Raw genomic sequence first — 288358 nt, forward strand, 5'->3', positions numbered from 1 at the left:
TTCCACAATTCTGTGCTTCTTTTTGTAGCAGATTGTGACGGTCCGAGCAGAATACGGCCTACAGAGAAACATTCCATTTGTAGACCCCCAGTCAGGCCCCCTGACCCCCCTGCCCGCTACGTCGTGCCTCAGAAGAACTCAACTGCTGCCAGCGCTGAGGCCACTCCCACATCCTAGTGAGTACTCTGCAAAGACACCATCTGCAGCCACTTTGTCGGTTCATATTTATCTATTCTGTTGTTACTATTTGAGGCGATTACCAAACTTTCAAATTAAAGTATGAGGTCTGTCCATAAAGTATCGTACCTTTTTTATTTTTTTTTTAAACTATATGGATTTGATTCATATGTTTTCATGTCAGACAAGCTTGAACCCTTGTGCGCATGCGTGAGCTTTTCCACGCCTGTCGGTGACGTCATTCGCCTGTGAGCACGCCTTGTGGAAGGAGTGGTCCCGCCCCGTCGTCGGATTTTCATTGTCTGGAAATGGCGGAATGATTTGGGGTTTTTTTCCATCAGAATTTTTTTCAGAAGCTGTTAGAGACTGGCACCTATAAACCATTCAAAAAATTTATCTGGCTTTCGGTGAAAATTTTACAGGCTTCACAGAGAATAAGGTCTGTTAGTACAGCTTTAAGGACCCCTTTAAGGACGCTCGGCGCACCGCGCTCCGAGCTGCGACGACGCGGCACAAGCCACCAGACCATTTCTAAACGGATGACTCTGTGGATATGAGACCATCGTGTGCTCTTTCTCTGGTTATCACAAGAGCTGGACATCAGCCATTTTCCGGCAGATTTCACTTTTAACAAGAGATTTTGTTATGGAAAGCCGCGCGGAGGCTTCGCGCGTAAAGACCGATTCGCTTTGGAAGCGAGACAAAGGAACACCTCCATTTCGGCGTGCCAGAGGACAAGTTCGGACATGCCTATCTCGGCTTTCAATGCTTACCAGTCGAGTGAGTTATAAGAGAAATTGTGGAGAGCTGGGCATGTCCGAACTTGTCCTCTGGCACGCCGAAACGGAGGCGTTCTTTGTCTGGCTCGAACAGCGAATCGGTCGTGACGCACAAAGCCTCCACGCGGCTTTCCACGACAAAATCTCTTGTTAAAAGTGAAATCTGCCAGAAAATGGTTGATGTCCAGCTCTTGTGATAACCAGAGAAAGTGCACACGACGGTCTCAGCTCCACACAGCCATCCGTTTAGAAATAATCCGGTGGTTCGTGCCTGTCGTCGCGGCTCGGAGCGCGGCGCACCGAGCGCCATTGTGGGCCATCCTTAAAGCTGTAGTAATAGTCCTTATTCTCTGTGAAACCCGTAAAATTTTCACCGAAAGCCAGATAAATTTTTCGAATGGTTTCCAGGTGCCAGTCTCTAACATCTTCTGAAAAAATTCTGATGGAAAAAAAACCCCAAATCATTCTGCCATTTCCAGACAATGAAAATCCGACGACGGGGCGGGACCACTCCTTCCACAAGGCGTGCTCACAGGCGAATGACGTCACCGACAGGCGTGGAAAAACTCACGCATGTGCACAAGGATTCAAGCTTGTCTGACGTGAAAACATATGAATCAAATCCATATAGTTTAAAAAAAAATAAAAAGGTACGATACTTTATGGACAGACCTCGTATGTCAGAAAACTGATCAGAATCTGATTTTTGTTTTCAGCACACAGATAGCTGGGTTCCAGGTGGAGATAAATGCAATAAATCCATAGATCCCGTTACACATAGACGGACTGGTCCAACATTGACAAATGTGGACAACAAGTACAGAAGCTAAGAGCAGCCGTAATTACATTTTTAATCATATCAACATTACCGTTACACTTGTTGTGATGATGTGATAGTCATTTTGGGTAAATTATTATGAATTAAAATTAGTTTTGTCACTGTGACAAGAAAATTGCAGCATTAGCATGAGGAAACAATAATAATGAACCTCAAATAATCTCTCAATAATATGATTCATAGTAATTGGAGTGATGCCTACTAAATGTGAATCCTTCCGTGGACAAGTGCTGCACAAACGGCAGCGTAGGCTGGTGTTTGTGCTTGGATTTATGCAGCTACTATCTTACAAATTGAGTTTCTAAAAGGAAATCACTGAATTAATTCAAAGCATTTGATGGAACAAGACTGATTTTTTTGTTGTTGTTTTTGTCTTATTCTTCTTTCCTTCCCTGCAGTGTTGCCTCCAGAACAAAGTTTTTTGAGAATGCCTCGCGGAAAACTGGCAGGTATGAAAAGCTGCTTTCTTTGTGTATTTTACCTGTTTTTTTTGTTTTTTTTATCGTTGAGGAAAAACTGATGAATGGCGAGCAGAGAAATGATTAGTAGATAAGTTGTTTTTATCTTCGTGAGAAATCCAGCAACTGCCCTTAGAATTGACCTTTGTGACTTCTGCCACAGATTACACAGTGACGCCACTGATGTGTTGAAAGGATAATGAAACACTTCTCAGCACACACAGTTATGTCATAAACAAATTTTAAAAAGCTGCAGTCAAAGGAGTTTGTAGGAAAACTCACGCATGCGCACGAGGGTTCAAGCATGTCTGACGTAAAAACATATGAATGAAATCCATATAGTTTTTGAAAAAAATAAGAAGGACCGTTACTTTATTGACAGACCTCGTATAATGTATTTATTGAGGAAAAAAGTGTGTTGCCCCCACTACGCCACATTTTAGGGAATTGCTGGCATTGATTTTTGGCTGGAAAAAATTTTAGTCAGATGAAAATTTATTGCTTTAACCCATGTTTTACAGCCTTTCAGGACCCCCATTATCTAAATTTTTATGTTTATAGAATAACATTTTTGCCTTTAAATGCATCACTCACACTCATCACTCATCTTCAACCGCTTTTCCGGGTTTGGGTCGCGGGGGAAACAGCTCCAACAGGGGACCCCAGACTTCCCTTTCCCGAGCCACGCTGACCACCTCTGACTGGTGGATCCCGAGGTGTTCCCAGGCCAGTGTGGAGATATAATCTCAGCACCTAGTCCTGGGTCTTCCCCAGGGTCTCCTCCCAGATGGACATGCCTGGAACACCTCCCGAGGGAGGCACCCAGGGGCCATCCTTACCATATGCCCGAACCACCTCAGCTGGCTCCTTTCAACGCGAAGGAGCAGTGGCTCTACTCCAAGGTCCCCGCGGATGACCGAACTTCTCACCTCTCTAAGGGAGACACCAGCCACCATCCTGAGGAACCCCATTTCGACCGCTTGTACCCACGATCTAGTTCTTTTGGTCATGACCCAACCCTCATGACCGCAAGTGTGAGTAGGAATGAAGATTGACCAGTAGATCAAGAGCTCCCTTTTCGTCACAACAGTACGGTACAGCGAATGCAATACTGCCCCTGCTGCATCAATTCTCTGGCCAATCTCATGCTCCATTGTCCCCTCACTCGTGAACAAGACCCCAAGGTACTTGAACTCCTTCACTTAATTAGTAATTAATTAGTAATTAAACCATTACTTAAAAAGCCATCACTTGACCCAGCTATCTTAGCTAATTATAGGCCAATCTCCAACCTTCCTTTTCTCTCAAAAATTCTTGAAAGGGTAGTTGTAAAACAGCTAACTGATCATCTGCAGAGGAATGGTCTATTTGAAGAGTTTCAGTCAGGTTTTAGAATTCATCATAGTACAGAAACAGCATTAGTGAAGGTTACAAATGATCTTCTTATGGCCTCGGACAGTGGACTCGTCTCTGTGCTTGTTCTGTTGGACCTCAGTGCTGCTTTTGATACTGTTGACCATAAAATTTTATTACAGAGACTAGAGCATGCCATAGGTATTAAAGGCACTGCGCTGCGGTGGTTTGAATCATATTTGTCTAATAGATTACAATTTGTTCATGTAAATGGGGAATCTTCTTCACAGACTAAAGTTAATTATGGAGTTCCACAAGGTTCTGTGCTAGGACCAATTTTATTCACTTTATACATGCTTCCCTTAGGCAGTATTATTAGACGGTATTGCTTAAATTTTCATTGTTACGCAGATGATACCCAGCTTTATCTATCCATGAAGCCAGAGGACACACACCAATTAGCTAAACTGCAGGATTGTCTTACAGACATAAAGACATGGATGACCTCTAATTTCCTGCTTTTAAACTCAGATAAAACTGAAGTTATTGTACTTGGCCCCACAAATCTTAGAAACATGGTGTCTAACCAGATCCTTACTCTGGATGGCATTACCCTGACCTCTAGTAATACTGTGAGAAATCTTGGAGTCATTTTTGATCAGGATATGTCATTCAAAGCGCATATTAAACAAATATGTAGGACTGCTTTTTTGCATTTACGCAATATCTCTAAAATCAGAAAGGTCTTGTCTCAGAGTGATGCTGAAAAACTAATTCATGCATTTATTTCCTCTAGGCTGGACTATTGTAATTCATTATTATCAGGTTGTCCTAAAAGTTCCCTAAAAAGCCTTCAGTTAATTCAAAATGCTGCAGCTAGAGTACTGACGGGGACTAGAAGGAGAGAGCATATCTCACCCATATTGGCCTCTCTTCATTGGCTTCCTGTTAATTCTAGAATAGAATTTAAAATTCTTCTTCTTACTTATAAGGTTTTGAATAATCAGGTCCCATCTTATCTTAGGGACCTCATAGTACCATATCACCCCAATAGAGCGCTTCGCTCTCAGACTGCAGGCTTACTTGTAGTTCCTAGGGTTTGTAAGAGTAGAATGGGAGGCAGAGCCTTCAGCTTTCAGGCTCCTCTCCTGTGGAACCAGCTCCCAATTCAGATCAGGGAGACAGACACCCTCTCTACTTTTAAGATTAGGCTTAAAACTTTCCTTTTTGCTAAAGCTTATAGTTAGGGCTGGATCAGGTGACCCTGAACCATCCCTTAGTTATGCTGCTATAGACGTAGACTGCTGGGGGGTTCCCATGATGCACTGTTTCTTTCTCTTTTTGCTGTGTATGCACCACTCTGCATTTAATCATTAGTGATCAATCTCTGCTCCCCTCCACAGCATGTCTTTTTCCTGGTTCTCTCCCTCAGCCCCAACCAGTCCCAGCAGAAGACTGCCCCTCCCTGAGCCTGGTTCTGCTGGAGGTTTCTTCCTGTTAAAAGGGAGTTTTTCCTTCCCACTGTAGCCAAGTGCTTGCTCACAGGGGGTCGTTTTGACCGTTGGGGTTTTACATAATTATTGTATGGCCTTGCCTTACAATATAAAGCGCCTTGGGGCAACTGTTTGTTGTGATTTGGCGCTATATAAAAAAATTGATTGATTGATTGACTTGGGGCAAGACCATATTCCCTACCTGTAGTAGGCAATCCATCGGTTTCCTGCTGCGAACCATGGCCTTAGATTTAGAGGTGCTGATCCTCATCCCAGCCGCTTCACACTCAGCTGTGAATCGATCCAGTGAGTGTTGGTCACCGACTGATAAAGCCAACAGGACCACATCATCTGCAAAAAGCAGTGATGAGACCCTGAACCCACCAAACTGGAAACCCTCGTCCCCCTGACTACGTCTCAATATTCTGTCCAGAATGTCACAAACAAGATTGGTGACAAGGCACAGCCCTTTTGGAGGCCAACCTCCACTGGAAACAAGTGTGACTTATTGCAGAGCACCCGAACACAGCTTTCGCTTTGTGAGTACAGAGATTGTATGGCCCTGAGAAGGGACCCCCCTCACTCCATACTCCTGCAGCACCTCCCACAGTATCTCTCGGAGTACCCAATCATACACCTTCTCCAAGTCCACAAAACACATGTAGACTGGGTGGGCATACTCCCAGGCACCCTCCAGGATCCTTGTGAGAGTGAAGAGCTGGTCAGCTGTTCCACGACCAGGACGGAACCCACATTGTTCCTCTTCAATCAGGGGTTCGACTATCGGCCGAACCCTCCTTTCCAGCCCCCTGGAGTAGGCTTTACCAGGGAGGCTGAGTAGTGTGATGCCCCTGCATTTGGCACACACTCTCTGCTCACCCTTTTTAAATATGGGGACCACCACCCCAGTTTGCCACTCCTTAGGCACTGTCCCAGACCTCAACACAATGTTGAAGAGACGTCTCATCCAAGACAATCCCTCAAAACCCAGAGCCTTCAGTGTTTCTGGACGGATTTCATCAACCCCCAGGACCTTGCCATTGCGGAGTTGTTTGACTACCTCAGTGACTTCCTACTTCCGGGCCTGGCTCCAGATGAGGGCCTCGGGCTTCCTCCGGGATGGGTCACATTTCCTCTACCTCATTCTGTCATGGTGTCTTGTGAACCATTCTTAGTCTGGCCTCTTGCCTGAGACCAATTTGCCATGGGAGACCCTACCAGAGCACAAAGGTTCCAGACAACACAGCTCTCAAGATCATAGCGCCACACAAACCTCTCCACCATGATAAGGTGAGATTCCCGGAGAGGCCTTTAAATGCATATAAATGCTAAATAGAATGTAATTCTAATCAGATACTGTCAGATGTCATATTTGATGTTCCAGTTGTATACACACAAAAAATACTAAATCCAATATGACTGAAGACGCCTTTTATCATCTTTAATGCCATGTATGCTGAGTGTTTGTAATTTTTGTTGCAGCAAAATGCACATCAGGCGATTAAAGAGATGATTAAAAACATTTATTTTGACCTTTTCAGCATTTGAGGAAATCATTATTTCCACTAGAAATAATAAGAATAATATAATTCTTCAATTTAGAACATAGTTTTTATAGTTTTTTTCCTTCAGATTGAATACATGGCGGGACTTCATATAGTAAGTTGAAACATTTAAAACAGTTATTATATAACTAGACAGCTATACAATTTTGCATGTTTGAACATCAACCGTGATATTCCATTTGATTAGAATACTACATATTTATTTTTATTGTATTTGCCATTTATATGTGTTTACACATGATAAAAAAGCTTTTTTATTTTGGTCAATGGGGGATCAGTTTGGAAGCTTGTAAAATGAAGATGCTACATAATGATTGCTATCATGCTAAAATGAACTCCAGACATTTTTAGCTTTCAGAAAAATATAGTTAGCATTTGATCCTGCAGTGGCAGTTTTGACCTGGAAAAATAAACTAATTTCAATCTAATGTCAGCAGTGTACACTAGTGAGAATGCTCCAAAATGACCACCAGCACCTATAATACAGTACTCTTTAAAAGTTTAGAACAGCCAGGCTTTTCCCTTATTTCTACCTTGAAAAATAAAAGTAAAGTCTTGACAGCTAGAAAATAGTCTTCAAAATAACCTCTCATATTTAAGGCTGTTAGTAACATCTCATGGTTTACTATTTTAAAAAATGTTCATCTTGAAATTTAGGTTACAGAGATTAATATTAAATATATGAACATATTTGTTGAATCATTTAGTGTTGTAACAAGCAGTTGTAATGAATTTACAGTCTGGAACACCGAGCAGTCTGGCTAGACTTTAAAAATCCGAGTGTTTTGTTGGAGTTTCCGCACAATCTGGGTGGAGGACTTGCAATCATGGACACAACAAATGACCCGAATGGAATGTGGGAGTCCTTTCATGACAAGACCCTGAAAGCTCTCAAGAGATTACATTGAGTCAAGAGGTGTTTAATCTCAGTGGGTACTCTGAATATATCCAGAGAAGTTGTCATGCAAGGCTTGCTGGTTTTTCCGCCCTTTATAAACAGCTGAGAAAGTGGCCCATGATGTCACTAAGTGGGGACAAGGAGACATTTGTTCAAGAAATCCATGAGCAGGTGACACACCATCTGTGGTCCACTAACCCTGGACCTGCTGGCAGAGGAATCTAAGCACTGTTTTCTTCCAGATCTACACCTTGTCTCACTGTAGTCAACAAATACATGAGCATCAACAAATGCAGCTGTAAATTGGCAGTTGACAGCACAATCCTCACAGATGACAGTGCCTTAGTGATCTGTTGGGGTGGCTGCTTGGAGTAGTTGTTTAAGGCTGAGCCTTCTGATGGGATGTTGGACATCTCTGGTAAGATGGTTCTAGTGGTTAAACCACCAGTTACAGTAACTAGTGACAACAGAATCTCAGTGAGATGGCAAAGGTGGTGAAACACCTGAGAGCTGAAAAGATCTGTGGGTTTGAATTTCTACAAATGGGTGGGAATCTTGCTCTCCTGACAGTACAAGCAATCTCTGCTACCATTTGGGAGACATGCATCATCCCAGCAGAATGGAAGTAAGAACTTCTTTTTCTTCCCTGGAAAAGAGAAAGTGATCGCCTGGACTTCAGCAACTACAGGGGCATTACACTGTTCTCTTTGCCAGGTAAGATACTTACAAGGGCCATCCTCAACAGGATTCAGTGCCAGCAGTTTGGTTGATTGGGCTACTTTGTGGAAATATGAGAATTTGTAGGATTTTAAATAAGTTGCTGGACATCTTAACCTGCACCCAGGCACTACAAGTGCTGTGCAGAGTATTTCTTCCCAGTGAATCCCGGTGTTTGTCAGGGATATCATAATTCTGTTCTCTTGCTGTAAACAATACTTGCATGGCCTGGGTGTTTGGTAGCATTGTGACATCCAGCAGCTTAGATGTCTTTTTCGACAAGGAAAAATTGTCCGTCTTTACTTTGCTCATGATGCTGTGATATTTGTGGAACAATGAAGGCCTCGGTTGTGGCATTTGAGATGCTGAGGGAGGAGTCGGAGTGTCTGGATTTGTGATTATTCTGGATCAAGACTAACATCCAGGCTTTCTCCAACTTACTGGGCTAAACCATCAGATCTGTATCTTTATGACATGAAAGTGTCAAATTTGTTTTGAGATTCAATTATCTTTCAATGGTATTCAGTGACATCAAGCAGTGTCTGGTAATAGCTAATGGAAGAGGTGTTTGATAACACCAATATCTTTGCAGGAGGATGAACGTCCATGTTTTCAGGACCCTGGTGCATCCACCCTTGTTGTATCTTTGTGACTTTGACTCTAACTAGTGACCTAAGGCAGCGAATAGATGTCTCTGACACAAGCTTAGGTCTCTCTGGAGCATCCTTGGGTTCTGCTAGAATGGTTTTGTGTCAATTGAACATTTCAATTAGGAAGATTCACACAAGGTGTACATTTGGGCTGGTGCCCCTGCCAGAACTCAGTCTGCTTCCCAAATTTTGCGAGCGGTTGCAGTAAAACAGTAAAACTTAGACGTAGTATTTCCCCTCAAGAAAGCATAATGACTTTTGGCTGTACATGACATTTGTCACACTTTGAATGAAGTGTATTTAAACAGACCACAAACGGTAACTTGTCAGTTTAATGTCTTTGACAGTCACACAATGCAAATCATCAAGTCATCAGACTCACTGTCACCACTTTACAACTAAATGCAAATTATTTCTTGGAACAAGGTGAGAAGGCTGATTGATGTTAGATGAAAAGGTAACAGTAATAAATGTTTTCACCTGTGATTGATGTTGGACTCCACCCGTCACACGTTCCAAATTGAGATACACGGTTGTGCTTGTCACACCGTAGCAAAGCACATAGGCTCTTATAGTTGGGCAGAAGTGGTGCCACAAACTACAGATTCTCCTATTAATTCTTGTTTTTTCTTTTAAAATTAGCCAACCAGTGTCTTCAGCAGCAGCAGCAACAGCAGCAAGTATAAAAAAAGAGGTGAGATTTACTGTCATTTATGCTGTCAGCTGTGTCTGATTTCAGCACTGTGCTTGAAAACCACTGAACTCATGTTCACAAGTTGCTGACATTGTTGAGCCCAGACATTGATGTTTCAGGGCAAATATGTGTAAAGTAGCAGAACAGGGCCACTTTAAAACTATGATTAAAAATGGGGCCTTGACCAAAGTAGTATCTCTAAATTCAGTTTCAGCTTTGTTTTTCTGGCACACCTTTGTACTAGAGTATTAATACTCAGATAAAATGTGTATTACAGAGACAGTTTGTATCATTTTCTCAGAATTCAAGTTGAGACTCAGACGACCTGAAGTAACCTCTGCACTTACTGTTGGGAGCACACCAAACTGGAGCCACCACAAAACTTGGTCACGTTCCACGGGCTGGGGAGAATCAATCGCCAGAAAACTGAATGGTTTTAATATTACAAATTGTGTTGCACATACACACAGTAGTTAACTTTGAGCTTTCAGCATAACAGTACTTCATCAGTATTCCAAAGGTTGGATTTCCTTGTTTAATTCCTCTGTTAAATAATATTTTGATAGTTCTTCAGCGTTAAATGCTCTAACATTGGTGGATTATTTCAGCTTCTGCAGAGTATTCTGTTTGTTTATGCGCTTCACACTTTTTTTGTAGCTAAAAGAAAAACAAAGTTGCTTGGTTAGATTCTCACTTTAATCATGATCTAAATGTGAGACATGGGTTTAGGTATTAATCTCTAGATTTTATGAAAGGACCATCTATTGGCAAATGAAACTATGATTGACATTTAAGTCACAACTCTCTTGCTGTACATTGTAGCAGACAGTTCGGCACTGCATTTATCTTCAGCCTCATGTAGTTTTAAAATAGTTATCTGAAGTGCTAATCCTCCCGTAAAACCCATGAAGAGCGGTCAGCTGTAGCTGATTTGGAATAAAACTCCAGTAAGGGTCCAATAATAAGTTCTGACCCCTTTGAACTTGTGCATGTTTTTTACAATTTATATCAGGCACCAACACCAACAACATTTGGCTTCTTTATACAGGTTTTGTTTAATTCATCTCAAGAAGGAAACATTTGTATCAAGAAATATTTCTTTAATTATTATTTTATGCCATGGAATGCATAAAGGAGGAGTTCAGGTTTTTTTTTTATTATTATTACTAATCAAGCCTCTTGCTGTGTTACTTGAGGGAATTAAATGTCTTTTTCCACATAATGCTGAAAAGGAAATAGAAGGGTATCAGTGTGGAACCTGTAGTAGTGCTCAAAATGAATTCAGACTGCACTTTCCCCAGACTTTATAATTGTATATTGTAGTAATGCCTGCGTGTAATGGTAGTATTGTTCCCAGTCCTGTGTGTATGAACAAAAAACTTTGAAGAGTTTTGATCTGATTTGGGCCACACTTGGTGGAATGATTGCAGGATTACAGACAAAATGATTTGTTTATCAAAAAATAAAAAGACTGTTCATTGTCAACATTTTGGCCCAGTGCTCATCTAGACGGGATATTTAGAATGGCTATTTTGTATAATTGATTAAAGATGCACCTTTGGAAACTATTTCATAATTAATTACTAACATGAAGTCATATGTCACCTTTCTCTTGCTTACCTGACCTTTGACTTTTCAACTGACTTTGAGCTTGTGAGGTGAAGCTTGAAGTCATAATGGTGTAACTCAAACCATACGGAGCCAGTTTGGGTTAAACATGATGGAAGGATTGCGTATTATTGGCAGTGCTTTTAAACTCTAAAAATTGGTCCCACTAATTGTGTGTGTGTGTGTGTGTGTGTGTGTGTGTGTGTGTGTGTGTGTGTGTGTGTGTGTGTGTGTGTGTGTGTGTGTGTGTGTGTGTGTGTGTGTGTGTGTGTGTGTGTGTGTGTGTGTTTTTAAATGTGGAACATAATATACAATTAATTCTCAGAATTTATTAAAATTTGCTTGTGTTGTATGATCAGTTACCATAATTGGATTATGTAAATGTATAATTTCATTTCTTGGAGTGTACCACTTTGTAAGGTTTAACATCTGGGTTGTTGTTCAATAAATTTGGGGGGAAAAGGTGTATGCTAGTTGGCTTTACTTACACTAAACAAACATTACTTGTAGGTTTTTTTTTTTTTTGGCTTACAAGAGAGGCTTGCAATGTGTTTTATGTTGTATTTGTTACTTATGTTTACTGATATTTGTTTTATTCTGTTGTTTGCTACACTGTATATGATCAATAAAGTTTTTCAGGTTGATTCACAATGTAAGATCCAAGTGTGACATCAGCGGTAAACATAGTGATGGGGCTAATATTTAAAACAAAAGCAGAGTTGACATAAAGCAGTATACGAGGTCTGTTAGAAAAGTATCGGACCTTTTTATTTTTTTCAAAAACCATATGGATTTGAATCACGTGTGATTGCATCAGCCAAGCTTGAACCTTCGTGTGCATGCATGAGTTTTTTCACACCTGTCGATTGCGTCATTCGCCTGTGAGCAGGTTTTGTGTGAGCAGTGGTCCACCCCTCTCGTCGGATTTTTATTGCAAATAAATGTCGGAACGATTTGGAGCTTTGCTGCATCAGTTTTTTCCAGAAACTGTGAGAGACCTCCAGGTGGACACCATTTGGAAAATTCTGTTGGCTTTCAGGGACGATTTTATGGGGATTACACAGATTAAGGAGTGCTCCAGCCTGTTTAAAGACCGCCCACAGCTGCTGAGAGCGTGCCGCGCTCCGAGCGCCGATCGACAGGCTGAATCAACCAGATCATTTCCAACGTGAAGGCTTTGTTGATCCGGGACGTCGTCTGACTTAGACAAAAATGGCAGGAGACGTGGACATCAGTACTTTTTCGGCACATTCCACTGTTAGTTTTTTTCATGGAAAGAAAAGCGGACGGATGCGCCACCGTGCCGTTCATGGCGCGGCACAAAACCACCTACGTGTTGGTCTCACAGGACGGCTTTGAGATGGCTTTCAGACGGCTGTCGGTGGGTTTTCAGTTGTGTGACTAACCGAGAAATTGTGGATGAGCCTGGACATGCCAGAACATGTCCTGTGAGGCTGCATCACGGCGTTGCTTTGCGCCATGCGGCTCCACCGCGATGCGCGGAATTCCTCCGCACGTCTGTTTCAATGTGCCGAAAAAGTGCTGATGTCCACGTCTTCTGCAATTCCTGTGCTAGTCAGAGGACGTCCTGGATAAAACACAGCGTCCAGTTTGGAAATGAACGGCACATTCCACTGTTACAGGAGTTTTTGTCATGGAAAGAGGAGCCGCATGGCGCAAAGCAACGCCGTGATGAAGCCTCACAGGACATGTTCTGGCATGTCCAGCTCATCCACAGTTTCTCGGTTAGTCACATGACTGAAAACCCACCAACAGCCGTCTGAAATCCATCTCAAAGCCGTCCTGTGAGACCAACACGGAGGTGGTTTTGTGCCGCGCCATGAACGGCTCTGTGGCGCATCCCTACGCTTCTCTTTCCATAAAAAAAAAACTCCTGTAACAGTGGAATGTGCTGAAAAAGTACTGATGTCCACGTCTCCTGCCATTTTTGTGTAAGTCAGACGACGTCCCGGATCAACAAAACCTTCACGTTGGAAATGATCTGGTTGATTCAGCCTGTCGATCGGCGCTCGGAGCGCGGCGCGCTCTCAGCAGCTGTGGGCGGTCTTTAAACAGGCTGGAGCACTCCTTAATCTGTGTAATCCCCATAAAATCGTCCCTGAAAGCCAACAGAATTCGCAATAAAAATCCGACGAGAGGGGTGGACCACTGCTCACACAAAGCCTGCTCACAGGCGAATGACGCAACCGACAGGCGTGAAAAAACTCACACATGCGCACGAAGGTTCAAGCTTGGCTGATGCAATCACACGTGATTCAAATCCATATGGTTTTTGAAAAAATAAAAAGGTCCGATACTTTTCTAACAGACCTCGTATTATATCAAAAACCCACACTTTCCTGACCATATTTCATCACTTAATGTTGTGCCACGAATGTACCAATAGTTAAAAAATCATTATGAAATTTTGTTGTTGCTAGTTTGTGCATATGGCAATTTTTTGTAACTTGTTTTTATTGCCCCAACAACATAAAACTAAAAACAGTTTTTTGGCAAATGAAACAAAATTAGTTCAGCACTTTGCTTGTTTTGTAACCATGTTTTAATGACTGGTTTTTGTTTTTTAAGGGGGTAAAAAATTTATTTATCATAAATGTCAAACCACATGGGACTGAATGTTTTCCATAGCCACTGTGTAATTGCTGCCATTACTGATAGAACATTCAACTAAAGTTCATTGTTTAAATTTGTAGTTAAATTCAGTCAAGCTACTTCTCACACTACAATAAATTGTCAAACCCATTTTGTTTTGGTCCTGTCATGGCCCGTACTGTTTGATTGTGTCCAGGTGTGATCTGTTGAGTGGAGGCACCGGGGCCCGTTGCTTCTGCTTCAGCATTAAAGGATCAGCTGTGTCTGAGTCAAACTGTAACTCTCCTCACTTTTGTGGTAGTTAGAAATAGATGTTTAAATGCTCCATTTTGCATTTTTGTTACATCTTCAAGCAGGATATAACAATCCTATGAAAAAGATGTGAACCTTTACTTCATGTCTGAGATGTGAACACTATCTATTTTCATAAAGAACTAAGTAGTATTTGTTGTTTCAGTGAGTGCAGTTGAATGTCAGTCTTTTAAATAAATTCCGGATACAGCTGTGTTGGTGTCTCACTTTAGTCTGATACTTTTACCTAATGTAAGTAGGTCAGGTTGTACAGCAAATAATCTATTTTGTCTGTGATTAAATATCAGGACAGATGTCTATAAAACTAACACTCCATTCTTATTGCTTTGTTCTTAAAATGTTTTTTTTTTCTTTTAAAACTTTTCCTTGATCACCCTGGTTATTAAAAGAAATCGTGTTTGCAGAAAAGAAAAACTTTTGCTTTGCTTTTGCACTGTTGAATTTTCTGATTGATTTATTGGCTGAGTGAAAACTGAATTTGCTCTCTGATCATTTCCTCGTCTATGTTATCATGCCGTATTTCTGTTACTCACGTTACCCTTTAAAACTGCAGCAATGCTTGTCTGTCCATTAATGTTAGGTTGTGGGTAATGTGAAGCCCATTCAGACATTTTGTGATTTTATGTGATATGTAGCTAAACTGACATTTTTTATTTTTAGTTTTTTTGTTTTTTTTTTAGTTTTAGTTTTAGTTTTTTCAGATTTATCACTCCTATAAGGTTGATGTGTATTTTAGTCAACAGCCGTACCTTTGACATGAACCCCCCTCAAAGCAAATGGGTAAACTGGGCAAAAGCATCTGAATGTAGTTTTGTCATTATTTCGATAAAGACATCGAGCATTTCATGATTGGTTATTAATGAAAGAATGAATTATGGTGTTCTCAGTGTCTCACATCTAATAACAGCCTTTGGTAGCAGATCACAAAGTATAAATTGTTGCTTAGATGATACAGCAGACTGACAACGCCTCTCAAATTAATGGATTGTTTTTTGAAACAACCTTGATAAACCTGGGGCTCGCTCATGTTTTCTGTTGTGCCCCTGTCACGAAAGGCGTCCCATTTTTGTGACAGTTTTTTTAATTTTGCTATTTATAATCCTCCCCGTTCTCCTTACTCTAACCATAGCGTAAGTGTCTACTCTCCCTTAACCATAACCTGTCATACCCCCCCCCCGTCACCCCACATTTTGTACCCCCATACCGAAAAGCGCCCCGTTTTCGTGTCCCCGTCCCAAACCCATAGATTAATGTAATTTTCGGCCGCGAACTGTGAGACTGGGTTGGTAAAATGTGTGCACTCAGTTTTTCGTAGGCCTCCTATCTGTGATATCCTAAATCCAAATATCTGTAGTATCTGTAGTATGGCTGTAGTATCCAAAATACTACAGAAGTTGCAAATACTATCCAGAAGTTGCAAGTCTACGGCTAGGTATGAATGATACAGCATCCGTCAAGCTGACATAACTGAGTAGATCATAATGGCCCTGCTGAGAAAGGCAGACCTGTAGGCTTTTCCTGATGAATTTTTGAAAATATTTGCTGATCAGTTATCCCCTCAACTGTTAAATATGTTTAACAAATCTTTGGAATTTTGCGTTCTCCCCCTACATTACACCATGCTACAATTTTTCTCATTTTAAAGAAACATAAAAGCCTGTCTTGCTGTAACATTACATCAAAACGTCAGTCCCGATCTTTTATTATGCACCTTTAAATAATAATTTATTACGCAGTCATTTGTGTTGCACCGGCATGCCTTTTCTGTACATTTTGTCCAGACCTGGTTGCACCACACTATTGTGGCTGGCAGAATCACGGAGAACCTTCTTTTTTTGTTTGGATAAAAAACCCTCTTCTTTGTAGCAGTTATTGTCCTACTGTATAACTCTTTGTTGTGTGCACATGTCAAGGTGTTGGCTAAAATGCCGTCAAGATGCTTAGAGGCTGTAATGACATCTATTATCCTCCCAGACCAAGCTGGATTTATTAAGGATAGACATTCCTTTCACAACATACGAGCATATTAATACAAAAGCAATCTGAGTTTTCTGACATCCACCAGTCTGGATTCAGATCACCTCCAAAATTCAGAGGAGTGTTCCATGCCCTAATATCAATCTGTAGTGCAAATTTGGTGAGAATCCATGAAGCTTTTTTTTTTTTTTTTTTACATAATCCTTCAAAGCCTATATAAAGTAAAATCTTGAGCCAGAGTCCGGATCTGCATCGCCTCCAAAATTTAATGGAGTCTTCCATGGCCTAATATGTAATTGTGAAGATCAAAACGTGCAGTAGTTTTGATGTAAACCTGCTAACAGACAGACAGATAAATAAATAAACGCCTATGATTTTATTCTGTCCTTGGTGAACATAATAGTACTCTACATTGTACTGACCCTGTTCTTCTTCCTGAGCTGGTCATTTCAGTGGGTGCTGAGAAGGCATTTGGCCACGTTGAATAGCCATATTTGTTCTACACATTCAAAAGTTTTGGATTTGGCAATAAATTTATCTCCTGCATTAATGTTTTATATTTCCCCCTCTTACCTCCGTTCGTACTAACAATGGTAAATGGACTGCATTTATATAGCGCTTTTCCATCTGCATCAGATGCTCAAAGCACTTTACAATAATGCCTCATATTCACCCCGATGCCAGGGTGCTGCCATACAAGGCTCTCACTACACACCGGGAGCAGGTAGGGGATTAAGGACCTTTCCCAAGGGCCCTTAGTGATTTTCTGGTCAGGCTGGGGTTTGAACCAAGGATCGTCTGGTCTCAAGCCCAACGCTTAACCACTGGACCATCACCTCCCAAAATGACCAAAAACGCTAGAATTCATAAGAATATTTCACAAATGTCCAAAGACTTAATCGGCCTTGCATTGCGCAATTTCAAATTTTTATTTTTGGGCTGCAAAAATTCCTATTACTTGTCCTTCTCATTGCTCAGTCCCTCCCCTTCCATTTTGCTGACCATGTTGCATTTCTCCCACGGTTACCTTGGCAAATTATTTTGATACACTGGAAGAGTCCTCACCATCCATCTCACACCCACTGGATAAAAGATGCACAAACTTGTCTGAAATGGAAGAAAATCAAACATTCTCTCCATGGTTTTAAAAAGTTTCTTAAAATATGGCAACCCTTCCTGGAGCTTCCTGCGCCACTGATTGAAATTCCAGCACCACCCCAATAACCGTTAAACTGTGCTTCCTGGCCAAGTACCCCCCCCCCCCCCCCCCCCCCCCCCCCCCACACACACACACACCTGTTTTGTTTTTTTCTTTTGTCTTTTCCCATCCTAATAGCTGGCGCACATGTGCGTGCAGCACATTGCTGTTCTTAACACTGGAAGGGTTTAAGTGTTCACTTCTCTAAACTGTAGATTTCTGCCTGTTGGGTGGTTACCTGGAATACCAGCTTTGAAGTTGAAATGAACATGGGCGATAGGTGGAACCAAATGTCACAATAAACTTTAATCACGAAGCCCTTTGCAACGCTTGTGTCGCAGATATTTCATCTTGTTCTAAGAATTAATTAGAGCTATTTTGTGTTGTGATGACAGAGTGACGCATTGGTGATGTGTGTATTGTGCGGCTGTCACTGACAGTAAATATATGGTGCTGCTGTTGATGCCCCAACTCGCTATGTTGACAAAAAGAACAAACAATCCTATACCTACGTCTGGATCCACATTCAAATTTAATGAGACATTTCTCTTGAGAAAATTCATCATTCTACCAAGTGGAATCTCCAGACAAGTGATCCTGCTAACTCACAAACACTATGGAAAATATAAGGCCAGGCATGTTTTTCCAAACTCACAAGCCATCACCAAAGGTGATTTTTGTACTTGTTGGTGTCAACGTCTTCACAACATAAAACCGTTTCCCTTTTGCATTAATCCTGTATAGGACTTGACATGGAAATACAGACCTGGAATGGACGTCACGTGACTAGTGGCGTGCCGCACGGCGGCCATTACTAAGGGTGGAGAGAGCACCTTGAGCCTGTTAAACAGAAGCGAAATGAGAGGAAAAAAGGCAGCCAGTGCTTCACCATCAATTGCACCAACTACAAAAATTCTCCAATACTAAACTGTACAAGACCCTTAATGTACAGTAGTGTTCAGAATAATAGTAGTGCTATGTGACTAAAAAGATTAATCCAGATTTTGAGTATATTTCTTATTGTTACATGGGAAACAAGGTACCAGTAGATTCAGTAGATTCGCACAAATCCAACAAGACCAAGCATTCATGACATGCACACTCTTAAGGCTATGAAATTGGGCTATTAGTAAAAAAAAAAAAAGTAGAAAAGGGGGTGTTCACAATAATAGTAGCATCTGCTGTTGATGCTACAAACTCAAAACTACACTCAACAAAAATATAAATGCAACACTTTTGGTTTTGCTCTCATTTTGTATGAGATGAACTCAAAAGATCTAAAACTTTTTCCACATACACAATATCACCATTTCCCTCAAATATTGTTCACAAACCAGTCTAAATCTGTGATAGTGAGCACTTCTCCTTTGCTGAGATAATCCATCCCACCTCACAGGTGTGCCATATCAAGATGCTGATTAGACACCATGATTAGTGCACAGGTGTGCCTTAGACTGTCCACAATAAAAGGCCACTCTGAAAGGTGCAGTTTTATCACACAGCACAATGCCACAGATGTCGCAAGATTTGAGGGAGCGTGCAATTGGCATGCTGACAGCAGGAAAGTCAACCAGAGCTGTTGCTCGTGTATTGAAAGTTCATTTCTCTACCATAAGTCGTCTCCAAAGGCGTTTCAGAGAATTTGGCAGTACATCCAACCAGCCTCACAACCGCAGACCACGTGTAACCACACCAGCCCAGGACCTCCACATCCAGCATGTTCACCTCCAAGATCGTCTGAGACCAGCCACTCGGACAGCTGCTGAAACAGTCGGTTTGCATAACCAAAGAATTTCTGCACAAACTGTCAGAAACCATCTCAGGGAAGCTCATCTGCATGCTCGTCGTCCTCATCGGGGTCTCGACCTGACTCCAGTTTGTCCTCGTTTGTCCTTGCTGGCGTTTGGCACGTTGGAGAGGTGTTCTCTTCACGGATGAATCCCGGTTCACACTGTCCAGGGCAGATGGCAGACAGCGTGCGTGGCGTCGTGTGGGTGAGCGGTTTTCTGATGTCAATGTGGATCGAGTGGCACATGGTGGCGGTGGGGTTATGGTATGGGCAGGCATCTGTTATGGACGAAGAACACAGGTGCATTTTATTGATGGCATTTTGAATGCACAGAGATACCGTGACGAGATCCTGAGGCTCATTGTTGTGCCATACATCCAAGAACATCACCTCATGTTGTAGCAGGATAATGCACGGCCCCATGTTGCAAGGATCTGTACACAGTTCTTGGAAGCGGAAAATGTCCCAGTTCTTGCATGGCCGGCATACCTGCCAATATCCAGCAACTTCGCACAGCCATTGAAGAGGAGTGGACCAACATTCCACAGGCCACAATTGACAACCTGATCAACTCTATGCGAAGGAGATGTGTTGCACTGCATGACGCAAATGGTGGTCACACCAGATACTGACTGGTATCCCCCCCCAATAAAACAAAACTGCACCTTTCAGAGTGGCCTTTTATTGTGGGCAGTCTAAGGCACACCTGTGCACTAATCATGGTGTCTAATCAGCATCTTGATATGGCACACCTGTGAGGTGGGATGGATTATCTCAGCAAAGGAGAAGTGCTTACTATCACAGATTTAGACTGGTTTGTGAACAATATTTGAGGGAAATGGTGATATTGTGTATGTGGAAAAAGTTTTAGATCTTTGAGTTCATCTCATACAAAATGGGAGCAAAACCAAAAGTGTTGTGTTTATATTTTTGAGTGTATATACTTGCAGTTGTTGTTTAATATGATATGAAAATTCAGTAAGGTATATCTTATATATTATATTCCAATTGTAAGGTGGAGCTATGCTAGTATATAAAGGTATATCTAAAAAGGAAGAGTAAAATAGTAAAAGTAGAGCCACTTAGGTGCCTGGTCTTGAGAACCAGGGATGGTGAATGGCTTTATATCTACTTGTAATAAAATGCTAGTAAAAAAATCATATATAGATGTTGTTGTCATTAAAAGACTAGCAGTAATATTACAGTGGAAAAAGCAGCAAGGTAAATGACCACAATGGCAAGGCATACTTCAGATTTATATTTTAATACATAAGGATTTTTTTTTATCAGAACTTTTAATCAGCTTGAATACAACTTACAAGGCTTCATTTATAAAAATCCATCGACAAGAAAAAACACAGTAAATTCCCCAAATTTCCACACTTTACATAAAACATTTTTTTCTACCCAGGCATGTATGGGTTCATTAGAAAGAGCAATTAAAGCGCTTTAAAACAAGCCTACTTTTATTAAAATCTGTTAACAAATAGTGACAATAGAGAGAGAAAAGCAGCACAGTTTGTCATAATTTCCCCAAATTTCTGCATTTTACATAAAAGTTTTTTTTCACTCACACATGCATGGGTTCATTGGAAAGAGCTTTCAAAGGGCTTTAAAACAAGTCTACATTTATTAAAATCTGTTAAGAAATAGCGACGCTAGTGCAAAAAAAGCAGTCAGTTTATTATTGATGATCGGCACATCTCCACCCTTAGTAATGGTGCCTTCCTGTCCTGAGCGACACTAATAGATTGAGGCGCGCACGTCCAATCCAGGTCTATATTTCCATGGGACTTGAGGCCTGTTAGTGCCTGTGCTTATCCCTGAAATGGATGAAAGTCGACAACTCCCCCTGGAAGGGACAACAGTCCATCACAAGTTACTTTACCAGCCAATGACAGCACCCATTTATATCTCTGTGGACTGAGATAATGTAGATGAAAGCTCTTGTCCAACAACACAGGGAGCTGGACCGGAAACTGAACCCAGGTTAGCATAGTAGCTCAACTCCTTATCTCACTGATCTACCTGCTTTACAACTGTAATTAGGTAAATAAAGATAAAATAAATGGACTTTTAAATTGTTTTTAAAAAAAAAAACAACTTAACATTCAACTATAATTGAAATATTCAACATTTACCTCTTAAGGGGAGCAGTTTTTGTTGAATGTCTTGGAAATCCAAACTCCGAACAGGTATTCATCATTCTCAGGGAAACTTTAAGTATATCAGAGAGAAACTTGAGATTGCTGAGTAATTTAAGACAAAAATCGGCTGTCTGACCTCAGTGGTTACTGAGATACAGGAAGGGATGATTTCATTGTGGTCAAAGGTGTTTCTGGTCATTTTAAGGATAAATGTTCAATTGGTTCAAATTGAAACTTGGCTTCTCGGAGTAATTTAAGACCAAAAGCTGCTCTCTAGCCTCCTGGCATCCAAGCAGAGGGTGAATTTTATAGTTTTTAACTGTTACCATGGTAATGCTTAATTTTTTGAAAAGATCTTCAATTAAAACATATAGAAATGTCTCATGCAAATAACTTGACCACAAAATGAAGATGCTACAACTAGCAGATGTTTTTCACATGTTTTTTTGGACCAAAATGATAGTGATTGCAGAATGTCTAAACCTGTTTGTTCTGAATCAAACTTTCTTTGATAAGGGGTATCACAATGGAGTGGACATTTAATCAGTACCTTTAAGGTGATGTCAATACACTGTGTAATAATTGTTATTTTTAACATTTTACAAAGTCAAAGTGATGCGGTGTAGGATTTTACTACATAAACTACAAATTAAAAAAACATTTCAACAACAAATAAATACTTTTGAAATTGTTTTTGTGTGTGTGTGTTCAACCGTAACATTGGCACAGCTTTACCCATGTCAAAATGTCTGTGTCTTGGCCCAAACACACGGAAGAGCATCACACTTCGGAGACAATGCAAGTACTAATTTGATGTGACCACGACGTCCTTTCATAGCAGGGCGGAGCGCAGTACTACAAACAGAGTACAACAGTAATCAACACAACCTGACACGCAAGATCTTTGTGTGATTGTGTGGTAAACCCTGAGCTGTAGCTCAGTGTTGGGTTGGGAAATATATTTCTGCTGCTTTGAAAATCCCAACGAGCACAGTGGCCTCCATCATCCATAAATGTAAGAAGTTCCTATCCACCAGGACTCTACCTAGAGCTGGCTGCCCATCTGAACTGCGTGATTGGGGAAGAAGGGCCTTAGTCAGGGAGGTGACCAAGAACATGATGGTCACTGTCAGAGCTCCAGCATTCCTCTGTGGAGAGAGCAGAACCTTCCAGAAGGACAACCATCTCTGCAGCAATCCACCAATCAGGCCTGTATGGTAGAGTGGCCAGACGGAGGCCACTCCGAATACCCCTGTCACACCTTGACGATTTAGCCAGCATATGCTGACCACCACCGAGCAGGGGTGGTGGCCAAGTGGTTAATGCGCTTAGTTTTAGTTCAGAAGGTTCTGGGTTCAAATCCCACCCCTGCCACATTTCTCCATGTAATGTGGAGTTGCATCAGGAAGGGGATGCGGCGTAAAACCTGTGCCAATTCAACATGCAGATGCACCTTGGATTTGCTGTGGCGACCTCGAGTGCAAACAAGGGAGCCGCCGAAGGGACTTACATGCTGACCTTATTAAAAATGCTGGTGTAGTACGTCTAATAAGTTATGGGTACGTTTTGTATAAGTTAAGAGCACATTGAAGCACGCTGATGCACGTTGTAATATAAGGAGTACCTCAAAAAATTTTGGCATGCAGAATATTTTCGCCACATGCCAGCGTATGTCTCACACATTGTGAATTTCTCCTCTGTGAGATCAATAAAGTTTATCTTATGTTATACGTTACGCATATGCGGGACATAAGTTGCAGGTAAGTTGTACGATTGTTGACACACGTTTCTTGTAAGTTAGTCATAAGTCGAAATACGTCCATTAATGCTGTCCATTGGTTGGCTGAAAGCTGCAGTCCTCATGCAAACAGACTGTTTCAAATCTTAAAATTATTCACACACTGAGTAAATATTATACAAATAATGAATGTTCATGAGTTCAGTGGTACAAATATTTCATGATCCGTGTCATTTCATATTTTATTAATTTATAAACAACAGAAAAGGGTGTTACATTTTGGTGTTCTACTGCTGCTAAAGTCCAACACGAACTTTAAATAGAAGCCCAAATTGTGATGTATATTCCTTGAGTGGCCCAGCAAGAACCCAGACCTGAAACTGATTGAACATCTCTGGAGAGATCTGAAAATGGCTGTGCACCGACGCTCCCCATCCAACCTGATGGAGCTCGAGAGGTGCTGCAAAGAGGAACAGACAAAACTGGCCAAAAATAGGTGCACCAAGCTTGTGGCATCATATTCAAGAAGACTTGAGGCTGTAATTGCTGCCAAAGGTGCATCAGTAAAGTATTGAACAAAGGGTGTGAATGCTTATGTACATGTGATTTCATAGTTTTTTATTTTTAAAAAATAATAATAAAAAAAGCTTTTCATGTTGTCATTATGGGGTGTTGTAAGTAGAATTTTGAGGGAAAACATGAATTTACTCAATTTTGGAATAAGGCTGTAACATAACAAAATGTGGAAAAAGTGTTGAGAACACTTTCTGGATGCACTGTATGCTACAGCATTTTCAGCAGCTGAGCGCCATCTGTTGCGACCTAATAGGCAGTCTCACACAATGACCTGTCATATTGTAGCCTACTCCAGCCCACCAACTACAACTGTTGGTGTGAAAAGAAAAGAAGAAGAAGAGGGAGAAGAAGACGGCGATGAGGAGAGCAGAATGGCTATAAAGTATTCATGTCTACCAATCAGTCAATCATTTATTTTTCTTTGCTTACATTATACCTCTGCCCAGTGCACCTAGTATCCGGTTTTCACATTTTTGGGGGGGGGGGGGGGGGGGGTGGTGGAGATTATGATTTTCCACCAGGATGATACATTTGGTGGCACAGTGTATTCCTGGATAGTACTGTTGCCTTACAGACAAAAGGACCTGGGATCATTTCCCACCTGGTCCTTGTGTTTGTGTGGCTTCCTCCAAAGACTGAATTAGAAACTCTGGATTGACTGTAGGGGTGTGTGTGTGTGTGTGTGTGTGTGTGTGTGTGTGTGTGTGTGTGTGTGTGTGTGTGTGTGTGTGTGTGTGTGTGTGTGTGTGTGTGTGTGTGTGTGTGTGTGTGTGTGTGTGTGTGTGAATATGAAACTCTAAATTGACTGTAGGTGTCTGCGTGTGTATGTGGTGTGTGAATATGAAACACTAAATTGACTGTAGGCGTGTGTGTATGTGTGTGTGCGTGTCTGTGTGAATATGAAACTCTAAATTGACTGTAGGCGTGTGTGTATGTGTGAATATGAAACTCTAAATTGACTGTATGTGTGTGTGTCTGTGTGAATATGAAACTCTAAATTGACTGTAGGCGTGTGTGTATGTGTGAATATGAAACTCTAAATTGACTGTAGGCGTGTGTGTCTGTGTGAATATGAAACTCTAAATTGACTGTAGGTGTGTGTGTATGTGTGAATATGAAACTCTAAATTGACTGTATGTGTGTGTGCGTGTCTGTGTGAATATGAAACTCTAAATTGACTGTAGGCGTGTGTGTATGTGTGAATATGAAACTCTAAATTGACTGTAGGCGTGTGTGTCTGTGTGAATATGAAACTCTAAATTGACTGTATGTGTGTGTGTGTGTGTCTGTGTGAATATGAAACTCTAAATTGACTGTAGGTGTGTGTGTATGTGTGAATATGAAACTCTAAATTGACTGTATGTGTGTGTGTGTGTGTGTGTGTGAATATGAACCTCTAAATTGACTGTAGGCGTGTGTGTATGTGTGAATATGAAACTCTAAATTGACTATGTGTGTGTGTGTGTGTCTGTGTGAATATGAAACTGTAAATTGACTGTAGGTGTGTGTGTATGTGTGAATATGAAACTCTAAATTGACTATGTGTGTGTGTGTGTGAATATGAAACTCTAAATTGACTATGTGTGTGTGTGCGTGTCTGTGTGAATATGAAACTCTAAATTGACTGTAGGTGTGTGTGTATGTGTGAATATGAAACTCTAAATTGACTGTATGTGTGTGTGTGTGTGTGTGTGTGTGTGTGTGTGTGTGTGTGTGTGTGTGTGTGTGTGTGTGTGTGTGTGTGTGTGAATATGAAACTCTAAATTGACTGTGTGTGTGTGTGTGTGTGTGTGTGTGTGTGTGTGTGTGTGTGTGTGTGTGTGTGAATATGAAACTCTAAATTGACTATGTGTGTGTGTGTATGTGTGAATATGAAACTCTAAATTGACTGTATGTGTGTGTGTGTGTGTGTGAATATGAAACTCTAAATTGACTGTATGTGTGTGTGTGCGTGTCTGTGTGAATATGAAACTCTAAATTGACTGTAGGTGTGTGTGTATGTGTGAATATGAAACTCTAAATTGACTGTATGTGTGTGTATGTGTGTGTGTGAATATGAAACTCTAAATTGACTATAGGTGTGTGTGTATGTGTGAATATGAAACTCTAAATTGACTGTATGTGTGTGTGTGCGTGTCTGTGTGAATATAAAACTCTAAATTGACTGTAGGTGTGTGCGTGTGTATGTGGTGTGTGAATATGAAACTCTAAATGTCTGTAGGGGTGTGTGTGTTGTGTGTGTGTGAATATGAAACTCTAAATTGACTGTAAGCATGTGTGTATGTGTGTGTGTGTGTGTGTGTGCGTGTGAATATGAAACTCTAAATTGACTGTAGGCGTGTGTGTATGTGTGTGTGTGTGTGTGCGTGTGAATATGAAACTCTAAATTGACTGTAGGCGTGTGTGTATGTGTGTGTGTGTGTGCGTGTGAATATGAAACTCTAAATTGACTGTCGGCGTGTGTGTATGTGTGTGTGTGTGTATGTGGTGTGTGAATATGAAACTCTAAATTGACTATAGGCGTGTGTGTGTGTGTGCGTGTGTATGTGGTGTGTGAATATGAAACTGTAAATTGACTGTAGGCGTGTGTGTATGTGTGTGTGTGTGAATATGAAACTCTAAATTGACTGTAGGTGTGTGCGTGTGTATGTGGTGTGTGAATATGAAACTGTAAATTGACTGTAGGCGTGTGTGTATGTGTGTGTGTGTGAATATGAAACTCTAAATTGACTGTAGGTGTGTGCGTGTGTGTGTGGTGTGTGAATATGAAACTCTAAATTGACTGTAGGCGTGTGTATGTGTGTGCGCGTCTGTGTCTGTATGAATATGAAACTCTAAATTGACTAGGTGTGTGCGTGTGTATGTGGTGTGTGAATATGAAACTCTAAATTGACTGTAGGTGTGTGCGTGTGGAGGTGGTGTGTGAATATGAAACTCTAAATTGACTGTAGGCGTGTGTATGTGTGTATGTGTGTGCGCGTCTGTGTCTGTATGAATATGAAACTCTAAATTGACTAGGTGTGTGCGTGTGTATGTGGTGTGTGAATATGAAACTCTAAATGTCTGTAGGTGTGTGCGTGTGGAGGTGGTGTGTGAATATGAAACTCTAAATTGACTGTAGGCGTGTGTGTATGTGTGTATGTGTGTGTGTGTGTGTGTGCGCGTGTGTCTGTGTGAATATGAAACTCTAAGTTGACTGTAGGTGTGTGCGTGTGTATGTGGTGTGTGAATATGAAACTCTAAATGTCTGTAGGGGTGTGTGTGTGTTGTGTGTGTGTGAATATGAAACTCTAAATTGACTGTAGGGATGTGTGTGTGTGAATATGAAATTGAATTGACTGTAGGCGTGTTTGTGTGTGTGTCTGTGTGAATATGAAACTCTAAATTGACTGTAGGTGCGTGCGTGTGTCTGTGGTGTGTGAATATGAAACTCTAAATTTCTGTAGGAGCTTGTGTACGTATGTGTGTGTGTGTGAATATGAAACTCTAAATTGACTGTAGGCGTGTGTGTATGTGTGTGTGTGCGTGTGAATATGAAACTCTAAATTGACTGTAGGCGTGTGTGTATGTGTGTGTGTGAATATGAAACTCTAAATTGACTGTAGGCATGTGTGTATGTGTGTGTATGTCTGTGTGAATATGAAACTCTAAATTGACTGTCGGCGTGTGTGTATGTGTGTGTGTGTGTATGTGGTGTGTGAATATGAAACTCTAAATTGACTATAGGCGTGTGTGTGTGTGTGCGTGTGTATGTGGTGTGTGAATATGAAACTGTAAATTGACTGTAGGCGTGTGTGTATGTGTGTGTGTGTGAATATGAAACTCTAAATTGACTGTAGGTGTGTGCGTGTGTATGTGGTGTGTGAATATGAAACTGTAAATTGACTGTAGGCGTGTGTGTATGTGTGTGTGTGTGTGAATATGAAACTCTAAATTGACTGTAGGTGTGTGCGTGTGTGTGTGGTGTGTGAATATGAAACTCTAAATTGACTGTAGGCGTGTGTATGTGTGTATGTGTGTGCGCGTCTGTGTCTGTATGAATATGAAACTCTAAATTGACTAGGTGTGTGCGTGTGTATGTGGTGTGTGAATATGAAACTCTAAATGTCTGTAGGTGTGTGCGTGTGGAGGTGGTGTGTGAATATGAAACTCTAAATTGACTGTAGGCGTGTGTGTATGTGTGTATGTGTGTGTGTGTGTGTGTGCGCGTGTGTCTGTGTGAATATGAAACTCTAAGTTCACTGTAGGTGTGTGCGTGTGTATGTGGTGTGTGAATATGAAACTCTAAATGTCTGTAGGGGTGTGTGTGTGTTGTGTGTGTGTGAATATGAAACTCTAAATTGACTGTAGGGATGTGTGTGTGTGAATATGAAATTGAATTGACTGTAGGCGTGTTTGTGTGTGTGTCTGTGTGAATATGAAACTCTAAATTGACTGTAGGTGCGTGCGTGTGTCTGTGGTGTGTGAATATGAAACTCTAAATTTCTGTAGGAGCTTGTGTACGTATGTGTGTGTGTGTGAATATGAAACTCTAAATTGACTGTAGGCGTGTGTGTATGTGTGTGTGCGTGTGAATATGAAACTCTAAATTGACTGTAGGCGTGTGTGTATGTGTGTGTGTGAATATGAAACTCTAAATTGACTGTAGGCATGTGTGTATGTGTGTGTATGTCTGTGTGAATATGAAACTCTAAATTGATTGTAGGAGTGTGTATATGTGTGTGCGTGTGAATATGAAACTCTAAATTGACTGTAGGCATGTGTGTGTGTGTGTGTGCGTGTGAATATGAAACTCTAAATTGACTGTAGGTGTGTGTGTGTGTGTGTGTGTGTGTGTGCTGTGCAGCTGATGAGAGTCTCCTGCCGCTGTGAATATGAACATCTCCACAGCGTTTCTTCACTGGCAGCAGATGTATTTTTTAAGAGTTTATTTTTTTTTAAGAGTTTTTAAAGCTGATCCTCTAGCAGAGATTGTTACCAACAGGCTGCGTTTATGGCTCATGGCCATGCAGGTGCACTGAATCTTCTCAGAGCTGCTGCTTTTACTGTGACTGGATCAAAGTGAACAGTTTTCATTTAAAAACGAGTCATCATAACACAACATCACACTTATGTCAACTGTGGAATTAATCTGTGTCTCAGCTCTTAACATCAGCAGCTACATTCCATTGAAGTGCACTCTGGGACGCTAATAGCGACATCACCTGTCGGAAACATACGAGTACTCACGAGTACTTTGTTTGTCCGTAGCTATTTGCTGTGAATGCCACATACTTTTAAATCGGTCACAGAAGTGCACAAAGTAATCCTGGTGGATCACCGGATGGTCACTAACGGCCTAAATCTAAGCTGTTATGATTTCAGTGTGACATGTCCTTTAAAAGGGGAAGTAGTATAAAGAACTTGGGTATGCAAACTTTTAATCAGGGTCTTTTGGGTAGTTTCTGTTGTAATTATAATTTAAAAAGCATAAACAGTTGTCTGACAATAAATGGCTTCACCCAACCACTAACCATGAGTGGGAAAAAAGTTTTTATCATTCATATTCTCTGAAAAATGGGCAAGAAAAAAAATGTATGTAAACTTATGAGCACAACTGTATATGGTAATATCTAAATAGATATATGTAAAGTTAGATATATGTATAAAATGTGATTTTGTACGGCAGTCTATCTGCTCTGTGTATACGTGTTCCTGCCTGATCTCTGAAGGTAGGAAGGTCAGCGATGAAGGTCAGCTATGAAGGTAGGCCCTGAAGGTCAGCCATGAAGGTAGGCCCTGAAGGTCAGCCATGAAGGTAGGCCCTGAAGGTCAGCCATGAAGGTAGGCCCTGAAGGTCAGCCCTGGTTACTACTTGGATGGGAGACCTTTTAAGATGTCCAGGGGCTGTGTTTCTCCAATTAAGACTGGAGTTGCATCAGGAAGGGAATGTTGTCCCTGTGTGTCTGCTGTGTTAAATACAGAAATATCAGCCAGTGCAAATGTGAATTTCTATGCAGACTTCAAACCCCTAAGAGACACAAGGTTCACAGTTTTCTCCTCACTCTTTTGTGCTGCTCTTTGTGAGCAGAATTTTAGTTAAATAGTCTCACCTCTACCTTTAAGTCCAGCATGTCACATTTTACAGTTTTCTAAACATTTGTCATGAAATGTGAAGCTGTAACATGAACTTTGTCCAGGTTTGCTCAGAGTCTATGAGTTATTTTGTTTACATACAGAAGAACAAAAACAAGAGCAATCAGAGATTTTTGATATCCACCAATCTGGATCTGGATCACCTCCAAAATTCAGTGGAGTGTTCCATGGCCTAATATTAGTCTGTGGTGCAAATGTGGTGAGAATCCGTGAAGTAGTTTTGACATAATCCTTAAAAACCTATATAAAGTGAAATTCTGATCCAGAAACTGGATGCGGATCCAAATCACCTCCAAAATTTAATGGCGTCTTCCATGGCCTTATATCTGGCTGTGGTGAAAATTTGGTCAAAATCCATGCAGTAATTTTGACGTAATCCTGCTAACAGACAGTCAAAAAAATAAATAGATGCCGATTATTTTATTCCATCCTTGGTGGATGTAATGAACACCCACACATGTGCAACAGCTGTGCACGGGTGTAATGATGCAACAGGAAACATGGCTCCCATCTCTGCATCCTGTTTAGACAGCAAACATTTTTGGAAAAGAGAATCTAAAAATATCCATAGAGGTACTAAATATTCCAGCAAAGATCATTGTTCAACATGAGCACAAGGAGATTCCACACATCATGCACGCACTGGGTCAGTGCACAGGCTGCTCGTCCAACACACACTGGGCCCATTAGGGTTTCTTACTTTAAACTTCAGGAAGCGTCCGTCCGTGTTAAAAGCCTGTTGACGGCCTGATTATTTTAAGTTTTATGTCTTCCTGTCAAACAGTCACTTTTCTGACTTTGACAGCCACTTGGAGCTTTGCTTTGGCTTCTTTCATCCACATTTAAACTCCCCAACTGTACGCTGATTTTTCTCAGAGAGCAGCCCGAACATTGGGCCTAACAGTGGGTCTGCTCAGCCTGTGGTGCTGGTGGAAATTCCCCGCAATTTAATATGCAGCTCAGAGTGACACAGTCGAACAGGAAAACATAGAGGTGAAAGAATTCTGTGTTCTGTTTAGTGCACTTTCAATGATTTCATACATTTCTGTGCAGCTAATAATGTTTCCCTCACAGTTTGACAATGTTCTTTTTTCAGGTCAGGACTTGTTTTAAATCCAAAATGGTGTGCACTTTTTCTAATTTAAATGCTAAATTTCACTTTATTGCATTCTGTCTCTTTCTTGTTGTCTAACCACGTTTTTCATGCTTCTTCAAGAAGAAAATCTGGATGTTTGCATTTCATCCATAACATGATGGTCAGATTTTTTGTTTTCAAATGCAAAGTTAGTATTTCTAATCAATTACTTAATATTGTAATTTAAAAAGCAATTAACCTTTTAAAAACTAGTATAGACAAAAGAATATGCAAATTGAATTCCAAAAGCGCAAATTGAAATACCTGTAAGTGCATTTGCTCAAATTTGGCTGAATATCTACTTCTTTGTTCTTTTGAATGAAAATACTGAAATCAGAGTAGCTTCAACTGTCTAATATCCATACAGTTTATGCAAAGGTAGTACTTGCAAAACAAACAAACCAACAAACAAAAAAACACATTGGCAGGTATCTCTCTGTGTCATTGCAGTATACATGTATTCTGAATAGGAAGTTTGACCAAATATGCCTGAATTATGGTTGCTGGAAGGATTCCGGCAATATACTCGAATTAGCATACTCGTATTTGTGTGCTAAAGTATGTATTGATTTTTTCCATACATATGGTAGCGTTGAGTAACATTACTGTGGAAAAGCAACTTCATGATCATCAACAGTGTTGTATAGTAATGAAGTAAAAATACTTCACTACTGTACTTAAGTCCGTTTTGGGAGACTTTGTGCTTTACTTGAGTTTTTTTAATTCAGCTTACTTTCACTTTTACAACCCCTGGCAAAAATTATGGAATCACCGGCCTCAGAGGATGTTCATTCAGTTGTTTAATTTTGTAGAAAAAAAGCAGATCACAGACATGACACAAAACTAAAGTCATTTCAAATGGCAACTTTCTGGCTTTAAGAAACACTATAAGAAATCAAGAAAAAAAGATTGTGGCAGTCAGTAACGGTTACTTTTTTAGACCAAGCAGAGGAAAAAAATATGGAATCACTCAATTCTGAGGAAAAAATTATGGAATCACCCTATAAATTTTCATCCCCCAAATTAACACCTGCATCAAATCAGATCTGCTCATTGACATTGACCCTATGCCATGACATTGACCCTATGTGTCTTTTTGCAAGGAATGTTTTTGCAGTTTTTGCTCTATGGCAAGATGCATTATCATCTTGAAAAATGATTTCATCATCCCCAAACATCCTTTCAATTGTCCAAAATATCAACATAAACTTGTGCATTTATTGATGATGTAATGACAGCCATCTCCCCAGTGCCTTTACCTGACATGCAGCCCCATATCATCAATGACTGTGGAAATTTACATGTCTCTTCAGGCAGTCATCTTTATAAATCTCATTGGAAAGGCACCAAACAAAAGTTCCAGCATCATCACCTTGCCCAATGCAGATTCGAGATTCATCACTGAATATGACTTTCATCCAGTCATCCACAGTCCACAATTGCTTTTCCTTAGCCCATTGTAACCTTGTTTTTTTCTGTTTAGGTGTTAATGATGCCTTTCGTTTAGCTTTTCTGTATGTAAATCCCATTTCCTTTAGGCGGTTTCTTACAGTTCAGTCACAGACGTTGACTCCAGTTTCCTCCCATTCGTTCCTCATTTGTTTTGTTGTACATTTTTCGATTTTTGAGACATATTGCTTTAAGTTTTCTGTCTTGACGCTTTGATGTCTTCCTTGGTCTACCAGTATGTTTGCCTTTAACAACCTTCCCATGTTGTTTGTATTTGGTCCAGAGTTTAGACACAGCTGACTGTGAGCAACCAACATCTTTTGCAACATTGCGTGATGATTTACTCTCTTTTAAGAGTTTGATAATCCTCTCCTTTGTTTCAATTGACATCTCTCGTGTTGGAGCCATGATTCATGTCAGTCCACTTGGTGCAACAACTCTCCAAGGTGTGATCACTCCTTTTTAGATGCAGACTAACGAGCAGATCTGATATGATGCAGGTGTTAGTTTTGGGGATGAAAATTTACAGGGTGATTCCATAATTTTTTCCTCAGAATTGAGTGTTTCCATATTTTTTTCCTCAGCTTGGTCTAAAAAAGTAACCGTTACTGACTGCCACAATCTTTTTTTCTTGATTTCTTATAGTGTTTCTTAAAGCCAGAAAGTTGCCATTTGAAATGACTTTAGTTTTGTGTCATGTCTGTGATCTGCTTTTTTTCTACAAAATTAAACAACTGAATGAACATCCTCCGAGGCCGGTGATTCCATAATTTTTGCCAGGGGTTGTACTTCACTACATTTCCGACCTTAATTGCATACTTCTACTCGATACATTTTCTATGCGCCATGCCGTTACTCATTACACACACACACACACGAAAAAAGTCGTGTTTTCACCCAGAGACACCACTGATTACTAGTGACTGCAACAAAGTCAGGCCGATTTGTCATGAGGCATGTCCGATACGCTTTTTTGCAGTTGCGCACTTGTCAGGAAAATGATCATTTCTCTACATTGATTACAGACCTGCAGCGGGTCTGCAACGGTTCTGCTTTGAACCTTGAACCAATCGAAGCAGTGATTCGCAGATCGAAGCAGTGCTGCGATCTGTGATTCGTGGTTTCATTGTCGCTTTATCCTAAATTTTCCCCGCTAAAACCCTGAAGAGCATATGTCTGAGTAATATTTAATATTTTTATGTTAAACCGACCTGTTATGGTGTTCTGAAATAGTTGATAGATGTATTTTATAATGTAAAAACGGGACCGATGCTAACGCATTAGCATGTTTATGGCGTTTTCAATGTTAAAGTTAGCGTTAAGCTGTTCGCATCAGCACGTTTGTGTTGATTTGTTTTCTGTATAATTAATGGCTCAGCGTTCATTGTCGCAAAAGAGTCAAATTGTAATTTTTTTTAAAATTTATTCATATATTAATAATAGTAACAACAATAATAGTCTACATAACAGACAATAATAGTCAATAATAATAGACTAATAATGTTACAATACAATTTTAGAGAGAGAGACAAAAAGAACCTAATGAAACAAAACACAACAGAAAAGATAAAACCATGTAACAATGAAAATAAATAAATACATATAGAAATAAATGTTTCCTGTGAACACCTAGTGAGTAGCCTACTCTTAATTAGGTTTTGAAACCTTGTTTCTGAAGTGTTTTTGTGTGATGTGCACAATTTTCAGTACTTTGACTAATACTACCAGTCATTTACAAGCCTAAACTTTGTAATATAAAAAAAATCAGTTTTTGATTATTAACATTTACTTGTACTTTTACCTTCAATACTTGAGTACATTTAGTTGTACATTACTTGTCATACTTAAGTACAATAAATACTAGATACTTTAAGACTTTTACTTGAGTAGCATTTCAATTGGTGACTTGAACCTCTACCAAAGTCATTTTTTTAATGGGTATCTGTACTTTTACTTAAGTGTGATTTTCCAGTACTTTATACAACACTGATCATCGATATGAAATTTATTCACAAAACATCCATAAGCTATAGCCAGGTTATATATTCACCCCAGAGTATTGATAGCATGTTGAGTGCCTACCATGTACTGTTACTGTGTTTACAGAAAATAACTTGATCCTCATTAACATAAAATATACACACCAGACATCTCTAAAATATTTGCAGGTCATGTATTCCCCATGAGGAAATTAGGTGTATCAAGTGCCTACAATGTATTTTTTTTTTTTTTTCAAATAGTGACTTCATCCTCATTAAATACATGCATCAAACTTCAGGTCATGTATTCATATAGAGAATCTATGACTCAATTTGGATGGGACACCAATATGATGAGGGTTACTTCCCCAGCCAAGGCTGGTATCCATTTTCAACTGGATGGACTGATAAAGTGTCTGGTTCAAGGACACAAACAGGAATTGTGACAGGGAATTGAACCCAGGTCTACATACTAGTAGCACAACTCCTGATCCCACTGAGGTGTCACTAATATGAGGTATATGTATCAAACATTCCAAAAATACACCTAGCCTTACGCATTCCTCATGGGGTACCTGTGGTGTACGTATTAAATTAATTAAGAAATAAATAATAATAATTAATTTAATTAATAAATTAATTAAATTAAATTAATGCCATAGGTATTAAAGGCGCTGCGCTGCGGTGGTTTGAATCATATTTGTCTAATAGATTACAATTTGTTCATGTAAATGGGGAATCTTCTTCACAGACTAAAGTTAATTATGGAGTTCCACAAGGTTCTGTGCTAGGACCAATTTTATTCACTTTATACATGCTTCCCTTAGGCAGTATTATTAGACGGTATTGCTTAAATTTCATTGTTACGCAGATGATACCCAGCTTTATCTATCCATGAAGCCAGAGGACACACACCAATTAGCTAAACTGCAGGATTGTCTTACAGACATAAAGACATGGATGACCTCTAATTTCCTGCTTTTAAACTCAGATAAAACTGAAGTTATTGTACTTGCCCCACAATCTTAGAAACATGGTGTCTAACCAGATCCTTACTCTGGATGGCATTACCATGACCTCTAGTAATACTGTGAGAAATCTTGGAGTCATTTTTGATCAGGATATGTCATTCAAAGCGCATATTAAACAAATATGTAGGACTGCTTTTTTGCATTTACGCAATATCTCTAAAATCAGAAATGTCTTGTCTCAGAGTGATGCTGAAAAACTAATTCATGCATTTATTTCCTCTAGGCTGGACTATTGTAATTCATTATTATCAGGTTGTCCTAAAAGTTCCCTAAAAAGCCTTCAGTTAATTCAAAATGCTGCAGCTAGAGTACTGACGGGGACTAGAAGGAGAGAGCATATCTCACCCATATTGGCCTCTCTTCATTGGCTTCCTGTTAATTCTAGAATAGAATTTAAAATTCTTCTTCTTACTTATAAGGTTTTGAATAATCAGGTCCCATCTTATCTTAGGGACCTCGTAGTACCATATCACCCCAATAGAGCGCTTTGCTCTCAGACTGTAGGCTTACTTGTAGTTCCTAGGGTTTGTAAGAGTAGAATGGGAGGCAGAGCCTTCAGCTTTCAGGCTCCTCCCAATTCAGATCAGGGAGACAGACACCCTCTCTCCTTTTAAGATTAGGCTTAAAACTTTCCTTTTTGCTAAAGCTTATAGTTAGGGCTGGATCAGGTGACCCTGAACCATCCCTTAGTTATGCTGCTATAGACGTAGACTGCTGGGGGGTTCCCATGATGCACTGTTTCTTTCTCTTTTTGCTCTGTATGCACCACTCTGCATTTAATCATTAGTGATCGATCTCTGCTCCCCTCCACAGCATGTCTTTTTCCTGGTTCTCTCCCTCAGCCCCAACCAGTCCCAGCAGAAGACTGCCCCTCCCTGAGCCTGGTTCTGCTGGAGGTTTCTTCCTGTTAAAAGGGAGTTTTTCCTTCCCACTGTAGCCAAGTGCTTGCTCACAGGGGGTCGTTTTGACCGTTGGGGTTTTACATAATTATTGTATGGCCTTGCCTTACAATATAAAGCGCCTTGGGGCAACTGTTTGTTGTGATTTGGCGCTATATAAAAAAATTGATTGATTGATTAAATACCTCCCATGTGTTTCTTCTGTTTACAAAAAATGAAATAATCTTCAGAAATATACAAAGGTGATGGACTTCCAATTCCAGATGGATGCTCCGGGCAACCCATTCGTGTCCTTGCATAATGTATCCTCCAAATCCCCTCAGGTGTAAATAAATACCAGCCTTTAGTTGGGGAAGTAACCTGTGATGTCCAGTAACATCCAGGGGAGCTGAAAACTCTTATATGCTTCAGTATCCAGGAATGGACACTGATCCTACGGGTCTTAAGGCCTGTGTAGAACTTAACTGTTTTTCATTAATGTGCAAATATATGCACCAAATAATCGTAAACATTGATCAGTTTATCTACTACCTAATGGGTACCTACGGTATATGCATCTAGTGTGTACCATGTGTTCTTATTAAGTCTTCGTGTTCACAAAAATGGCCTCATCCTCATTTATATGCAAACATATTCACTAAATACCTTAAAAGCTAACCAGTTCATCTTTTTCACAAGCTGTACCCATGGTGTGGGCATCACATTTTGAAGATATATTGTTAATGAGCACCAGGACAAAAACAAATTAAATCAAACACTTTTCACCCTCAGATTCAGAATTACTTTAATTTCTTTAAAAGGTGAAGAAGCTTTACATACACCTTGGAAAAATGCACAAGTTGAAAAACAGGTCACAAAAAGTATAAATCAGACAAGAAATGATGTATCAAGTGTTTAGACACCAAAACAACATTCGACTAACCGATATATACAATTACTGTAGCATATACAAAGAAGCAGGTAGATATGCAGTACAGTGGGCACATACCATTGATATGCAAACTGTGATTAAATGGCAGTATTAAAAATGTAAAGGGCATCCTAGTGGCTCACTGAGTAGCGATGCCAGCAAATCTGTTGGCACTTAATAAAGCTACAACAGTATTAAAATTCAGAAAGCGATCAAGAATAGATCTTAGAATTTCTACCACCACCAAGGAGCTATGGATATCATGTCTGTCTGTCTGTCTGTGGGCCTCATGTCAGGTGGATCGTGACCAACATGAACTTCCAGGATCTTGTAATTCGCCTATGCTGATAGTGAATGCCCTGGAGGAGCATCTAGTCCTGCTTTCGGTTCAACCATTGTGGTCCAGACAACTCCACGACCTACTAAGTAGGTTGGAACAAGTCAGAGTTCTGAAGGATGAACTAATTTATGTATCGTGAGTTTACAGGGGGCTGCCTTTCTGATGTCACATAAATTGACATCCATAGAGTCAATATATGAATAGTTTTTTTCTTGCATGGCACTGAATTGCTTCATATTTACTAAAAATGCAGTAACTGAGGTGATGTGTGCAGATGGGTGTGAAATGTCTGTTTATAGTTTGAGCATTCAACGGTTTAATATCACCAGTTACACAAATCTACCAAACTCAGTGTCAACGTAAACAATATCAGGAAAACTGACTTTTTAAGTACAAAAGATGATTGATAAGAGTGAAAGCACAGCTTCATGATTTTAGTTTGTCAGAAGGCACATGGGAGACTCAAGCCAAGGTTGCCCCTTCTTTATTTTGGATTAATTTGCCAGGTTTGCGCTTTTACAGGCTCTATTGAAACACTTTGCCAGAAACTGATGCATTGTCATTATAATGGCAATAAAATTCTTGTTAATTAAAATTCTATAAATTACTGAGAGACCCCAAGATTATATTGGACCCAATTGGATAATTTTATTTATTTATTTATTTTTATCTGAAAGTGAACCAAACTTCCATTTTTTTTTTAAAAAGTATGTATTTATTTTGACCCTTATAATTTACAAACATTCCAGTGTGTTGGGGGGGGGGGGGGGGGGCTTGTGACTTTGTTGGATGTGCCCCAATACAGAAAAAATGTAAAAATCTATAGCCTTTGAGTCATTTAATCATTTAATAGCCTTTTTCATGCATTCTAAGGACAATCTGTGAAGCTAAATACTGACTCTCTCATCACTGATGCCACCTGCCATTTGGTCTGCCATTGCGTATCTTGCTGTATTTCAGTAATCACCAAGGCTAGAGAGCAAATATGGGGCTCAAATTACGCAGATACCGGAATTTCTATTGAATCCAATTGGAATTTTTATTTATTTTTCCCTGAAAATGGACAGAATGTCCAGTTTTTGACCTTTGACACTGACAAAACCACCTCTTGCTACTCGTATATCTCAGAGACCAGAGAGCAGATCTTTCTGTTAAAACCAAAGGTGGAAAAAATACTGAAAAAGATCACGACTTCCTTGTTTAAACCTTTGGCCCTGATACAAACTACACTTTGCTGTATTTCAAACAAATTTAAAAACCTATAGGCCTTTTCCTGCATTCCAAAGCAATCTGTGAAATTAATGACAGGAAATCCTTATTTGGATAGTTGATTCTGACGAGGTCGAGGCGACCTAGTGACACTGAAGAGACAAAGAGAATGTGAATGGCCACAGTGGAATCCCACTTTCAGTTCATGATGTAATGGTTTTGTATGTTGGGATCATTTTGTCACCAAAGTCATGACTATAAAAAACCTGATTTGTGCTGGCGGTCGGGGGCAGAGACAACTAGGAAAGTAGCATGTCGTGCGCTGTGAGAAATATTTGTAGATTTGATGACAGACAAAGAACCAGATCAGAATATTCTCCACTGGATCTTGGCGGAAGCATAAACTCTGTTTACTTTTAAGATTTTATCAAAACTTTTAACGTCATGTGCTGACTACTATTATACAACTTTTACAAATACAAAATATCATTTGTCACAACTTATTTAAGCCACTGACCGGTTTCTACTGTACACTAGATTCACTGCTGAAGCCTTTCTCAGATGGCAAGAGACATTTATTCAAGTGTCATGGCTATAATTAGTTGTTCTGCTGGGGTCAGATCTGATGGATTAAACATGCCCATAGCTACAGTATTCCCTTTTCTCTCCATCACTTTTAATATCGCAGGAAAAACAAAAACTCTGACTACATAAATACATTAATTAGTGTAGATTCACCCTTAAAGCTTCACTGGATATTTATGAACAACTAAAATACTGTGAAACCAACTGTCACTGTACACAATTTTATTTTATTACACTTCTCTGTCGGCGTTCTGCACGCTGCACTACGGAAAAATGCTCACCGTCGTTAATCTGTCAGTTTATAGTCCAACAAATCCTAGAAAGCCAAAAGTCAGAACGACCCACATCATCAGACAAACATGAAGCATGCAACCACCAGCTTTCAAAAAACAAAAAAAGTTAGAAAACAGTATTGTTAAACAGTGTTGATTTGTACATAGAACCGCAAGAAAGAGCCAAACTGAAGTTGAATTTGTGTTAGAGCTCGAGAAAAGTGGAGAAGCTCTGCTACAATCCAAGATTATTCAGAGACAGACGCTTGTGAATCGAATTGTCTACATTCAATGTACACTTGATTTTGGCCTCCCCACCCTTTTTTTCTTGTTTTTTTTTTTCTTTTCTGAAAAGTGAGAACTGATAATAATAGCATTCAAGCGGCTACATGAATACTTTTTGCTCAAGCGACTCTACTCCTTTTCTGTCCTCCCACACAACATCAACTGCACTTTGGCTGCACCTTCAAGGATTTGCAAAGTTTAAATGTAAAAAGCATTTCCAGTTTATTTCTTGTAATATTGCAATAGCAACCTCACGTGAACCATTTCAAGCCATATATATATATTTACTGTTATATCCTCACAAGTCACAAGAGCAGCATAGGATGTCGATGCACAATCTCATTAAATTAGATGTTTGCATCACACTTGATTACTTTCATTTAATCTGACGGAAATTCATTTTGTTTGCTGTTTTTGTAGCTTTCGTTTTACTCACCTTCACCACATCCAGGCTGCAGGATGATTAAAAAAATGCTGCAATCATTTCTAAGGTACACTCTCCAACATTTGGTGGAAAACATTATTACAGAAAACAGTGGAAAGAACAATCCTACAATATCATGTTTTCGTTTGGATTCACCTTTAAAGGGGTCATATTATATATGTTTACAACAAGCTAACATAGGTCACTGAGGGTTCTTTCAGACAGATATTTATGTTTGTAGCCACAAATGCAACACAGACATTAAAAAAACGAAAAAAGAATGAACACTCATGGAATGATTACATTCCATATACATTACAATTGCTGCAAATTAATTCTGTGATTCAGGGTTATCATAATATATGTTTCTCCAGACTGAGTTCAACACATACATTTCTGACTTTGCCTTTCACAGTCAACCAGGGTCAAATATCATGTGAATCAAAAAAGGTGAGATATGGCTTCATATTCGTGTTTAACACTAACCACAGGTGTATCAGTCTTGGCGGGTGACCTCAACTTTCAACACTTTTTCCCTCCTCAAAATCAAATGATCTTGGCTAAACCCTGATTTGTCCAAATCATATCAAAACTCTTCAACTTATTGTTTTAATACTGAGATAGACCCAGAGGTCCAAACACAATACCCCTGCAAACATTAACACTGCACGTAGCAGATGAGTTTCTACAGTCATAGAAATGCAGTAACAAAGTAGTATAGTTGTAGCCAGTAAACCAGTATTGATCAATATGTGTATTTATATTTATATTTGCAAACTGTTTTTTTTTTATTTTCACTCTGATACTCTGTGTGCTTCTTAACGTGTGCTGCTATACAATGGTGCTGGAACCTTAATTTCCCTGAGGGAGTCTTCCCAAAGGCTCAATAAGGTTCTATTTTATCTAATCTAATCTAATCTAGTGTGACCTTGAGGACGTTTAGCACTAAACCAATTGTATTTTACAATAAATATTAAATAAAAGCATTTTTATACAATCTGATGCCTTTAAAGTTCATACAATCGAAAAATGTTAGTTAACAGTGCAGAAATAAAAACAAACAAAAAAGCTTCATACAAATTTTCCCATTTTTCTCCAACTTCCCAAAATGTCAACTGCCTGCTTGTTGTTAATGCTTAATTACATAGTCATAAGGCAATGGTTTAAAATGAAAAATGTGACAAAATGAGATATACATGTTTGCTGCTAGCATGATAAGAAAAAGACTTAAAGGCGCTGCTCCACCGGCCAAGTTAAAGATGAGGGGCAGGCAGCACGTGAAGAAGTTGAAACACTATCTGTGAAGTGGTAATTCTTTCTGTTAACAAGTCTGTAGATAGTGTGATGATATTTAGGTAGAGGACAGCACTGAACATATGTAACCTTGACTATCACTTCTCTGAAAAGAGCTTTTTTCTTGTACTTTATGTGTAGTGGGCGTGCTGGAGAGGTTTCGGTTGCATGGCCACTACCAGGCGCAGCACCGACCCCGCTCCACACGTCATTGTGCACAGAGCGGAAAGAACCCTTTGACAAGGATTCTGCATTCATAAGTGATACATAAGTTAATCCGTGAAAGGTGATTTGTGTTTAAACTGAAAAAAATGACATCATAAGTGAGAAAATATGTAATAATGGAGTAATTAACACCACTACACAATATTTTTAAATTTTCATAGCTTATTTTTAAAAAAGAAGATAAATTATGTATTTTTTCAGTTTCTGCCTTCAGCTGCTGTAAGACAAAATAGAACGATCATATAAATGATCATATAATAATATTGTTTTTAGTTGGTTGCATTTTTCCGCCAGGGAGCAACTGCTTTGATTTTTAGGGGATGAACTAAATTCTATAGTTTCATTTTTAATTCGGCAAATGTGAGATGAGGCCATTTATGGTATAAACACTGACGTAATATACAGTACTGTGCAAAAATCTTAAAAAAAAGAGATACTTTTGCAAAGATATAAAATAACTTAGAATGCTAAACATAAAAGACTAAAAATAAATATCTCATGTGGCTACCTCTAAAATTGAAATGTATCAGGCAGCCCATCATATGGTGTTATGAGAAAGAACATCAAGGTGATGTTCAAAATTAACAACTGATTTCAAATTTGTGCTTTCCTGACGTATTAATGAGGCAAAATCCTCAAGAATTACATTTTTCTAAAACACCAGGGAGATGACAAATTTTGAACATGACAGTTTTTCAAAATTAACCTTTGTAAATTTCAAATTTGAGCTTTTCTGATGTATTAATGAGGCAAAACCCTCAAGAACAACATTTTTATTAAAGCACCAAGGAGATGACAAATTTTGAACATGACAGTTTTTTCAAAATTAACAATTGGAAATTTCAAATTTGAGCTTTTCTGATGTATTAATGAGGCAAAACCCACAACAACATTTTTACTAAACCGCCAGGGAGAATACAATATTAATGAGGCACAAACCTCAAGAACAACATTTTACTAAAACACCAGGGAGATGACAAATTTTGAGCATAGCATTTTTTTTTCAAAATTAATTGGAAATTTCAAATTTGAGCTTTTCTGATGTATTAATGAGGCAAAGACCTCAACAAAATTTTTACTAAAACACCAGGGAGATTACAAATTTTGAACATGAGTTTTTTCAAAATGAACAATTGGAAATTTCAAATTTGAGCTTTCCTGATGTATTATGAGGCAAAACCCTCATCAACAATTTTTACTAACACACCAAGATTACAAATTTTGAACATGACAGTTTTTTCAAAATTAACAATTGGACATTTCAAATTTGAGCTTTTTTGATGTATTAATAAAGCAAAAATCTCAACAACATTTTTACTAAAATACAAGGGAAATTACAAATTTTGAAAATGACAGTTTTTTTCAAGCAATTGGAAATTTCAAATTTGAGCTTTTCTGATGTATTAATAAGGCAACAATCTCAACATTTTTACTAAAACGCCAAGGAGAATACAATATTAATGAGGCAAAATCCTAAAGAACATTTTTCTAAAACAAAAGAGAAATGGCAAATTTTGAACATGACAGTTTTTTTTTTCAAAATTAACAATGAGAAATTTCAAATTTGAGCTTATCAATGAGGCACAAACATCAAGAATATTTTTACTAAAACACCAGGGAGATTACAAATTTTGAACATGACAGTTTTTCAAATTAATATTTGGAAATTTCAAATTTAAGCTTTCCTGACATATTCAGGAGGCAAAAACCTCAACAAGATTTTTACTAAAACACCAGGGAGATTACAAATTTGAACATGACAGCTGTTTTCAAAATTAACAATTGGAAATTTCAAATTTGAGCTTTTCTGACATATTAATGGGGCAAAAACCTCAACAACTTTTTTTATTAAAACACCAGGAAAATTACAAATTTTGAACATGACAGTTTTATTTTTCAAAATTATCAATTGGAAATTTCAGATTTGAGCTTTTCTGATGTATCAGTGAGGCAAAAACCTCAACAAAAACATTTTTACTATAATACCAGGAAAATTACAAATTTTGAACATGACAGTTTTATTTTTCAAAATTATCAATTGGAAATTTCAGATTTGAGCTTTTCTGATATATTAATGAGGCAAAAACCTAAAGAACAGCATTTTTACTAAAACACCAGGGAGATTACAAATTTTGAACATGACAGTTTTTCAAATTAATAATTGGAAATTTCAAATTTAAGCTTTCCTGACATATTAAGGAGGCAAAAACCTCAACAACATTTTTACTAAAACACCAGGGAAATTACAAATTTTGAACATGAGTTTCTTTTTCAAAATTAACAATTGGAAATTTCACATTTGAGCTTTTCTGATGTATCAGTGAGGCAAAAACCTCAACAAAAACATTTTTACTAAAACACCAGGAAAATTACAAATTTTGAACATGACAGTTTTATTTTTCAAAATTATCAATTGGAAATTTCAGATTTGAACTTTTCTGATATATTAATGAGGCAAAAACCTAAAGAACAGCATTTTTACTAAAACACCAGGGAGATGACAAATTTTGTACATGACAGTTTTTTTCTAAATTAACAATCGGAAATTTCAAATTTGAGCTTTTCTGATGCAAAAACCTTGAAAACCACAGAAATGAGGGAATACTGGGGAAATTAATGAGGATTAAAGTAATGAGGAAACATCATTTACATAGAAACACAAGATAAACAACTTTTAAAGAGTTTCTAAAATTAACACGTAAATTTTTAATTTAGGCTTTTTTGATGTATTAATCTGGTAAAAAAAAACATCAACAACTATATTTACACAGAAACAGGGAGATTATAACTTTTGCACATGACAATATTTGACATTAACATTGGTCAATTTCAAATTTGAGCTTTTACTGACATATCTAACACAGTGAAATGAAATCACATTTACACCAAAACACCAGGGTGCTTAAGACATTTACACAGTACTGTACATAGGCCTTATTTAGGAATTTTATACAACTCTGACTCTCTTCCACCAGTGAGATCCTTCTCCTGAATTCTTTGCTATTAATAAATACAGCAGTCCTAGAAAATCAGAGTCTAGAAACTTTTTTTAAACAATGAATTACACTTTGTTGGCTGAATAAAAGAGTCATTTATCATACTGGCCTCTATCTCTGTTAATATTCTTCAGATTGACCTTCAACTTCAATCCTGCTCCAAGATCAGCTCTGTCTCGTCCAGAATCCAAAGTAATCGTCTCGCTCATTGCTCGGCTATCAAACACGGTGAAATGATGTGAATCAGATGATTTATCGGTCAGTGTGAATCTTTGGCAGTCTGCACATCTCCAGCTGCTTCCATGTAAATATTCTTCAGAACATTGTTTGTTTTGTGACAGCTCATTTTTTTTCTTTCTTTTGCAAATTTGTGCATACAATGAATGCACTGTAGGAAAAAATTACATGTATTATTATTGTATGGGGTGTAATAAAACAGGGTAGAAGTCCAATTTATTCATTTCTTCATAACTGAAGCTACAGGACTGACTGGATATTACTGGCTGTTAAACGTACATAGTGAATTATTTGCATTTTGTCCATGTGTTTCCCTTTTGTTTGCTTATGATAGTGTTAAAAATAAGGCCTGTCTTTGCTTTGTAACAGTGGACTGCAGAGATAATGTACTGTGCCAAATCCACTTAGAAATGACATCGTCTCAAGCACATGCAGTATTTGACTTCACTGTTGTACGCTGCACTATTTTATTTCCAGCCAATGGTATTAACAGCAGCACAAATTAATGGATCTTCACACATAGAGTGACCTATGCATTTTTTAAATTTTTAAGTGTACATTTAAGAAACAACAGCACTTAAAAGTGACAAGCAGAACTGCTCATCACTATTTACAGATGTACGTAGTGTGAATGTAAGGTAGCACCTCTGCTCCAGCTGGAAACTCTGCACTTATGGACACATGAGTGTTCTGCAGATAAAAGCTTATGGTAGCCATCTGAATTGTGGCAAAATGAGAAACAAAAAAAATCCACAAATAACAAAATAGTGATTATGAAATAGAACTAAGTGCTATCAGACTGAAGATGTACAACCCCAATTCCAATGAAGTTAGGACATTGTGTAAAATGTAAATAAGAACAGAATACAATGATTTGCAAATCCTCTTCAACCTATATGCAATTGAAAACACAACACAACAAAGACAAGATATTTAATGTTCAAACTGATAAACTTTATTGTTTTTGTGCAAATATTTGCTCATTTTGAAATGGATATCTGCAACACATTTCAAAAATGTTGGGACGGGTCAACAAAATACTGGGAAACTTGATGAATACTCAAAGAACACCTAATTGGAAACAGGTGAGTGTCATGATTGGGTATAAAAGGATTATCCCCAAAAGGCTCAGCCATTTACAAGCAAAGATGGGACGAGGATCACCACTTTGTGAACAGCTGCATGAAAAAATAGCCCAACAGTTTAAGAACAATGTTTCTCAATGTTCAATTGCAAGTAATTTAGGGATTCCATCATCTACAGTCCATAATATAATCAGAAGATTCAGAGAATCTGGAGAACTTTCTACACGTAAGCAGCAAGGCCGACAACCAACATTGAATGCCCATGACCTTCGATCCCTCAGGCGGCACTGCATTAAAAACCGACGTCATTGTGTAAAGGATCTTACCGCGTGGGCTCAGGAACACTTCAGAAAACCACTGTCAGTTAACACAGTTCGTCGCTCCATCTACAAGTGCACGTTAAAACCATGCAAAGCGAAAGCCATACATCAACAACATCCAGAATGCTGCCGCCTTCTCTGGGCATGAGGTCATTTGAAATGGACAGACGCAAAGTGGAAAAGTGTGCTGTTGTCTGATGAGTCCACATTTCAAATTGTTTTTGGAAATCATGGACGTTGTATCCTCCGGACAAAAGAGGAAAAAGACCATCCAGATTGTTACCAGCACAAAGTTCAAAAGTCAGCATCTGTGATGGTATGGGGGTGTGTTGGTGCCCATGCCATGGGCAACATACACATCTGTGATGGCACCATCAGTGCTGAAAGGTATAGCCATGTTTTGGAGCAACACATGCTGCCATCCAAGCAACGTCTTGACACCTGTCACCCATTGAAAATGTGTGGTGCAACGTCTTTTTCAGGGACGTCCCTGCTTATTTCAGCAAGACAATGTCAAACCACATTGTGCACGTGTTACAACAGCGTGGCTTCGTAGTAAAAGAGTGCGGGTACTAGACTGGCCTGCCTGCAGTCCAGACCTGTTGCCCATTGAAAATGTGTGGTGCATTATGAAGCACAAAATACGACAACAGAGACCCTGGACTGTTGAACAACTGAAGTCGTACATCAAGCAAGAATTGGAAAAAAATTTCACCTACAAAGCTTTAACAATTAGTGTCCTCAGTTCACAAATGCTTATTGAGTGTTGTATGAAGGAAAGGTGATGTAACACAGTGGTAAATAGACCACCATCACAGCTTTTTTGAAACGTGTTGCAGGCATCCATTTCAAAATAAGCAATAAAGCTTATCAGTTTGAACATTAAATATCTTGTGTTTGTGGTGTATTCAACTGAATACAGGTTGAAGAGGATTTCCAAATTGTTGTATTCTGTTTTATTTACATTTTACACATCTCAACCTCATTGGAATTGGGGTTGTAAAAAAACAGCATAGAGCCTTAACGTTTATGGAGGCAGCAAAGATGAGTTGTTTTAAGCAAATCCTTCTACTCGTGAAACAGGATGGGCTTAACCAAACCTGCCAAGATCTTTGGTACTTGCACTGAAATTATTTCTCCAATCATTTCTGGAAAGCTGACTTTTGTGGGCAAAGATTGAGCCTGGACAAAAAGGTCGTATGTAAAATGCTGGAGCTTCTTGACGGTCTGAAACAAAAGAGACACACAAAAGGCATTATGGGAATGATGAAAGTTAACAATTAAAAATAAAGACAAATGTGAGTTTATACTGTCATGCTCTGCATCAAAGTAAAAAATCTGGTATTAAATTAGTAACCTTATCTTTTCAATTGCAGCAGTGCTACACCTTTTTGGAAAAACAAACTATAAGTTGTGCTTTCCAATTAGCCAACGTTCCAGTTCTAGTTCCAGGTCCTAAAGCCTCGTAATCACTTTTACAGATACACACCGAGAAGGTCACAACCATGAAAAAACAGCGTGTTGGCCATGAATTTCATCTAGCACATGGTTTGATGAAGTAACACACCAGGCGGCTATGATTATTTGCATTAACATATACTCCTACTGACTTCACCTCTCTACCACACTCTCCATTACTTTGAAGTGTTGACCGTAAGTGTTTAAAATAATCTACCTTCACCACCTCTACTCCTGTCAACCTCAACATTCCGCTGAGCTCCCTCTCACTCACACACGTGCTCCCTTTTGCTGCTCCTAACTTTCATTCCCCTTCTCTCCAGAGCACATCTCCACCTATCCAGGTTTTATATATATATATATATATATATATATATATATATATATATATATATATATATATATATATATATATATATATATATATATATATATATATATACACACACACACACACACACACACACACACTTTTTTGATCTTTACTGGTCCAAATAATAAAAAAAAAGGCGACTGAGCTTAAGAGTGTGTTTTTTGTTGTTTTGTTTTTACATTATACTGACAGTCCTTTACTATTGCACCCAAAGTCATAGCCACAAAAGATGCTCGGCTACTGTTTTCAGTGTTGTGACACGAAGGATTAGCACTTTCTTTATGATAAATCCTCACGCATCTTTCCTCATCATCTTTATGATGAAGAGAGACGTGCGCCAAGTCCTCCTCTACTGACATCAGCATGTCTCATGTACTGAAAATACACACAAGAACATCTATATCAAGTTACCATTCCTGATAAGGTGGTTCTTAGGTGTGGTTCTTGCTACAGTGGAAAAGCGCCAAAATTCAGTCACTCGTCTGTATTTCACACTTTTACTCCAGTTAGCTCCAAGCAGCTTTGGTTCAAATCCCAGGGCACAGCAAAATACGTCCAAGGAGATACAAGTCATCACTCGTCAAGTCCACATGCAGGTGATGTTCACATAATGTGCAGTCATGCTGCTGAGAGGCATGCTGCCAAGACGACTTACTATAAGTGACTCTAGGCATAAATTTTGGCAGTTGTGGGTCGTGATTTCTTTTTTCTTCTTCTTCTTGTTTTCAGATTGCAGTTCATTATTTTTCGCTTTTCCGAGATTTGACAAGCTGTTGAATAAATCCTCCTACTGTAACTCACTGACTACATTAATACAAATATTACAAGAGATGTTCTTCCTCTGGTTTGCAAACTTGCACAAATAAAGTGTTGACTGCTAGAAATATACAAATACATGCAGTGATTGTATAGTAGAATTCCCTATTTTATTATTATTGACAGTAATAATTTTACCACTACTTCTATGACTACTACTATTACTACTGATAATAATATTAATAATAATAATAACAATAATAATAATAATAATAATAATAATAATAATAATGCCCTGTGATGGACTGGAGGCCTGTCCAGGGTATAGCCTCCATCTTGCCCAATGACAGCTAATTGGAATAAGTGGGTGTAGAAAATGAATGAATAATGATATTCAAGGATCTGTGGTATCTAAGTTGAAATTCTTCAGGCAGGTAAAAATGCTGTTCTCCTGGCATTGCAAGCAGTTTTTGCTTTCATTTGGGAGCCAGGTATCATCCCAACAGATTGGAAAAAAGAATATGTCCCTCTTTGGAAAGGAAAGGGTGATCGCCTGGATTCCAGCAATGACAGAGGTATTACTCGGCTCTCATCGGGATCATTCTCAAAAGGATTCAGTGCCAGCTACGTGCTTGCTCCACAGCAAGTACAGCAGTCTGGTTTCATGTGCGAGAATTCAACCATCCACCATGTCCTATCTGTGGGAGTACTCACTGAAAGCAAGTGTGAATATTTTCAGTGCTTCTCTGGAGAGTATGTTGATTTTTCACATAGCATTTGCTTCGTTTGATTGGACTGCTGTGTGGGACATCCTGAGAATGTGTTCTGGCTGCATTATTCAATGCTGACATGAACTGTGTGTTTGGTTGGGTAACTTTAATGCCTTTGTCAGTTATTAAAGGTTTAATGAGTTTGACTTGGCAGACAATGCAGTGATCAATGGAATCAATGGATGCACTGCAAAAAAATGACTTTTTACCTTTAAAAAGTTAATGTCCAGACTGCCTGAAAATTTTAAATTGACTGAACTTCAAAAATATAAATTCAGATAGACTGCTAAATATTACACCATAGCTGGCATCAAGATGGTCTTGTGAACTTTCCCTTTCACTCTTGCAGACACCCTTCTAACACAAATCATTCCTACCACCTTTCTCCACCCACTCCACCCTGCCTGCAATCTCTTCTTCACCTCTCTACCACATTCTACATTACTTTGAAGTGTTGACCGCAAGTGTTTAAACTCATCTACCTTCACCACCTCTACTCCTTACAACCTCAACATTCCGCTGAGCTCCCTCTCATTCACACACGTGCTCCCTTTTACTCCTACTGACTTTCATTCCTCTTCTCTCCAGAGCACATCTCCACCTATCCAGGTTCATGTTCTCTTGCTCAAGACTGGATGTGTTTTGTTTTGTTTTTTTGGGGGGGAAGTGATCCACACAGTTGTAGCAGCAGGCGTATATAATTAAAGCAGCCACCTCATTGTGGTGTCTTTTTTTGTTGTCACAGAGAGCTGAGTGAACACACAGAACTGGTGCATTTAATGGCTCTGGAACACAGGTGAACAGCAGCCTGGTGCACGGATGCGCACACCGGCCGGTGTCGTGCCAAAGTAGTTATCCCCTTCAGAATTCATATCCCCTGGTGCGGAAGTACGCACCCACTCAGTGCAGCGTCTTTTTTGGACTGTGTTTAAAAAATATGACATCTTGAATGGATGCTGTGAACTGAAAACTCACACTTTAAAGGGGCCAAGTGTGGAAGGGCTGGCGGTTTGGACCAAATCCATGCCTAAACGTGCACCAACATTGAGTTACATAGCACTACATGCATCACATGTGGGTTGACATGGATCATATGCGGCAACACGAGCCATTCAAGGCTGGATGGGATTCAAATGACAGGTTGGTTGTGGCTCACTAGAGGCTGATACCTGGCACATGTGAGGTACAGAGAGGCACATAGAGGTGCCTTAGTAGCGGATACGTGATAACTTAAAATGTGGCCCATTCTTCAAATAATCACTGACAGACCTGTGCGTGGCTCATTGCTCACAGTGGTGGGCACAGCTAACAAAAAAGTTAGCTTCGATAACAGCTAATCAGTTAACTGAAAAGTTATCTTTTATAAAGCTAAACCGATAAACCGCCCAAAAATTTATCGGAAGCTACAGCTAACCGATAACTTTCAGTAGTGTCTCCGGTACACTTACAATTCCTAACAAGCTGATTTTGAGTTTTAACACCACGATCGCTTCTGGTAGCATCAAAGGCGACCAGAGACCCAAACAGTGAGTCAGTACTTTTGTCTTTATGCACCCTGCCAACTGCTGGAACCTCCTGTTTACTACATAGCTTGCAGCAGTGAAGCAGCTGAGAGAAGCAGCAAAGCTCAACTCTACACACACAGAAAAGACACATCATTATTCTTTAACAGAATATAGCAGTGTCACTGTGAGGCAGAGGTCTTGGAAAATAAAGCAGTTTTGACTTATGGTTTTGATTAAAAAAAATTAATCCAGATAGAATAACTCCATTAATGTCAATTCTGTCATTTGTACAAAGTTAAAATATAACACATATCTTTTCATTTTAAATAATGCACTAATTCTGAATTTTACAACAAACACAGACAGATGCCAAAGGGATTATGGGTAAACGAGCCTCCGCTAACACTGATTGGTTGACTCATTCATTCTATGTAAAAACCAACACGTTAATGTGATGTGATGTGTGTGTTGGTATTTACATATAAATGTGCTTTTGTAAAATATGCCATTTTATTCATATGTAAAAAAAAAAGCCATTTGCAAAAGCCATAAGTCAAGTTGTGATTACCGTCTGATATAACCAGGGTCAAAATGCATAGAACACTGCCATCTACTGGTGCCCAGACCGTTACCCATAATCCTTTGCGTACCAGTTTTTTTTTTTTTTTTTTGCATGCCAGAGAGTTGCTGTGGTTTAAACAACAGAATCCACGACAATTATGAATGAACATTATACAACCAAAATGTACATTTTTATTTCTTTAGCTGTTGCAAGAGGCTGCAACAACTCTCAGGCGCGCACAAGATTATGGGATATCTCATTACTTAGGATGAATACCGCCATGAACACTACTGGCCAGTAGATGGCAGCAGAGACCATGAAAACTTGCCAAAACAAATATTCCACATTATCCGTGTGCTACGTTTATTCTGTGTGGAATTTAATAAACGCAAACCGAATTTCAGACATCTTATATATATACTGCTCTGGAACAAAGATAACAAACAGTATTGTAGGACAATAAGCAGGATGTTAAAGGAAACAGGAATTGATTGCAACTCACAATGATTCCAATTGAAAATAATGGAGAAGCAACCTGAGCTTTGGCATTTTTACATAAAACAAACATAATAACAACATCTGTAAACGAGGGAATATATTCATGAGAGTTTTAGGCACAATATACAAAGAGTTTAATGCTGTTGTCCATGTGGAGCCTGATGTGGAGCATCTCAAATGCATTTCTCCTGTCGTGACTGTGCTGAGATTACCCATAATGCACCTGAACATAGCATGTCAACAATAAAACCTTTAAAATTAGTGCAATACTTTAAAGCTAAAACATATAGCTGATGTTTTCACTTTAGAAAACTTCAGAAGTGATGTTAATTTAAATAACATGTCCAAAACTGTATGCCTCTGGATGACTTGGTTGATGTTGCCGGTGAGTTAGTATGGTGTCAATGCAATTATCTTGTGACCAGCTCTTGTCTGATTGCAGAAGCTAGAGTGGTTTCTCCTGAAACCAGCTCTCCTCTGTTTACAGAAAATAGAACTGCTTATCCGCTACAAAACATTTAGCAGGTAAGCACTAAAATCTTTGATATCAGACTTAACAAAGGTTTTTAACTGTTTCAGATTTATTTACTTCAAATGCAAAAACATGTTAGCGGTCTAAAAATTATTGGACCAAAATTTATCTGAGGATAATTGGTCCGATGATGGTTTTCAAAGTCATCTGAAAAGCTTATTCAATAATGAAAACATTAGCTTCAATAATTAGCGGTTAGCAGATTAGCAGAACTGTGCCCACCACTGATTATTCATGGCTTATTATTTGGTGGGACCGAGGCTTTATGGATTGGTCACTGGATAGAGCTGTTTGGTGATGTAGATACCGTTGCATGAGAAGAAGTGTTCATGTCTTAAGGGCCCTGGTGCTTCAAGTCTTAGTGTGTGATTGTGAGTCTTGGACTTTAACCAGAGACTTAAGGCAACAACTGGATGTCTTTGTTACTAGGTCTTTCTGAATCACTGGATACCACTGGAGTGACTCTGTGTCAAATGAACAGTTCCTTAGCAAGACTCAGACGAAGGGTATTACTTGCATTGTGAGAGAAAGTCAGTTACCACACTGTGGGCTTGTAGCGCACAATCCTGACCATGAGCCAGCCCACAAATGCCTCAGTGTGGAGGATCACAGCAACTGGAAATGCACAGGACACATGACTGATCTCTGGAGGTAGTGATGGATCGGTTCTCTTCCACAGGTAGTGCACAATGGGTAGTGATACTAAGGTTAGCCACTATAAGTTTGGAAGAGGAACCTTTGGCCTATGAATTTGTTTCTATAAATTAAAAAAAACATTCACTGATATGTCGGAAAAAAATCTTGAAAAGTTCCTGTTGGGGTGTTTTAATACCAGGAAAGAGACGTTATTTAAATATGAAAACATGCTGTAATGTACAATATGTGGAGCTGACAATGAACCAAAAACTTTCTTTTTCTGGACTGCCATTCACTTTATATTACTTTGAGAAAAGAAAAATAAACAAAGCAATAATAACACAAAATAAGTGTATGTGACAAAAGTGAAAACTGAATTACAACAATATTTCTCACCAGCTGAAGCGAATCAAGGAGACGTGTGAGTTGATAGAATCTCTGAGAACAACTGGCTGTCATTTGATTGTTAACAAGACGATCAAGTTCATTGATGTAAGTGAGGCGTAACTCATCAAAGTACTTCTGACTCTTCAGTCCTTCCACTGGTACTGGATAAAACAGAAAACAGGTTGGTCCACATGCTTGGTGGGTACAGTTGAGTTTGATCTGATGTGATGTTTGTACATTAGCTGATGTATGTTCTGTAAACGAATACAATGAAGTTGTTTTATGACACTTTGCGGTTCCAACTTTGGGCAAACAGGGTTGTACACTTACTAATGCTGAAGAGGAGCAAAGCCTTCATACAGAGGAACTCCTCCTGAGTGATCTGCAGCAGAACAAACTCCTCTGAAAGATGCCTCATCCGTATGCAGTGCTCATACATGGTGGAAATGTGCATCCGATGTCTGCAGAACAGAGAATGACAATGTGAAAAGGTCAGGTGGAGATATGAAATAATGAGAAGGCTCAAATCGAAGGCGTGAGGGATAAATTGCTTTGTGCATTGGACTGTTTTCTCTAATGAATAAGTGCTGAAGAGGAAAGAAAGTCTCAGGTTAGGATTCATATGTGATAATGGTGTAATGGGGACACTGACACTTCCATTATCTTTATAGTAATACAGGTTTCTGCACTGTGACCTTTGACATCTGGAGCAAACTGTTAAACTGCATTACATCAGATTCTCTTCATTTACAGTTACTTGGCCTCACATCTCACTGGAAGCTTTTAGTGACTCTTTCATATATCACAGGAACAAAAAGAAGTTGTACGTTTTCTGGTTGTCACGTCTGAGTTATTTTCATTTATTACAGCAAACACCAATAAGAATAAAACTTGGCCACTTATGAAACCATTTAACCTTCATTATAAATAAACAAAAATAAGGCTTCCTTCACTAGTCTAAGCTTTTTGAATGCAGAGTTTTTAATACAGCGTTTATCCCATTTATTGCAATGTTTCTCATAAAGCTGAAAAATACCAAACAAACACACATGGATTAGGGACAAAGTCAAAATGAATGAAAAATATGTTTGGATTTTTTTTAAATATATGCTGATGTTGAGAAAATAAATGTAGAAAATTTGCAAGGACGGCTAGAGAGAAAATAAAGCGCCAGATTGGTGAGAATCTGGCCTGTAGCTATCAAGGTGTAATAAAGTGACATCACAGGCGTTTTGTTGGAGTTGATAGGATTTAACAGTGACATAAGTGCCAAGTGCTTGCTCACAGGGGGTCGTTTTGACCGTTGGGGTTTTACATAATTATTGTATGGCCTTGCCTTACAATATAAAGCGCCTTGGGGCAACTGTTTGTTGTGATTTGGCGCTATATAAAAAAATTGATTGATTGATTGATAAAATCAGCCTTTCCAGTAACAGTTCTGGACAGAAATTTGATAAAGTGTTGCCATTTGCAATAAATGCAATACTTAGCGTTCACTCACATTTTTCTTGAGTTGAAAATGTCTATGCTTTGGGGGAGGTGATGGTCTAGTGGTTAAGCGTTGGGCTTGAGACGAGAGGATCCTCGGTTCAAATCTCAGCCTGACCGGAAAATCACTACAGGCCATTGGTGGTGGTGTCCATTCGGCTGCTCCCATTTGGTGTTCAGGGTCACCACAGAGGATACAGCCAGATCCGCACAGGTAGTTGACAAAGTTTTACGCTGGATGCCCTTCCTGACGCAACTACAGTTTTACCTGGAGAAACACACACAGCCGCTGGTGTTCCAAAGAGGTCTCCCATCCAAGTAAGGTCCTTAATCCCCTAGTTGGTAGTGAATACCTTGAATGGCAGCACCCTCACATCAGGGTGAATGTGAGGCATTATTTGTAAAGTGCTTTGAGCATCTGATTGCAGATAAAAAAGCACTATGTAAATGCAGTCCATTTACCATTTATGCACACAAAAGCTCTATTTCCTCAAATTTTGTTCACAAATTAGTGGAAATCTGTGTTTGTCACTTTTGCAAAATTTATCCATCAACTATGGTGTGGCACAGGTCATATTAACAAGGCCGCTGAAAGGACAGAGAGGGTTTTCATATAATGTCACAAACCCAGAAGTTGAACATTTCGGCAATATTCCGCTACCAATTTCAATTTCAATTTTTGATTTATTTTAATTTATATAGCGCCAAATCAAAACAAAGTTGCCTCAAAGCACTTCACACAAGTAAGATCGAACCTTAGTAACCCCCAGAGCAAGCACCTAGGCGGCAGTGGTAAGGAAAAGCTCCCTCTGAGGAAGAAACCTCAAGCAGACCAGACTCAAAGGGGTGACCCTCTGCTTTGGCCATGGTACCAACACAACTGACAAAGCAATTTACAAAACAAATATACAGGAAATTTTGCTGGTGCACAGGACGGGAGGCTTGCAGAAGAAGACACCACTCCCATCTCTGGATGGAGCTGCACCTCAAGCAGAGAGAAAAAACAGAATCAGGCATCAGATAGACAAGAAATACAGTATAATTTGTCAGCATTAAGCAACAAGAAAAACAGAAGAAATACTAAGGTGCTCACCGGCCACTAACCCTATGCTTCACTAAAAGACCTGGAATTTAGATAAAGTTGAGGCTGTGGCACTCCCCGTTTCCTAATAAAATGATTTTAAAAGAGTAAAAAGCATAATAACATACTATGCCAGTATGCTAGCTATACAAAAGGGAAAATAAGTGCGTTTTAAGTCTGGACTTGAAAGTCTCTACAGAATCTGACTGTTTTATTCCTTCTTTTTATACCGGCATCTATTCTTGCATTCAAATGCAAGAATAGAAAAAGATGAAAGCTGAAGGCTTTGCTGAAAGCTGAAGGCTTTGCCTCCCATTCTACACTTAAAAACCCTAGGAACTACAAGTAAGCCTGCAGTCTGAGAGCAAAGCGCTCTATTGGGGTGATATGGTACTATGAGGTCCCTAAGATAAGATGGGACCTGATTATTCAAAACCTTATAAGTAAGAAGAAGAATTTTAAATTCTATTCTAGAATTAACAGGAAGCCAATGAAGAGAGGCCAATATGGGTGAAATATGCTCTCTCCTTCTAGTCCCTGTCAGTACTCTAGCTGCAGCATTTTGAATTAACTGAAGGCTTTTCAGGGAACTTTTAGGACAACCTCAATCAATCAATTTTATTTATATAGCGCCAAATCACAACAAACAGTTGCCCCAAGGCGCTTTATATTGTAAGGCAAGGCCATACAATAATTACGTAAAAACCCCAATGGTCTAAACGACCCCCTGTGAGCAAGCACTTGGCGACAGTGGGAAGGAAAAACTCCATTTTAACAGGAAGAAACATCCAGCAGAACCAGGCTCAGGGAGGGGCAGTCTTCTGCTGGGACTGGTTGGGGCTGAGGGAGAGAACTAGGAAAAAGATATGCTGTGGAGGGGAGCAGAGATCAATCACTAATGATTAAATGCAGAGTGGTGCATACAGAGCAAAAGGAGAAAGAAACACTCATGGGAACCCCCCAGCAGTCTAAGTCTATAGCAGCATAACTAAGGGATGGTTCAGGTCACCTGATCCAGCCCTAACTATAAGCTTGAGCAAAAAGGAAAGTTTTAAGCCTAATCTTAAAAGTAGAGAGGGTGTCTGTCTCCCTGATCTGAATTGGGAGCTGGTTCCACAGGAGAGGAGCCTGAAAGCTGAAGGCTCTGCCTCCCATTCTACTCTTACAAACCCTAGGAACTACAAGTAAGCCTGCAGTCTGAGAGCGAAGCGCTCTATCGGGGTGATATGGTACTATGAGGTCCCTAAGATAAGATGGGACCTGATTATTCAAAACCTTATAAGTAAGAAGAAGAATTTTAAATTCTATTCTAGAATTAACAGGAAGCCAATGAAGAGAGGCCAATATGGGTGAAATATGCTCTCTCCTTCTAGTCCCTGTCAGTACTCTAGCTGCAGCATTTTGAATTAACTGAAGGCTTTTCAGGGAACTTTTAGGACAACCTGATAATAATGAATTACAATAGTCCAGCCTAGAGGAAATAAATGCATGAATTAGTTTTTCAGCATCACTCTGAGACAAGACCTTTCTAATTTTAGAGATATTGCGTAAATGCAAAAAAGCAGTCCTATATATTTGTTTAATATGCGCATTGAATGACATATCCTGATCAAAAATGACTCCAAGATTTCTCACAGTATTACTAGAGGTCAGGGTAATGCCATCCAGAGTAAGGATCTGGTTAGACACCATGTTTCTAAGATTTGTGGGGCCAAGTACAATAACTTCAGTTTTATCTGAGTTTAAAAGCAGGAAATTAGAGGTCATCCATGTCTTTATGTCTGTAAGACAATCCTGCCGTTTAGCTAATTGGTGTGTGTCCTCTGGCTTCATGGATAGATAAAGCTGAGTATCATCTGCGTAACAATGAAAATTTAAGCAATGCTGTCTAATAATACTGCCTAAGGGAAGCATGTATAAAGTGAATAAAATTGGTCCTAGCACAGAACCTTGTGGAACTCCATAATTAACCTTAGTCTGTGAAGATGTTTCCCCATTTACATGAACACACTGTAATCTATTTGTTGGAAAGGTGTCGTGACACGGACCCACAACAGGGGGCGTTAATGAACGGACAATGGATAAGCCAAAAGTAACAATTTAATGTTGTGAATCGCACAATGAAATACAGACAATAACAATAATATGGATTGTCAATTATACACAAGGTGACGTGTGGGCAGGCTCGAAGATAGATGACGTCTGGCGAGAGAAGAGCCGGATCCCACACAGCTTCCACCACCAACGGATCTGAAGAACACCGGAGCCACCAAGCCCTGCGCCCCAGGTGGCCACTGTCTTCAGCAGTCAGACCCGGTACTGCTGGCAGAAAACAGAAACAGTTAATGGTGGGTGTGTGAATACACACCCAGCAATCGTGTAAAGCTTAGTTCCTCCGGGTGGGAGAACCTCCACCTCCAGACACAGAATCACCCCTGCAGCTCCTGTCAGTCACTCTCCCTGGAAGGAGTGTGAGGCGAAGACGTCGCAAGTCACACTGTCCACCAATCCAGTTACAGACTGAGTCCACAGGAAAATGGCTGCACACAGAATAACGTTTTAATCACTCGGAATTTCACAGCAGAGAATGAGTACCTGGAACGGTAGCTGATTTCTCGGCGAGGAGGTGGAGTTGCAGTCCGGCTTATATGGTGATGAGTTGGACGAGCGACAGCTGGTGCTGATAAGCGACAGCTGTCACTCCCAGCGGCTCCGACACCCTCTCGTGCTTGAAGCCCGCACTCCAAGCAGGGCGCCATCTGGTGGTAGTGGGCCAGCGGTACCTCCTCTTCAGCGGCCCACACAACACTATTAGATAAATATGATTCAAACCACCGCAGCGCAATGCCTTTAATACCTATGGCATGCTCTAATCTCTGTAATAAAATTTTATGGTCAACAGTATCAAAGGCAGCACTGAGGTCTAACAGGACAAGCACAGAGATGAGTCCACTGTCTGAAGCCAAAAGAAGATCATTTGTAACCTTCACTAATGCTGTTTCTGTACTATGATGAATTCTAAAACCTGACTGAAACTCTTCAAATAGACCATTCCTCAGCAGATGATCAGTTAGCTGTTTTACAACTACCCTTTCAAGAATGTTTGAGAGAAAAGGAAGGTTGGAGATTGGCCTATAATTAGCTAAGATAGCTGGGTCAAGTGATGGCTTTTTAAGTAATGGTTTAATTACTGCCACCTTAAAAGCCTGTGGTACATAGCCAACTAATAAAGATAGATTGATCATATTTAAGATCGAACCATTAATTAATGGTAGGGCTTCCTTGAGCAGCCTGGTCTAATAGAATGGGGTCTAATAGACATGTTGATGGTTTGGAGGACGTAACTAATGAAAATAACTCAGACAGAACAATTGGAGAGAAAGAGTCTAACCAAATACCGGAATCACTGAAAGCAGCCAAAGATAACAATATGTCTTTGGGATGGTTATGAGCAATTTTTTCTCTAATAGGTAACATTTTATTAGCAAAGAAAGTCATGAAGTCATTACTAGTTAAAGTTAAAGGAATACTCGGCTCAATAGAGCTCTGACTCTTTGTCAGCCTGGCTACAGTGCTGAAAACAAACCTGGGGTTGTTCTTATTTTGTTCAATAAGTGATGAGTAGTAAGATGTCCTAGCTTTACGGAGGGCTTTTTTTATAGAGCAACAGACTCTTTTTCCAGGCTAAGTGAAGATCTTCTAAATTAGTGGGACGCCATTTCCTCTCCAACTTAACGGGTTATCTGGTTTAAGCTGCAAGTGTGTGAGTTATACCATGGAGTCAGGCATTTCTGATTTAAGGCTCTCTTTTTCAGAGGAGCTACAGCATTCAAAGTTGTCCTCAATGAGGATGTAAAACTATTGACCAGATAATCTATCTCACTCACAGAGTTTAGGTAGCTACTCTGCCCTCTGTTGGTATATGGCATTGGAGAACATAAAGAAGGAATTATATCCTTAAACCTAGTTACAGCGCTTTCTGAAAGACTTCTACTGTAATGAAACTTATTCCCCACTGCTGGGTAGTCCATCAGAGTAAATGTACATGTTATTAAGAAATGATCAGACAGAAGGGGGTTTTCAGGGAATACTGTTAAGTCTTCAATTTCCATACCATCAGTCAGAACAAGATCTAAGGTATGATTAAAGTGGTGGATGGACTCATTTACATTTTGAGCAAAGCCAATCGAGTCTAACAATAGATTAAATGCAGTGTTGAGACTGTCATTCTCAGCATCTGTGTGGATGTTAAAATCGCCCACTATAATTATCTTATCTGAGCTAAGCACTAAGTCAGACAAAAGGTCCGAAAATTCACAGAGAAACTCACAGTAACGACCAGGTGGACGATAGATAACAACAAATAAAACTGTTTTTTTGGACTTTCAATTTGGATGGACAAGACTAAGTCAAGCTTTCAAATGAATTAAAGCTCTGTCTGGGTTTTTGATTAATTAATAAGCTGGAGTGGAAGATTGCTGCTAATCCTCCGCCTCGGCCCGTGCTACGAGCGTTCTGACAGTTAGTGTGACTTGGGGGTGTTGAATCATTTTAAACTAACATATTCATCCTGCTGTAACCAGGTTTCTGTAAGGCAGAATAAATCAATATGTTGATCAATTATTATATCATTTACCAACAGGGACTTAGAAGAGAGAGACCTAATGTTTAATAGACCACATTTAACTGTTTCAGTCTGTGGTGCAGTTGAAGGTGCTATATTATTTTTTCTTTTTGAATTTTTATGCTTAAATAGATTTTTGCTGGTTATTGGTGGTCTGGGAGCAGGCAGCGTCTCTACGGGGATGGGGTAATGAGGGGATGGCAGGGGGAGAGAAGCTGCAGAGAGGTGTGTAAGACTACAACTCTGTTTCATGGTCCCAACCCTGGGTAGTCACGGTTTGGAGGATTTAATAAAATTGGCCAGATTTCTAGAAATGAGAGCTGCTCCATCCAACGTGGGATGGATGCCGTTTCTGCTAACAAGACCAGGTTTTCCCCAGAAGCTTTGCCAATTATCTATGAAGATAATCTTATCTTATTATCTTTCTATGAAGGTATTACAATCTTACCAAATTTACGCTTAGCCTTAGCCAGCAGTTTCAAATTTCCTTCGATGTCGCCTGCTCTGGCCCCTGGAAGACAACTGACTATGGTTGCTGGTGTCGCTAACTTCACATTTCTCAAAACAGAGTCACCTATAACCAGAGTTTGTTCCTCGGCGGGTGTCGCCGAGTGGGGAAAAACGGTTAGAAATGTGAACGTTTTGGTGGTGTACACGGGGCTTCTGTTTAGAACTACGCCTCCTCCTCACAGTCACCCAGTCGGCCTGCTTTCCCGGCTGCTCGGGATCTGCTGGAGGGGAACTAACGGCGGCTAAGCTACCTTGGTCCGCACCGACTACAGGGGCCTGTCTAGCTGTAGGATTTTCCAAGGTGTGAAAATTGAGTCTCCAATTGCCCCAGCCTGGCCTCCAAAGCTACGAATAAGCTACACTTATTACAAGTACCATTACTGCTAAAAGAGGCCGAGGAATAACTAAACATTTCACACCCAGAGCAGAAAAGTGCGGGAGAGACAGGAGAAGCCGCCATGCTAAATCGGCTAAGAGCTAGTAGCTGCGCTAAGCTAGTGGATTCCTAAAAACACACAAAGTGAATAATGTGTAAATAATTTAGAGGTGATTCAGCAGAGGGAGTGCTTTAGTTAAGGCACGTGAAGATTACACTGTGAAACAAATCGTTATCTAGTTAACTAGATCAATCAATCAATCAATTTTTTTTTTATATAGCGCCAAATCACAACAAACAGTTGCCCCAAGGCGCTTTATATTGTAAGGCAAGGCCATACAATAATGATGTAAAACCCCAACGGTCAAAACGACCCCCTGTGAGCAAGCACTTGGCTACAGTGGGAAGGAAAAACTCCCTTTTAACAGGAAGAAACCTCCAGCAGAACCAGGCTCAGGGAGGGGCAGTCTTCTGCTGGGACTGGTTGGGGCTGAGGGAGAGAACCAGGAAAAAGACATGCTGTGGAGGGGAGCAGAGATCGATCACTAATGATTAAATGCAGAGTGGTGCATACAGAGCAAAAAGAGAAAGAAACAGTGCATCATGGGAACCCCCCAGCAGTCTACGTCTATAGCAGCATAACTAAGGGATGGTTCAGGGTCACCTGATCCAGCCCTAACTATAAGCTTTAGCAAAAAGGAAAGTTTTAAGCCTAATCTTAAAAGTAGAGAGGGTGTCTGTCTCCCTGATCTGAATTGGGAGCTGGTTCCACAGGAGAGGAGCCTGAAAGCTGAAGGCTCTGCCTCCCATTCTACTCTTACAAACCCTAGGAACTACAAGTAAGCCTGCAGTCTGAGAGCGAAGCGCTCTATTGGGGTGATATGGTACTACGAGCTCCCTAAGATAAGATGGGACCTGATTATTCAAAACCTTATAAGTAAGAAGAAGAATTTTAAATTCTATTCTAGAATTAACAGGAAGCCAATGAAGAGAGGCCAATATGGGTGAGATATGCTCTCTCCTTCTAGTCCCCGTCAGCACTCTAGCTGCAGCATTTTGAATTAACTGAAGGCTTTTTAGGGAACTTTTAGGACAACCTGAAAATAATGAATTACAATAGTCCAGCCTAGAGGAAATAAATGCATGAATTAGTTTTTCAGCATCACTCTGAGACAAGACCTTTCTGATTTTAGAGATATTGCGTAAATGCAAAAAAGCAGTCCTACATATTTGTTTAATATGCGCTTTGAATGACATATCCTGATCAAAAATGACTCCAAGATTTCTCACAGTATTACTAGAGGTCAGGGTAATGCCATCCACAGTAAGGATCTGGTTAGACACCATGTTTCTAAGATTTGTGGGGCCAAGTACAATAACTTCAGTTTTATCTGAGTTTAAAAGCAGGAAATTAGAGGTCATCCATGTCTTTATGTCTGTAAGACAATCCTGCAGTTTAGCTAATTGGTGTGTGTCATCTGGCTTCATGGATAGATAAAGCTGGGTATCATCTGCGTAACAATGAAAATTTAAGCAATACCGTCTAATAATACTGCCTAAGGGAAGCATATATAAAGTGAATAAAATTGGTCCTAGCACAGAACCTTGTGGAACTCCATAATTAACTTTAGTCTGTGAAGAAGATTCCCCATTTACATGAACAAATTGTAATCTATTAGACAAATATGATTCAAACCACCGCAGCGCAGTGCCTTTAATACCTATGGCATGCTCTAATCTCTGTAATAAAATTTTATGGTCAACAGTATCAAAAGCAGCACTGAGGTCTAACAGAACAAGCACAGAGATGAGTCCACTGTCCGAGGCCATAAGAAGATCATTTGTAACCTTCACTAATGCTGTTTCTGTACTATGATGAATTCTAAAACCTGACTGAAACTCTTCAAATAGACCATTCCTCTGCAGATGATCAGTTAGCTGTTTTACAACTACCCTTTCAAGAATTTTTGAGAGAAAAGGAAGGTCAATCTAACTGCGCAGATTAAACAGCTAACAGATACAGAAAAACACCGCTGTGCTCCGGAACAGGAAGTGATACAATACCGCAGTGACAGCCAACCACCAGTAGAGGCAGTCAAGCCAAATTGCCAAACTCTGCTGGATCTCCAGCCCCCGGTTCATGGTGCGGTGTGGTTATCGGCGGGTGGTCAGAACTTTCGGAGGTGCTGGCTTTTCTGTGCTGTGCTCATGCGCTGCCTTTCAGCCGAAAGCGCAATCGTTGCAGAGGGAGATGAAGTGGATGTCTGGTGAAGCTGAAGGTCTATTTGGCCTGCTGTTTGGCTTCCGGACGAGCTGTGCACAGAATTCTGGCAGGATCTGTGCTGCCCTGGCGCCTTGTGGATCTGGTTAGAGCCTGTGTGGTGCCACTGGTCGGCTCCAAGGACTGTAGGCCATAACGTCCACGTCTTTGCCGGATTGATGTGCGCCAGTGGCGCTCTTGGAACCTGGGCTTGCTTTGCCGGGTTCCGAACAGTGAGACTGTCATCCCCACTGAGGTCCTTACCCTGGGTCTCCTGAACATCAGATCACTGTCCTCGAAATCATTGTTGATTAATGATTTAATCATGGATCATCATTTAGATATGATTGGCTTGTGTGAAACCTGGCTCAAACCCACAACTCTCCTTCCTCTGAATGAGGCCTGTCCACCAGCGTACACATTTATTCACGTGTCTTGTGGTGTAAAGCAAGGTGGGGGTGTGGCTTTTATTTACAAATCTAGGTTTTCTTTATTAGCTGTTGGGGGTCACAAATATAATTCCTTTGAGCATCTGACTCTCCGTTATACCCATGATGCTAAGTACTGTCAGGGTCATAAAACTGGAGCTCATCTATGTTATTTTGTCACTGTTTATAGGCCCCCTCGCCCATATTCTGACTTCTCAGATGAATTTGGTGCGTTCATCTCTAGTTTGTCAACTAGTGCAGATAACATTTTGATTATTGGTGAGTTTAACATTCATATAAATAAGCCCTCTGATCCCCTTAGCAAATCATTTATGCAAATTGTGGATACTTTAGGATTCCAGCAATGCGTTCAGGACCCAACACACATTACTGGAAATACCCTGGATCTGGTTCTTGCACGTGGCTTTTCTGTCATAAATATTGACATTTTGCCTCTCACATCTATAGTCTCTGACCATTCACTTATCAGGTTTACATTTACGCTGCCACGTTTAGTGGAACAACAACCTTGTCTACAACTGCGGCGTCGTATTAAACCCTCAACTATGACTGAACTTGAGGCCAGACTATCTGATATTTTAGCTTTGAATCTGGAGAATGCTAAATCAGTGGACAGCCTCGCGGATAGTCTAAATTTAACGCTTAAAACTACACTTGATAAGATTGCACCTCCTCTTTTAAGGTCACGCCCTCCTAAGGCACAGTCACCTTGGTTCAATGATTATTTGCATGACCTCAGGCAGAAGGCTAGAGGTTTGGAACGGAAATGGCGTTGTTCCAAATTAGAGGTGTTCCGCCTTGTGTGGCGGGATGCTATTTTAGATTATAGGCATGCACTACTGGCCACGAAGTGGACCTATTACTCTCATTTGATCAGTAAAAACAAACATAACTCAAAGTTTTTGTTTGACACGGTCGCATTTCTTATTCACGGGCAGCCACCTGTTAGTCGTTCTCCCTTTTCAGCACAGTATTTCTTGGATTATTTTGAGAAGAAAATAGAAGATATTAGGCTGAGCATATCACAGCATGCCTTTGCCCAGCCATTAAAACCTGGTATGGAGGTGGGCGCTACCATTAAGGTGTTACCTAGATTGACAGAATTTAATAGTATTTCATTGGGCGTGCTGACGAAACTTGTGGCATCTACAAAAAGCACAACCTGTTTATTTGATCCCATACCAACAAAATTTAAGGACCTGTGGCCCACTCTTGGGCTGACTGTGCTGGAAATTATTAATCTGTCACTAACCTCTGAATCTGTTCCGAAATGTTTTAAATCAGCAGTGATTAAACCATTACTTAAGAAATCTAATCTTGACCCTAGTATATTGAAAAATTACAGGCCAATATCAAATCTATCATTATGTTCCAAAATTTTAGAAAAGGTGGTTTCACGGCAGCTCGTAGACCACCTTACTGAGAATGATCTTTCTGAGCCGCTGCAGTCTGCTTTTAGGAAATATCACTCCACAGAGACAGCGCTCACTAAATAGTGAATGATCTTCTGCGAGCAATGGACGTAGACACCACTACGGTTTTGGTGTTGTTAGATCTCAGTGCTGCGTTTGATACCGTGGATCATCATATTTTGCTCAATAGGTTGGAGAATTTTTTTGGGATTACTGGAAGTGCCCTTGCCTGGTTGAAGTCATATTGTCCAGTCGTTCTCAATGTGTCTTGTATAATGGCACTACCTCTGACCTTGCTGACATGAGATTTGGGGTTCCACAGGGATCTGTTTTAGGCCCCTTGCTTTTCTCCTTATATGTGGCACTCCTTGGGCGTATACTGCGGAGTTTTGGGATTGCCTTTCATTGTTATGCTGATGATACTCAGTTGTACATGCAGATAACTGCGGGAAATCTCACTCCCATAAAATCCCTGGAGGACTGTCAGTGAGAAGTTGGATGTCTAGTAACTTCCTACTTTTAAACTTTGATAAGACTGAAATGATGTTTCTTGATCCAGCGAGACATCGGCATCAGTTTGACCAGCTGGCGCTCAGCCTGGGTTCGTGTGTCATACATCATACGGACAAAATGAGGAAACTTGGGGTAATTTTTAATTTTTGGGTAATTTTTGTTGTCTTTTGACCTCCACATCAGGGATGTTACTAGGACTGCTTTTTCCATCTGAGAAATATAGCGAGGATCCGCCCCATCCCGTCCATGGCTGATGCTGAGCCCCTGATTCATGCTTTTGATTCTTCTAGACTAGATTATTGTAATGTTCTATTTTCAGGGTTACCGCAGTCCAGCATAAGAAGTCTTCAGCTGGTTCAGAACGCTGCCGCCTGACTTCTGACATGTAGCAGAAGGTCTGAACATAGCACACCCATTTTGGCATCTTTGCACTGGCTTCCTGTCTCTGTGAGAGTAGATTTTAAGGTTTTGCTATTGACTTATAAGGTTGTTCATGGACTGGCGCCATCTTATTTGGCTGATCTGGTGGAACTCTACGTGCCGGCCCGGGCTTTGCGGTCGCAGGATGCGGGACTTCTCTGTGTTCCCAGGGTGAAGAAGAAGTCAGCAGGTCAAAGAGCCTTTTCGTATCGTGCACCCACCCTGTGAAACAGTCTTCCAGTGACCGTGAGGCAGTCTGAGTCTGTGGACATTTTTAAGTCAAGACTCAAAACCTATTTTTATTCTCTTTCTTAAGGATAGTTTTTATTTTTATTTGTTTTATTCTTTTACTTCTGTTTTTATTTATGTATTTGAATTTTTTTTTTATTCATTTTAATTATTTATTCAATTTTATGTTGACTTGTTTTATGTAAGGCACCTTGAGACGGCTTTTGCTGTGATTTGGCGCATTATAAGCTAATTAAATTAAATTAAATTAAATGCTCTCATGATGAATTACTGTTGGGTTGTGGGTTGCCACATTTGGTCAGACAGAGAAACGGACCTGTATTACTATAGATTGCCGAAGGTGATCAGGAATCCGGCGAAGTTTGTGGAAAAACTGTGGGAGAATGTAAAAGGCGATTTTCTTTAATCATGATCCTGTTGGATCTAAGACCATTTCATTTTTAAATCTGTCCATTGAACATTAAAATCTGGTTGAAAAACATCATGAATCAAACATTTTCAAACTGTTTTAAACCTTATGATGCTGCTAATTAATGATTGTTAAAGCCAAACAGAGCGCAAACTTGATAAAAGGACAAAGTCCCACATTTGAGGTTTAACAGTAACAGTTATTAAAGCAAGTTAACTTAAGTATGAAAAGTACTTAAAATATATTTTACCTGCATGTGTAGCAGAGCAACAGGAACCATTAACGTGAGATAAAAACAAAGATAAGCTGCGCCCGTGGATGCGCTGATAGCGTTACCTGTTTATTTGTCATCCACGATCCGTGACATTTTGTCTTGAACACAGCCACAAACAAAACTGGTTACAGACATTTAAGCTTTTGTATCTTTTCAAGTCCTCTGGCAGGGCTCCGTGAAAATAACAAATAAGTCAAGATATCTACGTATGCAACAGTGAATGCTCACTGTCCGACCACGCAGATGATGGCATTTCATATGGATCTTCAACACCAATTAATTTCATCTACATCTCATAGTGCGATCGAGTTTCACTGCTGAGTCCATCTCTATATCTCACGGCTGTCTTACGAAGTCTTCAGGAACTTTTGCCATCGGACAGAGTAGAGCGTCTGCTTCCGCAATCTGTTGTTTAGTAGCAAATGCTGCCAAGATGCCCAAAACGGCTGGTCACGCCCATAATTCTGACATCAGTGACAAGACTCCATAGTTGATCTTGTTATTTGTTAAGTGAAGACGCTGGATGTGATGGTCTGGAATGGTTACATGTGGGCTGCAGCAGTCAGAATGATTTGAAATAACATTCGAGGTGACTTATTTTATTTTAGTGAAACACACATTTAGCTCACAGCCAACAGCTCTGGCGGACATTCCCGCACTTAGCATGTCGGTTGTGGGCTCCCATCAAGTTTATGACATTTGTGTCATTGCATTTTTTGTGATATATCTGCACAATTTAACTGCTTTTATTGTGATCAGTCCAAACACACATGCAATAATCATGCTGTTTAATCAACATCTTGATATGACACACTAACCAGGTGGATGGATTATTTTCCAAATGTGAAGTGCTCACAAACACAGATTTTACCACATTTGCAAACAAAATTCTAGATAAATAAGCCTTTTGTGTGAAGATGTTTTAGATATTTTACTTCACTGTATGAAAAATGGGAACATAAACAAAAGTGCTGCGTTTACATTTTTGTTGAGTATAGTAGCAAAAGACAAATAAAAAAATAATGAAAAGACAGTTGATGAAACAACTTTAGACCCGATTTCAGCACCTAACAGCAGTTAGGTGCTGAAACTGAGGAGATCTCACGAAAAGGCCAACGTAATTACTTGACACAATATAATGAATGAACCGGGTAAAGGAGTCAGAGGCCCTTTGTCACTCATTTGTACATCAATCTACCCACCACAGTGTGGCAGTACAGCTATGGGAATACAGTCTGTGATTATATAGGTAATAATGAGTGTTGCCAGAAGAAAGTGATTTTGATTAGATTAGATAAGATAGAACTTTATTGATCCCTTGGGAAGACTCCCTCATTGAAAATTGAGGTTTCAGCAGCATTATATAGCAGCACACAGGGTAAGAAGCCCCCAGAGAATCAAAAGTGAAAGTAAAAAAGCAATTTGCAAATTTACGAGGTCTATTAGAAAAGTATCCGACCTTATTATTTTTTTCAAAAACCATATGGATTTGAATCACGTGTGATTGCGTCAGACAAGCTTGAACCCTCATGCGCATGCGTAAGTTTATCCACGCCTGTCGGTTGTGTCATTTGCCTGTGAGCAGGCTTTGAGTGAGGAGTGGTCAACCCCCTCAGCGGATTTTCATTGTCAGGAAATGGCGGAATGATTTGGGCTTTTTTTCCATCAAAATGTTTTCAGAAACTGTTAGAGACTGGCAGCTGGAAACCATTCGAAAAATTTATCTGGCTTTCGGTGAAAATTTTACGGGCTTCACAGAGAATAAGGACTGTTACTACAGCTTTAAGGACGGCTTTAAGGACGCTCGGTGCGCCGCGCTCCGTGCCACCATCGAGAGCCACAAACCACCGGATCATCATTTCTAAACGGATGGCTCTGTGGAGCCGGACCGTCGTGTGCACTTTCTCTGATTATCACAAGAGCTGGACATCAACCATTTTCCGTCAGATTTCACTTTAACAAGAGATTTTGTCATGGAAAGCCGAGCGGAGGCTTCGCGCGTTACGACCGATTTGCTGATGGAGCAAGACAAAGGAACACCTCCGTTTTGGTCTCACAGGATGGCTTTGAGATGGCTTTCAGACAGCTGTCGGTGGTTTTTCCATCGAGTGATTATCCGAAAAATTGTGGATGTGCCTGGACATGCCAGAACATGTCCTGTGAGGCTTCATCACGCCGTTGCTGTGCGCCATGCAGCACCGCCACGACGCGCGGAATTCCTCCGCACGTCTGTCTCAATGTGCCGAAAAAGTGCTGATGTCCACGTCTTTTCACAATTCCTGTGCTAGTCAGACGATGTCCCGGATAAAACACAGCGTCCAGTTTGGAAATGAATGGCACATTCCACTGTTACAGGAGTTTTTGTCATGGAAAGTGGAGCGGAGGCTTCGCACGTCGCGGCGGTGCCGCATGGTGCACAGCAACGCTGTGACGAAGCCTCATGGGACATGTTCTGGCATGTCCAGGCACATCCACAATTTCTCGGATAATCACTCGATGGAAAAACCACGGACAGCTGTCTGAACGCCATCTCAAAGCCATCCTGTGAGACCAAAACAGAGGTGTTCCTTTGTCTCGCTCCATCAGCAAATTGGTCGTGATGTGCGAAGCCTCCGCTCGGCTTTCCATGACAAAATCTCTTGTTAAAAGTGAAATCTGCCAGAAAATGGTTGATGTCCAGCTCTTGTGATAACCAGAGAAAGTGCACACGACGGTCCCGGCTCCACAGAGCCATCCGTTTAGAAATGATCCGGTGGTTTGTGGCTCTCGATGGCAGCACGGAGCGCGGCGCGCCGAGCGTCCTTAAAGATGTAGTAACAGTCCTTATTCTCTGTGAAGCCTGTAAAATTTTCACAGAAAGCCAGATAAATTTTTCAAATGGTTTCCAGCTGCCAGTCTCTAACAGTTTCTGAAAAAATTCTGATGGAAAAACAGCCCAAATCATTCCGTCATTTCCTGACAATGAAAATCCGCCGAGGGGGTGGACCACTCCTCACTCAAAGCCTGCTCATAGGCGAATGACGCAACCGACAGGCGTGGAAAAACTCACGCATGTGCACGAGGGTTCAAGCTTGTCTGACGCAATCACACGTGATTCAAATCCATATGGTTTTTGAAAAAAATAATAAGGTTGGATACTTTTCTAATAGACCTCGTAAATATAAATACGAGACCTACTGCTTGTACTGGTTTACTGGCTACTACGGTTCCTCTCATTCCCATCCTCTGTCTTCCTGTTACTCCTCCTCCCCCTGAGTGAGGAGATGTACAGTCTGATGGCCTGAGGAACAAAGCAGTTTTTCAGTCTGTTGGTCTTGCACTTGGGAAGGAGCAGTCTGTGGCTGAAGAGGCTCCTCTGGTTGCTGATGATGGTGTGCAGAGGGTGACTGGCATCGTCCGTAATATCCAGCAGTTTGTCCAGTGTTCTCTTCTCTGCCACCATCACCAGAGAGTCCAGCTTCATGCCGACCACAGAGCCAGCACGCATGATTAGTTTGTCTAGCCTGGATGTGTGCTTCTTCGATGTGCTGCACCCCTCACCCCCAGCAATGTTAAACTTTCTGAAATGACCTCACATTCAAGCATGAGCTTGTTTGCTTGGGCAGAAGCCCTAGTCAGTGCATAGGCCGTGAACATCCACCTCTGGTGGCGTCACTAAACACAATAATATAAGTTGAGTGACACTACTAATACGCCACCCAGGGGGATCAACCTTTTTTCAAAATCAGATCTTTGTGATGTCATAAGGCAATAACATAAAAAAAAAAGTTCTTTCAGCTTCTCCCTTTTTTCCGATATGGATTTACATGTGGATATGGCACAAGTTTTTTTTACACCAGAAGTGCTCCTGACTCAACTCCATATTATCTCTTCCATGTCCAAGTGATCACTTCTCCATGAAAAAACCCATCTACTGCTTTTTAAGATACAATGACCTATGTCAGGATGAAATTTTGCTTATACAAGGAAAGTTTCAACATGCATATTTTTGTGTCATTTTGAGGATTTCTACAATTAAATAACTGTAAAAGGTAGATGAAATCTGATTTTTGCAAAAATATGCAGACTATGACCCCGTTAAGTAGTCTGAGATGTAATGAATTCAGCTCCTTGCAGGGACACCAAGTGTTCCAAATCAAACACATCTGCAATGTAATCGCCCAAAAAAACAGGAATGGAATATAAAACTGTCTGGAAAACATATGCAGCATTCATATTCCAAGCTCAGTATTATTAAGAAGTAATTGTGGGAATACAAACAGGACAGACTGCCACTGAATAGCAGAGGACAGGCTGTGTCAGACTTGGCATAGTTCAAAGATCACACAGTGTCAGTGAGAGTAAACGTGTGACAGATATTTTCTCATCTCAAACTGACAGGTTTGAACCCTGAGTCCAGCAAAGAACACGTTGTTTGTGGATAGCGTGCGTTGTCACCAAAAAAAAAAAATAAATAAATAAATAAAAATAACAGCTTTGTAGGCTCTGCGCTGTGTGTGTGTTTGTGAGATGTATTGTTTGTCCTAGTGGACCTGTGTTCCGCTGGTGATGGCAAAAACAAGTTTTCCAGATTTTTTATTATATTTTGCTTAGACATTGCATTAGATCTGTGGTTTTCAAACTGTGAGGCGCACCCCCCTGGGGGGCACCAGAGTTCTTTGGGGGGGGGGTTATGGGTATCGAGAACCAGTTCTTTTCGCAAATCGTTAGCGATTCCCTTATCGGTCCTTCAGAGCAGCTATTGTTTTTGAGGGTGTTTTATCAGGAAAATGATAATTTATTTACATTGATTGCAAACCCTGCAGCGGATCTGTAATCAACCGCATCTGCAGCAGCTGTTCTTGAAGCTTGAAGCAAAGAAACAGTGCTCCAATCCACTGCTTCGTTGGTTCGTTGCTTCGCTGTTTTTCAAAAGCAACAAGTCCGCTTCTTAACCCCTTTCAAAGCCATTTAAATCGTGAGTCACTTTTGTGCAGATTGAAGTCACTAACTGGGACTCTTTTGTTGTTGCACGGAAGAAACAAGATTCATCCTCTGTTCCGTTCGCACAGCTCCAAACGCTGCGCTGCTCTCTGTTGAGTCAAGTTAGAGTCCAGCCGGAATTAATAACTTCAAAGAGAATCACTGTTTTAAATCAAATGACACCTGTTTCCAAACATTGTAACACAGACAACAAACTACAACAGACTAAAACTTTTTTTTTCCTCCCAAAATGAGACGTCCTGCGTTCTTTATGAATTACACTGATGTTGACTTGCAGCCGGCTGAGCTCAGCTCAGAGGTATGGAGTGACATTCATGCCATTAATGTCTGAAAGGAAATGTTTTTGAGAAGTACTACAGATTTTGTTTATTTTTATTTATGACCAGAGATCAAGGATCCAGTGACCAATTTCATATGTATTTACTTTAAGGCTGAATCTCAATTCTTCCTTCCCCTTACCTCTTATCCTCCATTTTGCGCGGGCACGAGAGACAGAGGGGTGTCTCAATTCTCTTCTTGGAGTGAGGCGGAGGGGTAGGCGGAGGACTACAAACCCCTCCAAACGGAGTGAATCTGGATGCACACTCCGTTTGGCGGGGTAGGAGGAGCTTACCGCTGTCTCCACAGAAACTAACATGGCGCTCAGAGCCGCAAAAATGAAATGGCTTTCATTACAAATTACGCTGTTTAGAAAGTTATAACTTGCCAAAAAACTTTTCAGGCAGTTGTCTATGACAGCAACGTGTATGCTGCTGGATGCATGTTGTATATATTGTCGTTCTTAAGAATATCGTAACTTCGCTCGTGTGCTGAGGCGTTATAATGCACATACACACGAATGCTATGATAAGACACTTTTATATCTCACAATGGAGAAAATCATGATAAAGTGTAAGTACGTTAATTTGTATGTTCATTAATCTTTGGATAATATCAATCCCTGCTGTTGGATTTCAAGGTCTGTAACACGTGTGTATTTTGTAAACAAACAGGAGCCCTGAACACACTCCTCCTAGTAAGAAAATGAGGCAGAACATGAGAAGTTTCATCAATGGGAGTAAGTTGGAAAATATATACACACACATGTGTGTAACACATGACCTGACATTCTAAAAGACTGCTGTTATTTGTCAAGGAAATTTCTAAAGGAAATAGTACTGGATGCAAAAAATGGGAAATTTGAAAAAAGAAATATAAGGTTAACAGAACTAGATGCAGCCCATAACATACATACAGATGCTGGTCATATAATTAGAATATCATGAAAAAGTTGATTTATTTCAGTAATTCCATTCAAAAAGTGAAACTTGTATAATGTGTACATTCATTCCACACAGACTGATATATTTCAAGTGTTTATTCTAATTACAAATTAATTAAATAATTAATTAATAATCAATCAATTAATGATTAATCAATTAACAATATTAATTATTATTATTATCAATGATTTATTAATAATTATTAGTAGTATTATTAACAATAATTAATTACTAATTAATTCATTATGAATACTATTAATTATTATTATAAATGACTAATTAATTAATTTAATTATTCATACCACAAAATTCTCCAACATGATTGCAATGTGTTGAAGAAATCTGCGACGACTTCTATTTCTTTTCATTTACACAGAAAGGTGAGAAAATAAAAAGAGCAAACAGGCTACTGCAACAAGTTGCACTTCGGTTGCCATGTTAACAAACAGTGAAGACGGCAGTACGGGCAGTAGGGGTAGGGCCAAGGGTAAGGGGAACAAAAGAGAGCTGAGATTCGGCCTAAGACTCAATAAAATGTTACTGACATAGAAAACCTGTAAAGCCTACTTTTAGTACATAGAAAATTCACAAGCGGTATTGATAAAGGAATCCATAAGGAAACAGACCGATAAGCGGAATTGATAATGGCATCGATATTGATAAAATCTTATCAATACAGATCCCTGTAAAATTGAATTAATATTATTTCGGTTAAATGTGTTAGTTATGCCAAAGACATTTAAAAACACACAGAGATGTTTAAATGTTTTTTTTTTTAAACTTTGTTTAAAATATGACAAAAGGTAAAAATAGAAGAATAGAAAGTTCTTTAAAAACATGTTTAAAATGTTTACAAAGGCTGTAAAATGTGTAAATGCATAGACAGTTCCTTAAAAACACACAAATACTCTTAAAATCTGTTTAAGATGTGTAAAAGAATAAAAAGAAACACACGAAGATGTTGAAATTGTGTGTATGTGGGGCATTTGTTGTCTGAGGGTCGGCTCACTCTTCCACACGTTGAAAACCCCTGCATTAGATCAAAAGCTCGAGCTTCATCCAACTATTTTGCTCAGTTTATTCAAGGCCATGACAACAGGCCAAGTAATTTTGCCCAGACGTCCCTATCCCTGGCTCCTCCTGGGAATGCCAAGGCCAGATGGGATCCCTCCAGAATATTTTGAGTCTAACACAGGTTGTCCCCCAAGTTGGACATTTTAAGAAAACCTCCAAACCGCAAGAGAATGAAGCAACGGCCATTTTACTGTTGAATTCCACACTCTCTCTGGAACAAGACCCTGTGATACCTGAACTCTTTGATTCTAGACAGCAATTGGGCACCACAGTTGTTTGAGGGCTAAAGGGGTAAAACATGATGCATGTGACATAATTTCTCTACTTCTGGGGGAAAAAACCACAGCATTTTCTCAGAGTTTTTGGGCAAATTACACACAAACAAAGTGAAAATGCAAAGAAAAAGTGACGATGCGGTGGGAAAGTGGACATGTGTTGCGTTTTGTTTATGACCCGGAGCACAAACATATCGATGTCAGGGACTGAGGTGGCGAGGCACAGCGGGCGGATGGACACAAATGCATGACTCAGATGTGGGTTAAGAAAAGGCTTTATCCAAAAACAGGCTCAGGTCAATACACAAGAAGTCAATCAGTACAGGAGGAGGTACAGATGGTCAAGAGGCGAGGACGTGGTCAAACAACGAGGAAGGATCAGATACAGAGAAGCAGGTTCACTGGCGCAGGCAGAGACGTGGTCGAAAAAACAGGCGAGAGTCGAGCACAGAAAGATACAGAGCAAAAACAAGGCAATTAAGGCTTGGAACAAGGGCAAGAGCAAAAGGCATGGAGCACAAAGAACGAGCAGTGAAACAGAGGAAAGCATGGTCTTAAATTCAGAGGTTAATCAGGGCGTGATGAGAAGCAGGTGCAGGGAAGAAGGCGTGGCTGGATGAGACAGTGTGACAGGTGGGCGTGTCAGAGCAAGAGAGGAAAGTGAGTGACAAAACAAATGTGAAACAATAAAGAACTAATGATACCAAAACACAAAATCTGCGGGAAACAAACAAATAAAAAAGCAGAAATAGAACAGAAAATTAAAGGATGGATCTAAACTAGAGGAGAACTCAACAAGAGGCTGAAGTGTAACAGAAAAACCTGAGCGACTAACGTGCTTAAAACAGAGTGACTGACTAACCAGAAAATAAAGGATGAAGACTAAACTAGAACTAGATAAGTAGCTGAAGTGTAACAGATAACTCAAAACCTAACATGTTCGCACAGAATGACAAATAAAAAGCGAGAGACTAAATTAGAACAGAACTTAATGTGGCAGAAGCATCACAGATAATAAAACCAAGACTAAAGTGGAGGAAACAGAAAATAAACCCAGAGGGTCGGACGAGGGCCAAAACCTGACAGTTGAGGTGGTTTTGCAGGTGAGAGAACACAGCTACTCTGGTTAGCTGTGTAGGCTAACCCTTGACACAACGTCTCCAATCTGTGTCATCTTCCCTTCTCCACTGGGAACTGAAAAAAAAAAAAAACTTTTCGCAACTGCTTTGGTGATTGCAGCTGAAAACAAAACAGTACACCATTCTTCCATGTGAAGTTATGCTGTGTATACATTGCACAACAAAAGCGGAGGTCCCTATAAGTCAGGGGTGGGCAACTTGTTCCAGAAATGGCCAAGAGGGTGCAGGTTTTCTTTGCAGCCACTGATTCCACCAGGTGATTTCACTGATTAACTGATTCCATCTGGTCAAAGTAATATTAATCAGTAAAAACATCTGGTGGAGTCAGTGGCTGTAAAGAAAACCTGCACCCTCTTGGCCCTTTCTGGAACAAGTTGCCCACCCCTGCTGTAAGTGATCAAATCCCGCAATATCACGCAGGGTTCAAACGAGACTACGCTGCCCTATTCAGTCCCATTCTAGAGTGACCAATCCATCATTTTTCCATTGACTGTCATTTTCTGAAGTCATCATCAGAACAATGCCATTAGCAAAAAAATTGTAAAGTAATTCGGAGACCAACATTTGACAATCAGTCCATGAAAATTACAAACAGAATCTGTGATGTTTTTTAGTCCTCAACTTAAAAATAGTTACATTAGGTATGAAAGTAATGATGCCACTATGCTACAGAAGACTGTAATTCAGCTAGTGGCTTTAATGAGGGTAGCAATGCTACTCCCCAACTCTGACAACACTGTATCATTATTAATTTATTGTAAACAGCATCCTCGCCATTCCGATGAACGTCATGCTTGTTAAATGTGCCAAAGCCAATACTTTGCTTCTGTTTACAAATTGCCATTACAATCACTACAATCACCAGTTTCTGTTTTTCAGGATGAAGGATCATCACTGAGATCTTGGTGTTTTTGTCTTCATTTCTGACACTCCTTTATCACATGTTGCCATCCTTGTAAACAAATACCATTCTAACCCTCACAGTAAGGTAGCAGTGGATGAAACTGGATGACTCATTCTTATTCATTTTGCTCCCCATTTCAAACTCCAGCAGTAATATAATTCAATCAGTTATGGGCTCTGCTCACTGTGACAGAGAGGCAACAACAAGAAAATACAACCATAAATCTTTACATTCTGAGAGAAAACATCTTTTTTAACCAAACTTTACCAAAGAAAATAACACTAATTTACTGGCGCTAATCCTACTGCTAAGCATTATGTTCCAAGAACATGACTACAGAGGAGATGCTTTTTGTTGAACATTTGCAGTTATGACATCCACAAATGGAATATCTATTAAACAATGATGCTGAAATTTGCATCATCCACCACACCATGGAAATGCTATGGGGCCTTAATGATAACAACCCATTCAGACAACTGTTCACCCCCACCTGCCTAAAGTAACCATATATTTGCTGCAGCAAGGTGAAATGTGTGCGTCCTCTTGGCCTTCTACAGCCAGTGGGGTGCTCAACACCCGGACAAATGCATACTGGATCATGCCCAGGGAAATGCACCACACAGCCAAAATGTCATAGCTGACATCCCCTCGCAATGATACTCCTCTTCTGAGTATCGCGAAGGATCTCTTTGCTTGATACAAACCCAATCTGTGGTACCCAAAGATCCCAAAAGAGAGTACTGAAAACATCCAGCTGTCACCTCAGGACTCTGGTTAGCTTCCAAGTCTCACAACCATACAGTAAGACAGGAAGCACCAGGACCTTAAAGACTTGGACCTTCAGTCTCTTGCAAAGACATTGACATCACCAAGCACCTTTGTTCAGTGACCACATGGCTCCACCCAGGTGACTCTTGACCTCTAAGGGCGAGCAGTCAGAGACATGAATGTTACTGCTGAAATAAGTGAACATCTCGATGAGATCAACACTTTCACCACACACAGATACGCTTTTATTGGCCAAGTTCAGGAACTCATTAAAAGCAAGAATCTTAAGGTGCTCTGACACCTGCACAAATTTGATCCATGCACTCGTATGCAATCTGCCATGCAGGAGAGTAAACTCGATGTAAACTGTGCACGGCTTCGTGCAAGTGTGCAAAGAAAATTTTGAAATGTTCAAAATGTCTGTCACGCTTTAATTCTGTGAACTTCATGTGAACATTGAACAAAACAATTAAAAAACACTGAGTGTGACTTGCAGTCATTGCATCAGTGCACCGAACCACAGCACAGCTCGTCTGAATGATTATAACGAACTGTTAAATCTATCAGAAATATAGTTTTACAGCTACTCATAAGAAGGAATGAATATGCAGCTGTTTTACCAAGCTATTACAATATAAACATTACAAATAATTACCTTTTAGACTGTTTCAAATGCATTCTCCATGTCATGAAGCACAGGAGACAGAGAGACAGAGAGACAGAGAGAGAGAGAGAGAGAGAGAGAGAGAGAGAGAGCACCTAGAACGGTCCTCTGTGATTCCGGAAGCGTTTAGAGGTGTTTTCATCAACCAAATTCTGAGAGAAAATGATTAATCTGCTACGAAATTATTATTTTATATATGCAGTGTCCAGCTGGGAACACAGTGGGTTGCATTATCATGGCGAAGTGCACGGCACCTTACTTCGTCTTAATTCAGGAAAATCACAACCCTTGACATTTTGGTTCCTCACTCAGTTTCTCTCGTGCTGCAATCAGGGTATCCATTGATTCAGCAAAGATCACAGCATCGTCCACAAAGTCAAGGTCCAGAAACCTAACAGGGGCTGTACCAATCATCTCAGTCTCCCTTGACTTCAGAGGCAGCCAGTGAGATTAAAGTAGGACACTGAGTGTTGTTCCAGTGAAGGTGAAGCTAAAAGCATACCTGCTGGAACTTTCTGAATTGTGCGATAAAATATTTTATCAGGTTTTAGCTGTCAGGAGTGAAATCTAAACTACAGAAAACTCAAGTTAATGGCACAACTAATGCTCACAATGGGCCTCGTATCAAAGTTGCGCACTTGTGGCGTAAATTTATGGTGTAAATTTGAAGTACATCAAAGTTGCCGTGACATGTATCAAGCAGTGCGCACCTGCCCATTTCCAGCGTACGCCCGATGTGACCTTGATAAATGCGGCGGGTGAAAACAATCGTAATTATAATAAACACGCCCATAAATATTCAGACTCTGCTTCAGACACACCCTCATTTTACGACATGGAAGCCAGGACGACGGCAAAGAAAAAGAACTCCACCAATCACGACGCATGCCAATAGAGCGTCAAAAGCAGCCGTCGTATTACTTGTTTTGTAGTATAATCAAAAAAGTGTTACAGTGGTCCCTCGTTTATCGCGGGAGTTACGTTCTAAAAATAGCCAGTATTATGCGAAATCCGTGACGTAGTCAGCGTTATTTTTTACAATTATTATAGACGTTTTAAGGCTGTAAAACCCCTCACTACACACTTTATACACTTTTCTCAATCAGGCATTAACATTTTCTCACTCTTCTCTCGTGTGTAAACACTCTCAAAGTTCAAACCTTTGTAGAAAAATAAGACCAAACTGTTTTCAGGCCCAAACATTTGTTTGAGAAATAAAAATAGAACGTTTTCCTATAAATAATTATGATGGCTTTTAGAACTAACGAATTTAATTTTAACGATCAACCTACGAGGTTGGACACATAAGAAATTATTAATAGTGACTGACCAGTATTTCACAGTTCCTCTGATCACGTCTCTTCATCCTGGCGCCGTGCCTTTTTCCACTGAGTCAAACCTCGCTGCAGGTGTCTTTTTCCGAGTGAAGAACACAATTATGAGTAGTTGTTGGCGCTCTTTTTTCTTCTGGGCGAGAAGATTCTTATAAACAGACACGCAGACCACAATGCACTGTAAAAAAAAAAAGCATGCAAAATTGGACTAAAAAATCCACGAAACTGCGAGGCCGCGAAAGGTGAACCGCGTTATAGCGAGGGACCACTGTATTCTCTTTTCACATGTCAATAATTCTTGACATGTGGATATTTGCTCGCTCAATTAATAAGACACGCCTAATTTTTCAGATTTCTTTATTTTTAAAATGTATTTCTTTATTTATTTTATTGTAACAAATGATAGTAGAAGACAAAACCTGATTGCAGCACAGGCGAAGGGCATGACAACACTACAGCTGTAATTATCAATTCCATTGTCTAAAACAATCACACCACATAAAGTTAAGCTCAGCGCTGCTCTGGCTCCAGGTTCGAAGTCTGGAGAAAAAGGCGAGCAGCGCTTTCTTTGCGGTCAGCGCTGTGGCCACGGATCGTGCTCGAGACCAACAATCCCGCAAAAGCGGGATTTGTATTAATTATTATGTAGTATAATCAAGAAAGTGTTATTTACGAGGTCTATTAGATAAGAAACCGACACTTTTATTTTTTTTTTAACTATATGGATTTGAATGACGTGCGATTACACCAATCATGCTTGAACCCTCGTGCGTATGCGTGAGTTTTTTCACGCATGTCGGTGACGTCATTTCCCTGTGGGCAGACCTTGAGTGAGATGTGGTCCAGCCGTCTCGGCTGAATTCCTTTGTTTCACACGCTGCTCGAGACGGCCCGCGTTGCTTTATCCAAATTTTTTCTGGACCTGTGAGGAATATCCGAGTGAACACTATTCGAGAAATTAAGCTGGTTTTCGGTGAAAAGTTTAACGGCTGATGAGAGATTATGGGGTGTTTCTGTCGGTGTAAGGACTTCCCACGGAGCGGGACGTCGCGCAGCGCTTCCAGGCGCCGTCGTCGGCCTGTTTCGAGCTGAAAACATCCTAATTTAAGGCTTAATTCACCCAGGACGTCGTGAGAGAACAGAGAAGATTCAGAAGAGGCCGGCATGAGGACTTTATGCGGACATTCCACTGTTTAAGGACATTTTTTAATGAAAGACGTGCGCGCAAATTCGCTGAGTCGTTTCCGTGACGACTCGGTGAATCTGTGTGCGCCGCGACAGGAAAAACACCTCCGTGTTGAAAACCATTTGTAAAATTCAGGCGGCTTTTGATGGCTTTCAACAAGTGAGTAACTGAGAAAACGGTGAGACGCTGCCGCCTTGAAGTGCAGATCGCCATCAGGCACCGTGGGCCGTCCTTACGGCGACACTACCAGACCAAAATCTCTCATCAGCCGTTAAAAGTTTTACCGAAAACCAGCTGAATTTATTGAATGGTGTCCACTCAGTTGTGCCTTACAGTTTTGAAAAAATTTTGATCAAACAAAGCAGCAGTCTCTGAGCCATTCCTAAACAATGAAAAAATCGATGAGAGGGTGGGCCACTCCTCACTCAAAGACTGCCCACAGGCGAATGACGTAACCGACAGGCGTGAAAAAACTCTCGCATGCCCACGAGGGTTCAAGCATGTCAAATCACATCAAATCCATATGGTTTTTGAAAAAAAATAACAAGGTCGGATACTTTTCTAATAGACCTCGTATGTAACATATGCATTGATTTGTATAATGGCACGGTTTATCATGTTGATCATTTTCATTTTTATGTGGATTCCAGCGCTGGTTCATTTTGGCGTATAATTTACACCACCTCTCGACCTGGTGTATATTTTCAGCACAGCGTACGCCAACGACCACATTGATAAATGCCAAGTAGCACAGCCATTTTGGCGTACACCTCATATACGCTCAAATATCGCCGTACGCAACGTTGATACATGAGGCCCAATGAGCATTAATTGTGCCACCAACAGTTCTGGAAAGGATCTGCGCAGAACCCAAAGTGCAGTAATTCAATAATGTGAACATGTTAAGACACATTCTCCAGTATAAGAGGAAAACTTGCTCTGCACATCTACATTTGAGTGTAATGCCCACTCACTTTCTGCAGTGCTCTCTGTTTTCCAGAAAATGCAAAACAGATGCTCATGGTGAATTTCAGCTCCAGTAAAATCATGACATTTCATAACATTTGTAGTCTGGTTGTTACGCCTCCATGAAATTATGGTTGGCTCTGTTTTATAATTGAGGAGATGTAAAATCTTCACTTTGCCACCAGCTGAAATGTTGATAGATCATAACTTCATCAAATTCTTTATGACTGACTAAAGCATTGAAACTTGTCAGCATCTGCCTGTCGCCTTCAGGACCACAGCACAGTCCAAAGTTTTACCGCTGTTGACATTATAATGCCTGACCCAGTTACTATTTTACTGTAACTTTGACTGTGTTGAATGCCAAAATGCATGTTTTGAAATGTGTGCTTTTGTAAAATATTTGACTAGTCAAGTAGAGCTTCCTTACACATGTCTTAACACCAACGAACACCTCAGAGTTCATATCACTGGTGTTTTAATTTGTCTTCACCATTCCAATAACTGTTAGGATAGTTATGTGATATACAGCATATGGTGCCAAATTATCTGTGTTTTGCGCAAATAAACACGGTCATTACAAACTGGAGGGAATTCATTTTTTTTCTTAGTACAGTATCAGTAAGGAAAGGATTTCTCCTCTCTCCTGTTCTGACTGCACATGCCCATTAGTGGAGGTCAAGCGATTAAACGGGGTTGAGCGCTTCCACTTCAGTTCCTTCTCTGCATCAGATGATTGTCTTTTGCTTAGTAAGTTTTGTTATTTTTTACTGGTAATTCTGGTAGCATCATGTAGTTTCCATCATTGTAATGTTTTATTTCTCTTACACGTGAAATAATATTGCAATAGAGCTGTATGGACTTGAATTAAGTTGGAAATGAGGTTGATTGTACTCTACACACGATGAAACTATGTGAATGATTTCACAAATAACTCGACCAAACAACCGCTAGAATGTTAATCAGGTATTGATCTAATGAACGACCTGGTAATGATGTAAAAACACCTGATGTTGTAAGTTAAAAAAAATACTAACAACAAATAAGGAAATAAAAAATAAATAATTCTTACCTCCAGTTAATCCCTGCTAAAAGATCAAATTTTTGATATCTGGCAAAGATACAAGATAAAAGATAATTTATTGATCATATGCAGGTTAACACTGAGTCAACAGTGCAATGAAATGCTTAGGATGAGAAGGACTGTTCAAACTCGCAGGAAGTACTAATAGCATGCAATATAAATACCGAAAATATATTAAAAAAAAAAAAAAATAATAATAATAAAAAAAAATAATAATAGTCAGCAGTAGTCAGGCTGTAGTATTCACAGGTTGTAGTATTGTTCATATTGCACATAGTAATATTGCACAGTTGTGTAGCAAGTTATTGCACAGGTAATAATAAATAGTAAAAACTGAGATGAGTTATGAAAGGTAAGGTGGTGACATACAAGATACAGTCACATTGATAACAGCAATAGACATATAGTGTTAAAGAAGTGGCTTAGTGCAGTGTTATTATCATAGTTCTGTGTTATTTAGAGTTCAGTAGTCTGACAGCCTGTGGATAGTAACTGTTCCTGAGTCTTTAGGTATGGGCTGGCAGACTCCTATACCTCCTGCCAGAGGGTAACAGTTTGAATAGTCCTTTTGCGGGGTGAGTGTGATCCTTAATGATGCTGCATGCCTTACCCTGGCACCGACTGTGGTAAATGTCCTGGATGGTGGGAAGACTGCTGCCAGTGAGGTCCTCAGCCGTGCACACCACCCTCTGCAGTGCTTTCTGACTCTGGCTGGTGCACCTCCCGTGTGAGGCAGCCCGTCAGCACATTCTCGATGATGCACCAGTAGACGTTCGTGAGGATGGTGGTGTTTGTGCCAAACTTCTTCAGCCTTCTCAGGAAGTAGAGTCTCTGCTGGGCTTTCTTAACCACAGCGTCTGCATGTAAGGTCCAGAATAAGTCCTCGGTGATGTGGACGCCGAGGAACTTGAAGCTGCTGACCTGCTCCACCTCGGTGTTGTTGATGTGGATGGGGGAGTGCTGACCTCCGCGCTGTCTCCTGAAGTCCACTATCATCTCCTTAGTTTTACTGACGTTCAGAGAGAGGTTATTCTCCTGGCACCAGCTGGTCAGTGATTTCACCTCATCTCTGTAGGCAGTCTCGTCGTTGTCAGTGATGAGGCCCAAGATGGTGGTGTCGTCAGCAAACTTGAGAATCACGTTAGAGCAGTGCTTGGCTGTACAGTCATACGTGAAGAGGGAGTAGAGAAGTGGACTGAGAACACAGCCCTGGGAGCACCCATGCTGAGGACAAGTGTGGAGGAGAGGTGTCTGCCGATTCTCACAGCGAGTGGTCTGTTAGTGAGGAAGTCCAAGATCCAGCAGCATATGGACTTCTCCAGGCCTAGGGCAGTGAGCTTGGTGACCAGTTTGAAGGGGATTATGGTGTTGAATGCTGAGCTGTAATCAATGAAGAGCATTCTCACATACGTATTCCCCTTCTCCAGATGGCTGAGGGAGGTGTGAACTGCCAGAGCAATGGCGTCCTCTGTCGACCTGTTTGCTTTGTATGCATACTGCAGGGCGTCTAGGGTGTCGGGGAGGGAGGCACAGATATGTTTCTTAATGATCCGCTCAAAGCATTTCATGATGACAGATGTGAGTGCTATGGGCCGAACGTCATTTAGGCAGGTTGCTGTGCGGGTCTTTGGGATAGGAACAATGGTGGAGGTCTTGAGGGTGGTGGGCACAATAGACAAGCTCAGTGACAGATTGAAGATGGTGGTAAACACCTCGGCGAGTTGGTCAGCGCAGACTCTCAGCACCTGCCCTGGGATGCCGTTGGGCCCGGGAGCCTTACGAGGGTTTACTTTCTTGAACGCCCGTCTCACTGTAGCTGTGTCTATGTGGAGTGTGGCGTCCTCACTGTCCACATGTGGTTTGGTGACAGGTGTGGTGTTGTCTGCATCAAACCGGGCGTAGATGGTGTTGAGCTCGTCCGGGAATGATGCGCTGGACATCTCCACAGACCTGCTCCTCCCCTTGTAGTCCATCATGCAGTGGAGGCCATACCACAACTGCCGCACATCGTCGCTCTGTTGGGCAGATTCGACCCTCTTCCTATACTCCCGCTGTGATGTTCGTACAGTCTTTCTGAGGTTGTACTTGGCTGCTTTGTAGGCCTCAGGGTCTCCAGAATTAAAGACAGCGGTGCGTGCTTTGAGTTTGGTACGTACCTCTAGCCCGACCCATGGTTTCTGGTTAGGGTAGGTGCAGATGGTGGTTTTTGGTACAATATCCTCAATGCACTTCCCTATATAACCAATGACAGAGTCTGTGTACTCGTTGAGGTCTCCCTCTGCTGAGTCAGCAAACATCTGCCAGTCGGTTGTCTCGAAGCAGTCCTGGAGAGCTTCGTCTGCTGCAGTGTCCCATTTGAATATTTCCCTAGGAACCGGTTTTTCCTGTTTCAGTTTCTGTCTGTAGGCAGGAAGGAGGAGGACCATGTTGTGGTCTGACTTGCCTAGAGCGGGGCGGAGGAGGGGTTTGTAGCTGTCCTTAAAGGGTGTATAGCAGTGGTCTAGGGTCTGATCTCCCCTGGTGGCCATAGTAATATGCTGATAATATTTGGGCAATACTTTTTTCATGTTTGTTCGATTAAAGTCTCCCAAAACAATGAAAGCAGCATCGGGATGTGTGTTTTCAAGTCCATTTATAATCCCATACAGCTCGTCCAGGGCTTGAGTATTAATAGCCTCGGATGTAGTAGGTGGAATATACACTACACTTAGTATCACTGAGCTGAATTCTCTGGGCAGATAAAAGGGCCTTACTTTAATGGTGAGTAACTCTAGGACTGGTGTACAATGAGACGCTAGGATACGAATGTCTGTGGCCCACGAGGAGTTAATCATAAAGCACACACCCCCTCCGCCCAGCTTGCCTGAGTTTTTGGTCCGGTCCAGCCGATGAATGGTGAAGTTATCTGGTGTTAACAAGCCGTCAGGCACGTCCGGCTCCAGCCAGGTCTCGCTAAAGGCGTAAACACAACAGCTTCTAGTGTCCCGTTCACAGCTAATCCGTGCACGTAAATCATCCATTTTATTCCTCAAAGACTGCACGGTGACGAGGAGGATAGAGGGAAGTGGAGGTTTATTAAGTCTCTGTTGAGTTCTGCACAGAATACCGGCTCTTTTTCCTCTCTGTGTCTTTTTCTTTGTCCCGCGGCGTCGTGAAAAACAAAGAAACACGAGCGTGTTTAGGACCAGGGGCAGCACATCCGCTGCGCCGTCCTCAAAGAGCAGCTCCTCTCCTGCTGAGGAACGTAAATCCAAAAGTGTTGCACGGTCATACTCGAAGCGGAGTGTCTCATGCGGTAAATTGCAAGTGCAAAAGGTAAAATAAAACAAAGAAACGAGCAAAAAGAGTGCGAATTGAACGGAGCATCCCATCAGTGCTGCCGTCTTTCGGCGCAGCTTGATGACGATGACGAAAGGGATTGAAAAAGAAGATTTAGGGTCCTCAAGTTGGTGTCATTTTGCTGACATGCCACTTTCCAGGAAATTTCATGAATTTTGGGAAAATAAAAGAAAACGGGGAGATGTCATGACATTGAATATACACTGCCTTATAAAATAATCCCATATTCATACAATTTAATTGCAAACACAGAACCAGAGTGATTTACTGGAAATTTCATTGTAGTCTACTCTGGTGGCATCCCTGATTGTGCCAAACAAAAAAAATATTTAGAACATTCACAGGTGCGAAGTTTCACAGTTTAAACCAACAAAATATACATCAAATTGTTAACTTCATGAAATGTAGCTAATTTATAAAGAAATACTCGGGAATAAATAGCTGTGAAACAGTAAAAATGAAAGCTTTTACCTACAGTGACAGTAACCTGTCAGCAGGCTGAACTCCCTTTGACCTTTAAGCAGGACCACAAGTGGGAAACCGGAGACAGGTGTATTGTTACTGTAGCTAGCATGTAGCGTAGCTCTACATGCTAGCTACAGTGTTAGCAAAAGCAAGTGATTTCTGTTTTTGTCCTCTATGGCCAATGACAGGTAGGGGAAGCCGGGGCACTGCGGATCAGAAATGTTGTTTTGTGGCAGCCTAAACACATTATGCATAGCTTTAGGTCATTCTATTGTGGATTTAATACAGCAAGTTATTGTATATAAGACTCTGTTATTTACTGTATGTCTCCCCAAGTGTAATTTACAGGTGTTTAAAATCAATTTTAAATTTTTGTATATATACATATATACACAAATTACAGAAATAATTCATGGAAAAATAAATGTATATGCTTCAACAAGTAATATTTGTCATCCACTTGATACTGGGGCTTAGTAAATCACCTTCTAGACTGATTCACTGTGCCCCGGGTGCATGTGACACACGAGTCATGTTATCAAATAGCTGATAGTCTGGAGAAGACATAACACATGCTCATCAGTTGGACGGGGTAGTCTTCTAACTATTAACACTTTTTTGGGCCACCTCTCCTCTGTTGTGAGAAATAAATACAAAGACACTGACATCCACAAAATTTTCTTTTGATAACAAAAAACTGACTTCACTTGCCACTTTTACCCTTAAAGTATCCAAAAAACAAAACACTAATTTATAAGGATGTCTTTATGCATAAAAATATGACATAACTGCTGCAAATATATATGTAATTTTGCAGATATAGCTACTGATTCACTGTGCCCCTTGATTCACGGTGCCCCGGTTTCCCCTATAGATTGGACAAATGTACTTTACATTACTTTACGGTTCAACAGACATGACCTATTCCAAGGAATAGGCTAAAACACACCCATGGTTGTCGTATTAGGTTCTCATTATTTCAATAAAAACTACCATGAGCTCACATTCAGTAGCTTTACTTTACTGGCAGGCAACAGCAACAACAACAACAAAAAATACATGTCCACTCCAGTACGTTCCCTACAGTTCCCGCCTCTCACTAGATTTCTACTGCGCATGCCCCTGTGATGTCATCACTCACTCTGTAATGCAAGAACATTACACCACATTCCCCTTACTTTAAGTAAAACATCAATAAATCAAAACTTAATTTTTTGCCAAGGTCTCTTTGGAAGTTTGGATGGCATCAGGGGTTCTTCCAGATTTCTTTAATGCATTCTTTGCATCTGAGGATGAGTTCACTTGCAGTGCATTCAAAAAGTATTCACAGTATTTCACTTTTTCTGCATTTTGTTATGTTACAGCCTTATTCAAAAATGTATGAATTTTTCCCCAAACATTCTACACACAATACCCCATAATGACAATGCGAAAAGTTAGTTTTGAGATTTTTGCAAATTTATAATATATATATATATATATATATATATATATATATATATATATATATATATATATATATATATATAACTAAGAAATCTCATGTACATAAGTATTCACAGCTTTTGCCATGAAGCTCAAAATTGAGCTCAGGTACATCTTGTTTCCACTGATCATCATTGAGATGTTTCTACAGCTTACTTGGCTGTACTTGGCTGAATTTACACCATCCTGGGGTAAATTCAGCTGACTGGACATGATTTGGAAAGGTGTCTAATTTACTTTAGGTGTCTACTTTACGTGTCTACATATAAGGTTCCACAGTTGAAACAAGAAGTTAGATTTTTTTTTAACAGTAAACATTTTAACATTTCACTTATATCTAAATCATCCATTATAGTTATAAATGTGCATTTCCTTCCTGAGAAACATTTGGATGCACTGCACATTTGTTTCAGCCGCTACAGTCTAATTAATAGATAAAAAAAAAAACCCTTGCAATCATAGGTAAACAGGTGGGAAAAACTACCCTAATGCACTGTTTTTCAATGTTTCCATCAAAGAAGCACACTCTCACAGGAAGGTTAAAAAAAAGATTAGAGCACACTAAATTACTTATGTGGAAATGTCACAAAAAGGTTTGTATGGGCACATTAAAAAAAACCTTGTCGGAAATGCATTAGTACAGACATAAAAGCTTCATATTCTCACAAATTAAATTCCATTTCACTGAATATGTGCACAGGATGTTTGACAGCTGCACAAGCAAAAAGCTGATAACTGATTACCTGGATGACCTGTAACACAAACTTAAAGTATAACCAAACTGTAACCAAATCCAAAGCTTAAGACAGATGTTTTACTTGCTGTCAGTATATCATTCAATGTCAGTAAATTTTGGGGAGAAGTAGATCACATGCCAAGGAAGAGCTGATGACATTTTGGTGCAGATCGAGATCAAGTGGCAGATGTTACAGTGAATCATTCATCAAAACAAAGTAAGTGTGTGCTTCTTACCCTCTGTGCTGCTATACAATGCTGCTGTAACCTAAATTTCCCTGAGGGAGTCTTCCCAAAGGATTAATAAAATTCTCTCTAATCTAATCTAATCTAAAGGAAAACCCTTCTGCCCCATGAAATCACAAAGGATAATCCAGCATTCTATCCTAATGACACTGTAAACGATGCCAAAATTTTGTGGCATCATAAAAGAAAACTTAATATTGCCGGTCAGTGTTTCCTAACCTTTTTTTTTTCCTCGGAGTGCCCTTCTTGTTGATTGTTGGATTAACTAAAACTTTAAGTACATTTTGACAATCTGCCACTCCTGTAATGTTAAATTTTGACATTTGATTTTACACAAGAGACAAGATATGTCCACAAGTTGCAGAGCTTCCACTACTTTGCAGCTATCTTGCCAAACATTTGGTGGAGTCGTATTAAGTGACACCAACAACAGGTAGCAGGGAAGTGCAGCACACTGATGGGACTCCATCAATTATTAACTGACTTGGTAATGTTTGGGTTCATTGGGGCAAACAATAGCCGTAGAGCTATCAAGCCAGCCAAACTCTACACCTAAGAAAGGCAACAGTACACACTGTCACTTTGTATTTTATGCCATCTTGTTAATTGTCCTCTGATAACAAATTGTCTATTTCTCAAGGATAATTATCCTAGATTGAGGTAATATTAACTATCCAAGTCCTTTCTTCATGCTTTCATCTAAAACCAGAGACAGCTACTGTAATACTTGTTTGCTGGTCTGCCAAAGCGATAGCAGCAGAGTACAAATAAATTCTCCAAGGCCAAGCAAGCCTCAGATTCTGCACCGAGCTCTGAAAGATTATTAAATATTTACATTTATATTTGCTACAAGTCATTAACATGTCTGATTGCAAATGTCTCTGTAAGACATCTGAGCCTTGTTTATCCAAGGTATCCAAGAGTTTCAGATTTTGTGCTGAAATCATCTTAACATTAATAGCATTTTCTAGCTTATACATGTTCCCATAGACATGAACATTTCATGTTTTCCCTGGCCACATGAACTGCAGCTACATACGTATATGTGCCACTAATAATCTGTATGTGGACGGGTACTTGGTGTCAGTATTTTATGAAACCTAACAGCATTATAGTGTGAATCAATACAGAAAAATGTTCCAGTGTTCTGAGATGAGTTTCAATATGCCAACTTTAAGTGAAAATTGAGTTGTTGCTGGCAGGAAATGAGGCAAAAACTGCAGATCATCCAGTGAGCCATGGTGATTTTGTTTTGGGAGACACCAATAAGGTGAGCAATGATAAATTTCAACTACAACAAAAAAAATGTTCTCATACTATAAACAAACTGTACCAAGTTCAGCCAGGAGAAAGCCTCTTTTAGTTGCACCAAAACTGGTCTGGAATGTGGCCCAAGGTAACTTTCGCTCTTTGGAATTTTAGGCCCTGAAGCCTATTGCAGCAATACTTACCTCTAGATTCAGTAGAGAGTCTATGATACCCCAAGGACTGGACACCAGTCTGAAGCAGCTTACTTTTCCAGCTAACACTGGTGCCCTTTTACAGCTGGTTGGACTGAGACGATGCAGATGAAGAGTCTTGTCCAAGGGCACAGACAGGTAGCAAGATGGGGATCAAACCAAGTCTACATATTGGGAGCCCCACTCCTTATCTCACTGAGCCACCTGCTCTGTGATGTGAGAGCACTTCCTTAAAACATAATCAGATGTTTCTTGACTCAAGGACCATATTTCCACAACATTTTTTTCAAAAACCATCAAATGGATTCATTAACATGTTACAAACGGACTGAATTTGTATATTGCTTTCCCCCCTATATCAGAAGATCAAAGCATTTTACAGTTTACAACCTCACATTTACACACAAACATTAGGGTGCTTACTACACAGCAGCAGCAACTTGGGGATAAAGAACCTTCTCCAAGGACCCTTAGTGATTTTCCGGCCAAATGGGGGTTTGAACCGAGGATCCCTTGGTCTTAAGCCCACTGCTAACCACTAAACCATCACTTCCCCAAGTAGCAAAAACCAACCTGATTGATCACACAACCTTTGGTCCTCTTCTGTTAACATCCACTATGTTCAAGCGTTCTTAATTCAGAGCAGATAGCTCTGTGGTGAATGAGTTAAGGTGCACTGACACAAGCATGTTTTTGATTCACGCAACAGCACTACCTGTGTCTTGATGTGTCGTGCTGGAGAGTAAACTCATCTTTAACTGGTGCAGACAGGATGCCAGAGGGGTGCAGGTATGCGCTGTTGCGCACAGAGAATTTTGAAATGTTCAAAAAACCTTTCACACACAAATGTCGTGCAATGTGGCGCGATCTAATATCCAACACAACGTGCAGCTCGTCAAGTGGAGTAAACAAGCAGTGAACAGGGCGAGTGGTGACGTCAGCGGATCGCATCACAGCGCAGCTCGTCTGAACGATTATAACAAGAAGTTAAATCTGTTATAAACATAAAAATAAATACTTCAACAGCTGCAGACAAGAAGGAAAAAGCGCACAACTGTTTTATCAAGCCATGACAATGTAAAAAAGTCAAATAATTACATTTTTAGACAGCTCAAAATGATTACTGCAGCTTGTTAGGCGCATGTGCTCGCGTACGGCTTCGGCTGCAGCCTCTGTGATTCAGGAAGTGATTAGAGCCGTGTTCGATGGCCAATTTGCAGAGAAAAATAAATAATCCGCCACAAAATAATTATTTTGTATACGCAGCGTCCAGTGAGGAGCACGTGGCAGCCGGTAGAACAAAGAACGGTGTCCAGCTGTGAACACAGCGGGTGGGATCTTCACGACACATGTCGTGCTGTTGTGTGAATCAAAAACATGCTCATGTCAGGGCACCTTTAGACTGCCACCCAAAAAACACACTGAAGCTATGTGTTTCAGTCCTTTGTCAAGACACTTCATCTGCATTGTCACAGTGCCCCCAGCTGTAAATAGTTGCCAGTCTTGGGTGTGGATGTAACCTGTGATGGACTGGCATCCCATTGAGAGCAAGTCACAGACTCCCGTTCGCTTAACACTCGGGTATCCGAGGATACGCGCCGTCCCTATGAGCCTCAGAGGGCACATACACTAGTGTTGAGAATAATAGTAGTGCTATGTGATTAAAAGATTAATCCAGGTTTTGAGTATATTTCTACTTTTTTTTTTTTTTTTTTTTTTACTAATAGCCCAATTTCATAGCCTTAAGAATGTGCATATCATGAATGCTTGGTCTTGTTGGATTTGTGAGAATCTACTGAATCTACTGGTACCTTGTTTCCCATGTAACAATAAGAAATATACTCAAAACCTGGATTAATCGTTTTAGTCCCATAGCACAACTATTATTCTGAACACTACTGTATAGGACTTAATGGTCTGGCCTACTGCTCAGTAAAAACACAACAGTACCTCTGAGATCCAGATCTGCCGTGATGGCAATTAGTCCTGCTTTCTGATAAAGTAAAAAAAATGAATAAATACAAATAGCACTACCCTGTCTACATCTACCTAAACCTAAAACATTTCTGTTTAGGCAGGCTTAACGAGCTACTGTGTGTTTTGCTGCATGCAGTGTTCTCGTGTCTGTCCATGTGTTTTAGTGCAAAATGCTTTGATTAGTTCAGGGATTTGCTGCTGTGCCTTAGTGGGATTATTTTCTGCATTTTGTGTTTTATTTTGTTGTTTCTGCACATTCCTTTTTGCATTGTATAATAAAACCCATTGTGTTTGTTGTAATGAAATGTGCAACATAATTACGCCTTTTATGCCTTCTTTTATATCAACTATTTTGTATTTTTATACATGAGAAAGTGCGAAAAAACTACTTTCCCTGTTGTTATTTATTCAGTACAGGTTCACCGAGCAGTGCAGCAGTGCTCTTTTTCAGCATTACCCTGCTTCACATTCAGTCACACACACTCATATAAGGAACTGCCAAGTGCAGCCACAGTCTTATCTGTCGCCCACTGAGCACCTTCATGCTCAGACTCAGGCTGCCAGCCTTCCACTAAGACAGGCTTGTTTCTCCAACGTCACACCTGTGACATACAGAAGCTGCTCTCCACTGCTGCACAGTATCAAAGCTTTAAATGTCGCACACGGCTTTAGTTTCATGACGAAAGTGCACAGTAAGGCTGTGATAAGTGACACGTTTAGTGTGTTTAAATGCTTTAGTCACTGGATCAGTTTTTATTGGAAAATTTTTATTTATTTATTTTCTTGTTTTTTAAATCTTGTCCTTGAAGGATGTCCCAAACAACTGGATCCTTCAGCAGAATGAAAAGATAGCATAATGATGACACCACACCATTTCAAAAACTCTCATCTGATTTGCTGGTGTATTTTACAAAAATGATTATATTAGTGCCCAATGTAACAAAAGTACACACACACACACACACACACACACACACACACACACACACACACACACACAATATATATATATATATATATATATATATATATATATATATATATATATATATATATATGTTAGTGGTCTAAAAATTTAAACTGCATGAACGAAAAACATTCATTATTTGTTTTGTATGACACCTAAATTGGAGATCATTACAGTGAAATAAGTGTGTTAATGAATGCTACTGTAGTTTAGGAAAACAATAGTATTAATTCAGTTCATTTATACAGTTCCAAATCCTAAATAACCATAGAATCTAGTGATCACCCATAGAATCTAGTGATCACCCACAGAATCTAGTGATCACAATGAGGTGATTGCTTATAACAACAAAATTAGAATCCCAGAGAAATAGATTGTATTGCTGTTGGTCAGTCAGTAAAGCCGGAGCTTTCCCTTAGCTCATCCCAAACCAGATGTACCACCAAGGTATCCCATCGTCCTGTAAAACAAGTTCCCAAGTGTAGATATAGCACAGATATCGATGCATATTCACACTAATACATAATAAGTAGGATCATCCCACACAAAACTCTACATTCTTTCAACTTAAGTCCAGATCAAGAGTCTTGTTCAGTCAAACAGTTGTGCTCATACACTAGCAGATTTTTATTTATTTATTTTTTATTTTTGGCCATGTTTCAGAGAATATGAAAGATAAAACAAAAAAAACTTTTTTTCATTCATGGTTAGTGGTTGGGTGACGCCATTTATTGTCACACAACTCTGTTTACTCTTTTTAAATCATAATGACAACGGAAACTACCCAAATGACCCTGATCGAAAGTTTAGAAGCCCTAGTGATTTTGGCCTGATAACATGCACACAAGTTGACACAAATGGGTCTGAATGGCTACTAAAGTTAACCATCCTGACCTGTGATCTGTTTGCTTATAATGAGTGCATGTGTATAAAAGGTCAGTGAGTTTCTGGGCTCCTGACAGACCCTTGCATCTTTCATCCAGTGCTGCACAATTGTTTCTGGTTTCTGAATCATAGGGAAAGCAAAAGGCATTGTCAAAGACAGGATAACTGAACTGTATGAAACAGGAAAAGATATCCAAGGAACTGAGAATGCCAATCAGCAGTGTTCAAACTGTAATCAAGAAGTGGAAAATGAGGGATGCGGTTGAAACTAAGCCACCGTCAGGTAGACCAACAAAAATCCACAAATATCTTCAGCTGAAATACAGAAAATGGTCTGATTCTCTGAATGTTTTAATGTTGAAAACATGAGTGTGTGCGGGAATTTATTTATTTTTTAAGTTCACTGTAAGTACATAATATAAGTGAAGCGACAGTGCAAGGTCGCTCATGGTACAGGGATGCCCAAACAGGAAATGCCAAATTTTGAGTCCACATAATGTTGTAATGTCTTAAAGCCCTGTCTCACCTTGATGATTTAGCCAGTGTATGCCAATCACATTAAAAAACATTGGCATAAGTCCAATACTGAAAAAGGTGGTGTGGCTGTTTCAAGATGCCCAATAAGTAGGCACTTGAAGAAAAATGAGCTGCATGGTTGAGTCGTCATAAGAAAGATATTACTATATAAATGCCACAAAATATCCCACTTGCAACACACCAAACAGTACAGAGAACAAAGTCATTTGAAGTAATGAGACCAAAATTGAACTTTTTGGCCACAACCATAAGTGTTACATTTGGAGTGGAGTCAGCAATGCCAATGATGAAAGGTACACCCTTACAACAATGAAACAAAGATGTGGATTGCTGATGATCTGGGGATGTGTGAGCTACAAAGGCACAGGAAACTTGGTCAAAATTGATGGTACAATGAATGCAGCATATTATCAGAAAATACTGGAGGAAAATTCATCAGGCTGGATGCTGCGCATGGGACGTACTTTGACATTCCAACATGACAATGATCCAAAACACAAGGCCAAGTCAACCTGTCACTGGCTCCAACAGAATAAAGTGAAGGTTTTGCAGTGGCCATCTCAGTCTCCTGCCCTCAATATCATTGAGCCACTCTGGGGAGATCTCAAATGTTCATGCAAGACAGCCCAGGAATTTAAAGGAACTGGAGGCTTTTTGTCAAGAAGAATGGGCAGCTTCACCATCAGAGAAAATAAAGAGCCTCAACCACAACTATCATAAAAGACGTTGTTCCAGAGAGTCCTGCATATCAGCTGAAGTTATGTGTGGGTTTTTCTTTGCATCCTGAACAATTTTCCTGGCAATTGTTGCTGAAATTTGTGTTGGTCTACCTGACCATGCTTTGGTTTCCCTCATTTTCCACTTCTTGATTAGGGTTTGAACACTTCTGATTAGCATTCTTAGGTCCTTGGATATCTTTTATATCCATTTCCTGGATATCCTTTATATCCCTTTCCTGTTTTTTTACAGTTTAATTACCTTTTCCCGCAGATCTCTTGACAATACGAGGTCTGTTAGAAAAGTATCGGACCTTTTTATTTTTTGCAAAAACCTGATGGATTTGAATCATGTGTGCTTGCATGAGCAAACCTTGAACCTTCGTGCGCATGCGTGAACTTTTTCACGCCTGTCGATTGCATCATTTTCTGGTAAGCAGCCTTTGTGTGGGGACGTGTAGTGCGCTCGGCAGATTTTCATTTCTGTTGGGAAAGTGTAGGAACACGGACCCACAACAGGGGGCGCAAATGAACGGACAATGGAGGAAGTCAAATAACAACACTTTACTGTTGTGAATAAGCACAACAAACACAACAGATTACAACAATAGACAAAGAAGTCAATTCACAAAATGTGTCACGTGGGCAGGCTCGAAGATAAGAGACGTCTGTCCAAAGCAGAACCGGAACCACACGATTTCCTCCGCCACTGAACCCCGGGAATACTGGAGCCGCCAAGTCCCGAACTCCCAGGTGGCCACTGCCTCCGCGTGTCGGATCTGGTACTGCTGGCGAGGAACAAAAACAGTTAAATGTGGGTGCGTTTGCACCCAGCAACCCGTATGGCGGGAAAACCACCTCCACCTCTCGTCGGAAGAATGTCTGCTATTTAACGCACAAAAGTAACAAAGTGTTAATGTCAAAAAGACAACACAGTCGGCTGAGTACTGTACCTCCTAGGTAGAGCGATATCTCGGCCAAGAGGTGGAGATGTCGTCTTGCTGATATACCACTGCTGATCAGATGATTGGTGACAGCTGTCGTAGGCGATAAGTGACAGCTGTCACCCCGGCTGCTCCTGTGAGGCGGCAGCGCCCTCTGGTGCCTGGAGCCCGCACTCCAGACAGGGCGCCCTCTGGTGGTGGTGGGCCAGCAGTACCTCCTCTTCAGCGGCCCACACAACAATTTCAAGGAAAAGACGGAACGACTGGAGCAGCGCCACATCAAATTTTGCCAGAAGCTGGGCGACAGCCAGGTGGAAACCATTCGGTATGATTCAGACGGCTTTCGGTGATTTTTCAGTCGTGTGACTCTCCGAGAAATTGTGGAAGAGGTGGGCATGTCACAGCATGTCCTGTGAGACTTCATCACTTCTTCCGCAATTTCTCGGACAGTCACATGACGGTCCCGCATCACCACAGCGTTCACTTTGGAAATGATCTGGTCATTTCAGCATGTTGATGACCAACCGGAGCATGGCTCGCTCTCCATTGTTGTGCGGACGTCTTTAAACCGGTTGTACCGCTCCTTAATCTGTTTGACGCCCATAGCATCATCACCGAAAGACGTCTGAATCATCCGAATGGTTTCCACCTGGCTGTCGCCCAGTTTCTGGCAAAATGTGATGCGGCGCTTCTCCAGTCGTTCCGTCTTTTTCCTTGAAATGAAAATCCGCCAAGCGCACAACACACGTCCCACACAAAGGCTGCTTACCAGGAAATGATGCAATTGACAGGCGTGAAAAAGTTCACGCATGCGCACGAAGGTTCAAGGTTTACTCATGCAAGCACACGTGATTGAAATCCATCAGGTTTTTGCAAAAAATAAAAAGGTCAGATACTTTTCTAACAGACCTTGTACTTTGCTTTCCCCATGACTCAGAAACCAGAAACAATTGTGCAGCACTGGATGAAAGATGCAAGGGTCTGTCAGGAGCCCAGAAACTCACTGACCTTTTATGTACACACTGACTACAAGCAAAAAGATCACAGGTGAGGATGGTTACTTTTAGTAGCCATTCAAATCTGTTTGTGTCAACTTGTGTGCATATTATCAGGCCTAAATCACCAGGGTAATAAATGTTTGATTGGGGTCATTTGGTTAGTTTCTGTTGTCATTATTATTTAAAAGGTCTAAACACAGCTGTTTGACAATAAATGGTTCACCTAGCCACTAACCATGAATGAAAAAAGATTTTTGTGTTATCATTCATATTCCTTGAAAAATTGCCAAAAAAAAAAAAAAATCTGCCAAGGTATGTAAGCGTATGAGCACAACTGTACAACAACCAGTATCAATCTCAAGAAGCATTCACTCAGGTCCAAAAAGTCAGCAAGAAGTCAGCAATATTTTGTTCAATAACTCCATAAAATTACTGCAAATTCAGTCTCTGAAATTTTGGGTTCTGACAGATGCAGATGAGGACCAGTGAACCTCCTATTCTGGGCCATGTTGGCATCATTTAAAAAAACACATTGACACAACATAAAACAGACAGACAAGCCTATCATGTTGCTTGTGAAGCCTTGCTGGATATGATGCACTAAAACTAGGCTTTTAAATATCTTTGACAAACCAATAGATGACGAAAGGACATACAACCTGCTTCAGAGTTCTCTCCCTCACCCCAAATCTGTAGGGATCTGCTGTGCCAAGAAGCTTTAGAAAGGATAACAATCTCTCTTCAAATAAAGCGTGAATGAACTACTGAAACTAATGCTTAGCTTTTAACCAGCATCTCAACATCCTGAACGTTAGTCTGTGAAATGATATTAAGACATGATTCCAGGTTGGTGTGGCCCTATTCTATAGCTGTACTAATGTTCTCATAATCTGTCTACATAAATCTGTCAGGATCAAGATTCACATCTGAATCAGTTTTTCTCAACAGGGCCACCAAACTTTGAATACTGTATACTAATGTTCATCATTTTAATCTCATGGCAACAAAAGAACAACCTTGGTGCAAACTAAATGAGCATGCTGCTCAAAAGCCTGGATCCACTTCCACATTGTCAGATGTTACGCAGCACTTTGTGTGTGTGAGGAAGAAAACCAGTCATGCAGAGAAACGGAGACACACTGGTGTCTGTATTATGCACAGCAGCACTGGCTTCTCTCTCCAAACACTGCGCAGCAGTGGCCACCGTTAAGATAATTGTTTTTTTTTGTCTGAATAATTGAATTCCAGAATTTACAGCTGTACATACTCATTGAAGACGAGATCGGGGGCGAAGTAAAGCATTCTGCCGTTCACGTTCTTGTACGACCTCCATCCCAAGGCGAACACCATCACCCCCATCCATGAATGCTGAATGACAGTCATTTGGTCGTCCACGTGCAGATTTCGAAAACCTGACAACAAGCATAAAATGAGAGACTACTTGACATATGATGCACAAAAAAAAAGAGTTCACATTTTTACTATATTCAAGACGTTTTGCATAGGTTTGACCAACATCCAAAGGTTTAAAGAAGGAGGCTTTCAACAATGTGTAGTTTCAGCTAAATTCTTGAATTAAGATCTGCTCCAAAGCATTTAAATTGATGATATTGTGCAATGTTTAAGAAAACTAATATTCAGGGTTTTCATGTATCCCATAATCCCTTGCGTGCCAGAGTGTCGCTGCAGTCAAAACAACATAGAGAATCCACACGATGACAATTGTAAAGGAATATTATACCACAAAAATGTCATTTTTTAATGCTTTTCATCACGTTAATAAGAGACTGCTGCATGATACCCTGAAAACTTGCTAAAACAATTATAACAAAAAATCCGTGTCTGCTACGTTTAATCTGCGTGGAATTTAATAAGCGCAAACCGAATTTCAGACATATTATATATATTAGTCTGGAACAAAGAGGACAAACAGCGTTGTAAAGAACAATAATCAAGACGTTAAAGAGCAAACTTCACTTTCCACCAGAACAACATGATCAGGAAGCGAGCGTAGCTCACAGCAGCTCCCATTGAAAATAATGGAGAGACAGCCTGTGATTCTTGCATGTTTACATAAAATAAACTCAATAACAACGTCTAAAAACCCAGAGAATATATTCACAAGAGTTTTAGGCACAATATAAAAATAGTTTTATGTTGCAATGTTAATTGTGTTGTCCGTGTGCAGCGATTAAAGTGAAGCGTGATCAGAGCGTATCAATGCAGTTCTCAATGTTACTGAGATCTCGCAGCGCAGCGACCTCTCCGAGGTTTTGTGGGATTTGAAACCTGAAAAGCCTCAATAAGTGTCTTAAAAACACCTAGATCCTTCACAGGCCCTGAAGATGCAATACCAGTCTGATGCAGGTTACTTCCCCAGCCAAGGCTGGTAACCATTTACAGGTGGGTGGAGTTTAAGTGTGGTTTGGAGATTAAGTGTGTTGTCCAAAGACACATTCAGATAGTATGAGTAAGACTGCAACCCAGGTCTACACATGGGCAGGTCAGCTCCTTATTCACTGTGCTATCTGTTCAACAACTACCTGGTGAGACAGAAAGCACCAGGACCCTAAAGACTTGGACTTTCATTCTCCTGCAACAATATGGGCATTGCCAAACGCCTCTATCCAGTGACTTTATAAGGTCTTCCCAGGTGTCTTTTGATCTCAAAGGCCAAGGTCTCAGATATATGAATTTGACTGCAGAGATAAGAAAATGTCTCTACAACTACAACATCTTTACAGCATGCAATGTACACAAAATCACTGAAAGCATGGATCTTAGTCTTGATCCATAATCCTCCCCAGACCCCAGTCCCTGCAGCTGGAAAGTGATACATCGCAACCCTAACCCTAACCCTACAAGCCAGTTTGAGAGCTCTGTGAAATGAGATATTTCTGTGCCTGTTGCTTTAAATAAAAAGAAGCTGCTGCTGGCCACTTCCCTACCTTTACAGGGGTGGAGTCTGTTTCACAAATACTATGTTGGCCTGTCTCAGACAAAGATGTAAGGTTTTCAAGAACGACTGGAGTTATGGCTGTGTTAATTACATTGAGCCCAATGAACTTTTAATTTGGAGAAACTACAGTGTTACCAAATGAAATAATTTGTTTGGGTTTTGTTTTTTTTTCCATTGTGGTGCAATTGAGTACTGACACGTCATAAACAGGACAACACTAACCACGGTTAGTGTTAGCATATGTGATCATGCTAACTGTGGTTGATGCTACCTGCAGCCCTAATGGTTAGCAACAGCCATGACTAGTGCCAACTGCAATTAGGCTTAGTGCTAACCATTAGCATTAAATGTGTGAGCACATGTGCTAACACTAAGTGCTAATGTGATTCTCATGTTCTTTAATAAGATGCACGAGCAGTAAACTGTGTTATGTCAGTGTAAGTGTGTTGTGCATAAATAGTGATACACTCCACATTCACCACCACACACAGTCAGCAGGAAACCAGAAACAGACTTCTGTGATGATTCCAGCCTATATTTGGCATTTTGTGAGAGAATTTCTACATGCACAGTATTAGAATTATGGGACTTTGTGATGTTTATTATGAAAACCAGGTAACAGGTAAGGAAGGAATGCCTGTTTTTAATCTTCCTGGAAGGAAGATTAAAAACTATATTATGCTAAAAATGTAGCATAATACAGTCACTTCAATCGTGAAGAAAAAAAAAACACTTCAAAATGTCTGTCAAAACCTATAAAGCTACTCTATCAGAAGAATCCACGTCTCCACTTTGGCTCTGTACGCTCAGCATTTATTTTTAAGGAAAAGGCTACATGCCCACCTGCTGTCTCAAATGATCATGTCAAGCACATTAGTGTGTGTGTGTGTGTGAGTGTGTGTTTGCACACATTTAATGTTGCCACCTCTTCTGTATTTATATGTGGATTATGCTAAATGCGGTTTGACAAAATGTTCTTTTTTATGAACTGTGAAATGTGGTCACCAGTGGAAGCCAGTGTAACATCAATTAATTCAGCCCACAAACCACTGTGGAAGAACATATAAACAAAATGTCATTTCTACATCTGTAATATTATTAGTCCAGCAAATTAACAGAAAGTCATTTCTTGTCCCTGAACTTATAAAACATGCTTTAATATTTTGTATGCTTTAAAGATATCTGTTAAAATGGTCATCTTCTACAAAATTCATTTCTATTTACTTTTTTGCAAAACGTTACACCAGGCAGTTTTGACGTTTCATGTTAAATATCCTCAAATCCCACAATTCACTAAATGTAGGTGTAAAACAGCCCATTTCCAACGTCTGTGACATGTCACGAACATCTGTATCTGGGTTGGGTGTACTGCACTACAAAGTAACGTGTTATTGTAATCATGTTACATTTGTGTTTCGCAGCAATGCAACAAGTTACTGTTCTCAAGCTATTAATCACACTACAGTTCTTAAGAGTATGTGCCAAGATTACTGAATTCTACTGATAGCAGCACTGAATAAGCAACAAGAAAGCTTGACTACCTAACAGTAGCTTTCTTTGCTCTCACAATGACAATGGTAAACAGGCGAAGAAAAGGGAGAACTCTTTTAACGTCCATTCAGATGGAAGATTTAAGGGATGGTGTACGCTTTCATGAAAAATAAGTCATAGAAAGTGGAAGGAAAATGTGTGGAATAAAAAGCATCTTCCATTTATATGCTGTTCTTCTGTATCCGTAAGTCAAACATATGCAGAAGTAGCTTGCTTTAATAACTATCAGAAATACGTAAATATGTTTGTGCATGCGTGTGCCGGATAGTGAGCTTTTTTGACCATGACTATGGTTAATTAAACACAGTCACAAATCTCAAATTGTAAAACTGCAAAAATGGAGGAGCAGACAGAGAGAAAAAGCAAGAGACTTTCAGGTAACAGTACAAATTTGTTATGTGTGTCCAGTGCACATAGGTTTAAGGTTTGGCAAATGATTTACTTTCCATAGACAGCAAAGAAGTAATAGTAGCATGTAGCACAGAAACAGGTCTGACAAGATCATCATCCAACCAAAATCATCCATTAGCATGTTTTAGACTTTAGAAATTCATGCCAGGAGTTTGAATCCTAATACAGCCTACGTCTTCAGGTTCAGATTACTGATGCTGCAAGTGCCCATGAGCAAGAGAGCGAATTTGCTCAACTTTGGGAATACTGGCCTCACAAGAATACAACAGAAGGAGAAGAATGACTAATTTTACAAAACTGAAATGTAGGATTAAATGGTCTCAGCTTTGATTCAGACATTTGGGGGCTCATTACCTCTGCCACGTCTCTGCGAGTGCAGACAAAAAATACTTTGAATCTCACTGAGCTGAAAATTTTACACTGTGGCTCATTCCTCCTTTAACATCTTGATTCAGGTTATGAAATTTGCCACTGAGAGATTGGACCAGTTCCACCTTTTTGACCGACAGTGCATCCAGAAAGTATTCACAGTGCTTCACTTTTTCCACACTTTATGTTACAGCCTTATTCCAAAATGGAGTAAATTCAGTAGTTCCCTCAAAATTCTACTCACAACATCCCATAAGGACAATGTGAAAAAGGTTTTCTTTTTCTTTTTGCAAATTTATTAAAAATAAAAAAAACTAAGAAATCACATGTACACACACTGAACAAAAATATAAATGCAACACTTTTGTTTTTGCTCCCACTTTTCATGAGCTGAACGCAAAGCTCTAAAACATGTTCTATTTACACAAAAGACCTATTTCTTTCAAATATTGTTAACAAATCTGTCTAAATCTGTGTAAGTGAGCACTTCTCCTTTGCCGAGATAATCAATCCCACCTCACAGGTGTGCCATATCAAGATGCTGCTTAGAAAGCATGATTATTGCACAGGTGTGCCTTAGGCTGGCTACAATAAAAGGCCACTCTGAAATGTTCAGTTTTATCACACAGCACAATGCCACAGATGTCGTAATTTTTGAGGGAGTGTGAAATTGTCATGCTGACTGCAGGGATGTCCACCAGAGCTGTTGCCCATGAATTGAATGTTCATTTCTGTACCATAAGCCGTCTTCAAAGGCGTTTCAGAGAATTTAGCAGTACATCCAACTGGCCTCACAACCGCAGACCACATGTAACCACACCAGCCTATGACCTCCACATCCAGCATGTTCACCTCCAAGAATATTTATGTACATGCGATTTCTTAGTTTTATGATTATTGTTTTTAATGAAGTTGCAAAAAAAAAAAAAAAAAACTTTTTCACATTGTCATTATGGGGTATTCTATGTAGAAGTTTGAGGGGAAAAAAAAATTTCATCCATTTTGGAATAACATAGCAAATTGTGGTAAAACTGAAGCACTGTGAATACTTTCCAGATGTACCGTATCTCTTTTAAAACACTTCATTATATATATATATATATATATATATATATATATATATATATATATATATATATATATATATATAAATAAAAATGATGATAATGATTGTGACAAACTGGGGTCCTGTCCAGGATGTACCCTGCCTCATGCCCTATGACTGCTAGTTGAAGATGAGTGAGTGATGATGATGATAAAAAAAAAAACAATCAATCAATCAATCAATCAATCAATTTTTTTATATAGCGCCAAATCACAACAAACAGTTGCCCCAAGGCGCTTTATATTGTAAGGCAAGGCCATACAATAATTATGTAAAACCCCAACGGTCAAAACGACCCCCTGTGAGCAAGCACTTGGCTACAGTGGGAAGGAAAAACTCCCTTTTAACAGGAAGAAACCTCCAGCAGAACCAGGCTCAGGGAGGGGCAGTCTTCTGCTGGGACTGGTTGGGGCTGAGGGAGAGAACCAGGAAAAAGACATGCTGTGGAGGGGAGCAGAGATCAATCACTAATGATTAAATGCAGAGTGGTGCATACAGAGCAAAAAGAGAAAGAAAACAGTGCATCATGGGAACCCCCCAGCAGTCTATGTCTATAGCAGCATAACTAAGGGATGGTTCAGGGTCACCTGATCCAGCCCTAACTATAAGCTTTAGCAAAAAGGAAAGTTTTAAGCCTAATCTTAAAAGTAGAGAGGGTGTCTGTCTCCCTGATCTGAATTGGGAGCTGGTTCCACAGGAGAGGAGCCTGAAAGCTGAAGGCTCTGCCTCCCATTCTACTCTTACAAACCCTAGGACCTACAAGTAAGCCTGCAGTCTGAGAGCGAAGCGCTCTATTGGGGTGATATGGTACTACGAGGTCCCTAAGATAAGATGGGACCTGATTATTCAAAACCTTATAAGTAAGAAGAAGAATTTAAATTCTATTCTAGAATTAACAGGAAGCCAATGAAGAGAGGCCAATATGGGTGAGATATGCTCTCTCCTTCTAGTCCCCGTCAGTACTCTAGCTGCAGCATTTTGAATTAACTGAAGGCTTTTTAGGGAACTTTTAGGACAACCTGATAATAATGAATTACAATAGTCCAGCCTAGAGGAAATAAATGCATGAATTAGTTTTTCAGCATCACTCTGAGACAAGACCTTTCTGATTTTAGAGATATTGCGTAAATGCAAAAAAGCAGTCCTACATATTTGTTTAATATGCGCTTTGAATGACATATCCTGATCAAAAATGACTCCAAGATTTCTCACAGTATTACTAGAGGTCAGGGTAATGCCATCCAGAGTAAGGATCTGGTTAGACACCATGTTTCTAAGATTTGTGGGGCCAAGTACAATAACTTCAGTTTTATCTGAGTTTAAAAGCAGGAAATTAGAGGTCATCCATGTCTTTATGTCTGTAAGACAATCCTGCAGTTTAGCTAATTGGTGTGTGTCCTCTGGCTTCATGGATAGATAAAGCTGGGTATCATCTGCGTAACAATGAAAATTTAAGCAATACCGTCTAATAATACTACCTAAGGGAAGCATGTATAAAGTGAATAAAATTGGTCCTAGCACAGAACCTTGTGGAACTCCATAATTAACTTTAGTCTGTGAAGAAGATTCCCCATTTACATGAACAAATTGTAATCTATTAGACAAATATGATTCAAACCACCGCAGCGCAGTGCCTTTAATACCTATGGCATGCTCTAATCTCTGTAATAAAATTTTATGGTCAACAGTATCAAAAGCAGCACTGAAGTCTAACAGAACAAGCACAGAGATGAGTCCACTGTCCGAGGCCATAAGAAGATCATTTGTAACCTTCACTAATGCTGTTTCTGTACTATGATGAATTCTAAAACCTGACTGAAACTCTTCAAATAGACCATTCCTCTGCAGATGATCAGTTAGCTGTTTTACAACTACCCTTTCAAGAATTTTTGAGAGAAAAGGAAGGTTGGAGATTGGCCTATAATTAGCTAAGATAGCTGGGTCAAGTGATGGCTTTTTAAGTAATGGTTTAATTACTGCCACCTTAAAAGCTTGTGGTACATAGCCAACTAACAAAGATAGATTGATCATATTTAAGATCGAAGCATTAAATAATGGTAGGGCTTCCTTGAGCAGCCTGGTAGGAATGGGGTCTAATAAACATGTTGATGGTTTGGATGAAGTAACTAATGAAAATAACTCAGACAGAACAATCGGAGAGAAAGAGTCTAACCAAATACCGGCATCACTGAAAGCAGCCAAAGATAACGATACATCTTTGGATGGTTATGAGTAATTTTTTCTCTAATAGTTAAAATTTTGTTAGCAAAGAAAGTCATGAAGTCATTACTAGTTAAAGTTAATGGAATACTCAGCTCAATAGAGCTCTGACTCTTTGTCAGCCTGGCTATAGTGCTGAAAAGAAACCTGGGGTTGTTCTTATTTTCTTCAATTAGTGATGAGTAGAAAGATGTCCTAGCTTTACGGAGGGCTTTTTTATAGAGCAACAGACTCTTTTTCCAGGCTAAATGAAGATCTTCTAAATTAGTGAGACGCCATTTCCTCTCCAACTTACGGGTTATCTGCTTTAAGCTACGAGTTTGTGAGTTATACCACGGAGTCAGGCACTTCTGATTTAAAGCTCTCTTTTTCAGAGGAGCTACAGCATCCAAAGTTGTCTTCAATGAGGATGTAAAACTATTGACGAGATACTCTATCTCACTTACAGAGTTTAGGTAGCTACTCTGCACTGTGTTGGTATATGGCATTAGAGAACATAAAGAAGGAATCATATCCTTAAACCTAGTTACAGCGCTTTCTGAAAGACTTCTAGTGTAATGAAACTTATTCCCCACTGCTGGGTAGTCCATCAGGGTAAATGTAAATGTTATTAAGAAATGATCAGACAGAAGGGAGTTTTCAGGGAATACTGTTAAGTCTTCTATTTCCATACCATAAGTCAGAACAAGATCTAAGATATGATTAAAGTGGTGGGTGGACTCATTTACTTTTTGAGCAAAGCCAATAGAGTCTAATAATAGATTAAATGCAGTGTTGAGGCTGTCATTCTCAGCATCTGTGTGGATGTTAAAATCGCCCACTATAATTATCTTATCTGAGCTAAGCACTAAGTCAGACAAAAGGTCTGAAAATTCACAGAGAAACTCACAGTAACGACCAGGTGGACGATAGATAATAACAAATAAAACTGGTTTTTGGGACTTCCAATTTGGATGGACAAGACTAAGAGTCAAGCTTTCAAATGAATTAAAGCTCTGTCTGGGTTTTTGATTAATTAATAAGCTGGAATGGAAGATTGCTGCTAATCCTCCGCCCCGGCCCGTGCTACGAGCATTCTGACAGTTAGTGTGACTCGGGGATGTTGACTCATTTAAACTAACATATTCATCCTGCTGTAACCAGGTTTCTGTAAGGCAGAATAAATCAATATGTTGATCAATTATTATATCATTTACCAACAGGGACTTAGAAGAGAGAGACCTAATGTTTAATAGACCACATTTAACTGTTTTAGTCTGTGGTGCAGTTGAAGGTGCTATATTATTTTTTCTTTTTGAATTTTTATGCTTAAATAGATTTTTGCTAGTTATTGGTGGTCTAGGAGCAGACACCGTCTCTACGGGGATGGGGTAATGAGGGGATGGCAGGGGGAGAGAAGCTGCAGAGAGGTGTGTAAGACTACAACTCTGCTTCCTGGTCCCAACCCTGGATAGTCACGGTTTGGAGGATTTAAGAAAATTGGCCAGATTTCTAGAAATGAGAGCTGCTCCATCCAAAGTGGGATGGATGCCGTCTCTCCTAACAAGACCAGGTTTTCCCCAGAAGCTTTGCCAATTATCTATGAAGCCCACCTCATTTTTTGGACACCACTCAGACAGCCAGCAATTCAAGGAGAGCATGCGGCTAAACATGTCACTCCCGGTCTGATTGGGGAGGGGCCCAGAGAAAACTACAGAGTCCGACATTGTTTTTGCAAAGTTACACACCGATTTAATGTTAATTTTAGTGACCTCCGATTGGCATAACCGAGTGTCATTACTGCAGACGTGAATTACAATCTTACCAAATTTACGCTTAGCCTTAGCCAGCAGTTTCAAATTTCCTTCAATGTCGCCTGCTCTGGCCCCCGGAAGACAATTGACAATGGTTGCTGGTGTCGCTAACTTCACATTTCTCAAAACAGAGTCGCCAATAACCATAGTCTGATCCTCGGCGGGTGTGTCGCCGAGTGGGGAAAAACGGTTAGAAATGTGAATGGGTTGGTGGTGTACACGGGGCTTCTGTTTAGAACTACGCTTCCTCCTCACAGTCACCCAGTCGGCCTGCTTTCCCGGCTGCTCGGGATCTGACAGGGGGTAACTAATGGCGGCTAAGCTACCTTGATCCGCACCGACTACAGGGGCCTGGCTAGCTGTAGAATTTTCCACGGTGCGGAGCCGAGTCTCCAATTCGCCCAGCCTGGCCTCCAAAGCTATGAATAAGCTACACTTATTACAATTACCGTTACTGCTAAAGAAGGCCGAGGAATAACTAAACATTTCACACCCAGAGCAGAAAAGTGCGGGAGAGACAGGAGAAGCCGCCATGCTAAATCGGCTAAGAGCTAGTAGCTACGCTAAGCTAGCGGATTCCTAAAAACACGCAAAGTGAATAATGTGTAAATAATTTAGAGGTGATTCAGCAGAAGGAGTGCTTTAGTTAAGGCACGTAAAGATTACACTGGGAAACAAATCGTAATCTAGATAACTAGATCAATCTAACTGCGCAGATTAAACAGCTAACAGATACAGAAAAACACCGCTGTGCTCCGGAACAGGAAGTGATACAATACCGCAGTGAGAGCCAACCACCAGTAGAGGCAGTCAATGTTCCAAACAGGTGTTCTTTCCCAATAATTACTCAGAGTGTGTTCACTCTCCAAAAACATGGAGCCAAAGCCACTACTGTTGTGTGCGCCGCTGAAGAGGAGGTACTGCTGGCCCACCACCACCAGATGGCGCCCTGCTTGGAGTGCGGGCTTCAAGCACGAGAGGGCGCCGGAGCCACTGGGAGTGACAGCTGTCACTCAGTCAACTCATCACCATCACCATAAAGGCCGGACTGCAACTCCACCTCCTCGCCGAGAAATCAGCTACCTTGGAGGTAACTTCTCTGCTGACTTAAACTGAATATTAGTCTGAACTCTTTTGCAGCCGTTTTCCTGTGGTGTTTGCCTTATCTGTGGGATTGGTGTTTGGTGTGATCCGCAACGGCTTCGCTTCACACCCCAACCAGATAAGTGGTTAGACAGGAGCTGCACGAGTGTGTGATTGGAGGTGGAGGTGCTCCCTTCTTACTGAACACAGACTGTGGGATTACTGAGTGTGCGTACTCACACTCACCTGTGCTGTTTCTGTTCTTTGCCAGCAGTACCAGGTCTGACAGCTGAAGATGGTGACCAGCTGGGGACCCAGGACTTGGCGGCTCCGGTGTTCTTCAGGTCCGTTGGCGGTGAGGGCCGTGTGGGATCCGGCTCGGTTCTGGACGGGCGTCTCCTATCCTCAAGCCTGCCCACACGTCACCCAACGTGTAATTGACTGTAGTCCCAAACTGATTGTTGTCTGTATTCCGTTGTGCACAATTTACAACATTAAATTGTTACTGTTTGGCTTATCCATTGCCTGTTCTTTTACGCCCCCTGTTGTGGGTCTGTGTTCCTACACTTTCACAACAGGATTTCTCGGCCAGCGTCATGGATCCCGAGGGGTGTCAACCATCGCTTGAACAGCCAATGGAAGAGCGAGGTGCACAGGCGCCAGCAGGAGGCGTGTTAGGTGAGCTGCAGCACATCTTAACCGCTTTTACTGCTCGGTTGGACTTAGTTACCGAGCAGAGCATTGTTCTCAATCAAAGGATGGAGGCTCTCACCGCCCAGGTGGAAGCGCATGCTCAGGGTGCTGTTGCAGCACCTCCTCCTGCTGACCGAATGCCAGAGACAGACATTCCACTGGTCATTCAATGAACTCCCCCACCTTCCCCTGAAGCATACATAAGCCCTCCGGAGCCATACGGAGGCTGTGTGGAGACGTGCGCGGACTTCTTGATGCAGTGCTCGCTTGTCTTTTCACAGCGTCCCGTCATGTACGCGTCAGATGCTAGCCGGGTGGCTTACGTTATAAATTTGCTTCGAGGAGAGGCACGCGCCTGGGCTACGGCGCTCTGGGAGCAGAATTCACGGCTCCTAACGGTTTAAACTGAGTTTGTGAGGGAGTTCCGACAGGTGTTCGACCACCCTCATAGAGGCGAGACCGCTTCAAGCGTGCTGCTGTCGATACGACAGGGGTGTCGAAGCGCAGCGAAGTATGCAGTCGACTTCCGCATCGCGGCAGCGCGAGCCGGCTGGAATGCTGTTGCGCTCCGCGCCGCCTTTGTAAACGGACTGTCTCTGGTCCTTAAGGAGCACCTGGTGGCGAAGGACGAGTTAGGCAACCGATTAACAGAACACCGACGGGAACGAGACGAATGGTCAGGCACAAGCCGTCCCTCTTCCTCCCGGGTCCGAAAGGGAGCCGAATTCCCCACGCTCCACAGCCAGGACTCTCCACGTGACGACAGCTCCCCCTGCTGACGTTGCTATGGAAACGAGCAGGGCCAAAAAGCGATCAGATCAGAGACAAAGGAGGCTGATCCGTGGAGAGTGTTTTCTCTGCAGCTCAACTGAGCACACACAGAGAGAATGCCCCAAACGGTCAAAACAGCAGCACTCATCCTTAGAGACTGGGCTAAGGGTGGGTCACAATACCCACGCGGGGAGACCCCGAAAATCTGCACATATCCCAGTCACGATCCTGAGTGGGGATCTAACCCTTCACGCCCCAGCACTGGTGTACACGGGGTCGGAGGGGAATCTGCTGGATAGCAGATGGGCAAAGGAGGTTGGGCTCCCTCTAGTGGCCTTACCGTCACCATTGTCGGTGCGGGCACTAGATGGCACCCTTCTTCCATTAATCACACACCAGACACAGCCCGTGACTTTGGTTGTATCTGGGAATCACAGGGAGGAGATTGTGTTTTATGTAACACCTTCTACCTCCCGAGTGATTTTGGGTTTTCCATGGGTGTTAAAACACAATCCCCGGATTGATTGGCCATCTTGGGTTGTGGTTCAGTGGAGCGAAACCTGCCACCGGGAGTGTTTAGGATCCTCGGTTCCACCCGGTGTGACAGCTAAGGAGGAGGTTTTAGTCCCCCCCAATCTGGCGGCGGTGCCAGCCAAGTACCATGACCTTGCTGACGTCTTCAGCAAGGATCTGGCACTCACGCTGCCCCCACACCGTCCATACGATTGTGCCATTGATTTGATACCGGGCGCTGAGTACCCGTCCAGCAGGCTGTACAACCTCTCACGTCCGGAACGCGAATCAATGGAGACTCCTGGATGTCTGTCGAAAGGGCCGGGGGTTCCAGTATTTGGTGGACTGGGAGGGGTATGGACCCGAAGAACGCTCCTGGGTGAAGAGGAGCTTCATCCTGGATCCGGCCCTCCTGGCCGACTTCTACCGGCGGCACCCGGGAGGCGCCCGTTGAGGGGGGGGTCCTGTTGTGTGGGCCACTGAAGAGGAGGTACTGCTGGCCCACCACCACCAGATGGCGCCCTGCTTGGAGTGCGGGCTTCAAGCACGAGAGGGTGCTGGAGCCACTGGGAGTGACAGCTGTCACTCTTCATCAGCACCAGCTGTCACTCAGTCAACTCATCACCATCACCATAAAGGCCGGACTGCAACTCCACCTCCTCGCCGAGAAATCAGCTACCTTGGAGGTAACTTCTCTGCTGACTTAAACTGAATATTAGTCTGAACTCTTTTGCAGCCGTTTTCCTGTGGTGTTTGCCTTATCTGTGGGATTGGCATTTGGTGTGATCCGCGACGGCTTCGCTTCACACCCCAACCAGATAAGTGGTTAGACAGGAGCTGCACGAGTGTGTGATTGGAGGTGGAGGTGCTCCCTCCTTACTGAACACAGACTGTGGGATTACTGAGTGTGCGTACTCACACTCACCTGTGCTGTTTCTGTTCTCTGCCAGCAGTACCAGGTCTGACAGCTGAAGACGGTGACCACCTGGGGACCCAGGACTTGGCGGCTCCGGTGTTCTTCAGGTCCGTTGGCGGTGAGGGCCGTGTGGGATCCGGCTCGGTTCTGGACGGGCGTCTCCTATCTTCAAGCCTGCCCACACGTCACCCAACGTGTAATTGACTGTAGTCCCAAACTGACTGTTGTCTGTATTCCGTTGTGCACAATTTACAACATTAAATTGTTACTGTTTGGCTTATCCATTGCCCGTTCTTTTATGCCCCCTGTTGTGGGTCCGTGTTCCTACACTTTCACAACAACTATATACATTTCGAAACACTTTGATTTCTACTGTTAGAGATGCAACCCCAATTCCAGTGAAGATAATTTAAGGGAGGATTTATCAAGTCAGAATTGGTCAGATGTTTTTGTTGATGATGTTGACAGGTCATATGATGCTTTCATTTCCATTTTTTCCAGTTTGTATAATAAACACTGTCCATTTGTTGACAAAATATATAGAAATCAATATAGCAACAAACCATGGATAACTAAGGGACTTCAGAGGGCATGTAAAAAGAAAAACGTACTATATAAACAATTAATAAAACTACGAACTAAGGAAGCTGAAAGTAAGTATAAAACATATAAGAATAAGTTAATCAATATCATGAGACTCAGTAAAAAACATATTATAATGAGTTACTTGTCAAAAATAGAAATAACATCAAAAACACATGGAACATATTAAATGAAATAGTAAAAAAGAATAGAGTAACTAGAGATTATCCTTCATTTTTTCAGAGTAACAACTACATCACGATTGATAACGACGAGTCTATTGCTGAACACTTTAATGAATACTTCGTTAATGTGGGTAAAAATCTTGCCAGTAAAATTGACTCATCAACTAATAACTTCTGGGTAAATAATTCAACGTTTAACAAATCTGTTTCAATGTTCATTGGTGGTACTCATGAAAGGGAAATACTTGATCTGGTTCATGGTTCAAAAAGTAAGAAATCGACTGATTTTAATAATTTGGATATGGCTTTATTAAAAAAAGTTATTGATTGTATAGTAAAACCGTTCAATTATATTTGCAATATGTCACTAAGTACTGGTAAATTTCCTTCTCAAATGAAAATAGCCAAAGTAATTCCTCTGTTTAAAACTGGTGACAAACACACATTTTCTAATTATAGACCTATATCACTCCTGCCACAATTTTCCAAAATTTTGGAAAAAATATTTGCTAAAAGATTAAATGATTATTTACTGAAGCATAACATAATTTGTGAAGAACAATATGGATTCAGAAGGTCTCGAACTACATCACATGCTTTGATGGACTTTGTGGAAAGTATTGCAACTGCAATTGATAATAAACAATACACAATAGGTGTTTTTTTTTATTTACAGAAAGCGTTTGACACAATTAACCATGGAATACTATTAAGTAAACTGCTGAAATATGGAATCAGAGGTCTGGCATATGAATGGATAGCTAGTTATTTACAAGGCAGATTTCAGTATGTTCAATTCAATAATACAAATTCTGAACTCAGGGATGTCACATGTGGGGTGCCGCAGGGCTCAGTGCTGGGTCCTTTGTTGTTTATAATCTATATAAATGATATAAGTTGGGTGTCGAGTTCACTGAGATGTGTCCTTTTTGCGGATGATACAACTGTGTTCTGTAGCGGTGAAAATCTTGAACAGCTTCTGGACATAGTGGAGAAAGAACTGGAAAAATTTAAGGTTTGGTTTGACGCTAATAAGTTGTCACTCAACCTTGGGAAAACTAAATGTATTATATTTGGAAATAAACAGGCACCCAAATGTAAAAATTTAACTATAAACAATAAGGAAATTGAGTTAGTAACAGAGAATAAATTTTTAGGTGTTATAATTGATAATAAACTTAGCTGGAAACCACATATAAATTATGTGAAATCAAAATTGTCAAAAACTATAGCCATTTTGTATAAAGCCAAAGACCTACTGCCTCAAGAAGGGTTACTTACTTTATATCATTCTCTGATGGTACCATATATGACATATTGTGTTGAGTCATGGGGAAACACTTACAAATCAAATACCAATCCAATATTCCTTTTGCAAAAACGAGCCATACGAATCATCTGCAATAAACAATATCGTGAACCAACTCATTCTCTATTTGTGTCTTTAAATTTATTAAAATTCATTGATTTGGTCGATTACATTACAATTCAAACTTTATTTCGAGCGAAAAACCAAGCCTTACCGAGACATGTCCAGAGTCTGTTCCGATTGAGGGAATCCAGATATAGTTTAAGAGGTTGTGCAATTTTTATGAAACCACCAGTAAGAACAAATGTAAAGGGTTTTTGTGTGTCTGTGGTTGGGGTGAGGAAATGGAACAAATGTTCAACAGAGGTTAGAATGAGTAGTACCTTAGTGAGATTTAAGAAACTACTCAAAAAGAACATTATGTCTAAGTATCATAAAGAAGCAAATATAATTTGATTTATATGGAATGTTCAATTTATAAGTGGGACTTATTGTATATTTGAATGTGTGGGTATGTATATGCGTATGTACATATATAGATATGGGTAGGTGTATATGTATATAAGTGACTGTGTATATGTATGTATATATTTATGTTTGTAAAGTATATACGTATGTATATAGGTATATGTGGCACAGCCCAAGCAGAGGGTCACCCCCAAGAGCCTGGTCTGCTTGAGGTTTCTTCCTTATAGGGAGTTTTTCCTCACCACAGTTGCCTAGTGCTCGTTCTGGGGGTTGGTAAGGTTAGTCCTTACTGGCGTAAAGTGCCTTGATTCGACTTTCTTATGATCTGGTACTATATAAATATAATTATAAGTGAATAGTATATTGATGTGTATGTCTGTGTGTCGACATGTAGTAGTGAATTTATATTTATGTAAATATGACTGATTAGAATTGTTGGACTTGTACTAGCAGGGGTGGGCGCTAATAAGCTTTGCTTCAGCCCACACCCTTTCGGACTCACTAGTTTTGTCTGTGTTTGTTTGTGGAATTGTTCATTTTTTTCTATTTGAATATTTTGTGTGCCGAATTAAAAAACTTTGTCACTTTGAAAAAAAGAAAAAAAAAAAAAAAAGTTGGGTCGTTGTGTAAAATGTAAATATAAACAGAATGCAATGATTTGCAAATCCTCTTCAACCTATATTCAATTGAATACACCACAAAGACAAGATATTTAATGTTCAGACAACTGATAAACTTTATTGTTTTTGTGCAAATATTTTGCTCATTTTGAAATGGATGCCTGCAACACATTTCAAAAAAGCTGGGACAGTGGTATACCACTGTGTTACATCACTTTTCCTTCTAACAACACTCAATAAGCGTTTGGGAACTGAGGACACTAACTGTTGAAGCTTTGTAGGTGGAATTCTTTACCATTCTTGCTTGATGTACGACTTCACTTGTTTAACAGACCGGGATCTCCGTTGTCGTATTTTGTGCTTCATAATGCACCACACATTTTTAATGAGCGACAGGTCTGGACTGCAGGCACGCCAGTCTAGTACCTGCACTCTTTTACGACGAAGCCACGCTGTTGTAACACGTGCAGAATGTGGCTTGGCATTGTCTTGCTGAAATAAGCAAGGACGTCCCTGAAAAAGACGTTGCTTGGATGGCAGCATGTGTTGCTCCAAAACCTGGATGTACCTTTCAGCATTGTTGGTGCCATCACAGATGTGTAAGTTGCCCGTGCCATGGGCACTAACACACCCCCATACCATCACAGATGCTGGCTTTTGAAGTTTGCGCTGGTAGCAATCTGGATGGTCATTTTCCTCTTTTGTCAGAGGACACAACATCCATGATTTCCAAAAACAATTTGAAACGTGGACTCATCATACCACAGCACACTTTTCCACTTCGTAACTGTCCATTTAAAATGAGCTCAGGCCCAGAGAAGGTGGCGGCATTTCTGGATGTTGTTGATGTATGGCTTTCGCTTTGCATGGTAGAGTTTTAACTTGCACTTGTAGATGTGTTAACTGACAATGGTTTTCTGAAGTCTTCCTGAGCCTACTCGGTAAGATCCTTTGCACAATGATGTCTGTTTTTAATGCAGTGCTGCCTGAGGGGTTGAAGGTCACGGGCATCCAATGTTGGTTTTCGGCCTTGCCGCTTATGTGTAGAAAGTTATCCAGATTCTCTGAATCTTCTGATTATATTATTGACTGTAGATGATGGAATCCCTAAATTCCTTGAAACTGAACATTGAGAAACATTGTTCTTAAACTGTTGGACTATTTTTTCACGCAGTTGTTCACAAAGTGGTGATCCTCACCCCATCTTTGCTTGTGAATGGCTGAGCCTTTTGGGGATGCTCCTTTTATACCGAAACATGACACTCACCTGTTTCCAATTAGGTGTTCTTTAAGCATTCATCAACTTTCCCAGTTTGTTGCCCGTCCCAACTTTTCTGGAATGTGTTGCAGGCATCCATTTCAAAATGAGCAAATATTTGCAAAAAACAACAAAGTCTATTAGTTTGAACATTAACTATCTTGTCTTTGTGGTGTATTCAATTGAATATAGGTTGAAGTGGATTTTAAAATCATTGTATTCTGTTTTTTTTATTTACATTTTACACAACATCCCAACTTCATTGGAATTGGGGTTGTATATCAAAACTGTTGATACTGGTCTCCCAATTGTCCCACCTGATGGCTCGGTCGTCAGCATCCTTCTCAAATATACCCTGCGTCCCTCAACACCACATACTGACTGTCTCATACTGTTAAAGAATCCAGTCCAAATTGTATTTGTTTCATCCTTGGTCTATGCCCCACAACCCTAAAACATTTAATACAAATCGCTTCACTTCGATGTAAGATATTGATAAAAATGTTAAAAAAAAAAAAACCTTTTCCATTGACTATATAAGTCACCTGTCAAACAGGTTTTGTACAATTGGATTCAATAGATTTTGGGAAAATTACAAAAAAATTCTTGCAATGTTAAACAGCGTGGTAAAGAACTGCATCTGCTCCTTTATCTGGATCCACTCCAAGATTGAATAGCTTTTTCGTTGGCCCGTGCCCCACCCCTCCACCGAGTTTTATGGAAACCGGTTCAGCAGTTTTTATTATACGAGCCTAACAGTCAAATAAACAAATATGGCTGTTAATCTTACAGGGACAGACTCCTCACTCCTAACATCTTATTGCTGCTGAAGTGTTACTTGATTCTTGTGATGATCTAATTGCCAAACTTCAAAATAAACAAAAATGGAAATCCCAGAAACACACGAGTTAATTAAACAAGCATTGGAGCCCGAGATGCTTTCATCGAATCACTTCTCATGCATACCAAATGTTTAGCCAACCAGTTCTGACAGACGTGGCAGCAAAGAAACAGTGCTAATCCCTAGGAATTAGCTAAATATGCAAGCAAACGATCCTGAAAGCAACTAAACAAAAGAGCGAATTACATGAAAAGGATGTTGGAGGAGGTGGCTGGGACTTGCAACAGTAAGTATAAACACACATTAAACAAAGTGTTTTGAACTTGTGCATGAAGATAGTTGGATCTTCTGACTCAGTTGACCTTACAGCCATAAATATGAATGAACTTGAATATTTATGGCAAGTGAGCACAAGAATAAAGCATTTCTAAACCACAGATGATCATACCAGCCAACAAGCTGTAACTTTGTGCACACTTCCTGAACTGAAGCTTGATTTGTGTCATCCTACCTGGCAGGCCTTTGGCCCATTTGACCACTTTGACCAGCTGTCGCTCCCCAAGTTCATTGAGGCTGGTGAGCAGAGTGGCTGCAGAGTCTGGTTGGCAACAGTCATGTCCGGCGTTCACCACCTCAGGCTCTATGGTTTCCAAGATGTTGAGGAAGACCACGTGGGAGTTGAAGTTCAGACCACCTTTAAGAGACATGTTCTGGATGACCTCGACAGATTCCTGAAGAGGAAGGTCCTCGTCAGGGTTTTTCTGTTGCCCAATCTTCTTCAGTTTACGTGCTACAAGCAAAAACAAATGAGAAAAAGCTGAAGTTCACAAGACAAGAAAGTCAACGGCGTGTACTGGACACTCTTTTAATGAATATGTAGCGCTTTAAAGACTCAATTGAAACAAAATTGGTCAAGATGGATTCCAACAGTTGGTCAATGTATTATAAAACCTCACATTTTTTTCCTAATCATTCAAAGTGATGTGCTGCTACACAAATTCACAGAAATGAAGGAAACTGAAAGTTGTGCCTGTTTAACCCTTTATGTTAATGTTTTTGAACAATTTCTACCTGAATAACATATGCAAACCTAAAACCTTTATTATGACATAGGAGTTTTTTTTTTTACCAGCTGACAGAAAATCTTAGAATGTTTAAGGAAAATTAGTCGACTTTCAAGTCCAGACTTAAGACGCACTTATTTTCCCTTTCGTATGGCTAGCATATTATGTTACTATGCTTTTTACTTTTCTACTCTTATTGTGCTTTTAAAAAAATCTTTTAATTCATTTTATTTTGTTTTCTGAATTGTTCTGTGTGAAGAGCCTTGAGCCGGCTCTGTTGTGATTTGGTGCTATATAAAATAAATAAAATGAAATTGAATTGAAATTGTATCAAGTTTAGACATAACAAGGCATAACAATAATATTAATGGTAAGTCCCTTCAGCTGCTCAATAGAGGTCACCACAGCAGGTGGATCTGCAAGTTCATTTGGCACAAGCTTTACACTGTATGCCCTTCCTGACGCATCTCCACATTACATGGACAATGTGCAGGGGTGGCCTTGACCCAGGAACCTTCTGCACTAAAAACAAGTGCAGAACAACAATAAAAACACAAAAAAATATTTCAGCAAACAGCACATATGATTTGATGTTACACAATCTGTATTTCAAGAACAGAGAAAACCAGCTCCTTGATTAACTGCTGCAATGTTGCTAAATATGTTAACAGCAAAAATATTTTAGAATTACTGAACAAAGTGAGGTGGGGATGATGACACTGTTCTGATATAAAATAGACATATTGTCCTTTTTATATCAAATCTAACTAGAAAAAGAAGAAGACCCCCAACACACACACACACACACACACACACACACACACACACACACACACACACACACACACACACACACACACACACACACACACACACACACACACACACACACACTTTCAAAAACCTAAGCCCTCAGCTCCTCCTTTTTTCATTTCAGAGAATTTCAGAGAAGCCTTGCGTCACACAATGGAAACAATCAGTTGGCATAGTTTACATACACTCAAAAAATGGCTCATTGGATGAACTCAATTAAATTATGTGCAGGATTTCCATCTAATAAATATATGCATCGCCGACTCAAATAAAGCGCATCCATGCAAGATAATTTAATTTCATTTACTTGGGACTACATATATTTATTAGTTAGAAATCCTAATTGAATTACATTCATCCAATGCAGTTTTTTGAGTGTACTAAGAAGCAGGGGCTGTTACCAGGACTAAACAAAAGTTGATAGGGTGACTGAGCTATAAAATCCTCTCGTAGACTTCATTCCTCTCATAGAATTCATTTGTAGCACCCTAGAAGTTACATCGGTGAGAGGTGACAAAGCTGCGTTTCACCCGGGAGAATATCTTGTGCTTTCCTTGGATTAGTCTCTGGGCAAATTTCATATTTGTGTTGTGAAAGTGTAGGTACACGGACCCACAACAGGGGGCGCAATGAACGGACAATGGAGAAAAGTAAGAACAAGTTTTACTGTTGTGAAAATAGCACAACTGATACAACAATTAGCAATTTGTAAGCCGAAATCTGCTGGTGTCTTGTGGGCAGGCCCGAAGGTAGGAGACGTCCGTCCTAGTTGAACCGGAACCACCCAGATCTCCTCTGCCACCGAAACCCAGAAGTACTGGAACCGCCAAGTCCCGAATTCCCAGGTGGCCACTGCCTCCGCTCGTCGGATCCGGTACTGCTGGCGGGAAAGAACACAAACACACAGGTTGGGATGCGACCGCACCCAGTAGATGAGAGGGGCAAAGCCGCCTCCACCTCTTGTCACACTGAAGCAGGAAAGGTGAGTACTTATCCGAACACTTGGCCTTCCGCTGTCCTGAAAAGTTTATAATGTATCGTCACAAAGATACAGTATCTGTTGCAGAGGTGATTACCTTAAACTCAAGGTGATATCTCGGCACTGAGGTGGAGACGCTGTCCTGCTGATATACCTCCGTACTGAGTGAAGTCAGCTGTGTCCAGTAATGGGTGACAGCTGTCATCCTGGCTGCTCTCATCAGGTGGCGGCGCCCTCTGGTGCCTGGAGCCCGCACTCCAGGCAGGGCGCCCTCTGGTGGTGATGGGCCAGCAGTACCTCCTCTTCAGCGGCCCACACACAACAGGACCCCCCCCTCAACGGGCGCCTCCTGGCGCACGACCGGGCTTCTCCGGATGGCGACGGTAAAAGTCGGCCAGGAGGGCCGGGTCCAGGATGAAGCTCCTCTTCACCCAGGAGCGTTCTTCGGGGCCGTACCCCTCCCAGTCCACCAGGTACTGAAGACCCCGGCCCATTCGACGGACATCGAGGAGCCGACGCACGGTCCAAGCCGGTTCCCCGTCGATGATCCGGGCAGGAGGTGGTGCCGGACCTGGGGTGCAGAGGGGTGAGGTGTGATGGGGTTTTATCCGGGAGACGTGAAACACTGGGTGAATCCGCAGTGAGGCCGGAAGCTGAAGCCTCACTGCGGCGGGATTGATGACTTTGAGGACTTTGAAGGGACCGATGTATCGTTCTTGGAGCTTGGGGGAGTCCACTTGAAGGGGAATGTCCTTGGTGGACAACCACACTGCCTGCCCAGGACGATACGTGGGAGCCGGGGCCCGCCGCCGGTCTGCATGTGTCTTCGCCCTCGTCCGGGCCTTCAACAAGGCAGAGCGGGCGGCACGCCACACCCGACGGCACCTCCGTAGGTGGGCCTGGACCGAGGGCACACCGACCTCTCCCTCGACCACCGGAAACAAGGGGGGCTGATACCCCAAGCACACCTCAAACGGGGAGAGGCCGGTGGCAGATGACACTTGGCTGTTGTGAGCGTACTCGATCCAGGCCAGGTGGGTACTCCAGGCCGTCGGGTGCGCGGCTGTCACACAGCGTAGTGTCTGCTCCAATTCCTGATTCGCCCGCTCTGCTTGCCCGTTGGTCTGGGGGTGATACCCAGACGAGAGGCTGACCGTGGCCCCCAGTTCCCGGCAAAAACTCCTCCAGACGTGTGAGGTGAACTGGGGACCGCGATCGGAGACGATGTCTGATGGGATGCCATGCAGACGGACGACGTGGTGGACCAGGAGGTCCGCTGTCTCCTGGGCCGTTGGAAGCTTCGGGAGGGCCACGAAGTGGGCCGCCTTGGAGAAACGGTCCACTATCGTGAAGACGACGGTGTTTCCCTGGGACGGCGGGAGACCCGTGACGAAGTCCAGGCCGATATGGGACCAGGGGCGATGAGGCACGGGCAGTGGCTGTAGCTGCCCTGAGGTCTTCTTGTGGTCAGCCTTGCCCCTGGCGCAGGTGGTACAGGCCTGGATGTAGTCCCGGACGTCGGCCTCCAGGGATGCCCACCAGAAGCGTTGCCGGACGACTGTCACGGTCCTTCGCACCCCTGGGTGACAGGAGAGCTTAGAACCGTGACAGAAGTCCAGGACTGCAGCCCTAGCCTCTGGTGGGACGTATAGTTTGTCCTTTGGTCCGTTTCCGGGGTCCGGGACACGGGTCAGGGCCTCCCGGACGGTCTTCTCCACGTCCCAGGTGAGGGCGGCCACGATAGCGGACTCCGGGATGATGGGATCCGGGGGATCCGACGGTTCCGTTTTGACTTCATCCTCGTGCACCCGGGACAATGCGTCCGATCTTTGATTCTTGGTCCCGGGGCGGTAGGTAATCCGGAAGTCAAAACGGCCAAAGAACAGTGACCAGCGGGCTTGCCTGGGGTTCAGACGCTTAGCGGTCCTGATGTACTCCAGGTTCCGATGGTCAGTGAAAACCGTGAATGGCACGGCTGTTCCCTCCAACAGATGTCTCCACTCTTCGAGGGCCTCTTTCACAGCAAGGAGTTCCCGATTGCCGACGTCATAATTCCGTTCAGCGGGGGTCAACCTGCGAGAGAAATAGGCACACGGGTGAAGGACCTTATCGGTCTTCCCGCTCTGGGAGAGCACCGCTCCTATCCCTGAGTCCGAGGCATCCACTTCAACCACTAACTGGTGGCTAGGATCGGGCTGCACCAGAACTGGTGCAGACGAGAAGCGCCGTTTCAACTCCTTGAACGCGGCCTCGCACCGGTCCGACCAGGTGAAGGGAACTTTTGGAGAGGTCAGGGCTGTCAGGGGGCTAACTACCTGACTGTAGCCCTTAATGAACCTCCTATAGAAATTAGCAAAGCCGAGGAACTGTTGCAGCTTCCTACGGCTTGTGGGTTGGGGCCAATCTCTCACCGCCGCAACCTTGGCCGGATCCGGGGCGACGGAGTTAGAGGAGATGATAAACCCCAGGAAGGACAAAGAAGTGCGGTGGAACTCACACTTCTCGCCCTTCACAAACAGACGGTTCTCCAACAACCGCTGCAGGACCTGACGGACATGCCGGACATGAGTCTCAGGATCCGGCGAAAAGATGAGTATATCGTCTAGATATACGAAGACGAACCGGTGCAGGAAGTCCCGCAAGACATCGTTTACCAACGCTTGGAAGGTCGCGGGAGCATTAGTGAGACCGAATGGCATGACCAGGTACTCAAAATTACCTAAGGGGGTGTTAAATGCCGTCTTCCATTCGTCTCCCTTCCGAATCCAAACCAAATGATACGCATTCCTAAGATCCAGCTTGGTGAAAATCTTGGCTCCATGCAAGGGGGTGAACACTGAATCCAACAAGGGCAACGGGTATCGGTTGCGGACCGTGATCTCGTTCAACCCCCTGTAATCAATGCATGGACGAAGTCCGCCATCTTTTTTACCCACAAAAAAGAAACCTGCGCCCATCGGTGAGGTGGAATTCCGGATCAACCCGGCGGCTAATGAGTCCCGGATGTAGGTCTCCATTGATTCGCGTTCCGGCCGTGAGAGGTTGTACAGCCTACTGGACGGGAACTCACTGCCTGGAACCAAATCAATGGCACAATCGTACGGGCGGTGGGGAGGAAGCGTGAGAGCCAGATCCTTGCTGAACACGTCAGCGAGGTCATGGTACTCCGCTGGCACCGCCTTCAGATTGGGCGGGACTCGGACCTCCTCCTTAGCTTGGGAGCCGGGAGGAACCGAGGAACCGAGACACTCCCGATGGCAGGTTTCGCTCCACTGCACCACTACCCCGGACGGCCAATCAATCCGGGGATTGTGCTTAAGCATCCATGGAAACCCTAAAACCACACGGGAGGTGGCCTGAGTCACGAAGAACTCGATCACCTCCCGGTGGTTACCTGACACCACCAGAGTTACTGGAGGTGTCTTATGCGTGATTGGTGGGAGTAGGGAGCCATCTAGTGCTCGAACCTGCACAGGCGAGGTAAGAGCCACCAGAGGGAGCCCTATCTCCCTGGCCCATCTGCTGTCAAGCAGATTCCCCTCAGAGCCCGTGTCCACCAGTGCTGGGGCCTTCAGGGTCGAATCCTCATACAGGATTGTGACTGGGAGTCGTGTAGCAATGTGGGTGTGTCCCACGTGAATGTTTTGGCCCACCCCTGGCCCAGTCTCTAAGGGCGGGCGTTGGAGTTTAACCGCTCGGGGCAGTCGTTTGCCATATGCTCACTCGAGCCACAAACATAACAAGCTCCGTGGGCCCGCCTCCTTTGTGCTCCAGGTGCCCTAAATGTTGCCCTGCTCGTGTCCATAGCTTCGTCAGCAGGGGGAGCCGTAAGCGCACGGAGCGCAGGAACAGAGGAGCGTGGGGAGGGCGGAGCTCGATCGGACCCGGAAGGGAGAGGGACGACGCGTGCCTGGCCACGCCCTTCGCCTCGTTCCCGACGGCGTTCTTCTAACCGGTTGTCGAGTCGTATGACTAGATCAATGAGCCCATCTAAATCTCGCGGTTCGTCCTTAGCCACCAGGTGCTCTTTTAGGACCAGAGACAGTCCGTTTACAAAGGCAGCGCGGAGGGCAGTGCTATTCCAGCCGGATCTCGCCGCCGCAATGCGGAAGGCGACTGCATAGGCAGCTGCGCTCCGACGTCCCTGTCGCATGGACAGTAGTGCGGTTGAAGCGGACTCTCCTCTGTTGGGATGATCGAACACCGTTCTGAGCTCCCGTACAAACCCATCGTATGTATGAAGGAGCCGAGAGTTCTGCTCCCAGAGCGCTGTAGCCCAAGCGCGTGCCTCCCCGCGAAGCAGGTTTATCACATAAGCTACTTTGCTAGCATCAGTCACGTACATCACGGGACGCTGAGCGAAGACGAGCGAACACTGCATAAGAAAGTCCGCGCACGTCTCCACACAGCCTCCGTACGGTTCTGGAGGGCTTATGTATGCTTCTGGGGACGGAGGGAGGGACCGTTGAACGACCAGTGGAACGTTACTTTCGCGCGCAGGGTCCTCGGGAGGGAGAGCCGCAGCGGCGCCCGAAGGGCGTGCCTCCACTTGTGCGGTGAGAGCCTCCACCCTGCGGTTTAGGAGAACGTGTTGCTCGGTCATCAAATCGATCCGAGAGGTGAAAGCGGTGAGGATCCGCTGCAACTCACCGATTACCCCTCCCGAAGCCTCCGCCACGTCTTGGTCTTCCAGTGGCCGTTCAACAGCCGGTTGACGCCCCTCGGGATCCATGACGCTGGCCGAGATATCCTGTTGTGAAAGTGTAGGTACACGGACCCACAACAGGGGGCGCAATGAACGGACAATGGAGAAAAGTAAGAACAAGTTTTACTGTTGTGAAAGTAGCACAACTGATACAACAATTAGCAATTTGTAAGCCGAAATCTGCTGGTGTCTTGTGGGCAGGCCCGAAGGTAGGAGACGTCCGTCCTAGTTGAACCGGAACCACCCAGATCTCCTCTGCCACCGAAACCCAGAAGTACTGGAACCGCCAAGTCCCGAATTCCCAGGTGGCCACTGCCTCCGCTCGTCAGATCCGGTACTGCTGGCGGGAAAGAACACAAACACACAGGTTGGGATGCGACCGCACCCAGTAGATGAGAGGGGCAAAGCCGCCTCCACCTCTTGTCACACTGAAGCAGGAAAGGTGAGTACTTATCCGAACACTTGGCCTTCCGCTGTCCTGAAAAGTTTATAATGTATCGTCACAAAGATACAGTATCTGTTGCAGAGGTGATTACCTTAAACTCAAGGTGATATCTCGGCACTGAGGTGGAGACGCTGTCCTGCTGATATACCTCCGTACTGAGTGAAGTCAGCTGTGTCCAGTAATGGGTGACAGCTGTCATCCTGGCTGCTCTCATCAGGTGGCGGCGCCCTCTGGTGCCTGGAGCCCGCACTCCAGGCAGGGCGCCCTCTGGTGGTGATGGGCCAGCAGTACCTCCTCTTCAGCGGCCCACACACAACAATTTGGGCTCCTTTTTTATTCAGGGAAGGTAATAAATGCATAATTAGGTAGAGGTATTGGCATCAATTTGATCAGCTAGCACTTAGCTTAGGTCCGTGTGTTATACATCATATGGATAAAGTGAGGAACCTTGGAGTAATTTTTGATCCTACGTTGTCCTTTGATCTCCACATTAGAGACATTACGAGGACTGCTTTCTTCCATTTGCGAAATATAACAAAGATTCGTCCCATCCTGTCTATGGCTGATGCTGAGACTTTGATTCATGCATTTGTCTCTTCTAGATTGGACTATTGTAATGCTCTATTTTCTGGCTTACCGCAGTCCAGGATTAGGGGTCTTCAATTGGTTCAAAATGCTGCTGCCAGACTTTTGACACAAAGCAGAAAGTTTGACCACATTACGCCTGTTTTGGCATCCCTGTACTGGCTTCCAGTTGCTGCAAGATCGGATTTTAAAGTACTGTTATTAGTTTATAAGATTGTTCATGGACTTGCACCTCCCAATCTGGCTGACCTGGTAAGCCCCTATGTACCAGCTCAGGCCCGGCATTCTCAGGGTGCAGGACTTCTATGTGTTCCCAGGGTGAATAAAAAGTCTGTCGGTCACAGAGCTTTCTCCTACCGAGCTCCAGCTCTGTGGAACGATCTCCCGGCACACATTTCGCAGTCGGATACTGTGGAGACTTTTAAGTCACGTTTAAAGACTCATTTGTTTTCCCTGTTTTATCATTAGTGTTATGATGTGTTTTTATTATTGTATTCTTTTATGGTCATCTTTTTATTGTTTTTTAAATTTTTAATTCAGTTTTTTTTTGTTTTATGTTGTGTGAAGCGCCTTGAGACGATTTCATCGTGAATTGGCACTATATAAATTAATACATTTGAATTTGAAATTTGAATTATTCATATAAATTATTAACTATTATCATCATTACTGCAATAACAATAATAATAATAGTAATAATAATTTTGAAATATTAACTCTTACAAGCCAAAGAATTATTATTATTAAAGACCCCGAATAGTAATTATTTTTTGGCTTTAAAGAGTTAATATTTTTAAATTTATGAAAGTCAGCTAAGCAACACTCATGAATGAAGCTGGAATTTGCATTTGTTTTCTTTTTTACAGTTGCATCTGTCAAGACTTGATGTTAATAATGTATTAAAATATTCAAAATATGCCTTTTTATCTTCTCTACTCAAAAATTTAATGTCATGCATTCCAATTTTGGCTAAACAAACAAACAAAAAACAAACCACTTAATTTGTTTGGAATAATTGCAGTTCCACATCCTGTTCAAAATTTGGTGTACCACTGAGGTACTAAATCATTTTATTGCAACTCCTGTTTAAGTGAGTTTCAATGGTATGCCAATTCTAATCACTATGGGTAGCCCAACAATACCGGGATGGATCTACTCATCGCTATAAGGAGAGCATCCTATTTGCTTTGTAAAGAAACTATTTGTACAGATGAGTCTCAGCTGGTGGAAAGGCCTGCTGCCATCATGTGTGAGTCCTTGCTGCTTCAAAACAGGTCTGACTTGGAAAGCGATGTGGAAACAATTTTCCCCCTTGTTATTACATTTTTTCCCCCCTCGCAGGACAATTTTATTGTATTTTCAAGCTATTCCGCTCTTTAAAGCATTTTCATCTGTGTTTTATCTAATAAAGACCTGTTAGGCTTGACAATCATCAACAACAAAATTAATGGCAAACGCCAGAGCTTGTATTAACCCGGAGGCAGACATTATCAATGATGCGATGGAGTTGGCTTTCATGGAAGAAGCAATGAAATTAAAGTGTAATAATTATAGTATATTCTTCTATAAGGTTGGCAAATAAAGTACGCCAAGTTCTGTAACAGGCAGTTTTTTGGCTCTCAACCATCAACTACAATCAATCAATTAACTGCTTTCACAAATAAGAGAGCTGCCAACAGTTTAACTGCATTCACAAATAAGAGAGCTGCCAACAGTTTAACTGCAGTTCGAACTGTAAGTTCAGAGCGACAGCGGAACATAAGTTACAGGAAAATAGTGAGTGTGCTGTAAAAACCTATGATTCAGTCAAACAATGGATGTGCAAGAACACATGTAATTCAATGAACAAAATCATTATGGCCAACACCTTTGTAATTTTCAACGGAAAAAAACAAAACAAACCACAATGCGAATGTGCCATTGTAGAGCCGACAAAAACTAATTCCTAATTGTAGTGCAATTGCTTCTTGTCGATTCTGGGTAAAGATGAATGTTTCATTAAATCTGCAGCCTGGTGTTTCAATTCAGTTTTCTATAAATATTAAGCTGCCAGTAATAGACATTAGTTAAGTCCTTCTGAAGAGGAGCAGAGCTGAAAGCAAATTGCAGGTCGTATAACTGGTATAATTTGGAAGATTCATATTTCATTTTTGATCCAATAACAACCATTTTAAATAAAATGTTAATCAAAAATTCTTCTCTCAGATCCTGAACTGTGAACAGGCAGACGTGTGATCTTTGCTGAGTGCAGTGTAAATATCTTATGCTGAGCTAAACTTAAATCCTCCTTCTTCAACTTAAAACCAGTATAAACAGGAGAAGTAGCTTTCAATCATCTGTTTTAAAATTCAGTTTGACCACTCAACTACAAAGAGTTTATTGGACTTTTACTGTATATACTAACAGCTTATATGTATCTATATTATCACTTTCTTTGTACGTGCTTGTCTTACTTTTAGACATGTTACTTCAGCTGCGCCATCATAACAATTTACAATTTGTACATTTTTTCACACTCCCAGATACAGAAACGTGGGCACCAGTTTAGCAGTAACTTGAAATACCCTTAAAAAAACATGACTCTGTATGGCCCATTTGAAACAATAATAATAATAATAAAGGATTATTAACCTCGCTTGCTCGGTTAATAAGTTGTTTATTATATGGCTTTTCGAAGCTGTCCACTTCAAACTTGTTTGCTGTTAATTCCACCAATTCAAACTCATCAGTGTAATACAATACGCTCGGAGAATGGTCCTCTTCGTTGCTCATAATTTCTTTGTTCGCTTTTTGTTTTGTTCTATTTCATGCTGTGAAAATTGTAAACAAAGTCGCAAATCTGATAATCAATATGGACCAATTGTCATGGCAACTGATTTCCGACCTGATTTTTTTCCCATATCAGATTGGAAATAACCCAATCAGAGCATGTGTACTGTCGTAGCCATATAATAATAATAATAATAATAATAATAATAATTACTTTATTCATACAACACTTTCAGAATAGATACCAAATTTACATAGAAAATAACTTTCACATAAAAACAGGTTAAAAATCATTACACAAAAAATCAATATAAAGGACTTCATTTATTTGTAATTTAAACAGTCAAATATTTTTTCAAATGCATACAGTAGTGTTCAGAATAATAGTAGTGCTATGTGACTAAAAGATTAATCCAGGTTTTGAGTATATTTCTTATTGTTACATGGGAAACAAGGTACCAGTAGATTCAGTAGATTCTCACAAATCCAACAAGACCAAGCATTCATGATATGCACACTCTTAAGGCTATGAAATTGGGCTATTAGTAAAAAAAAAGTAGAAAAGGGGGTGTTCACAATAATAGTAGTGTGGCATTCAGTCAGTGAGTTCATCAATTTTGTGGAACAAACAGGTGTGAATCAGGTGTCCCCTATTTAAGGATGAAGCCAGCACCTGTTGAACATGCTTTTCTCTTTGAAAGCCTGAGGAAAATGGGACGTTCAAGACATTGTTCAGAAGAACAGCGTAGTTTGATTAAAAAGTTGACTGGCGAGGGGAAAACGTATATGCAGGTGCAACAAATTATAGGCTGTTCATCTACAATGATCTCCAATGCTTTAAAATGGACAAAAAAAAAAAAAAAAAAACAGAGACGCGTGGAAGAAAATGGAAAACAACCATCAAAATGGATAGAAGAATAACCAGAATGGCAAAGGCTCACTCATTGATCAGCTCCAGGATGATCAAAGACAGTCTGGAGTTACCTGTAAGTGCTGTGACAGTTAGAAGACGCCTGTGTGAAGCTAATTTATTTACAAGAATCCCCCGCAAAGTCCCTCTGTTAAATAAAAGACATGTGCAGAAGAGGTTACAATTTGCCAAAGAACACATCAACTGGCCTAAAGAGAAATAGAGGAATATTTTGTGGACTGATGAGAGTAAAATTGTTCTTTTTGGGTCCAAGGGCCGCAGACAGTTTGTGAGATGACCCCCAAACTCTGAATTCAAGCCACAGTTCACAGTGAAGACAGTGAAGCATGGTGGAACAAGCATCATGATATGGGCATGTTTCTCGTACTATGGTGTTGGGCCTATATATCATGGGTCAGTCTGGATATCTAAAATCTCGGTTCCAAACCAACAACATTAATGTTTTGGAGTGGCCTGCCCAATCCCCGGACCTAAATCCAATTGAGAACTTGTGGGGTGACATCAAAAAAGCTGTTTCTGAAGCAAAACCAAGAAATGTGAATGAATTGTGGAATGTTGTTAAAGAATCTTGGAGTGGAATAACAGCTGAAAGGTGCCACAAGTTGGCTGACTCCATGCCTTGCAGATGTGAAGAAATCATGAAAGACTGTGGTTATACAACTAAATACCAATTTAGTGATTCACAGGATTGCTAAAAAAGCAGTTTGAACATAATAGTTTTGAGTTTGTAGCATCAACAGCAGATGCTACTATTATTGTGAACACCCCCTTTTCTACCTTTTTTTTTTACTAATAGCCCAATTTAATAGCCTTAAGAGTGTGCATATCATGAATGCTTGGTCTTGTTGGATTTGTGAGAATCTACTGAATCTACTGGTACCTTGTTTCCCATGTAACAATAAGAAATATACTCAAAACCTGGATTAATCTTTTAGTCACATAGCACTACTATTATTCTGAACACTACTGTACACACACACACACACACACACACACAGACACAGTTTAAATATAAAATATTTGATTACACTCTATAAAACTGAAATGTTATACTTACTATATCTAGTTAGGTTAACTGCCCCCCCAAAAAACGTGGTTGTTTCAACAGGAAACATAATATGATATTAACGCTAAAAATGTTGTTATCCTTTTCCCATGGAAACAATCAAGTTTTGTTGGCGCCTGTTGACATAATTAAATTAAATCAAATACAACTTTCATGCTTTTTAGAAAGTATATGCATGTAAATGCATGGAAAGTAAATGCATGGATCAATGCACATATTGTCACAGGCACATATACTTGTTCTGCCTATTTTTGCACTGTTTCTACTCTGCTGCCTTTTCAATACATTTTATATAAAATTTGTGATTGTTCATAGGAGGAATCACTCTACTTGTCAACAGAGTTGATAAAATTTTGAATAATTTGACATACTGCACTGAAGTGTACTCATGTATATGTTCCATACACTTGGATCAAATTTAACCTCCTGTGAGACTCAAGATGTGAGACTTTCAGAGCCTTTATCCAAATCACATATATCCATCCCACTGCAGCCCTTCGGACCAAATCAAATGTTTAAACAGTGCCCGAGGATATGTTTGGGGTTTCACCAACTGTAAATCTAAACTGTAATGTGAAGGGGCACACTGTGATCTCATCCACGCCCACAGGCTAACTGAATTGTGTATGGTGTGATTTCAGCAAGTTGGTTGGACCAGGGCCAGCAGTTTAAAGCCTGCAGCACAAAAGTAATAAAAGAGCAATACCACACCTCTTTTAACTGCCGTGATACACATTTCTGCTAATTCTACCACACCGCTCACTCTCTTGCAATGATGAGACCAAAGTTACCCGCAAGTGGTTACAGTTCCTTGGTTTGTTCCTTCAGCGATGACAGCGTCCAGGAACTAGAATAATAAATCTCTCTCCTATCAATCTTCTTGCTTTCATAACAGAGTGTATAATTGATATTTGTGAGCTGTAGCACTTTTTAATCAGCATAGGCCAGAGTGAATTTGTCCAGTTCGGCAGTGAACCCACTCACTCACATGTACGTCTTCTTTTTTCTACTCTGTCTCTACTTTTTTGAATAGTTTTGTCAAACAGCTGTTCAATTACCTGAATTCACTTTCTCTTCCCCACAGCCATATCTGACCATAGGGTGTGTGAAAGGATGAACTCACTTTTTCACAATCCCAGTCTTATTAAAACATTGTTAGCAATCAAGGCTCCTGTTGCTTTACTCACCTTAGGTGATTCGATTTCATTTTCAATTTATTTTCATTTATATAGCGCCACATCACAACAAAGTTGCCTCAAGGCGCTTCATACAAGTAAGGTCTAACCATACCAACCCCCAGAGTGAGCACACAAGCACCAGTGGTAAGGAAAAACTCCCTCTGAGGAAGAAACCTCAACCACACCAGACTCATGAGGGTGACCCTCTGCTCGGGCCACGCTACCGACACAATTTACAAAACAATTTACAAAACGAATATACAGGAAATTTTGCCGGTGCACAGGATTGGGGGGTTACAGAAGTAGACACCACTCCCATCTCTGGATGGAGCCATACCTCAACAGAGGGAAAAAACAGAATCAGGCATTGGCAAGTAAACAAATATAGTATAATTTATTAGCAATAAGCAATAAGAAAAACAGAAGAAATACTAAGGTGATTGGCAGCCACTAGCCCTAAGCTTCATGAAAAGACCCACACTTTAGATAAAGTTGAGGCAGCGGCCCACTCCGTTTCCTAATATAATGAATTTAAAAGGGTAAAAAGCACAGTAACATACAATGCCAGTATGCTACCCATACGAAAGGGAAAATAAGTCTCAGCCTGTTTCGAGCTGAAAACTTCCAAATTTAAGCCTCTGCAGCAGCGCCCTGATCGCGCGCTTCCACCCTGGTGGTGAGAGCCTCCATCCTCCAATTAAGGAGTACATTCTGCTCGGTCACCAAATCCAGCCGAGCCGTGAAAGCGGTTAGAATATGCTGCAGATCACTCAACACACCTCCCGCTGCCAGGGGTTGTATCTCCAGGCCGAAACACGAGGCTTTAATGATAGGGGATTCTATCACCCACAAAGTCAGGTTACAGACGCTGTATGATGTTAAATGTATTCCTGGGGCCAGAGTTCCCGACATCGCCTCCCATCTTAGGGTGCTGACGCTGCAGAAGGGTAGACAGACAAAGGAACATGGCACTAGATACAGTCACACTGTTATTCACATCTGCACCAATGATGTCAGGATGAAGCATTCCGAGGACACAAAAATGGACATAGAGAAGACTTGTGGCATGGCCAGAAAGATGTGTCGGCATCAATTAATAGTCTCTGATCCTCTCCGCTCCCGGGGTAATGATGATGCATTTAGCAGGCTGACATCGTTAAATAGGTGGCTGGTGCAGTTTTGTAGACAGCAAGGCTTTAGTTTTTGTTGATAACCAGTCTTTGTTCCCGGGCCGCCATGGCTTGCTGATGCCAGATGGCCTCCACTCTACTGGGGAAGGCACCGCCATCTTGTCTGCAAACATAGATGGAGCAGGCCACAGAGCAGGTGATTAGAGACCCTGCAAGGCTTATGACAAATATGGGTGTGGAATCCATTAACTTAGCAAGGAAATTAGTGCAGAAAATCCACTGTGGTGATAGTGCAGTTTATGTGCCAGGGAGGGAAATCCATCAAGTTGAGACTGTGGCCTGTTTCCATAGACCGCGTCGGCACCCAGCCGCTCATGGCGCAGCGCCACAGCAAAACACCTCCGTTGGAAGCATTACAGGACAAGTTTGAACATGCCCAGCTGTTAACCAATTTCTCGGATACTCACTCGACTGAAAGCCATCGAAAACCACCTGAATCTTACGAATGGTTATCAATATGGAGGTGTTTTGCTGTGGCGCCGCGCCATGAGCGGCTGGGTGCCGACGCGCGAATCCGTCCACGTCTTTCATTACAAAATCTCCTTTAACAGTGGAATGTCCGGATAAACTGCTGATCCCGACCTCTTCTGAAACTTCTCTGTTATCGCATGACATCCTGGGTCAACAGAGGCTTAAATTTGGAGGTTTTCAGCTCGAAACAGGCTGACGATGGCAGCTCGGGGCGTGGCGCGCGGTCCGGCTCCGTGGGCAGTCCTTAAAGCGACAGTAACACTCCATAATCTCTCATCAGCCGTTAAGATTTTCACAGAAAACCGTCTGAATTTCTCGAATGGTGTCCACTTGGATGTGCCTTACAGTTTCAGAAAAAATTTTGATCAAGCAAAGCGCCAGTCTCTCAGGAAGAAGTCAGACAAAGGAATTCCGACAAGGGGGGTGGACCAGTGCTCACTCAAAGCCTGCCCACAGGAGAATGACGCAACCGACAGGCGTGAAAAAACTCACGCATGCGCACGAGGGTTCAAGCTTGTCTGACGTAATCACACGTGATTCAAATCCATATAGTTTTTTAAAAAATAAAAAGGTCGGTTTCTTTTCTAATAGACCTCGTATCTCGCTATGATTTTTATGGACACAGTCTATGGAAACAGGCCACAGTCTCAACTTGATGGATTTCCCTCCCTGGCACATAAACTGCACTATCACCACAGTGGATTTTCTGCACTAATTTCCTTGCTAAGTTAATGGATTCCACACCCATATTTGTCATAAGCCTTGCAGGGTCTCTAATCACCTGCTCTGTGGCCTGCTCCATCTATGTTTGCAGACAAGATGGCGGTGCCTTCCCCAGTAGAGTGGAGGCCATCTAGCATCAGCAAGCCATGGCGGCCCGGGAACAAAGACTGGTTATCAACAAAAACTAAAGCCTTGCTGTCTACAAAACTGCACCAGCCACCTATTAACGATGTCAGCCTGCTAAATGCCTCATCATTACCCCGGGAGCGGAGAGGATCAGAGACTATTAATTGATGCCGACACATCTTTCTGGCCATGCCACAAGTCTTCTCTATGTCCATTTTTGTGTCCTCGGAATGCTTCATCCTGACATCATTGGTGCAGATGTGAATAACAGTGTGACTGTATCTAGTGCCATGTTCCTTTGTCTGTCTACCCTTCTGCAGCGTCAGCACCCTAAGATGGGAGGCGATGTCGGGAACTCTGGCCCCAGGAATACATTTTAACCATCATACAGCGTCTGTAACCTGACTTTGTGGGTGATAGAATCCCCTATCATTAAAGCCTCGTGTTTCGGCCTGGAGATACAACCCCTGGCAGCGGGAGGTGTGTTGAGTGATCTGCAGCATATTCTAACCGCTTTCACGGCTCGGCTGGATTTGGTGACCGAGCAGAATGTACTCCTTAATTGGAGGATGGAGGCTCTCACCACCAGGGTGGAAGCGCGCGATCAGGGCGCTGCTGCAGTCCCTCCTCTTGCTGGTCCTGGGCCCGACACATACATTCCACTGGTCGTTCAACGACCCCCCCCCCCACCGTCCCCTGAAGCATACATAAGCCCTCCGGAACCGTACGGAGGTTGTGTCGAGATGTGCGCAGACTTCCTCATGCAGTGTTCGCTCGTTTTTGCACAGCGTCCAATCATGTACGCATCAGACGCTAGCCGGGTGGCTTATGTGATCAGTTTGCTTCGAGGAGAGGCACGCACCTGGGCTACGGCACTCTGGGAGCAGAACTCACGGCTCCTAACATCTTACGCTGGGTTTGTGCGGGAGTTCAAACAGGTTTTTGATCATCCCAACAGAGGCGAGACTGCTTCGAGCATGCTACTGTCAATGAGACAGGGGCGCCGGAGTGCAGCTGAGTATGCAGTCGACTTCCGCATCGCGGCAGTGAGGTCCGGCTGGAATAACGTTGCGCTCCGCGCCGCCTTCATAAACGGACTGTCTTCAGTCCTGAAGGAGCATTTGCTGGCTAAGGAGGAATCGTGGGATTTTGATGGGCTTGTCGATTTGGTTATACGCTTAGACAACGGTTTGAATGAACACCGTCGGGAGCAGGCCAGGGGGCGTGGCCAGGCACGAGCCGTCCCTCTCCCTTCCGGTTCCGAAAGGGTGCCGTCGTCCCCACGCTTCACTGCCAGAGAGCTCCGTGTGGCAACAGCTCCCCCTGCTGACGAAGCTATGGACACGAGCAGGGCTAAAGTGAAAGCAAACATCAGACAAGGAGGCTGGCCCGCGGGGAGTGTTTTTCTGTGGCTCTTGTGAGCACATGCAAAAAGACTGCCCCAAACGGTCAAACTACAACGCCCGTCCTTAGAAACTGGGCTAAGGGTGGGCCATAACACACACGCGGGGAAGCCCCGCAAATCTGCACGAATCCCAGTAACGATCCTGAGTGGGGATTTAACCCTTCACGCCCCAGCACTGGTAGACACGGGGTCGGAAGGGAATCTGCTGGACAGCAGATGGGCAAGGGAAGTAGGGCTCCCCCTGGTGGCTCTGCCGTCACCATTGCAGGTGCGGGCACTAGATGGCACCCTACTTCCATTAATCACACATCAGACACAGCCCGTGACCTTGATTGTGTCTGGGAATCACAGGGAGGAGATCGTGTTTCACGTAACACCTTCTACCTCCCGAGTGATTTTGGGGTTCCCATGGATGGTGAAGCACAATCCCCGGATTGATTGGGCGTCTGGGGTTGTGACGCAGTGGAGCGAAACCTGCCACCGGGAGTGTTTAGGATCCTCGGTTCCACCCGGCATGACGGCTAATGAGGAGGTCAAAGTCCCCCCCAATCTGTCGGCGGTGCCAAAGGAGTACCACGATCTTGCTGACGTCTTCAGCAAAGATCTGGCACTCACTCTTACCCCGCACCGACCGTACAATTGTGCCATCGATTTGATCCCGGGCGCTGAGTACCCGTCCAGCAGGCTGTACAACCTCTCACGTCTGGAATGCGAATCAATGGAGACCTACATCCAGGACTCCTTAGCTGCCGGGCTGATCCGGAACTCCACCTCCCTGATGGATGCGGGTTTCTTTTTCGTGGGCAAAAAAGACGGCGGACTCCATCCATGCATCGATTACAGAGGGCTGAACGAGATCACGGTTCGCAACCGATACCCATTACCTCTGTTGGATTCGGTGTTCATGCCCCTGCATGGAGCCAAAATCTTCACTAAACTCGATCTTAGGAATGCGTACCACCTAGTTCGGATCCGGAAGGGAGACGAATGGAAGACGGCATTTAACACCCCGTTAGGTCACTTCGAGTACCTGGTCATGGCGTTCGGTCTCACGAACGCCCCCGCGACGTTCCAAGCTTTGGTAAATGACGTCTTGCGGGACTTGCTGCATCGGTTTGTCTTCGTATATCTGGATGATATACTCATCTTTTCTCCGGACCCTGAGACTCATGTCCAGCATGTACGTCAGGTCCTACAGCGGTTGTTAGAGAACCGGTTGTTCGTGAAGGGCGAGAAGTGCGAGTTCCACCGTACGTCTTTGTCCTTCTTGGGGTTCATCATCTCCTCCAACTCCGTCGCCCCTGATCCGGCCAAGGTCGCGGCGGTGAGAGATTGGCCCCAACCAACAAGCCGAAGGAAGCTGCAACAGTTCCTCGGCTTTGCGAATTTCTACCGGAGGTTCATTAAGGGGTACAGTCAGGTAGTTAGCCCCCTGACTGCCCTAACCTCCACTAAAGTCCCCTTCACCTGGTCGGATCGGTGCGAAGCTGCGTTCAGGGAGTTGAAACGCCGGTTCTCGTCTGCGCCAGTTCTGGTGCAGCCTGATCCTAATCGCCAGTTCATAGTGGAGGTGGACGCCTCTGACTCAGGGATAGGAGCCGTGCTGTCCCAGAGCGTGGAGGCCAACAAGGTTCTCCATTCTTGTGCCTGTTTTTCCCGCAGGTTGACCCCAGCCGAGCGCAACTATGACGTGGGCAATCGGGAACTCCTTGCGGTGAAGGAGGCTCTTGAAGAGTGGAGACACCTGTTGGAGGGAGCGACGTTGCCCTTCACGGTTTTCACGGACCATCGGAACCTGGAGTACATCCGGACCGCCAAGCGGCTGAACCCCAGGCAAGCCCGCTGGTCTCTGTTCTTCGGGCGCTTTGACTTCCAGATCACATACCGCCCCGGGACTAAGAACAAACGATGGGACGCGCTGTCCCGGGTGCACGAAGAGGAAGCCAAGGCTGAGCTGTCGGATCCAACCAAGACCATCATCCCCGAGTCCACTGTCGTGGCCACCCTCACCTGGGACGTGGAGAAGACCGTCCGGGAGGCCCTGGCAAGAAACCCGGACCCGGGGACCGGCCCTAAGAACAGATTGTACGTCCCACCAGAAGCCAGAGCTGCCGTCTGCCGGAGTGCGTAGGACCGTGGCAGTTGTCCAGCAGCGCTTCTGGTGGGCGTCCCTGGAAGCCGACGGGAGGCGCCCGTTGAGGGGGAGGTCCTGTTGTGTGGGCCGCCGAAGAGGAGGTACTGCTGGCCCACCACCACCAGATGGTGCCCTGCTTGAAGTGCGGGCTTCAAGCACGAGAGGGCGTCGGAGCAACGGAGAGTGACAGCTGTCACTCATCATCTGCACCAGCTGTCACTCATCTTCCACATCACCATAAAAGCCGGACTACAACTCCACCTCCCTGCCAAGCAATCAGCAACCAAGAAGTAACCGTCTCTATTGAGATTTCTCTGCTAAACTGAACTCTTCTTTGCAGCCGTTTGCCCTGTGGTGTCCTTATCGGAGCTGGAGTAAGGGCGTGACCGCGACGACTTCGCATCACGCTCCATATCAGATAAGTGGTTACACAGGAGCTGCACGAGTGTGTGATTGGAGGTGGAGGTGCTCCCTCCTTAAAGAACATTATCTGTGAGTGGACTACTGAGTGTGCGGACTCACACTCACCTGGATTTTCTCTGTTCTCTGCCAGCAGTACCAGGGTCGACAGCCGAAGGCAGAGGCCACCTGGGGACTCGGAACTTGGCGGCTCCGGTGTTCTTCAGGCCCGTTGGTGGTGGAAGCTGTGTGGGAATCAGCTCTTCTCTCGCCAGAGGTCTTCTATCTTCAAGCCTGCCCACACGTCACCTGGTGTATAATTGGCAATCCATATTTCTGTCTGTATTCCGTTGTGTGTTTCCACAACATTAAATTGTTACTCGTTGGCTTATCCATTGTCCGTTCCTTAGCGCCCCCTGTTGTGGGTCCGTGTCACGACACCTTCCCAACAAAGTGGGAAGGTCAGCACCACCATTCCAGGGAAGAGGGGACTGTTGTACATTGTACATTGACAAAATAATAATAATAATAATAATAATAATAATAATAATAATAATAATAATAATGACATTTAAAATGAGGCTTATCCTCAATTAACTGGTTTATTTGATGGAGAAGAAGAATCACAGTAAATTTTGCTGAGTAAAATTTACTCTGCTGGGATAAATTTGATCCCAGTCTAAATACAGTAAAATATACTCTACCACGGGGCTAAATCAACTCAACATGGTGTAAAATCAACTTTTATTGGAGTAAAACCACTTGCATTGACTCAACGGTGTCAGCACCCTGCCTTCATGCGTCATCAGCCACAGTTCACTGATTAACACCTCATTTCTCCTTAAAACTGCACTCCAGTCATCATCTACAACCCCAATTCCAATGAAGTTTGGACGTTGTGTGAAATGTAAATAAAAACAGAATACATTCATTCATACATCTTCTACCGCTTAGTCCAATTAAGGGTCGCAGGGGGCTGGAGCCTATCCCAGCAGTCATAGGGCGCGAGGCGGGGTACACCCAGGACAGGACGCCAGTCTGTCGCAGGGCCACAAACAGACAAACAAACACAAACACACCCACACACACACCTAAGGACAATTTTAAAGATTCCAATCCACCTAACCCGCATGTCTTTGGATGTGGGAGGAAACTGGAGCACCCGGAGGAAACCCACGCAAACACGGGGAGAACATGCAAACTCCACACAGAAAGGCCACGGGAATTGAACCCATGACCTTCTCGCTGTGAGGCAACAAAACAGAATACAATGACTTGAAAATCCTCTTCAACCTATATTCAATTGAATACACCACAAAGACAAGATTTTTAATGTTCACACTAATAAACTTTTTTGTTTTTGTGCAAATATTTGCTCATTTTGAAATGGATGTCTGCAACACATTTCAAAAAAGCTGGGACAGTGGCAACAAAAGACTGGGAAAGTTGATGAATGCTCAAAGAACACCTGTTTGGAACATTCCACAGGTGAACAGGTTAATTAGAAACAGGTGAGTGTCATGATTGGGTATAAAAGGAGCATCCCCAAAAGGCTCAGCCATTCACAAGCAAAGATGGGATGAGGATCACCACTTTGTGAGCTGCGTAAAAAAATAGTCCAACAGTTTAAGAACAATGTTTCTCAATGTTCAATTTCAAGGAATTTAGGGATTCCATCATCTTCAGTCCATAATATAATCAGATAATTGGGAGAACTTTCTACACATAAGCGGCAGGGCCGAAAACCAACATTGAATGTCCGTGACCTTCAATCCCTCAGGTGGCACTGCATTAAAAACCAACATCACTGTGTAAAGGATCTTACCGCGTGGGCTCAGGAACACTTCAGAAAACCATTGTCAGTTAACACAGTTCATCGCTACATCTACAAGTGCAAGTTAAAACTCTACCATGCAAAGTCAAAGCCATACATTAACAACATCCAAAAACGCCGCCGCCTTCTCTGGGTTTGAGCTCATTTGAAATGGACAGACGCAAAGTGGAAAAGTGTGCTGTGGTCTGATGAGTCCACATTTCAAATTATTTTTGGAAATTATGGACGGCATGTCCTCCGGACAAAAGAGGAAAGAGACCATCCAGATTGTTACCAGGGCAAAGTTCAAAAGCCAGCATCTGTGATGGTATGGGGGTGTGTTAGTGCCCATGGCATGGGCAACTTACACATCTGTGATGACACCATCAATGCTGAAAAGTACATCCAGGTTTTGGAGCAACACATGCTGCCATCCAAGCAACATCTTTTTCAGGGATGTCCCTGCTTATTTCAGCAAGACAATGCCAAGCCAGAGTCTGCATGTGTTACAACAGTGTGGCTTCGTAGTAAAACGGTGCGGGTACTAGATTGTCCTGCCTGCAGTCCAGACCTGTCGCCCATTGAAAATGTGTGGCGCATTATGAAGCACAAAATACGACAACGGAGACCCCAGACTGTTGAACAACTGAAGTTGTACATCAAGCAAGAATGGGAAAGAATTCCACCTACAAAGCTTCAACAATTAGTGTCCTCAGTTCCCAAACGCTTATTGAGTGTTGTTAGAAGGAAAGGTGATGTAACACAGTGGTAAACATACCACTGTTCCAGCTTTTTTGAAACGTGCTGCAGGCATCCATTTCAAAATGAGCAAATATTTGCACAAAAACAATAAAGTCTATCAGTTTGAACATTAAATATCTTGTCTTTATGGTGTAATCAATTGAATATAGGTTGAAGAGGATTCTCAAGTCATTGTATTCTGTTTATATTTACATTTTACACAACATCCCAACTTCACTGGAATTGGGGTTGTATCTCAGCGACATATCTGGAGCTTTTGTACAACAATCATTTCTGTGTGTATGGGAATATTAGTAACATTTCAGTTTAGATTTTCTTTTGACCCACAGATGAAGACCAAAAAATTAGGGAGAAAAAAAAAAAGGCAAACACGACATTATTACATTTCTGTCATACCTAAAACATTTGCAGATTTGTTCATTCTAAGTATTTACACATTTAGCCTAATAGTTACAAACATCAAGCTAAATATTTAGCTAAATGTTGAGACAAATGTGCACCTTAATAAAAGAACTAACTGTTCCTTCCTGAAACACAGATTAATATTGTGTCTAATGACACACATTTAGCATATAAGGGCATGTTTATTAAAATTTGCAATTCATGGATGTTTTGTATGAGAGTTATATTGTAGCCTGCGGTCTTTTGGTGTCAATTTCAATTGCAATTTCAGGGACGCTTCTAAAATATGAAATAAAATAATTTAAAAATGGGGGTGGGGGGGCACGGAGGAGGTCTTGCCTGGGGAGTAATTGAGTGTAGAACCTTCACTGAATCTTTCAAGAAATTTTTTTTCCAAAGTAATGCAGAAAAGCATCATGTGGCCAAACATACAGTAGACCACGAGTGTAGAATGTCCTTTTTCACATAGAAATGATGTAGAAAGTGAATTTCCAATTTAATCTGTGCACACTACAGAGCTTTGTGCAGATAGGGTTTATCCAGGTTGTTTGATATAATATTTTCAAAATGACACAGCCATTATGCTTTGGCAAAAAGTAACTGGCTTGCTTGTTTCTATTTGGAGATCTGATTAAAACGCCACAAAAAGAAGAAAAAAAAGGTTATTCAGTCAAAATGAGCGCATGGAAGCAACATGGGTTTCAACATTGAGCAGATGGCAGATTCACCAACAAAAGCATTTTAGTTGGTCATTAAAAATTTGGATTTGGTGCCTGCTGTGTCCTTTCAGCCCAAATAGTGAACATAAGACCTGTAAGATATAGCAAAACTAACTTTAACATTTATTAATATAACTGTCTGCACTTTTCAAAACCATATAAAATAATTAGCTGGAATTGATGAAGAAACCTAAATTTCTCTCAACACGGTGTTGCTTTAAAGTATTTGGAAGGAAAAACTTGGGTAACAAGAGGCAGAAGAATAATTTTTTTTCTTTTATGCCCAACTTTAAAAATTTGTGTCACAAATTATCCTGTGAAATGCCGCAAGTGAGCTTCAAGTCAATGATGAGAACATAAGTGAAAGAAGGCTCTTTTAGCCACAACTAGAAAAGGTGTCCCTTTTTACTGACAATCACAGCATTAGATCGCATTTTCCCCTCCGTGGGTTTGTCAGTGACTGGTGGCAAAATTACCAGGATGTCTGCTGCTTTAATTCACATGTCTCATGTCACCTTTGTGCTTCCAGCACAATTTTTCCTGTTAACAGAATGAGAAAAATGGAAGAAAGTGAAAATTGAACACAGCACTAAAATTAGTCCACTACATGTGAATCCTTACAGCCTAATATGACGAGCGAGTCTGGGTGACAGTAAGGAGAAGTGAATGGAATAGGCCGAAATTGCCTGGCAGCTCAGTCAGGAGCTTGATTATCAGTAACATCCCCTATTGTGATGATGCTGCAATTGAAGACAGCCAGCTAAGATGTGCAATGTGGAGAGAATAAAGTACTTGGTCCTGGAAAACCATTAATAGTTTCACTTTTAAAACTTTACTTTCTTTGTTCGTGTACTATGAGTGCACGGTGTTTGTGAAAATCTGCACTGTTTTCATTTATATGCACTCATTCTTTATGGATGTTGTGACAGAAGGCCGCCAAGAACCCACAAGGTGGAAAAAAAAGGAGCTGATGACACCATAAATATAAATATCTGTAAAGGTCAGCAGTATGAATAAGTAAAAGGATACTTATTACAGTGCGCACTGCTGCAAATGCCTCATTTTGCTAATTTTCCACTGTGATTAGCATGCATGGGCATAATGGACTCAGTCAGTGAGCGAAAAAATTAGTCTGTAAGTCTGCAACATTTCTATCAGTAACTCCATAAATCTACTGTGTATTCATGCTGCATTTTCTGATTTGTCAGTTAATAGTTTGGCTAATTTAACAGCAAATCATAATTGCAAATTCAACCAATAATTTTAAATGGTAAATGGACTGCATTTATATAGCACTTTTCCATCTGCATCAGACGCTCAAAGCGCTTTACAACTATGCCTCACATTCACCCCGATGTCAGGGTGCTGCCATACAAGGCACTCACTACACACCGGGAGCAATAGGGGATTAAAGGCCTTGCCCAAGGGCCCAGAGTGATTTTCCAGTCACGCGGGGATTTGAACCCATGATCTTCTGGACTCAAGCCCAACACTTTAACCACTAGACCATCACCTCCCCTAATTTTCAGCCATTTCTTCAAATATTTTGTCACAAACAATAACAATAACAAATAATAATAAAAAAACATTCCAGCATATGAAGGATATAAAAGGTATCCATAGTAAAAAATAAATAAATAAAAATTAAATAAAATAAATCTTACACTCAGCTTTGCCTCTTTCTGAGATACAAAATTTAGAAAAGCAGAAAAATAAAAAAAAATTGAACATTTGAGAAAAAAAAAATCAAAATGATTACACGTTGGTGATTAAAATAATAATTAACAGTTGATTAATTGTTGCAGCTCTATTTTATATATTAGTTTAAATAAGAATATTGGTACAGTGAGACATGTCTGGGTTCAGGTGGACATATACAGTAGGGATTTTCTTTGCAGTGTAGGGCAAGTTACTTCCAAAACTACACACATTATAGATTACTGATTTCAAAGTAATTAGTTACATTACTGTCTCTGAAATGTAATGCATTACATGATTCCATATTACTTTTTAGTTACTTTCACCAAAATAACTATGGATGTTAAGACGTTGCATTCTAAAATGCTAAAATATACACTCAAGAATATAAACGCAACACTTTTGGTTTTGCTCCCATTTTGTATGAGATGAACTCAAAGATCTAAAACTTTTTCCACATACACAATATCACCATTTCCCTCAAATATTGTTCACAAACCAGTCTAAATCTGTGATAGTGAGCACTTCTCCTTTGCTGAGATAATCCATCCCACCTCACAGGTGTGCCATATCAAGATGCTGATTAGACACCATGATTAGTGCACAGGTGTGCCTTAGACTGCCCACAATAAAAGGCCACTCTGAAAGGTGCAGTTTTGTTTTATTGGGGGGGGATACCAGTCAGTATCTGGTGTGACCACCATTTGCCTCATGCAGTGCAACACATCTCCTTCGCGTAGAGTTGATCAGGTTGTCAATTGTGGCCTGTGGAATGTTGGTCCACTCCTCTTCAATGGCTGTGCGAAGTTGCTGGATATTGGCAGGAACTGGTACACGCTGTCATATACGCCGGTCCAGAGCATCCCAAACATGTTCAATGGGTGACATGTCCGGTGAGCATTTGCCGGCCATGCAAGAACTGGGACATTTTCAGCTTCCAAGAATTGTGTACAGATCCTTGCAACATGGGGCCGTGCATTATCCTGCAGCAACATGAGGTGATGTTCTTGGATGTATGGCACAACAATGGGCCTCAGGATCTCGTCACGGTATCTCTGTGCATTCAAAATGCAATCAATAAAATGCACCTGTGTTCTTCGTCCATAACACGCCTGCCCATACCATAACCCCACCGCCACCATGGGCCACTCGATCCACAACACTGACATCAGAAAACCGCTCACCCACACGACGCCACACACGCTGTCTGCCATCTGCCCTGAACAGTGTGAACCGGGATTCATCCGTGAAGAGAACACCTCTCCAACGTGCCAAACGCCAGCGAATGTGAGCATTTGCCCACTCAAGTCGGTTATGATGACGAACTGGAGTCAGGTCGAGACCCCGATGAGGATGACGAGCATGCAGATGAGCTTCCCTGAGACGGTTTCTGACAGTTTGTGCAGAAATTCTTTGGTTATGCAAACCGATTGTTTCAGCAGCTGTCCGAGTGGCTGGTCTCAGACGATCTTGGAGGTGAACATGCTGGATGTGGAGGTCCTGGGCTGGTGTGGTTACACGTGGTCTGCAGTTGTGAGGCTGGTTAGATGTACTGCCAAATTCTCTGAAATGCCTTTGGAAATGGCTTATGGTAGAGAAATGAACATTCAATACACGAGCAACAGCTCTGGTTGACATTCCTGCTGTCAGCATGCCAATTGCACGCTCCCTCAAATCTTGCGACATCTGTGGCATTGTGCTGTGTGATAAAACTGCACCTTTCAGAGTGGCCTTTTATTGTGGACAGTCTAAGGCACACCTGTGCACTAATCATGGTGTCTAATCAGCATCTTGATACGGCACACCTGTGAGGTGGGATGGATTATCTCAGCAAAGGAGAAGCGCTCACTATCACAGATTTAGACTGGTTTGTGAACAATATTTGAGGGAAATGGTGATATTGTGTATGTGGAAAAAGTTTTAGATCTTTGAGTTCATCTCATACAAAATGAGAGCAAAACCAAAAGTGTTGCGTTTATATTTTTGTTGAGTGTAGGTTACTGCAGCTCATTATACAGTAGTGTTCAGAATAATAGTAGTGCTATGTGACTAAAAAGATTAATCCACGTTTTGAGTATATTTCTTATTGTTACATGGGAAACAAGGCACCAGTAGATTCAGTAGATTCTCACAAATCCAACAAGACCAAGCATTCATGATATGCACACGCTTAAGGCTATGAAATTGGGCTATTAGTAAAAAAAAAAGTAGAAAAGGGGGTGTTCACAATAATAGTAGCATCTGCTGTTGACGCTATAAACTCAAAACTATTATGCTAAAACTGCTTTTTTAGCAATCCTGTGAATCACTAAACTAGTATTTAGTTGTATAACCACAGTTTTTCATGATTTCTTCACATCTGCGAGGCATTAATTTTGTTGGTTTGGAACCAAGATTTTGCTCGTTTACTAGTGTGCTTGGGATCATTGTCTTGTTGAAACACCCATTTCAAGGGCATGTCCTCTTCAGCATAAGGCAACAGACCTCTTCAAGTATTTTGACATATCCAAACTGATCCATGATACCTGGTATGTGATATATAGGCCCAACACCGTAGTAGGAGAAACATGCCCATATCATGATGCTTGCACCACCATGCTTCACTGTCTTCACTGTGAACTGTGGCTTGAATTCAGAGTTTGGGGGTCGTCTCACAAACTGTCTGTGGCCCTTGGACCCAAAAAGAACAATTTTACTCTCATCAGTCCACAAAATATTCCTCCATTTCTCTTTATGTTAAAACCGGAAGTGAACTTAAATTTTAAAATCTTGCAGCGTGAGCCACCCTTAAACTACACAGCTTCACACTACATTACCCATGTTGCATTGCACACACAAGCCATAACAACGACCATAGAAACACTGGAACACACTTGTTCTTGCTACCCAACTGTTAATTCTGTGTTACAACATTAATGAACAACATTGCAAAATAAGAATACTTTTTTCATATTTGTGTACTCAGCATTTTCGAGTATTCACCTTCCCAATACAGAGGCACTCCTAGTTTACAGGGGTGCATTAGTTGATAGAAAGTAAGAAAGAGTTTCCGTTTAAATGCATTACAACACCATAGCCTTTTTGTATAAGCAATATTTCAGCACTTTAATCTGAAACATTACTACCTCACGCTGTTTGACAAAGATGCCTGTCTGTCACACTAAAATTCTTTTTTTTTTTTAATGATACATTTCTTTTCCAGTCCTTTTCTAGAGGAACATTAGTGGAGCAACAGACAAATAAACCAAAACCAAAAATTATTTTTTCATCCTTTGTCCATACTATATATGCAAAAACTTCCATTTTGTGTGATAGAATTCAAGATCTACAGTGAACAGTTTTGGGCTAGAAGGTAGGCATAGTGATTGAAGTCATAGTTTGAAAAACAAGTTCAGTCTTTCGTAAAAATGAACTGAACTTTGAACTAGTTCAAAATTGAAATGATGAACTATGAACGTGAACAGTTCATTTTGAATGTATGTGAACTGAACTTGGAACTAGTTCATGAAAAGTGTGAACTTGCACAACACTGCCCATTGCCGTGTTTAATGGAACAGTAAGCTTATTTATCATTGCGGCGACACATCAACTCTTCAATTATGATTGAACTTGTGGAAAATAGCCATTCACTAGACAGTTTTGTGGATAGTTTAAACTCAGCGCTCACAACCAACATGATTGCTCCACGTATATTAAAACCACTCCCCCCAAAACACAGTCACCTTGGTTCAGGGATTACTTACATGGCCTCAAGCATAAGGGTAGAGGTCTATAACAAAAATGGTGTAGTTCAAAACTAGAAGTATTCCACCTCATGTGGCGTGATGCTATTTTAGACTGTAAGCATGCACTACTGGCTACAAAGCGGACCTATTACTCTGATTTGCTCAACAAAAACAGGTATAATTCAATGTTCTTGTTCCACACGGTGGCAACACTTATTCATGGACAACCACCTGTAAGTCACTGTCCTTTTACAGCCAAAGATTTTTTAGATTACTTTGAGAAGAAAATAGATGACATTAGGTTAAATATATCCCAGCAGGCCTTAATTCAGCCACTACACCCTGTTATCGAGGTGGGTGCCATTACTGAGGTATGACCCAGATTTGCCAAATTTGATAGTATCTCACTGGGCGTGCTGATGAAACTTGTAACGTCTACAAAAAGCACAACCTGCTTATTTGATCCTATACCAGCAAAACTGTTTAAGGACCTGTGGCTCACTCTTGGGCCTACTATGCTGGAAATTATTAATCTGTACATCTGGATCTGTTCCTAAATGTTTCAAATCTGCAGTGATTAAACCATTACTTAAGAAATCTAATGGTGACCCTAGTCTCTTGAAAAATTATAGGCCGATATCAGATCTATCATTTTGTTCTAAAATTCTGGAAAAGGTGGTTTCACAGTAGCTTGTGGACCAGCTTGCTGAGAATAATCTTTCTGAGCCACTGCACCTGCATTTAGAACATATCATTCCACAGAGACAGCTCTCAGTAAAATGGTAAGTGATCTTCTCCTTGTAATGGATTCAGACTGGTTCTGGTGCTGTTAGATCTTAGCGCTGCGTTTGATATGATGGATCACCGTATTTTACTCGATAGGCTGGAGAATCATTTTGGGATTACTAGGAATGTCCTTGCATGGTTGACATCATACCTAACTAGTCGTTCTCACTGTCTTGTACAACAACACTTCCTCTAATCTTAGTGACATGAAATATAGGGTTCCACAGGGGTCCATCTTAGGCCCCTTGCTTTTCTCCCTTCATATTGCACCCCTTGGGCACATACTGCGGCATTTTGGGATTACCATTCATTGCTATGCTGATGACACTCAGTTGCATACAGTAGTGTTCAGAATAATAGTAGTGCTATGTGACTAAAAAGATTAATCCAGGTTTTGAGTATATTTTGTATTGCTACATGGGAAACAAGGTACCAGTAGATTCAGTAGATTCTCACAAATCCAAGAAGACCAAGCATTCATGATATGCACTCTCTTAAGGCTATGAAATTGGGCTATTAGTAAAAAAAAGTAGAAAAGGGGGTGTTCACAATAATAGTAGTGTGACATTCGGTCAGTGAGTTTGTTAATTTTGTGGAACAAACAGGTGTGTATCAGGTGTCCCCTATTTAAGGATGAAGCCAGCGCCTGTTGAACATGCTTTTCTCTTTGAAAGCCTGAGGAAAATGGGACGTTCAAGACATTGTTCAGAATAACAGCGTAGTTTGATTAAAAAGTTGATTGGAGAGGGGAAAACTTATACGCAGGTGCAGAAAATTATAGGGTGTTCATCTACAATGATCTCTAATGCTTTAAAATGGACAAAAAAAAAAAAAAAAAAAACAGAGACGCATGGAAGAAAATGGAAAACAACCTTCAAAATGGATAGAAGAATAACCAGAATGGCAAAGGCTCACCCATTGATCAGCTCCAGGATGACCAAAGACAGTCTGGAGTTACCTGTAAGTGCTGTTTGTGAGACGACCCCCAAACTCTGAATTCAAGCCACAGTTCACAGTGAAGACAGTGAAGCATGGTGGTGCTATTTTCTGGTTTACCGCAGTCCAGGATTATGCAGCCGGTCTGCTCTGTGTCAGCCTGATCCTGTCAGATCTCAGAAGCTAAGCAGAGCAGGATCTGGTTAGTACTTGGTTGGGAGACCTCTTGGGAATACCAGCGACTGTGTGTGTTTCTCCAGGTAAAACTGGAGTTGACTGTGTGTGTTTCTCCAGGTAAAACTGGAGTTGACTGTGTGTGTTTCTCCAGATAAAACTGGAGTTGCGTCAGGAAGGGCATCCGGCATAAAACTTGTGCCAAATACCAATGCGGATCTGACTGTATCCGCTGTGGCGACCCCGAACAAAAAACCAGGAGACGCCGAATGAACAACAACAACCGCAGTCCAGGATTAGACGTCTCCAATTAGTTCAAAATGCTGCTGCCAGACTCTTCACAGGAAGCAGAAAGTTTGACCACATTACAGCCATTTTGGCATCTCTTCACTGGCTTCCTGTCTCTGTTGGATTTTAAGGTTCTGCTATTAACCAATAAAATTATTCATGGACTAGCGCCTCCCTACGTAGCTAACCTAGTCAAGCCCTACGTATCGCCCCAGTCAGATCCTTCAAGTCCAGACTTAAGATGCATTTATTTTCCCTCTCGTATGGCTATCATACTGGCATAGCATGGTACTATGCCCCCTATCCTTTTAAATTAATTTTATTAGTAAACAGAGCAGGACTCTGCCTCAACTTTATGTAAATTCTGGGTCTGTCAGTGAAGCTTAGGGATAGCAGCCAGCGATCACTTTTGTATTTTCTCTGCTTTCCTGTTGCTTAATGCTTTTTTTAATTTTACCTTAGGTGTAGTTTTTCTGGCAAACTGATTCTGCTTTTTTCTCTCTGTCCGAGGTGTGGCTGACATCACCTGCATGATTTGGTGACTGCATAATTTCTGAAACAGACGTTGAACATGGAACAGGCCACTGATGAAACAGGCCCACTGAATGGCATGATGGATGACCCCTGCCTGTGGACTAGATGCCTGCATGGACTTCTCATCAAATTCATCTTTTGTTGTGTTATGTTCTGTTTTGTAAAACTTTGCAAAATCTTGTAACTGTTAGAATGGCCTAAGCAGTGTGTCACCCCTCTAAGTCTGGTCTGCTTGAGGTTTCTTCCTCAAATCATCAGAGGGAGTTTTTCCTTACCACTGTCACCTGTGTGCTTGCTCTAGGGGTTGGTTAGGTTAGACCTTACTTGTATGAAGTACCTTGAGTTAGGTTTGTTGTGATTTGGCACCATATAATCTAAATAAATTTAAATAAATTGAATTGAAAATCAGCATGGTTCAAACTGCTTTCCTTTATTCTTAAATCCAAATAATAATACAACCCCTGGCAAAAATTATGGAATCACCGGCCTCAGAGGATGTTCATTCAGTTGTTTAATTTTGTAGAAAAAAAGCAGATCACAGACATGACACAAAACTAAAGTCATTTCAAATGGCAACTTTCTGGCTTTAAGAAACACTATAAGAATCAGGAAAAAAAATTGTGGCAGTCAGTAACGGTTACTTTTTTAGACCAAGCAGAGGGAAAAAAATATGGAATCACTCAATTCTGAGGAAAAAATTATGGAATCATGAAAAACAAAAGAACGCTCCAACACATCACTAGTATTTTGTTGCACCACCTCTGGCTTTTATAACAGGTTGCTGTCTCTGAGGCATGGACTTAATGAGTGACAAACAGTACTCTTCATCAATCTGGCAACTTTCTCTGATTGCTGTTGCCAGATCAGCTTTGCAGGTTGGAGCCTTGTCATGGACCATTTTCTTCAACTTCCACCAAAGATTTTCAATTGGATCCGGACTATTTGCAGGCCATGGCATTGACCCTATGTGTCTTTTTGCAAGGAATGTTTTCACAGTTTTTGCTCTATGGCAAGATGCATTATCATCTTGAAAAATAATTTCATCATCCCCAAACATCCTTTCAATTGATGGGATAAGAAAAGTGTCCAAAATATCAACGTAAACTTGTGCATTTATTGATGATGTAATGACAGCCATCTCCCCAGTGCCTTTACCTGACATGCAGCCCCATATCATCAATGACTGTGGAAATTTACATGTTCTCTTCAGGCAGTCATTTTTATAAATCTCATTGGAATGGCACCAAACAAAAGTTCCAGCATCATCACCTTGCCCAATGCAGATTCGAGATTCATCACTTAATATGACTTTCATCCAGTCATCCACAGTCCACGATTGCTTTTCCTTAGCCCATTGTAACCTTGTTTTTTTCTGTTTAGGTGTTAATGATGGCTTTTGTTTAGCGTTTCTGTATGTAAATCCCATTTCCTTTAGGCGGTTTCTTACAGTTCGGTCACAGACGTTGACTCCAGTTTCCTCCCATTCGTTCCTCATTTGTTTTGTTGTGCATTTTCGATTTTTGAGACATACTGCTTTAAGTTTTCTGTCTTGACACTTTGATGTCTTCCTAGGTCTACCAGTATGTTTGCCTTTAACAACCTTCCCATGTTGTTTGTATTTGGTCCAGAGTTTAGACACAGCTGACTGTGAACAACCAACATCTTTTGCAACATTGCGTGATGATTTACCCTCTTTTAAGAGTTTGATAATCCTCTCCTTTGTTTCAACTGACATCTCTCATGTTGGAGCCATGATTCATGTCAGTCCACTTGGTGCAACAGCTCTCCAAGGTGCGATCACTCCTTTTTAGATGCAAACTAACGAGCAGATCTGATTTGATGCAGGTGTTAGCTTTGGGGATGAAAATTTACAGGGTGATTCCATAATTTATTCCTCAGAATTGAGTGAGTCCATATTTTTTTCCCTCTGCTTGGTCTAAAAAAGTAACCGTTACTGACTGCCACAATTTTTTTTCTTGATTTCTTATAGTGTTTCTTAAAGCCAGAAAGTTGCCATTTGAAATGACTTTAGTTTTGTGTCATGTCTGTGATCTGCTTTTTTTCTACAAAATTAAACAACTGAATGAACATCCTCCGAGGCCAGTGATTCCATAATTATTGCCAGGGGTTGTAACATGATATATTAAATTTGTTTTTTTTCCAAAGTAGTAGAATGTGTTTAATATTATTATATGTAAATACTGTCTTTAAAGTGTCTTAAATGGACCTTTAAGGGTTTTTGGGGGCAGGCGGGTGGCTTTCTCATCCCTCACCCCTGTGGGTCCACACCTCTGCACAGTCTGTGTGCAAACTGCAGAACATATAAAGAGAAAGTGGATGCACTGGTTGTTTTTTAAATTGCTGTAACAGCTTTGTGAGTCTGTACTATTAAACAGATAGTTGTACACTGTTGTTGATTGAAAAGAGACTTACTGCATATTTAAAGCAAAGCAGTGTGTTTGTGTATTTTTTAAAAACACACAGCACTGTGTGTTGATCCCAGCAATAGCAAACACTGGCTGCTCGCTTCACCTCCCAGAAGAAAGCGAGCAGCACTTTTTTTAGTGAATTAAGTTTAACTGACTCATCGCAAAAAAATGCCTTTATTGGGCTGATTCTTAGTGGATTCAATCAGAGTTCATCAACAGGATGCAAAGTGGATTCATCAATGCGGCTTCTGAGAAAATCATTGTGGAAAAGCTGTACTCCACAGCACGACAAGGCTATTTTTGGGTTAAAAATGTGATGTAACGCACATTACTGATATATGTGACAAGTATATTACTGAAAATTTATTTATAATGCCTTACATTACTGAGGTACAGCAGAAAATAATGCATTACTGTAATTGTGTCACTTTTATAACATGTTACTCCCAACACTGTTTGTTTGAATGTGATTTCCTTGTTTAGCGCAGGGTCATGGTGGCCACTGCTTGTTTTTTTAAGCTCCTGTTTAACACTGATCTTTGCAGAAGTTGGAGGGATGGGAGAACTATTCTTAAGTATGCAGATGACACTGTTATTGTCAGCCTGCTACAGGACAATGAGGTTGGCAACGGTCCCATTGTAGATGATTTCTTGGACTGGTGTGAGAAGTCTTTCCTACAGATGAATGTACAGAAGACTAAAGATATGGTCATTGACTTTAGGAAGGGTGCCCACAAACATGGAGCAACTCTCCTAAAAGGTCAGGCTGTAGAAACTGTTAGCACCTATAAATATCTGGGTACTGTCATTGATGACAAACTCACCTTTGAGTCTAATTGTGAAGTGGTATGTAAAAGAGGACACCAGCACTTGTTCTGTCTTAGAAAACTGGCATCCTTTCACATTGACAAATCATTGTTAACTATGTTTTATCGTTGTTATATTGAATCTGCTTTATCTTTTTGTCTGGTGTCATGGTTTGGAAATTTGTCAGTTAAAAACAAAAACAGTCTGAATCAGATTGTAAAATGGGCTAGCAAAATCATTGGAGGAGAGTCTCAGTTGTATCCAGCCTCTCTGTACATGAGGTAGGTCCAGAGATTGGCTGAGGCAGTTCTAAAGGACGCCTCACATCCTCTTTTTGATCAGTTTGAACTGCTCCCTTCAGGACGGAGGTATAAAGCTCCTTCCAGCAGAACTAAGTGCTACAAGAGCACTTTTATTCCTGTTGCTATTAGTGCTCTTAACAGATGATTCTGAATATATATTTAATTAATTTATTTGCCACTTTGCATAGAGATGGCAGGCAAATTGTGACTTTCTTCTGGGTGCCATGCTATTGGCCTGTACTTGCACTGCTCATTGTATTGTATTTTTATTATTTTTATTATATTTATTGTATTTTTATCGGTATTTATGTGTTTATGTGATTGTTATGAATGTAGTGACTCACTGCCAAACCAAATTTACCTTTTGGTACAAATAAAGTAACCTTGAACCTTAACCTCAATATTTGGAGCTTCCACAAAATGTAATTGCTTCTAGCCCAGTCTAGTCCGAAATCTTTAATACTGTTCAAGCAATCTGAAACATATGCACAGATAAATATGTCCTTGGTTGATGTAACAATCTTTTTCAAAGATTAAAGGTTCATATTATGCATGCTAAATGTCCTCAGTGTTCCTCAATTTTTTTGTACTTGCTTGTAGACATGACCCTGCAGAACTGGCTAATTTTAGACTTCTAGGCCCCCACGCCCTCCTTCAGACAGGGGTGAGGAGGCAGAAGTTATTTCGCATTTAAAGCAACAGGTACAGAAAGAGGCCTTTTTGTTATCACAGTACACTCAACATTTACAAATCATAACCAACCCAGAACTGGTGGTAGTGCTACACAACCTCTATTCTGCTTCGGTCTGTTAGCTACATATTGCGAGCATAAGCACAAAAGTGCTAATGCTAGCACCTTTGGAGGGTCTTAGTTTTGTTACATTGAGCACATATTTATTTTGGAGTTCAAATCATATATATATATATATATATATATATATATACGAGGGCTGTCAATAAAGTAACGGTCCTTTTTATTTTTTTCAAAAACTATATGGATTTCATTCATATGTTTTTACGTCAGACATGCTTGAACCCTCATGCGCATGCGTGAGTTTTTCCCCGCCTGTCGGTGACGTCATTCGCCTGTGAGCACTCCTTGTGGGAGGAGTCGTCCAGCCCCTCGTCGGAATTCCTTTGTCTGAGAAGTTGCTGAGAGACTGGCACTTTGTTTGATCAAAATCTTTTCTAAACCTGTGAGGCACATCGAAGTGGACACGGTTCGAAAAATTAAGCTGGTTTTCGGTGAAAATTTTAACGGCTGATGAGAGATTTTGAGGTGATACTGTCGCTTTAAGGACTTCCCACGGTGCGAGACGTCGCGCAGCGCTCTCAGGCGCCGTCGTCAGCCTGTTTCAAGCTGAAAACCTCCACATTTCAGGCTCTATTGATCCAGGACGTCGTGAGAGAACAGAGAAGTTTCAGAAGAAGTCGGTTTCAGCATTTTATCTGGATATTCCACTGTTAAAGGAGATTTTTTTAATGAAAGACGTGCGGACGGGTCCGCGCGTCGGGATGCAGCCGGCGCGGTGCGGCGGCACAGGAAAAACACCTCCGTGTTGATAACCATTTGTAAAATCCAGGCGGCTTTTGATGGCTTTCAGTGGAGTGAGTATATGAGAAATTGTTTAACAGCTGGAGATGTTCCAACTTGTCCTTAAGGCTTCCAACAGAGGTGTTTTTCCTGTGGCAGAGCTTCGCAGCGGCTGCGAGCCGACGCTGCAATCCGTCCGCACGTCAGGCAAAAACCATTGATTTCTATTTACTCTCTAGAGGGAGGACCAGGACGATTCGCTCATTCACTGGCTGTTGCCAGAGCGCAGCCATCTTGGTTAACGTCTGACTACCAGACATCAATAGAAATCAATGTGGACATAATCAATGTTTTCAAGAGAGTCTCACCATGAAGCTGCATTTTGTGTGCTATTACTGTGCTGTTATAAATTTATTCAAACTCAGTCCCATATTTCTACAGCCAATATTTGTCAAAACAAATACAGAATACAAATACTATTTATATCATAGACTTCAGTCCAGATAGAAAATAATACCATCAGTTTGTCAAATACACTGTGTCTGCCACAACACAAGATACTAGACTGACCCTTAATTAATTTAATTATGAAGTTAAAGATGGGAAATAATCAGAGATGAAAGCAGCGCAGCGGTGCTGCTTTTATGTTGCACTTCTCCATAAAAATATCAAACAAAATGAAACATGCACGCCAGTCACGGTGAAAGTATTAATCTCATTCATGTATAATCTTATATTAGTAGAATATACAATGTCAAAGTGACGGTCATGTGACCCACCAAACTGAGAAAAAAGCATTTCCATTCTATGAATTTGCTCAGACAGAATATCTCAGGATGGAAAACCTGATGTGAAGAAAAAACCCGACACTAATTAAAAAAGGAAAAAATTGAGACTTATGAAAGTGAGAATTCTAATTGAATCACTAAATGAATGGTGCGATATTTATCACGACAAAGCATTCAGGCAGTAAAACTGAAGTCACTACTTTACAGAATAGATCTACACACAAAAAAAACATTTTCTAACCTTTATTCAACAATGTTAGTCATTTCCCCACATCATTTATATTACATATAATACACACTTATGAAAGCTCACAACACAATTTATTATTTATTACCTCCGCCAAGGAGGTTATGTTTTCGGTCGTGTCCGTTTGTTTGTTTGTTGGTTGGTTTGTTAGCAGGATTACTCAAAAAAATCCTCAACGGATTTCAATGAAATTTTTACCAGGGGTGTATCTTGGCCTAACTTATAAGTCATTAAATTTTGGTAATGATCCGGAACACGATCCGGATCCAGTAATTTTTTTTAAGGATTCTTTATCATTGCAGGATAGGGCCAACTTCAACATTTTTGCAAAGGCTGAACAAAAATTAAGTTACGACACAACAATAATTTAGCACTTGTTTCTCCTCAATGAATAATCTTATTAGAAAAAAAACTTGTGTAGTTCATGCAGTTTCTCTTTATAAATACATTTGCTGAAGATAGTAAATGGTAAATGGTAAATGGACTGCATTTATATAGCGCTTTTCCATCTGCATCAGACGCTCAAAGTGCTTTACAATAATGCATCACAATCACCCAGATGCCAGGGTGCTGCCATACAAGGCGCTCACTACACACCGGGAGCAATAGGGGATTAAAGACCTTGCCCAAGGGCCCTTAGTGATTTTTCAGTCAGGCAGTGATTTGAACCCAGGATCTTCTGGTCTCAAGCCCAACACCTTAACCACTAGACCATCACCTCCCCTAAGATCTAAGGGTTTAAACCCCTGGGGCCAATGCCGTCATATATGATGGCTGAGACCAAGCTTTACTAAATTATAAATAACTTTTTAATGATATGAATTAGAAACGTACTTTTGCTGAAAAATTAACTCCGCAGACTTTCGAGCCACCGTCCACCATCTTTGTACTCCTCATAGAAGCTGTGTGATGACGTGAGCAATGTGAGTGTCCAATCGGAATTGGTTCACCGTCACATGGTTTTCCAAAATCCAATCGTAGGGCAGATTCACCTCACGTGACACACCAAAGATTGTTTTTAGGAGTGATGTACTAGTTGGCCCGTTTGAATAGCCCCCTGGCTGCTCCAATGCGCCCTGCGTCATTACGCACAGCGAAAGTGAAAGTGAGCAGATGGAGAGCCTCTCATACAATCTCACATGCTCAAACAGTGTGTGAGTATCAGGACTGCTCGACAGGTTTACCTGTGAATGTTACTGGATAAGCCTGTGGGAAGCTCTCTCGCTCCGGTGTAAAGCACTGCTTACCATATCAAAGGAGCAAGGGGGGGAGGGGCCGCTCCTCAAACTGAATGAGCCTCGAAGTGTGAATGTTGCTTTCAGAGCAGGAGAGAACAAACACACAGTCAACTTCATAGTAGACGTTTGTGATGTGACCTTTATGTAATAGCAGAAAGAAATTGCTTTGAGATGAAGACAAACAAAACGCATAGAGCCTTTATAAAGTGTCAAAACAGTTGTTTATTATAGTTTGCTGTGTGTTTTGAATAAATGTGTGTGGAAAATTATTTTCCGCTTTACTTTTTCCTTTCTTATTTCTGATTGTAAACCTTTATTACACTTATAAAACACAACTATAGCATATATATTTTGAACGTACAGGTTGTCCTGAAAAAAGAGACATAAAACTTGATTGTGGGATGCAGGGAGAGCTGTTAACAGCAATAATAAAACATTTATGCCAGGCGAGTGAACTGTCCAAAAAATGCCCTCGGACCCCAGAGGGTTAACCACTGAATCTGAAACAAGGCGGTAGATGCGCAAAACGATGTGGAATAAGTCTCTTTGCCAGAGGGTATTCCATGTGACGTCAGTGATCCTATGGCCTTGGCGGATGTTTACGCTCTCCGAGTGCGTCTAGTTTTTTTTTTATTAATTTAACCAGCTAATACTCCTTTGTCAGCTTGTTGCTGCACCCGAACGCTGCACAAAACAGCATTTTCAGATCACTTTAACCCAAGTTTAATCAGCGCATCATAGATTTCTATTTAATCTAATGCCTGAGGATGCGGAATAACCCTAAGCAAGAGGTGGCTGCTGGCAACAGCTCACAGGCTGCATCTGACATCTAGTGGATTAAATAGAAATCGATGGCAAAAACAAATAGTGCACCCCCTATGGCAGTATGTAAGTACCTATATGCAGTATGGAGAATCTCTAACTTCTCACGACTATGATCAGCTTCTTCATCATTTGGTGTTTTGTCATACAAAATTTGCATGTAAAATCATTCAATGGGCTCCAGTTTGGCATCGTTCTCTTTAATCAAGAGTTATTAGTTCTTTCCTTGAGTGTTCATGCAACTAAACACATTGTGCTTGCTGTCAGTCCCCAAGTCTTTGGTGATGTAATGATAGTCATATTCCTGAAATATCACATAATATTAGTGTAGTGAGAACTACAAACCAGTGGTCTTCCAAAGATTTTGTGTGTACTGTCACACCACATTGCCTTATGAATAATGACAAAACATAGAATTAGGATCACAGTAAACAATATACTCAACGCTCATTAAGTATGTTTACAAAGGTCTGTGCTGTGTGCAGTTACGGTGCATCTGGAATTTGTTATGCTACAGTCTTATTCCAAAACTGAGTAAATTCATCCCCCCCCCCCCCCTCAAAACTCTACTCGCAACACCCCATAACGAAAACATAAAAAAGTTTTTTGGGGAATGTTTGCAAATTTATTAAAAAATATAATAAGTGATCAATATAAAAACTAAGAAATCACATGTACATAAGTATTCACACCCTTTGCTCAATACTTTACTGATGCAACTTTGGCAGCAATTACAGCCTCAAGTCTTCTTGAATATGATGCCATAAGCTTGGTGCACCTATCTTTGGTCAATTTTGTCCATTCCTCTTTGCAGCACCTCTCAAGTTCCATCAGGTTGGATGGGGAGTGTCGGTGCACAGCCATTTTCAGATCTCTCCAGAGATGTTCAATCAGATTCAGGCTTGGGCTCTGTCTGGGCCACTCAAGGACATTCACAGAGTTGTCCTGAAGCCACTTCTTTGATATATTGGCTGTGTGCTTAGGGTCATTGTCCTGCTGAAAGATGAACTGTTGCCCCAGTCTGAGGTCAGGAGCGCTCTGGAGCTGCTTTTCATCCAGAATGTCTCTGTACATTGCTGCATTCATTTATCCCGCAATCCTGACTAGTCTCCCAGTTCCTACTGCTGAAAAACATCCCCACAGCATGATGCTAACACCACCATGTTTCACTGTAGGGGTGCAGCCTGGTTTCCTTCAAACATGACACCTGGCATTCATGCCAAAGAGTTCAATCTTTTATTTTGTTTCTCGTGGTCTGAGAGTCCTTCAGGTGCATTTTGGCAACCTCCAAGTGGGCTGCCATGTGTCTTTTACCAAGGAGTGGCTCCCATCTGGCCACTCTACCATACAGGCCTGATTGGTGGATTGCTGTAGAATTGGTTGTCGTTCTGGAAGTTTTTCTTCTCTCCACAGAGGAATGCTGATGCTCTGACAGAGTGACCGTTGGGTTCTTGGTCACCTCTCTGACTAAGGCTCTTCTCCCCAATTGCTCAGTTTAGACGGGCAGCCAGCTCTAGGAAGAATCCTGGTGGATCTGAACTTCTTCCATTTACGGCTCATGGAGGCCACTGTGCTCATTACGGGCTTCAAAGCAGCAGAAATGTTTCTGTACCTTTTCCCAGATTTATGCCTCAAGACAATCCCATCTTGGAGGTCCTTTGATTTCATGCTTGGTTTATGCTCTGACATGCACTGTCAACTGTGGGACTGTATCATGTACAATCAACTGAATTTACCCCAGGTTGACTCCAATTACGCTGTAGAAACATCACAGCTGAAGGGTCAGTTCTCTAATCTCAGAATGGGGTAATTTGTCAGCAGAATTTAATGGAAACTCACAATACCAGCTACAGAATGACAAATATTCCACATATCAAAACCCAGATGCTTCCGAACTAAACAGTGTGACAATGTTTTAGACTATAACTCCAATTCCAGTGAACTTGGGACATTGTGTAAAATGTAAATAAAAACAGAAAACAATAATTTGCAAATCCTCTTCAACCTATATTCAATTGAATACACCACAAAGACAAGATATTTAATGTTCAAACTGATAGACTTTATTGTTTTTGTGCAAATATTTGCTCATTTTGAAATGGATGCCTGCAACATGTTTCAAAAAAGCTGGGACAGTGGTATGTTTACCACTGTGTTACATCACCTTTCCTTCTAACAACACTCAATAAGCATTTGGGAACTGAGGACACTAATTGCTGAAGCTTTGTAGGTGGAATTCTTTCCCATTCTTGCTTGATGTACGACTTCAGTTGTTCAACCGTCCGGGGTCTCCGTTGTCGTATTTTGCGCTTCATAATGCGCCACACATTTTCAATGGGTGACAGGTCTGGACTGCAGGCAGGCCAGTCTAGTACCCGCACTCTTTTACTACGAAGCCACGCTGTTGTAACACGTGCAGAATGTGGCTTGGCATTGTCTTGCTGAAATAAGCAGGGACGTCCCTGAAAAAGATGCTGCTTGGATGGCAGCATGTGTTGCTCCAAAACCTGGATGTACCTTTCAGTATTGATGGTGCCATCACAAGATGTGTAAGTTGCCCATGCCATGGGCACTAACACAACCCCATATCATCACAGATGCTGGCTTTTGAACCTTGTGCTGGTAACAATCTGGATGGTCTTTTTCCTCTTTTGTCCGGAGGACATGACGTCCATGATTTCCAAAAACAATTTGAAATATGAACTCATCAGACCACAGCACACTATTCCACTTTGCGTCTGCCCATTTCAAATGAGCTCGGGCCCAGAGAAGGTGGCAGCATTTCTGGATGTTGTTGATGTATGGCTTTTGCTTTGCATGGTAGAGTTTTAACTTGCATTTGTAGATGTAGTGACGAACTGTGTTAACTGACAATGGTTTTCTGAAGTGTTCCTGAGCCCACACAGTAAGATCCTTTACACAATGATGTTGGTTTATAATGCAGTACCACCTGAGGGATCGCAGGTCACGGGCATTCAATGTTGGTTTTCGGCCTTGCCGCTTATGTGTAGAAAGTTCTTCAGATTCTCTGAATCTTCTGATTACATTATGGACTGTAGATGATGGAATCTCTAAATTCCTTGAAATTGAATGTTGAGAAACATTCTCAAACTGTTGGACTATTTTTCCATGCAGTTGTTTACAAAGTGGTGATCCTCGCCCCATTTTTGCTTGTGAAAAGCTGAGCCTTTGGGGATGCTCCTTTTATACCCAATAATGACACTCACAATTAGTGTCCTCGGTTCACAAACGCTTATTGAGTGTTGTTAGAAGGAAAGGTGATGTAACACAGTGGTAAACATACCACTGTTCCAGCTTTTTTGAACTGTGTTGCAGGCATCCATTTCAAAATGAGTAAATATCTGCATAAAAACAATAAAGTTTATCACTTTGAACATTAAATATCTTGTCTTTGTGGTGTATTCAACTGAATATAGGTTGAACAGGATTTGCAAATCATTGTGTTCTGTTTTTATTTACATTTCACACAACGTCCCAACTTCATTGGATTTGGGGTTGTAATAATTGTTACATTGTTTCACCATTTTTATTTTCACAGAGAACTTATTGCTAAATTTTGCTTTAATTTTTCACGTTTTGACTGTTTGTCTGTTTGCTTGTGAACAGCCTGGAGCCCACAATTTTTCATGTATCTTTATGAGACTTTTACTGAAGATTCATATGCTGATATGCAAGAACTGATTCAATTTTCAAGATCATAGGTCAAAATTCAAAGTCAGGAAAAATCTTGTGAAATTGGAAAAATTTATATCTTTAACACTGAACAAACTTTCAAAAATTCATAACTGTCAAAAAAACAAAACAAAACTAATTTCTTTCATATTTGAAAGTGTTATGTAGCCTGGTATCCCTTATCGACTGGCAAAGTTTGATCCGTATCTGATCCAGATGAATGATCTGTGACCATTTAAAATTAACATTGAAAACCGCATTTAATGTATATTTTACATTATATCTTCATTAAACATGCCCCAATCACTCATATTTGAACGTGAGGTGCAGCCTGGCACTCACTATTGCCTGACAAAGTTTGATCCGGTGTGGCTGACTCAACAGTCCCCCTTAAAAATTGGTCCGCCCTGCCTTCACTGTGCATGCATCATTTGGGACCACAGCAGCAAGTCTGAGTCTGACTCCCTACACCCAAATCGATCAAAGGGAATAATGTGACTTTTAACCATCAGATGACAAAGTAAAATCTCTTAAACCATTCTAAAGTCAGTTATAACCATAAACGAGGTGATAATTAGAGAGTCGTTACTGACGCTCTGAAATGACGGAAGCGCCGCAGCAGCTATGGCGCTCTGATTGGTCTGTTGTCTTTTGTTACAAAATAATGCTGAATTTATGTGCAAATGATTGTGGTAGAAAAGCTTCAAATATTTGTCGCTGAGACAGATGATGACTAGAGTGCAGTTTTAAGCAGAAATGAGGTGATAATCAGTGAATCGCTGGTGACACTCAGACACGACGCTGCTGAGGTCCGAAATGACGCATGCGCAGTGAAGGCAGGGCAGACCAATTTTTAAAGGGGGACCATTTGGTTGGCGACACCGGATCTGATCCGGAATGTGGATTTTGTGGACATTTGAATTTAATATTAAGAAGCCCATTTGGTGTACATTTTGCATTATATCTCAATCAAAAGTGCGTCAATCATTTTTTCAATCATTTTTTTCCTCAATCTCATTTTTCTCTTATGGATTTACCTACACCACCAAAATTGGATGGAGGTTACAATTTCATGCGTGTTTGTTTATCTTCCAATTAACAGTCAGATACCAAGTGCCAAAAAGCAATGACAGTGCAAAGCAGAGATAACCAATGTTCTGTAAAAATTATCTGAAAAAGAATTCAGAAACCGAAAAAGTTGAAAAAAAAAACTTGAACACATCACAGATAAACTTTGATTAAAGTGCATGAACTAAATACATGCTCCTGACATTTCAGCACATCTAATTTACAGTAGCTTATGAAAAGCCACTTCAAACAGGACTTTGATCTTTAAAATTTTTTCCATGGTAAAATTTTGTGGAATTGGAAACTAGTGTTGGCGGAGTGCTCTAGTTGCACTATGTTTTGCATTAATGAGCCCAAATTCGGTTAAAGGTTTTGCACATACATGATTGATAAATTTCTGAAAAATTAAGATCTGAAGCATTAAATGGTACATAACTCTGCCCAAACAGCAAAATATAAAGTCTTAGTCAATGTTCATGCACACATTGTACCAGAATGTTTTTACATTATAAATTTAATTTTCAGCTCAACATGAATGAATGAATGAATGTATTCAGCACACACACAGCCAAAATAACAAAGTAAACTCACAAAGAAAACAATCCAACAACGCACCCATGTGCCCGAAAGGGTGTAGGCAGAAGAAAAAGCTTATAAATGCCCACCCCTTAAACCAAAACCTAAAAATGTATACATATGTATATAAAAATATACATATACCCATGATAACTAATACAAAATATAAATGAATCACTGAAGTAAAATTTAAAAACAAACATGCAAACAGCAGTGTACCCAAAAACAAAACAAAATCGATAAACCTAATTCATCACGCCATAATGAGTAATTAAATAATTTAGAGCTTTTAAAGCCAACCAAAGTTACAGAGTGGTTTTCTGTTATCCAGTCACAAATTCCAAATATTAATACCTTTAACAGAAACACATTGACTTTTTACAGTAGTCTCTCATTTTGAACAGGTCCTGGACATGTTGTGGTAAAAGTCTATTCTTTTACTTTAAACATAATTTGTATTATGCTATAATCAATCAGGTCCCAAAATTTTAAAATGTGCAAACAGACAACAATGGATTTGTTGCCTTGTATGGTTTATTACTAATAATTCTTATGGCTTTCCTTTTGTAGTAAAAATACTGGATTTGTATGAGTTTTGCAGGTGGTTCCCCAAACTTCAATACAATAGGTCATGTACGTAACAAGTAATTTATAAGTGTGTTGAGAGTGTTGGGAGAGGACATATTGTGCTGTATACAAAATGGCAATGGCTTTTGATATTTTTTGATTTAACATAATTTATATATGTTTTCCAACTCAATTTATCATCAATGAAAACCCCAAGACATTTAGTTTCATTTACAAGTTCAATTTCAATATTGCGTACTCATTCATTTCTACATAAATTTCTGGGCTTATTTCCAAATATGATCAAATTTGTTTTACCAAAATGAAGCGATAATTTATTTGATTCAAACCATTCTTTGAACTTCTGTAGTTCCAAGTTCAGAACCTGTCACAAATGATCAAAACACAGTCGTGTCATCAGCAAATAAATGCAAGTCTCAAACTTAGAAACCAAGCATGTCATCAATACATAAAAGAAACAACACAGGCCCAAGGACTGAGCCCTGAAGCACCCCACAAGTGCGCTTCAAAAATTCTGAATTTATCCCACCAATATGAACACAGTGATATCTATTGTGTAAATACTTGCTATCCAATCATGAGCTAATCCTCTAACACCATACTTCCATAATTTATTCAATAATAAGGTATGATCTATGGTCGCAAATGCTTTCTGTAAGTCGAAAAACCCCTACAGTATACTGCTTGTTTTCAACTGCATTCGTAAGTCGAAAAAAACATATGCAATCTAAGATTACATAACAATCTTGTAACAGTTATGAAGATTCATGTAACATAACACTATGGAGAGATGTTGTTTTATAATATGTAAAGAGTTTAAAGCAATGTATGTACAAAATTATGTGGTCTAACAGTTAACTTCAGTGCCTCAATAAAAACAATTTAGTACACATTACTTGATCTACACCAGTTAAATAAGACATTTCTGACTTAGAACAATTAGCAACTCACTGATCATAGTCTTGTCATCATTCATCATCCTATTAACTCACTCGATGCCATTGGCTCTTAAACGCATTTTATCCGATAATAACGCTCAGCGCCAAAGACTTTTTTTCTGATGATAAAGGAAGTCTGAAGTTTCTTTTGGTATGTTTGTTGTTGACATGGACATAGAACTCAATTTTCTATGGGTCTTGAAAAAACACTCAAATGCTGAAAAAATCCTGGCACTGGGATGTTCTGAACTTTGAAAATGGCTGGCACTCAATGAGTTAACAACAGATTACAACTAACCCACTAACTGCAAGTGCAGCCACCTGCTTTTTGATTTCACTCAGTAATTTGTGATAAAGCTGGGCTTACACTGTGCGAGTTTTGGCCCTTTTCAGCCGATTTTTCACTCGTGCGATAATTTTTTGGATCACGCCAAATTTCATCTTAATCATGCGTCCTGCATCGTAGTGTATATCGTAGTATACATGGAGTAATGAGCTGCGTTTAACCTCTCACAACCACCTCCTGATCGGCAATCGTATGGTCGGATGAAAATCAAACCTGTTTGATATTTTGGTCAGCTGTCGTGAGGGTTCCGCACTGGTGAAGCAGCGCTACAAGCGTCTCTCGCACTTTGCATGTGCAAACACTGGAGAGAGCATAAACAGTGATCATCTCTTTGGGAGAGCAGCTTCTGTTTCTTTTTTCCCCCATTATTCTTCAACTCATTTAAAGTCTTGTATTTTTATTTATTTGTTTTTTGTTTAAACTTTGATGTCTCCCATCGAGAGTTTTTGCAAAAATAAGAAATGTAAATAAAGTTTGAAAAAACAGAAAAAAAAAGCTTCTGTTTTTACATTTTGCTTCTGGAAACACGAGTCTGATGTGTGGTTTTTTGAACGTACAATGTGAGCAGTAAGATCGCATCACAGCTTCGGGCCGGTATAGTGTGAGAACATTAATCGTCCGCTCTAAACTTTTACACTATGCGGTTTTGTCGCACAGTTTGAGCTGGAGCCAAGTACAGTGATTGGAAATATCGTACAGTGTCTGCCCAGCTTAAGCAAGAAAAAAAAAAAAGCAGAGCATTCAGTAGTAAATCCATAAACACTTTGTACTGACAGCAAAAATGACAAATCTTAGTCTGAATTCTCATCTGAATCACTGCAAAGTGTCAGTGCTTCACAATGGATGTTTAGACAGGACCCACTGTTGGAACAACTGCATGCCTCTGTGCATGATAATCCAAGCTTTCTGCACATGCAGTTTCTGGAACAATCTGAGGAACAACCACATCTGGTGAGTGCAATTCATGTAGCAGGTGCAGCTGGGGTGGTCTTCAGGAGGCATGTGAGGGTGCCGTTTTCTTCTTCCCACCCATTTCCAGCAGGACTGGACCCACTTGGCTGAGGCTCCAGTGCATGTTTCCAGATGTATGCCTGGTAGTTAGCTCTCCTCAGATGTCGATCAAGGCTGTCCCTTCTGGGTGGTAGAGCTTCATTTTTTGCCTGCTTCTGGCAGAACAACTTGTATCTCAACGTACTGATACTGGTTGTGGTAGCTTTGGCATCATACAGTGCTCCAACAAATGCTTCCACATACTGATGTTTTTTTTATTAAATGTTACACAACTAAACATATATATCTGTGAGATTTTAATGACTATAACCACCAGACAGCAAGCAGTAACATAATTATTTTGTAGTTCAAATATTTTTTCTACTTTTAATAGAACAAAAACATATAAAGAAAAACTTGAATGGCTATACAGTGAGGCAAATAAATATTTGATCCACTGTTGAAGTTTTCCCACCTACAAAGAATGGAGGGGACTGTATTATCGTAGGTACACTTCAACTGTGAGAGACAGAATCTAAAAAAAATTCTGAAAAATTACATTGTTTGATTTTTAAATAATTAATTTGCATTTTACTGCATGAAATAAGTATTTGATCACCTACCAACCAGCAAGAATTTTGGCTCTCACAGACCTGTTAGTTCTTCTTTAAGAAGCCCTCCTATTCTGGACTCTTTACCTGTATTAATGGCACCTGTTTGAACTTGTTACCTGTATAAAATACACCTGTCCACACACTCAATCAATCACACTCCAACCTGTCCATCATGGCCAAGACCACAGAGCTGTCTAAGGACACCAGGGACAAAACTGTAGACCTGCACAAGGCTGGGATGGAGTCTAAGAAAGTCCAGAACTACACAGGAGGACCTGGTCAATGACCTGAAGAGAGCTGGGACCACAGTCACAAAGATTACATTAGTAACACACAATGCCATCATGGTTTAAAATCCTGCAGGGCAGCAAGGTCCCCTTGCTCAAGCCAGCACATGTCCAGGCCCATTTGAAGTTCACCAATGACCATCTGGATGATCTAGAGGTGGCATGGGAGATGGTCATGTGGTCAAATGAGACCAAAATAGAGGTTTTTGGCATCAACTCCACTCGCCGTGTTTGGAAGATGAGAACAACCCCAAGAAAACCGTCCCAACCGTGAAGCATGGAGTTGGAAACATCATTTTTGGGGGTGCTTTTCTGCAAAGGGGATAGGATGACTGCACCGTATTGAAGGGAGGATGGATGGGGCGATGTATGTGAGATTTTGGCAAACAACCTCCTTCCCTCAGTAAGAGCATTGAAGATGGTGCGGGGCTGGGTTTTCCAGCATGACAATGACCCCAAACACACAACCAGGGCAACTAAGGAGGGGCTCCGTAAGAAGCATTTCAAAGGTGCTGGAGTGGCCTGGCCAGTCTGTAGACCTGAACTCAATACAAAAATCTTTGGAGGGAGCTGAAACTCCAAACCTGAAAGATGTGGAGAAGATCTGTATGGAGGAGTGGACCAAAACCCCTGTTGCAGTGTGCAAACTTGGTCAAGAACTACAGGAAACATCTGAGCTCTGTAACTGCAAACAAAGGCTTCTGTACCAAACATTAAGGTCTGTTTTTCAAGTGGATCAAATACTTATTTCATGCAATAAAATGCATATAAATTATTTAAAAATGATACAATGTGATTTTGTTTTGTTTTCTGTTTTATTAGATTCTATCTCTCACAGTTGAAGTGTACCTATGATAAAACTTAGAGACATCTCCATTCTTTGTAGGTAGGAAAACTTGCAAAATCGACAGTGGATCAAATGCTTATTTGTGCCACTGTATCTCAAAAAAATTAAAGTGAAATTTTGCAATAACTTCTCTGTGAAATTAAAATGGTCAAACAATGTAACATTTATGAGTCTAAACCACTGCACTAGATCAGACTGCTCAGTTTGGAAGCATCTGGGTTTTGATATATGGAATATTTCCCCTTCTGTAGCTGAAATTTTGCTGACATTGGTACAAATGACCCCTTTCTGGGGTTATGTGCGTGCAGACACATAAACCCATCCTTTCAGGGTACAGGCTTAGGTACACTAACACCCCAAAAGGTCAAACTAAATCTACTCAAAAGTGTGCATAGAAGTCATCTTTTAAGAAATGGCCCTTCAACTATCAAGGATGATCAGTGGAAACAGGATGCAACTGACTTCAGATTTGAGCTTCATGGCAAAGTCCGTGAATACTAAAGCCCTGGTCCCACCCAACAATGAAAGATGAATAATGAGCCACGTAGCATGTTTTTTTGGTATGAGTTCTATAATTCAACAATTGTGGGAGAATAGTGGCTCTGAGAGGCTCTTAGAGGCACACGACTCGGCTAAAGAGGCTCATATCTGAGCATGGTGCTAATTTCAAGAAGTTCAAAATTTAGCAACAACAACGTGGGGTAGTTTGTGTACGAGTTACTATGAGGACAATTGAGGATGTTAGAGGCATGTTTATAGTGAGGACGAGGCTGTTAAAATGCCATTATCCGAGCACCTGGTGGCTACAAGGATAAGACAGACTATTTTGGACAGGCTATTTTGGCTCAGCCCTCTTGCACATTACAATCCCACCTGCGTTGTACTCCAGATGCTCTATATAAAATAATTATTTTGTAGTGGATTAATCATTTTATGTCAGAGCTTGGCAGTTGAAAACACCTCTAATCGCTTCTGGAATCACAAAGGACTGTTTCATCCGTACCCTTTTTTTCCACTCTCTGTTTCGTGCGTTGAGGTGGAGAACATATTTGGAACAGCTTAAAAGGTGAGTATGTGTAATGTTTTTATTGTAATAGCTTGGTAAAACAGTTGCATGTTCATTCCTTCTTTAAAAGAAGCTGTAAAAGTATGTTTATGATAGATTTAACATCTTGTTATAATGGATCAGATGAGCTCCACTGACGGAATGACTCGCAATCAAGACGAGCATTTATGCAGAACGCAAGCAGCACACGCAAAAGAGCGATTCTGCAGACAATATAACGGATGAACACAAAGCTAAAAGTTGGATCAACAGTGTCAAAATGAAGACGAGCATTTTACGCAGAACGCGAGTGCGCAAAAGAGCAATTTTGGAAACAATGACAGATGAACACAAAGTTAAAAGTTGGATCACTGGTGAGCCACAGAAGAAATAAAGCGAGCGAGAAGAAACACATTTAATGACTCTGGAACACAGATGAACTGCAGCCTAACGCACGGATGCACACACAGGCTGGACTGTGGAGGAGTGTCTATTTTTGGACTGCATTTAAAAAATGTGACAACATCTTGAATGGATGCTGTGAACTGAAAACCCACACTTTAAAGGAACCAAGTGTGGGAGGGCTGGACGTTTTGACCAAATCCATGTCTAAATGTGCACCAACGTGATGTTACATGGCGCTATGTGGATCATATGCGGTGACATGAGCCATTCGAGGCTGGACGAGACTCAAATGACAGGTCGGTCGTGGCTCACTAGAGGATGATACCTGGCACATGTGAGGTATAGAGAGGCCTTAGTAGCGGATATGTGATGACTTAAAACATGGCTCATTCTTCAAATAATGACTGAAACACCCATGCGTGGCATGTTAGTCATCGCTTATAATTCGGTGGGACCGAGTTTTTATGTACATGCTTTTTTTTATATAAATTTGCAGAAATCTTAAAATAAAACAACCAAAAAAAAACTTTTTTCAAATTGTCATTATGGAGTACTGTGTGTAGAATTGTCAGAAAAAATTAATTTCATCCATTTTGAAATAATATAACAAAATGTGAAAAAGTGAAGCACTGTGAATACTTTCCAGACGCACTGTATAGTTCAGTAAATCTGATGAATTCTTTCGTGCAACTCTCCACATAACAGGTCACTTAAAAAAGGTACCACCTCAGTGTTTAAGGGAACTTTTTGTCTATAAATTTTCCTATCCATTTCAAATGTATGTTTTGATCTATATTAGCTTGCTGAAAAGGTGTATAACATGATCCCTTTACAGCACGTATTAGATGTTCTCAGTCATCCTACCTCCAAGGGTCATTCCAGCTTCAAAACATTTCTTTAGACGGCAGGAAGGGCAGTTCTTTCTTCTTAGCTTATCGATTGTGCAATCATTTTTGCTTGCACACAGGTATTTCTGTTTGCCTACACAGACAGAGAAACAGTGGGTTAGTTCCCGCTGTGGCTAATAATCTAGTGAGTAAAAATGTATTCCAGACATTCAAAGTAGGCCTGGGCGATTTGGCCTAAAAATAAAATCTCTGATTTTTTTCAGAAAAAAATTTGACTTTCGATTTTTTTTTCCCCGCCTACTTTTTTAAAGAAAACATTTAGTACAAATGATAGAGATAACTCAAAACAAGTTTTGCTTTTATTTTATCAAAAACTTAAAACTAACCCTTACTTACCTATTGGAATTGAAGCTCCAGCTGTTCTTTTGATTTAAAAAATACACTTGGGTAAATGATTCCACCAGAGTAAGCTGCTTTTTAGCGGGAGTTTGCGCTCTTGTTCCCCTTGTAAAGTGTGGCATTTCTCCCACGCAGCTGGACGCCTCTGTTTTAGATGCTGGAGTAAGTTTGTTGGCTGCGTTTTGTTGCAATGGGCTTTCAGGGTTCTCCCCAGCAATTTTTAGTATAGCGGTGCGGTTAGCAATTATCACCCAAGGTGGCGTGTTGCAAGTCATTTTGACTGGTTTTAAATGCATTGAAAGCAAGAATAATAGACAAAATGACACTTATGTTCTAATATCAAAGTTTTTTTTTTGCATGTTTCTGTCTAAGTTAATAAAATAAATAACATTGAAAAGTTTAAAAACACATTGTTTGATAGTCGTAACATTTGCTCTCCTCTTCTTTAAAAATGTCACACTGTACCTTTAATCCAGTAAGACAGGCAGAGTTTTACTGTCATGTTAACAGTTTAGTTTTTTCTTTTTTTACATTTCTGAGTGGGATTGCATACTTTTTAAAAACAATATAACCCCTAATTGTCTTGTTTGAACAAGAGCTAAACCTGGACTGATTTGATTGTCAAATCAGAATCAAATTTACTGCAAAGTTAGTTCTCACAAGTAATTTGAACTGGTATCACTGGTGCATAAACAACAATAATGAAGAAAACAACAACAACAACAAAAATACTTCTGTAAGAAGTAAATTTGCTCTTCTTTTAAAGATGAAACCCTGGATGAAAAACTTTCTGAATCAGTTCTTCACACTTTATTGTTTCACTGATGCTGTGTGGTGAAGATGATGGTTGATTAAAATTGCTTCGCTGCTTTTTTTTAATAGCGTGGAGCATCTGTTGTTCACACTTTTCCCTCCCTCCCCCCCTCTCTCCTCTCTCTCCGCATCCTCCTCTCTCTGTGAGGGAACGAGAGACTCGTCACTCTCACACCGTGGCTTATTTAAGCAAACTTTGGAGACATGAAGGCTTTCATCTGTAAAATAAAGCCTTAATGTGTCACTAACTACGCAGGCAGATGGAGCTGTTTTTATTGGAAGACTTTGATGGAGATTTTGTTCTTTCACTGAGAGACGCTGTGGCTCTGTTCGGCTTGGCTCGCTGACGGCGGGGAGGGTCGAGCAGGCAGCGGTCTGTTCAGCACAAACAGCCTGGCTGGTATATTATATATACGAGGGCTGTCAATAAAGTATAGGTCCTTTTTATTTTTTTCAAAAACTATATGGATTTCATTCATATGTTTTTACGTCAGACATGCTTGAACCCTCGTGCGCATGCGTGAGTTTTTCTACGCCTGTCGGTGACGTCATTCGCCTGTGAGCACTCCTTGTGGGAGGAGTCGTCCAGCCCCTCGTCGGAATTCCTTTGTCTGAGAAGTTGCTGAGAGACTGGCGCTTTGTTTGATCAAAATTTGTTCTAAACCTGTGAGACACATCGAAGTGGACACGGTTCGAAAAATTAAGCTGGTTTTCAGTGAAAATTTTAACGGCTGATGAGAGATTTTGAGGTGATTCTGTCGCTTTAAGGACTTCCCACGGTGCGAGACGTCGCGCTGCGCTCTCAGCCGCCGTCGTCAGCCTGTTTCAAGCTGAAAACCTCCACATTTCAGGCTCTATTGATCCAGGACGTCGTGAGAGAACAGAGAAGTTTCAGAAGAAGTCAGTTTCAGCATTTTATCCGGATATTCCACTGTTAAAGGAGATTTTTTTAATGAAAGACGTGCGGACGGGTCCACGCGTCGGGACGCAGCCGACGCGGTGCGGCGGCACAGGAAAAACACCTCCGTGTTGATAACCATTTGTAAAATCCAGGCGGCTTTTGATGGCTTTCAGTGGAGTGAGTATATGAGAAATTGTTTAACAGGTAGGACGTGTTCCAACTTGTCCTTAAGGCTTTCAACAGAGGTGTTTTTCCTGTGGCGGAGCATCGCGGCGGCTGCGTCCCGACGCGCGGACCCGTCCGCACGTCTTTCATTAAAAAAATCTCCTTTAACAGTGGAATATCCGGATAAAATGCTGAAACCGACTTCTTCTGAAACTTCTCTGTTCTCTCACGACGTCCTGGATCAATAGAGCCTGAAATGTGGAGGTTTTCAGCTTGAAACAGGCTGATGACGGCGGCTGAGAGCGCTGAGCGACGTCTCGCACCGTGGGAAGTCCTTAAAGCGACAGAATCACCTCAAAATTTCTCATCAGCCGTTAAAATTTTCTCTGAAAACCAGCTTAATTTTTCGAACCGTGTCCACTTCGATGTGTCTCACAGGTTTAGAAAAAATTTTGATCAAACAAAGCGCCAGTCTCTCAGCAACTTCTCAGACAAAAGAATTCCGACGAGGGGCTGGACGACTCCTCCCACAAGGAGTGCTCACAGGCGAATGACGTCACCGACAGGCGTGGAAAAACTCACGCATGCGCATGAGGGTTCAAGCATGTCTGACGTAAAAACATATGAATGAAATCCATATAGTTTTTGAAAAAAATAAAAAGGACCGTTACTTTATTGACAGCCCTCGTATATATATTAAAAACGGAATTACACCGTTGTTCCATTGTCTGGAGAGAACCCTGGCTTTAGACAAACTTTGCAGTGTGCAGTCACTTCCACGTCTGTCGCAGCAATCCGAAACCACTAACGAAACTCGCTCTTCCTTAACGGTAGCCATGTTTGTTATTGTGTGAAGAAAAAGGGATGGGGAGGGGGGAGCTACAGAAGGTCCTGGGGACAAAAAGGTGCGTCGCTGCAAGAGGAGAAAAAAACTCGAATTTTTTATTTTTTAAATCGTTTGCAACAAAAAACTCGAATTAATCGATAAAATCAATATATCGCCCAGGCCTAATTCAAAGTCAATTTAAGTCAAAATGATCCAACTGGCCAACAGTGGAAATCAAAGCGGAAAAGGATGTGAAGCAGGTTTTAGAGTGGATGCAGAGCAAACAAAACGGCAACATGAGCTCAGATTGGAGTTTCTCTTCACCTTCTGCAGCTCTCTTGAAGAACACCTTGCAGCTGCCGCAGGTGAGCGCACCGTAGTGGCATCCAGATGCCTCATCTGAGCAGATCAGACATGTCCTCTGTGGTGGGAAGAAGAACTCCATGGGGAACATGTGGTCTCTGCTTCCCTCAAACCTGCAAACATACCAAAGGTGTTGTTCCACTTCATTGTTTTTGCACTGAATAAGTTCTTTTCATATGATCAGTCTGATTCTCTAAATTACAGATTAAATGTTACATCTTAAGTCTTTTTTTTTTTACTTAACTTGACAACTACCATGAATGAGTTTTGGTTTGCACTCAGCTGCAGGACTGCACATCCTCTGTTACACATTCTGAATGCCTTTCTGGTTTAATTAGGACAGAGTGTGAAGACTTGTAACGGCTGGTGGGTGAAAAACAGGAGCACCAATGGCACAAGTGTTTAACGTTGGACACAGAAAGATTGGTTTCTTTGTTAACAATCTACATAAAAGAGATGTGTATGAAGATATCTCAGGAAACCCCCACATGATTCATCAGTCGTACACAAACGAGATGATTAAATGAAATTACAAGATAAAAATGTACTTGTAGCCATTCTGCTCTGTGCACACCTGATCCCATCAGATCTCAGAAGTAAAGCAGAGAAAGGCCTGGTTGTACTTAGCTGGGAGACCACTTAGAAAGACCAGGGTCGTGCATGTTTATCCATGTATAACCGGAGGCCATCTGGAGCAAAGCAGATGCCAAATCCCAATGCAGATCTGTACTGGATCCACTGATGTGACCCCGAGCAACAGGAGGCAGCCAAAAGACAAACAACAAACTAAAATTCACTCATAGACTTTAAAGCTGTTTTGCCATTAAGAAACACTGTATACTCAACAAATATATCAATCAATCAATTTTCAATCAATTTTATTTATATAGCGCCAAATCACAACAAACAGTTGCCCCAAGGCGCTTTATATTGTAAGGCAAGGCCATACAATAATTACGTAAAAACCCCAACGGTCAAAACGACCCCCTGTGAGCAAGCACTTGGCGACAGTGGGAAGGAAAAACTCCCTTTTAACAGGAAGAAACCTCCAGCAGAACCAGGCTCAGGGAGGGGCAGTCTTCTGCTGGGACTGGTTGGGGCTGAGGGAGAAAACCAAGAAAAAGACATGCTGTGGAGGGGAGCAGAGATCAATCACTAATGATTAAATGCAGAGTGGTGCATACAGAGCAAAAAGAGAAAGAAACACTCAGTGCATCATGGGAACCCCCAGCAGTCTAAGTCTATAGCAGCATAACTAAGGGATGGTTCAGGGTCACCTGATCCAGCCCTAACTATAAGCTTTAGCAAAAAGGAAAGTTTTAAGCCTAATCTTAAAAGTAGAGAAGGTGTCTAGCTCCCTGATCTGAATTGGGAGCTGGTTCCACAGGAGAGGAGCCTGAAAGCTGAAGGCAGTTTCAGTCTTTTGTTCATGGTAATGAGTCATTCACGTCATCAGCAGAGTCATCAAGGGAGCCATCAGGAGAGGGACAGCTGCCCTGTCATTAGGAGGGTGTTAACTAGAGCACAATAGGTGCTAATTAGAGCTATTGTTTAGTCACCAGCCTATAGCAGTCTGCCTCTCGGTAGGAGGAGTATGGTTAGGTTTAAAACTCCAGCTTTTGTGACTTCTTGATTATTCTTCCCTACAAGAGTCAAGACAGAAGTCAGACCACCAGAGCAAGAATTTTAGCTGAGGAAGCTTCTGCGATTTGAAGCGAAACGTCCTCGTGTCAAGCAACCCAGTCCAGTCGAAGATTCAAGCTTCTCTACTATGGAAACCACCTGGACAACTGAGAGCCTACACAGAAACATTGCGAATACACTGGCTACATTAACAAAGTTTCACTTATACACCTCCAACTTGTTCAAAATACTGCTGCTTGTCAATTCCAGACATGAGCATATTACCTCTGTACTTTACTCACTCCACTGGCTTCCATTTTATTTTAGAATTCAACTTAAGATTTGAATGTTTGTTTTTAAAGCCATTAATGGCCTTACACCATACTGTAGACCTCTTCAAATTAGACCTTTTTCATCAAACTTATGCAAACTGATATTATTCCCATTCTCCAAGGTCTAACTTAACTAAATATACTAGTTACTTTGATCTTGGACCTTGGCTATGCCTGCCTCAAGAGCCATGCAGTTTTTTCAAAAATGCTGCAAAATTCGGGATATTATGTCCTTTTCTTTGTAGCTTCCCAGAGGTTAATGCTATAGCATTGAAAGTGGTACCAAATGAAAGCTAATAAAATTGTCTTGCATATGGTGTCAAACACATGAACACCTGTGTAAATTGTAACTAATTTTAATGCACAAACATACATATTTTTGATGCTTGGAAAGGATGACATATCAATCAATCAATTTCAATCAATCAGTTTTATTTATATAGCGCCAAATCACAACAAACAGTTGCCCCAAGGCGCTTTATATTGTAAGGCAAGGCCATACAATAATTACGTAAAAACCCCAACGGTCAAAACGACCCCCTGTGAGCAAGCACTTGGCGACAGTGGGAAGGAAAAACTCCCTTTTAACAGGAAGAAACCTCCAGCAGAACCAGGCTCAGGGAGGGGCAGTCTTCTGCTGGGACTGGTTGGGGCTGAGGGAGAGAACCAGGAAAAAGACATGCTGTGGAGGGGAGCAGAGATCAATCACTAATGATTAAATGCAGAGTGGTGCATACAGAGCAAAAAGAGAAAGAAACACTCAGTGCATCATGGGAACCCCCAGCAGTCTAAGTCTATAGCAGCATAACTAAGGGATGGTTCAGGGTCACCTGATCCAGCCCTACCTATAAGCTTTAGCAAAAAGGAAAGTTTTAAGCCTAATCTTAAAAGTAGAGAGGGTGTCTGTCTCCCTGATCTGAATTGGGAGCTGGTTCCACAGGAGAGGAGCCTGAAAGCTGAAGGCTCTGCCTCCCATTCTACTCTTACAAACCCTAGGAACTACAAGTAAGCCTGCAGTCTGACAGCAAAGCGCTCTATTGGGGTGATATGGTACTATGAGGTCCCTAAGATAAGATGGGACCTGATTATTCAAAACCTTATAAGTAAGAAGAAGAATTTTAAATTCTATTCTAGAATTAACAGGAAGCCAATGAAGAGAGGCCAATATGGGTGAGATATGCTCTCTCCTTCTAGTCCCCGTTAGTACTCTAGCTGCAGCATTTTGAATTAACTGAAGGCTTTTCAGGGAACTTTTAGGACAACCTGATAATAATGAATTACAATAGTCCAGCCTAGAGGAAATAAATGCATGAATTAGTTTTTCAGCATCATTCTGAGACAAGACCTTTCTAATTTTAGAGATATTGCATAAATGCAAAAAAGCAGTCCTACATATTTGTTTAATATGCGCTTTGAATGACATATCCTGATCAAAAATGACTCCAAGATTTCTCACAGTATTACTAGAGGTCAGGGTAATGCCATCCAGAGTAAGGATCTGGTTAGACACCATTTTTCTAAGATTTGTGGGGCCAAGTACAATATAATATAAACCCAACACTTTTGTTTTATTCGCATTCTTCATGCATTTAAGTCAAAAATTCAAGAATGCTTTGAGGCAGACAAAAGGCTTAATTCTCTCACATTTTGTTCACAAATTTGTTGAAATCAGTGTCTGTGAAAAATTCACCTTTGCCCAGATAATTCATCCACCTGGCAGTTGTCACATATCAAGTTGCAGATTAAACAGCATGATGATTGCATATGTGAACTAAAAATCAGACTTTTTTTCTGTTCTTGTTTTGCATGTTTGAAGATTTTTTTTTGTTGCATTTTGTTTATTTGGCCTTTGTTACTGTTGGGATGGACTAAGCAGAGGTTCACCCCTCTGAGTCTGGTTTGCTTGAGGTTTCTTCCTAAAAAAAGGCCTGAGGGAGTTTTTTCCTAATCACCGTTGACTATGTGCTTGCTCACGAGGGGTGGTAGATTTGGACCTTGTGAAGCGCCTTTTGGTGACTTATGTTGTGATGTGGCACTATATAGATAAACTGAATTTAATTTTTTGTGTGTTGGATTGATCACAATAAATAGTCACTCGAAAATGTATACCTTTATCACACAGCACAATGCCACAGATGTCACAGGTTCTGAGGGATCTTAGCATGCTGACTGCAGATTCGCACTACAGCTGTTGAAGATGAAATGCTGTTCTTATCACCAATAAGATGCTACAATGTCGTAACCAATCAGACTTAGACCACATTTAACCACTGTAGCCCATAACCTCAACATGTGGCTTCTTTACATCAAATTTTCAAAATAAACTTTTTATTTTGGAAAGGTCTTTTATGATGAACAGTCCAAGTGATAAACGTTCAATAATCATGCTGTTTAAGCAGCATGTTGATTCTCACACCAGCCAGGTAATGGATTTTCTTGAAGCATTCCTGAAGACAGATTTTAACAGGTTATTAAAGCAAAATTTGACAGAAATAAACCATTTGTGTGCATAAAAGTAATCTCAAGATCTTTTAGTTTGGTGCATGATAAATGTATTTATCATGCAAAATGTATTTTCAACCCCCATATGATGCCAATACACAGTAAATTTTGCAGAGTAAAATATACTCTTTCAGGACTACATTTGTTCCCAGTCCAAATAGAGTTAAATATACTCTATCACAGTGCTAAATCAGTTCTATCACAGGGTAAAATCAACTCTATCATTTTTAAATTTCAATTTATTTTCATTTATATAGCACCAAATCATAACAAAGTTGCCCCAAGGCGCTTCACACAACTAAGGCCTAACCTTTCTAACCCCCAGAGCAACATCATGCTGTGAATGACTCTTATTGGAGTTGAAAAACTTGATTTGACGAGACGGTGGAGCTGATTTTTACTCTATAATAGTGTGTATTTAACTCTATTTGGACTGGGACCAAATGTTATCCTGGCAGAGTATATTTTACTCTGCAAAATTTACTCTGTACATTGTGGGGCTTTGAATGAGAGTTACAAATTCAACAAAAGAACCCTTCTGAGTACCAGTTTGGAGGAAAGTGATCACATGGTATTTACAATTATTGGTTACTCACAGACAGACAGTTGTACTGATGAAAGTAAAAGTAAGTAGCCAGACTATAGTATGTTAAAAAAAAAAAATGCAAAACAAGAGAGTGGAAGGAAAACCCGACAATAACTTCCAACTGTCACATTTGCACAGCTGTGGTTTCTTTAAACCAACTAAACACGGATGTTAATGTGGTGGTGAATTTACTTTTGGCTGCCACTCCAACACAGTACGTTTACACTCAACAGTGACAATTTCCACACATCTGTTACAAAGTCAGTGTTATTTTTGTCAGAATTTTCCTTTATATGGCATATTATTTTTAATGTGGTGTAATAAAAACACCCCCAACAGACAAATACTGTATTAACTTAAAAAGTGTGAAGTTCTTTGCTGTAATTAACCTTTTTTTGCTAACTTTTTGTCTCTATTAATCTCTTAGACAAAGCATAATCAGCTGCCTTTACTCAAGTCTAATAAAAGGCTCGAGAGGTTTTTCTAAATTAAAGCGTTTACCCTAGAGAAAGACTTCATACTAATATTTACACCTGCAATAGTTTTACTGGAGCATGATCACATTTTCATAACCTTCAACTACAAATAGTAAGTTCTTTCAGCTTCTCCCTGTTTCACTCGGGGCCCCCACAGCAGATCTGCATTTATCTGCAGTGTTGCCACAGTTACTTTGAAAAGTTACTTTATTAGTTACTTTTTAGTTAATTTATACCGTTACTTTATTAGCAGCTGCTGACAACTTGCAACAAATAAGTAATGTAACTAATAAGGTAACAATCTAACTTGATTACTCTTAAAATTGAGTAATCAGCAAAGTAACTAATCAGCAAAGTAAGTAATAGTTACTTTTCTGAGTACTCAATCTTAACAACCAAGTTAGATTACTAGTCACCTTATTAGTTACATTCAGCAGCTACCAACAAGTTTTTTGCAGATGAAGTAACTGTATATTGTAATGGTAAAATGTAACTGTATAAAGTAACCAATAAAGTAACTTTTCAAAGTTACTTTTGCAACACTGTGTATTTGGCATTATTAGTTTGTCAGTAAAAACTGCCAATCTCCCAACCTTTTTGTATAAAAATGAACTAACTAACTAAATAAATAAAACTGACAGAATTTTTTTTCATTTTTAAAAATTTAAGAAACTATTATATTAACAAAAGCAGACCTTTTCTTATTAATTAAAATCCTGATCACTGTTGGTTTGTAGCCCAGTGCATGATCTCACAAAGACAAAAGTAACACCCAAAACAAAAACAAAAACAGGGGATTTTTAATCAATGAATAATGAATTCATCAACATCCCGTTTGTGCAGTACCAATGGTGACATAACCCAAAATGATTTCATTTTAAAGGCAAAAAGTCACCATTCAAAAATGTGTTTCTTTTAATCTTTGAAGCTTCACACTCTTTAGTGAAATCTTGTGGTTGTGTTTTAAAGTGTCTGAATTTTTTTTCATCATGATGAGATAAAACGGCTACTCTGCAGCTCAAAGCGCTGCATGTATCCCGTGTCTTTCTGTGCCATCCAATCAACTTAGGCATGGAGTGTTATACAAAATCCATTTTTAATCAGCAATACTGTACTGTGCAACAATTTCAGGCACACCTTATGTGAAAAGAATAATAATAAAAAAGATGACTTATACATGCACATACAGACAGATTCACAAGTATTATTGTACCTCTGCACACCACCACAATGGAGTCAACAAGATGTGTTTGGAGCGTACACTTTCATCTTTAATTCAAGGAGTTTAACAAAAATATCACATTAAACTACTTAGGAAATACAGCCTCCATTTTTCAGAGGCCATACATACAGTATTTTCCATAGTATAAATCAGTTTTGTTTTAGCTTCTTGTGAGGCCCTGTTACTTACACTCGTGCAACTTATATATCGAAAAAAAAAATGACATGTTTGTTAATAATAATAATAAAAATAATAATGATAATAATAATAATAATTATTATTATTATTATAACTTTAGATATTGGGCTTTCCCAGGAATCAAAGCACTAAACAAAATAAACTCTAATAATGAAAGAATAAATGCCAAAACGTACACTACAGCAACGCACAACAATGTCAAATTAAAGAGCTGATAATCCAGAAAAGAGGTAAGATACACAATATAAAGTATATATATATATATATTTGGCAGGACAGATTTTACATGCTCTGTTTTCTGCTCCTACTTCTTTCCTCATTTTGCTCCATATGACAGAATGCTCAAATCTAAATCTTAAAAAATAAATCCATTTTAAAAGAAAGTTAATTTGTTTGACCGTCTGGTTGTGTCATTGAGCTTTTGAGTTGTTGATGAATAATTCACACCAAGATGAACCTCGCTGGAATCTGCTGCTGGTTCATATTTAGAAATGTGCAAAAAATATAAAAAGGAGCACAGAAAAACAACTAGCCTAACTAATTAAAAAACTTTTTCCAGTTGGAAAATAATTTGAAAATGTTAAGACTCAAATTAATTAACTCTGCCCAAATTAAGTTTAAAATGGTATAAATATTAGGGGTGGCATGATATGTTTTTTCATGTCCAGTACTACACCAGTACTGTAACCTTTAGTATTTTCCAACACAGATACTAATCCGATACAGTTTTCCCTATGATTATTATTCTGAAGTTTGTTACAAAACCTCAGAATTAGTGCATTATTCAACATTAAAAGATATATGTTATATCTTAACTTTGCATAAATGACAGAATTGACATTAATGGAGTTATTCTATCAGTATTCATTTCATTTACACCAAACCATAAGTCAGCATTGCTTTATTTTCCAAGACCTCCGCCTGACGGCAGCATTGTGATTGAGTTGAGAGTTGAGCTTTGTGGCTCCTCTCAGCTGCATTTGTTCTGGAAGCCTTGTAGTAAACTGGAGCTTCCAGCAGGGGGCAGGGTGCTCAAAGAGAGAAGTGCTGACTTATTGATTGGGTCTGTCATCGCCTTTGATGCTTTCAGAAGCGATCATGGTGTTGAACTCAATATCAGTTTGTTAGTAGTTGTAAGTGTACTGGAGACGATACCAGAATTCATTGGTTATCTGTAACTTCCGATACATTTGTGGGTGGTTTATCATTTTAACTTTATCAAATATAACTTTTCAGTTATCTGATTATCTGTTATCGAAGTTCATTTTTTGGTTATCTGTGCCCACCACTGAATGTAGGTTTAATTTTATAAGTTGATGCAAAATTACAGTTCCTTATAATGAAGAGAACATATTTACCTGAGGAGAATTCCATAGAGAATATTTTTTCTTTTAACGCCGTCTGCAGGAGGTAGTGCATGTGCGCATACATGAGGTTTTGAAATGATCGGAATTACCTTTGACCTCCCATGATGCACACACAGGGCGTGCACCATAACATCCATAAAATGTCTTGTAAATTACTAGGTGTTATCAGGTTTCAAAAACAGCATTTTTAGACTTAGAAGTGTTTATTTTTACAAAATACATGAAAAATATTATATTTATACAGAAATAGGCTGTTTTGGAGCATTTTCCTCCATCTTGGTTCATTTTGCTCAAACAACCAGCCAGCTGACATCACTGTGACTGACTGTCACCATGTCCCAGCATCCCTTGCACAAGTCATGGGCCTACACATGCTCTATGAAGTCTCTATGGTCGCTAGCATAGACTGCTGTATGAGTCGCTGGTGGAAGTAGTTCAAGGCTGTTTGAAATTTTTCCCTTCAGGGGAAATAACTATTAATTTTTTCCAAAGAGTGTGAATTTTGATCATATTGGCAAAGTCATATTATGAATCCCTTAATTAAAGGCTAATAAATTTAAACTAGTGCATTGTCTGTGGGGATCCACTGCCTCTAGATTGGGTAGTGTTTATAAAATAGGAAGCTGACATTTTTCAAGGGTGGTAATACATTATGCAAAGTTTCTATAATGAGTTGAAATGGCATGTGAATCCAGAATGTTCTTAGAACCTTAGACTTTAACAGTTTTTAGAAGAACTCAACCATTTTATTTCCTGTTAATTACATGATTTTTTTTAATGTTAATTTACCGTCTTAATGTATTTATAAATTGTTTTGGTTCTTGTTATCATATACACACTATCATCATCATCATCATCATCATCAATATTATTAGAATTACTTCTATTTTGTCATTTGATTTTTAAATGGACCACAGTGGAAATCCGTTTTGCACTTTCTTGTGTCATCTATGTATTTTTAATGTATTTAAAATTATATTATGTACTTACATTGAACTTACTAAATAACTTCATGCACACACACACACACACACACACACACACACACACACACACACACACACACACACACACGGTTTTAATATATATACTCAACAAAAATATAAACGCAACACTTTTGGTTTTGCTCCCATTTTGTATGTGATGAACTCAAAGATCTAAAACTTTTTCCACATACACAATATCACCATTTCCCTCAAATATTGTTCACAAACCAGTCTAAATCTGTGATAGTGCGCACTTCTCCTTTGCTGAGATAATCCATCCCACCTCACAGGTGTGCCATATCAAGATGCTGATTAGACACCATGATTAGTGCACAGGTGTGCCTTAGACTGTCCACAATAAAAGGCCACTCTGAAAGGTGCAGTTTTGTTTTATTGGGGGGGGGATACCAGTCAGTATCTGGTGTGACCACCATTTGCCTCATGCAGTGCAACACATCTCCTTCGCATCATCCGTGAAGAGAACACCTCTCCAACGTGCCAAATGCCAGCGAATGTGAGCATTTGCCCACTCAAGTCGGTTATGACGACGAACTGGAGTCAGGTCGAGACCCCGATGAGGACGACGAGCATGCAGATGAGCTTCCCTGAGATGGTTTCTGACAGTTTGTGCAGAAATTCTTTGGTTATGCAAACCGATTGTTTCAGCAGCTGTCCGAGTGGCTGGTCTCAGATGATCTTGGAGGTGAACATGCTGGATGTGGAGGTCCTGGGCTGGTGTGGTTGCACGTGGTCTGCGATTGTGAGGCTGGTTGGATGTACAGCCAAATTCTCTGAAACACCTTTGGAGATGGCTTATGGTAGAGAAATGAACATTCAATACACAAGCAACAGCTCTGGTTGACATTCCTGCTGTCAGCATGCCAATTGCACGCTCCCTCAAATCTTGCGACATCTGTGGCATTGTGCTGTGTGATAAAACTGCACCTTTCAGAGTGGCCTTTTATTGTGGGCAGTCTAAGGCACACCTGTGCACTAATCATGGTGTCTAATCAGCATCTTGATATGGCACACCTGTGAGGTGGGATGGATTATCTCAGCAAAGGAGAAGTGCTCACTATCACAGATTTAGACTGGTTTGTGAACAATATTTGAGGGAAATGGTGATATTGTGTATGTGGAAAAAGTTTTAGATCTTTGAGTTCATCTCATACAAAATGGGAGCAAAACCAAAAGTGTTGCGTTTATATTTGCTGGATTGGCATGTGAGTCCAGAATGTAAATATCAACCTCCATTGTTCAGTGTTGTTAGCTAATATCTGTAGTTTCTCTAAAAACATCACTCCTATAAATGTTCTGTCTTGGTGGCGTTTATCCTTGACCCAAAATAAAATACATAAGCATACCAAATGGTAAATGTCAGCTCTCCCCAGTTTATCCGTGGTCAAAATTGCGCGCGCACACACACACACACACACACACACACATGCACTCACACATGCTTTTATTTTTACACACCCCCAAACAGAGACAGTGGTGGAAGACATCAAACGCACTAAACGCAAAGCCGCCCAGACCTCCCAATCCACATACACCTACCCCAGCTCCTCCGGGGAAACCCCAAGGCGTTCCCAAGCCAGCCGAGAGACATAGTCCCTCCAGCGTGTCGTGGGTCTTCCCCGGGGCCTCCTCCCGATGGGACGTGCCTGGAACACCAGTGAGGTGTCCAGGGGCCACCTCAACTGGCTCCTTTCGACGTTGAGGAGCAGCGGCTCGACTCCGAGCTCCTCCCGAGTGACTGAGCTCCTCACCCTATCTCTAAGGGTGTTAACTCTTGTTAACTAATATTACTAATTTCTCCAAAAATATTAGTCCTATCAACTTTCTGTTTTTGCCGCTTTCATTTTTGACCCAAAATAGATGAGCATACCAAACAGCAAATGTCACCTCTCCCCAGTTTCTCCGTGATTGAAGACATACACACGCACACATGCACGCAGACCCCACTTGGCTATTATAATATAGATTATAGCAGTGCTAAAGAAAATTCTTTTTATGATTTCAATCTTAAAATCTCAGTGACCGTACACCTTTAAGTTAATTTGGCTCTACCCAAGTGTTATCAGTTAAAGCTCTTTTGTGTTCTCTTTTTCCACTTTAGGATTATGACTCTGCTTAATACTTGTGCAGGACTGTGGATAAAATACATATCAACACTTTCAGATTCCTAATCTGAAATGACCTTTTCATGCCTGTAAATCAGACACTTTTTATGATGTATAGATCTATTAATCCTGTTTAACAGCAGCTGAACATGAGCTAGATCGTGGTTTCCCGTATGGTGGAGGTCCTTTGGGGCCGTTTGATGCGCCTTTCTTTTGTGTATTTGTGTGTGTGTAGGAAAAACAACTGTTGGGAAATGCGGCAACTGGCTGAAATGGCCAGATGTTTAATTTGACTGTCACATTTTCTCAGATGGCAACACTGTCTGTGAGGGATGATGCAGATTGTCCACTTACATGAATGAGACAAAACTGCTCTATTCAGTCTGGATTTTTCTGCATTAAAAAAATGTCTCTTCCACACGTCTGCGTACTTTGTATGACAGCAGCAAAAATAAAAGGCAAAACGTCCTGTGCTCAATCGGCTACCATAATCATCTCCAGACAAGTTGTGACATGGAGAAAATCATTGCCAACAAAGACATTTCCAAAACTTGGCAAACATACTAAATTAAGAGGATGGGTCATACAAATGAACAGGGATCATTGGAGCAAAAGCTCAATGAAGCTGTGCTGTCCAACTGTTTTCACTAAGTGTCTGAGACTAAAGACAATGAAGCAACAGCTAGACGTCTTTGGAACCAGGTCTCCTTGGAGGATCCGTGGGTACTGCAGGGATGACTTTCTGTCAAACGAGTGCTTAATTAGAGAGACTGAAATGAGAAATATCACTTGCTTGGTGAGCAAATGTCAGCTACAACATTTTGCCCATGTGGCGTGTTAATCTGTGCATGATCCATGCACAGAGATGCATGAGCGCTGGGAACCTCAGTGGCTAGAGGAGACCAAGGAGACGCCCATATTACTCTTGGCTACAGCAGACAGGATGCTTACTTTTCAGAGGTGGGGATGAACCGTTTGTCTGCTTGTGTGGTTGCCATCCAGGACCCGAGGTGGTTTCATTGGGCTGTGCACATTCTCCCAGACCTGACCTGACCTCACCATGTCTGCTGGATTGTAGCAACACTCCACATGCATCTGGATATTAGTTTTTGCTATTTTACCTTTCTTTCAAAATGGTGAAAACAAATATTAAAATTGAGCTCACAGTTCAGAGTGACAGGTTTAATTTGACGCTAATTACATCTTCATCAGATGCAACTAGATATTACTTTTGCAGTTGATAAAATATGTATTATCTTGTAGATTAATCTCATGATTTTTTAAATTAGTTTATTGATTAGTTTCAGATTAGCCAATTATCCCTTCCCTAATTTACTGGTAAATCATAACCATAAATTCTAACGATACCTTTCAACCATGCATTCAAATATTTTTATCATAAAGGATGTTATTTTACAAATGTTCTTTTAAACAAATCATAGAAAGTATATAAAATGTCTAAAATTGAAAAGGCAGTCATGAATTAAAAAAAATTAAAATACTGAAGAAAACCTTGCATGAGATACAGAAAAAAAAATCCTCATATATTTCACAGAGCTTCAACTATTACTTTCATTATCAATTAATCTGTTGATTATTTTCTGGATTAATCAATCAGTTGTTTGGGCCGTGGGCAGCACTGTGTCTTAGTGGTTAGCACTGTTGCCTCATGGCAAGAAGGTTGTGGGATCGATTCCCACCTGTGGCTTTTTGTCTGGAGGTTGCATGTTCTCCCTGTGTTTACGTGGGTTCCCTCTGGATGCTCCGGCTTCCTCCCACATCTAAAGACATGCAGGTTAGGTGAATTGGACACTGTCCATAGGTGTGCATGCAGGTATGACTGTGCTTGTTCATCTAAATTTGGTCCTGTGACAGACTGGCGTCCCGTCCAGAGTGTCGCCCGCCTCACGCCCTATGACTGCTGGGAGATAGGCTCCAGCCCCCCGTGACCCTTAATTGCAGTAAGCCATTGAAAATGAGTAAGTGAGTGTTTGGGCCATAAAATGTCATAATATGGTGAAAAACATCGATCAGCTCAAGTTGATGCCCTCAAATGTCTTGTTTTGTCCATAACCCAGATACTCAATTTACTGTCTGAGTAAAGAAAGCAGAAGATATTCACATTCAAGAAGCTGAAATGAAAGAATCTGGACATTAAAAAAAGAAGAATCACTCGGAATAACTGATAACCAAAATGGCTGGTGATTGATTTAATAATCACTTAATAACTGAGCATTTTTTGTTTGTGGTCCACCAGAAGTGACTTTTGGCTGATGGGTTTTTACTGAGGCATGTGTGTGTTATTGCTTCTTTATTTCTCAGAAAAGTCATCAGATAAAATGTTGAGTTATTTTAAAGTGTTTTGCATCCTTTGGAGCTCAAGCTCAGTTAAGCTGATCATTAAGAAAGGCAGAGTGTGACAGTGTGTGTTAAATCTGCCCAAATCAGACCAACCTAAAAAAAAGAATAAAAGAACTACCAAGAAACCAGCAACAACTCTGAAGGAGTTAGAAGCTTCAGTGGGTGTGACTGGAGAGACTCTGCGTACAATAGTCAGAGCTTATGGTAAAAAATTACATTTAATTTAAGATTCAGACTATCACATAACGCTGGTTAAAGTTAATCCAGTTTTTGTGACACTGCTGCAACTGGTGAAATGATCGTTCAGGGTTGCCACACACATCTTGATGGCTTCCCTCACCAGTTTCTTTCATACATGGTAACTCAGTTATTGAGAATAGCCTAACCTAGGCAGACTTTTGATACGTCATACTCTTTTCATTTTTAAAGATCACTGTTAAACCAAACACTCCATTTTAATACAATAATTAAGTTAATGTAACTCAAACTTTGAAAAAAGTTATAGTCACTCATTTCCATTAATTAAACTAACTCAAAAATTAATTGTTGTCATAACAACTCAGTTCCTTTAAGTGCATTTAAAGTTTGGGGCCATTTAAGTGTTGGTGATGTATTTCCAGTGCATTCCATTCAGTCATTTTAATTGAGTGTATGTAACAGAGGCCAGCAGGTGTCGCAAGAGCTCAAAAGAATTCCCTGGTCACAAGGCCAGAGCCCTGGGTTTTAGCCTTCTGGTTAGAGAGTCTGACTTCCATGCCGGAGATTGTGAGTTTGCGTCCCGAGGGGAGCGAATAGGCGGACTGATAACAACACAACGCAAAGTCAACAAGTAAACCAAAGAATGCATCAAGAAATCTAATCCAAAATGTAATGCAAACTTTTTAGGCAGAAATGTATGTCACTTTGTTATTGAAACATAAACTAAATTTACATAAGTTTAATTAACTATAAATTGTTAAGTTACTAAAACTTTAACAATTAAATTTTTGAAAATTATTTTATTTAAGTTGGAAATCTCAAATGGTTTAAGGCAATCAGTTTCCTCAAACGGTTTGAGTTCAACTAACTCATTGAGTTTTACAGTGATGGATTAAACTCGGCTATAAGGACAGTGTACAACCCCAATTCCAATGAAGTTGGGACGTTGTGTAAAATGTAAAAAAAAACCAACAAAAAAAAAAACATAAGTTTAATTAACTATAAATTGTTAAGTTACTAAAACTTTAACAATTAAATTTTTGAAAATTATTTTATTTAAGTCGGAAATCTCAAATGGTTTAAGGCAATTAGTTTCCTCAAATGGTTTGAGTTCAACTAACTCATTGAGTTTTACAGTGATGGATTAAACTCAGCTATAAGGACAGTGTACAACCCCAATTCCAATGAAGTTGGGACGTTGTGTAAAATGTAAAAAAAAAAAAAAAAAAAAAAAAAAAAAACAGAATACAATGATTTTCAAATCCTCTTCAACCTACAGTACATTCAACTTAATACACCACAAAGACAAGATATTTAATGCTCAAGCTTAACTTTTCTTGTTTTTGTGCAAATATTTGCTCATTTTGAAATGGATGCCTGCAACACGTTTCAAAAAAGCTGAGACAGTGGTATGTTTACCACTGTGTTACATCACCTTTCCTTCTAACAACACTCAATAAGCATCACTAATTGTGAGTGTCATGATTGCGTATAAAAAGAGCATCCCCAAAAGGCTCAGCCGTTCACAAGCAAAGATGGGTCGAGGATCACTACTTTGTGTACAACTGCGTGAAAAAACAGTCATCTCTAGACCTTTTACCTACCCTTATATCAATAAAATAATAAGGCTAATGCGTACTTTACTGTCAAACAGCTTACTACCTGACTGTCCAGTTACTTTTGGTCCTACATAAAAAGGGGAGACTACACATAAAAGCTACAGTAATTCTTACATTGTTCAGTGGAAATGGTTGAAATTACCCTCAAATCAAAGCTGTTTGAGCTAACAGCTCAAACCCACATATGAAGAGACTTTGTCTGTCTGCCTGGAGTGTCACACAGGCACAGAGAGCTGTCCATTCAGATTTGATGGAATGATACACTGGTACAAAAACAACAACAACAACAATAATAATAATAATATTTTTTTAAAAAGTCAATTGGACAATCTGATGCTGAAAAATCAATGACTTGCAATACTTAACACATTCACACACTGATACCACACATCCAAGATGTTTCCAGCATATCTTGTGACTCCCCCACCCCCCACCCCACAGCTTCCATCTTGTGGCCTGCAAAGGCCAGAACAGCTCACAACTTATCCAGCTGAGACAACGCCCACCTAAAAATCCTGTGAACTTGCACAGGCAAAGCACAACAATTCATTATGTGCAACTCTAATATGCTGTGGCACACAGATGAAATACCCACATCAGTCTCCAAACATGTTACAATTTAGACTAACATGGCAGCACAGTGGCTTGGTTAGCACAGTTGTCTCACAGCAAGAAGGTCATGGGATCGATTCCCACCTGTGGCCTTTCTGTGTGAAGTTTGCATGCTCTTCCCATGTTTGCATGGGTTCCCTCCAGTTTCCTCCCACATCCAAAGACATGCAGGTTAGGGAGATTGGAAACTTCATAATTGTCCAGATCTCTCTTGTAAAAGAGATCTTGATCTCAATGGGACTAACCTGGTTAAAATAAAATTAGAAATTAATTCTTGGCTGGGTCACAAACACTTCTGCTGTGAATGTGGATCAGGTTTGTGGTTGTGGAACATGTTAGTCTGCAGTGCAAAGCTGCTTTTTCCTCATTGTTTCAGGGTTTGAAGCCCCTGTGTAGTAGCATTTGAACATATGTGAATGTGATGACTCCTAGTGGTGGGATAAAAAAAATCATAATAATAAAAAAAAAGATGTGTGCAAATTGATATAAAATATGTAATTTGGGGTCACATTGCATGCAAAAAACAATTAAAACTTAAATGTGAGAAATTAACAAGTGTCTGTATCTCTGAGTGACACAAAGTAAACCTGAAGAGTTTTTACACTCTGCAGAATCGCTCCCATAACCTGCTTATTGGAACAAGCCTCGGGTCTCAAGGTGATAAACTGGATCTCCTAAAGCTTCAAGGCCTTGGTGCGGTTTACGCTTAGCTGCTTCCTGTTGGTGCAGCAGTCTGACCTACTCCCTCTGTTCCCAGTTTGAGTCTGCCTGGAGAACATCCACACCGTTCCACGCATGTCTCTTCACATTTCTTGTTGTTCAAAACACTCACAATGTTACATAAAGTAATTAAAGACACAACGCACACTGTTTTTCATTAACTTGTGCACATTTGTGACTCTGGCTGTTCCCCTAAAGGCACTTTACTTTTTAGATCAAAGATCAGCAGCTCGGCCAGGCCCAGCGCTGCCAAACTTCCATGTGTGCTGTTTCTTGGCAAAGACAAAAGCAGCTCGGCGGCTGCGATTACAACTCCTCAAATTTAACCTCCGAGTCTGCATGCCAGATCCGGGCTTTGATGCATCTGATTTAACGGTCTACTACATATTAACCTGACACAATCATTCACCTGCCAAAATGTGAGATAGCCGACACAATCATTCACCTGCCAAAATGTGAGATAGCCGAGTGATGTCAAATGACACCTCTCTTCCTGGAGCTCATGGATGCTTGGAGTTGTTGGTCAACCATCCATTTTATGCTCCGTTCATCTTTTTGTCCTTTGTGTTATTTTAGGTTGAAATGCTTTGACCGAAAAAGCATTATGAGAATCATGTGATGCAAGGTAGAAAATATCAATAATAACCCCCCTGAATAGGATTCCCCAGAAAGAAAATTACACTCAGCCTGCAGGCACGAAAATTAAGTTTTCACTGGGTGCACCCACAAATACCTCTTTAGCTATGAACTACAATCACCACATCCATATTCAAATAGAATGCATAAACCAAAAATTAATTAATTAAATATTAACACTGTAAACTTTTTTTTTTTTTGCCTACTACAAGACATCAAACTAGACAAAAACGTTTACGGGATATTTTTGAATGCAAATGGAGTCCCACACTCATGAGATCTATAGGTAAAAATAAGAGGAAACACCACTTCCTTTCCTCATCATCTTACATCCTCAAGTGGAATCAGTAAAGTACCAGTCCCAGCAGGGACTTGAACATGGAGCCTTCTACACACCAACCACAATATCCACAACATGGATAGAATGGATGTAACAGGGGGAAATAAAATAAAATGTTTTTGTTTTCCTGCTCAAATGTTTTAAATATTTTATTTTATTTATTTAATTTTAAACGTTTGTATCTGAAATTTTACATATATTAAAGGCATGTAAATGACGGCAGCTGATTATCTAAATTAACACCAAAAAAAGTACTTCTTTAAATTACTTTTTTATGTAAGCAATGTAAAAGTAATCACAAGAAAGCTATTTAAAACCATTTTTCAAATATCTGGTAAATGTTAAAACTCATCACTGTAGTAGAAAATATCATTATATATATTCCAATAATAAAATATTCCATACAAAACGTCAGTGTTTTTTTTTTTTTAATTAACATCAAAAACTAAAATTACTAATATTAGAAACTGACATTGTGTTCAAATAAATTAAGATTGCTGTTAATAAAAGTTAATTTTTGTTACTGGATAAACTATATATTTCATCATAAAGGGTATTTTTGGGGGGTTTGGGCTGTCGAGTTAAACGTGGGCGAGTAAACGGGAGGAACTGCGCAAAGGGAATGGAGTTGTGTCTCGGGTCAGTTAAGGTCACGCTGGAACAGATTTCACATTTGGCTCACGGTGTCACACTGAGCTGCGGCGCAAAATGGTCCCCCTTTCTCTCTCTTCGCCTTCGCGTTACTGACACACGTACCTGTCGTTGCACGTGACGTCCAGCCACTCGCCCATTTCGCTCTTCACGTAGTTGTTGGGATAGGGGGCCCTCAGCATCCCGCCCGGGTACCACTGATCCGGACGCACGATGCTCCTCTCGTAAGGATTACTTATGAATGCAGCGTTCGGCTGCGCGCCGGCTGCGCTCCCGCAGCCGCGCGATGGAGCCCAGAACTCGGTGCCGCTCTTGTCGCCGTAGCCAAAGTTGTTGACCCACAGCGTGGACTCGCCGCTCATCTGCTCGGCTTTGATTCTGACGCCGTGCTGCTCCTGTGGGTAGCCGTACCTGTGCTCCACGCCCGGCCCAAAGTTTCCGTCGGGGGGTTTGTAGACGCGGCACGGCCTCTCCGCCGCCGTGTGCCTGACGCGCGCCAAACTGCCTGGCAGCAGCGGGCCGTAAGGGCACGCGGGGACACGGTCTGCGTTCTGTGGAGTTGTTTCATCAGCTTCACGCAGCGTGAAGTTTCCATCCGTCCGGGGGGAGGGAATGAGGTGCTGGAGATGCGCGGTGGTCTCCGAACTTTTGAACATTTCCACCACTTGTCTGTCTCCGTGCTCGTCTTGATCCGGATACTGAGGACGGTTCGGTGGCCTGGATCCAAGTCCGAATAAATACTCTGCTCTCATGTGGCTGTCGGCGGCGGTGGCGGCGCACGACGGGAGCGCAGTCTCCACGTCGTTCATGTCGGTGGGCTCCACGGCCAGTCCCAGGGACACGGACACGGCTTTGCACAGCTCCCTGCCCGTCTCCGAGATTGTGGCGCAGGCAGAATAAGAGCGACTGTCGTCCACACGGCAGGGAGCTTTTAAGAACTCCTCCTGAGGAGCAACAGCTGTCTCGCGGCGCGGATTTTCCATGTCGCGGGCGTGTAGATCGATGCGTCCGGATCCGTACAGGCGTGCGTCCGCATTTTCGACTTCTACGAACCCACCAGCGCCGCTTCCCGTTGACTTTTGAGTAAAAAGGAGCCGACTTTCCTCAGTTTGAAGCGCCATACTGGGTGCCTGTGGTTAGTGAGCCCCCTCCCTCCTCAGCGCTGCTCGGAGGAGAAAATATCTGTCACTTAGTTGGTCTCCTCTCCCGGGAAGCGTTTACACCGAACTTTGCACGACGACAGCAAAAAAAAAAAAGTCCGTCCAACTCTCAGGGATCGTTGTTGCGGCTCAACCCGACTCACGTTGCGTGGATGGTTTTGAGCTCGCAGAGGAGCTGCAGGAGTCATAAACTCCTCCTAAACTGAAGGCATTCGGAGGCGCAACTTAGGGGATTGACGAAAATTCAAGAACAACACAACTTGTTCTGCGGGTGAAGTCAAAAGCGTTTAGTGACGATGTTTAGGAGGAAAACTTGGAGCGTAAAATGTGCCAGGACACGACAGCACGCACGCAAACAAATAAGTTGTGTAATGTGATCTGTGTCCCGTGTGATCGTGACAGACTGTTTAATGTGTCACTTTGTTGACAGGCGCTGCATTCGTTTTTTTTTTTAAATGCTCATTCAAACTACTTGTAATTACTAAACTGGTTCCTTTTACAGGTTTAAACGCACAGACTTGATGGTTTCCAACTCAGTGCGTCAAAGTGCGCACACCGTTTAAATCAAGCACCATTTACGTCACGGCTGCGGCAGGCTGTGGAGGTCAGCAGCCTCTTCACATGAACCCATTTCCACGGTTTTGACTGTTCCTTTGGAACGTTTACATTTATTTGTCGTTTGATACGTTTTTTTTTAAAATGAGTTATGCGAGAAAAGACTGCAGTCCAGTTACGGTTCCCAAACTGGGGGGACCGGCACCCTGTGAGGGGACACGGTACGTTTAACCCTAACTGTTTTTTTTTTTCTTAAGACAAACACAATTGGCAGAGGCAATTGTGTGACGTCACACTATAACCATTAAGATTGTCCAATGACATCATTGGATTGTACACAGTAAAATCACCAGTGCTAATTTTACACTAGCTGGTGGATTTTACTGTGTATCAGTTTCAAACAGAGTTGCTGAAAATAAAAATAATAGAAAGTAAATTCTTCTTCTTTTGTGCCATTTTGTGTGAATTTTATGTGAATTCTTGTGGTGTGGTGTCAGTGTCTTGCTCAAAGGCACTTTGATAAGCAGCCTTGAACCCATTCCCTGTTCTATCACCCCCCCCCCCATGCATGTACAATGCTGTGCAAAAGTTTGAGACACTCTTAACTGAACTCATGAACTGAAGATCATGAGTTCAAATCCCCGCCTGACTGGAAAATCACTAAGGGCCCTTCCTTGGGCAAGGCCTTTAATCTCCTATTGCTCCCGGTGTGTGGTGAGCGCCTTGTATGGCAGCACCCTGACATCGGGGTGAATGTGAGGCATAATTGTAAAGCGCTTTGAGCGTCTGATGCAGATGGAAAAGCGCTATATAAATGCAGTCCATTTACCACTTACCATTTAACAACTAGTGTATGACTTTTCTCCATCAAAAGAACATCAAATTTGAAATGTCAAAATATATCAATTCTGAGAAAAATCCAAAGTTTGCCCTCTATTTCTTTAAAGATATGAATAAATTATTAGTTATTATTGTTTCCGCCAAGGATGTAATAATAACGAACACAGACATGGAATAATAAATAACAGACACAGAAAGGATGAACACGCTGATCGCGCCCACCGGCGCACTCATAACTGTGAGATGGCTGATAGTGATGTCTTTGCAGGAGAATGAAGGTCCAACTTTTTAGGGTTCTGATACCACCTGTACTGTGTGGTTGACAGACTTGGAGATTGGCTAGTGACCAAAGAAGATGGCTAAATGACTTTAGTTTTGCATACCACTGGAATGACATTGTGTCAAATTAATATACACTTCTCAAGACTCAGATGAGGACAGTGGTGGCACAGTTCCATCTGATAATCTGCTAACTGCTAATTAGTGAAGCTACTGTTTTTGTTGGCAGATTATCTTTTCTAGATTAGCTTGAAAACCATCAGTGGACCAATTAGCTTCTGATAAATTTAGTTCCGGTAACTTTCAGTCCGCTTACATTTTTTTTTTTTTTTTTGCTGTTAACCCCTTAACGCCTATTGTCGCATATATGCTACAATATTTGACTCAAATATGCAACATATCAAATTGACCAGTATGCCTGTTGTCGCAAATTTGCAACATATTATTATTATTATAACATTATAACATAAATTATTACCAAAATACCAAAATTACTATTTATTTTTTGTGCAAAAGTGAAAGTAATAATTTCAACATTATTTACCATCTACTTAAAGGCAAAAACACACACAAAACATTTTTTTATATACAGCTATATAAATTCAGGCATTAAGGGGTTAAAGTGAATAAACTTAACGGCCAAAAACATTTGTAAACCCTAAAGTCATACATGTTAGTTCCTGTTTATGAATGCATAAGTTGGTTCCACTCCTCCAGCCAATGCAAAGGAGTTGGTATCGGGTTATTTGGTCACGTGACTTTTAGTCAGGATTCTGACATTTTGCTGATTGAGACACGCCGCTCTCTGATTGGCTGCAGCCGTGGTTTACAAAGTAGCACTGCTACCACAGTCTCTGGAGGAGTGGAACCAACTTACATTTTCAGCAGTTATGCCACAGCCAATCACAGAGCGTGGCATGATAGCCAATAGTGGCCGACGTATCAGATGGACCAATCACAGCCATGTTTTCAAAAACACGCTACCAGTCTCTTTGTATAAGAGACTGTGGTACCAGTGCTAATGAACGCAGAGAGCTAGCTAACACTTCCGGTTCACAGGTCAAAGCACACAAGCACTCATAAGAAGACAAAAAGTGACACTGTGGACAAAAACGGTATGTAAGCAGCTCAAAAGTCAGTATTTTTATTCATTTATTTTTTTGTGCATTCATTTTGTGTGTGTGAACGCAATATGGGTGAGTCGTAGCTCTGTTAACGGTTTATAAATATATAATATGCGGCACCAATACCAGCACCAGTACCTTTAATAATACCTTCCGTTACATTGATGACCTACTTACTTTAAATAACCCTCACTTTGAGAATGAAATTAAAAATATTTATCCATCAGAATTAGAACTAAAAAATACTACAGAAAACAATAAAAAAACTCTCATACTTAGATATAGAGTTGAGCATTATAGAGAGACAGTTTTGAATAGCCATTTTCGACAAACGGGATGATTTTAACTTTCATATTGTAAAATTTCCTTGTATGAGTATAGTAACATACCGAGTAAACCTACGTACCGTGTTTACACCTCTCAATTAGAATTTGTTGCATCTGTGATAATTACCAAAGTTTTTCCACTAGACACTATAAACCTACTAGTAGGTTTATGGTGTCTAGAATGTAGAAGATGGAATTTCTTCTACCTAGATTACCTAACCATAACCTAACAAATAGGGTAAACCTTAGATAAAACCTATAACATATTATGTCTGAGCCTTTGTTTATACAGTTATACTGCTACAATTATAGCTTAGCCTATTAGCTATTAATTGTCTAATAGGCTGCATCACCCTCATTCACCATATATATATATATATATATATATATATATATATATATATATATATATATATATATATATATATATATATATATATATATATATATGCCAGTTTAATGTTTAACGCTTTAAGTGGTTACTGGAATGATCAGCTGTAATTACATGTGTTCCCACACGAGGGCGAAGCTACTGAATACTGTGTTAAAAATATAGCAGAAGAAGAAGAAACAGCCAGATGTGTAACGCTGGCAGCTACAGGTTTGGATTAACACGCCTGCTGTTTTTCTCATTTCTGCAAATATATGTACTTATGTCTCCATATACATTTCTACACGCTTTACTATTTCTTGTTCCCCCCTTTTCAGTATTATTATATTTAAGTAAATATTGGAGGAGTGGGGTACAATTAGTTATACCTAACAGCTAATGTTAGCTTATCTAGCCGGCCTTAACAATGTTCATCGTAGCTTACAAAATAGTTGTTCCTTTGTGTTTGATAACAATCTTCTCCTGTGATGTCTTATCCTTCTTATGTCTTATTACTTATTATATTATATATACCTTTTTCTTGAGCTACTTGGGTGGGTAGGGAGAGTTCCCATGGGATAAAAAAGCTTTTTAACCTACTATTTTACTCTTCCTTTTTAGATATTTAGATATACGTTTGTATACTGGCATAGTTCCACCTTAGAATTGGAATATAATATATAAGATATACCTTACTGAATTTTCATGCTCCCACGCCTGACCTGTGCTCTATGACCTTATACTGTACTTAGTTTACCCAATTACTTGTGGGCTCTAATCATGTTGGGACTACCTACAGAAAAAGCTGTAATTTTCAAACAGATATGTTTTTGTTAAACCAATGGAATAAACCAGAAAGTTATCACTACTGGTAAATTTCCACACACAAAAAGTATCACTGTCCAAATGCTTATGGACTTGACTATAAAAAATGCACAGTATCCATCTCATCCACTCTTCTTCAGCACTGAAAACTTTATGACAGTTGTTGTCAGACGCTTTCTTCTGTGGTCTTGTTTAGAAGGTGCAAAACAGTCACACTCCCATCAAAAAGTGAGTTCATATTTAATATCTGCCATAGATAATAACAAAAAGAAAATACCAATTTTTAAATTCAAAATTTATTTATGGATTTTTTTTTGTTGTTTTTTGTTTTGTTTTTCCTTCATGCCAAAAAATCTGCAGATTATCTCCTTTCTGGCTAAAAAATATACTTTCATGCACAGTTTGAGAACCGCTGCATGACACATTCTTTTATGACATGTGGAATTCAGCAGCCGTATCTTTACAGCACATCCTCTAAAGTCAACTGTTCGCCACTCGTGACCACATCAGCTTTGTCTTGGTAGGAAAAAAACAACAACAACAAAAAAAACCTTCCCCCTGTTCCTCAGTGCATTCACTTGAAAACTCTTCATCATCAGTTACAAAGCTCTCAACAATCACTCTCCCTCCTGCCTTTAAGAACTCTTCCATCATCTCACTCCCTGCTGGGCCTCCCCCTTCTCACTGCACCGGGCTTGGAGGAGCACTTTCTCTGTCCCATAGCACACCTGCACATCCGCTTCTTGCTCCACACTTAAAAAAAAAAGTATTATTCTCCACAGCAGCAACACCATATGTTCTGCGGCGTCTATTGTCTCCAAGCATTGTGTGTCCTTAAATGTGAAAAAATTCTCAATGGGGTTTGAATGAAGCTCATCCACTAAAATATTTCTAATGGTGATTAATTATCCTAAGACGGTAGTGAAGTCAGTAACAATAGAATCCATTATAGTGAGGTAAAAGTGCAGACCTGTGGTTTGGACAGGAAAATGCACACGCACGCACACACAAAACAACAACAACCCAGTGTGCACGAATGCTGTAGCTGAACCATCAGCACAGGATGTGACAGGTTTCACAGCCAGAAAAGAAACTCACAGTACTGAGGGTGCTTTAAGGCACATCATGTATATAGTACACCATTCATCAAAGAACCACAAAACAAATTACTCACCAGAATCTTTAACTACATCATAATGTAACTGTGCTAACCTGTGGTTAACCTACAGCACATTGAACCTTATTTTTTTCACATGTTCACAGTTTCTGTAGTACTTCAGGGAGGTACAAGACTGCAGTAAAAGCATTTCAAGACACTTTACTTGCTTTTTAGTGACAAGATTGTTATTGAACCAAATGACATATATCTCAATGGCTCCAGTGGGATTCCATCACCAGGCTTGTTCTTCACAAGGATGACACTCTACCAGGTCGGTCAAAGTGGAATCCCCACTCACCAAGCTAATATTAGAATCAGAATCAGAATAGCCTTTATTCGCCAAGTATCTTCAAAAGAATATGAGGAATTTGACTTTGGGTTGAACTGTACTCTCTCTGTACAAGCATGTACAAATATACAGCAAACACTAAATAATTCACAGTAAAATTGTGCAAGTAAAATGTGCAATAAAAATGTGCAAAGGAGAAACAAACAGATTGAAGCTGTACATGAGTTATATGAAGTTTTTTTGGCAGGTTAAATAGTTCATCAGTGTGATGGCCTGTGGAAAGAAACTGTTCCTGTGTCTGGTTGTTTTGATGTGCAGAGCTCTGTTATGTCAACCAGAGGGGAGGAATTTAAACAGTGAGTGCTCAGGGTGTGAGGGGTCTGCAGAAATGTTAACAGCTCGCTTCCTGGTCCTGGACCGGTATAAGTCCTGGATGGAGGGAAGGCTGGCTCTTATGAGCTGTTCGTTGAAGTCTGGGCCTGTCATGTTTGAAGGCAGAGGGAAACCAAACAGAGATGGAGATGCACAGGACAGGCTTGATGATGGATGTGTAGAAGATGATGAGCAGTTCCTGGGGCAGATTGAACTTCCTGAGCTGTCTGTGGAAGTACATCATCTGCTGTGCCTTTTTCCTGATGGAGTCTGTGTGGGAGATCCACTTCAGATCTTGGGAGATGGTGGATCCCAGGAACCGGAAAGTGTCCACAGTAGACACAGTGTTGTTGAGGATGGAGGTGGTGGTGCTGGTGGTGGTGGGGTGGTGCTGGGTTCCTCCTGAAATCTGCTATCATCTCCACAGTTTTTGAGTGGGTTCAGCGCCAGGTTGTTCTGACCACACCAGAGGACCAACTGTTCGACATCCTGTCTGCAGCCTCATCACCATCCTGGATGAGTCCAGTGATGGTGGCGTTGTCCACAAACTTCAGGTCCCTGTATTGTTATTCTAAGAAAAATCTCAGAATTCTTCAAATTCTTAGACATTTCTTAGAATTTTCCCTTGGTAAGATGAAAGTTGTCATCAAAGCACCTTAGGCCTTAAGAGAGCTCCTTAGCTCCATGTAATGTGGAATTGTGTCAGGAAGAGCATCCAGCGTAAAATTTGTGCCAATTCAACATGCAAATCCATTTTGGATTTGCTGTGGCAACCCCGAGTGCAAACAAGGGAGCAGCCGAAAGGTCTTACTTTTTTATTATTATTACCGGTATTATTAATATTTTTATTTTCTTTCATTATTACTTCTATTTTGTCATTTAATTTTAAATGGACCACAATGGAAATAAGTATTTTCACTTTCTTGTGTCACGCATGTATTTTTAAGAAAGTATTCACAGTGAATGTACTAAATAAACTCACGCACACACGCACGCACACTCGAATGCTTTTAATATATAGATAATCGGCATGTGAATGACTTATGTTCAAACATTTTCAAGCTGTGTAATGATTCATTTAATTTTGCTGGGTTTCATCATCATAACAAGGTTATCCTCACAATTACATATCTTAATGCAGTTCAGCTTATATGATTGGTTGATATGGTTGATTTCACTGTCTATTCATGACTAGGAGGGCGGAGCATTTTTTTGAAAATTTCCTCTTGCCTTTCAGTGACAACCAATCACAGCTCATAGAGGCCTGTGTCATACCTAGCAACGGGATCAACTCTGCCTCCTCACAAAGATAGGAGTTTCTGTCCCTTTTCTGTCCTTGCTCAGACTTGCTCAGGCACCTCCTGGCTCACTCTTTGGCTTAGGAACTCTTTGAGAGGGCTTTGAGTTGAACGGGCCCAGGAGTTTAACAGAGGGATTCCCTGAGGTGCAGTCGTTTGTGTAGAGAATATACAGTGTCCTCCAAAAATGTTGGAACACTTGGTATTTCGCACATTTTAATTATTTGTTTATGCCATTTCAAATACACAAAAATAAAAATTTCTAAAATTATCTTCCTTCAACTCAAACTGAAAGCAAATCTCTACAACTTTATATAAATTAATTCAAATATAAAAGCCAAGATGATGGGCTACATAAGTAATGCCAGTTTGAAGCAGAAACGAGGCGACAATCTGTGAACTGCCGCTGACGCTCTGAAGTGGCGCGTGCACAGTGAGGGCGGGGCGGACTGATTTTTGGGGGGGGCCGTTCGGTGTGTGACACTGGTTCTAGCCATTTTGGTGCCCTAGGCTTCAGATTTACTGTGGTGACCCCATGTGCAGACAAGGGAACAGCCAAAGGGACTTACTTTTTAGGCGAGATTATGATTTAGATTTTATGTTGACAGCAGCCGTATGCCAGATCTTAAAGGTTCAATTGCTGATCAAACACACCCATACACAAACAAACACACAATAAAATTTGATTTGATTTATTTTATTTATTTCAATCAGCAAACTCATGCAACAACAGTAAATGAATGAATAGATAAAATCAAACAAAAAGGAAGTGATGGTCTAGTGGTTAAGGCGTTGGGCTTGAGACTAAGATCCTCGGTTCAAATCCCAGGCTGACTGGAAAATCACTAAGAGCCCTTGGGCAAGGTCTTTAATCCCCTATTGCTCCCAGTGTGTAGTGGGCGCCTTGCATGGCAGCAGCCTGACATCGGGGTCAATGTGAGGGATTGATGTGTAAAGCGCTTTGAGCCTCTGATGCAGATGGAAAAGCACTATATAAATACAGTCCATTTACCATTGACCATTTTCTTGTATACGAGGTCTATTAGAAAAGTATCAGACCTTATTATTTTTTTTCAAAAACCATATGGATTTGAATCACGTGTGATTGCGTCAGACAAGCTTGAACCTTCGTGCGCATGCGTGAGTTTTTTCACGCCTGTCGGTTGCGTCATTCGCCTGTGAGCAGGCTTTGAGTGAGGAGTGGTCCACCCCTCTCGTCGTTTTTTTCATTGTTTAGGAATGGCTCAGAGACTGCCGCTTTGCTTGATCAAAATTTTTTCAGAAACTGTGAGGGACATCAAAGTGGACACCATTCGAGAAATTCAGATGGTTTTTGGTGAAAATTTTATGGGCTTCAAAGAGATTACGGAGTGTTACTGTCGCTTTAAGGACGGCCCAGAGCGACTGGTGGTGCGCCGCGCTCCGAAGCCGCAAAGCCTCCTCTCCTCTTTCCATGACAAAAACTCCTGTAACAGTGGAATGTGCCGTTCATTTCCAAACTGGACGCTGCGTTTTATCCGGGATGTCATCTGACTAGCACAGGAATTGTGAAAAGACGTGGACATCAGCACTTTTTTGGCACATTGAGACAGACGTGCGGAGGAATTCCGCGCGTCGCGGCGGTGCCGCATGGCGCAAAGCAACGCTGTGATGAAGCCTCATAGGACATGTTCTGGCATGTCCAGGCACATCCACAATTTCTCGGATAATCACTCGATGGAAAAACCACCGACAGCTGTCTGAACGCCATCTCAAAGCCGTCCTGTGAGACCAAAACGGAGGTGGTTTTGTCTCATTCCAGTAGCGAATCCATCGTGACGCGCGAAGCCTCCGCTCGGCTTCCATGACAAAATCTCTTGTTAAAAGTGAAATCTGCCGGAAAATGGTTGATGTCCAGCTCTTGTGATAACCAGAGAAATTGCACACGATGGTCACGGATCCATACAGCCATCCGTTTAGAAATGAAATGGTCGCTCAGCCTGTCGATGGCGGCTTCGGAGCACGGCGCACCACCAGTCACTCTGGGCCGTCCTTAAAGCGACAGTAACACTCCGTAATCTCTTTGAAGCCCATAAATTTTCACCAAAAACCATCTGAATTTCTCGAATGGTGTCCACTTTGATGTCCCTCACAGTTTCTGAAAAAATTTTGATCAAGCAAAGCGGCAGTCCTCTCAGCCATTCCTAAACAATGAAAAAAAATGACGAGAGGGGTGGACCACTCCTCACTCAAAGCCTGCTCACAGGCGAAATGAAGCAAACCGACAGGCGTGAAAAAAGTCACGCACGAAGGTTCAAGCTTGTCTGACGCAATCACACGTGATTCAAATCCATATGGTTTTTGAAAAAAATAATAAGGTCGGACACTTTTCTAATAGACCTCGTATTTGTCTCGTCTTTCGGTAGCATGGCAAAAGCAGAGGGTCACCCCTTTGAGTCTAGTCTGCTTGAGGTTTCTTCCTCAGTATCATCAAAGGGAGTTTTTCTTTACCACTGTTGCCTGTGTCCTTGCTCTAGGGGCTTGTAAGGTCAGACCTTACTTATGCGATGCACCTGAGGCAGCTTTGTTGTGATTTGGCGCTATGTAAATAAATTAAATTAAATCAAATCAAATTAAACTATTTCCCACTACTTTTTACTCTTTATTTTACTTTGTTTTTTTATTTGTTTTATTGCCTGTTTTAAATTTATTTATTTACGATTGGGGGTATCTTGGTGCCCATTTTTTAATTATGTACAGCACTTTGGTCGACTGCTGTCGTTTTAAACATGCTTTAGAAATAAAAATTGAGTTGAGTTGTGAGTGACTCACCTTTGTGCGGATTAAAGTCACTAACTGGGACTTTTGTCTTGTTGCGGGCAGGAAACGAGAATTGTCCTCCGTTCCATTCCAGTTTTGTGGGACTAAACTGCACAGCTCCAAACGCTGTGCAGCCCTCTGCCGAAGTTGGAAAGATAGTCTCTGGTCGGAATTAATAACTTCAAAGCGAATCCCAGTTTTACATGAAATGACACCTCTTTCCAAACACTGTAATACAGACAACAAACTACAACAGCCCAAAACCGTTTTTTTCCCCCAAAAATGAGATGCCCTCCATTCTTTATGAATTTCATCCTGATGTGCAGCACAATTGTCTGCAAGACCACAGCTCAGGGTCTATGGAGTTGAATTTGTCTCATTAATATCTGAAAGGAAATGCTTTTGACAAAAACTACAGATTTTGTTTATTTCTATTTATGTCAAGAGATCAAGGATCCAGTGACCCATGTGCAGATTTTATTTATTTTTATTTATGTCCAGAGATCAAGGGTCCAGTGACCAATTTCATATTTATTTACTTTAAGGCTCAATAAAATGTTGTTGACAAAGGAAACCTGTAAAGCCTACTTTTAGTACACAGAAAATTCACAAGAGGTATTGACAAGGGAATCGATAAAGAATCGGGTCGGTAAGCAGAATCAGTAATGGCATCGATATCAATAAAATTGTATCAACACCCATCCATAATTGAGAGTGCCAGTTTGCACCTCATTGTCACAAATGAGAGTGATTGAGGCACTTCTGATTGAGATATAGTGCAAAATGTACACCAAATGGGCTTTACAATGGGCCCACAATCCTGACCAGATCCAGATCAAACTTTGACAGGCAATAGTGAGTGCCAGTCTGCAACTCACTTTAAAATATGAGAGTTATTGGGGCATGTTAGTTTAAGATATAATGTCAAATACACCTTAAATGGGATTAGAAATGTTAAATTTAAATGGCCACAAAATCTGTAATCTGGATCAGATCTGGATCAAACTTTGTCAGTCAATAAAGAATACAATACTACACTCTCAAATGTGAGAGAAATTCAATCTTTTTTGACAGTTATGAATTTTTGAAAATTTGTTCAATGTTAAAGATACAGATTTTTCCAATATTCCAAGATTTTTCTTGATTTTGCCCTTTGACCTTGAAATTTGAATCAGTTCTTGTTTTCTTGATATGACGCTTCAGCAAAAATTTCATAACTATATATGAAAAATTGTGGGCTCCAGGCTGTTCACAAACAAACAAACGGGCAAAAACATAACCCCCAGCAACTTTGTTGCCGGAGGCAGTTAAAATGTGTGATGTACCAAATGTTCCAATACTTTTTGGCGGGCAGGGCACTGTATTTTAAGCTGGATTTTACTTTGCTATACATTGTTGATTTTCAAACCTGCATTTTGGTGAATATAGAGGAAGTAGCTCAGTGGGATAGGAGTTGGGCGGTCAGTATGTACACCTGAGTTTGATTCTTGGTTACGCTACTTGTCTATGTCCTTGAACAAGACACTTCAACTGCCTTGTCCCAGTCCACCCAGCTGTGAATAGGAACTTGCATTGGCTGCAGAAGTAATCGGTGATGAACTGGTGGCCCAATCAAGGGCTAGTCATAAACTCTCATGTGAAGGTATCTGTGGATAAGCATAGGTACCTCAGAGCCTGTATCAGACTTACTATACTTATTTTGTTAAAAGTAGACAGCATGTCTACTGGTGGTTGGCTCTCACTGCGGTATTGTATCACTTCCTGTTCCGGAGCACAGCGGTGTTTTTCTGTATCTGTTAGCTGTTTAATCTGCGCAGTTAGATTGATCTAGTTATCTAGATTACGATTTGTTTCCCAGTGTAATCTTTACGTGCCTTAACTAAAGCACTCCTTCTGCTGAATCACCTCTAAATTATTTACACATTATTCACTTTGCGTGTTTTTAGGAATCCGCTAGCTTAGCGTAGCTACTAGCTCTTAGCCGATTTAGCATGGCGGCTTCTCCTGTCTCTCCCGCACTTTTCTGCTCTGGGTGTGAAATGTTTAGTTATTCCTCGGCCTCCTTTAGCAGTAACGGTACTTGTAATAAGTGTAGCTTATTCGTAGCTTTGGAGGCCAGGCTGGGCGAATTGGAGACTCGGCTCCGCACCGTGGAAAATTCTACAGCTAGCCAGGCCCCTGTAGTCGGTACGGACCAAGGTAGCTTAGCCGCCGTTAGTTCCCCCCCTGGCAGATCCCGAGCAGCCGGGAAAGCAGGCTGACTGGGTGACTGTGAGGAGGAAGCGTAGCCCTAAACAGAAGCCCCGTGTACACCGCCAACCCGTTCACATCTCTAACCGTTTTTCCCCACTCGACGACACACCCGCCGAGGATCAAACTCTGGTTATTGGCGGCTCTGTTTTGAGAAATGTGAAGTTAGCGACACCAGCAACCATAGTCAATTGTCTTCCCGGGGGCCAGAGCAGGCGACATTGAAGGAAATTTGAAACTGCTGGCTAAGGCTAAGCGTAAATTTGGTAGATGGTAATTCACCGTCGGCAGTAATGACACCCGGTTACGCCAATCGGAGGTCACTAAAATGGAGGCAGCTCTCATTTCTAGAAATCTGGCCAATTTCTTAAATCCTCCAAACCGTGACTATCCAGGGTTGGGACCAGGAAGCAGAGTTGTAGTCTTACACACCTCTCTGCAGCTTCTCTCCCCCTGCCATCCCCTCATTACCCCATCCCCGTAGAGACGGTGCCTGCTCCCAGACTACCAATAACCAGCAAAAATCTATTTAAGCATAAAAATTCAAAAAGAAAAAATAATATAGCACCTTCAACTGCACCACAGACTAAAACAGTTAATGTGGTCTATTAAACATTAGGTCTCTCTCTTCTAAGTCCCCTGTTGGTAAATGATATAATAATTGATCAACATATTGATTTATTCTGCCTAACAGAAACCTGGTTACAGCAGGATGAATATGTTAGTTTAAATGAGTCAACACCCCCGAGTCACACTAACTGTCAGAATGCTCGTAGCACGGGCCGGGGCGGAGGATTAGCAGCAATCTTCCATTCCAGCTTATTAATTAATCAAAACCCAGACAGAGCTTTAATTCATTTTGAAAGCTTGTCTCTTAGTCTTGTCCATCCAAATTGGAAGTCCCAAAACCAGTTTATTTGTTATATCTATCGTCCACCTGGTCGTTTACTGTGAGTTCTCTGTGAATTTTCAGACCTTTTGTCTGACTTAGTGCTTAGCTCAGATAAGATAATTATAGTGGGCGATTTAACATCCACACAGATGCTGAGAATGACAGCCTCAACACTGCATTTAATCTATTATTAGACTCTATTGACTTTGCCTCAAAAAGTAAATGAGTCTCCATCCCACCACTTTAATCATATCTTAGATCTTGGTCTGACTTATGGTATGGAAATAGAAGACTTAACAGTATTCCCTGAAACTCCCTTCTGTCCGAGATCATTTCTTAATAACATTTACATTTAATCTGATGGACTACCCATCAGTGGGAATACAGTTTCATTACACTAGAAGTCTTTCAGAAAGGCGCTGTAACGAGGTGTAAGGATATGATTTCCTTCTTTATGTCTCTAATGCATATACCACACACAGTTGCAGAGTAGCTACCTAAACCTCGTAAGGGAGATAGAGGTATCTCGTCAATAGTTTTAACATCCTCCATTGACGACAACTTGGATGCTGGAGCTCCTCTTGAAAAAGAGAGCTTTAAAAGCAGAAAGTGTCTCTGACTCCGTGGTATACCTCACAAACTCGTAGCTTAAAGCAGATAACCCGTAAGTTGGAGAGGAAATGGCGTCTCACTAATTTAGAAGATCTTCACTTAGCCTGGAAAAAGAGTCTGTTGCTCTATAAAAAAGCCCCTCCGTAAAGCCTATGGACATCTTTCTACTCATCACTAATTGAAGAAAATAAGAACAACCCCAGGTTCCTTTTCAGCACTGTAGCCAGGCTGACAAAGAAGTCAGAGCTCTATGAACTGAGTATTCCATTAACTTTAACTAGTAATGACTTCATGACTTCTTTGCTAACAAATTTTAACTATTAGAGAAAAAATTACTCATAACCATCCCAAAGACGTATCGTTATCTTTGGCTGCTTTCAGTGATGCCGGTATTTGGGTTGACTCTTTCTCTCCGATTGTTCTGTCTGAGTTATTTTCATTAGTTACTTCATCCAAACCATCAACATGTTTATTAGACCCCATTCCTACCAGGCTGCTCAAGGAAGCCCTACCATTATTTAATGCTTCGATCTTAATATGATCAATCTATCTTGTTAGTTGGCTGTGTACCACAGGCTTTTAAGGTGGCAGTAATTAAACCATTACTTTAAAAAGCCATCACTTGACCCAGCTATCTTAGCTAATTATAGGCCATCTCCAACCTTCCTTTTTCTTCTCAAAAAATTCTTGAAAGGGTAGTTGTAAAACAGCTAACTGATCATCTGCAGAGGAATGGTCTATTTGAAGAGTTTCAGTCCAGGTTTTAGAATTCATCATAGTACAGAAACAGCATTAGTGAAGGTTACAAATGATCTTCTTATGGCCTCGGACAGTGGACTCATCTCTGTGCCTTGTTCTGTTAGACCTCAGTGCGCTTTTTGATACTGTTGACCATAAAATTTATTATCAGAGATTAGAGCATGCCATAGGTATTTAAAGGCACCTGCGCTGCGGTGGTGTTGAATCATATTTGTCTAATATATTACAATTGGTTCATGTAAATGGGGAATCTTCTTCACAGACTAAAGTTAATTATGGAGTTCCACAAGGTTTCTGTGCTAGGAACCAATTTTATTCACTTTATACATTGCTTCCTTAGGCAGTATTATTAGACGGTATTGCTTAAATTTCATTGTTACGCAGATGATACCCAGCTTTATCTATCCATGAAGCCAGAGGACACACACCAATTAGCTAAACTGCAGGATTGTCTTACAGACATAAAGACATGGTGACCTCTAATTTCCTGCTTTTAAACTCAGATAAAACTGAGTTATTGTACTTGGCCCCACAAATCTTAGAAACAATGGTGTCTAACCAGATCCTTACTCTGGATGGCATTACCCTGACCTCTAGTAATACTGTGAGAAATCTTGGAGTCATTTTGATCAGGATATGTCATTCAAAGTGCATATTAAACAAATATGTAGGACTGCTTTTTTGCATTTACGCAATATCTTTAAAATCAGAAAGGTCTTGTCTCAGAGTGATGCTGAAAACTAATTCATGCATTTATTTCCTCTAGGGCTGGACTATTGTAATTCATTATTATCAGGTTGTCCTAAAGTTCCCTAAAAAGCCTTCAGTTAATTCAAAATGCTGCAGCTAGAGTACTGACGGGGACTAGAAGGAGAGAGCATATCTCACCCATATTGGGCCTCTCTTCATTGGCTTCCTGTTAATTCTAGAATAGAATTTAAAATTCTTCTTCTTACTTATAAGGTTTTGAATAATCAGGTCCCATCTTATCTTAGGGACCTCGTAGTACCATATCACCCCAATAGAGCGCTTCGCTCTCAGACTGCAGGCTTACTTGTAGTTCCTAGGGTTTGTAGAGTAGAATGGGAGGCAGAGCCTTCAGCTTTCAGGCTCCTCTCCTGTGGGAACCAGCTCCCAATTCAGATCAGGGAGACAGACACCCTCTCTACTTTTAAGATTAGGCTTTAAAACTTTCCTTTTTGCTAAAGCTTATAGTTAGGGCTGGATCAGGTGGACCCTGAACCATCCCTTAGTTATGCTGCTATAGACATAGACTGCTGGGGGGTTTCCCATGATGCACTGTTTCTTTCCTTTTTGCTCTGTTAGCACCACTCTGCATTTAATCATTAGTGATCGATCTCTGCTCCCCTCCACAGCATGTCTTTTCCTGGTTCTCTCCCTCAGCCCCAACCAGTCCCAGCAGAAGACTGCCCCCTCCCTGAGCCTGGTTCTGCGGAGGTTTCTTCCTGTTAAAAGGGAGGTTTTCCTTCCCACTGTAGCCAAGTGCTTGCTCACAGGGGTCGTTTTGACCGTTGGGGTTTTACATAATTATTGTATGGCCTTGCCTTACAATATAAAGCGCCTTGGGGCAACTGTTTGTTGTGATTTGGCGCTATATAAAAAAATTGATTGATTGATTGATTGTTTGCTTGTTAATCACATTTCTCCTACATAGTTTTCAGATCTGTGTGAAAACCTTAATCATATGCTATTTGCAACAGGGTAAATCACAAGGCACAGGTGAACCTGGACAGAAATAGCAAACACAATTGAAATAAACATATAAATACAGCGAGGAAAATAAGTATTTGAACACCCTGCGGTTTTGCAAGTTCCCACACTTAGAAATCATGGAGGGGTCTGAAATTTTCATCTTACATGCATGTCCACTGTGAGAGACACAAGCTAAAAAAAAATCCGGAAATCACAATGTATGATTTTTTAAATAATTTATTTGTATGTTACTGCTGCAAATAAGTACGAGGGTAGGCTGAAAAGTTCTAAGGCTCACTATAATGCAGTTAATGCATTACTCCTTCATGGGGAGCCTTAGAACTTTTCAGCCTACCCTCGTATTTGAACACCTGTGAAAATCAATGTTAATATTTGGTACAGTAGCCTTTGTTTGCAATTACAGAGGTCAAACTTTTCGTGTAGTTTTTTTTTACCAGGTTTGCACACACTGCAGCAGGGATTTTGGTCCACTCCTCCATACAGATCTTCTCTAGATTTTTCAGGTTTGGAGTTTCAGCTCCTTCCAAAGATTTTTTATTGAGTTCAGGTCTGGAGATGGGCCAGGCCACTCCAGGACCTTGAAATGCTTCTTACGGAGCACCTCCTTAGTTGCCCTGGCTGTGTGTTTGGGGTCATTGTCATGCTGGAAGACCCAGCCATGACCCATCTTCAATGCTCTTACTAAGGGAAGGAGGTTGTTTGCCAAAATCTTGCAATACATGACCCCATCCATCCTCCCTTCAATACGGTCCAGTCGTCCTGTACCCGTTACAGAAGAGCACCCCCAGAGTCTGATGTTCCCACCCCCATGCTTCATGGTTGGGATGGTTTTCTTGGGGTTGTTCTCATCCTCTAAACATGGTAAGTGGAGTTGATTCCAAAAAGCTCTATTCTGGTCTCATCTGACCACAAGACCTTCTCCCATGCCTCCTCTGGATCATCCAGATGGTCACTGGTGAACTTCAAACGGGCCTGGACATGTGCTGGCTTAAGCAGGGGGACCTTGCTGCCCTGCAGGATTTTAAACTATGACAGCATCATGTGTTACTAATGTAATCTTTGTGACTGTGGTCCCAGCTCTCTTCAGGTCATTGACCAGGTCCTCCTGTGTAGTTCTGAGCTTTCTCAGAATCATCCTTACCCCACAAAGTGAGATCTTGCATGGAATCCCAGACCGAGGGAGATTGACAGTCATCTTGTGTTTCTTCCACTTTCTAATAAATAATCATAACAGTTGTTGTCTTCTACCAAGCTGCTTGCCTGTTGTCCTGTAGTCCATCCCAGCCTTGTGCAGGTCTACAGTTTTGTCCCTGGTGTCTTTATCAATCAACTCAATCAACTTTTTTCTTGTATAGCGCCAAATCACAACAAACAGTTGCCCCAAGGCGCTCCACATTGCAAGGCAAGGCCATACAATAATTATGAAACACAGTCTACGTCTAAAGCAACATAACCAAGGGATGGTCCAGGGTCACCCGATCCAGCCCTAACTATAAGCCTTAGCGAAAAGGAAGTTTTAAGCCTAATCTTAAAAGTAGAGAGGGTATCTGTCTCCCTGATCTGAATTGGGAGCTGGTTCCACAGGAGAGGAGCCTGAAAGCTGAAGGCTCTGCCTCCCATTCTACTCTTACAAACCCTAGGAACTACAAGTAAGCCCGCAGTCTGAGAGCGAAGCGCTCTAATGGGGTAATATGGTACTATGAGGTCCCTAAGATAAGATGGGACCTGATTATTCAAAACCTTATAAGTAAGAAGAAGAATTTTAAATTCTATTCTAGCATTAACAGGAAGCCAATGAAGGGAGGCCAACACGGGTGAGATATGCTCTCTCCTGCTAGTCCCCGTCAGTACTCTAGCTGCAGCATTCTGAACCAACTGAAGGCTTTTTAGGGAACTTTTAGGACAACCTGATAATAATGAATTACAATAGTCCAGCCTAGAGGAAACAAATGCATGAATTAGTTTTTCAGCATCACTCTGAGACAAGACCTTTCTGATTTTAGAGATATTGCGTAAATGCAAAAAGGCAGTCCTACATATTTGTTAATATGCGCTTTGAATGACATATCCTGATCAAAAATAACTCCAAGATTTCTCACAGTATTACTAGAGATCAGGGAAATGCCATCCAGAGTAACGATCTGGTTAGACACCATGCTTCTAAGATTTGTGGGGCCAAGTACAATAACTTCAGTTTTATCTGAGTTTAAAAGCAGGAAATTAGAGGTCATCCATGTCTTTATGTCTGTAAGACAATCCTGCAGTTTAGCTAATTGGTGCGTATCCTCTGGCTTCATGGATAGATAAAGCTGGGTATCATCTGCGTAACAATGAAAATTTAAGCAATACCGTCTAATAATACTGCCCAAGGGAAGCATGTATAAAGTGAATAAAATTGGTCCTAGCACAGAACCTTGTGGAACTCCATAATTAACTTTAGTCTGTGAAGAAGATTCCCCATTTACATGAACAAACTGTAATCTATTAGACAAATATGATTCAAACCACCGCAGCGCAATGCCTTTAATACCTATGACATGCTCTAATCTCTGTAATAAAATTTTATGGTCAACAGTATCAAAAGCAGCACTGAGGTCCAACAGAACAAGCACAGAGATAAGTCCACTGTCCGAAGCCATAAGAAGATCATTTGTAACCTTCACTAATGCTGTTTCTGTACTATGATGAATTCTAAAACCTGACTGAAACTCTTCAAATAGACCATTCCTCTGCAGGTGATCAGTTAGCTGTTTTACAACTACCCTCTCAAGAATCTTTGAGAGAAAAGGAAGGTTGGAGATTGGCCTATAATTAGCTAAGATAGCTGGGTCAAGTGATGGCTTTTTAAGTAATGGTTTAATTACTGCCACCTTAAAGGCCTGTGGTACATAACCAACTAACAAAGATAGATTGATCATATTTAAGATTGAAGCATTAAATAATGGTAGGACTTCCTTGAGCAGCCTGGCAGGAATGGGGTCTAATAAGCATGTTGATGGTTTGGATGAAGTAACTAATGAAAATAACTCAGACAGAACAATCGGAGAGAAAGAGTCTAACCAAATACCGGCATCACTGAAAGCAGCCAAAGATAACGATACATCTTTGGGATGGTTATGAGTATTTTTTTCTCTAATAGTCAAAATTTTGTTAGCAAAGAAAGTCATGAAGTCATTACTAGTTAAAGTTAATGGAATACTCAGCTCAATAGAGCTCTGACTCTTTGTCAGCCTGGCTACAGTGCTGAAAAGAAACCTGGGGTTGTTCTTATTTCTTCAATTAGTGATGAGTAGAAAGATGTCCTAGCTTCACGAAGGGCTTTCTTATAGAGCAACAAACTCTTTTTCCAGGCTAAGTGAAGATCTTCTAAATTAGTGAGACGCCATTTCCTCTCCAACTTACGGGTTATCTGCTTTAAGCTACGAGTTTGTGAGTTATACCACGGAGTCAGACACTTCTGATTTAAAGCTCTCTTTTTCAGAGGAGCTACAGCATCCAAAGTTGTCTTCAATGAGGATGTAAAACTATTGACAAGATACTCTAACTCCCTTACAGAGTTTAGGTAGCTACTCTGCTCTGTGTTGGTATATGACATTAGAGAACATAAAGAAGGAATCATATCCTTAAACCTAGTTACAGCGCTTTCTGAAAGACTTCTAGTGTAATGAAACTTATTCCCCACTGCAGGGTAGTCCATCAGGGTAAATGTAAATGTTATTAAAAAATGATCAGACAAAGGGAGTTTTCAGGGAATACTGTTAAGTCTTCTATTTCCATACCATAAGTCAGAACAAGATCTAAAATATGATTAAAGTGGTGGGTGGACTCATTTACTTTTTGAGCAAAGCCGATAGAGTCTAATAATAGATTAAATGAAGTGTTGAGGCTGTCATTCTCAGCATCTGTGTGGATGTTAAAATCGCCCACTATAATTATCTTATCTGAGCTAAGCACTAAGTCAGACAAAAGGTCTGAAAATTCACAGAGAAACTCACAGTAACGACCAGGTGGACGATAGATAATAACAAATAAACTGGTTTTTGGGACTTCCAATTTGGATGGACAAGACTAAGATACAAGCTTTCAAATGAATTAAAGCTCTGTCTAGGTTTTTGATTAATTAATAAGCTGGAATGGAAGATTGCTGCTAATCCTCCGCCCCGGCCCGTGCTACGAGCATTCTGACAGTTAGTGTGACTCGGGGGTGTTGAATCATTTAAACTAACATATTCATCCTGCTGTAACCAAGTTTCTGTTAGGCAGAATAAATCAATACGTTGATCAATTATTATATCATTTACCAACAGGACTTAGAAGAAAGAGACCTAATGTTTAATAGACCACATTTAACTGTTTTAGTCTGTGGTGCAATTGAAGGTGCTATATTATTTTTTCTTTTGAATTTTTATGCTTAATAGATTTTTGCTGGTTATTGGTGGTCTGGGAGCAGGCACCGTCTCTACGGGGATGGGGTAATGAGGGGATGGCAGGGGGAGAGAAGCTGCAGAGAGGTGTATAAGACCACAGCTCTGCCTCCTGGTCCCAACGCTAGACAGTCACAGTTTGGAGGATCCCAAAAAATTGGCCAGATTTCTAGAAATGAGAGCTGCTCCCTCTAAAGTGGGATGGATGCCGTCTCTCCTAACAAGACCAGGTTTTCCCCAGAAGCTTTGCCAATTATCAATGAAGCCCACCTCATTTATTGGACACCACTCAGACAGCCAGCAATTCAAGGAGAACATGCGGCTAAACATGTCACTCCCGGTCTGATTGGGGAGGGGCCCAGAGAAAACAACAGAGTCCGACATTGTTTTTGCAAAGTTACACACCGATTCAATGTTAATTTTAGTGACCTCCGATTGGCGTAACCGAGTGTCATTACTGCCGACGTGAATTACAATCTTACCAAATTTACGCTTAGCCTTAGCCAGCAATTTCAAATGTCCTTCGATGTCGCCTGCTCTGGCCCCCGGAAGACAATTGACAATGGTTGCTGGTGTCGCTAACTTCACATTTCTCAAAACAGAGTCGCCAATAACCAGAGTTTGATCCTCGGCGAGTGTATCGTCGAGTGGGGAAAAACGGTTAGAGATGTGAACGGGTTGACGGTGTACACGGGGCTTCTGTTTAGGGCTACGCTTCCTCCTCACAGTCACCCAGTCAGCCTGCCTTCCTGACTGCACGGGGTCTGCCAGGGGGGAACTAACGGCGGCTAAGCTACCTTGGTCCGCACCGACTACAGGGGCCTGGCTAGCTGTAGAATTTTCCACGGTGCGGAGCCGAGCCTCCAATTCGTCCAGCCTGGCCTCCAAAGCTACGAATAAGCTGCACTTATTACATGTATCGTTACTGCTAAAAGAGGCCGAGGAATAACTAAACATTTCACACCCAGAGCAGAAAAGTACGGGAGAGACAGGAGAAGCCGCCATGCTAAAACGGCTAAGAGCTAGTAGCTACGCTAAGCTAGCGGATTCCCAAACAGGGAATCCGACACTAGACAGGCTGTGGAGCAGCACAGGTAACGCACGACAACAGTGCTAAAATAAAATAAAAATCCACTAGACAGGCTGTGGAGCAGCACAGGTAACGCACAACAGTGCTAAAAAATAAAATAAAATAAAAATAAAAATCCACTGGACAGGCTGTGGAGCAGCACAGGCAACGCACGACAACAGTGCTAAAACAAAATAAAAATCCACTAGACAGGCTGTGGAGCAGCACAGGTAACGCACGACAACAGTGCTAAAATAAAATAAAATCCACTAGACAGGCTGTGGAGCAGCACAGGTAACGCACAACAACAGTGCTAAAAAATAAAATAAAATAAAAATAAAAATCCACTGGACAGGCTGTGGAGCAGCACAGGTAACGCACAACAACAGTGCTAAAAAATAAAATAAAATAAAAATAAAAATCCACAGGACAGGCTGTGGAGCAGCACAGGCAACGCACGACAACAGTGCTAAAACAAAATAAAAATCCACTAGACAGGCTGTGGAGCAGCACAGGTAACGCACGACAACAGTGCTAAAACAAAATAGAAATCCACTAGACAGGCTGTGGAGCAGCACAGGTAACGCACAACAACAGTGCTAAAACAAAATAAAAATCCACTAGACAGGCTGTGGAGCAGCACAGGTAACGCACGACAACAGTGCTAAAACAAAATAAAAATCCACTAGACAGGCTGTGGAGCAGCACAGGTAATGCACAACAACAGTGCTAAAACAAAATAAAAATCCACTGGACAGGCTGTGGAGCAGCACAGGTAACGCACAACAACAGTGCTAAAAACTAAAATAAAATAAAAATAAAAATCCACTGGACAGGCTGTGGAGCAGCACAGGCAACGCACGACAACAGTGCTAAAACAAAATAAAAATCCACTAGACAGGCTGTGGAGCAGCACAGGTAACGCACGACAACAGCGCTAAATAAAAATCCACTGGACAGGCTGTGGAGCAGCACAGGTAACGCACGACAACAGCGCCCAAAAAATAAAATAAAAATCAAAATCCACTGGACAGGCTGTGGAGCAGCACAGGTAACGCACGACAACAGTGGTAAAAAATAAAATAAAAATCCACTGGACAGGCTGTGGAGCAGCACAGGTAACGCACGACAACAGTGCTAAAAAAAATAAAAAAAAAATAAAAAAATAAAATAAAATAAAATAATAAAATAAAAATCCACTGGACAGGCTGTGGAGCAGCACAGGTAACACACGACAACAGTGGTAAAAAACAAAACAAAAATCCACTGAACAGGCTGTGGAGCAGCACAGGTAAACACACGACAACAGTGGTAAAAAATAAAATAAAAATCCACTGAACAGGCTGTGGAGCAGCACAGGTAACACATGACAACAGTGCTAAAAAAAAAAAAAAATCCACTGAACAGGCTGTGGAGCAGCACAGGTAACGCACGACAACAGCGCCAAAAAATAAAATAAAATCCACTGAACAGGCTGTGGAGCAGCACAGGTAACACACGACAACAGTGGTAAAAAATAAAATAAAAATCCACTGGACAGGCTGTGGAGCAGCACAGGTAACACACGACAACAGTGGTAAAAAATAAAATAAAAATCCACTGGACAGGCTGTGGAGCAGCACAGGTAACACACGACAACAGTGGTAAAAAATAAAATAAAATCCACTGGACAGGCTGTGGAGCAGCACAGGTAACACACGACAACAGTGGTAAAAAATAAAATAAAAATCCACTGGACAGGCTGTGGAGCAGCACAGGTAACGCACGACAACAGCGCCAAAAAATAAAATAAAAATCCACTGGACAGGCTGTGGAGCAGCACAGGTAACGCACGACAACAGTGCTAAAATAAAATAAAAATCCACTAGGCAGGCTGTGGAGCAGCACGACAACAGTGCTAAAAAATAAAATAAAAATAAAAACGAAAGCGTTAGCAAGCTAGTTAGCTTGCCAACGCTGATGAAGGTTAGCTGATAAAAGAGCTCCGTCGCGATGCTTCGACCGTTAGAGGTCTTCTTTAGGCGTTGGAGCACGGTGAAAAAGTAAAAAAAAGTAAAAAAGTCTTGAAAAAGACTGTTAATTCAAAGAACTCAAACAGCTCAGTTCAAACAGCCCTGATGCCCCTGTATATTTGAGATGTATTTTCTGAGATAAAAACCTCATCTTATATTTAGGTCAATGCGGTAAATCCAGTTAAGAACGCTTCCTCCCTATTCTCCCTCAGTTATACTGGTTATCTCTTCCAACTGATTGTGGGTTGGTTGGTTTTTTGGTTAACTAGTTAGTTTCTTTTTATCAGCAGGATATCTCAAAAAGACATGAACAAAATGAAATAAAAGTTGGTGGAGAGGTATATTATAGGGTATATTTCTTATTCATACTTCATCCTGTAAAATAGATATCATGCATCATTAAAGCCATTAGAAAAAAGCCTTGGGGACTGGACTGAGTTTTTAAAATCTCATCAAGAATCCCATTTTCCAAGTTAAAAATGATCCAAGACAGACCTGAGACCTGGTGCAGGAGCGGCTGAGTGGCTTAGCTATCCTCTCCATTGAAAACTCAAGACCCAGGGAGTCGACTTAGGGGATGTTATAGAGCATTTTGCCCAGCGCAAGGCTCGCAAGACCTTCCACTGAGCCAAATATTTTTCAGGGAACTTGGGGTATCTTATAATAATCTGACTGTGGTGGGTTGCATGCCCCTTCCCTGTTTGATCACTGCTGTGCTCCATTTTCACGAGAGGTCTGTGTTTTTCACTGTTTGGTCAGAAGATCTTGGCCAAGTGGTTAGGGTGTTTGGTTTCAATGCGGAAAGTTCCCAGTTCAAACCCCACCGCTGCCGGTTTCTCCACATGTGGAGTTGTGTCAGGAAGGGCATCCAGCATAAAATCTATGCCAATTCAACATGCAAAGGTTGGAAGATCTTTAAATAAAGTCTAAAAACAACAACAATATCTCTCTCCTGTCTTGTCTTGCTATAGGCTTCATTTTATTATCATCTCTTCTTGCCTTAAGGTTTATCACACTGAAAAAAATTTGGAGTGATATTTACTTGAAAAAAACCTAGGCAAGTTTTTCACTCAGAAATTCCAAGTAAATTTTACAAGGAGAATTCTTAAGTAAATTTTACTTACATATATTAGTTTATCTAAAAGAATAACAAGTAACATTTACTAGCAATTATCAAGTGAAGATTTTCATTGAATTTTATGCTGTCTTTATTCATAAAAAGTAAAACTTTTCAGCTGTTCCCCTTGTTTTCACAGCAGATCCAATTTGGATCTGCATGTTGATTTGGCACAAATTCTACACTGGATGCCCTTCCTGATCCACTTCCACATTACATGGAGAAATGCAGCAGGGTGGGGTTTGAATCAGGAACCTTTTGCACTGAAACCAAGTGCACTAACTGCTTGTCCACACCTCTGCCTACTATGGATTATTATAAATACTTAAATTTGTCAGACAGTGAGACAAAAGAAATTCTGTTTAGAAAAAAGATGCATCAATGGTTGTTTTATAATGAACACATTCATGAACTAATGATCCAAGATCTGTTTTAGCGACTCTGAGTGAAAACATGGGCAGCCAAAGGGACTTACATACTCAGTGCAGGGGTGGGGGACAAGCGGTTAGTGCACTTGGTTTCCGTGCAGATGGTTCCCGGTTCTCCATGTAATGTGGAGGTGCGTCAGGAAGGGTATCCAGTGTAGAATGTGTGCCAAATCAACATGCAGATCCAATCTGGATCTGCTGTGGCAACCTTGAGTGAAAACAAGGGGAACAGCTGAAGGTTTTACTTTTTATGAATAAAGACAGAGTAAAATTCAATGAAAATATTCAATTGATAATTGCCAGTAAATGTTACGTTACTTGAGTTATTCTTTTAGATAAACTAATATATGCAAGTAAAATTTACTTAAGATTTCTCCTTGTATAATTTACTTGGAATTTCTGAGTGAACAAACCTTGCCTAGGTTTTTTCAAGAAAATATCACTCCAAATTTTTTTTCATTGCATGTGGGTGTGCATTCTTGCAAGAAAAATGTTTTTGTAGTCATTTCAGCACCGCCACGAATTAGACCTCCCCGCTGTCTGATGTGATGATGAGGTATGTTGGCTGCAGACTCTTGTGCACATGTGATAAATCTAGATTCTTGACCTCTTAAAAAGTTTCTAATACAATAACTCCAGTCATTCCTTTGATTGTAAAATCCAGTACACTGTTGGTAAAAAGCTATACAGACTTCATGCGGGTGGGCGTGTGCATGTGCATGATTGGGCGCGACTGTGCGTGTACGCCTAATAAATAGTAACATGCGTGTAGGGCCCATCAATATATCTTGCACTGGGGACCGTGCTGAGGTTGATACGCCACCGGCAGCCACTAAACAGTTGTTTGGTTTGGTGGGGGTATGCGCTCTCTGAGTAACTTTTAGACAGAGTATTTATTATTTCCTTATCACGCAGGAAAAAGTGATCATGTGGCAGTGAGCTGATTAATTACAAACTCAGAAGTTGCCTCCACAGATGGAGTCATGTGTGACATTTGTATGTCAAAGTTTGTCAGTTTGAAACTGACTTTCCAATGCACATTTTCCAGCTGGTCATAAATTGTAAGTTTATGACTTGCCTGGAATACAGCACTGGAAACACAAGGTACTTATGATAGAAAGCTGGACACAATTTGGCAAAGTACAAACCATGAACCCTCATCCTTTTAAATGGAAGATATTTCGTTGAAGAATGAATTTGTTGAAATGAGTGTGTCAGAGTCTTTCACTCTTCAAGGTGTGTTGGGTTAATTTGTATTTGTGCAACATGCACCAGTTGTGGCTTTACAGTATTTATGATCTACTGACGTCCGTTCTAGATGGATAGAATCTGTGAGTGGCTGCGCCATTGCCACACAGGTTTGCTAGTTGTTTTATGGGCTTTCCAAATCATGTCCAATCAACTGAATTTACCCCACATGAACTCCAATTAAGCTGTAGAAACATCTCAAGGATGATCAATGGAAACAGGAGGCACCTGAGCTCAATTTTGAGCTTCATGGCAAAGCCCGTGAATATTTACGTACTACATGTGATTTCTGAGTTTTTAAAAATTTTTAATTTTAATAAATTTGGAAAAATCTCAAAAATCTTTTTTAACATTGTCATTATGGGGTATTTATTGTGTGTGTGTGTGGAATTTTGAGAAAAAAAAAATTCATCCATTTTGGAATAAGGCCGTAACATTAAAAATGGGGAAAAAGTAAAGGGCTATGAATACTTGCTGGATGCACTGTATGTTACAGCATACTTCAAATGCTTACTTAAGTTAATGTCTGAAGAATCTCAACAATGCACTGCTGGTAGAATCAAAGATTATACACAGTTGGCTCCATAAATATTTGGATAGTTCTGTATTTATTATAAGTTTGCATATGTGTGCCACCACAATGGATATAAAATGAAATGACGCATTTATAGTGTTGCCCTTTAGCTTTAATTCAAGGTGTTTAACAGAATTATCACATTAAGAATTTAGAATTTACAGTCATTTAGTACCTCCATTTACAGAGCCCATAATTAATTGGACAATGAAATATAAGGATTGCTTTTTGTACTTATCCAAGTTTGTTTAGACCTGTCAGGGAATGGATACATTAACATTTCCAAGTCATTGAATCATTTTTGGCATTTAAATATGGAACTGTATGTTCAGAGGTGGGAAACCTTGGCTCTGTGTATAGTAAATCTGTCTAAAGTAGGCAGTTCTACCAGAAGACTCAGCTGCTTAAAGAAGAGGAGTTTATTACACAACTTGCTATAAAGCACAATGTTTGTTTTGGCCTTGGTCCCCATTGCGGCAGTGGAATGAGCAGTTTCTCAAATCCCGCCAAGTTTGAATAATGGAGGCAAACTAGAATAGACAACAAAAAGATATCACATTGGCTGTGTTATGAAGCCATAAAAAAGTCCATAGCCTGAGTTAAAAGCAAAATAGTCTATTTATACCAAGTCACAATGTCAAGTCATACAAAGAAAAAAAAAAAGGACAGCTAAAAGAACTAATATGTCTGAGAGGAGTCATGCCGGTACATGTAAAACCACAGGGACATTGAATGCCTATATAGAAAACAAGACAAGGGCTCTGTGCCAACCCAGCAGCTGCACACTTATTAGGCGGTAATCATTAGCTGTTTACGTTATAGGTGGCGTGACCAGGCTGCCCCATTTCAAAGGCTGCTTGTGAAGTGGCCAACCTGTGCAGCCTTCTTTCTCCTGAAGTGATATTTATAAGTAAAGCATAAATAAGTCTTGAAAAAATGATGACTAAACTATGGCTTGCACCCACTGTGCCAGGTTGGCGCTTGCAACTGTGAAGATTGACAGGTGACAGGGGGCAGGGCAAGGAAATGTAATATCTCATTTCAGGATGGTTTGATGCAGCCTCTGCTGTGTCCAAAGGGCTTAAGCCTGAAGACTTTGGTGGGTCACAGCCCATAGAAGGATGCAGCTCCTGAAATGGGATACAACCAAGATTAGGAAGAAAATCCGCGAACCAAATACGAAATGGGGAACCAGACCACGAACCATCCACGTGCTGTCGTGAGGGATGCACAGTAGCACAGGTGTGCAGGACACACTGCCATCAGTTTTGTGCACGTTTGTGCGCATGCACAAACACAGTGCAAGCAGCTGGAACATGTTGCATCACATCGTGTCGTTGATGTGGATAAAATAAAATAAAAACCAGCTGAATAATTAGTGAAAATCACTGGGTTGATATCAATAATAAATAAAAGGGGACGCAATACAGAACACTGCAGTTAAATAACCCTGGTTAAATTACAAATAAATGCCACTCGCGGGATTCGAACCTGCAATTTACAAAAGCTCAGATAACCAGATGGAAACTTTACCACTGCACTGCAATCACTGTCTTATAACGGGAGCATAAAATGCCTAAAATCAACAAGGAGAAAAAGGTATTTTTTAAAAAGAGGGGGAAAAAGGGCCATAATAACTGACAAAGCTGTATTTTTTTTACAGCATATTTTTGGTGATACGTGACTGAAAGTGGCATATTTGTGGTACTGTTGCCTTGTCATATTGTCATAGTCCTTCGGTGTGCGTGTCCGGCCCGACATGCGTCACATTCACATGGCCTGCTGCGTGATCTGACGGGGCGTTTCACATGGAGCAGCCTGCCAAGGTGCGCTGTGTGCGGCTGCTGCAGCCTGGCTCTGTACGCTCAGACGTGGCTGTCCGACTGCCATGTGATCATGTCTGTAAATACATATCATGTCATGCAAGTGTGCTTTCCCTCTGCACGACACGCACACATGCGATACACATGCATGCCACATTTGTGTTGCTTTGCAATGCCACACTCGTAGGGACATTTAGACAAATTTCATTGCCAGCTAGAAAGTGATTGTCTGCTCACTGTTTTTGTGCTGACAACGTGAACGGCACCACATTTTCTTAGTGGCCAGCGAGTAGTGTTGGATGTTCGTGTGTGACACCTGGAATCTGACCGACACCTGCCGTGATAGGGATCGAACCAGCTCTCACAGGGCACTCTCTGTCTTTAGGCCGCTGGTGTGCACAAATAGTTGTAGCGACAGGTGTGCGAGGTGTTTTTGTGTCAAAATTCTACAACCCCAATTCCAATGAAGTTGGGATGTTGTGTGAAATGTGGAAAAAAATAATACAGGTAAAGAATGCAAAATAGGAGGGCTTCTTAAAGAAAAACTAACAGGTCTAGGAGAGACAGAATTCTTGCTGGTTGGTAGGTGATCAAATACTTATTTCATGTAATAAAATGCAAATTAATTGTTTAAAAATCATACAATGTGATTTTTTGGGTGTTTTTTTTAGATTCTGTCCCTCACAGTTGACGTGTACCTACGATAAAAACAGACAGACCTCTCCATTCTTTGTAGCTTGGAAAACGCAAAATTGTCAGTGTATCAAATACTTATCTTCCCCACTATATACATACATACAACCACAATTCCAGTGAAGTTGGGATGTTGTGTAAAATTGAAATAAAAACAGAGTACAATGATTTGCAAATCCTCATCAACCTATATTCAGTTGAATACACCACAAAGACAAGACATTTATTCTTCAAACTGAAAAACTTTATTGTTTTTGTGCAAATATTTGCACATTTTGAAATGGATGCCTGCAACATGTTTCAAAAAAGCTGGGACAGTGGTATGTTTACCTCTGTGTTATATCACCTTTCCTTCAAACAACACTCAGTAAGCGTTTGGGAACTGAGGACACTAATTGTGAGTGTCATGATTGGGTATAAAAGGAGCATCCCCCAAAGGCTCATCCATTCACAAGCAAAGATCGGGCGAGGATCACCACTTTGTGAACAACTGCGTGAAAAAATAGTCCAACAGTTTAAGAACAATGTTTCTCAACGTTCACTTGCAAGGAATTTAGGGATTCAGTCATCTACAGTTCATAATATAATCAGAAGATTCAGAGAATCTGGAGAACTTTCAATAGGCGCTGGCTTCATCCTTAAATAGGGGACACCTGATTCACACCTGTTTGTTCCACAAAACTGACAAACTCACTGACTGAATGCCACATTACTATTATTGTGAACACCCCCTTTTCTACTTTCTTTTACTAATAGCCCAATTTCATAGTCTTAAGAGTGTGCATATCATGAATGCTTGGTCTTGTTGGATTTGTGAGAATCTACTGAATCTACTGGGTACCTTGTTTCCCATGTAACAATAAGAAATATACTCAAAACCTGGATTAATGTTTTTAGTCACATAGCACTACTATTATTCTGAACACTACTGTATAAGGTTCCACAGTTGACAGTGCATGTCGGAGCACAAACCAAGCATCTCTGCAGCAATCCACCAATCAGGCCTGTATGGTAGAGTAGCCAGACGGAAGCCGCTCCTTAGTAAAAGGCACATGGCAGTGCACCTGGAATTTGCCAAAAGGCACCTGAAGGACTCTCAGACCATGAGAAACAAAATTCTCTGGATTGAATTATTTGGTGTGAATGACAGGGGTCGTGTTTGGAAGAAATCAGGCACCGCTCATCACTTAGCCAATACCATCCCTACAGTGAAGTATGGTAGTGGCAGCAACATGCTGTGTGGATGTTATTCAGTGGCAGGAACTGGGAGACTAGTCAGGATTGAGGGAAAAATGAATGCAGCAATGTACAGAGACATCCTGGATGAAAACCTGTTATATTGTTAAAGCCTGTTATACTATTAAAGTTATATTGGATCCGTTCCCACTGACCAATAGCGTTACAGCTTACTGCCAACAGCTAGCCAATCAGAGCGCGGCATACAATTATTCATGACATGACATCACTAATGATGTAGCGGAGGTCAGGAACTTGCTGACAGACGCATGTTGAAAAAATGGCAACAAACATGTCAACAACAGCAGAAAATCATCTGCCAGCGAGGTTTGCTGAGTTCACAGAAGAGGAACTGGTGGAAATATTGAACTCCAAGGATACCAAAAACACTAAGAAGGTAGACAAGCACGCTACTGACGTTTTAGAAGCATTCATATGCTGTTCACAACAAAATAAAATGATCTAATTTACTTGACTCTTTATTGTTTACTTAATTTGGGAGGGGGGTGGAGAACATAACAATTGATGGATGGCAAGTCGTCCAACATAGAGAAATATTGGATTCAGGAAAGTTATATTGGATGAGGCGTAGCCGAGTCCAATATAACTTTTCTTCATATATATATATATATATATATATATATATATATATATATATATATATATATATATGACCATATATACGAGGTCTATTAGAAAAGTATCTGACCTTATTATTTTTTTCAAAAACCATATGGATTTGAATCACGTGTGATTGCGTCAGACAAGCTTGAACCCTCGTGTGCATGCGTGAGTTTTTCCACGCCTGTCGGTTGCGTCATTCGCCTGTGAGCAGGCTTTGAGTGAGGAATGGTCCAGCCCCCTCGTCGTTGTTTCATTGCCAGGAAATGGGGGAATGATTTGGGCTTTTTTTTCCATCAGAATTTTTTCAGAAACTGTTAGAGACTGGCAGCTGGAAACCATTAGAAAAATTTATCTGGCTTTCGGTGAAAATGTTATGGGCTTGGTAGAGAATAAGGAGTGTTACTGTCGCTTTAAGGACGGCCACCAGCGGCTGTGGGGCATGCCGCGCTCCGAAGCCGCCATCGACAGGCTGAACGACCATTTCATTTCTGAACGGATGGCTGTCTGGATCCGTGACCATCGTGTGCCATTTCTCTGGTTATCACAAGAGCTGGACATCAACCATTTTCCAGCAGATTTCACTTTTAACAAGAGATTTTGTCATGGAAAGCCGAGCGGAGGCTTCGCGCATCACGATGGATTCGCTACTGGAGCGAGACAAAACCACCTCCATTTTGGTCTCACAGGACGGCTTTGAGATGGCGTTCAGACAGCTGTTGGTGGTTTTTCCATCGAGTGATTATCCGAGAAATTGTGGATGTGCCTGGACATGCCAGAACATGTCCCGTGAGGCTTCATCACGGCGTTCCTGTGCGCCATGCGGCACCGCGGCGACGCGCGAAGCCTCCTCTCCTCTTTCCATGACAAAAACTCCTGTAACAGTGGAATGTGCCGTTCATTTCTAAACTGGACACTGTGTTTTATCCGGGACGTCGTCTGACTAGCACAGGAATTGTGAAAAGATGTGGACATCAGCACTTTTTCGGCACATTGAGACAGACGTGCGGAGGAATTCCACGCGTCGCAGCGGTGCCTCACGAGACCTGTTCTGGCATGTCCAGGCACATCCACAATTTCTCGGATAATCACTCGATGGAAAAACCACCGACAGCTGTCTGAATGCCATCTCAAAGCCGTCCTGTGAGACCAAAATGGAGGTGGTTTTGTCTCGCTCCAGTAGCGAATCCATCGTGATGTGCGAAGCCTCCGCTCGGCTTTCCATGACAAAATCTCTTGTTAAAAGTGAAATCTGCCGGAAAATGGTTGATGTCCAGCTCTTGTGATAACCAGAGAAATGGCACACGATGGTCACGGATCCAGACAGCCATCCGTTTAGAAATGAAATGGTCATTCAGCCTGTCGATGGCGGCTTCGGAGCGCGGCGCGCCCCACAGCCGCTGGGGGCTGTCCTTAAAGCGACAGTAACACTCCTTATTCTCTACCAAGCTCGTAACATTTTCACCGAAAGCCAGATAAATTTTTCTAATGGTTTCCAGCTGCCAGTCTCTAACAATTCCTGAAAAAATTCTGATGGGAAAAAAAGCCCAAATCATTCTGGCATTTCCTGGCAATGAAACGACGACGAGGGGGCTGGACCACTCCTCACTCAAAGCCTGCTCACAGGCGAATGACGCAACCGACAGGTGTGGAAAAACTCACGCATGCGCACGAGGGTTCAAGCTTGTCTGACGCAATCACACGTGATTCAAATCCATATGGTTTTTGAAAAAAATAATAAGGTCGGATACTTTTCTAATAGACCCCGTATATATATATATATATATATATATATATATATATATATATATATATATATATATATATATATATATATAAACTTTTATGTTGTCATTATGGGGTGTTGTGAGTAGACTTTTGAGGGAGAAAAAAAAATTACTCCATTTTGGAGTAAAGCTGTACATAACAAAATGTGGAAAAGGTGAAGCACTGTGAATACTTTCTGGATACATGGTATTTCCCTCCACTTTTTCATGTACCTGCAGAAATATCAGTGGCTGCCACTGCACCACTGACATCACCACCCATCCACGCTTTGATTTTAAATGGAGAAAGGATTCTTTTGAATGGATTTTGGTGGGTCAGTGAAATTTGAATAAAGTAAGGTTTTTTTTCTAGAATAGCCTCCATGACAAAACAAAAAAGGGTCTTTAATTTAAACTCAGTATTCTGGGACAGCGTCCTCCTCCTCAGCCCGGGTTTCTGAGTCCTAATATTGTAATATTTTGTGCAAATTAAATTAAACGGACAAATGTAAATAGTGGTTATTTTCTAAACAACACGCTCTTGTTTGTAGCTGTTGAGTAGGTCAGTAACATTACCTCGGGCAGTTTTGATTGATAGTATATTCTCCAAGGAAACAGGTGATTTAGAGAAAAACATTTTTGGGGGGATTTTTCTGCATTCAAGTCTAGTTTGCATTTCTCCAGACAGTTCTGCACCACATCAAAAGTGGACTGCAAGAATTCACCGTTCACCGTGGGGTCTTGCCTACACTCCACCTCTTTACCCAGCATGAGTTTTATGCTGGACACTCTTTCTGATATAACTCCAGTTTTGGCTGGAGAAACAAGCACAGCCCCTGGTCTTCCGAAGAGGTGCCCCATCCAGGCACTAACTGGGATCTACCCTGCTTAGCTTGTGCGATCATATAGGATCATGTGTACACAAAGCCAGTTGCTGTGATGAAACAGTACAGAAAAACAAATGTTACTATTCTGTTAGGGCCTGTCTGTTATTCTGAAGTTGACTAGCGCGCGAAGGAGGACTTGCATGCCATTCGTGAAAAATCGGAGCTGCCTCTTATGCCTCGTACATGTGTCGCTACAACTATTCATGCACACTAGTGGCTGAAAGACAAGAGTATGCCCTGTGAGAGCCCATTTGATCTCTCTAGCGGCAGGTGTTGGCCAAATTCTGGGTGACACACAATAACATCTAACACAGCTCGCCTGACACTTAGAAAATGTGCAGCCATTCACGCTGTCAGCACTAAAACAGTCAGCAGACAGTCACTTTCGAGCTGGATATGAATTTGTGTAAGAGCCCCCACGAGTGTTTCATTGCAAACAGCAACAACGTGGTGCATGCGTCTCGAACGTGCGCATATGTGAGAGATATGGCGTATGTGTGTTTCGCACGTCTCCTACACATGTGGTGTGTATGTACAGACATGAACATATGCCAGGCCGGACAGCCAGGTCAAAGTGCACATAGCATGGGGAGGCACCTCCCAGCTGCTGACCAGAAACACAAATGACTGCTCAGTGCACAGGACATGCCACAGTACAAACAAAGAGACCACAGCCAGGACAGGTATATTAATAAGGACTACACTACCTATGTACACAATTACACAATAAATAACTAAAAAATAATGATCACATAACAAAGACACACAGAGATAAATTGGTGTGTGCACTGAACTGACAGGGGGCGTGTCTGCCGACAGCTGCAGCTGTTGAGCTCTCTGGTTCCGGATGTCCCAGCTGGGGAACACATACCGTGTTTGGACGGACATGACCTAACAACTGTCCACTGTGACGCGCACGTCTGCTTGCTATCCTCATGTGGACATACAGAAAAACATGTATCGCTTTTGCAACGGGCTGCAGCGAGCGAGCGCACTGCCCCAGGTGAAATGCATAACATGCAGCGGCGATCTGAATATCATGTCACCCACGTGAGCTCTGTTCCACATGACGCAGTGTCTGTCCTGCGGCGCGCCATCCACAGGACACTCATGCGGGGCCGACCAGACACACTGGGCCAGCAGATTTGGACATAAGAGTGCACTCCTTCATTCATGTCATTTCATGACTGTACGTCTGTGACCATGGGTCAGCTACAGAGGAACTGGCGGTTCATACTTGTCTGCTCGATAAGAGGGATTCAATAAAATGCAGTGTTTTTTATGGTGTGTGGTTTTATTTTTTTTTTTAAATATGTTTATCTTCTTGTTGATTTCAGGCATTTTATGCAACATTTATAGGACAGTGGTGGTAGTGCATTGTTGAAGTTTCTGGCTGACAGAGTTTTGTAAATTGCAGGTTTGAATCCCATGGGTGGCATGTATTTCTTTCCCCTCCACAGCAGCTGCGCGATGTGGTTACACATGCTTGTGCACGAAACCATTGCAGCCAGATTGTTCTCGCCTGCCTGACCTCGTGTCCCTCCCGACGTAAGCTCAGTGTTTTCGGGGTTCGCTCATACGAGCTGTTTTGCCGTGATTCACCCTGATTTGTACTTATTCGTACTGTGTATGAAGGGGCCCTTAAATGTGCAATAAAATACATTTGAAATATGCTCATACAGAGCCCAATGACTCAAGCTATCAGCACACCAAATTCGATCAAAACTGTAGATTTTGATTTTTGGTTCATTTTCCTCTACGTACCTGCTTCTGAGCATCTTGTAATTCAACTAGTACTTGTATGACATGACATTGTGACTTGGTGATTCCTCAGCTGAGTGAGTTGGTCTGATCCAGTTAGTGGCATCAGCTGATTGAAAGATGACACACGGATGAGTTTCTGCTTTCGTCTTTTGTCTGTATCCGCTCTGTAGAGCACTCATGTCAGTAGAACTGATGTTGGTCAAGGAATGAAACTTTATTTCACTTTATTTTGATTTTTTTTTTTTTTTTTTTACCACTGTTTGTTTGAACACTCATGTCTTAGGTAAATAGACTATTTATAAATTGTATTTATTTTTAATTTTTTGCACTTATCTCACTCCGTGGACTTTTTTGTGGCTTTCCAGCTCAGCCAATTTGGTGTGTGGGTATCTTTTTTGCTGTCTTTTTCATACTTTATCCTGTAAAACAGAGTTAAAAGTTAAAAATGAATTTAAAAAATTTTTTTTGGGCTGTCATTTCTCTTTAAGTAATAATAATTTAAAAAACAGGTTCCACATCACATTCTCCAAAAACCGTTTCACTGTATTATTAACATTTACATTTTCTTTCTTTTTTCTTTGTCTCTGCATTGTCCAGTGACATCGCATTTGTCATTTCTGGAGCTGCACTTCTGTCTTAATCCACTAGTCACCCCAGGTCCTCCTCACTGTGGAGCCCTCACCTGACCTCTACACCTGCAAACCATTCTTCCAGATATCCTGTCAGTACAAACGCAGCCCAGAAACCACATGGAAGTTGGCAGATTGTCTTTTTACTAACACTACATTTCTTCAGCCATTCTTCTTTCCTGCATGTGTTACTAGTTACCCTGCTAGTCTTTTGAATTTAATTACGTTTGATACCAATGTTTATTATTACAACCCACATGAGCTGCAGTATTGGTTTACAGTAGTTGAACTTTATGTTTCCAGACATTATGGTTGGTTTTTAAATGGGAACACATATGGGCCACAGGAACCGACTGCACGGACCACATCGCAATCACAGCTGTGTTCACTCTGTTATAGCATTTCTACATGAAAAACAAAAGAACCGCATTAGGCACAGAATGGTACCTTTTATGTTCACAGAGCAACAAAATGCTAAAAGCCTCTCTCTGTACTGCAGCTTGGGATTTGCTCATGCTGGCTGTTTTGAAGCTCAAAACTAAGCTGTGTAACTATTTTGGAGATACGGGCAAATTTTTGTTTCCATCCATACACTCCCTTTCTGGCATTAAAATGATTTCCATGACAGTAAGTTTCATTTTCACATTTCTACAGCCCTTAATCATCATAAAGAGCAAAGAAAAATGCAGGACTAAGAGGTTAAGAAATACCACCTCAAAAGCTAAGATTCAGCATTTAAACCTGGTCATCAGGACCCAATTATATGAAGCGGTACTAAGGAAGACAGACTACTAAAGCTTAGTATGCAAACTTTAGTCAAAGACTAAAAATGGTGGCGTGCTATGGGCACAGACTTGGTAAGTTAGACCTGTCTAACTCAGTCCAAAGTTCTAAAATTAGACCATCCTTTTGAGGTGGTTTAAGCCTGTTAGTCCTGGTCTAAAGCCAAAATGGCACAATATAGTTGTGCTTCAAGTCAAGTTATGCCAAGTGAAGGTTTTTCAGCAAATTTGTGATATTTTTGGTCATTTTGAATTGGTGGGGGGGGGGGGGGGTGTCTTGGACTCATCTCAACCCAGGTGCCATATTAAAGGACATTTTGCAGAGTACATTCATTGGAATTTGCAGCAAGATGCACACATTTTAAGCCTGGTGGCCTGGTCACGAATGATTCCCGTTTCCATCTTCGAAAGCTCCACTGGCCAAAACAGGGAAATCACAATTAAAACTTTTTTTGATTCTGGAACTCCAGCCCATGATGTCAAGTCTTTGTTGGGAAAGTGTAGGTACACGGACCCACAACAGGGGGCGCAAATGAACGGACAATGGATGAGGTCAAATAACAACACTTTACTGTTGTGAATGGGCACAACAAATACAATCAGATTACAACAATAGACAAAAGCCAAATCACAAAAGGTGTCGTGTGGGCAGGCTCGAAGATAGGAGACGTCTGTCCAAAGCAGAACCGGAACCACACGATTTCCTCCGCCACCAGACCCCGGGAATACTGGAGCCGCCAAGTCCCGAACTCCCAGGTGGCCACTGCCTTCGCGTGTCGGACCTGGTACTGCTGGCGAGGAACAAAAGAACAATTAAATGTGGGTGCGTCTGCACCCAGGAATCCGTACGGCAGGAAAACTACCTCCACCACTCGTTGGAAAAGGAGTCAGCTAAACAACTCACAAAAGTCACAAAAGATCACTGTTAACCAGTCAGCTGAGCACGTTACCTTCCAGGTAGAACGATATCTCGGCAAAGAGGTGGAGGCGTCGTCCTGCTGATATTCCCCTGCTGATCAGATGATGGGTAACAGCTGTTGCAGGTGATGCGTGACAGCTGTCACCCTGGCTGCTCCTGTGAGGCGACTGCGCCCTCTCGTGCCTGAAGCCCACACTTCAGGCAGGGCGCCCTCTGGTGGTGGGCCAGCAGTACCTCCTCTTCTGGCGGCCCACACAACAGTCTTCTTTACAATGTTCTGTAAGCAACACAAATAAGAATCCACAAGTATTTAGTTTTAACACACTAAACCTTTAACCCAAGAATACATATAGAACCAGCCTCTATTTTGGGATCTTGTTTTTTACCATGTTGCTGTTTAATTTTGACAACAGTGTTTCTCTTTTGAGCCGCTTTCCTTCATGGAGAGTGTACATTTCAGCATAGGTAAGATTTTCACTTATTTTTCTTTTCGTATTGTTTCCACTCATTGTGCTCGGAGAGACATTTCACATCCACAGAATATGTGGTGATGAATACAAAAGTGAAACCACAACAAAGATAAAATGAGTTTCTGGGCAAACATGCGCAAAAGGACATGAAAATTCAGGCTACAAGGGGCGATTGAGACATTTTCAAGAATCAAGAATCTTTATTGTCATTGCACAGTCATACAGTGTATATCAGCACAACAAAATTGCGACAGTCCTCTGTGAAAAAAAAATCTGATAAATAATAAATAACTAAACAAGGCATGTGTTTATCAAAGAAAGACACTATATAGAAATCGAAGGGCTAAAAATAGAACAAATCTATGACATAAGAAAGATTGTTATATGGCTACAACAGTACGCACGCTCTGATTGGCTGATTTGCGGTCTGATATTTTTCCCATATCAGACCATTACCATGGCAATCGGCCCGGATCGCATATCAGATTTGCAACTTTGTGTTGTGTGAAAGTGTAGTGACACGGACCCACAACAGGGGGCGTAAATGAACGGTCAATGGAAATAAAGAGTAACACTTTTAATGTTGTGAAATGTGCACAACGGATACAGATACAATTCAATACTACAGTCAATTAGTATAGTTGGTGTCGTGTGGGCAGGCTCGAGGATAGGAGACGCCTGTCCAGATAAGAGTCGGGACCCACACGATTTCCACCGCCAACGGATCTGGAACACACCAGAGCCGCCAAGTCCCGAGTCACCAGGTGACCACCGTCTCCAGCTGTCAGATTGGGTACTGCTGGCAGGAAGCAGAAACAGTCAAGGGTGGGTGTGTGCACACACCCAGCAAACAGTCAGCAGAGTTCTGATAGTGAAGGGAGAAAAACACCACCTCCCACTTCTCACAATATCACAGTCGTGCAGATCCTGATTTCACTTAACAGCTGAGGAGTGGAAACGCCAACTCCTCCTGACCAGCTGCAAGTGTACTGAAACGTCTGCAAACTCAGAATATAAAGTACAGCTTTTCGAGCTTAGCAGCAAAGTACGTTGCAACAATAAGCTTAGCTGAAACAGACAAAGACGGCTGAGAGTTTACCTGAGTACCTCAGAAGATTTCTCGGCAGGGGTGTGGTGTGTGCTCCAGGCTTTTATGGATGGCTAGATGAGATGATGGACAGCTGTCAGGGTCCCTGGCGGCGAACTGCGCCCTCTGGTGCCTGAAGCCCGTCTACAGGCAGAGCGCCCTCTGGTGTTGGCCAGCAGTACCTCCTCTTCGGGCGGCCCACACAACACTTTGTTTAGAATTTTCAAGGTGCGAAATAAAAGAAAACAAGAAGCGAACAAAGAACTTATGAGCAACAAAGAGGACCATTCTCCAGGGGAATTTTATTACACTGACGAGTTTGAAATGGAGGAATTAACAGTAAATAAGCTCAAAATGGACATGCAAAATGAAGACCAACAAGATGAAAACACAGCTCCAAACAGCCATATAATAAACAAATTGCAACCTCGCTGATAAGTCTGATATTCCCGTACTGACCTCGCGCTCGGTTAATAATCCTTTATTATTGCACATGTTCATTGTATAAACATTATTGCACATGCATTTGTTGTGTGAAAAGTTGTTGTACACATGTTTATTTGCACTTATATGACACATGGTTGTGTCAGCTGTTTGCATTCATCATGGCTATGGCCCTGTTGAAAATACTGTCCCTCAGTCCATTGTCTTGGCTCTTAGCATCCTGAAAACATCTGCCAGAGGGCAGCAGCTCAAACACTCAATGTCCTGGGTGTGTGCTGTCTCTCATAATGCTGTGTGCACTCCTGAGACAGCAGGTGCTATAGAAGTCCTCCAGAGAGGGGAGAGGGTGGCCAGTGAATTTTTTTGTTGTTGTTGTGCTGTCTTAATGATCCTCTGTAGTGCCTTTTTGTGTGCCATGGTACAGCTAGTGAACCACACAGAGATGCAGTGCATTAGCACACTCTCAATGGGGCGTGAGTACAAGCGGCCGAGATGAGTTTCCTCCGCAGGGTGGCTGGCTGCTCCCTTAGAGATAGGGTGAGTAGCTCGGTCACTCGGGAGGAGCTCGGAGTTGAGCCGCTGCTCCTCCACGTCGAAAGGAGTCAGTTGAGGTGGCTCGGGCATCTTTTCTGGATGCCCCCTGGACGCCTCGCTGGAGAGGTGTTCCAGGCATGTCCCATTGGGAGGAGGCCCCGGGGAAGACCCAGGACACACTGGAGGGACTACATCTCTCGGCTGGCTTGGGAACGCCTTGGAGTTCCCCGGAGGAGCTGGGGGAGGTGTGTGTGGATCGGGAGGTCTGGGCGGCTTTGCTTGAGCTGCTGCCCCCGCGACCCGACTCCGGATAAAGCGGAAGAAAATAGATGGATGGATGGATGGATCAATGGGGCATTGGCAGAAGATGGTCAGCAATTCCCTCTTCAAGTTGATCCTCCTAAGGGTCCTCAGTAAGTGTAAGCCCACTGTTGGGCCTTCTTCATGACTGTCAAGGTGTTGGAGTGCCATTGGAGGCTGCACCCATGTGCACACCCGGGAACCTGAAGGTGGACACCCTTTCCACACACTCCCCATCTATGTACAGTGGGCCCAAAAAGTATTCAGTCAGCCCCTGATTGTGCAAGTTCTCCTACTTAGAAAGATGAGAGAGGTCTGTAATTTTCAACATAGGTACACTTCAACTATGAGACAAAATGAGAAAAAAAAAAATCCAGAAAATCTGAGGATTTTTAAAGAATTTATTTGTAAACTGTGGTGGAAAATAAGTATTTGGTCAATAACAAAAATTCAACTCAATACTTTGTAATATAATCTTTGTTGGCAATGACAGAGGTCAAACGTTTCCTGTAAGTCTTCACCAGGTTTGCACATACTGTAGCTGGTATTTTGGCCCATTCCTCCATGCAGATCTCCTCTAGAGCCATGATGTTTTGGGGCTGTCGCGGGGCAACACAGACTTTCAACTCCCTCAACAAATTTTCTATGGGGTTGAGGTCTGGAGATTGGCTTGGCCACTCCAGGACCTTGAAAAGCTTTTTACGGAGCCACTCCTTTGTTGCCTGAGCAGTGTGTTTGGGATCATTGTCATGCTGGAAGACCCAGCCATGTTACATCTTCAATGTTCTCACTGATGGAAGGAGATTTTGGCTTAAAATCTCACAATACATGGCCCCGTTCATTCTTCCCTTAACATGGATCGGTCGTCCTGTCCCCTTTGCAGAAAAACAGCCTCAAAGCATGATGTTTCCACCCCCATGCTTCACAGTAGATATGGTGTTCTTGGAATGCAACTCAGCATTCTTCTTCCTCCAAACACGACGAGTTGAGTTTTTACCAAAATGTTCTATTTTGGTTTCATCTTTAGCCGCATGTTCTCCTTGAATTGCTGGCTGTCTGAGTGGTGTCCAAAAAATGAGGTGGGCTTCATAGATAATTGGCAAAGCTTCTAGGGAAAACCTGGTCTTGTTAGGAGAGACGGCATCCATCCATCTCTCGGTAGCAGGGGTCTGGTTAGGTTTAAAAACTCCAGCTTATGCTGGCTTCTGTTATTTTTCTCTACAAGAGTCAAGACAGAAGTCAGATTTCCAGAGCAAGAAATTTAGCTGAGGAAGCTTCTGCGATTAGAAGCGAAACGTCCTCGTGTCAAGCGACCCAGTCCAGTTGAAGATTCAAGCTTCTTTACTTCTTGCAGATAACATTCTGATCATTGGTGACTTTAACGTTCATATAAATATGCCTTCTGATCCCCTCTGCAAATCATTTATGTAAATTGTGGATGTATTAGAATTTTGGCGCACATAAGTAGAAATACCCTGGATTTGGTACTCACACTTGGTATTGCTCTCACGAATATTGACATATACCTCTTACATCAGTGGTCTCTGATCACTCACTTATTAAGTTTACAGTTTCGCTGCCGTGTTTAGTGGAACAACAACCTTACATATCACGCCGCCGAACCATCAACTCCTCAACTAAGACTGAACTCGAAGCTAGACTGCCTGATGTCTTAGCTTCACATTTGGCAAATACCCAATCAGTAGACAGTCTTGTGGATAGTTTAAACTCAGTGCTCAAAACTACACTTGACATGATTGCGCCACCTGTGTTAAAACCGCACTCCCCCAAAACACAGTCACCTTATGAGTAGTTCAGTGATTACCTGCATGACCTGAAGCATAAGGCCAGAGGTTTAGAACGGAAATGGCGTAGTTCAAAATTAGAAGTATTCCACCTTGCGTGGTGTGATGCTATCTTAGACTATAAGCATGCATTACTGGCTACAAAGCGGACCTATTACTCTGATTTGATCAACAAAAACAAGCATAACTCAAAGTTCGTGTTTGACACGGTGGCAACACTTATTCATGGACAACCACCTGTAGTTCACGCTCCTTTTACAGCACAAGATTTCCTGGATTAATTTGAGAAGAAAATAGAAGACATTAGGTTAAACATATCCCAGCAAGCCTTAACCCACTACACCCTACTACTGAGGTTAGCACCATGACTGAGGTATTACCTAGATTTACAGAATTTGAGAGTATCTCTCTTGGCATGCTGACAAAACTCATAATGTTATCAAAAAGCATGACCTGTTTAATTGATCCTATACCAACAAAACTGTTTAAGGACCTGTGTCCCACTCTTAGGCTGACTGTGCTGGAAATTATTAATCTTTCTTTAACTTCTGGATTTGTTCCTACATGTTTCAAATCTGCAGTGATTAAACCATTACTTAAGAAGCTAATCTTGACCCTAGTGTATTGGTCTGAGGTCTGAGCAGAGCAAGGAATTTTAGCTGAGGAAGCGTCTGCGATTTGAAGCGAAACGTCCTCACATCAAGCAACCCGGTCCAGTCGAAGATTCAAGCTTCTCTACTATGGAAACCACCTGGACAACTGAGAGCCTACACAGAAACATTCCACAGAGATGGCTCTCACTAAATTGGTGAATGATCTTCTGCTTGCAATGGATTCGGACACCACTATGGTTCTGGTGTTGTTAGATCTCAGTGCTGCATTTGATACTGTGGATCATCATATTCTACTTGATAGGCTGGAAAATAATTTTGGGATTACTAGGAGTGCCCTTGCATGGCTGACGTCATACTGGACCAGTCATTCTCACTGTGTTTTGTACAGTAAAACTACCTCTATCCTTATTGACATGAAATTTCGGGTTCCACAGGGGTCCGTCTTAGGCCCCCTGCTTTTCTCTCTTTATATAGCACCCCTTGGGCACATACTGTGGTGTTTTGGGATTACCTTTTAATGCTATGCTGATGGTACTCAGTTATACATGCCGATAACTACTGGTAATCTCATTCACATAAAATCCGTAGAAGATTGCCTTGCATCAGTGAGACGTTGGATGTCAAGAAACGTCCTACTTTTAAACTCTGATAAGACTGAAATGATGGTTCTTAGTCCAGTGAGACATCGGCATCAATTTGACCAGTTAACGCTTAGCCTAGGCTTGTGTGTCATACATCACACTGACAAAGTGAGGAACCTTGGGGTAATCTTTGATCCTATATTGTCCTTTGACCTCCACATTAGAAATATTACGAGGACTGCTTTCTTCCACCTGCGAAATATAGCGAAGATTCGCCCCATCTTGTCTATGGCTGATGCTGAGACCCTGATCCATGTGTTTATCTCTTCTAGATTGGACTGCTGCAATTTTCTGTTTTCTGGTTTACCGCAGTCCAGCATTAGGGCTCTCCAATTGGTTCAAAATGCTGCAGCCAGACTTTTGACACAAAGCAGAAAGTTCAACCACATTACACCCATTTTGGCATTTCTTCGCTGGCTTCCTGTCCCAGTGAGATCAGATTTTAAGGTTCTGCTACTAGTCTATAAAATTGTTCACAGACTGGCATCTCCCTACCAAGCTGACCTAATTAAACCTTACGTATCGGCCCGGGCTTTGCGTTCTCAGGGTGCAGGACTACTTTTTGTCCCTAGGATGAATAAGAAGTCTGCAGGTCATAGAGCTTTCTCTTCTGTTCTGTGGAATGATCTCCATACATCAATAAAACAGTCAGATTCTGTGGAGACTTTCAAGTCCAGATTTACAACGCACTTATTTTCCCTTTCGTATGGCTAGCATACTGGCAGAGTATAGTTCTACGCTTTTTACTCTTTGAATTCATTTTATTAGGAAACGGAGCATGCTGTGGCCTCAACTTTTCCTAAATTCTGGGTCTTTTAGTGAAGCTTAGGGCTAATGGCCGGCGATCACCTTAGTATTTCCTGTTTTCTTGTTGTTTTATGCTGACAAATTATACTATATTTCTTGTCTTTCTGATGCCTGATTCTGATTTTGGGTGTGGTATCTGTGCTGGAAACCCTCCTGTCCTGTGCACCTACAGCATTTCCTGTATTTTCGTTTTGTGAATTGTTTCTGTAATTTATGTCTGTAGCATGGCCCAAGCACAAGGTCACCCCTTTGAGTCTGGTCTGCTTGAGATTTTTTTCCTCAGAGGGAGTTTTACCTTACCACTGCTGCTCTGGGGGTTAGTAAGGTTAGACCTTACTTGTGTGAAGCGCCTTGTGAGGTTTGAGTATTGACCTGTTAAATATTTTATAGTAGATGTGCAGTTTTCTCCTCTGCAAACAGAAGCTAGCTCCAGAAGAAACTACTCTATCCTCTACAGACAAAGGAGAACTGATTTCATTAGAAACCACTTTATTCTCTGCAACCAAAGGAGAACTGGTCACAGAAAAGAAAAATAAAATAATTTATTTTGACCCCATACAAATACGCTGGCAATATCACCCAAGTCATCCAGAGGCATACAGTTTTAACTTATGGTTAAAATTTTAACCAAACTGATTTCGGACAAGTTATTTAAATTAATGTCACGTCTGAAGTTTTATGAAGTGAAAATATCAGATATATGTTTTAGTTTTAAAGTGATGCACTAATTTTGAAGGTTTTAGTGTGGACATGCTGTGCCCAAGTGCATTATGGGTAATCTCAGTACATTCACGACAGAAGAAATGCATTTGAGACACTCTGATCAGGCTTCACACGGACAACAGCATTAAACCCTTTGTATACTCTATATACATTCTCTCTATATATTCTCTGGGTTTATAGACATTGTTATTGTGCTTGTTTTATGTAAAAATGCCAGAAGCAGCCCAAGTTGCTTCTCCATTATTTTAAATGGAATCACTGTGAGCTACAATCACTTCTTTTTGATCTTTAGAGACCTGCTTATGTCAAACACTGCTTGTCGTCTTTGTTCCAGAGTAATAAATATAAGATGTCTGAAATTCAGTTGGCGTTTATTAAATTCCATGCAGTTTAAACGTAGCAGACATGGTTTTCTGGAGTTTAGTTTTGGCAAGTTTTCCATGGTCTCTACTGCCATCTTCTGGCCAGTAGTGTTCATGGCAGTATGAGCATCTGGACGCCAGTAGATGGCAGTGTTCTATTTATTATGACCCCAGTTATATCAGATGGTTGTCTATCACAACTTGGCTTTTTTTTTTCTTTTCAAATAAAAAATGAATATTTTACAAAAGCACATTTATATGTAAACACCAACACACACCTCACATTAACGTGTTGGTTTTTACATAGAATGAATGAGCCAACCAATCAGTCTTAGCGGAGGGTCATTTACCCATAATCCCTTTGGTATCTGTCTGTGTTTATGACAAAAGATATGAGTTATATTTTAACTTTGTACAAATGACAGAATTGACATTCATGGAGTTATTCTATCTGGGTTAATGTGATGATTTTAAATCAAAACCATATGTCAAAACTGCTTTATTTTCCATCCCATATTTTCCAGTGGTCCCCGCCACTTCTGTATTCTGTTAAGGCATATTGGCTTGTTATGTGTGTGTAGAGTTGAACTTAGCTTCTCTCAGCTGCTTCACTGCTGCAAAATATGTAGTAAACAGGAGTTTCCAGTAGTGACCAGGGCACACAAAGACAGAAGTGCTGACTCATTGTTTGGGTCTGTGTTTGCCTTTGATGTTGACAGAAGTGATTGTGGTGTTAAAAATCAAAATCAGCTTGTTAATACCTTAAGTAATACTAAAAGTTATCGTTAGCTGTAGCTTCTGATAAATTTTTGGGTGGTTTATCGGTTTACCTTTATAAAAGATAACTTTTCAGTTTTCTGATTAGCTGTTATCGAAGCTAACTTTTTGGTTAGCTGTGCCCACACTGATAATAACACGTTTGTACATACTTGTGCAAGATTTAACCACAACCCAGTAGATAAATGACTTATCTCTTGTAATGCATGCTATTTCTGCTGTAACATTTCTACACCTTGTTTAACTTATTAAATGACGTCTTTGACATTGTCCATTTTGTTGTGGGCTGCTCTGGCAGCCCGCAAGGATAGACTTCTTGCAGAAAATCCACAGCGCCGCAGGGTCTCGATAACCACAGAAGCAGAGCTCCGTGGCCACTGAGAGAAGTTTGTATCTTTTTAATAACTTGGATTCTCTGCGGGGTCCACATCAATACCCCGCAATGGTAACACCAGAGGCAGTGTGAGCAAGGGGTTAGAGCAGGGCTATTCAACTGGCAGCCTGCGGGCCAGAACCAGCCCTTTAATAAATTTGGACCGGCCCGCGGCCCATTTACCCAGAAATATTAATAAATACATGATAAAAAGCCGCTACAAAACGCATTCGCCAATTTTCGGCACTTTACGCCACTTTGTGGCGCTTTGCGGCACGTTGAATCCTTTACGGTACGTCGGCACTGTTTCCAAACAGCCCCACCTCACGTGAAGGCATTGCGGGCACTTGAACAGTTGGTGGCGGTAATGTACCGTATTGGATTGCAAACCGCCAATAAACTTGAATGAAGAAGAAGACAACAACAGGGCGCATTCAAAGGAGAAGAGAAGTAAAGTTGACAACTAAAATAGAAGATTTAATAATGACTGGACTGATGAATATGTGCATGTAGAAAATGCCGAAGGCAATCCTATGTGCCTGCTGTGTTATAACTGTTGCTTGGTGAATAAGGAATATAACGTGCAGAGGCACTTCACTACGACTCACTCCCGTTTAGACAATGAATATCCACCGGATTCTGATGCTCATCAAATAAAAGTAAAAGGACTTAATATGAACTACAAGCGAAGCACTGCAATCTTCTCCCGTAGCTGCACTCTGCAACAGAAGACAACACCAGCATCCCTGCGTGTTGCGGGTTCTTGCTAAAAAGAAAATGCCTCTGACTCTGACTCTGACTCTGAAACAGTGAAAGAATGCATATTAGCTGCCGTCGACGAGCTGGTAGCGCACAAGCTAAAACAGCAGGTAATGTCTTCAATCAAGTCAATCCCTCTGTCAGATACAACAGCTGCAAGATGACTGGATGTTTTAGCCAGACGTTTTTGAGACTCTTCTAACTCAGTTGAAGAAAGCTGAATTCATGTCGCTGGCTGTGGATGAGTCAACTGACAGCTCCGATACAGCACAACTTTGTTTGTATGCGCGGTTTTTCAACGGTGACCGTTTCAAGGAGAATCTGTTGGGCCTAATTCCACTGGAAGGACAAACAACAGGGGAAATAATTTTCCAAAAGCTTATTGCTTTTTTTAAAGACAATGGACTGGACCGTGTTAACCTGCTGGTTACAGATGGAGCTCCCTCGATGGCAGGAAGGGTCAAAGGACTGTCTGCACGACTGTCTGCTGTTGCACCAAAACTACAGTCTGTCCACTGTCTCGTTCACCAGTGTCCTCTGCTCTCAGCTTAGTGGTGAGTTGAAAAGTACCATGGACTCTGTGATTGCTGCAGTGAACTTTATCAGAGCAACATCCAGTCTTCAGCACAGGTTGTTTCACAGACTACTTGTTGATATGTCAGCTGAGCACTCTGACCTACGTTTACACAACGTCAGGTGGTCTGTGAACTGAGGGAGGAAATTATTACCTTTATATGTGAATGCAAGCACAAGAAGGCTGAAACATTTCTGACAAAAATGCTAGATGAGAAATTTGTCTCAGAAATGTGCTTTTTAAGTGATATCATGTATCATTTGAATGGTCTTAATCGGAGTCTTCAGGGAAGGGATGAAACAGTGGCTGATGTGGTTGCAAAGCTGACTGCTTTTATAAAAAATAAATAGACATTCTGCACTTTCCCACACTCAGTGACTTCATTAGTATATACTTTTGATGTTCTGTTAAATAAAAAGGGAAAAAGAAATGCAGTAGCATTTGTCTCAATTGTACGTCCCAGAGTAATAGTACAGGTCACGAGAATGTCTGGCCCACAGATCATAGTATTCTGACAAATTTGGCCCCCGGAAAAATATAGTTGAATAGCCCTGGGTTAGAGTGTCACCTTGTAACTTTCATCTGCTCAGTTCTGCACTAGTTTTGGAAAAATTCTCAGACAAGACTTTATCTTCAGCCGACACACACTGTCAGTGACTTATTTTAAAGATTTTCACCATAAGATGCCAAAACAGGTTATTCTGGCTTTCTGTTATATTGCACTAATCTTTAAATGGCTGCATGGATGAATGCCCTCTGCCAACTACAACAATCCAAGATTTGAATGGAATGACATCATTGAGGAGAGAGGAGGCTTTCTGCAGGAGTGGTCAGGGAGGATTGGCATGACCAAGAGAGTCATGAACCTGAAATCAGTTTGAACACTGAAGGTGATTAGGCCTTTTTGAATCAGCAACATCACAACCACACAAATGACCACAAATAACAGAGCCAACACAGATGTAACAGAAAGACACTCAGAGAGCACATAGCTCCACCAAGGACCAAGTCGTATTTGATTGTTGATCCTGGTTCCTGATTTCTCTGGTACTTGAATTAGTATTTTAGCTGGAATAAAGTTTTGACATTTTGGTGTGATCTCAGATTTCTCAGTTCTTTGAAACAGTTATTGAATTGGTTGTCACAGCCACACACAGTTAAGTCAAACCTCCTCAGGAGCAGTTTTATTTATTGTAAGCAAGATTAGATGCTTCTGTTGTTTCTGGAAATCTACACTAACCTTGGCTGCACCATTCATGAGGGAGGCACATTTTATAAAACTTAAAATTGCTGATTAACCTAAACATCAGTTAATCATTTTTATTCTTTTTAATATATCCAATCTTCTTTTTTTTTTTTAGATATGTGTATTTTTTTTTTTCTTATTTATTTTACCCGTTGTCATTGTACAGCAGTTGATTTCACATGTATTAGTTTAATGGACTGCATTTATATGGCGCTTTTCCATCTGCATCAGACGCTCAAAGCGCTTTACAATAATGCCTCACATTCACCCCAATGTCAGGGTGCTGCCATACAAGGCGCTCACTACACACCGGGAGCAATAGGGGATTAAAGACCTTGCCCAAGGGCCCTTAGTGATTTTCCAGTCAGGCAGGGATTTGAACCCAGGATCTTCTGGTCTCAAGCCCAACACCTTAACCACTAGACCATCACCTCCCCTAATGCATCTATTGTGCTGTTTAGTGTCCAGTTCTGGTTTGGCGTGGTAGGAGTATTTATTGATTTTTATCTTTTTCTCATTTTTTTTCAATTTGTTGTGGAACTTTCTGTGTTTTTGGATTTGTTTTACTTCTTTATGATTAATATGTTTTGATGCCTACAGCAAATCAATTTCCTTTGGGTGTTGTGTGGGCCGCTCAGCCGTTTTATATATATATATATATATATATATATATATACGAGGGCTGTCCGTAAAGTATAGGTCCTTTTTATTTTTTTCAAAAACTATATGGATTTCATTCATATGTTTTTACGTCAGACATGCTTGCACCCTCATGCGCATGCGTGAGTTTTTCCATGCCTGTCGGTGACGTCATTCGCCTGTGAGCACTCCTTGTGGGAGGAGTCGTCCAGCCCCTCGTCGGAATTCCTTTGTCTGAGAAGTTGCTGAGAGACTGGCGCTTTGTTTGATCAAAATTTTTTCTAAACCTGTGAAACACATTGAAGTGGACATGGTTCGAAAAATTAAGCTGGTTTTCAGTGAAAATTTTAACAGCTGATGAGAGATTTTGAGGTGATTCTGTCGCTTTAAGGACTTTTCACGGTGCGAGACGTCGCGCTGCGCTCTCAGGCAGCGTCATCAGCCTGTTTCAAGCTTAAAACCTCCACATTTCAGGCTCTATTGATCCAGGACGTCGTGAGAGAACAGAGAAGTTTCAGAAGAAGTCGGTTTCAGCATTTTATCCGGATATTCCACTGTTAAAGGAGATTTTTTTAATGAAAGACGTGCGGACGGGTCCGCGCGGCGGCACAGGAAAAACACCTCCGTGTTGATAACCATTTGTAAAATCCAGGCGGCTTTTGATGGCTTTCAGTGGAGTGAGTATATGAGAAATTGTTTATCAGCTGGACATGTTCCAACTTGTACTTAAGGCTTCCAACAGAGGTGTTTTTCCTGTGGCGGAGCGTCGCGGCGGCTGCGAGCCGACGCTGCAATCCGCCTGCACGTCTTTCATTAAAAAAATCTCCTTTAACAGTGGAATATCCGGATAAAATGCTGAAACCGACTTCTTCTGAAACTTCTCTGTTCTCTCACTACGTCCTGGATCAATAAAGCCTGAAATGTGGAGGTTTTAAGCTTGAAACAGGCTGATGACGCCGCCTGAGAGCGCTGCGCGACGTCTCGCACCGTGAAAAGTCCTTAAAGCGACAGAATCACCTCAAAATCTCTCATCAGCTGTTAAAATTTTCACTGAAGACCAGCTTAATTTTTCGAACCATGTCCACTTCGATGTGTCTCACAGGTTTAGAAAAAATTTTGATCAAACAAAGCGCCAGTCTCTCAGCAACTTCTCAGACAAAGGAATTCCGACGAGGGGCTGGACGACTCCTCCCACAAGGAGTGCTCACAGGCGAATGACGTCACCGACAGGCGTGGAAAAACTCACGCATGCGCACGAGGGTTCAAGCATGTCTGACGTAAAAACATATGAATGAAATCCATATAGTTTTAGAAAAAAATAAAAAGGACCTATACTTTACGGACAGCCCTCGTATATATATATATATATATATATATATATATATATATATATATATATGTATATATATATATATATGTATATATATATGTATATATATATATATATATATACATACATATATATATATATATATATATATATGTATGTATATATATATATATATATATATATGTATGTATATATATATATATATATATATATATATATATATATATATGTATGTATATATATATATATATATATATATATATATATATATATATATATATATGTGTGTGTGTGTGTGTGTGTGTGTGTGTGTGTGTGTGTGTGTGTGTGTGTGTACAGTGTACAGTGGGGAAAATAAGTATTCCATACACTGACGATTTTGCAAGTTTTCCAAGCTACAAAGAATGGCGAGGTCTGTCATTTGTTTCGTAGGTACACTTCAACTGTGAGGGACAGAATCTAAAAAAAATCTAAAAAATCTAAAAAAAATCTAAAAAAAAAACAAAAAACAAATCCAGAAAATCACATTGTATGATTTTTAAACAATTAATTTGCATTTTATTACATGAAATAAGTATTTGATCACCTACCTACCAGCAAGAATTCTGGCTCTCACAGACCTGTTAATTTTTCTTTAAGAAGCCCTCTTATTCTGCACTCTTTACCTGTATTAATTGCACCTGTTTGAACTCGGTGCCTGTATAAAAGACACCTGTCCACACATTCAATCAATCACACTCCAACCTATCCACCATGGCCAAGACCAAAGAGCTGTCTAAGGACACCAGGGACACAATTGTAGACCTGCACAAGGCTGGGATGGCCTACAGGACAACAGACAAGCAGCTTGGTGAGAAGACAACTGTTAACGCAATTATTAGAAAATGGACGAAACACAAGATGACTGTGAATCTTCCTCGGTCTGGGGCTCCATGCAAGACCTCGCCTCGTGGGGTAAGGATGATTCTGAGAAAGCCCAGAACTACACTGGAGGACCTGGTCAATGACCTGAAGAAAGCTGGGACCACAGTCACAAAGATTACATTAGTAACACATGATGCTGCCATGGTTTAAAATCCTGCAGGGCAGCAAGGTCCCCCTGCTCAAGCCGACCCGTTTGAAGTTTACCAGTGACCATCTGGATGATCCAGAAGAGGCATGGGAGAAGATCATGTGGTCAGATGAGACCAAAATAGAGCTTTTTGATATCAACTCCACTCGCCGTGTTTGGAGGAAGAAAAAGGATGAGAACAACCCCAAGAACACCGTCCCAACCATGAAACATGGAAACATCATACTTTGGGGGTGCTTTTCTGCAAAGGGGACAGGACAACTGCACTGTATTGAAGGGAGGATGGATGGGGTCATGTATTGTGAGATTTGGGCAACCAACCTCCTTCCCTCAGTAACAGCATTGAAGATGGGTCATGGCTGGGTCTTCCAGCATGACAGTGACCCCAAACACACACCCAGGGCAACTAAGGAGGGGCTCCGTAAGAAGCATATCAAGGTCATGGAGTGGCCGAGCCAGTCTCCAGACCTGAACACAATAGAAAATCTTTGGAGGGAGCTGAAACTCGAAACTTGAATGATCTTGAGAAGATCTGTATGGAGGCGTGGACCAAAATCCCTGCTGCAGTGTGCAAACTTGGTCAAGAACTACAGGAAATGTCTGACTTCTGCAATTGCAAACAAACATTTCTGTACCAAATATTAAAGTTTGTTTTTCTATTGTATCAAATACTTATTTCATGCAATAAAATACAAATTATTTAAAAATCATATAGTGTGATTTTCTGAATTTTTTTTTAGATTCTGTCTCTCACAGTTGAAATGTACCTATGACATAAATTACACACCTCTCCATTCTTTGTAGGTGGGAAAACTTGCAAAATCGCAGTGGATCAAATACTTATTTGCCTCATTGTTCACTGTTGGTACCTTATATCCCTAATTTCTCCAAAAATATTCGTCCTATCAATTTTCCGTTTTCACAGCAGTCATCCTTGACCCAAAATGTCAGCTCTCCCGTTTCTCCGTGATGGAAGCCATACACATACCGCACGCATATATATATATATATATATATATATATATATATATATATATATATATATATATATATATATATATATATATATATATATATATATACACACAAAATATTTTAATAACAAATAGTTTCCTCTCTTACACTGTCCTTATGAGTGTCTTTGAAGTTCCTCCTGTTGGGGCTTTATGTTTCGTCTGGAACCCCTCAGTAGTCTTTTGGTTTGTAACCTTGAGTTTTTCACCAGAAGGTCTAAAGATTCAGCCTTGGCATTTTGCCTTTTAGAAAACCTTGTTTTTTATTTGCTACTCTCCCACACATTCCCTCCTTCATCTTCACCATGTTTCAGCTTGAGAGTGAAACTAATATTAGCAGACATTTACAATACTCAAGAAAACTAATAAGCATGGTAATGCAGCATTGCAGATTTATGATTTTTTTTAAAATATTTATATCAGGAAGGATAATTTAAAGCATCAGTTTGGGGAAAATGTGAATCTATGAGGTAGGACAGAAAGCGAATCCAAATGGGATATTTCAGCCACACTCAACTGAAGTCATTTAACTTTGTATGTTTCTTTTCAGTGATAAAGTTTTCATCAAAACACAAGATTTATTCCTGCTGGTTTATTTTCAGGACAGCGGTAATGTGAGTCGGAACATAAACTGATATGAAAGATCTGTGTACTTAAGGCCAGGCCTTTTAAAAGTAATTTAGCTTTATTGCACAATAAAGAGCAACATGAAAGAAGGAATCACCAGCTGACATGCAGCAGCATACATTCACATCAACCACTTAATTATTTGCCTTGTTTTTATTTCAATAGTTGATAGATTTCTCAGACACACCAGATTAGCTGTTGAAGTGCAGGTGATGAAGCAGTTCAACACATCACATGGTTCAGTCTGTTCTGAAAACAAACAGTGAAGATTCAACGAAATATAGAGATCGAAACAATTTCTATGCAGGTGCCTTTGTAACACGTAAATCCAACAGTGAGTGCAAGAGATTTTGCACTTGTTGTCAGGTCTGGGCAGATGCACTTTTGATGCATGTTGCTGTATTCACCACAACATGGAATGGCCTTGGGCCCTGCACAGCAACCACTCAGGCAGACAACCCCATCAAAAGTGACCATCGTAACAACCACACTGGAGTTCTTCTCCAGCCACTGTGATCCTCATCACTCAGACACCTGTGTGCTGGATCACACCCAATGCCACCACATGTTCAAAATGTCATAGATGATGCTCCCTCCTAATGCAGGCAATGGTCCCCTCCTGAGTCTACCTAAGTAACCGTTTGTTTGACACAAAGTCATTCCAGTGGTACCCAAGAATCCCAAAAGTAACTTGGGACCAAAAACATCATGTCAACGCCTTTGTCACTGGTTAGCACACAAATCTCACAACCGTACAGGAAGACAAGAAGCACCAGGGCTGTAAAGACTTGGACCTCTGTTCTCTTCCCAAGATATCTGCATCGCCACCCCCATCCAGCAACCTCATGACTCCATCAGCTTTTCCCAGGCATCTCTCAATCTCACACGCTGAGGAACTAGAGTCATGAATAACTCTGCCAAGATAAGTGAGTCTGTACAAGTTCAACACTTTCAGTTTACCTTCCAACCATAAGTTTAAATGAACTTAGTGTTCTGTCTCACCTATGCTGTTTACTCCATTTTAACAGGACTGGGGTTTATTGCCTCAGATAGTTTAGTTTGTTTGGAGAGGTGTGAACACACATTGGAACTTTGGTGTGGACAAAACAAATGGACCATGGCCTGCTTGACAAAATGGGTCTCAGTCTTGTCCCAAGTGCACTGTGGTACGGTTCCCTTGTAGTGAGAATGCAAACTGAACACATAGATCAGGCAATCAAACTTAATGTCAATTCTACGCATTATATGTTTTGTTTTTCTGTGTAAAGATGGCAGAATCAGCTGTGGGTTGACCTGCAGTAGAAACACGCATTAGTGATTTTTTTTTTTGCAACCACAACTATGAAAACAGACACAAATACACAGCGAGGCTGACCTGGTTGGCAACTTGCGGATCAGCAGCTCGGTATATTTCTGGTAGCGGCGGATCGCTCTCAGCGCCACGGTGCCACGCCTGTGACGGTGAGGCATCTTCACACCACCGGTAGTCGGAGCGCTCTTCCAGGTGGCTTTGGTAGCGAGCTGCATCCTTAGAACTTTTTGTCCGATGGATTTAAGGGCGGTCTGCTTGGTTCTGGCCATATTAAGCTTATGCTGTGAAACTGCCGCAAACTTTATTAAATTGTCATTAAATTCACAATCCGGTACAACATACATATCCACTGAACCATCTGCTACACATTGATCACAATAAACAGCTTTATTTTGAGGGTTTAAAGCCTCGTAATGTGCTTTTATTCCCTCTATTTTCTTTTACGTGCCAACCGCGCAGTAATCCATGATGTAGATGGGAGCAAATCGGTCACGTGATTGAAAACTCTCTACAGACAAACAAACACATTCACAATCTCATTCACACCTACAGTCAATTTAGAGCCACTGATTCACCTAACCTGCATGCCTTTGGAAGTGGGAGGAAGCTGGAGCACCCAGAGGGAATCCACGCGATCACAGGGAGAACATGCAAACTTCACACAGAAAAGACCAGGTGGGAAGCGATCCCATGACCTACTTACTGTGAGGCAACAGTGCTAACCACTAATCCACCCTTTTTTATCCTTCCATCATGTTATGTTTGCCTAAATACGTTGTTAGACTGTTTGTCGATCACTCAGGTGAACTGTGTTTGTAACGTGCCGTCTAAATCTGTGTTGCCTGCAAGAAGCAGGTGATATATTAATGTCAGCCATAAAGAGGCTCCATCCAGCGGCCCAAGCAATTTCCTCTGTTGTCCGCTATCATTAGAGCATTTCAGGGACAGGAGGTGAATGACAAATGTTCATTGCGAAAAAGCAAAAGCTGAGCATCATCTTCGCTGCACCCCTGCCTGATCTCTGGCAGCAACCGAACTACACACGTTTTTAACCAGACTGGCAGTCCTCATTTGGTATTTCAGCCTCTTACAAGGTTCCACCAGCAACGAGAACCTTTGACATTAAAACGGAGACATGCAGGATAAATGTCAGCATGTTTTAAGAGAGAGGCCCACTCCAGGCACTGAGCACTTAAGGACATACTCATGTAGTAACAACTCAGTGAGAATGGTCACTGTGTCAGAAAGACAGAAGTCACTCTCCCACACTCAGTCCTCTTCTCTCAAGTGGTAACACTTAAAATAGAGATAAGAGAGATTAAAAAGCCCCAACCTCTGAAGGCCACCCTTAAGAAAAGTCAGTAATGATGCAGAAAATATAACCCCACATCTGCTATTGTGATCAGTGTCAAAGCAAATTTATAGCCTGAGGGCCCCTTCACACATAGTATGAATGTGGTCGAATTGCGCATGAAGTGCGCATAAAGCAGGAATTGTATGCAATACGTGTGAAATCATAGCTGCCTCCAATGCCTCGTACACCTGTTGCTACTATTTGCACACACCAGAAAGACAGAGACAGAAAGAGAGTGTGCGCTGTGAGAGCCCATCGAACCCTCTCACAGCATGTGTCGCCCAAATTCCACCTGACACACATGAACATCTAACACCACTCGCATGGCACTTAGCAAGACAATAGTCAGCAGACAATCACTGTTGACATGGATATGAAATTTGTTTAAGTGCCCCCACGAGTGTGGCTTTGCAAACAGACACAGTGACACGTTGGTGTGTGCGCTGAACTGACAGGGGGTGTGTCCGCCGACAGGACTGGCTGTGGAGATCTGTGGTGCTGGACGTCATGGCTGGGGACACATACAGTGTTGGGACAGACATGAACGAACAACTGCCCACTGTGACATGCATGTGTCTGCTTGCTGTCCTCATGTGGACATGCATAAAAACATATATCGCTGTTGCAATGGGCTGTAGCACATGCGCTCACGGTGCGCACATTGACACGGACCGTCAGATCATAACACGATTTGAATGTCAAGTCACCCACGTGAGCTCAGTTCCACATGACACAGTGTCAGTCCTGCAGCACACAGTCCATAAGACATGCGTGTCGGGCCAGCTGGACATGCCGCAAGCAGATGTAGACATGATAAGAGTGACCTGCTTCTCATTCATGTCATTTCATGACTGTATGTCTGTGACCATGGGTCATCTACAGAAGAACAGACATATCATACTTGTATTGCCCGCTTGATAAGAGGGTTTCAATAAAACATGAAAGACACAGAAACCGAAACAAAATCCATAAACCAAACATGAAATGGGGACTCACGAACAATTGTGCGCATGCACGAACACAGTGCAAGCACCTGAAACATTTTGCACCACATTGCACCGCTGATGTGGAGAAAAATAAAATAAAAACCAGCTGAATAATTAATGAATATCACTGGGTTGATATAAATAATAAATAAAAGGGGACACAACACAGAACCCTGCGGTTAAATAAAAAATAAGTGCCCCTGACGGGATTCGAACCTGCAATTTACAAAAGCTCTGATTACCAGACAGAAACGTTACCATTGCGCTGCAATCACTGTCTAATAACAGGGGCGTAAAATGGCTAAAATCATCAAGGAGATGAATGTATTTAAAAAAAAAAACAAAAAACAAAAAAGCGCCGTAATAACTGACAAAACAGCATTTGATAGTATGTATTTTTGGTGATACGTGACTGAAAGTGGTGTATTTGTGGCACTGTTGGCTTGTTATATTGTTATAGTCCTGTGGTGTGCGTACTCTGCCGAACATGCGTGTCGGGCCAGACATTTGTGTCATTCAGATCACCTACTGCGTGATCTGGCGGTCCGTTTGACATGCAGCAGTCTGCTGACATGTGCTGTGTGCGGCCGCCGCAGCCTGGCTGTGTGTGCTTAGACGTGGCTGTCCGGCCTCCATATGATCATGTTTGTAAATACATATCAGCACATCATGCAAGTGTGCTCTCCTTCCACACGCCACATATGATAGAGGAGAGAGGCTGCGGGGACGCGAAACACATGCACACCACAAATGGAGGGGGGGACACATGCGCACACGTTTGATACACATGCACTCCAAGTGTGTTGCTTTCTCCAATGCCACAATCGTGGAGGCACTATAGACAAATTTCAAATCCAGCTTGAAAGCGATCATCTGCTCAGTTTTTGTGCTAACAACACAAATGGCCACACATTTTCTAAGTGCCCAGCAAGCGGAGTTGGATGTTCGTGTGTGTCACCTGAAATTTGACTGACACCTGCCGCGAAAGGGATCGAATGGGCTCTTGCAGGGCACACTCTGTCTTTCAGCCACTGGTGTGTGCAAATAGTTGTAGTGACACGTGTACGAGATGTTGGAGGCAGCTCCGATTTTTCACAAATGGCAATTCTTCCTTCATGCACTAGTCGGCTTCAATCGTATTACGTGTGAAGGGGCCCAAAAGCATGTAAACAGATTTTGAAATATTTGGTTGATAGGTAAGCCTTGGGTCAAGAAAGAGTTCATAAAATTTTGATTCACATACAGATGAGTGGGGTGGGAGAGATGGATTTCAATTTTCAATTTCAATTTATTTTCATTTATATAGCGTCAAATCACAACAGAGTTGCCTCAAAGCGCTTCACACAGGTAAGGTCTAACCTTACCAACCCCCAGAGCAACAGTGGTAAGGAAAAACTCCCTCTGAGGAAGAAACCTCAAGCAGATCAGACTCAAAGGGGTGACCCTCTGCTTGGGCATAAATTACAGAACAATTCACACAACAATTCACGGACAAATATACAAGAAATGGTATTGGCGCACAGGACAGGAGGGTCGCCAACACAAATACAACTCCTATCTCTGGATGGAGCTGCAGCTTAAACAGAGAGAAAAAACAGAATCAGGCATCAGAAAGACAAAAAAAAATACTGTATAATTTGCCAGCATTAAACAACAATAAAAACAGAGAAATACTAAGGTGATCGCCGGCCACTAGCCCTAAACGTCACTAAAAGACCCAGAATTTAGGTAAAGTTAAGGCCGCAGCCCGCTCCAATTACTAATAAATTAATTAAAAGAGCAAAAAGCATAAAATAAAACTGTACCAGTATGCTAGCCATATGAAAGGGAAAGTAAGTGTGTCTTAAGTCTGGACTTGAAAAAGTCCACAGAATCTGACTGTTTTATTGACGCAGGGAGATCATTCCAGAGAACAGGGGCACGATAAGAGAAAGCTCTGTGACCCGCAGACTTCTTATTCACCTTAGGGACACAAAGTAGTCCTGCACCCTGAGAACGTAAAGCCCGGGCCAGTACGTAAGGTTTAATTAGGTCAGCTAGGTAGGGAGGTGCCAGTCCATGAATAATTTTATAGGTTAGTAGCAGAACCTTAAAATCTGATCTCACTGGGACAGGAAGCCAGTGAAGGGATGCCAAAATGGGTGTAATGTGGACGAACTTTCTGCTTCATGTCAAAAGTCTGGCTGTAGCATTTTGAACCAATTGGAGACCGCTAATGCTAGACTGGGGTAAACCAGAAAATAGAACATTGCAGTAGTCCAATCTACAAGAGATAAATGCATGGATCAGGGTCTCAGCATCAACCATAGACAGGATGGGATGAATCTTCGCTATATTTTGCAGGTGGAAGAAAGCAGTCCTAGTAATATTTCTAATGTGGAGGCCAAAGGACAACGAAGGATCAAAAATTACCCCAAGGTTCCTCACTTTGTCAGTGTGATGTATGACACACGAGCCGAGGCTGAGCGTTAACTGGTCAAATTGATGCCGATGTCTCACTGGACCAAGAACCATCATTTCAGTCTTATCAGAGTTTAAAAGTAGGAAGTTTCTAGACATCCAACTTCTCACTGCTGCAAGGCAATCTCCTAAGGGTTTTATGTGAACGAGATTACCAGCAGTTATCGGCATGTATAACTGAGTATCATCTGCACAGCCATGAAAGGTAATCCCAAAACGCCGCAATATGTGCCCAAGGGGTGCTATATAAAGGGAGAAAAGCAGGGGGCCTAAGACAGACCCCTGTGGAACCCCAAATTTCATGTCACTAAGGTTAGACGTAGTGTTACTGTACAAAACACAGTGAGAACGACTGGTCAAGTATGACATCAGCCATGCAAGGGCACTCGCAGTAATCCCAAAATGATTTTCCAGCCTATCAAATAGAATATGATGATCCACTGTGTCAAATGCAGCACTGAGATCTAACAGCAACAGAACCGTAGTGGTGTCCGAATCCATTGTAAGCAGAAGATCATTCACCACTTTAGTGAGAGCCGTCTCTGTGGAATGATATTTTCTAAAAGCAGACTGCAGTGGCTCAAAGAGATTATTCTCAGTAAGATAGTCTACGAGCTGCCGTGACACCACTTTTTCCAGAATTTTAGAGAAAAATGATAGATTTGATATCGGCGACAGTTTTTCAATACACTAGGGTCAAGATTAGGTTTCTTAAGTAATGGTTTAATCACTGCAGATTTGAAACATTTAGGAACAGATCCAGAAGTTAAAGAAAGATTAATAATTTCCAGCACAGTCAGCCCAAGAGTGGGCCACAGGTCCTTAAGCAGTTTTGTTGGTATAGGATCAAATAAACAGGTTTTGCTTTTTGTTGACATTCCGAGTTTTGTCAGCATGCCTAGTGAGATACTATCAAATTCTGTAAATCTAGGTAATACCTCAGTAGTGGCATCCATCTCAATAGCAGGGTGTAGTGGCTGGGTTAAGGCATGCCGGGATATGTTTAACCTGATGTCTTCTATTTTCTTCCGAAAGTAATCCAGGAAATCTTGTGCTGTAAAAGGATAGCGAACTACAGGTGGTTGTCCATGCATAAGTGTTGCCACCGTGTCGAACAAGAACTTTGAGTTATGCTTGTTTTTGTTGATCAAATCAGAGTAGTAGGTCCGCTTTGTAGCCAGTAATACATGCTTATAGTCTAAGATAGCATCAGGCAACGCAAGGTGAAATACTTCTAATTTTGAACAATGCCATTTCCGTTCTAGACCTCTTGCTTTATGCTTGAGGTCACGCAGATAATCATTGAACCAAGGTGACGCGATTTTAACGCAGGTGGTGCAATCATGTCGAGTGTAGTTTTGAGCACTGAGTTTAAACTATCCACAAGTCTGTCTACTGACTGGATATTTGTCAAATGTGAAGCTAAGACATCAGGCAGTCTAGCTTCGAGTTCAGTCTTAGTTGAGGAGTTGATGCATCGCCTCAATGATATATAAGGTTGTTGTTCCACTAGACACGGCAGCAAAACTGTAAACTTAATAAGTGAGTGATGAGACACCACCATCAATATTCATAACAGCAATACCACGTGCGAGAACCAGATCAAGGGTATTTCCACTAATGTGCATCGAATCCGAATGCATTGCCGAAATCCTAATGCATCCACAATTTCCATAAATGATTTGCAGAGGGGATCAGAAGGCTTATTTATATGAATGTTAAAGTCACCAATGATCAGAATGTTATCTACACTAGTTGACAAGTTAGAGATGAACCCACCAAATTCATCTAAGAATTCAGAATATGGGCCAGGAGGCCTATATACAGTGACAAAGTAATACGACTGATTTTTATTCTTCTGACCTTGGCAATGTGTAATATCCTGAGCAGAGCGGAGAATCAGATGCTCAAACGAGTGATATTTGTAACCCCCAACAGCTAATAAGTTAAACCTAGATTTATAAATAAAAGCAACACCCCCCCCTTGCTTCGCATCACGAGAGATGTGACTAAATGTATATACTGGTGGGCAAGCCTCATTTAAGGGAAGGACAGCTGTAGGTTTAAGCCAGGTTTCACATAGCCCAATCATATCTTAAGTGATGATCAATAATTAGATCATTGATCAACAATGATTTTGAAGACAGTGATCTTATGTTAATGAGACCCAGTCTAAGGACCTCAGTGGGGTTGACAGTTGAACTGTTTGGGTTTAGGGGTGGTTCCAGAGTAGCATATGTAAGACGCCTAGAAGTAGGTTTAGGTTTAAGACATTCCACACGCGTTGTAGGTAGCAGACACGAAATCTTTGCTATTGCTGGAACAACCACTGTGCCATCCTCAATTTCAACATCATCCAATATAGTAATGGGTATTAAGTTTGGAAAGCATATCCCTCTACAATTTTTATGGACATGACTACGGAAGCAGGCCACAGTCTCAACTTGTTGAAATTCCCTCCCTCACCATAGTGGATTTTCTGCACTAAATTCCCCGCTAAGCTAATGGATTCCACACCCACATTTGTCATAAGCCTTGCAGGGTCTCTAATCACCTGCTCCGTGGCCTGCTGTAGATTCCTAATGTTACCCTCCCTGTAGAGCTCTATCTATGTTTGCAGACAAGATGGCGGCGCCTTCCCCACTAGGGTGGAGGCCGTCCGGCATCTGCAAGCCACGGCGGCCCCAGAACGAGGGCCAGTTATCAATAAAGCTAAAGCCTTGCTGTCTACAAAACTGCGCCAGCCACCTATTTAACGATGTCAGCCTGCTAAACGCCTCACCAGTACCCCAGGAGGGGAGGGGACCAGAGACTATTAATCGATGCCGACACATCTTTCTGGTAAGGTCATAAGTCCTCTCCATGTCCATTTTTGTGACCTTGTGATCTTGTCTATGATTTTTAATACTGATTCCTGTGATCCTAATTACAGACTCAGATCGAGACAGACAGACAGCAGTGAAAATATAACGTCCTTTAAGATCACCAGTCATGATGAGTAATCAGTATCAAAGATCAGGGATAGGGATGGGTATTGATAAGATTTTATCGCTATCAATACCATTATCAATTCCGCTTATCGATCTGATTCCTTATCGATTCCCAACTGCCTCTGGAGTCCTCCGAGATAACATATCATGGAAGGACTCCTTCTACAGTCGGACGGCTTCCCTGACCACTGGTGTCCACCACGGTGTTCGAGGGTTGCCGCACGTTGATGCACCTAAGACCTTAAGGCCACAGCTCCCCGCTGCAGCTTCAGCAACGGAAGCTTTGAACATTGCCCATTCTGGTTCAATGCCCCAACCTCCACAGGGATGCTAGAGAAGCTCTGCCACAGATGTGAGTTGAAGACCTGTCGGACAGTGGGCTCCTCCAGACATTCCCAGTTCACCCACACTATCCGTTTGGGCTTACCAGGTCTGTCCAAAGTCCTCCCCCACCCTCTGATCCAACTCAGCACCAGATGGTGATCAGTTGACAGCTCTGCCCCTCTCTTCACCTCAGTGTCCAGAGCATGCACCCTCAAATCAGATGATACAATCACAAAATTGATCATTGATCTTTGGCCTAGGGTGCTCTGGTACCATGTACACTTATGAGCATCCTTATGTTCGAACATGGTGTTCGTTATGGACAGTCCGTGACTAGCACAGAAGTCCAATAATAAACAACCATTCACGTTTAGATCATTTAGGCCATTCCTCCCAATCACACCTCTCCAGGTGTCTCTGTCGTTGCCCACTTGTGCGTTGAAGTACCCTAGCAGAACAATGGAGTCCCCCACTGGAGCCCCATACAGGACTCCATTCAGGGACTCCTAGAAGGCCGAATACTCCAAAATGCTGTTCGGTGCATACACACAAACAACAGTCAGAGTCCCCCCCCGAAGACCCTCTCGTCTACTGGAGTAAACTCCAATGTAGCGGTGCTCAGCCGGGAACTCATGAGTATCCCCACATCCGCCCGGTGCCTCACCCCCTGCGCAACTCCAGAGAAGAATAAGGTCCAACCCCTATCAAGGAGAGTAGTTCTGGAGCCAAGGCTGTGCATGGAGGCGAGACCCACTACATCCAACTGGTAATGCTCCACCTCCCGCACACGCTCCTTCCACCACAGTGAGGTGATGTTCCACACCCCCAGAGCTAGCCCCTACCGCCCGGGTCTTGTCCGTTGAGGCCCTCGACTTTCACTGCCACCCAAGGACAGCGCACCCGACACCTGCTGTCTTGTGAACCATTCTTAGTATGGCATCTCGCCTGAAACCAATTTGTCATGGGAGACCCTACCAGGAGCACAAGGCTCCAGACAACACAGCTCTCAGGTTCATAGCGGCACACAAACCTCTCCACCACGATAAGATGATGGTTCCTCTCCAGGAACCCTTAGAGATAAAGTGAGAAGTTCGGTCATCCGTGGGAGGCTCGGAGTAGAGTCACTGCTTCTTCGTGTTGAAAGGAGCCAGCTGAGGTGGTTCGGGCATCTGGTAAGGATGTCTCCTGGGCGCCTCCCAAGGGAGGTGTTCCAGGCATGTCCATCTGGGAGGAGATGGATCTCCACACTGGCCTGGGAACACCGCGGGATCTCCCAGTCAGAGGTGGTCAATGTGGCATGGGAAAGGGAAGTCTGGGTTCCCCTGCTGGAGCTGCTGCCCCCGCGACCCGAACCCAGAAAAGCGGTTGAACATGAGTGTATGAGTGTATTTAATTTTTAGATGCATCCCTCCCACCCTAAAAATGAAATTATCATAAAAATACTAAATTATTCAATTAATTCATTAATTGCTGTACTTGTTTCCCTATTAAAAAACATACGCATAAATCTATGCATTTTTCCTTGTCGTAAAAGGATGGGATGTTTTCATATTTTAATCAGAAATTAAACAAATCAATGTGTTTCAACCAATCACTACATGATAATAATAATAATAATAATAATAATTCCTTTATTTGTGTTTGTACATACAACCCCAATTCCAATGAAGTTGGGACGTTGTGTAAAATGTAAATAAAAACAGAATACAATGAATACAATGACAGAATACAATGACAGGGCAACAAAAGACTGGGAATGTTGATGAATGCTCAAAGAACACCTGTTTGGAAACAGGTGAGTGTCATGATTGGGTATAAAAGGAGCATCCCCAAAAGGCTCAGCCATTCACAAGCAAAGATGGGCTGAGGATCACCACTTTGTGAACAACTGCATGAAAAAATGGTCTAACAGTTTCAGAACAATGTTTCTCAACGTTCAATTGCAAGGAATTTAGGGATATCATCATTTACAGTCTATAATATAACCAGAAGATTCAGAGAACCTGGAGAGCTTTCTACACGTAAGCGGCAAGGTCGAAAACCAACATTGAATGCCCGTGACCTTTGATCCCTCAGGCGGCACTGCATTAAAAACCGACATCATTGTGTAAAGGATCTTACCGCGTGGGCTCAGGAACACTTCAGAAAACCATTGTCAGTTAACACAGTTTGTCACTACATCTACAAGTGCAAGTTAAAACTCTACCATGCAAAGCGAAAGCCATACATCAACAACATCCAGAAACCTCGCCGCCTTCTCTGGGCACGAGCTCATTTGAAATGGACAGATGCAAAGTAGAAAAGTATGTTGTGGTCTGATGAGTCCACATTTCAGATTGTTTTTGGAAATCATGGACGTCGTGTACTCCGAACAAAAGAGGAAAAGACCATCCAGATTGTTACCAGTGCAAAGTTCAAAGGCCAGCATCTGTGATGGTATGGGGGTGTGTTAGTGCCCATGACATGGGCAACTTACACATCTGTGATAACACCATCAATGCTGAAAGGTACATACTATTGTACATCTTATTTCAGTAAGACAACACCAAGCCACATTCTGCGCGTTACAACAGCGTGGCTTCGTAGTAAAAGAGTGCAGGTACTAGACTGGCCTGCCTGCAGTCCAGACCTGCTGTCCATTGAAAACACGTGGCGCATTATGAAGCGGAAAATATGACAACGGAGACCCCGGACTGTTGAACAACTGAAGGCGTACATCAAGCAAGAATGGGAAAAAATTCCACCTACAAAGCTTCAACAATTAGTGTCCTCAGTTCCCAAACTCTTATTGAGTGTTGTTAGAAGGAAAAGTGATGTAACACAGTGGTAAACATACCACTGTCTGAGCTTTTTTGAAACGTGTTGCAGGCATCCATTTCAAAATGAGCAAATATTTGCAAAAACACAATAACATTTATCAGTTTGAACGTTAAATATCTTGTCTTTGTGATGTATTCAATTGAATATAGGTTGAAGAGGATTTGTAAATCATTGTATTGTTTTTATTTACATTTTACACAACGTTCCAACTTCATTGGAATTGGGGTTGTAGTCTTTTGATTTTAAAAGTCCTGGTTGGAGGAGAATTAAGTTATCTTTGAAAAAGAGAGGGTTACAAACATGCAATGAAAGGCATTAGAGGGCCAATACACACCCTGCATGCTCTGCACGCCATGATATAAATGTACAAGTAAATATACATTTGTATGTAATGGTGTTTTTGACTTCTGTGTGAATTCATTATACAGTCATTCATACCAATCAATCACAAATATTTTTGTGATCAGTATATGCTTCAGATCATCTATCTAAACATCTTGGTTGTGTATATAAATATATGGTGTTTTTCGTACCATGTTTTCTTGAACCTTGACCAAGCTCCTTCATAATAGAATCACTATCGAGTGATTCTAGGCAAATGATATTCCCACTATGTTTAAACATAGAAGTTAGAGAGACTGGAATGCCAACTCAAGATCTCGTTCCACTGAGTTCTGTTTGTGATCTTGTGACCCCGAGATTTCAGCCACTCAGCTGCGAGAGTTGGCATAATTCACCTCCAGGCGTCTGCCAGCAATAACACCAGATGCGCTTTTAAAGCACAGTTTCTGCGTGGTTTTGGCGTTTTCTGCAGTGGCTTCAGCAAGTTATTCCTTCCAAGTATATGTTCAAAGTGTAGCTTGAATTAAGTTCTTGTTGATTTTAAAACGTATTCAGGACAAAGCTTGATAATATTACTGATAACATCATGCAGACTGTCGTTAACTGTGAAGGAAATTCCCCGTCAATAATCATTAATTATTCATGAAATGTCTATAAAAATACAATAAAAGCACACACCATTCATCATTTAAAAAGCATCGTAGCAAAACTTAAATATAACCATATAAAACTCATAAATAGCACAGTAAAAGTCATCAAACACCATAATAAAATCGTCAATCAAAAATCACACGATAAAATGATCACAGTACTCCTTTGAAGTAATAACACTTGGAGCTTTTACCACATGATGAAGGAAACTGTTCCACAAAGTTACCACTAAATTTAACATATTTTCTTGAGTCATAGCTGCATATTTGCACCCCAAAAATGTGAGAGTGACCTCTTAAACCTAAATCAACTATTTTGGAAAAACAAATTACAGCCTGAAAAAAAAAAAAATTATATATATATATTTCAAAGAAATAGTGGCTGACATCAATCTTGGAGATCTTGATATTGTTCCAGAAGAACCACATTCTTTTGCTGAACAAAAAAACTCAATGTTAAGAACAATTCACATTTTATTTTCAGTCATAAATTATTTCAATATCACTGAGGATGAAATACACATCATTTATTTCAGTCCACACCAATCAAAACAATCAAAAAAAAAATGAGAGGCATCTTGAAGGACCTGACACCTCCCATCAGTTTCTATCAAGCTGCCAAAACTGAAAAATCACCAGCAAGCCCAGTGGGCTTGTATGATATTACATGATTTAAAATTACATGAAAGTTTTGTAGTGTCAGAATTGTGCACATTGTTAGTTCTTGCATCATGAAGATGTCCAGGATATCTGGGATCAACCGCGAGGCCTCACAGGCGGTATTCTACCAGACGGCGGCTGACAGGAGAATGCAGATGACAGGAGACCAGCTGATTCTTGGATGCTGAGTCGAGTAGTTCTCAGTCTGGCAATGTGGACAGCCTTGTTCCCTCAGATAAAATCGTAAAATCAATATAAACACAGAAAGGTGAATATATCAATGATACACAGATGACACAATAAAACAAACGCTTATTTCCATTGTGGTCCATGTGAGGCTAAAACTTAACACTGAGGAGCTCGATTAAACGTGTAAAGGTTGCAAAGACATAATCTCATCAATTAATGTAAGTAGCAATAAGTGTGTAGTTTACACACATATATATATATATATATATATATATATATATATATATATATATATATATATATATATATATATATATATATATATATATATATACACAAGGTCTGTTAGAAAAGAATCCGACCTTTTTATTTTTTTCAAAAACTATATGGATTTGATTCATATGTTTTTAAATCAGCCAAGCTTGAACCTTCGTGTGCATGCGTGAGTTTTTCCACGCCTGTCGGTTGCGTCATTCGCCTGTGGGCAGGCTTTGAGTGAGCACTGGTCCACCCCTCTCGTCGTTGTTTCAATGCGAGGAAATGGCGGAATGATTTGGGCTTTTTTTCCATCAGAATTTTTTCAGAAACTGTTAGAGACAGGCAGCTGAAAACCATTCGAAAAATTTATCTGGCTTTTGGTGAAAATTTTACGGGCTTCACAGAGAATAAGGAGTGTTACTACCGCTTTAAGGACTGCCCACAATGGCGGCTCGGAGCGCGTTTAGAAACCACCACATCATTTCTAAACGGATGGCTGTGTGGAGCCGGGACCGTCGTGTGCAATTTCTCTGGTTATCACAAGAGCTGGACATCAGCCATTTTCCGGCAGATTTCACTTTTAACAAGAGATTTTGTCATGGAAAGCCGCGCGGACGCTTCGCGCGTCACGACCGATTCACTCATGAAGCGAGACAAAGGAACACCTCCGTTTCGGGGTGCCAGAGGACAAGTTGGGACATGCCTATCTCGGCTTTCAGTGCTTACCAGTCGAGTGAGTATAAGAAATTGTGGAGAGCTGGGCTTGTCCTCATATTATATATATATATATATATATATATATATATATATATATATATATATATATATATATATATATATACATATATATATATACACGAGGTCTATTTGAAAAGTATCCGACTTTATTATTTTTTTCAAAAACCATATGGATTTGAATCACGTGTGATTGCGTCAGACAAGCTTGAACCCTCGTGCGCATGCGTGAGTTCCTCCACGCCTGTCGGTTGCGTCATTCACCTGTGAGCAGGCTTTGAGTGAGGAGTGGTCCAGCCCCCTCGTCGGATTTTCATTGTCAGGAAATGGCGGTATGATTTGGACTGTATGAATAAGGACTGTTACTACAGCTTTAAGGACGGCTTTAAGGACGCTCGGCGCACCGCGCTCCGTGCCAGCATTGAGAGCCACAAACCACCGGATCATTTCTAAACGGATGGCTCTGTGGATCCGAGACCATCGTGTGCACTCTCTCTGGTTATCACAAGAGCTGGACATCAGCCATTTTCCGTCAGATTTCACTTTTAACAAGAGATTTTGTCATGGAAAGCCAAGCGGAGGCTTTGCGTGTCACGACCGATTTGCTGATGGAGTGAGACAAAGGAACACCTCCGTTTTGGTCTCACAGGATGGCTTTGAGATGGTGTTCAGACAGCTGTCAGTGGTTTTTCCATCGAGTGATTATCCGAGAAATTGTGGATGTGCCTGGACATGCCAGAACATGTCCCGTGAGGTTTCATCACGGCGTTGCTGTGCGCCATGCGGCACCGCCGCGAAGCAAGGAATTCCTCCGCACGTCTGTCTCAATGTGCCGAAAAAGTGCTGATGTCCACATCTTTTCACAATTCCTGTGCTAGTCAGACGATGTCCCGGATAAAACACAGTGTCCAGTTTGGAAATGAACGGCACATTCCACTGTTACAGGAGTTTTTGTCATGGAAAGAGGAGTGGAGGCTTCGCGCGTCGCAGCAGTGCCGCATGGCGCACAGCAACACCGTGATGAAGCCTCACGGGACATGTTCTGGCATGTCCAGGCACATCCACAATTTCTCGGATAATCACTCGATGGAAAAAGCACCGACAGCTGTTTGAACGCCATCTCAAAGCCGTCCTGTGAGACCAAAACGGAGGTGTTCCTTTGTCTCGCTCCATCAGCAAATTGGTCGTGACGCGCGAAGCCTCCGCTCGGCTTTCCATGACAAAATCTCTTGTTAAAAGTGAAATCTGCCGGAAAATCGTTGATGTCCAGCTCTTGTGATAACCAAAGAAAGTGCACACGACGGTCCCGGCTCCACAGAGCCATCCGTTTAGAAATTATCCGGTGGTTTGTGGCTCTCGATGGCGGCACGGAGCGCGATGCGCCGAGCGTCTTTAAAGCCGTCCTTAAAGCTGTAGTAACAGTCATTCTCTGTGAAGCCCGTAAAATTTTCACCGAAAGCCAGATAAATTTTTCTAATGGTTTTCAGCTGCCAGTCTCTAACAGTTTCTGAAAAAATTCTGATGGAAAAAAAAAAGCCCAAATCATTCCGCCATTTCCTGACAATGAAAATCCGACGAGGGGGTGGACCACTCCTCACTCAAAGCCTGCTCACAGGCGAATGACGCAACCGACAGGCGTGGAAAAACTCACGCATGCGCACGAGGGTTCAAGCTTGTCTGACGCAATCACACGTGATTCAAATCCATATGGTTTTTGAAAAAATAATAAGGTCGGATACTTTTCTAATAGACCTCGTATATATATATATATATATATATATATATATATATATATATATATATATATATATATATATATATATATATACACACACACACACACATATACACACAATTTACACGGATATCAATAAAATAATAAAATAAGTAAAAATTGAACAGAGAACAATAAGAGCTCAATAATTTAAAATACATAGCAACTGTATCCCTGTAGAAATGTAGACAAATTTAGCACCACGTTTTGGACAAGAAAATAATGGACTAGAACATAAGCTTGTCTTTTGGACCAGAAATCACATAACAAATAAAAATAAATAAAATGGTGGCATGATCCTCTTCCTTTAGCTGACTGAATAAACTTAGCTTTAACTGTTTTAAAACTTGCCTTGTTGCTAATCGACTGCAAGATCTATATTTTATATAAGATATATTTTAGCTGAATAATTCCCGACGTGCGGGATACGAGGGCTATATCTTGATCTTTCAACCTAGCCAGTTTTTTGCAAACCTTTGCAGCAATAACAGCGCAGCACCGATGAAGCATTTTTATTTTGAGAGCAGTGTGACTCTGTTAGCGATAATCGGGGCACCTACAAAATGTAAGGCTCGGTAAAATATTCAGATTAACTGATCAAAACCTTTAACCTTATTTTGTGATGTTTGATATTGTTGATTCACAGCAGAATATTGGAGTTTATAATTCCTGTGAACGAAGCGCTGGCTGCACAGCAAAAGACCGGAAATGAAGAACCCAAACTCCTTTCGTGCATGCACGGCACAACTTCAGCCCCCGAGATCAGGAGTTGGTGTTCCATCTCTCTACTTCTATGGTTTGAAGGAATTCATGCAGCTGTTTTTGAGTTATTTTGTCCAAACACACACACACACACACACACACACACACACACACACACACACACACACACACACACACACACACACACACACACACACAAAGGAAAAAAATACTCTGCTATTATTATGCTCTGTGTTGGCTAATACAGAGCATAATAATATTACAATTCTACTGTAGATGTTCAAGCTGAATCCAGTCTTGGTGGAGGTGTACTCTGTGTGCTCATCTACTGGTTGCTGTTGTTGTTGCTGCTGTTTTTACATGTCACATGCCTTAAAAAAAGTCTCAGTTCTCTGCCTCCTGTACTACCTCACTGTCCGATCTACCTACAGTTTACTGTACAGATTATCTGCACAGTTGTCCAGGACATCATCAAGGTAACATAGATCAAAAGAAGTGGTCCTTGGCCTACATGCACTGCCTAGTAACAGTAAGTGCTTGGTTACATGAGTGTTTTTGATACTGTTCCACACATCAGCAAGTTTGCATACCATAATGTACATGTTAAACTATCTCCAGGATACATTTTTTACACTATTACTCAAACTTTATTATGAACCCCAAGTCAGGTTACTGTTAGGTTAATGTAATACATCCTTTTCACCAGTGACTGAAATTATTAATCAGCACATACTATATTTTATGTACAGCATTGTTGCTGTGTGCTGCATTGTGTGTGATGTAAACTTCTGTTTCAAAAGTCTTAAGAAAGGCTACTGGGGCAAGAGACACATACAAAATGCAGGTGTTAAATGTTTCAGTCAGTGTTGTTATCTGAGACGTTTTTGTCTGGCAGTCATTCATGGCCTTCATCACGTTCACTCCTGCTGGAACAAAATTCAACCCTCCAAGAGGGTGGATGAAATATGGGAATGACCTAAGAATTAATCAAAAGTACCAAATAAAGAATAGGACTATCATGGGCACAATTTGGTGGTGGATAGGGGGGACATGCCCCTCCCCACCACCTTTTCAACCAGGGGGGACAGAATATGGTATGCCCCCCCACCTTTTGACATATATGTGTGTACTTGAAACATGCTATGTCAGTCTTATGTGCAAATCCATGTCTGAATAGTATCTTTGTTTCTGCAAGTTTGTATTTTTAGTAGCATTGACTTGTTTACGACACCTGTTTCTTGTTTGTCACATTTGGCATTTTCCCAGATTTGAAACCAGAAATAGTTGCCTGTAGGGACTAGTGTCTACACATACAACAAAAATATAAACGCAACACTTTTGGTTTTGCTCCCATTTTGTATGAGATGAACTCAAAGATCTAAATCTTTTTCCACATACACAATATCACCATTTCTCTCAAATATTGTTCACAAACCAGTCTAAATCTGTGATAGTGAGCACTTCTCCTTTGCTGAGATAATCCATCCCACCTCACAGTTGTGCCATATCAAGATGCTGATTAGACACCATGATTAGTGCACAGGTGTGCCTTAGACTGCCCACAATAAAAGGCCACTCTGAAAGGTGCAGTTTTATCACACAGCACAATGCCACAGATGTCGCAAGATTTGAGGGAGCGTGCAGTTGGCATGCTGACAGCAGGAATGTCAACCAGAGCGGTTGATCGTGTATTGAATGTTCATGTCTCTACCATAAGCCGTCTCCAAAGTTGTTTCAGAGAATTTGGCAGTACATCCAACCAGCCTCACAACCGCAGACCACATGTAACCACACCAGCCCAGGACCTCCACATCCAGCATGTTCACCTCCAAGACGTCTGAGACCAGCCACTCGGACAGCTGCTGAAACAATCGGTTTGCATAACCAAAGAATTTCTGCACAAACTGTCAGAAACCGTCTCAGGGAAGCTCATCTGCATGCTCGTCGTCCTCATCGGGGTCTCGACCTGACTCCAGTTCGTCGTCGTAACCGACTTGAGTGGGCAAATGCTCACATTCGCTGGCGTTTGGCACGTTGGAGAGGTGTTCTCTTCACGGATGATGCCAAGGAGATGTGTTGCACTGCATGAGGCAAATAGTGGTCACACCAGATACTGCCTGGTATCCCCCCCCCAATTAAACAAAATTGCACCTTTCAGAGTGGCCTTTTATTGTGGGCAGTCTAAGGCACACCTGTGCACTAATCATGGTGTCTAATCAGCATCTTGATATGGCACACCTGTGAGGTGGGATGGATTATCTCAGCAAAGGAGAAGTGCTCACTATCACAGATTTAGACTGGTTTGTGAACAATATTTGAGGGAAATGGTGATATTGTGTATGTGGAAAAAGTTTTAGATCTTTGAGTTCATCTCATACAAAATGGGAGCAAAACCAAAAGTGTTGCGTTTATATTTTTGTTGAGTATAAGTATCAATGGACCATGTGCTAATTTACTAAATTCTGAAAGTTAGAAAAGGAAATCAGAAAAGCTATCTGGGACCTCAGAAAGCCCATCTGCAATTATTGCTTGATCTCCAAAATCAATGCAATCTATGCAAGCAAAATTATGTTCAGTATGAACGTTATTAGTGCCACTTCGAAAATTAAACTTATGATCTGTTGTTTTTTCAAACTTATGCAAAAACAAATCTTGAGAAAAAAAATACAGTATGCGATAGTTAATAATTATTAAGAGCCTGTTCTTTCATATTTATGAATCCATTTTACCACACTGCAGTTGTTTTTTTTAATGAAAACTCAACCTGTCATTCTTTTTGAGTTCTACACATGTGGTGATACCTTATTTACACCAGGATGTTAATAAAATGAATGCTGGCTATTCTCAGAATAAAGTACTTATATCCACAGTTGGACTCCAGTTAAGCTGTTGAAACATCTCAAGGATGATCAGTGGAAACATGATGTGCTTGAGCTCGATTTTGAGCTTCATGGCAAACGCTATGAATACTTAAAATACACATGAATTCTTTGAGGTTTTTTTTTTTTTTTTTTATAAATTTGCAAAAATAAAAAAAATTCCCTTTTTCACATTGTCATTATGAGGTATTGTGTATAAAATTTGAGGTAAAAAATTAATTTCATCCATTTTGGAATAAGGCTGTAACAGAAAATGTGGAAAAAGTGAAGTGCTGTGAATATTTTCCAAGTGCACTGCATACTGATCTCATTAAGTATTAAAAAATAAACCTGATAGTGGTAAAAAATAGAATAAAATAAAATAAACCAGACATGATATCAAGTTGTTTATATTTGGGCCAGTATAAGGGTATCTTGGTACATAATGCAGCTCCTGGGCAATAATATGCTAATTAAATGTAGCCGTACTTATTTAAAATTACATCAATCTGTTTTTAGATCCGTTTTAGATCTGTCAATATGGTGAACTTTATGAACTCAAATGTTATGAAACATGATAGCTAGCACCATTTTGGACATGTGCATTACTTCTATCTAAGTAATAATGTCGTTTTTTGCTTGTCAGTGTGTAACACCTACTACAGGGCCGCAATTAAATAGTAAGAAATGCAATTCTTTAATGGTAAGAGAAGCTGGCTACAGAGGATTTAATGCTAACATAGGAACTGCAGTACTCAGGCAGGTCAACCAGCCTGAGTTTGCCGGGATGAAGCAACTGAACAGCAATTTGTTTACCTTTGCAGAATTTATGTTGTGACTGCTGTCATTTTTAGCACTGGACACTAAATATAGCTTTGGCAGTGTGGTGTGGTTAATACACTTGCTTTCAACACAGAAGGTTCCTGATTCAAGACCACCTGTGCCTATTCTTCACGAAGTGAGGAGCTGCATCACGAAGGACATCCAGCATAAATGTTGTACTCAATTAACATGGAGATCCATATCGGATCTGCTTTTCTACACCGAATAGGCTTAGGTAGCTTTCAAAGAAAAGTAGTTTTAATTCAGATAACTGCAGGTTGGTCTGGCACTTTATGAAATAGCACAGAGAGAATTGCTTCAGTTGATAACAAACAAATTAACTTTCTCCAAATTAACAAGTTAGTTTAAATATTGCTTGTGAAGTTAATTTGGATAACCCAATTCATTTGAGTGTTTACCAGTTGAAGTAAATTATTAGGTTGGGCCAACAGCTCTATTATTTCCATGCAGTGACAACTTGGACCATGCTAACAGCAAAGGATTCATAAAACAAAGGTCTTACTTCAGATCCCAGTTTGAACAATCCCAGACATGTCCCGCTGTGCCAATGCTTGTCCTACTAATTACAGGGATTATGTTTGGATTGTTCCTCTCCAGGAACCATCACCTTATCATGATGGAGAGGTTTGTGTGCCCCTATGAACCTGAAAGCTGTGTTGTCTGGAGCCTCTGTGGTTCTGGTAGTCTCCCATGGCAAACTGGTCTTAAGCAAGGGGCCAGACTAAAAATAGTTCACAATGACCCCCTGAAAAAAAGAGGAAGAGGAAACAGGACCCGGCCCAGAGGAAGTCTGAGGCCACCGTCTGGAGCCAGGCCTGGAGGGAGGGCCTGTTAGTGAACGCCTGGTGGCCAGGCTTGCCAAGGAGCCCAGTCGGGCACAGCCTGAAAAGGCAACGTGGACCTTCCATCTCCAACCTGAGGGCTCACCACACTTGCAGGGGGAACCGCTGGGCTCGGATGCGCGGTCCTATGGGCGGCAGTGAAAGTCAAGGGCTTCGACGGACCCAACGCAGGTGACAGAAGCTAGCTCTGGGGGTGTGGAACGTCACCTCGCTGTAGGGGAAGGATCTGCAGCTTGTGTGGACGGTGGAGCGCTATCAGATCTGGTGGGCCTTGCCTCCATGCTCCTTGATAGGGGTTGGACATTATTTTTCTCTGGAGTTGCCCAGGATGTGAGGCGCCAGGCGCGTGTGGGGACACTCATGTGCCCCTGGCTGAGCGCAGCTATGTTGAAGTTTACAATGGTAAATGAGAAAGTCGCCTCCCTGCACCTTCAGGTGTGTGTGTGGGGGGGGGGGGGGGGCAGATACTGTGACTATTGTTTGTGACTATGCACCCAGCAGCAGTTCAGAGTATTTGGCCTTGTTGTAGTCCCTGAATGGAGTCCTGTATGGGGCTCCAGTGGGGGACTCCATTGTTCTGCTGGGGGAGTTCAACACACATGTGGACAATGACAGAGACACCTGGAGAGGCATGATTGGGAGGAATGGTCTCCCTGATCTAAACCCGAGCGGTCGCTTGTTGTTGAACGTCTGTGCTCATTAGTGTACATGGTATCAGAGCAGGAGAACCTCTGTGTGGCAGACAAAACATGGAAAATTACCACAAAAAGGAAGGAAAACAATATTTTAACTCTAAGTTTTACCTTATTTGGATTTTTGTTTTTGTTTTTTCAAATTCCAGATGCCTTCCTCTAAATTGAAAAAAGTATTTGTGACAGTAGACAACACAAACTGCTTATCTACAGTCAACATGATGGGGATTCAGTAACAATTATTTCAAGCTGCAATGGCCACTGCTGTACTATTATGTCTCCATTGTATGTGCTCTTTAACCAGAAAAAGAAAAAAAATTAAAGTTGTAAAAATAAAAGTGTATATATTTGATTCTGATGAAGTGTCTCTTGGCCACATAAACATTTGAATGGTATCAAGTTACAACAATAATATGATTTTTTGCTTTATGGTATAACATGAATCTTGAGATTTCTTAGAAGTTTTACATTCTTTGTCTTTTTTTTAACAGAATTTTAAAATTTTGTTAATTTCTTGTTTGTTCATGAAAGTTGCTGCTTTTGGTGATCTGGACACAGTCACCATCTGGACACAGTTTCCTGGGGAAAAAACAGAAGGTATAAAAACATGGATGTACCATCTGCGATGTTGTTTCTTTAAGGAGGTTCTTGAGCTAATTTAAACACATACAGATTTAGCAGGATATCTTTGATTTGATGATAAAATATAACTCTTAGTGAGACCAAAATGAGGTCAGTTTGTTTTTGTCAGATAGTAAACTTTTATATTAAATTATCCAGGTCCATTTCTTGTTAAATTTTACACTGAGTAACTGAGAAAAAAGAAAAAAAATCCCTTCTGTATAAATTATATTCATTATACCCATCACTGTGCGTTATTAAAGAATGAAGTATATTAAACATCCATCCATCCATTTTCTTCCGCTTTATCCGAGGCAGGTCACGGCTGCAGCAGCTCAAGCAAAGCCGCCCAGACCTCCTGATCCACACACACCTCCCCCAGCTCGTCCAGGGGAACCCCAAGGCGTTCCCAAGCCAGCCGAGAGACGTAGTCCCTCTAGCGTGTCCTGGGTCTTCCCCGGGGCCTCCTCCCGATGGGACGTGCCCGGAACACCTCTCCAGCGAGGTGTCCGGGGGCATCCGGAAAAGATGCCCGAGCCACCTCAACTGGCTCCTTTCGACGTGGAGGAGCAGCGGCTCGACTCCGAACTCCTAATGAGTGACCGAGCTCCTCACGCTATCTCTAAGGGAGTGCCCAGCCACCCTGCGGAGGAAACTCATCTCGGTCGATCGGTAAATCGAGAGCTTTGCCCCCCTACTCAGCTCTCTCTATACCATGACGGTCCGATACAGCGACCGCATCACTGCAGATGCTGCACCAATCCGTCTGTCGATCTCACGCTCCATCCGTCCCTCACTCGTGAACAAGACCCCGAGATACTTAAACTCCTTCACGTGAGGCAAGGACACTCCACCGACCTGAAGAGGGCAAAGCACCTTTTTCCGGTTAAGAACCATGGCCTCGGATTTGGAGGTGCTGATTTTCATCCCGGACGCTTCACACTCGGCTGCAAACTGCCCCAGTGCACGCTGAAGGTCCTGATTTGGCAAAGCCAACAGAACCATATCGTCCACAAACAGCAGAGATGAGATTCTGTGGTTCCCAAACCAGACCCCCTCTACACCCTGGCTGTGCCTAGAAATTCTGTCCATAAAGATAATGAACAGAACCGGTGACAAAGGGCAGCCCTGGCGGAGGCCAACGTGCACTGGAAACAGGTTTGACTTACTACCGGCAATGCGAACCAAGCTCCTGCTGTGGTCGTACAGGGACCAGATAGCCCTTAGTAAAGGACCCCGGACCCTGTACTCCCGGAGCACCCCCCACAGGGTGCCCCGAGTGACACGGTCGCATGCCTTCTCCAGATCCACAAAGCACATGTGGACTGGTTGGGCAAACTCCCATGAACCCTCGAGCACCCGATGGAGCATGTAGAGCTGGTCCACTGTACCACGACCAGGATGAAAACCACACTGCTCCTCCTGAATCCGAGGTTCGACTATCAGTCGAATTCTCCTCCCCAGTACTCTGGAATAGACCTTACCGGGGAGGCTGAGGAGTGTGATCCCCCTGTAGTTGGAACACACCCTCCGGTCCCCCTTCTTAAACAGAGGGACCACCACCCCGGTCTGCCAATCCAGAGGCACTGTCCCCAACCGCCACGCAATGTTACAGAGGCGTGTCAGCCATGACAGTCCCACAACATCCAGAGACTTAAGGTACTCAGGACGGATTTCATCCACCCCAGGAGCCTTGCCACCGAGGAGCTTTCTAATCACCTCGGTGACTTCGGCCTGGGTAATGGATGAGTCTGCCTCTGAGTCCACAGTCTCTGCTTCCTCTTTGGAAGATGTGACAATGGGATTGAGGAGATCCTCGAATTATTCCTTCCACCGCCCGACAACATCCCCAGTCAGGGTCAACAGCTCCCCACCCACACCGTAGACAGTGCTGGTGGAGAGCTGCTTCCGCCTCCTGAGGCGTCGGATGGTTTGCCAGTATTTCTTTGAGGCCAACCAATAGTCCTCCTCCATGGCCTCCCCGAACTCCTCCCAGACCCGAGTTTTTGTCTCTGTGACCACAATGGCTGTGGCACGCTTGGCCTGCCGGTACCTGTCAGCTGCCTCCGGGGTCCCACCTGCCAACAAAGACAAGTAGGACTGCTTCTTCAGCTTGACAACATCCCTTACTTCTGGCATCCACCACCGGGTTCAGGGATTGCCGCCGCGACAGGCACCAGAGACCTTGGGACCACAGCTATGAGCGGCCGCATCAACAATGGAGGTGGAGAACACGGTCCACTCGGACTCCATGTCTCCAACCTCCCCCGGGATCTGGGAGAAGCTCTTCCGGAGGTGGGAGTTGAAGACCTCGCTGACAGAGGGTTCCGCCAGTCGTTCCCAGCAGACCCTCACAATACGTTTGGGCCTACCAGGTCTGACTGGCTTCCTCCCCTCCCAGCGGATCCAACTCACCACCAGGTGGTGATCGGTTGACAGGTCAGCCCCTCTCTTCACTCGAGTGTCCGAGACACGTAGCCGAAGGTCAGATGATGCGACTACAAAGTCGATCATCGACCTCTGGCTCAGGGTGTCCTGGTGCCACGTGCACCCTTGTGCTCGAACATGGTGTTCATGATGGACAAACTGTGACTAGCACAGAAGTCCAACAACTGAACACCACTCGGGTTCAGATCGGGGAGGCCGTTCTTCCCGATCAACCCCCTCCAGGTCTCACTGTCGCCGCCCACGTGGGTGTTGAAATTCACCAGGAGAACAATGGAGTCCCCAGTCGGAGCGCTATCTAGTACCCCTCCCAGGGACTCCAAGAAGGTCGAGTACTATGCACTGCCGCTCACCCCGTAGGCCGAGACAACAGTGAGAGACCTGTCCCCGACTCGAAGGTGTAGGGACGCGACCCTCTCGTTCACCGGAGTGAACTCCAACACATGGTGACTGAGCTGGGGAGCAATAAGCAATACGACCCCAGCTCTCCGCCTCTCCCCGTGTGCAACGCCAGAAAAGTGGAGCGTCCAGCCCCTCTCCAGGAGTTGAGTACCAAAGCCCAAGCTGTGCGTGGAGGTGAGCCCGACTATCTCTAGTCGGTATCTCTCAACCTCCTGCACAAGCTCATGCTCCTTTCCTATATTAAACAAAGTAACAGAACTATTCAGATTAATAAAACTGTAAAACTTTGTAGGTCTACAACCTAGTGCATAAATATATAAAGACAAAAAATAATCATAATGTAACTAAGGCAAAGCCTTGGACCGAACATCGACATAGGTTGATGTAAATATATTGTGTCGATTGTAAGTGATACATCATAGTTCAAAATTGCTTGGGTGTATGAAGGTCTTGAGATGAAGGTACTTTAAATAGACTGACAATTTGTTAATGATAAACTATTGGAGGCTTTAATGGTACATACTATGTGGGTTTATTAAAGGTATTCATGAAATATCATTGCTAAGTAGAATATCAAGAACAAAAACTTCTGTATTCTCGAGATTGATAGATTTATTGAATGATCAATGTAATTTACAACAACAGTAAATAATATGTTTATGTCGCTGACATTACTGAGCGAAGCTCCTCACCATCTCACCATGTCATTTAGGTCCAGACTTTTTTTCAGTAAAATGGATTTGGGGAGCATTAGCATGGCTTCCCCCCCACAAGGGCACTATTGATCCCCCACCATTTTAAGCATTATTCTTTATTTGCCTCTCACATGCCTGGACTCTCTTCACCATCTCACCATGTCATTTAGGTCCTTCAAATGTTTTAATTAAAACCCTTCAGCTTCTGTATTCGAATGGGTGGGGACACCGGCAATTGCAACTTCATCACAACAAAAATGAATTTGATTCAAAAAAATTAATTGCCAGGAATCATGGCCTAGAATAAAATATTAATTCTGTATGCTATTTTCACACTCGTGCAAATATTCTGTGATATTCTTGTTACAGTTGAGTTCGGGGTTAGACCGACCCAGAATTTAAACTGGACCCAAACGCAAGGAAGCAGGAAGGAAAAGAATGAATAACTGAAGATTTATTCACACTTGACCCAAAACAACAAAATAACATAATCAGGCAGTCTGTTGAGTGTAGGATACGGCCCGCTCCAGGTGGTGGAACAAGGAAGCCACAGCGGAGACTGGACCAGAGAGGATCCGGCACCAGGTGGCCGCAACGGAGCTGAGGTTCTGAGGAGGAGGAGAAACTGAGGTGAGTCCAAAGCACTTCGTATTATTTTTAAGATTTGTTCAAGGTCAAATTACACAGCACAATACTTCCAGGCTGAGTTTATGATCAGAAACTTCACAGGCAGGTGCAGAGCAGAGAAAATTCCAGAAGCAAGCTATGTGGAAGCTGATCATACAAACTGGCATAGAAGTTCAGACAGGGAGGCGCGAGGGAACGCCAAGGTCGCAAGTTCTATTGCTGGAAATAGAGAACCTGGATTACATTACAAAGATTGCTGTCTGACGGCTGAACAAAAGCAGAAGGTGGTTAGCTAGACTCCATAGTGCGTTTGTTCGTTCATTCATTCACTCACTCACTCGGTGAATCAGGTTCAGTAGTGAATCAATCAAGTCTCTGGCAAAGATGAGCTGCATCACCAGGCTTTAAATACAGCAGCTGCTGATCAGGTGGAAATGAGCTGCAGGTGAGGTCTCCAGGTATTCAGCTCCGCTTGCGCGCCACCTGATGGGAAAAAATAAAACACAAGCCAGACAAACAGCCCAGACCATGACAGTTACCCCCCAAAAGGGGGAGCATCCAGGCGAACATACAGACCAGTCAGAGACAGGAGCGGAGCCATGCAGCCTAACGGTCCATGGCGGAGAAGATGCGGTGCGACCATCCAGGGTCCATAGCGAGAAGCACAAGGAGCCAGGCGACCCTCCAAGCCCACGATGGAAACAGAGCCCATGCAATTGTTCATGGTGCCAGGCGGAACAGAGGAAAGAGACAAGTGACCCATAGGGAAAGCATGTCCCAGGAACATGGGTAAGGTCAGCAAGGAGACAATAAGACATGGCTGAGGAGCGTCTGCTGAAGGAATGTGGTCCAGAGTACAGAGGAGACCGGGAAGTCAGTCCAAAGCCTCCCAGAGAACAGTCACATCCAACACATCCCAAAGGACATACACAATCGACTGAGGGAGTAATAACCACGGGTGGGGAACAATCGAGGTCCAAAGTCACCTGTGCTAAGATGTAATGCCTCCCAGAGGACATATACCATCAAAACCCTGGGAGGCCCCCCAAGGAACCGGGAAACGCGGTCCTTGGCACCCTGTGGGTAGATGGGTTGAACTGGCCTGAGAGGGTGACTGAACCGGCAAAACCAGACCAAAAACAAAAAACACTAATCCAATGTGCCCAGAGGACATGTATAATCGAACACCTCCCAGAGGACATTTACAATCAAACACTGGGAGTAATAACCACGGCCGAGGAACAATCGAGGTCCAGAGTCACCTGTGGGAACATCCAATGCCTCCCAGAGGACATTCACAATCAAACACCAGGAGACATCCCCATGACCTGGAAAGACGGAGCCCTGGGGCACATCTGGCTAGATGGATGAACAGTCTCAACAGAGCATCTAGAATGGCCAAACCAGGGGGAAAAAAAACAAAACACGAAAAAATGATCCAAACCCCCCTCCAGAGGACATTAACAATCAACCCTTGGGAAGCAGGGGGAAAACAAAAAATGAAAAAAATGATCCAACGCCCAGAGGACATTAACAATCAAACCCAGGGAAGCTAGGGGAATGAAATGTCTTGCAGGAAGTAACTATGTGAGTTTATTGTAGTCAGTCAAAAATGCTGCGCTTCCTCCAGCCTGTGTATCCACTCAACAGACCACCAACGACACTGCAGAAATACAAAGAAATTCAACCCCTAAGACAAAAACAACCCACACTAAAAACTGAATAATCAAAAACTGTGTAATGATTGGTCTACAGCAGGGGTGGGCAATCATGTGCCATAAAGGGCCGAGACACTGCAGGTTTTCCGTGTAACCAGTCACCTCAGCAGGTGATTTCATTAATGATCAGGTGTCTCAGCAGGTGATTTCATTGACAACCAGGTGTTTATGTTCAGAGGAGAAGCTCATCAGCAACCCACCTGCTGAAGTGAATGGTTGCATGGAAAACCTGCAGTGTCTCGGCCCTCGATGCCCACCCCTGGTCTACAGTGTCAAGTTAACAAAGAGTAGGAAGCAAAAGTTTTTTTTGTTTTTTTTTCCAACAACTGCTTGACCAAGACGTTGGGGATAATTTGGCCTGCCAAGCTTCACAGGCTCGTCAGCAGGGGGAGCCAGAGAGCCGGAGAGGGGTATCTGATATTTGTCGGGGAGGGCCCCGACATGAGACGAGCCGGTAAGATCCCCGGTCTCTCTCGCACCAGCGCTCCCTCATCCGATCGTCCAAATGGATCATCAGGGAAATCAACCTGTCTAGATCCTCCGGTTCATCCCAGACCGCCAGTTCATCCTTAAGTGAATCGTTAAGGCCCTCAAAACGCTTCGCAATGCTGCGGTATTCCAATCGGCCAGCGAAAATGCAGAAGTCGATGAAAAACTCTGCCGCGCTCCGACACCCTTGTTTAAGGTTAAGCAGTCACTGAGCACTGGAATGTGTCTTCATCAGATGATTGAACACTAGCCGGAATTCACAAGAGAAATCAGAGAAAGAATTAAGCACCGGTGAATTATTGCTCCACAGAGCTGTTGACCCAAGCCAACGCGTCACCCCGAAGCAGATTTGTCACATATGCGACACGGCTACTGTCTGTGGAATAATGAGAGGGTCGTTGGGAGAAAACCAATAAACACGACATCAGAAATGATGCGCATGTTTCGACACTACCTGGACAGAGGAGAGGAGCCTGAAAGCTGGAGGCTCTGCCTCCCATTCTACTCTTACAAACCCTAGGAACTACAAGTAAGCCTGCAGTCTGAGAGCGAAGCGCTCTATTGGGGTGATATGGTACTATGAGGTCCCTAAGATAAGATGGGACCTGATTATTCAAAACCTTATAAGTATCTATCCATCCATCCATCCATTTTCTTCCGCTTTATCCGGAGTCGGGTCGCGGGGACAGCAGCTCAAGCAAAGCCGCCCAGACCTCCCGATCCACACACCTCCCCCCGCTTCTCATGGGGAAACCCAAGGCATTCCCAAGCCAGCCGAGAGATGTAGTCCCTCCAGCGTGTCCTGGGTCTTCCCCGGGGCCTCCTCCCAGTGGGACGTGCCCAGAACACCTCTCCAGCGAGGCGTCCAGGGGGCATCTGGAAAAGATGCCCGAGCCACCTCAACTGACTCCTTTCGACGTGGAGGAGCAGCGGCTCGACTCTGAGCTCCTCCCGAGTTACCGAGCTCCTCACCCTATCTCTAAGGGAGCGCCCAGCCACCCTGCGGAGGAAACTCATCTCGGCCGCTTGTACTCGCGATCTCGTTCTTTCGGTCATGAGCCAAATCTCATGACCATAGGTGAGGATCGGAACGTAGATCGATCGGTAAATCGAGAGCTTTGCCCCCCTACTCAGCTCTCTCTTCACCATGACGGTCCGATACAGCGACCGCATCACTGCAGATGCTGCACTGATCCGTCTATCGATCTCACGCTCCATCCGTCCCTCACTCGTGAACAAGACCCCGAGATACTTAAACTCCTCCACTTGAGGCAAGGACACTCCACCGACCTGAAGAGAGCAAAGCACCTTTTTCCGGTCGAGAACCATGGCCTCGGATTTGGAGGTGCTGATTTTCATCCCGTACGCTTCACACTCGGCTGCAAACTGCCCCAGTGCACGTTGAAGGTCCTGATTTGACGAAGCCAACAGAACCACATCGTCCGCAAACAGCAGAGATGAGCTTCTGTGGTTCCCAAACCAGACCCCCTCTACACCCTGGCTGCGCCTAGAAATTCTGTCCATAAAAATAATGAACAGAACCTGTGACAAGGGGCAGCCCTGGCGGAGGCCAACGTGCACTGGAAACAGGTTTGACTTACTACCGGCAAGGCGAACCAAGCTCCTGCTGCGGTCGTACAGGGACCAGATAGCCCTTAGCAAAGGACCCCGGACCCCGTACTCCCAGAGCACTCCCCACAGGGTGCGACGAGGGACACGGTCGAATGCCTTCTCCAGAGCCACAAAACACATGTGGACTGGTTGGGCAAACTCCCATGAACCCTCGAGCACCCGATGGAGTGTGTAGAGCTGGTCCAGTGTGCCACGACCAGGACGAAAACCACACTGCTCCTCCTGAATCCGAGGTTCAACCATCGGTTGAATTCTCCTCTCCAGTACTCTGGAATGGACCTTACCGGGGAGGCTGAGGAGTGTGATCCCCCTATAGTTGGAACACACCCTCCGGTCCCCCTTCTTAAACACAGGGACCACCACCCTGGTCTGCCAATCCAGAGGCACTGTCCCCGATCGCCACGCGATGTTGCAGAGGCATGTCAGCCAAGACAGCCCCACAACATCCAGAGACTTAAGGTACTCAGGACGGATTTCATCCACCCCAGGAGCCTTGCCACCGGGGAGCTTTCTAACCACCTCGGTGACTTCGGCCTGGGTAATGGATGAGTCCACCTCTGAGTCCCCAGTCTCTGCTTCCTCTTCGGAAGACGTGACGATGGGATTGAGGAGATCCTCGAAGTACTCCTTCCAAGTACTCCACCTAATAAGTAAGAAGAAGAATTTTAAATTCTATTCTAGAATTAACAGGAAGCCAATGAAGAGAGGCCAATATGGGTGAGATATGCTCTCTCCTTCTACTCCCTGTCAGTACTCTAGCTGCAGCATTTTGAATTAACTGAAGGCTTTTCAGGGAACTTTTAGGACAACCTGATAATAATGAATTACAATAGTCCAGCCTAGAGGAAATAAATGCATGAATTAGTGTCTATCTCGGCTTTCAGTGCTTACCAGTCGAGTGAGTATAAGAGAAATTGTGGAGAGCTGGACATGTCCCAACTTGTCCTCTAACACTCCGAAACGGAGGTGTTCGCTTCATCAGTGAATCGGTCATGACGCAAAATCTCTTGTTAAAAGTGAAATCGGCCGGAAAATGGCTGATGTCCAGCTCTTGTGATAACCAGAGAAAGAGCACACGACGGTCTCGTATCCACAGAGCCATCCGTTTAGAAATGATCCAGTGGTTTGTACCGCATCGTTGCAGCTCGGAGCGCGGCGCACCGACTGTCCTTAAAGCAGTCCTGAAAGCTGTAGTAAAAGTCCTTATTCTCTGTGAAGCCCGTAAAATTTTCACCGAAAGCCAGATAAATTTGTCGAATGGTTTCCAGGTGCCAGTCTCTAACAGCTTCTGAAAAAATTCTGATGGAAAAAAAGTCCTTTTCATTCCGCCATTTCCAGACAATGAAAATCCGACGAGGGGGCGGGACCACTCCTTCCCAAGGCGTGCTCACAGGCGAATGACGTCACCGACAGGCATGGAAAAACTCACGCATGCACACGAGGGTTCAAGCATGTCTGATGTAAAAACATATGAATGAAATCCATATAGTTTTTGAAAAAAATAAAAAGGTACGATACTTTATTGACAGACCTCGTACAATAAAGTTAACCCTCTGGGGTCCGAGGGCATTTTTTGGAGAGTTCACTCGCCTGGCATAAATGTTTTATTATTGCTGTCAACAGCTCTCCCTGCATCCCACAGTCAAGTTTTATGTCTCTTATTTCAGGACAACCTGTGATTTCAGAATATATATGTTTTTGTTGTGTTTTATAAGTGTAATAAAGGTTTACAATCAGTGCTTAATTTGTAAAGTGGGAGGTCCCGGAACGCAGAGGATGGGTGGCTCTGGTGCAGAAAAAAAAAAGGGGCGGGCTTGCGAACAACGCTGTGCGCCACACCGAAAATAAACTGGGCATGTATTGTAGGCCTAATAACACTAGTCACACCAAATGTGGATAGAGTACAAATTCCTGTTTAATGATGTACAGTGGTCCCTCGTTTATCGCGGGAGTTACGTTCTGCGCGTTCACACCGGGCGCGACGCGAGCAACTACAGCCACAGGTTGCCATGTAATCTCTATATAAGGACGCGTTTTGGCGCCAAACCGCGCAGCGCGGCGCAAGTGACGCGAGTGAAGCGATTTTGAGCGTTTCGCACGTTTGTGGCGCGATATTGTGTCACGTCACTTCGTGTTGCCCTCCTCCCCAAGTTGAAAAATCTGAACTTTTTCATTTCGTCGCGCCGCGATGACCAATCAGGGACTGAATATGTAGTGACGTGGAGATGTCTGGAGTTTGACTGAAGATGTGAACATGTCCTGTCTCTGGTAGCAGCCTGTGAGCAGGACTTATATAACTTTTGTCCTTTATTTCACAATTATGAGAGAGTTTTTGGAGCGAGCAGCAGCACCACAGCAGCGGGAGCGGAGTTTTTCTTTTTATTTTACGTGCACGCACGAGGGAATCATCCATAGAGATTATTTTACTTATTAACTACACAGATGTATAATAAAGCAAAGGGTGACTGGTTTCTAAAGACAATTATGACAGAGTTTTTTTTTGGGAAAGAGCGAGAAGCAGCCTCACAGCAAGCCGCGGAGTTTCGTTCTTTCTTTTCTTTATGTGCGCGCGCGCGAGCGAATCGTCTGTGTGGAGAATATTTTATTAATTAACTACACAGATGTATAATAAAGCAAATGGTGACTGGTTTCTAAACACAATTATGACAGAGTTTTTTTGGGGAGGAGCGAGCTGCAGCAAGCAGCGGAGTTTCTTTTTTTTTATTGTTTACATGTGTGCGCGTAAACGGGACAGTTGGTCCTCAAACTGGGTCCCGCAGAGGCGGAAGGACCACTGAAAGTGGCCGTCATCCAGACGCAGCTCCTGCAGCAAATAATGATACTCTCTGTATTGGGAGCTTTTCACAACTCGCTCCGTGTGATCAAGGTCCGTCATGATGACTTGACGCCGAGCGGAAGGGAAGCTCCTCCTATTTGATGATGCACCGGGGCGAATTTTCGCAGCGAAAGTCCACCCAAGCAGAGCGACACACCGGGCGAAGGAGGCGCGTCTGTCACCACGCAACCCCCGTGAATTTGTAGCGTCTGATCGCGCCTGGTGTGAATGCGGCATTAAATCCTCGAAGTAGCGCTATTTTTTTACACTTATTATAGATGTTTTAAGGCTGTAAAACCCCTCACTACACACTTTTCTCAAACAGGCATTAACATTTTCTCACTTTTCTCTCTTGTGTAAACACTTTTTCTTCTTCTGTGCGAGAAGATTATAAACAGACACACGCTGAACACAATGCGCGTGCTCTCCCTTTGCTCACTGCCTCCGGAGGTATGGATGCGGGACCCGCAAAGAATCCAAGTCCTCTCTCAGTGGCCACGGAGCTCTGCGACTACGGTCAACATCCGGATCAAAACAGCGAGCGTAGCCTCTGGACCTGTTGCCAGATTTGGCGCAATTCCGCACAGCAGACAGGAGGGCGGCGGTATGAGTGGCAGTGAGAGCAATCGCTGTGGCTTTTTTTTAAATATTTTGTTAGTCAAGAGAGGTGGCGGATCACGGATCCAGTATAAATAGCTGGCGGAGCCAACGTCAGAGGTTCCGGAGCGCGCTCCGGCTTGCTCCCCCTCAAATTAAGCCCTGTTTACAATCAAAAATAGGCAAGGAAAAAATAAAGCAAAAAATAATTTTCCACACACATTTATTCAAAACACACAGCAAACTATAATAAACAACTGTTTTGACACTTTATAAAGGTAATTTGAGGTCTTGTGTGAAAGTCTGTACAACAAAAAGGTTCAAACAATAAACACAAATGCACATTTTGAACAATATATACAAAATGGTCTATGCGTTTTGTTGTCCATTGATATGGTAACCAGTGCTTTACGGAGAGAAAGCAACAGAGTTATCTAGTAACATTCACATGCAAACTAGTGGAGCAATCCTGATAGCTACACACTCGTTTGAGCATGTGAGATTGTCATCAGAGGCTTTCCGTGTGCTCCTGCTTTCACTGATCGCTGTGCGTAATGGCGCAACATGCACTGAGTATGTATTAAAGCCCCTTTCACACCGGGGCTGCTCCCAGTCGCTCCCTGTGGCGTCATGATGATGCAGGAATTTCTGCGTCAGGTGCACGCAGCAGGGGGCAGAGAGGAGGTGAGAACGCAGCCTGCAGGTTCTCTGCACAGAGAAGTCAGAGTGCACAGTTTGGCTGCAGACAGACTGTGCACTCTGACTTCTCTTCTACTTGTTGTGCTGAGGTGCAGGGCTGCGCTCTGAGTTCTGTTATGCCATGTTCACACCGGGCGCGACGCGAGCGACTGCAGCAACAGGTTGCCATGTAATCCCTATGTAAGGACGTGTTTTGGCGCCAAGTCACGCAGTGCGACGCGATGGAGAGAATGAAGCGACGCGAGTGAACCGATTGGCGCGTTTGTGGCGCGATATTGCGTCGCATCACGTCGCGTTGCCCTCCTCCCCAAGTTCAAAAATCTGAACTTTTTCGTCTCGTTGCGCCGCGATGACCAATCAGGGACTGAATATGTAGTGACGTGGAGATGTCTGGAGTTTGACTGAAGATGTGAACATGTCCTGTATCTGGTAGCAGCCTGTGAGCAGGACTTATGCCTCTTTTGTCCTTTATTTCACAATTATGACAGAGTTTTTGGAGCGAGCAGCAGCCCCACGGCAATGGGGAGCGGAGTTTCTTTCTCTTATTATTTTATGTGCGCGCGCGAGCGAATCGTCCGTGGAGATTATTTTACTTATTAACTACACAGATGTATAATAAAACAAATGGTGACTGGTTTCTAAACACAATTATGACAGAGTTTTTTGAGGAAGAGTGAGGAGCAGCCCCACAGCAAGCAGTGGAGTTTCTTTCTTTCGTTTTTCAACGTGCGCGCGAGCGAATCGTCCCTGAAGATTGTTTTACTTATTAACTACACAGATGTATAATAAAACAAATGGTGACTGGTTTCTAAACATAATTATGGCAGAGTTTTTTGGGGGGAAGAGCGAGCTGCAGCAAGCAGCGGAGTTTCTTTTTTTTTTTTTTATTGTTTATATGTGTGCGCTTGAACGGGACGGAGGTCCTCAAACTGGGTCCCGCAGAGGTGGAAAGACCGTTGAAAGTGACCGTCATCCAGACGCAGCTCCTGCAGCAAATAATGATACTCTCTGTATTGGGAGCTTTCCACAACAACTCGGCCCGTGTGATCAAGGTCCGTCATGTTAACTTGACTGACAACCAGAACCGGCTAGCGGAATGGAAGCTCCTCCTATTTGATGACGCACCGGGGTGAATTTTCACAGCAAAAGCAGAGTGACACACCGGGCGAAGGAGGCGCATCCGTCGCCACGCAACCCCCGCGAATTTGTAGCATCTGATCGCGCCCGGTGTGAACGCGGCATTATAGTTTATCTTTCCTCCCTTGACCGCGCACACAAGAACCGTCCTAAATGTGGAGATGTCTGGAGTTCTACTTGATGTTGACATGTCCTGGACTTATGTCCTTTTTTCATTGATAATTGGCAAAGCTTCTGGGGAAAACCTGGTCTTGTTAGGAGAGACGGCATCCATCCCACTTTAGAGGGAGCAGCTCTCATTTCTAGAAATCTGGCTAATTTTTTGGGATCCTCCAAACTGTGACTGTCTAGCGTTGGGACCAGGAGGCAGAGCTGTGGTCTTATACACCTCTCTGCAGCTTATCTCCCCCTGCCATCCCCCTATTATCCCATCCCCGTAGAGACAGTGCCTGCTCCCAGACCACCAATAACTAGCAAAAATCTATTTAAGCATAAAAATTCAAAAAGAAAAAATAATATAGCACCTTCAATTGCACCACAGACTAAAACAGTTAAATGTGGTCTATTAAACATTAGGTCTCTTTCTTCTAAGTCCCTGTTGGTAAATGATATAATAATTGATCAACGTATTGATTTATTCTGCCTAACAGAAACTTGGTTACAGCAGGATGAATATGTTAGTTTAAATGAGTCAACACCCCCGAGTCACACTAACTGTCAGAATGCTCGTAGCACGGGCCGGGGCGGAGGATTAGCAGCAATCTTCCATTCCAGCTTATTAATTAATCAAAAACCTAGACAGAGCTTTAATTCATTTGAAAGCTTGTCTCTTAGTCTTGTCCATCCAAATTGGAAGTCCCAAAAACCAGTTTTATTTGTTATTATCTATCGTCCACCTGGTCGTTACTGTGAGTTTCTCTGTGAATTTTCAGACCTTTTGTCTGACTTAGTGCTTAGCTCAGATAAGATAATTATAGTGGGCGATTTTAACATCCACACAGATGCTGAGAATGACAGCCTCAACACTGCATTTAATCTATTATTAGACTCTATCGGCTTTGCTCAAAAAGTAAATGAGTCCACCCACCACTTTAATCATATTTTAGATCTTGTTCTGACTTATGGTATGGAAATAGAAGACTTAACAGTATTCCCTGAAAACTCCCTTTTGTCTGATCATTTTTTTAATAACATTTACATTTACCCTGATGGACTACCCTGCAGTGGGGAATAAGTTTCATTACACTAGAAGTCTTTCAGAAAGCGCTGTAACTAGGTTTAAGGATATGATTCCTTCTTTATGTTCTCTAATGTCATATACCAACACAGAGCAGAGTAGCTACCTAAACTCTGTAAGGGAGTTAGAGTATCTTGTCAATAGTTTTACATCCTCATTGAAGACAACTTTGGATGCTGTAGCTCCTCTGAAAAAGAGAGCTTTAAATCAGAAGTGTCTGACTCCGTGGTATAACTCACAAACTCGTAGCTTAAAGCAGATAACCCGTAAGTTGGAGAGGAAATGGCGTCTCACTAATTTAGAAGATCTTCACTTAGCCTGGAAAAAGAGTTTGTTGCTCTATAAGAAAGCCCTTCGTGAAGCTAGGACATCTTTCTACTCATCACTAATTGAAGAAAATAAGAACAACCCCAGGTTTCTTTTCAGCACTGTAGCCAGGCTGACAAAGAGTCAGAGCTCTATTGAGCTGAGTATTCCATTAACTTTAACTAGTAATGACTTCATGACTTTCTTTGCTAACAAAATTTTGACTATTAGAGAAAAAATTACTCATAACCATCCCAAAGATGTATTGTTATCTTTGGCTGCTTTCAGTGATGCCGGTATTTGGTTAGACTCTTTCTCTCCGATTGTTCTGTCTGAGTTATTTTCATTAGTTACTTCATCCAAACCATCAACATGCTTATTAGACCCCATTCCTGCCAGGCTGCTCAAGGAAGTCCTACCATTATTTAATGCTTCAATCTTAAATATGATCAATCTATCTTTGTTAGTTGGTTATGTACCACAGGCCTTTAAGGTGGCAGTAATTAAACCATTACTTAAAAAGCCATCACTTGACCCAGCTATCTTAGCTAATTATAGGCCAATCTCCAACCTTCCTTTTCTCTCAAAGATTCTTGAGAGGGTAGTTGTAAAACAGCTAACTGATCACCTGCAGAGGAATGGTCTATTTGAAGAGTTTCAGTCAGGTTTTAGAATTCATCATAGTACAGAAACAGCATTAGTGAAGGTTACAAATGATCTTCTTATGGCTTCGGACAGTGGACTTATCTCTGTGCTTGTTCTGTTGGACCTCAGTGCTGCTTTTGATACTGTTGACCATAAAATTTTATTACAGAGATTAGAGCATGTCATAGGTATTAAAGGCATTGCGCTGCGGTGGTTTGAATCATATTTGTCTAATAGATTACAGTTTGTTCATGTAAATGGGGAATCTTCTTCACAGACTAAAGTTAATTATGGAGTTCCACAAGGTTCTGTGCTAGGACCAATTTTATTCACTTTATACATGCTTCCCTTGGGCAGTATTATTAGACGGTATTGCTTAAATTTTCATTGTTACGCAGATGAT

The 288358-nt window shown here is 41.5% G+C and overlaps 2 protein-coding genes, 6 long non-coding RNA genes and 1 pseudogene across 10 annotated transcripts in view; 6 read left to right on the top strand and 3 right to left on the bottom strand.

Moving 5' to 3' along the window:
* LOC117517639 overlaps positions 1-5737 on the bottom strand; it is a 6940-nt gene extending 1203 nt beyond the window's left edge. The window contains exon 1 of the long non-coding RNA XR_004562777.1: positions 5724-5737. This is a non-coding gene — a long non-coding RNA (uncharacterized LOC117517639). The remainder of the gene's footprint in view (positions 1-5723) is intronic.
* LOC117517636 (oligophrenin-1-like) overlaps positions 1-11084 on the top strand; it is a 205872-nt gene extending 194788 nt beyond the window's left edge. Inside the window, exons 21-24 of the mRNA XM_034178746.1 lie at positions 29-176; positions 2193-2243; positions 9571-9622; positions 9924-11084. Of these exons, the coding sequence (XP_034034637.1) occupies positions 29-176; positions 2193-2243; positions 9571-9622; positions 9924-9935 (263 nt within the window). The 3' untranslated portion in view covers positions 9936-11084. The remainder of the gene's footprint in view (positions 1-28; positions 177-2192; positions 2244-9570; positions 9623-9923) is intronic.
* A 4957-nt stretch (positions 11085-16041) lies between these two features.
* LOC117517642 lies at positions 16042-39201 on the top strand. The gene is made up of 4 exons (XR_004562779.1): positions 16042-16054; positions 19930-19937; positions 28507-28523; positions 39089-39201. It is a non-coding gene; the product is annotated as an uncharacterized LOC117517642 (long non-coding RNA).
* A 2723-nt stretch (positions 39202-41924) lies between these two features.
* Positions 41925-44435, bottom strand: LOC117517644. Its single transcript, XR_004562781.1, has 2 exons — positions 44329-44435; positions 41925-43052 (listed from the first exon to the last, which is right to left on the bottom strand). It is a non-coding gene; the product is annotated as an uncharacterized LOC117517644 (long non-coding RNA).
* LOC117517643 lies at positions 43781-44581 on the top strand. Its single transcript, XR_004562780.1, has 2 exons — positions 43781-43895; positions 44015-44581. It is a non-coding gene; the product is annotated as an uncharacterized LOC117517643 (long non-coding RNA).
* A 214-nt stretch (positions 44582-44795) lies between these two features.
* On the bottom strand, positions 44796-194389 carry LOC117517641 (androgen receptor-like). 3 transcript variants are annotated; one of them, XM_034178750.1, is made up of 10 exons: positions 193515-194388; positions 193331-193484; positions 174635-174786; positions 171223-171339; positions 118486-118764; positions 99595-99739; positions 54197-54327; positions 53876-54027; positions 47386-47616; positions 44796-45789 (listed from the first exon to the last, which is right to left on the bottom strand). In XM_034178750.1, the coding sequence occupies exons 1-9, from the start codon at positions 194344-194346 to the stop codon at positions 47458-47460; spliced, it is 2121 nt and encodes a 706-aa protein (XP_034034641.1). In that variant the 5' UTR covers positions 194347-194388; the 3' UTR covers positions 44796-45789; positions 47386-47457. The 3 variants fall into 3 exon arrangements, with proteins under 3 accessions (XP_034034641.1, XP_034034640.1, XP_034034639.1); XM_034178749.1 differs by having other exon boundaries at positions 44796-45794; positions 47392-47616; positions 193331-194389; XM_034178748.1 differs by having other exon boundaries at positions 193331-194389.
* On the top strand, positions 145213-164160 carry LOC117517645. Its single transcript, XR_004562782.1, has 3 exons — positions 145213-145223; positions 147366-147375; positions 164050-164160. It is a non-coding gene; the product is annotated as an uncharacterized LOC117517645 (long non-coding RNA).
* On the top strand, positions 175220-175338 carry LOC117518011 (annotated as a pseudogene).
* Positions 194390-243578: 49189 nt separating the features above from the next.
* Positions 243579-258423, top strand: LOC117516639. The gene is made up of 3 exons (XR_004562504.1): positions 243579-243693; positions 253911-253916; positions 258413-258423. It is a non-coding gene; the product is annotated as an uncharacterized LOC117516639 (long non-coding RNA).
* Positions 258424-288358: the final 29935 nt, after the last annotated feature.

Source organism: Thalassophryne amazonica, chromosome 9 (genome assembly GCF_902500255.1).
Source record: "Thalassophryne amazonica chromosome 9, fThaAma1.1, whole genome shotgun sequence".
Classification (NCBI taxonomy): domain Eukaryota; kingdom Metazoa; phylum Chordata; class Actinopteri; order Batrachoidiformes; family Batrachoididae; genus Thalassophryne; species Thalassophryne amazonica.

Coding starts and splice junctions, on each gene's coding strand:
- LOC117517641 (XM_034178749.1), bottom strand. CDS start 194,346: ATGGCGCTTCAAACTGAGGAAAGTCGGCTCCTTTTTACTCAAAAGTCA. Junction 171,340..174,634: donor CTTCAAGAGAGCTGCAGAAG/GTGAAGAGAAAC, acceptor CTGTCTGTGTAG/GCAAACAGAAATACCTGTGT. Junction 54,328..99,594: donor CCCGATCTCGTCTTCAATGA/GTATGTACAGCT, acceptor TCTGTTCTGCAG/ACATCGGATGCACATTTCCA.